The following is a 241,814-nucleotide window of genomic DNA, read 5'->3' as shown; positions in this document are numbered from 1 at the left end:
GCTTTTTTTTTTATCTATTTTCATTATCTTTCGTCATTTCATTTTGGCAATCGATTCCCTTTGAGATTCATCACATGTCAGAGTGTGCCTGGAACTTGTTGAATCTGCAACCTTTTTTTAAGGGAGATGGCAAATGGAAGGTTGTCTGTAGTAGGATTTTGGCCAGGTAACAGCCTGAATGCTTTCTTTTTGTCAATTTCCTGACTGTAACCAAAAAAGTAGAAAAAAATTTGGAAAATTCTCTTCTTTTTTTTTTTTTTGTTTGGTTGCCTTCTCACAATTCGCCTAATTGAAGTCTTTTCACGCAACTTTCACAGAGAAGGAGAGGCGAGATGGTAGACAGAGAAAAGTGGGCGAGGGCGGCAGGTGAGGGAAGTGTGGCAGCTTCATCATTATCTTCTTCACAGGAAGAAGAGGCTTGGCCCAACAAAAAAAAGTAATATTTGCAGCTGATGTAGATAAATGCGTAGACTTCGTGTTTCAATTAAAGTGATTGAAGTGAAGCTCTCTGTGTGTGAGTGTGACTTTGTGGTGTATCTGTGTGTGTGTAGGTCTCTTTCTGCGCCTCTTCCTTCTGGTTTCTGACAAGGTGCAAAACGTTTTAGCTGACGAAAAACTTTACCCGCCGCACCATCTCAATGCCATTTAAACTTTCCCTTGCAGATGCCACCTCGATAGTTGGCAGTAGTTGTTGTTGTTGCTGCTGCAAATTAATAAGCCAGCTTCTCTTTTAGATCAATCTAAATTTGCTTAGCTCGGCTCGGCATGGGAAAACTTTGTGTTTTGTTCATTTTTAACTTCAACTTGGCCTTAATAGTTGTGTCAAATAGTTTTGAAAAGTTAAAAAGACTTCTGCTTCTTTGCCTACATGGTTTTGCATTTTCGTTTAAGCGGCGATAACAATCCATCAATGGTACGGTCTAGGAATTTCGAAATATCTTTGAATGCAATGGCAAAAACTTTTGCACCTGATGCTGCTGCTGCTGCTCACTTTCACCTAAATTGAGGAAACTTTTAGTCAACTATTTACAGAGACACACACACAAACACAGGCATACACAAAATTGCACATGAAATTAGAGCAATCCTATTCACTAGTTAACAAATATTATAAACTAAAAATATTTTGTAATTTAATTTTAAGTTAGGAATTGTGAGGTGAGTTTTTGTTATGCACTCTTTAAACAAATTAATCATTAAATGAATTACTTTCAAAATTACAAACTCATATTGTAAATTTGTATATTAATACATAAATTGAATATATATCAGATATATTTGGAAAGGTATTCCTTGCAATGTTGTGTTTTCCGCTTAACTTTTAACTAACTATCTTACAGGTCCTTTGGTAAAAATGGTTTTAACCCTTTTTTAAACAGCGTTTTAATCTTGAAATATTTTAAGCCCTAATAATACTCCAGATAGTAACTTCTTAGTTCCATTTTCAATCATTTGCAGTGTGGGTAAGCAAAAGTCTAATGATTCCTATAAGTCTAATCCTGAATAATCCTAAGTTGTTTAAGTAAAGTTTCACAAATCGATACTTTCGATATCGAAATTTCCTTTTCAACGGTAAAAATTCAACACTAAGAGCAATTAACTATTCATTTTTCGTGTAGTTTAGTGTAAAGCATATGAAGGCCAGCACTTTGGTCATTTTTGTCAGATCTTATCTTATATTCTACATTCTCGAACAGCAAAACTTTCCTATTGTCTGGGAGAAAAAAGTTGTCCCTTTTACGTTTTTGAGCATCTTTTCTGTGTATCTCATTGATTTTGTCATGGATCATTGGGCTTAATACGGGTTTGGGGTAGTCGAAACAATGGCGCTTCTTCCTCCTGGCACTTTATGTTCCTTCTTCTCTTCATCATCATCATCATCATTGTCGTTGGGCTGTAGCTTATTGCATCACCTGCATTTTTGGAGCTTTCCCTCTCTGCATTTCTCATTTTTATCTCACTCCTTCACAGCAAACATTTGCATGGAAAATGCTTGAAATGCTTCGTCTTCTCTTGCTCATTGCGTTGTCTGCTCCATTGCAGTCATCGCCGTTGTCATTATTACCCTGCTGCTGTCATCATGCATCAAGTGTCGTTGTCACTCTTTCGTTGGCCCCTCCCCCCCTTTTCGGGGGACTCCCTCTCTTGCCCTTTCTCTGTATTATAAATGAACGTATTTTCAGTTTCTCTTAGAATTTGTTTTTATTTTTTGTTCTTGTTTTTTATTTCGCTCCGTGTTGCGCTTGAAAAACTTTGCACATAATAATAAAATGGCTCTTGGCATTTTTGAGTCGCTAGCGCCTTGGCTTATGCAATAGAAATTGTAACACAGAGTCGCTTATGTGTCACTGTGTGGGTTTCTCTCTCTCTCTCCCCCTCTCATGCCTGTGTATGTGTGTGTGTGTGTGGGTGGTCGCAGCTGTTTTTGCTCTGATAAGCAAGCCGCGTGTTGAGGTCGCTGTTGTTGTCGTCGCCGTTGTCGTCTGTCAGTGTTTTTCCTTTTCTTTCATTTTTTTTGTTGTTGTTGCTGTCCCTGGCTTTAAAATTGTTTGAGAACATTTGGAAACCGTCGGCTGCGGACGGCAAAAAGTGGCAGGTGAAATACGTGAGTTGTATATAAAATAAAGCATAAAGTTAAAACACCAACAAAAAAAAAAAGGAAACCTTGATGAAAAGTGAATGTAAAATAATGCAAATGGCTTATGACTTCAAGTGAAAGTCAAAGATTAGTCAGAATTATTTTAAAAATGAAACTTCAAAAATAAAAGCAATCTCAATAATCATTTCATAGAATTTGATTGGTATTTGAAAATTTTTGGTGAGAAATACATTAATGTATTTAAACCTTTGATTACTATTTCAGTTCATTATTAGCTTAAATATTATTAATGTCGCAGTTCATATCGGTCCATCGTTTTTAAATTCTGCTTTACCGAGATTAGTCCCTAAACCGCAGTCGAAGTTGGTCTTCTTTTCTATATTTTAAGCTGGATAATTCAATTGCGAGAAACCTTAACCAAAAGTTCTTGAAAGCAGGTCCAAAATTTATTAAATTAAGGGACTACTTATTTATTTACTCTGTTTTTTTTGGAAAAATGCATTAATCATAGTAAAAAATCGAAGTCGTTGTAAATAAGCAGCAGATTATTTATAAATTGTTTCCTCTATTTGTTAAAACTGTTTTTAAATTTGTTCAACATGTTTAAATTGTTTTGGGTGGTAATGGAAGGAAACTTTTGTTTCCACATTAACGCAGTGCAAATGGCAAAGCCTTTTAATACTTTGCTCAACTCTCGATACAGAAACGACCCACCTGATCTAAGCTGGCACCTTTCTACTCCCTGTATTGGTGACTATTTGCTAAAAGCCTCCGCTTTTCACACAAACATTTGCTTTGTGTCACAACTCTTTTACGTGTTTTTTTTCCTGTCCTATTTTATTTGCTGTGCCCCTTCCTCAGTCCGTGCTGGTGCTGGCAAACAATTTTTGCGTTCAAATAGTTTGCTTCAGGGCAATTGCTTGATGGCTGTTGGTCTGCCACCTTCAAAACGTCTCTCATTTCCCTTTTACCGCCCCCCCCTCATCATCATCCGTTACCATTTCTGCTGACTGCTTTCTGCTGCTGCTGCTGCTTCTGGCTGCTGTTACCTGGCACATTTACCTTTTTTAAATTGAAAATAAATTAGAATCTGGCTATGTATTTCGCACCGATTTGTGTTGTTAAGTGATAACAGCTCACATACAGATGCACACACGTGGTGTATGTGTATGTGTAGGCACACGTGGGTGCGTTTTGACTGAGAAAAAGACAGACACACACACACAGACACACATACACACACATTCCCAGCATGTTAAGGTGTTTTTGGGGGAGCGAAAAGGATGCCTGCAGGGCATCAACATGTGTTGTGTTACATTTCTATTTATGTTGGGTATCTTTTGCTCATTGAGTCCTGGACTTTGAAAAGAAAATGGGCTGGAAAAAATGGGAATGGGTTAGAGTAAGAGAGAGAGAGAGAGAGGGAGAGAGAGCCAGAGAGACAGCGAGTGTATCAGTGTGACTCAGTGTGTGAGATGAAAATATGAAATGTTCATTACAGTTGACAAATATTTGCGCTTGCTGTTTGTTGGTTTTTGATTTTTCTGCATTTTATGCCCAGTTTCCTCTTTCTATTTTTCTCTTTCGCTTTAAATACCACTCTCACGAAGGGCTCGATTGATTCAGGCTAGAGATATGCAACGCAAAGAGATTATTTGTTAATGTTAGTCGCATAATCAAAACAATTGCATACTTTAGTGCTGTTAATAAGTAGCTGCAAGTCTCCTACTTATCCATTTGTAAATCTATGAATGTTGTCACATTTGAAACCCCTAATTGGTTAATTTCTTCCCCTGTTCATCAATTAGACAATTTTTTAAGTTTTCATTGGATTTATCCTACTTAAGTCCAGCTAGGATAACTCTATCAATGAGTTTCGGTGGAATACATGGAACTAAGAAGGGTATAGAAAGTGCGTTACTTCTATTCGCAACACTGTTGTCGACTTTTTTTTTTCCTTTGCTGGCAACTAGGTTGACTCGGCCTCGTCGTCGACACCCAACCCCCTGCACCTGCCCCTGCAATCTCTGGGGCAGCCTTTGATTCTGCCCCTCTGTTTGGCTCAGGGCTCTTGCATGTTTCATTAAACGCATTTGTTGCTTTTGACGCGCCTTGTTTGTCTGTTTGTTCGTTTGTTTGCTGATGGAAGGCGTCTATTTTGCAGTTTAGCTTCGGCTTTACTTTATTTTAATTGAAAGTCTTGCCTATTCGTTAGTTATTTTCAGATGCACAAACTATATACACCTTTCTATATGCATATAAATGACATTTTTCAATATTTTTCTAAAAACTTGATTGATTAGAGGATCAATTGAGTTCAATTTAGCTGAAGTTTTAGCAACAGTGAATATAATTTATTTGGTCCAACTAGTTTACAATCGAAACGGAACAACCAAATAAAATATATACAATATTGCCAAACCTTTAGCTAAATTTAACTTAATTAATAAAAGAGAATGTTTCAAATAAATCTGTACTGAAACTGTGTAATTTGTATACTTTAATTTACTAATATTTCCATAACTAATAATGTCACAAAATAAATACTTGATATAAGAGAAAAAATAATCACACTAAGAAGATTAATTGTAACTCAAAAGAAATGTTTGCTATAGGTAAAGATTTCAATAAAATCAATCATAATACAACTTATAATTTTCTTTCGAAGATTTCATTAGTTCCAATTTAAAGAACTAATGAAGTTTACTTCTTAGATTATTGAAAACTAATAATATCGGGTGTTAATGCCATGATATTCTGATAGGAAGGGGGTTAGGAAATGATATTGCAACGCTTTGTGCAAAGTGTCCAAATAATTTTTAATAGACTTGCAACGCATGGGCGCATAATGTAGCCAACTTTTTATTTTTGGCACACGCAGACACCCATATACATACATACATATACATCACATATACGTATATGTGTGTGTATATACAAACATACAAATATTTAGTAGAGGTGCTTGGAGGGGGGCTGAACTTTTTAATAGAACTTCAAAGTTGCATTTGCATGACTTAGGGAAAAAGTTTTCCTATGGCTCCTAGACCAGACCAGCACCAAGCGAATACTCTCCCCACTTCCCCCCCACACGACTCAACACTTCCCTTTTCTTTCTCTTTATCTACCAACTGATGCACCCCGTTGAGTTTTGCTGAGGATCTCTTTGGGAAATTCTCGACTTGGGCAAATAAACAATTTTTCAATGAAGAAAAGTCACTTCTAGTTTCTGCTGCCAAAATGCAAAAATCTTTATAAATATTCAAATTCTTTTGCAAAATGCACCAACAACTTCTACTCTTCTTCTTCTTTTGCCCTTTCTCTTCATCACCCCATAAAGTTTAGATTTTACAAGACTTGTGAGATGTTTATTTTAATTCTCACTCTCGGTCACTTCGGGTCTGTGAAAAGTAGGAATTATTTTTATATAAACAAATTTTAACAAAACATAGATGCGTATATAGAATGTATACATATATCTCCATATATCTGTAGTTATTCTCTCTCTATGTTGGCCAAAAAATTGTCAACAAAAGAATAGAACTTGGGGCAAAAGTTTTGCTTGCCAATTGAAAAAGCCAACTTCAATGGCATTGTATATGCATGTGTGTGTGTGTTATTTTTGTGTTAGCTGCAAGTGCTGAGCAAATAACTTTTTATGCCAGTCAAGCAGTAGGGGGGATTTGGAGAAAGGGGCTAGAGGTCAAAGATGGTGCCAGGTGCAGCACTGGCAATTGCATTCTTTAAAACGTTTTACCATTTCGGTTTAAGATTTTCTCTTCTTTTGCTTTGATTTATAATCACTTCAGAGAAAGTTCATGCTGGTATTTGGGATCTAAATCATTTCAGCTTTAAGCTTAATTAAGACTTGCAAATTCATTAAAATTCCTAAAACTTGTACACTACTGGACAAAATAATAGATTTAGTTCAACTAAAACTTGAAAATATCGTCGTAATAAAAGTGATTCTAGCCAAGGACTTCTTAGGTGAAATGAAAACTATAATGATTTCAATACTTGTCAATGTTATTTATTCAAAATGTATTGTACTTCATGACTTTTTACAACTTGATATTTTCTCCGAGACTCAATTAAACAGATTATACATTTCAAGTAAAATTTCATGTAAATTATGACTTGTTAATATTTCTAGAAACGTATTTTGTTGGAGGTTTTTGGTTGAAACTTGCGAAATATATTGAAATGAATTGAAATTTATTAGTTACTTATTTGCGAATTCCTTATCAAATCATCAGTAAGCCAATTGTCTAAAGAATAAAAAAAACACGAAATATCTCAAGTCAAAATAAAACGATAGCTATCAAAATTCTCAATCCCTTTTTTCAAGATTTTGTGGCATAGAATCGCTTTCTGTTAACTAGAACTTTTACGCTTTGCATTATTTTTATGCTTTCTGTGGCAATTTTTCTTACCTTTTGATCATACTTGGAATTTCGAATTGTCGCTTCATATTTTTATTATCCTTGGAAATGACAGTCTCATCTTGTTATCATATATTTTGCTTTTCGCGTCCTTGCCACTTCATGGCCCATTTATGAAGTTATGCAACGAGACTTTCCTAATGCTTGCCACTTGCCTTGGCACACGCGTGGCAACCACCTGTCGCGAGAGGGATTCAACAATAAATAAGTGCCAGACAGGCGCAACGAGCAGGCAGAAAAAGAAGGCAGGCCTAGAGCCTGAGACCAACTCAAAGCTGGCACATTTTAATAACTTTTTGGTGGGCCTTCCCCTACCATCTAATAAAGCCCAGTTTCTATATCAGAGTCACAGTCGGAGTTTGAATATGGGTGGGAGTGGCAGTCCTCTCTCCGTCCGCATGAGTGAGTGTAGGCATCGCGTTTCAGGTTATTGAAGTCGTAAATAAAAAGGCTGCCGCTTGTGTGCCGCAAATGTATGCCACACATTAAACTGCGGCTGCCGTGTAAATAAGATTTCGTGGTAAGTTTTCCGTCAGGCAATGCGAAAATTTAATTAAAAATTTCGCATATGCTTCGTTTTGTTCCCAATTCCATTCGAATTGGGCTAACTTTAGTTTGAAACAAGTTTTCAAGTTTCAACAGAAACTAGTTACTAAACAAAGAACTAAAAAATTCTATTTAAATTCAGTGACATTTAATTGGATCATTGTGTTAGTAATTGTTAGCGCAAATGATTACTACTTTTACCTTAAATACATTTTTATTTTAAAAGACGAATATCAGTTTGATATATGTATATTGCCTCATGGATATAACAAGACAAAAGTTATGAACAAAATTGGACTAAAATTTTTGAATTTAAGTTTAAAAAAAGATCCACCAAGTTCCTATTATTTTGGCGGTTTTTGGAACAAAAAGTTGGAGTTATCTAGCTTAAAATACTTCATTTCATTGGATATTATTTTAATGATTTAATAATTCTCAACTGGACTATTAATAGATACTGAAATGATTGAAATAGATCAAAAATTGTCATATCTATGTTTAAATTTATGAAAACTTTGCTAAGCAGAATTCTGTTTGAAGAATGAAAAGCTTAGAGATTAATTGAGAATTTAAGCAAAAGTGTCTGGTAATCCTTTGGCGGTTTACTAAAGATTCATAGTATAAGATGTGAATAATAATATTGTGGCCTTCTCAGCTGGCATTTCTGAGGCTGTCAGCATATTCATTTTTCTTTAAAGTTTTTCCATTTTAGCTATTTTATTTATGCTAAACTTTAAGTCATACACTTAGTTTACCAACACTTGAGGGCCGCAGTTGGCAATTTCTTTTTGTTCTGCTACTGTAAACTGTTTTTCGAAATTAATTTATAAAATCCTTGTGCAAGGACACTTTGCACATTGATGCGGATACTAGGCACATTTGCGCTCCGTCTCACTCTCTCACAGTCTCTTGGTGGCTCACAATTGGCTTAAATTGTTCATGAAATGCAATGAAATGAAGCAAGAGGAAAACCATTTTAATATTGCGGCATTGCAAAGGACAACAAGAAAAAAAAATTAACTGAAAACAAAAAGAAAATGTAAAGAAACAGCAACAGAAAGGAAAGTACAACGGAAAACGGGTCAAGGATGAGCGCCTAGTCGAGTGTCGAGAGTGAGAGAGAACAACTGCAACGTTGACAAGGCGACCACGAGGCGAACGTTGGCGGCTTTCTCCCTCTGTGGGCTCTGCGGATTCGCAATTAATGTTGCCTTCAACTTTTGCCCCATAGACTCAGCCAAACCGTACAGAACGCAGAACAGTGAACAGAACTGAGCTGAACAAAACAGACGAAGAAGTCGTCGAATAGTTCACCCACTCACCTCACACGCCCTCGCCTCGCGCCTTGTGACGCCGACGACCACGCCTACCACACTGAGTTGTAAATTTGCTTAAATGAAAGTGCGAGCGCGAATTTAATTAGAATCGCTGCCATGGCTATCTGGTTGGATATCTCTGGCTACTGGTTTCAGTCTCTGTCTCTCTCTCTCTCACTCTCTGTTTCCACTCCCTTTCGACCTGACTTGATGTGACTTTTCCCTTATTCCAATTACAAGAACTTCATTTCATATAACTACTGCAATACGGGAGATGCTTTTTGTTGTTCTTGCCGCTGTTTCAGTTGACGTAGGGCAAACTTAATGCAAACTTAACGCAATTACTTGATATCTCGGTTTACATCATGTTTAAATGGTTCTTAAAGATCTCATGGGCTGGTTTGGAAAAAGAAAAATTGAAATCATTAAAGACAATGATGAGAAGAACCTTTAAATTGCATTACATCTTAGCCGAGATCTATATCCATAACGAAATGGAACCCCTTTGGTAACAAGTAACAAAATCACAACATCCTACTTAATCCGCCCAATTTCTTGGGAATCTTCATGGCTTAAACTAATAAAATTTTTATTTCATTGCTTTAAAGTTAGCTGCGATCGAAAATAACTTTAATTAACGCTTAACACTGTCCATCTATTATGTATATTTTGATTTATTTAAGATTGACAATGACATCAATTAGGCAAACCCTTCAAAGAGCAAATTTAACCTTCACTGTCGCCAAAACCGCAAATTGGTTTAGCAAAAATCGATTCCGTTTGGGATAAGGGGCAGAGGCAGTGTGACTTGCATCCTGATCCTGTCACTGTATAAAAGTGTTTGTGTGTGATAGTTGGTGAAGTGTCAATGGCAAAAGCTGCGTGGAGCAACATTGCATAAAACACAACTGACACCTCAAAGTGAAGACTTGATGGCAGAGATGAGCAAAGTGCTGGCTAAATAAAAGTATTGAGTCACTATTTGCATCCAAAGGACAAGGACAGTATGGTTATTTGCCATCAAGCAAATCTGAAATAAAATAAAAGACGATTTCTAATATCAGGCATTGCCCGGTTAAAGTTGAAACCATGGAGAGTTTGAAAGGTTTTCCTTCTATATAGACAGAAAACGTTAAACGTGAGTCTTAAATTTTTTCAGCTATGAATCAAATTGATATTCATAAACTCTCCTAGTTCTCAGCAGTAACTCAATAACCGATTGAAAACAATGATGTAATAGACTGAAGCCTAGTATAAAGAAGTTTTTAGGTATATTATTTAATAATATTTAAGTTTTGGGCATGATTTTACAGTGTCTTTAGTCATCTCTATGAAAGACTAGCTCTTGGCTATGGATCTATGGTGGAAACTGAATTTGATTTAAGGCCAAACTACCCAATAGGGTTTCCTTTATAGTAAAAAAAGGTGACGTGTCGTCGTCGGTAGGGCGGGGAGGGAGGGATAGATAGGCGAACGGGCGTGAAAAACCGAAACAACTCACACCAACTCACACGCGCACACTGACACGTCAAAGTCAGTCAAAGCAAAGGCAGAAGAAGAACGTTAGGCAAGTTGAAAGATTGATTAGTTTTTAACAACTTGTGACTGCGGCAGAAGAATAGGCGGGAGGGTGGAGGGGTCCAAAAGGAAATTCAACACGTGCAGTGAATTAACACTAGGTTTGGACAAGGAAAATGGAAGGATGTGTTTGTGTGTGACGACTGCTGCCATTCAGTAGCAATTAGCAAAAGTTGTCAAAGCAAAAATCCAATCCAAAATCTGCCGCCACATTGAAATGGATAACCTGTTCAAGAAACTTAAAAATGTGTCCTTTTTTTCCCATTTCCTAATGTTTTTTTTTGTGTTTCTTTTATTGTTAAACTGAACCATTGACCCATTTCTGCATACATCACTCCTACGTCTACGGCAGCCCAACACACATTCCATCTATGCATGCTTTATGTGGCATAGAACTGCATATAGAATCACAATTCATATTTGCATATGAAATGTATTTGTGCTCTACGAAGCACAACAATAAACATTGTAAATATTTTTTTTTGTACTTTTTTTCTACTTTATGTTTTATGTTATTGCTACTTTCTCCTCCGTCTACTACTTGCATACTTCTTCTGAAGGAGGACTCTTTTTCTTCTGTTCTGGCCACAATCGTTTTTATTATTCAACCGTTTATCGGTTTGCATCTAGTTCTTGCTCCTGTTGGTTGGCTATGATGGTCACCTCTAGTTGCTCTTGGTGTTAGGTTTTAATATTATAAAATATTTTATTCCATTCTCGTCCCCAGTTGAGGCATTTCAAATTTATTTACCTGCTCCATGTCCGTTTGTATAAATATTTCTGTACTCAGCACTTTACATGTTTAAATTGCATTTGAATTTTTTAAAAGCAAAAAAACAAAACAAAAACCCATGTAGTTGTTCTAGGTATAGAAAAATATCCCACAGTTTTAAATCAAGGTTAGTTACAATATTCGTTTCACATTCGCATTGAATGCATCAACAAATTTTAAAGTTTTTGTAGAATGTCGTTTTCGCCTAATCTTAAGTAAATTTATCCCAATTCTTTAATTGAAGTCAAAAATTTGTTAATTAACAGTGATAGACCTTCTAATTAAAAATTAATTTTACCTGTATGTACTTTAATATCAATAAAAATAAAAAACCTCTTTTTAGACCATATTTTGAATTGTTTATATATATTTTTTTAATTGGCATATACAATTTCTTTGTTTACAATGTAAACAATGGGAAGATTTTCACAATTATAAACTAATCAGGGATTCTTAAGGAAGTTTTAATGAAATTTACCAAAATGTAATTTTATTTTACCTTTAATAGATAGAAAATCTCACTTACCAACAGGCAACAATTCACCGAGAACTTTTGTACTGATTGCACTTTTTATTATTACAAGAAAAAGTAATAATAATATTATAAAAATGTTATATTTATGTATACCAACAACCTAGCGTTTCACTGAAGTCACAAAGAATACTGACTTTATATATAATGAGTTGTGCATTTATATTTAAGATATGCAGCTTTTGTGTTATCTTTTCTTTAATAAACATTATATACAATCTTTTCATATTCATTACGCTTGGTTGGAATAAGATAATGTGGTGAAGGTGATGCTAAAAAAAAAATATTTTTATTTTGATCGTGTTGCATGCAAAATTTTGTTCTTTGTTGGAATTTATTTATCTTTTGGACGGGCGTGATCTTCATAATTTAAATATTCATTTCATTTTAACTGTTTCTTTTTTACCATATTGACAATTGTAAAGCAATTAGAAACTTGTAAACCATTTAAGTTTTATCTGTTTTTTTATAATCTCTTTTACATAGAGAGACTTATTAAAAAGATATAGATTTACTTTCCAAAAAGCAACAATGAACTTCTTTTTTTCATCAAAAAATTGGGTAATAATAATATCAGCAAAAAATAGTTTGTGAACACTAGCAAAAAACTGATTTTAGAAAAAATGCAAAAATTACATATAAAAATGTCAGTTTTTTATGCAGCTTATTTGTCATCTTCTCTGAAATAAACTTTTCTATATATTTAATGATAGGATTGAGATAACATAAATTTCACCTGTCACGTTAGTCTTTGGAATAAATCCAAAGTAAAGACATAGGTCATACAAATAATTATATGTGCATCATATTTATTGCGAATGAAAAGGCGAATAGCACTTTTAAATTATTTCTGATAATGTGATTCTATTTATAGTAAAAGTAATTGACGTTGGTATTATTGAAGTAATAATTATGTTAATAATCAATAATTTTTTCTTTATTGTTTAAGAGTAAGTTGAGACGATTTGGCTTAGAATTGACCAACGACTGTAGAACAGATGCGTCAATATTAGCCCATTCGTGTTCTATAGCCAATTTAAGGTTTCCTACAGTCGCAAACTGTCTTCCATTTTTGAGCCGACATAATGCCCCAAAGATTCTCGATGAGATTAAGGTCCGGACTCAACCTATACAGCAGAACGCCACCCATACCATCAAGGTTTCGCCGCCAAAAACTCGCTTGTAGCAAGATAGTCGTTCCTGGCGCGTATCTCTCCAATATTTTTTGCAATTGTCTTGGCCATATAAACTAAATTTCTTTTCGTCGCTAAAGATGATGGTGTGCCATTCCTTATCCCACAATCGATATCTGTTGTCAAAATCTAAACGAGCCTTAATAGGCCGCTCCAGAAGCTTTGGTTTAGGGACCATTAAGGTATGTTTAACGAGACGATTTTCGTTCAGAATCTGAACGATTCTACTCCTTGGTATTTGAAGATCCAAGTGAGCCCTTATTTGATCGCTGCTCATTGAATCCTCGACCCCAAGACGTCGAATGTGGCGTTTGCATCGTTCGACAATCTTAGTCTTGCGTCCGCTGCGTCGAGTAGCACCACATTTCGATGGGTTTTTCAGGAACCTACCTCTGCATTATCTATGCCTGTTAAGTCTGGTTGCTATCTTGGAGATCTTGGAGGATAATTCCCTGCTCTAAATCGGACAAACGTGTACCACAAGGCACTTTAGCCTGTCATTAATATATATTATGTACTAATTATGGTTTTTTTTACTTAAGAGAGATTTATGAAAATTTTCAGAAATAAGTACGAATGATCAGCTACAAGTGTTTTGCACATATAATTATTTACTACGACGAAAGAGATTAGAATGACTAAATTTCAACCGCATGGCAAGAACAAAGAATATTATGATAATTCTGCATTCGTCAAACTTCCAAAAACTAAAAAAAACAAGGCAAAAGAAATAATTAAGATGATGTTAAAAGTATTTTCTTGTCATATTCATGAAATTTTATAACTCAATGGGCCGAGCACTTTGCGAGCTCTGCAAATATCCAACTGTGCCCGATAATTGATTAAGAGATTAAAAAAGAAAAAGGGGAAGAACACCCAATCTTATGGCAAGAATGTTTTTATACTTATATCTGTATATGTATATATAGACTTAAGTGCTCAGAGTTTGCTTTTAATTTTGTTAAAGTTTTTATTTTTCAGCTGCAACTGCCCCAAATATAAAATTCTTCGTATGTTGCAAATTGTTCAGTGAGCTGCTAAACATGCCAAACAATGCACAGTTGCAAATTGAATAGATATGAGAGTACATGCATATGTATTTTCTTTCTTTTTTTTTTGGATCCGATGCATGTAGCAGATAAAGAAATCTGGCAACAACATGTGAAATTATTGCCAAAAGCCGCGATTGTCAGTCAGTCAGTCAACTAGTCAGTCAGTCAGTCGGTTGGTCGCTCTGGTCTTTGGTATCTCTTTCATTTTGCCTTGGGTAATATAAGACAACCTAAAAACTCATCTCCCTCTTCAGTATTGAATTTGCCGTGCATATCCTTGAAATAACAAGTTTTAAGGCAGACACCGACATTTTCATGTGTATGTGTATGGAATAGAGTACGGCTCTGTATAGGTGGGTGTAGATTTGGGTGTGCGTATTAAGGCCGGAGGATGGAGTGTTGATTGAGGGATTGAGTGTAAAACTCGAAAACATCGGCGGCAATTTTTACGTTGGTTTTTGCTCACCCATTGTCAGTTTTGCTCTTAAATACTCTTTCATATTTGATGCTAAGCAAACATCAAATTGTAAACGATATCAATTGGAAAACTTTTCATTTGAACACAAATATTTCAAATGGAATTTTTATATTTTACAAATCGTAAACCAGTCTTAATCATAAGTGGAAACATCATCGTTATTTATGCATTTAAAACGATTTTCCTTTGGCTAAGGAAAGGAATCAAAGGATAGTGAATTGAAATCTAACAAAAAATTGAACTATGCAAATAAATTAATGTAAAATCGAAAGTATTTCAATTCTACTAAGTTTATAGTTTTTTAACAAATAAAGTTGTAGTCAATTTAAAAATTTTAGAAAATTTTTTCTTCTCGCCAATTTGTCATGAAGAGCATTCGAAATTCATGAAGTGTCTTTTCCGAAATATTCGGTTGTCTTCTGTGCCATTTGCCATGGCTTGTTTTCTTTTTCCAGTTTTTTTTTCGTTCTTTTTGGAAAACAAAAATTACATTTCGCATTGGTTTTTGCGAGTGCGTGCTTGTGTGTGTGTGTGGGTGTATGTGAAATGGGTTTGGGTTGCGTATACGTATCGCGTATACGCGATGTGTTATTGGTATATTGACAGACAATATTTTTGTGTGCGACTCAAAAAATGTAGCATATTTTTCGGCGGCTTTGCCCAGTACGTTGTAAAACTACAGGCAGTACAGCATCGACTGAACTGAAGGGAAAGAGAGAGCAAGAGAATGAAATCAATTTGATGCACGCTGCTTGGTTAAGCGTTTTCAATGCAATTTTTATTGGCAACTGTTTCGCTAGATGGCTGCATCGTTGCTGTTGCTATTGTTGCATTCGCTGCCTGCATTTTATACGCTTACTTGGCGCTCCAATTTTTTCTGTTTTATTTGTCTTACCAACCCCCCGCCACATCTCCGCATCACTCTAGTATTGCTTCGCTGTCGTCGTCGTCGTCGTCGTCATCGTCATCGTCATCGACATTCACATCGTCTGTGTGTTGGCAGCAAATGAAATAAAATCAAAGTATCGCTGCAATTGCGTCAATTGTGTGCTCCGCTTGGCCTGGCCTGGGCTCGGTACATTGGTACCTTCTCATTCCATTTTCTCCCACTAACTACGAGGAGGACTTGCAGCGACTTAATTTCAAAAGCTGTTACGGCAATCAGCACAGCTGCCAATGCCAGGACCATGGAGCATAAGAGAGGGTGGGAAAGAGGTCGAGACACAGATAGATGAGTTTCGTATAGTGTGAAGCTTTAAGCTGTTACGCCCCCATCCTTTAGTTAGCTATGGCTAGATTTCCATTAATTGAACAGTTGTCTTTGTAATCGCATTGAAATTTAATCCATTTTATAGATCGAAAATGTTTTTATTGTTCGCTTTGGAAGTGACATTTCTTAAAGGTAAACTGTAAAATATTTATTATAGTTTTTATATGTCAAACCATTGTTGTGTACTGGCTCGAGATTAAAACGAAGTTTATAGTTTTTCATGAAATAAAAGTTTAATTTATTTAAATTAGTTTGCTTTAGTTTTCCAGACTGAAACTTTCATACTTTTCTACATCAATCAAGTGAGTGCAGTGCTGCTTCTTCACAACACCTCGAATCGACCTATCTCATGTGTCTTTCTTTCATTCATTCTATCGCCATTGCTCGCTTTCTCTTTGTCACTCAAAATGAAAAGCCATCAGGGCCAATTTTCAAATCAAGCAATTGCGCTTTTGAGTAAAATATATAACATGGCACTATATAACAGTCAACCCCCGACACGACATTCAACACGACACGACATTCAGCGAACCGCAGCAGCTGGAGCAACAGAATCCTCTTCAAATCCTCCTGCTCCTGGTCGTTTGCGGCAGCGCAAAGGTCAAATGACAGTTGTAGTTGGTTTGCCTTGGCACAAGGTGTAAATTATAACGTGCATTGTTGGAAGCTGCCACTAACAGATCGCTCCCACACTCTTGCCAATTCGCTCCCCTTTTTGGGTTCACTGTATGCCCTTGTTGTTTGGCCAGGTAAAAAGCCATCCGAACGTCACAAAAAATGACACTTAGCGCACCATGATGCTGATTTATGGCTTAGGCAATGAGAATTTATTGACTTGGCAGCGGGTCAACGTTACTGACGCGTCGCCGCTGCCGTCGCCCACTCAACCCACTCAAACATACACCCAACCGACTCTTACCCACAAACATTTCATGCAGACGACATTTTTCATATTCTATAAATATATATAAAATGCTTAGCGTTTTCTGACTATCATCGCTTTAAGTGCTGCCGGCTTTTGGTCTCAGAAAATTGATTTAAATGCCATCGGGAAACAATGCGAAATGCGTAAAAGGAGAAACTTTTACAGATTTCAGAAAAGAACTTTTGAATGCCGTTGCATAAAATGCCAAATTTTGCTATTTAAATACATACTTCTACACGTTGGCTTTCTCTTGCCTTTTTGTCTGTCTCTTTCCTTGGCACTTTCTCTGCACTACTTTGGCCCCGAAACGTGACAAAATTAAACTAATAAGCAAGACGAAGGTTCTTTTAACTTGCCAGTGATGAGAAGAGTATTAAATAAAAGAGTTACATATCTGACGAGTAGACACTCTGCACAGGAAAATTTACATTAAACAGTTGACCAAAAAAGATGATTGTGAAAATGTGTTTGCCATTCATATATTTTATTAACCAAGACCGCTTGCCATGCCTTTACTCAGATAAAGTACTAGAATATCATTTACTGAAAGAAGTAATATTTCCAAAGAATATCAAAATCTGGTTTGTTAAACTATTTTCGGTCTAAAAACGTGCCTAGTGTAACCTTTATGCTGAAACTGTGATGGGAAATACATACATACCTTATAGCTAGTTGGAAAAGAAAGATGGTAGCATACTTTTGTGCTTGGGTGATATACGTTACCTTTCGCTTTTATGCCTTACTTCGCTTTTACTCTCTCGCCTACTGTCTTTTGGTTTTTTTTTTTTTGGCGAGTTGAACGGCCCGCAAGCAGCCTTCGCCTTGGCACACATTTCAGGCGGCGGCACCATTCATTGTTTGCTTGGGCGCCTGTGTGTATGCAGTGGAAATTAAATACTTTGCTTGAAATGCTACACTGAAGCGCACTGACGAGGACACATCAGCTGACAGGCAAGCAGGCAACTTGTTAGCGCCCGCCCCTTGTCGTGTCTTGTGTATATATGTACGTATGTATACATATATATATAAATATATCTGTTTACTGGGCAACATTTTATTTTTTGTTTTTTACTGCAAACGACCTAGCATACTTTCTGGGATGCCTTTCATTTCTTGGCTACTTTTTCGCCGTTGCTTGCCGTTGTTTGCGCCTTCACTTTGAGTAATTAAAATGCAACAATTTGTGCCTAATTATAATACCCTTTACGCCTCTGTCTTCCCGTCTTCTCATCCCCTGGAGAAGATTTTTGCATGCATATTAAATAAAATGTCTTTTTGTGAAGCATGTTTAGCCACATTTTAGTTTTTGTTCCGACTGGAGCAACATTTTCCAATTTCCGCGTCAAAGCCACAAAGCATTTTCTCTTGAAAATTGAATGTCAGTGAAATAGCCACAGAAACTGCTAGCAGCAGGACACTCTAATCCTGTCTCCACTCCTCCCTCAGTCTCTTGTTTTGACAATCCTTATGAAAACCATTTCGCTACTCGACATTTAATGCGCTGTGCTCTAGATTTGTGGCCGGTTTTTAAGCTCATGTACACACATCTTCATAAACCTGTGGTCGCATCGTGAACACTTGCACGGGACGCAGGATGGGACAGGACACTGCACCTGCACCTGCACTACTTCATTATAAATATTTGTGACCTCAAAATGCCATTGCCTCTGCATATATTTGTACATGCAAATGTAATTGTGTGCACTTGAATAATACCCTCATGGTATTTCCATAAAATATCATTTTACATATGTAATTCGAACCCTTCTCCCTACCCAAGCAATTCTAACATCATCCATAGTATTGCTGCACTCTCAAAAATATACCAAAAATTGCAGTAGGCCTAGGAAAAAAAATATTTTTATACATTTTTTATGTGGCATGAACTTTATGTGTTTTTGTGTGTAAGTAAATAAGTGAGAGACTGTTTTTATTTCTGTTTTATTTTAGAAATAGATAACGAAAGTATTTCACAATTGGCGAAAAATATTTTCAACTTCTATGATTTCGTGTAAATATCATAGCTAAATAAGCGATTATTTGAATAAATTCTATGCACAATTTTTAAAATTCTTAAATGAATTTTATTGAAGTCTTTCAAATAAAAGCAAAAAGTATTCAGGTTGTTTATATTCTATTACAAGGGCAGTATATACATAACTGTTCGAACTGAAAACTAAAATTTATTTAATTTTTATTTCTTTATGTTTTTGTAAACTCCAAATGTTCCTTTGATTAAGTGGTCCACAATTCATACATTTTTCAACATTCCCTGTACACTTAAAGAGGCACTAAATGGAATATCTAACCTAAAGATTCACTTAAACTGATCAAGATTATGAGTAGAACTTTAAACAATGAATTTAAGTGTAATAAGCAAGTCCCGAATCGGTAATAACAAAAAGAAAGAAAACAAGAAAATTGTCATAAGAAAACATTGCCTACTTTTTTGGGCATATTGTTAACTTTTTTGAGTGAAGAGCTGAAATTCAACCTTAACCGCAGAAAACAAATCCATTTGTTCATTTGTACCTCTTGCTTCACTTAAGAAAAAAAAAAACAAAAGTTTATACTCATTTTCTTGTTATTCTTTCTTGTTTTATTTACATATCAATTTCCCTGACCAAACTTTTGCTTAAAAGTTCAACTTGTTGCACAGTTTTTCGTTTTCGTTTGGTTTTTATTTTTCTCTTTTGCAAAAATATTTCCCTTTTCTATAGCAGCAATTAATTGTGTCCCTTTTGCGCTTTTGGTTTTGGCATAATTTTAGCTATGTTTCTTGCTTTGCCACTTTTATTCTCATTCTCTGTCTTTTGTCTTATTGTAAAAACCGCAGAATTTTATAAAAGAAATTTTTTTGTTTTATTTTTTGGTCGAGCAACAGACAGTGAGAAATGTAAACAACGCAAATATAATTAAGTATGCGCACTCTTGCCACCCTCAATAAACTCTCCCCATCTCCCATCATATTAAGACAGAAAAGTTTTTTGTATTTCTTTTTTTCTGCTTTAACATTTTGTTATTTTTGTTTTATTTGAAGTTTTAATTTACGCATTTTCATAGCAATCAAGCGTAATTGCAACCTGTGGGAAAGGTTTAGAATCTATATTGCCAGCCCACAGAATTTTTTGTCTCTGTGGAGTAGCAAAAGGAGTAGAGAAAGGGAGTGTAGCGACAATGGACTACCCTGTAAAGTTTATAGTTCTATCAGAACTCTTTTTAGGTAATATATGTTTCCCTGCCTCAGGCTTTGAATAAACAGAGAAAGTATTTAAAATCTAAGTGCTTACTGATCTAAATCAACTAGTTTCTTAATGGGGATTGGCAAATTCGGTCCCCCTGCCTTTAAATTATAAGTGTAGCATTTAAAGAGATAATTGCTAGATAACGGTACAAAATTTCGAAATGCATTTCTTTTGAAAAAATCAACGTTTTTGGCATTAGTGACAAGCATATTTGGCAATCTTGACCTGTTGCTGTTGAAATTGTAGGCAAACAGACAAACATACATACAGATTTATATGTAGGTAGTACTCACATAAACTCATAAGCAGGCACACACACACACACAGACACACATAAACAAACATAGGAACGTACCCAGACCGTATTATAAAGGACACTAGAAAAAGCTTGTTGACTGCTCAATGTGGCTTAGTTGCTTTATGATTTGTCTTAGCTCTGTGTCTGGGTTCTACTCTTAAATAAGCCTTTTCGCACATTTTAAGAGCTCTTTCTTCTTTCAATTTAGTTGTCAAAGTTTTTAAAGTGGTTCAAATGTATGTGAGATAAGCGACAAACAAAAGTACTTAAATATTGCTTTAACCAAAAACTCTTTTTTTCTCTCATGCGGCTGTGTCTCTTAAAAGCTCTATTGGAAAGAGAAAACATATTGAAGCTTGCATACCACAAAAAACTCTCTTTATTCGCTTGAATTTTCACTTACATTCTCTCTTAAAAGCTCTCATATTCAGCAAGGAGAGCAGACAACAACTGTTGATAAGGACTCTAAAAACAGCTGATTTCGTCAAAGCTTTTCCTTGCCTCACTTTATTTTTACTTTTTTATTACTTGATAATCAAACTCAACAGCAAAAGTGGGACAAAAGTTTGATTAGGTTGTTAATTGTTTTGCCATATTTCAATGTTTCTTTATTTAAAGTAGATGTAGTACTTTTTAATTAATAATAAAAACACAAACCTTAAAAGGGCCTATATATATTTCTTATTACGTAACGAAGTTAAATCAAGCGTGCTTTGTGGTTTCATCAGTTTTCAGTAGAAGTCTAAATATTAAAATTTAAAAAAATAATAAAATTTCTTTAGAATTGTTAGCTTGCTGGATGCCCTTAGCAAAGCTAAAAATATAATATGATTATTCAAGTACAATAAATAGTTTGTTTTAAACAAAAACCATTGGCCACTCTTTGTGAATTGACCCACGTTTTAATGTAATGTTGAAATTCGTGTACAAAGTTCAATTGTCAACTCCTTAAATGTAATCTATATCCCATCCAATTAAAATTTCCATTTGGTAAATTAATGGTTAATCGGATGGTCTAGAGTGCGTGGCATTAATTTCACTTAATTGGTTTACAGTTGGCATAACTAGGCGATTTTGTGTTTGGAATTCAACTCACGACGTCTCTTCTAATTGCATATTAATAAACAACATCCAGGACATTGATTCAATTATCGGATTTTGGACATTTGTTCAAGAAGCAAATTTCATAATCATCATTCTCTTGAGCAACATGTGCACATTTGACGTTGTCCTCGACTAACTAACCAAATGCGCATAACTCTTGTCTCAGTTTACTTTGCCAAATTGCACAACGTCCCGCATCTCTCCTTTTCATGGGTTAGCCCCAGTAAAGAACAATAAGTCACAAGTTTTTCCATTCCAAGAACAACAACATTCATTACATAAACACCTGCAGGGCTAGAGGAAGTCACTTAGGAAGGCAGGCAAAACTCAAATACAATCAAACAAAAATCAAAAATCAAGAGTCATGCAAACTTAAAAACAAAATATGCAAAACTAACTACAAGACCAACTGATGGGGGCATAGAGAGTAAGAGAGAGGAAAAGAGATTGAATGGGTGGAAAGTAGTGGGTGGCTCCCGAAGCTGGAATAAACAAAATGCCACAAAATAAAACAAAGTTTTGCTTCTAGTTTAGTTCTTTTCTTTTTGTTAGTTTACCATGTTCGGAAATCCCTTGAGCCTGCCGTCTGACTTGGAATACCATGTAAGGAGAAACATAAACTTGCATTTCAAAAATTGACTCAAATTTCAATATTCAAAAGCCTACATCTTTGATATTCAAATGACGTAGCTACATGTATCATATGTACTTCTGAGTTACTGAAGTGATTGTGAAAATCAAGTGGATTTATGATATATATTCTCAAAAACACATCATTTTTATTAACAAATCATCATAATTAAAAATCGTAATCTGTGACATAATTAAATTTTTTTTTATTTCAGAGAGGGCCTTATCATCATTTGGGTAAATGTTAATGATATTGTATAGTTCCAATCGCCACTCCAAGAACCCCAAGAAATGCCGTATCTGTTAGGATCAAACCCGTCATCATGGTACTCCGCATTTAAGTTACTGCAATTAAAATTGATATAACAAAGCACTACAATACTAATTCATGCATGTATACCTATATAGGCAATCACGATACCACCATCCACCACCCTTGTTTTTAGCGCAATTATATTCTGCGGTATCATGATCCTGATCTCTTGTTGTAAACATATTGCCAACATGATACGTAAATGAATCGCCTGCAGTTCCCGAAAATTTTCCAATTGAATTCAGTTCGTAATTATAGTTTTCACTGGCCACATTGAAATCATCATAGCGAGCATATTTAGTTGTTCCGTTAACATCTCGCATTTGAATATACAGCTCGTGGGGTCTAGATTGGGTCAGTAGGTGCAGTTTCTCAAGGCCAATAAAAAAGTTTCCGTCTTTATCACCAAATCCGTTTTTGTAGTCAAGCCAATCCCTATCAAAGTCCACGCTACCATCAATGCGTCTTTGAATCACAATCCAATCCGGTGACGACGAAAGGTAAGGCACTTGGAATGCTGGTAGATTTCCAATTTTCATCAGGTGAATGCCATCGGCATAGAGACTCGAGTGTGGGATATCTTGCAGTTTGCATTTCAGCAACTCCCGATTTTTGTCTTCAATTTGCGTCCTATAATCTTGAAATTGTTCGTCTTTTGCAACTAAAAGTTCATTCTTCGCTTTGATGCTTTCATCTTTTTCGTTTAGCAACGTGTCCCTGGCTTTTACTTGATTCTCTTGATTTATCAGCTGTAATTTATACTTTTCCAGTTCGTTCTCCAGATTTTGGATTTTCTCATTCAATTTATCAATAGTATCACGTTCTTTTAATTGATTTAAACCAATCACAATGGGCCTCACTTCATTTAAACAGTAGTTTAGACACCCGTATTTGCTAAAAACTTCATCATTCTGTAATATTAATTGAAATCTTTTTATGTAACTATAGATCTAAGCCTTATATCTGACACTCACATGATTTGTCTGTTGGATATTTATTTCATTTGCAGCTAACCCTTGAAGGAGATAGTGAAATATTATTACTTTAAGCACTTCTCTCATATTTGACTTTATTATTTTACTGTTCGAATTGTACTGAAAGTAAATATTTTAACTTACAATTAGTCGATTCCGCAAAGCCCATGCTGGCTCAGGGGCGGTCTAAAGATTTTACGGGTTTGAAATGAATGCAAAAACACACAACTGACAGTCCGCCCGTGTTTAAACATCGATAAGAGCTGATACTCTTAATGTACCTTTGAGTATAAGGTTATCAATGTGTCTTGTTAGCGAACAGATTATGCATTTCTTTTGTGAATCAGTAATTCATTTCTCAGTTTATTTATTTAAATCTATATTTTAATATAAATAATTGTGTAGAGGACTCTTCAATTGCCAATAAAAAATGTTTTTACATGAACATATAATTCTTATACTGTTTCGTTTTTCAACCTTTCATTTGTCTAGAGCCTACATGTGTGTAAGATAGATCATTGGGCATAGTTGCATTGTGCCAACTATGAGTTTCACATGTGGCACCAGTGAATTGATAAAGACTTGCCAGCATTCGGACACGGCAAGGGCACGATTCTCACAATCGCCGCATTTAAATATGACTCATAGATAACTAACAATGTTGCCAGGTACACAATAAAAAAATCCGAGTGTGGAATTCGTAACAACAACTACATATTTATAATCCATGATTGTTGGTCGAAGTGTAAATGTATATGTATTCTTGAACAGTATCAATAGCAAAGAGGAACTAGCAATGTGCGTCTTAATTTTAGAGACTTTGGAATGAAACTTTGTATGTTGGCCTTTTTGGTTTCCTTTAACCACATCATATAAAATGCATTTGGTGAATTTTTGCCTTTTTGCTTTCCTTTTTCTCAAGTCAAATTCAATGTACAGCCGTCGGCATAAAAATGCAAAATTGTATTTCACTTTAACGCTGTCGCCGCAAAGGATGACGACTGACGACGCTGCAGAACCCTAAAGTGAAGACCAAGAAGACTCAGAACCGACAAAAAACTCTGCTTGTTCTAGGACATAAAAGAAAAAAACTGCTGAACGCATTCGCTCAGTGTTTTTTTGTCTAATGTAAAATGCGATGCTTCGGGTAACGCGAGCAGATTTTGAGCTTTATAAATTGAAATGTCAGAAAAAGTTGAGAAAGAGAGAGTGAGTGAGAGAATGAGAGAGAGAGAGAGAGAGAGAGAGCAATTGGAGTGAAGGCCCAGCCCATGATGACTGACAAGCAGCCACAAGCAGAAACTGAATCAGAATCAGGAGACGTCAACGACGAAGAAGACGAGGAGTAACTAAGAGCAACCAAGTCAACTGCAAAAGTTTGTAAAAAGAAAACTATATTTGGTGTATTGTATATATACAGAATATATAAATTGCATTAATAAGACAAGAACTGAAAACAAACGACAATGAATAATGAGATACAATTACTGTTACTTTGCTGTTCCCCTATTTCTTCACCAACACCCATTTTATTCTTCTTGATGTGGTTTAATATGATTAGCAAACAGCTTAGAAGTATGCTACAATTTTGTGTAATTGCCAAAAACCAACAAAAGACGCCCTACAAACTATATACCTATGTATATATGTATGTGTAGAGTTTGTCTAAGTACGTGCCTTTAAGCATTCGACAGAGCATACAGAAGAACATAACAGACAAGAAGACCGAAAGAGAGCTATGGCAAACTGGAGTTTCATTTGGAGTCTTTGCTTTTGCTTTTTGTCGTAAAACTTGAATTCAATTTCAATTTACTTGTCGTAGATTTGACATTTCATTAAATATTCAAAACAACGCATATGAATGCGGTAAAGGCTCCTGGAAATGATGCCACCCAAAATTCTGTAGTTTTAATTAAACAAATAAAATAAAATGTTATGTACTAGTAGTATTATATAAATGTAAATAAATGTGTAAGGTGTAGATGTATATATGTGTGAAACGTGTCTCTGACATCATGTGTGTGGCAGTCACTTGTTTATTGGCATGATAATTGAAATTAGAAGTACGCCTCTCAGCGTTTTGCAATTTAAAGACTTCTTTATATACCTATATATTCATTTTGGTTTATAATAAGATTAATAAAATGTCATAAGTGTATCGAAAATGTTGTCAGCCAGCTACTACCAATGGCTTTTTGCTTGTTAAAATTTAAGTGGCCAATGAAAAACATTAGTAAACAACATTATCTTTATTATTAATATTATTATATAATATATATGTTTAAAGACAATGTAGAAATTAATCATTTACCTTGAGATACCCCTCTGAGCCTATTCACGGTGCTTTTTCGCTTCTCAAATGCAGATTTAAAAAGCCATTTGTCCGATAGTATGGAGTCACATATGTATACAATTCATATAATTCATTATTGGGAAAATTAAAGACATTAAAAATATTTCAAGAGAAGTTACTTTTATGTTAACTTAACAAACGTTTAATACCCTTGTAGTTCAGATGTTTGTTCCGTAGAGAATGAGACGTTTCTGATTCCACTATATCTACATCTCTTCTTAATCTACATCAATGAAACATTGTCAAACTAAACTTGCTAATAATATTTTTGGCCAAATTTTTATCGAAATGTAAAATAATAACATTATTAATGTTAACTTTGTTTTATGTCTAATACATACACTATTAGAGTTATCATTGTTTTATTTTCTACTGTTCGTGTTTACTCGATATTTTTAAAAGGGCACACAGCCAAAATTTTTATTCTAGAATATTTGTACTTCATTGATTTGTATGATTTGCGTGGTACTATACTTATACTTAGTACGAATCACTATGAGGTAATTCCAAAGGAGCTCATTTACATACATAAAGGTAATTAATGACAATCATGGTACTTATTAAATTAAAAACTATTTTTAGAATAGAGCAATACCTCAAAAAGTGGGTGATTATAGACTTTTAACTTTCTTGCTTCAAGTCGATTTTAGATTATATATATGTAATTGATAATATCATTGAATATATGTATAGTAAATGTTCTTAGATCCAACATATTCCTGAGTATCATTAGAAATTTGCTTTCCCATAGCCCTTAATTATTGCCAAATAAAAAAAAGTCGTTTATGGTAAAGAATTTTATTCAAAAAAGTTGTTCAGCTTAACTTTATACAAATTATAACTTACGAATACGAATAAAATCAATTATCGAAAATACATAATTAATTAATGCACTTAACTGTAATCATTTGTATGTATATATTAATGTAAATCGTTTAAATAAAAATTAAAACGGAAAATAAAACATAAAAATGGATGGAAAAGTTCATAGAGAGAGAGCATATTGAACAAAAACCGGAAATATTATGGAAAATACTTTGTCATTAACTTTTATTAAATGCCTTTTTCTGGTTTTGCCAAAAATGTTTCCAAAAAATCGTTAAGAATTAAATTTGTAAAAGGTAATTTTTTTTCTTTTTTTTTTTTGTAAATTTATTATTAAATTTATTATTTTTTTTTTTCATTTGTTGGTTGGTTTTTGCATGGTTTTTGTTTTTAGTGGCTTAAACTAAAAAATTTAGCTTAAATGCGAGACATTTATGTAAATAATTGAGATTTTCTTTAAACGTTTTTATTTTTTACTTGTTTTTCTTTTGCCTATTTTTAAGTAAATTTAATTTATACTTTTATGCAATATTTAGCTTTTTTGTTTAGAGTGTTCATTTTGTTTTGTGTTTTGTTGTAAATTTTATTTAATGTGAAGGAGTCTAGAGAGAGAGAGAGGGGAGATTTCGAGGGGATTTCTTTGTGTTCTTGTCAAGTTTACTGTGCGGAGAAATTTATTTGCTTTTTATAAAGTTTTTGTTTTGTTTTAGTTTTCCTTAGATTTTTAATACACACACATTTAAGAAGTTTTTGAAAAACCACTTATGAGAGATTCTTTCATCTATTTAATAATTTTAAATATTTTCTTTGCTGTATTCTTTTGTTAAGTTTACTTTTATGCATTGGGTTGTGTTTTGTTGTTGCATTTGTGCTTCTCCTTTTCTTCTTCTTCTTCGTATCTCAGCCTCCTGGGCTCCAAATCTCTTTCATGGGTTTTTTATATTTTGTTTGATGTAATTTATTATTATTTTAAATATTTTTTGTTTCTATTACTTTTTACTTTCACCCTTTTGCACATAGACAATTTCGGCATATTCTGTGGTGTTCTTGTTTGCTGATCCTTCAGTTGATGCTATAATTGGTGTGGCTACTGTTGTTGTTCCTCCTGATGCTGCTGCTGCTGCTGGTGATGTTGTAGTTGCTGCAGTTGTTGCCTCATTGGCCGGCTTTAGTACAAGTTCAGCATAGACGAGTTGTTTGTCTTGCTAGAGAAATGGTTAGAATAAAGACAGTTGAATTAGTTAATTACTCAAAGTAATGACTGTTTGTAGTTTAAAGCAAAGTACGAATTAAATTTTACAAAAAGTACCTCTCTTTCGATTTACTTAAATGTCCACATTGGTGAAGTGCTCTGCCAAACTATAGACTTTCATACGGTATATACAATACAAATTGAATAGATTTTGCATGCGATTTGCATTAGAAATGAAAATCAAATAAAAGAAGATTTACGGTTTTTGTTTTTTATGTAGACGAAAAGAGCAGAGAAATGGCAAAAAGAATAAAAATTGTAAATACACATTATTTTGCATTGCTTAAGCTTAATCACAGCGCCAAAAAGTATGCCACACATCACACACTCACATAGACACAGGACGAGATATTGAAAATGTAAAAAATAGAGAAATTTGTTTATTTTGGGGAAACTTTTTGGTTTTTTGTTATTCTTTGTTCCCAGTTGATCATTTCATTTAAGAATTTTAATATTTAATTGGGTAAAATACCAACTGAAGAAGCTTAATAATTGGAAACTTAAAATGATTAAACATTGCTAAATAAATAAATAAACAAAATAAAGAAACTGCACAACTAAACTGAAAAGATCTGTTCATTATTTATAATCACAGAAAATGACCATAAAAACTTAATTAAAAGCTGTGTATGATTCAAGGTTCATTCAAGGTTTCTAATGTAAGCAAACGGATCCTTTCAGTTTTCAAGAAGAGTTTGCCTATCTTAAGCCTTTTTCTTTTATCGAAAATGACGTGTTTTTTTGAGCAAGATCGAGTAATGTCCTTGAAATTTCACATGTACAGCTTTTATCTACTTTCCTTTATTTAATTTAGCAAATAGGTAATTAAATTTGATTTGTCAAAAAAGAAAACTGACATCGATTAGTTTGAAATAGAATGAACTAAAAGAAAATTAAATGAGCAGTGAATTTGTTCATTTCTGTTCATTGATTCGTTCAATTGTACAGGCGTTTGTGTGTGTTGGTTTTGTTCATGAACTTTACAACACTCTGCAGTGGGTAGGCAAGGTGGGATAGATTGAGCGAAAAAGACAGACAGAGAGTGAGAGTGGGGGGGGGGCTAAGCTGAGACAGCTTTGTATACCTTTGGTTCATTGTCATTGCCATCGATTGTCTCCTGGTCGTTGGGTGTGGGTAATGTTGACTCGGTGGGCTCCTTGTTGTTGCCTTTGTTCCTGTTGTTATCCCTCTCGTTGAAACGCTTTAAAATGGCCACAGCAAAGGCTGGCAAACGTTTGGCCTTCTTCTGAGTTGGCTCCAGTTCACGTTCCAGCTGCTCTTGCTGCTGCTCCTGTTCGCTGGTATGGGCTTCTTCTGTGGCATTAATGCCGCCGCTGCCACCGCCTGTGGCTGTCGTTGTTGCCGTTGTGGCAGTAGCGGTTGAGGTGGCTTTTATGTCGGCGCTTTCAGTGTCGCTGCTGTAGTTGGTTTTTGTTTCGTTTTTTGTTGTTGGTTGGATGGTTTGTTTGTTTTTTTTTTTTTTTTTTTAGTAAATGGTAGGAGTGTGTGAGAGAGAATTTTGTTTTTCTTTCTTTGGGTTCTGCTATTTATTAAATGTGTCAAAATAATTGTTGCTGTGCAGAGCCGGGACAATTGCGGGGATAAGGGAATGGCAAGGGAGAATTGATTTCCTCCACAGATTCAGTTAGTTGCGTGTGCTTGGTGTTAGACTTATCACACTTCTTGGCATATTGGGTTAGTGGCTTAATCGTGTGCTTCAAGAAGCGTTGATATAATTGTTAATTGGCAAACCTTAGACCAAAACAAAAAAAATCCTCTAAAAACCTCTAAAATTTTAACATATAAAATTATCTTCATTTTTGTCAAATTTCCACAATCTAAAAAGTTTCCTAACGAGAAACTTGGAATTAAACCGAAACAAACGATTTTATTGTTTCCCTGATTACTGTGGTTTTAAGAAAACTGATCGGATTATTTTCCTTGATTACTATATAGAGTTCTCTATACTCTAGTTTTACTGTTAATGAAAGTATATATGCAAATATAATGATTTTTTTGCAGTATATCCAGTCAGTTTGAATGCAATTCTTCCCAGGATTGCGACACTTTAGCAATTTTTCTATTTTTATGTTATTTTAGATTTATTTTTATAAGTAGAATGATTTCGAAGATCTCTATAATAATTTTGTATTAACGCTTTGCTATCTATCAATAGAGAAACAAAGTATGGCTTCCTCTTCAGTAAAAAAAAAAAATTTCTAACACTAATCACAACTGATTAAAATGAGTTTTAGCCTAGTTAATCCCTGTCTTATGTAGTTACACATATTTACACTAAATCAATTATGTCTTTCGACTTAATGCTTAAAGCACCTTCAGTTCAAATATTTTCTGGGGTCATGACTATGAAAACGAACTGAACTGAGCCGAGTAATTTGTTTGTGCCTTATTCAAGGCGTCTAATCTATTTTCTATTTATAAACAAATATATATGTATTGGCTCATTTAAATGTCTGGAAACTGTCTGGCCAAGTATCCATGTGTGTGTGTGTGTGTGTGTGTGTGTGTGTGTGTATGGGTGTGGGTGTTGGTGGCTGGTTGTGTACTTGTTTGTGGGTGTGTGCGTGCGTGTTAAAGACTCATATGAATTTTGATTGTTGCTATTCAAAATGCAAAACACGCTGCTTAAATAAATGTTCGATTCAAATTTCTTTCAAACATTTCAGCATGAATTCATTTTTATTCTTTTCCAATTTTTAAGCAAATATGGGAAAATATTTCTTTTGTTCTGTTTTTCAATTTAATTAAACTTTACACACACGCACGCACACTTGCTTACGCTTAAACAGAGAATAGAAATTGAACAACATTTTCATTTTCTGTTAATTTATTAAAAAATATATGTAAAGTAAAAAAATTGTATCCCTAACTACAGCATATTTGATAACATTTCGTTTCGTTGTTTTGTTAGTTAAATAAAAAAACATTTAAAAATTTAATTAAAATACTTGAAAAACTTAAACTTAAATATTAAACAAAGATATTTCTTCTCCAGTTGTTTTGCAGCTGTCTTAAGGAAATTAAAGTAACAAAAGCGTACAGTAGCCACACCTTAGGTTGTACACCCAATTCAGTTGTGCATCTCTTTGATATATGTATGTATTTTGTTCTACATTGCCCACTACGGTAAATACTTGTTCAAAAACATCTTATTTCATCATCGATCTCTTAGGATTTGGTCATGCATTCGATACGATGATATTAATTAGATGATAAAGTCATGCCTAAAAGGATCGATGTCATGCTCATAATAAAATCTCAATACAATACAGATGTGGATGATATATTTGTGGTGAATTGTGGTGAGAAACTGTCATGACTGTCGTGTTTGAGTGATGGTTTACTTAAGTTCTAACTGAATGACAGTTTTGTAGCTATGAAATCAAAATGTTATGATAGTTTTCCCATCGTAAATCCGTTGTGTATGCCAATATTTTGTAAAACTATTCACATTTAAATGGCACTACGGTAATAATTCAGGACGTAATAGAACTTTCCGATTTTTGAATTAAGCAATAATTAAACTGGGCTTTTTAGAAGACATTACCACGTCCTACTTCATTTAAAGTTTAAGATCAAAGATCAAATTTTCCCATATTTCCGTTTTGAACGCTAAAATATGTTGACAAAGGTCAAATTGTACAATTTATCTTTTGGACTTAATTGGAAATTTGCTTAAGGTGTTTTGTGAAAAGCTTTCACTTCAGAGCATGAGTTTTTTCGCTCGAAATTTAAAAGTTAATCTCAATGGAATGCTACAAAACTGTCTCAAATAAATTAAATATGTTAAATATGTAGAAAATCCTAATCATTTGATGCATTTCCTGTACCCAAAAGAAACCTGCACACACAGATTGTTCGTTTAGATTTCCGTTTCCTGCGGCAACTTTGGCGTTGTGGGTGTTGTTGGTGTTAGCGTCGTCGTCGACGTCGTCGTCGTCGTTGAGGGATTCTGTGCGTTGGCTGTGTGAATGGGTTTCGGTAGCGTTGGTGGTGGTGCTGCCTTCGGTGGTTCACTGCGACCGGATAGCAATTTCGCCTGTTTCTCGAGTAACTCACGCTGATCCTTGGGCAACCAGCGTGAGAATCGTGACACGGGTATGCCCAACTCATTGCCACGTTGCAATAAATCTGAATTTTCCACGCCCTCTGGCAAGCCATCGCTGGTGGTGCTAGTGCTGCCCCTGCTGTTCGTTGTTGTCTGTTGGGAATTACGTCCGCCCGCCTGACCCATTAGAACACTGCGCAACGGTTTTGTTGTTGGATTGTAGACGCTGCTCTCGCGATCGGTGGCATACTCAAAGGAATCATCCTCGTCGTGATGTGGTCGTGGTCGATGTTCGACCAGGGAAAGGCGTTCATTGGTATTGCCATTGCCATTCGACTCGCGAAGTTTGCTGGCTCCCAGTAGAGTGATGCCATTGGGAGTTTCTAGCAGTGCCACATTCTGACCATGTAGGTGATGTTGGTTGCCACCATTCTCAAGTTGCTTGTCGTTGCTAGTGCTGAGGGGCAAAAGCCGAACAAAGAGATAGAGAGAGAGAGAGAAAGTGTAGGGATTGTTGGGAGAGAAACACACAATTTTTGACAAGTTTTTTAGACAGTTTGTTTTTGACGGAAGGATGTTCTTATGAGAAAGTACAGTACACATGTGTGAAAGAGAGAGAGAGAGAGAGAGAGTAGTGGAAATAGGAGTAGCGGTAGAAGAAGATGTAGACAAAACATGGCAATAGTTTTTGATTGTTGTTTTTGTTTTACTTTTGGTTGTGATGCATTAGCAAAGTGACTTTAACTTTCTATATTTGTTGGATGTTGCATGAACGGCGACTTGACGTTTTAGTATATGCAGATTTTATATCCTTTTTCGAATGTGGGTGAGAGCGCAAAAGGATAGAGGCAAAGATGCAAATGCAGATATAAAAAGATGCAAATACAGGAGAAGCAGACGAACGACTTGGCGAGCGAGCATATGTGGGCGTGGTAAGGCGGGCAGAGACGAGCATTAGGTGTATGACAATATGAGTATAGGTATGTGTGTGTGTGTGTGTGTAGGAGTATGTGTGTATGAGCTTTTTGATATCAGTCAAAACAAAAGACAAGAACCAAAACGATACGAGACACAATTTTGACAGTTTAGCATTAACTAAAAGTGTATAAGAATGTTCGTGTGTGTGTGTGAGTGTGCGCGCGTAAGATGTGGTGTGTGTGAGTGTGTGTGTGTATTAAACTTTTCTGTATCAAAATGAACTAACCTAAATATGACAGGATTGTTTGATATGTTCTAAAGATGGGACTAGAGATATCTATATTCAAATATCGTCACTATTATCAACGATAACTATCGAACAATATTATCGTTTGTTTAATTTTGCTTGATCACTAACTGCAATTTACTTAAATTTACCAAACTAAATTTCGAAATTTCATACTCTAAATGGAAAAATATGAATTTTTTGTACGTTTAAATATAACAAAAAATCGTACACCAAAAATGCAGATTTGATATTTGAATGATAATATCCCTAAATGAAAACTACCACTAATTACTGACTTGTTAATGAAATGATGAAATATACGAAAATTAGCTAAACAAAACAATACGAAACTTTTTTCAAAAAAAAGCCACCGAAACATGCAAAGTATTCATACAATGACATAGCACATGAAAAATTTGTTTCAAAAACAATCGTTCTTAATAGAAATATTTTTTTAAATTAAACTACAAATAATAAGCAATAAATTTTGACTTGAATTGGTTAAAACACCATTTTGAAACAAATTTTACGCAAGCTTTAAAAAGAAAATTATTTTTTAGAACTCTTTTAGACTTCATTTAAGAGAAGAAACTAATTTTTACTAAGAACGATCATAGATGAATCTAATTTTTTTGCTCTAAATGATTCCAATGAACAGGAAAATAAGTGATAAGTTTAAGATTTAGTACATTATTATTATAGGAGCACAGATACCGTGAGGTGGTTAGTTGTCCAGCAGGGCCCGTGTTTGCACTTTGAACTTATTTTGACAATGTATAAATGCATTACAGGTTGATATTGATGTACTTACGTTTCATTTGTCGGTGTCTTGATCGATTTGCCTGTGAAAAGAAACATAAAGCATTATAAATTAATGGGAGTTTGGATTAGATTAATAAAAGTTTTTAACCTAATATGAGATGACCTGGGTGACCCACTAAATATTTTTATATATCATCATCAAATGAAATCATCATTGAAATAAATGTTTTTAAAAATATATTTATTTCTCATATTCATTTTTGTCACTTCACAAATCACTAAAAACTAGAGAAAAAAGTGTATTGAAAAAATATGGAGATAGGAATTGAATTCAAACGAATTTTTACTGTCTATTTAAGCATAAACATATTATTTTTTTTGTTTTTTGTTTTGCTAATTACTAATTTATGTTTCGAGCCAAGTTTTCGTTTAAAAAAAAAGAAAAAAATAATTAGAAAATGCATTTCGCTGGCAGGTTCAGAGCTTAAATAAATACATTATTTTGTCAAATTAGAATTGTGAATAATTGGAAACAAATATTATAATACAATAATCATAAAAAGTGTGAGAACAATATATCGATATTTTATTACTTTTTGTTTTCATTAGAGATTACACATTGCTGGCGTGAGAGATTTCGATATTACTACTTAAAATTTACTTGGCCTAAGGTAGATTCTTTTTTTTTCGTATTATTCGAGATGGATATTTTTACAGCTCCTAAGAATAGAAGCACTTAAGCATAGTTTGAGCCAGTTTTAGTTTAGTTTTCGAGCCTTTTTTTAAGTAGATTAATTATTTTGAGCCTTTTTCATCTCATATCTCGGCTTATTAGAGAGCAATATTCGAGTGTTAAGTGATATTTTTTGTCAGATATTCGATTTGTAAGGAGATATATTTCCCATTGCTTTAAGCAAACGGGGCACACAGCTAACTACTGGCCCTCATCTGTCTTGCATCTGTCTCATTCTGATCCTAGACCGATGTATTGGGTGGCCTTGGTGCCTCAGTTGCGCTGCTATTGCCATTCTGTTGCTGCTGTGCATTGCCGGCAGCAATTACAGCTGCTGCTGTGGCAGCAGCACTTTTCTTCAGATCGGCCTTCTTTTGTGCCTCCAATTTATCAGTTACTGGAGGCGTAGCCTCCTCAGATTGCTGTATTGTGGTATCGATATGCTCATCGGCATTAACATGGCCATCGAGCTCTTCATCGTCCTCGTCATGATGTTCGGGATGGATCTGGGCCTCCGAATCGGGACCAATGTCTGTATTCAGAGTGGCGCCTGCAAAAACACAACAACAACAAGAACTAACATTTAGCGTCGTGTCAGGTCGGAAATGGAAACCAACAAAATCAAAATACCAAAGAAAAGAAAAAAAAACAACAGAAAGTAAACCAAAGTTTCCATAGGAAAAGCTTAATAGATTTCTTGTTAGTCCATTAACCAAAGAAAGAGCAAAAGTAGAAAGTAAAAGTAATTCAAAGCATAGAAATAAAGTTATTAAGAAAGCATAGAAGAAACATAAGTTTTAAACATGAAAGTAAAAATTGTAAAATATATTCTTTTAAATTGACAAATTTTGTTTATGTGTTAGCTCTTCTTGTTGTTGTCATTTGTAGACACTTTTTGTGTTTTTTGTTTTCATTTTTTTTTTACCAAATTATTAAATACATATCAAGAATTAAGAACGTTTGAATTGATTTTTTAAGTTTACAAAATTTTAGTTAATAGGTTGTAATATTTGTTTCAACATTTTCACATATCGGTTTTTTTTTTTGACAATTGGTAACTTAATGCTAACGGGATGAAATTTGTTTTATTTTTTGGAGTTGTTCTGAGTTTTTTTACTATAGCAGAGATATTTAGTTGATTTAACGAATTAGTTAACCTCGTGTTGAATGGCAAGAATATGAATTGTAGAAAATTGGGATAAGCAGAATGGAGATTTGAATTGTTTGTACAGTATTCGAAATCTGATAGTCAAAACATCGTGTTTAATTAGTGATCAATTGTTGAACTCATCAACAAGGAACCGGGTTCGAATCCTTAGCTTATGGATGTAGATTAGTCAGGACCGATCGCTTTGGTGCTTGTTAAGCAATAGTTAACTTTATAGTTTACAACTATATCGTTCCATCTAATAATATAATATTAATAATATTGCTACATCTGATCTTTCCATTTTCTATTCCAGCATATTTCTTTTGGACTTATGAAACCTGCAGGCATATCCATAACTTTCAGATAGAAGCAATATAATCCAGACTAAAATTATGAGGGATGTCTGAAGGAAGTAATTTAATTTCATGGCGATGATTTTGACTTGATAAATTAGACGCAAAAGAAAGTTCATATACTTATTTTCCTTAGGGTATATAACTTTAATTTGATTGAAACTAGAAGAAAATCTAATCCTTGACAAACTTAACAGAACAACTTCCAAAATATTTTTTGATTTTGACCAGTTTATGTGCTGGTTTTTGATTTCTTCTTTTTACCACGGTTAAATGTGCTAAAAAAACTTGTAAATAAATTATTATTTTTGCTTGTCTTTCACTTGATTTTGCACTTGTAATATTTTTATAATTTTCTTTTTTTTTCTGTTGTCATTTCAGCGCACAATTAAACCGGAAACCACATTTAATTATGTTCGCAAAATTGGCGAAACCACTTCCTTAGGCAGCGGGAGATAGCAGTGGCAGAAGGAGTATCCCTACAGTCATCCTTTTACTACATACATGTTTGTATGATATACGAGATGTTCTTGTAAAGTAATGAGTTTGTCTCTATGAGTTTATATATTTTTATCTTATTGGCAGCTAGGACTTGAGAGCAGTGTCCTTTAAGATCAGATTTTGGTATTTCAAGCCGAGTTTATTTTCAATGATTTGTTATATAGAATATATATGCGTGACAGAGTGATGCCAATTTTATTTAGTTCTCTCACACACCTCGCATAATATATCTTCTTCTTTTTTATAATAAAAGCCGTGGAAGAGTCAAGTGAAATTTTTAATTAGAAGAGTTTTTAAGGCTGCTGCCGCTGCCACTCCTCGAGCTGCTGCTAACTTGTCCCACTTGCCGCACTGTTGCTAAGTTGATGGTAATTAAAATTTAAAAGCCGCACAATGTGTCGAAAGTTAACAACGGGCTGTGGTTGCCACGCCCCCCTCCCCCGTCGACGCAACCCAGCCCCAAATCCCGTTTCTAGTATGTGTATATGCAGCATGTGGCAATGATTAGATGATGGGTATGAGGATGGGTAGAAGAATGGTAATGATTGATATTGAGCGAGAGGGGTCCAGTGAGGGGGTAGGAGTGCAGACCTAAAGCCAGAAGTTATTGTTAGCATAGCTGATGAGACAATGAATGGCAATGATGATGACATTTGATGATGGTGGCCACCCACGAAAAGCAAACGAATATGATTTGAAATGATTTGATTCGTGGATTTTTGGTTTCTTTTTGTTTTTGTTCTTGTTGTTCGACTTACCGCCAAAGCACCATCTACCGGTGGCACGCGCAAACACAACCAAAAGGACAATCAGCACTAGAACAGCAACGGCCACAACAATTCCCACAATGGCAGCCACATCCAAACTGCTCGTTGGCGGCTTGCTTGAGGAGCTAATGCGGACTTGATAGTCTCTGGATCCGATTTTGTTGCTGGCACGCAAATTGTATGTTTTGGTTGTATCCTCTAATGTGAGACCGGCAATGGCCAAAGTTACATTGTACTCATCGTTGCCCATATACTGTGGCTCATACGCCGAGAACCGTCCATCAGTTTGCCCCTGTGGAACGATGGCCCCATCGATGGTCCACTCAACAACGGGCTGTGGGCTGGCACGAATGGTAATATTGACAATGGCAGTGTGTTCCAAATAGAGGCCATAGACCAAAGCTTCAGGCTGGGCAACGGGGGCATCTAAAAAAAAAGATTAAACAAAGTGTTGATTAGTGTCTTTACATGTCCACTTAATGGTTTGAAATATTTCTTTCGAACTAGACCAAATTTCATTGCATAGCTGACTAAAAATAATACTCACATCGAACATTGATAATGTAGGCTCCTTCCTGGGGTGGCAGACTTTCGCGATCGGTTTGATGGTGGGAACGGCAAACCAATTTACGATTGCTATCCTCCGGTGACAAGTACCACTGAATTTCCTGAATCGATGTCATTAGTTCGACATTATCGTTAGTTGGTGCTGGGACAACATTCAAGTCGCTAGTTCTCTTATTAGCTGGCAAGTTATCAATGTACCAAGAGATATTTGAGGCAGGGCGGCCATTACGAACACTGCAACGGGCATGGAAGAGTTTGCCTTCTGGGTAGTAGCCCTCACGATCGGGTTGCTGGATAAGCTCAATGATTGGTTGCTGAGGACGCACTGTAAATTAAACAATTTAAATGGGATCAATTAGGAATTTCATTCTGGAAGAGAAGAATCTTTAGGTATTACTTACAGGCCACTACCAAATCGATGGTGCCCGATAGCTCTTCACCCTCGACACCCAGACTGCACTTGACTTGTCCATTGTTGCTTGCTTTGACCCGCTCAATGCTGACACCACATTGTCCGGCATTTAAGCCCGCTCCGTAATAGGTGAATCCAGGCGTTTTACTCCATTCGGGTGATAGATTAAGGACCTTCTGTTCGCCTGGGATCTCAATGCGGCAATAGTTGATTGCCCGACCATAGCGGCAGAGGAGCTCAGTGCGATCGCCTTCGTTGAGCAAAGCTGTGTTGGGTTCCACATTCACCTGGCCATAGGTGAGCGCATCTGTAGGAAATAACAAAGAGCAGAGATATAATTAGTTGAGATGGCAAGGGAAGAGTTGTGCAATAGTTGATGGAGGTATTGAGTTTCTTGTAAATGGCACGACTTGACAATCAAGCGAATGACTATCATAATATTTCCCCCAGTAACACCTGCATCATTTTGAGATTAAGATAGTGATACATACATAACTGGGAATCATCTGACAACAATGTGGCTGGCTTTTCTCATTAAGTTTCAATTAAGCCATTTTTTTTTTAAACTCTTCTTTTTTATGCTTTGCAGTTTGAAAAACATTTGAAGTTGCCCCACTTGTCTCTTTCCTCCTCTTCTCATCCAAAACTGAGTTTTACTTAGTAGTTTGTTGGCAAACTTTGCCGCAATGGCATTTTGCAAAAAGTTCCTCATTTTGTCTGAGGTTTTTTTCTCTCTCTCTCTCACACTTTTTCTCTGTATATCTACTTTTCTCTTTCTCTATTTGCCAATTAAGACATTTGAGTAATTCTCTCAAACGTTTAAGCACCGAATGAAATGGGAAGAACTTTTGTTTGCCTTTTGTGTGGCTAACCAATTCAATTCAATTCAATGAGGAGATGCCAAGTTTCAAAATCAATTTCCTGTGCAACATTTTTTTAGGTTTTCAATATAAATTGATTAAATTTAATAAGTAAAGATTGGCTGATAACTGCATACCTTTTAAATTCATTAAAATAAGATTGTTTTAACTATCAAGGAGCAAAGATATTCTATTCAAAACTAAGTTCAATTGCTAAAAGACCTAAGATAATTTAAGCTGCTAATACTAATCTGAATGCCTTATTGGCTCAATGACGTCACTAAAATTTTCTTTTGAAACAAATAAATATGAAACTTTTAGCCCTTAATTAGCCGCCAGTCACAACACTTTACGCTACGTGATTTCCTTTGAGTGATTTGTTATTGTTTTTTTTAGTTGTGTGTTGGAGCTAATCTAGCATCTAATTTTTTGTTTTTTTTTTTGTAAATCAATACCACAAAAATTTGAAGCAAGGCAGTCGAAACTGCAGCTGGCCAAATCTGTGGCGTGCCTTCAAGTGCAGCTGGCCGATATGCATATTGATTTTTGGTTTGGTTTAGTTTGGTTTGGTTTTGCGTTTGCATTGCGTTGCGCTTTTTGGCTTTTGAGTGACGGACTGAATGAAGTTTTGTTTGGTCAGCCGCATATGCACATACAGGAAACAGCAACAACAAAATTGCAGCAGCAGCAACAACAACAACAACAAGAGGCGTCCATTGGCTCGTCTTTGATATTTGCATTTGTTTGGCTTTAAAGCGGGGCAACCAGCAGTCAGTCAGACAGGGAGACAGACAGCTGGCCAGCTGCTAGTATGTAATTTAAAACTATGAACCAAACGATCGGAACATTTTGCAGATTGTCGCTTAACTTTCAACAATTGAGTTGTGAGTGATTTTTTCTGTTCACACTGAAGTTTGCCAGGCGACCACTTAGAACGAACCACATAAACCAAATTCATGTTTTTTCCCGAATACCCTCTATGCCATTTAGTTAGAGAGGGTATATATGGGAATTAAAAAGGAATTAAAAAGGCAAGTAAGATTGGAGTGTGAGTAAGATATATCAAAAGAGATGTCATATCTTCGATAAGTCAAATATTCATTTCGTAGAGTAGGTGTATGAAAAAAGGTGCTAACTTCTTTTTCAAAAGGTAGAATGACATAATTGGAATAAGTGAGCAAAGACTGCTTTAAGTTTTGTTATCAATAAATTAGAGTACATTTAAGAGTACTTATCCAACATATAGCCCGTCTTGTTTTTGCTACAGGGTATCCTAAAAGTCCCTATCCATTTATATCCTTTTTGGAGTGAAAGTTTCGCTGCTCTTTGGATTGGTTTTTTTTTTGTGTTTTTTATTTTGTGTGAAGTTTGTAGCTTGGATTTCAAGAGTCAGCAAAAATTGTTTCACACTTTTGCGAAAAACTCCCCCGTCCATCGAATGGTGTGTGGGAGTGGGGGAAGGGAAGAAGTGAAGGGGTGGGGCAACAGTTGTTGGTCCGGATTCAAACGTTGAAGTTGGACAATGTCACATTGGAGACGATGTGGCGACGTATGTTCAACAATATATACACCACTTCCCCCTGTCTCTCTCCCCCACACTTCCCTCTCCTCTAGCAATCATCCAACGACTTTGGTTTATTCACTGCAAATCTATTTTTTATTTTTTTGCCGCGCAATCCCGCTTCTGCCCACGCCCCTTCCCCTTTTACTCCTTCTCCTAAAGCATTGGATTCCCTTTCTGCTCATGATATTTATTTATTTAGCTTTTTCGCAAGCGGAATTTCAGTGGAACGTTGCTTGTTTTCATGGGATGACGACTTCTCTGGGTCGGTTTCTCAGTCTCTCCTCTCCATTCTCCTCCTCCTCAGCCCATGCCTTCCCATATTTTATTTGATGCCATGTCTGCAGTTTTCATCGTTCGCCTTGTGGCTAGTTGCTGGATGGATGCGGAATGTGGGATACGGACGATGCTATACGGGAAGTTGTCCAGTTCAGTGGTCATGGGTTTTCAACTTAAAGTCTGTCCCAAAGACACAGACCATGTGAGACTCTCAGTAAGTGTGTGTGTGTGTGTGTTTGAAATCGTTTCACTTCACTTTCTTCTCTTTATAAAAATGTACAATAGATTTAATTTAAGGCCCCTCAATAAAAATCTACTTTGCTATCTTTGCCACGCCTCCGTTTCCATACAAGTGACTCCTCCTTCTCCTTCTCCTTCTCCTCTGGCCATGATTATTGCTTCCATTTGACCACGTTAGCGTCTTTTATGTGAGACGTGATTTTTACTTGAATTTTATTTTTAGTTCTTGATATTTGATTTTTACTTTGCCGCATCGACACAAATTTCCACATCCAAAGTTTCTGCATCGACAGCGCACAGTGGCAGGAAATTTGCAGCAAATTTGTTTAAAATGTAAGTCCGCAGGAAATTTAATCAAATAGTAAAGTCAATTAAGTGTGAAGGGTTTCAAAGTGAATAAGAGAACAGTTTGAAAAGTGTTTTGTCTATGGCAGAGTCTAAATTCATCTTCTGTTGAGATTTTAGATATGAAGTATTACATCTAATTGGTGTGTCGCTTTTATCTCGAGAAAAAAGTCGATGTATTTAATGGTCACCCTATTTGGAATTATTGCATCATTGTAGTCCTCTTTTGTAATTTTCAATTTATCAGCGTCGATTTATCAACTTTTGTTGCTACTCTCTTCTACCGGCTTTTACCTGCTGCAGGCAAAAAGCGATAATTATTGTTGATTTATGGCAATGGGAAGTCGGTCGTCTCTCCATCGGAGGTGTGGGACGGAGAAAGGGGAACAATGGCTTGAGCTTTGAAGTCACTCCAAAATGAATTAAATGAAACTTGTTACATGTTTTTTTTTAGCCACAGTGATTTCTCCTCTCCACTTCTCCTCTCCCTTGATATTATCGCGTGTGTGCAATTTTGTTGAAGCTCTTTTTTTGGCTTGGCTTGGCTATTAATAATGATTGGTTGTTACATCAAATTGCCGTGTCGCGGCCTTTTACTTTTCTATTATTATTATTGGTATTATTTACGAGCACTAATGAATCAAGTTTAATGTATATAAAGAATAAAGAGAGGGGGTGAGAGAGAGAGAGAAAAAATATCCACAAATATCTGTGATTTATACCCAAAGAGAAAAGTGTTAAAGCTCAAATTGGTGGACAAAATAAAGGAAGGAAAATTTTGTCTGGCTCACCATTTGCCACACATGGTACATGGCATAAGGTGCAGCCTTTTTGGCAATTTTTGACTAGTTTGTCTTTAGAGAAAGTCAGCAGAAGAAAGGGCTCTCTGACTATGGCATATGATTGAGCACTTAATTTCACTAATCGGCAGCATAAATCGCAGAAAGAGAATGGTTGGTTATTTGGCTGCTGCCAATTTTCATCTTGCATTTTCATTTTCCAAAGTGAAAGTTGCCCAAAAGAAAGACAATCAAAATTGGCAATGAAGCCGCTGCTGTTTGTCTGGTTGCCTGGGATGACGTTATCATCTTATTGATCCATCCATTGTAATAAGGCACATAGGTAAAGAAAATTGGAACAGAGGAGTTCAGGCACTTGGCATTGCCTAGTGTTAGGCCATAAAGCTGATTCTCGCAGAAAATAGGGCCACCGAAATCGGTTAAACAGGAATCCGATTCGGTGCTGTTAACACAGATAAGATAATCCATTGCATCCATGTCAATATCACTACTCCGCTTCTCGTCCGTTTGTAGGCACTGGCAAAAGCGATACAACTTTACTTTCACAGCATAAAGCCATTTACTCATTGGTTTACGTTTCTATAAGAGATTACTCCCATTAAATTAGGCCTAAGAATTGAAATACCGCTGAAACTTACTCCTATAAAACTTCTCCATCCTACACTATAGCAATCTGCATCTATTTTCAAATCATTTCGTCCAATTTTCGCTTTTTCTATAAACTTCTGATCAATTTTCAATGATTTAGTTAGTTTAATTATAGCCACATCATCTTGTTTATTCCTTTCATATAGAGGATATACAACCATTTTGTCCACTCTTATAAGATCCTCATCTCCAATAGGGCTAAGATTCTTGGCTATTATTAACCGCCTTTTATCTACCATTAAACCTCTACTGCTAAAGATAAAGATCGAAAATTAGTCCCCATATTGTTTATTTAACTAGTTACTCTGTAATACAGTGCGCCGATGTGAGAATATGCACTTCAGTTAGTATTATTCCTGTACAGAAGTGATTATCTCCGGGAGTATTTATATGGCGTAGGGTACGCAATGATACTAGATGAGACTCCAAATTATCTTGGCAAACGCCAGTAATCCATGAAAGAGATAGTAAAAACAGCATCAACTGGGTAGAACACATTGTGAAGATTGTGTTTAACATTTTAAAGTGTAATCTGACATTTAAGTCAGAAAAAGTTAGATAAGTGAACTGCCTATCTTGGTCATACAGATCGGTTCTTAGTTAAATAATTAAACAATGAAAGTGTAAAAAGTGTTCTCAAGAAAAGTATTAAGTGCTCTTAAGTCACTTTGAATCTGTCTATGTGTCTGATTGGTTTCCTCTCTCTGTGTTTCTCTTGAGTCAATCTGTGTTTGCTACTTGGCAAAATTCGATGAGCTTATAAGCGTCTTATTGTAATTACCTGACAATGTCATCAAGTAGCTGTCTACATTCTGGAGAACACAAGAAACAATGAAGACAACGACAACGAAGTCGGCAGCGACTACATGCTACTCCTAGAAGTGGTGAGGAGTGTGCATATTTAAGGAAGGTTGACAGTGCACACACACACACAATACACACACAACAGACACATGCAACTGCCGCAGAGAGAATGGCAAATGCTTATTAAAGCCTCAAGAATTATTAACATAATTAATGCACTGACTGGCCAACGGGCAGAAAATGCTTAAGGAAACGCAGGAAAGTTCCCCCCGCAAGGAATGACATGGAAGAAGTAAGCCAGAAAGGATACTGAGAGTACTAAGGCAGCTTTAGCTGTAGGTGACTCTCTTACTCAGACTTATCGAGAAATTTATGCAAATATGGCTCATTATGCAATATGCCAAAATGATTTGCCAGATGTGGAGAATCCAAGTGAATCCGAGAAGGTCACACACATAGAGCAAGAGAGAGGGAAAGAGAGAGAGAGATGTTAGACTGGAGTCATCTTTCGGACATGTGATAAATTTTGTGGCACATTCTCCATCATAAATTCTCGTAAATGTTGAATTGCAATAGCAATTTATTTTATGCAACAGCAGGTTGCAAATTCACAATTTTGTGTACAAATTAATTGCGCCAATTTCAGTGAACTGGCATTAACGTGTACAAATAGTCATCAACATCCTATATAGTCGTCATATATATTACACAAGCATATATCCACTTTACAACTTAAAGCACTTTATTGCCCTCTGCTTAGCTGTTTAACCCTTTCAAAAGCAATTTACTTTATCTAGTCTGCTAGTCTGGCCAAAACGAAAAACATATTCCAAAAAAAAAAAGATGGCAATAAACTGGCAAATCCTCTTCTTCACTTATTTTCACACACGTTTCCTAATTTAATGTACCCAGAAAAAAAAATACAAAAAAATAAAGAAAGAAAATACGAAAGACGCACACGCATGCAAAATGCCATGAACAGAGCAGACAAAACAACAAGTTAAAGGAAAGTTGAAGGACATTTGGATAACGACCACAAAATACTCTAGAATAACTTAAGACATTCATGTAAAAGTCTAAAAGGAAGAGGTATCAAATATACTCTCGAATCGAAACCAACTGCTGATTGAATTTATATTTGAAAACTCCTTTTGATTTTTAAATAAGTGGAGCAAAAAGATAAACCTTGCACTTATATATAAGTAGAGATTGTCTAGTCTATTATACCCGATTCTGCATACCATTAACTGCGAGACACTCACACTGTGGGGGGGAGGTCTGAGTCTTGCTGCCAACTCAGTCAGACATCTCAGGCAGAATTCATTAACATAATTTTTATATACACGCGCTTCTTGGCCACACCTTATGCCCTAGACTGTACCTCCATTCCCTCTTCGTCCTTTTTTTTCATCTTTTTTACAGAGTATGAAATATATCAAAAGGAAAACAAATTAAAGGGATGAGGCAATGAAAGACAGTACAGTGAGAAAAAATAAAAAAATAAACCGCAGTTTTGGAATAAAATGACAGTTATTATTAATATATGTAAACAAAAAAAAAAGGAATGTCTGAAAAGCAAAGTCAAACAAAAAAGAAGGAGGAAAAAAGCGCTGCCTACTTTTAGGTTGCTTGGCTAGCCACCAAATGTCGCCTACGTTTGGCACAACATTTATCACAGAAAAAAAGAGCATGGGGAGAAGGGGAAATACATTTTTGTCTGGGCGGTTTTTTGTTAACCAAATCAGAACCAAAGGTAAATACAAGTCAGTCCCCGGCTCGCCTCCAATTTGATGACTGTCTGAACTAGGAGTGGGTTTTAATTGTTTTTACAGGACTCTGTTGACAGGGCACAGGACACTTGGAAAGGGGCGGGGCCTATCTGCCTAGCATTAGTGGGGAGAATGTCGAGTACGTCTTGGCCATGAAATAAATTGATCTGCGGTTTTTCGGTCTCATAATTTATGAGCATTGCCAGAGGAAGGAAGGATGGAGTGCTAGAAGCGAGACAGAGTGAGTGGGGGAAAATTGCAAAAATTTGACAAATGACTGCAAATCAAAAAGCGGCGCACACTCCCCTCCCCCACACCCACACAAAGTTCCCCCTGAACGCCACAGCTCCAAACAAACACGCACAATGTAACGAAATTGACATTAATTTTATGTTTGTTGCGACAATATCAATTAATTATTTGCCTCTTTTCTGTAGGTGGAATTGTATAAACAACAAAAAAGAAAGTACATAATATATGTAGGTACATATATATTTGTATTTTGAGGGGCGGGCAAATTGGGCGAAAGCATTATACATATATCTGGTTGGAGGCTATTGATCCCAATTGGTGTTGACAAGCCCTCCGGGGAGTGTCTGATGACTGTAAATTTCATTTCGTTCAATTTAAAGAGAATCGTTGTTGCTGGCATCTTGCGTTAATTTATTTAGAAATAATTATTGGCCTTTTAAAGACTCCATAAAATGAGAACTTTAAGGTATTTATGTGTAACTTTTAAAGAGAACTTACGTATAATTGAACTGAATTGAATATTGATTCATTCAAAAGGACTGTTAAGGACTGATAGGGAAGGATCTGCTTTAAAAGGTATAAGGAACCTTCTTAGACCTATGTATATATATTTCTGTATCGCTTAGTTTACACTAAGTCACTTAGACTGTTTTGAACTCATGTAATTCATGAAGTTTTAGTTCTTTGATCTTTGGATAATTTGTAATTTGATAGAAAGATAAAACAACTTTACATTGAATTTCGTGAATGTCAAGAGCAATTATTTGCAGATATTTTCAATATTTTCTTCTTTTGAAATTTGCTCTCTCAGCTTGATGATAATTCAATTCGAATATCTCATGAATACATCTTCCTGGCAGCTGTGTTGTATTGTAAAGTCAATAATTACTTGAACAGGGCTACCTAATAAATTTATAATTGACATGTCGCGATACTCTGTGCCGTCCCTCCCCGCCTGGCCCACTGCCCCGTTGGTTTAATCATATAGGAATATGACAAATGTTCTGGCACATTTCACGCATAAAGGGTCTGCTCATTTGTTACCCTCCTCCTTCATCCTTCCTTCAACTCCACCTCTTAGTCGCGCCTCCATGGGCAACTTCCTGTCAAATTGCTACGCTTCCTGTCACCCCCCTCTCTCTCTCTCTCACTATCTTAGCCTTTGCTGGCAGAAGGTTCTCTGTGTGTTTGTGTGCAACCCTTTGGGTAATTGCAAAAACTATTAAGCCAAATTATGGGTTTTAATATACGCACATAAAATGCCGAGTCGCGCTACCCTTCCGCACTTGAGAATTAGAAGTGCCGTGAAAATCAAGCGCACGCGAAATTATTATATAGATTTTTTTGAACCCTCTTTTTTGCCCTGGTTTCTGGCCCTTCAAACACACAGTTTGATTGCAAAATATTTGCACAAGTGAGAGAGAGTGGAAAAAAAAAAACACAAATGGGTAAGAGCCGCCGCATCGAATTATATGAAAAATGCAAGGGTAATATTTGTTTGGCCGCCTCCATTTATTCCATTCACTCTGCAAATAATCCAAGCATAGTTTATGCCCCAATCCAGACCATGGTCGCTCCTTTGCCTTTACCTTCCCTCCTTTGTCTGATTGCCGGGGAGAATCCAAAGAGTCCTGTGGCATTCCCATGGCGCTCTTTAAATGGCCCATAAAAAATTGCCAAACCAAAAATTGTGGCGCCAATTGATGCAATGGCAAATGAACACACATTTCGCATACACAAGAAGAAAAAAATGCTCTGCACAATTTACCGATAAAGCAACAGCAACACCAACAACAACAACAGCAATCACCAAAATCGAAATAAAAAGTAATTCTCACATATTTCGGTTAAAGAGGGCTGAAATGATGGGGTGAAGGGAACATTTTTCACTTTTAGTTAGCCGAGTTTATTTTTTTTTTCTTCTGTTGTTGTTGGTGTTTGGGGAGCTTTTCGATTGATGCATAATTTAAGCAGCGTATTTAAGGGGAATTATTGACTGTGAAATGTTTGTGGGTAACTGGCCAAACGAAGAATACAAAAAAAAGCCGAGTAAATGAAATAAAAACGAAAGAAAATCGCTTGAAAATTGTATAAAAATGGTAAAGCAAAAAAAGCACTGTGTAATAGTCCTGGTGGAAAAGGATAAGTAATGGGTGGATGGAAGCCAACATTTAGTTTTTGGTAGTCCACTAAAAAAATGAATTTCATATCAAAAGGTATTTTTTGTATGCACCAAATACCTGAATATATCTATATTAAGCTTTTTGTATACATTACAATTTCAGACAGAGAGTAACTAATAGTGGCGATTTTTTATGATATGGTTATTTCTGGCATATACATTTACAAAGAGAATCATGATTGCAAAAAATCGTTCCTTTAATTCGTAAATTAAGAAACTGATAGTCAAACAACAAGGACATTGTTCACTTTGCTGGCTTTATTTCAATTACAACATATTAACCAAATCGTTTCGAGTCAAAGGAAGAAAATACTACTTTAAGGTGGTTTTTAAAAACTTTTTTTCCACTAATTATCGGGTTGTACAGCTATTAACTATACGGTAAAGCACCGATTAGGTAATAAATTAAATAATAAATAAATACGGACTCCATCTAAAAAATAAAATAACCATTAACTTTTAAGTGCAAAAACTCTTTATTTTTGAATCAAATATTTGATAAACATTTTTCATTCTATTTTAAACCGAATAATTAAACAAATTTTTGTGCCATTTGCTTTAAGGTGAAAAACTCCTCTGCTAGTAATTTTCATAACGCTTGACAAATTTCCTCTTGAAGGATAAAATTGCTTCGCACTTGACCATAAATTGCATTCATTTTTATTTAATTTATTTTATTTGTCTTAATGGTTTTTTTTTCTCAACAAACAAAAAGAATTCGCTTGAACGCCTTTGAAGCATTTGGAAATGAAATACTTTTCCGACCTTGCCAAACCGAAAAAAAGTAAAGAAAAGGGTCTCAGCCTCAGTGCCAATGTGTTCGTTGGCTGCTCACTGAAATTTTAATAACTCAATTACGCACACATTTGAATTCATTAGCGCCCTGCGCAGCTATGGAAGGTTAAGGGTAGTCTTTTTGGTTGGGTAATTCGGTTGGGTTTTTGGGAAAAGCAAATATAATAAAATGTATATAAATCAAATTTAGCGTTGAAATGGCAAAAGGAGTGCCATGAGGCATTTTGTTTGCCAGCAAGTAGAATAAAAGCCACAGGGGTGCATATGTATGTACCTACATATATATCTTGCATGATGTTGGAGAAATTATTACCTCTGAAAAACTAATAACCATGTACGGATTTAATAATAAATCAAGTACACCATGGTCTATGGCAGAGCAACATCATCATAATGGGAGAAAGAAACATCCAGGGGTTGCATATAGAAACTCATTCTAAATCCGCTTCTCAAATAGACAAATGGAAGCAATTTGAACAATGAATGCTCGCAAAATATTCAATGCAACCAAAAACACATTCATTATGTGGCACAATGCCCATGTGGCAGTTACATATGTTCCATTCATAGACCCAGAACGACAAAAAAATCATGAATGTGATCATGGAATCTCAGCTTAGCTCTCAGCTCACTCTCTCTCACTCTCTTTCTCTCTAGTGGCCCTCTTATAAGGTCAATTTTTCCAGGTAGTCGTTAGTTGCGAGATCGTCAATATAATCCAAATTGGCATCAGCCTTTTTCCAATTGAATTGTTTGAGCCCAGCTGAGCTAAGCTGGTCGAGAAGATCGCTTATTCAGTGAGGATTAGGCTCTTCCGGCATTAGGGAGTAAACACAGCTTGACTGTTAAACAGAAGTTGCACTAGAAGGTACTAATTAACAGCTAAGCTGAGGGTGAAAAAGACGCCCAGACTGAAAATATCGGACATACTTTTCAAAAATTTAACTTGAGTCTCATTTCATCTATAATTTAAAAACCCGCATTCTGCACTGATTAATTAAATTTTTATATTTCCATTTCATATTGTGTCAGTAGTGAATTGTGGGAGATATTGAAGGTTAGGATTGGGTCATCTGTCTATCTGATAAAGTATATAAATATATGGCATATAATCTTCTACATATCAAAGGATGAATCTCTTGGCTTAGCAAGTCTATAATTATATATTTCATTACATGCCTTAATCGTATGTATATAACTTTATATATATATTTCTGCCTTATTAAATCTGTCGATTTATTTTAATAATCTATGTTGTAGAATGTCATTTTAAATAAAGATAATGATGCCTTTTGAGTTTCTAATTGAACTCTGAACTATTTGATGTAGTTTCTCAATAGTAAAATCCTTTTATTAGTGTGTTTCTATCTTCTTTCCACAAATCTTACATAACTATCCGCATATGAATATTTCTTGAGCCACATTTTCTTAGATGGATGTTTCAATTAGTCAATTATTGATAAATCAATACTATTTTAATTAAAAATTCGTAAAACTTTTAGTCGATTTTATAAATTTCACTCCAAGAGGCTTCCATCGATTTCATTAGCAGCTTCGCCTCTGCGCATAGTTAATGCTGTGCAAAATGAAACCACTTCAGTGGCTCATCATTAGCCACATTGTAGAATTGTAAATGAAGCTGATTTTGGAATTTGACCAACTCAAATTACTGGCAGAAGTCAGACACCTGTTTGTATTTGGTTTCTTTTGTTGAAATATTACAAACAGAAATGCATTTACACGTTTGCTCGAGGCATGAACAATTCTCTTTTTGTTTTTTGTGGCTCACAAATCTGGCCATAAGTAGCTACTGCGTTAAGCCTCAGAGACCCTCTTGACGTCTCAATTTCCAAATGAACAAACTAATTACAAAGCCTGACAGTTTCTCTTTTGATCCTCTTTTTTCTCTTGCTCTCTCTCTCTCTCTCTCTCTGTCTGTCCATCTGGTTTCTGCTTTTGTTATAATTTATAGCGCTCAAATTTCTGCACAGCAATGACATAATTGGGGTGAACTACCCCCCGTTGGGTTAGGTAATTTTCGAGGCACACCCCTCGCCATGCCATAAGAGACATCCGCCACTTGTATGCACAGCTGGCAGTCGTCTCTGGCATAAAACTCAATCAAATGTAAAGCGTTAGAAATTGTTAAATGAAAAACTTTCATTTTAATATAAAATTATGCAAATTTCCTCATTGCATTTTCACGCATTAGGCAAATGGCTATGGAGAACTTCATGAACATCCCAAAATGCAACACAGTCAAGAAGCAGACAGCAACAGCAATAAGTAAGATATGCAGACAAAACAAAAAACTCAAGCGCAGCGAAGTGAAAATACACTAACAGAGAATTACCCATATTTTAAGGAGTGTTTTCGACAGTTTTTATATCATTTCCAGGACAAAAACCAATAGTCTTAGCGTTCGTTATCAAAGTGCATTGAGTAACATTCGTTGGCATTTATTACACATAGAATCATAGAGAAACCCCTTGGCGAAATATCCTTTGGCATAAAAATTGCAAGACGGCAGCAAGTCACAGAAATCCTTAAGGATTTACTCAGCAATATTCTCAACGCTTAGCGAAAAGTGCTATTCCCTCTTCTCAATATGGCGAGGGGAATGCGCTAAATTTTTGCACTGATTTCTCTAGTGTCGTGAATTCTTTCTCTGACTGAGTAGGGTGTATTTGTTGCACCTGCAAGCAAAACACTTAAATTGCACTCTACATAGTTGTTTGGACAGATATTTGTCTCACTGTTGAGTGTATTTAAATCAAACTAAGTTAGTCAGACTCAAGAAACGATTTTTGCTTTTTAAACGGATATTATGTTTCATTCTATTGGCATATCAAAGGAGATTTATTTGCCTCTTTAGATATTGATATTTAAATAATTAGAAATTTACAAGTTATTGAATCAAAATCAATATAAGAAGGTATTAAGGGAAAATTTACCTATTGAATTAGATAAATTTTCAAAAGAATCTTTTCAAAAAAATCTTTTCTGGGTTACAGTTATAATGTATTTGAAAGAGTATACAAACTGTCTTCTGGTCTCAAAAAACTTCTTCCCTCTAATGTCTCTTAACTTTCGTCTATTTTTTTGTGGCACTCAAAGGACTCGACTGACAGGAATATTTGTTTGCGTATGCATTGGTGGCTTGTGGAATTTTAATTTCGCATGGCAAAGGTCATGAAATATGCAAAGAATGTTGTACGATTTTCGTTAGGTAATCGAAGTGATAATCGCTTGACTAGTAAACTTGAGCAAAGTTACTAAGTGTAGTTAGTAAGGCTCTTACTTGGATTAGGCGACAGATAATATGTAGTTACGGATTAGGAGAAGGAGAGAGAGCTTTCAGTGGAATTGCTTTGGGTCACTTGGCTTTTGGGCAATTGTTTTTGCCTGCTGTTGCTGCTGCTGCATGCTAATGAGCTTGGAGCTGGATGCTAATCACCAAATTGCCATTTGATTGATAAGCAAAAGCCTCAAAACACTAGGAATCCAACAGGAGAAGCTGTGGAACAAAGTTCAGGCAAAGCAGCAAATTCGTAGAAGCAAAACCGAAAACCATAATTAAATATTTCATCTAGCCAAAAACGGTTCGACGGACAATTAGTGAAGCTTGGCACGAAATCCAAAGCAAGACCACAAACCGACTAGAGAGACAGAAAACGAGAGGCGGAGGACTCTGGTTTGAGTTTATCGACAGGGACAGCTCATCATCATTAACACCCGACAGAGCAATTGTCGTTGTCAATAGCAATAGCAATAGCAATAGGAATCGCAATGGCAATGGGCAATGGGCAACGGGCAATGGCTCGAAGTTCTGCGATTCCAGATGGTGTAACTCGGTTCTGTGTAGAAGTTGTTGCTGTGCCAGCATAATAATGCGACCAGGGAATCGAGAAGGACGTAAATCAATGCATATATATATATAAACCATATAATATATAATGTGTATGTGTGTGTATGTGAGTCGAAACAATCATTAATTAATGTCAATCGAAACGAAATGAAATTTTGCGACAAACGTTTTCCGCTTGAAATCAACGCAAATGAGCAGCAGCGACGTCGATTTTGTTGTTGTTGTCGTTGTCGATGTCGTCTTTCTGCGGGTCTTCTGGGCAGGTAGCCCCAGACTTTCCCTATATTCCTTTCTGGTTAATGACATTGGGTTGAAAAATGTAATTTCGTTGCCAGCAACTTTTCATTTGCCAGCCGAAAAAGAAATAGTTGGCATCTCCTAGCAAACGATAACGGAAACGGAAACGAAACGAAAACATGATGACAACTTTTGGTATGCAGAAATCAGCAAAATGTCGCCCATAATTAATTATCAACTATATGACAAGTTTGCTTGCCATTCGACAGCAAAAGTTTTCCATAGATTAACTTTAAATGGCAAATAAAATTCCATTAATATTTGCCATAAATATGAAGAAAATTTATTAATGGATTAACAGTGGGTATTAAATTAACTTGGTAGTTAACGTTTGTAAAGAAAGGAATTTTCTTTTTAAATAAGTGGGAAAGCTATAGCTGGAAATTAATTGAAATTGGACAGTTGCAGTAGCTACAAGATGAAATTTTACTATCTTTAAGCATTGATGAAATATTATTACTAATTTTTTGTAGATAAAAATATTGCAAATAAAGTCAAAAATTTAAATTTTCTCATTTCCTTAAGTTTTACCATCTCACCCAGTTAGTGAATAAATTAGTTAAAATGGTTTTCAAATTTGATTGTATTTTGTTATTCTTTCAAAGCCAAAAATTTTTCAAGAATGGACAAGAATAACGAATATGGGACTATTATGACAGTATTATCAATACTGACTATCACTGACACTTAGTATTGACAACTTGAAAACTCTTAGCTCCATTATGATTAATCCATTAAATTCTGATTAATTCCTGCTTGTTAATTTTTAGTAAGTTTCAAGATGATTTTTTTTAAGGCCTTGTACTAACAATAAGCTTAACTGTTTTTGCTTAAAAAAAACAACTTTGCATAATATTTAATTGGTTATTTAAGTAAAATACTTTAACTAGTCTAGTTTAAACATCAACAATGAATAAAACAAAACATGTTCTGAAATCCATAAACTGGTTCTAATACAATTTGGTATAAACTATAAGACTATAACGGTATTTTATGGTATTTAGTTGATTTTTATTAATATTCCATTTGCATTGCCAGCAATTCTTTCTTGGAAATTGATTACTTCACTTGGCTTAAAAAGTATAACGATAAATATTAATCTTATTGATGAAAATTAAGAATATTTCTTATTGGCACTTGTCGAGCTTTGATGCAAATGTTAAGTTCATATAACAATAACAAGATACAAGGCAATATTGAAATGAATTTTTAATGCACTTTGCACTTTGTGGTGAAACATTTACATTCTACTACAACCAGTCTCAACTGTAGAATTTTACACACAAAAAGCATTAATATACACAGCAACAGCAAAAGAACATTGAATGACTGATCCGAATGAGAGCATATATACATATAGTCCTTGCCATTTATCAGGCTGAAGCAGAGAATACTTCATGTCAGCAAATGTAGCGAGTAGCTCCAACAACATAATTGCAATTTAATGCACATTTTTTCTTTTTTCATTTTTTTTTGCATTATTGGCATTCAATGGGCTGCGAAAAGGAAGCGTCAGGCATTAATTAAAAACACTTTGCCTGAATGGCTGTTTAAAAAGCGAATGCCACACCCCCACCGCCCAACGCCCAACGCCCTCGGTGGCAATGTTACATAATGGCTGCAAACTGCAAAGTTAAACTAAAATAAAACTAAAACAGGATAAAGTATGGTCCGGATTGGTGCCTAAAGGCTGTCAAACAAAATCATAACATTTATTAAAACTGCCCCCAAGCGTCGAGCTTTTAATTAGAGCGTCGTCTGCCAGGTAATCTCCCCTGCCTTCCAATCCTCTGGCATCATCTCATCTCCTTCTCCTTCTCCCCCTTCTCTTTGGCTGTCCGCAAAACTTATTCCATCATAATAAATCTTGGGTAGCTTCTTGCCAGGTTTGCATAATTAGCCTTGGACCCAACGACAAAGCAAAACCCCCTTCGCACCATCCCCCTCCCCCACCCCCAACTTCTTTTAGTGTGGCACAGGACTAGGAGAAAGCAACAAAAAAAAAACGTGAACTAAACAAACCATCTTTGTTGCCTCTGCTGGCGCTGGCTCAACTTTCACAACATAATTCGTTATTTATGACTTCAATTATGTTTGCCCCTGGCCGACAAGCACAGCTACACAAACACACACACACACGCATACACATACACACCTACAACACACACATACATACATACTTACAAAGGTTAAATGGGCCCAGTGAGGTAAACTTAACCTCAGGCAGTCAACTTTCAACGGTGTGAAGTAGCAGCGGCGCCTGTTGGTATGCTATTACATTTGTTGTCGCCCTCACCTCAAATTCATGTAACGGACACACGTCACCACTGCTGCACCCCCCCACACTTCCTTGTTAAAGTTGATCCCCCTTTGCTTTTAATTACACTTTTCATTTAAATATATCCCAAATAAAAGGGATATACAGTCTATAAGACTGATAATCCGAAACGTATTTTGCTTAATGCTTATCACAAATTAGTCAAGAAATTGATTACGATTGACGGCAACTTTTGGGCCAATAATTATCTAAATCAGTAGCGGAGAAACTGGAAAATATTATGAAAATTGATGAAATGAAAAAATTAAGACAAACTGTTCAAATATTTAGTGCTTCTTAGTCTAATCTTTCTAAAAGTTTTAGCATGGGCCAAACAGAAAAAACATGCAGAAAATTATTTATTATTTCTTTTATGATTTTTGATATATTTAGTTGTTGGTCCATGTTATTTGATGACATTTTTTGTTGTCACCAAACTTAAGATTTATCGTTCAAAATCTTTATATGCAATTTGAAATATTTCCAAATTATAATCAATGTCAATGGTCATTAACTTGTTAAAATGAAGTAAGTAAGTCGTCTCGCCGACTTAGGTATACCATACACCAGTAAAGCAAATATTTCAACTTTATTAAACAAATGCATTTTCACATGCTTTTTACAAGCATATCTTAGTATCTCGCTCACTCAATCAGACGAGCACCCTAGCGCCCCCACCAGCCAACGGCCAACTCCGGCCTTATGGAAAAACGTTTATATGCATAACTCGACTGTTTTCTGTCCGATTTTGATCAAATTTGGTGTTTTGCTAGATATTAGTATTAAATTTAAGTGTGCCAAATTTGGTTGCATAAGGTAAAAAAATACGGGAGATAATCAAGTTTTTGAAATTACGGGGGCGGAAAAGGGCGTGGCAAAATTTTAATACATACAAAATGTGTGCATTTACTAAGCGAATATACATACCAAATATGGTGTCTCTAGCTGGAATAGTTTTTGAGATAAACGCTTTTTTTAAATTGCGGGGGCGGAAAGGGGCGTGGCAAAAATTTGAAATAAACTTGATCACTCTACATACTACACGAGTCTACATACCAAATTTGGTGGCTCTAGCTCTTACAGTCTCCGAGATCTAGGTGTTCATACGGACAGACGGACAGACGGACAGACGGACGGACGGACAGACGGACGGACAGACGGACATGGCTAGATCGACTCGGTTGTTGATCCTGATCAAGAATATATATACTTTGTGGGGTCGGAGATGCTTCCTTCTGCCTGTTACATACATTTTGGCGACTTTAATATACCATTTCACCCTATGGGTGTATGGTATAAAAAAGATAAATCTTGATTATAATAATTCCTAATGTAATTTATATGAAATTTATTAAAATTCTTTGATACGCTCCTGTTTGCTTTTAAGTAATTTTTAATGAATAATGACAATTGCTGGCAATTGTTGATCTCGATTCGCGAGATAATGACAACGGCAGTTATATGTATAGAAATATACATATAAATAGTTATTTATCATGAATGAATTTGCATAAGTAAGTTTTTAATATATTTCTCATTTTTCAATGCATATTAATATCATTTTTTAATTTTTATGCCGCTGTTTTTTGTGTTGTTAAATATTTACACAGTTAATATCAAAATATTTTAATATACTGTAATTACATTGCATCAGAGTTGTTTTGCTATGTGTTTTTTTTTGTTTGTGTTGTTTTTTCTGCGAATATTTTTGTTCATTTTGGCGTTAATTCAATAAGGTTTACGATTTATGTTTCAATTTTAAATGAATTTCTGAATGAGTTGTGACGGATATAATGTGAATGTAATGCGGGCTACTTAATTAAAGTGTCTGGCAAAGTATATAGGGCTAATATCAAGGCTATGTCGCACCCACATAGACTGGAAACAGCAAAGAATATATATATACATTTTGTATCTAACGAGTTTGTTGATGTAGCTGTGTCTTGACCAAAAGCTGATTACCTTGAAGCCATGGTCCAAATGCAGCAACTGCAGCAGCACTCTGAAAACCTTGAAGTGCTTCACTTGGCCAGTTTCTTCTCACAAACTAACAAAGCTGTGTGAACTAAGAAAAAAAAAACATGTTTCAAAGCCTCTCCCCCTTACACCCCTCCCACCTTGTTCGCAATTTGCATGTGAAAAGACAACTCGAATTGAGGAGAAGAAAAACCAAGTCATGGTCGAGTGTTCAAATTGTTGATGCATTCAAAAAATAAAAAAAAAGTTACATATACTGCATTTATTTTTAGTTATATTTATGTGTTTTTTTGTTTATAATAAAATGTTTAACTGTAAAACAAATACGCATAAAAGCAATTAAATTGAAACACCAAACAAAAGCAAATAAAAAATTCCATGCCACATTTGTTTTTTTGTCGCCCTAACTTTAAAGTCAAAGACATTTGTTATAAATATTACGTCATATCCAGTACATCAACATGATAGTAAAGGGATATATAAAACAAGGATATATCAACTGATAGAATCTGCTATTACATGAAAATAGGTTTCTCTTACAGGGTATATCAAAGTCATAGCAAATACCAATGATAAACTAAGCTTATTTTTGCTTTAAAGACAAACAACCTAACACTCTTAAGATTTGGGTCAGCAAGTGAATGAATTTAGTCACATTCGCTCTCTGACTCATTGTCCATCATTGTCTTTGTCTATCTTTCTTGGTATCAGTTCAACAGATCAGCGCGAAAAAAAGAAGCGAAATAAGCGAAAAAAATATAAGCAAAACCAGGTAAGCAAATTTATTTTTGCACATAAACATTTCAAACTTTTCAACTTTTGCAAACCTCTCGAGACCAAGTTCAAAGACATTTATGGGCATGGCCAAAAATAAACCGTTATGCTCAAGACCGTTATAAAAATATTAAAAGAAACAATTGCTCATAGTTGGCTCTGTCTTTTTACTTTTTTGCTTTTGTCTCTGGAATTTTGTTATGAATGACACAAATTCTGTATGAGTAATCAGTTAGTTAGCATACAAATTAGTTATGCATATTAATTATACAATTAAAATTTACCTCACGCAACTGGATGAAAGTTTTCAGGTGGAAAAAATGCACAAACAAATTGCGACGATAATTGAAGTGCAATAAAGTTGATTGACAGAGACCAACAAAGTGAAAATGGATTATATTCAGATATAATCAATATGGATGAGAGGAGAAACTTATGCTTGAGCTACTGTTGATTGAAATCGTTTAACCAATTTAAAGGAAATTTATATAAAAATATTAATACTTCATAGTCTTTTTGAGAAGATTTCTTAAGGAATATGGAAATTATAATGCTAAAGATTCGCAAGGTTCATCTAAAAAACCATAACAAAACCCAACCCATCATATAATTTAACTTGGGTCTAACCTTTTTGCTTAAAGTGCTTCCGCAACACATGCATATAAAAGCATTCTTATTCCACTGAGATTATAAACTCTAAAAAAAATGTATGTAAAAGGAAAAAGAATGTCTAGACTTAAATAAATTACATTATCTTAGTTTTCTCTGCTGCTCTGTTTGTTTGCAAACACTCGTCGATTTCTTTGGAAAAAGCAAAGTAGGCCACTAGAAGAATAAAATTGTAATCGTTTACCTCTACTCATCCATCCATATACATATATATACATAGAGAGTCCTTTTAACGTAAACGGTATTCATATTTAGTAACATTTATCTTATTCATTGATTTTTCGTTTCTTCTGGATGGAGAAAACCATAGGCAAAGACACTCAGACACAGTTGAGGCCATCGTTTGTTCCCTTTCTTTCTCCTGTTTGCTGCTTGATTTTCATTGTAAACTGTTTGAAGTGGCTCTTCAATGACTCTCTTTTCCTCCTCCTCCTACTCCCCCCCCATACACTTCAATTTATGTAGATTTTAAGTGGCAAATTGTATTTGCATTTTAACTTTTATGAAAGAGTCCGACCACAAGTAGCCCCCTTTTGTGTTTTTGATAGACATAGAGTGAGCGAGAGGAAGTAGAAGTGGAAGTGGACTGCAACCGCCAGCAATGTCACGACAGAGGGTCGGTTGGTCGCTTGGTCGGTCTGTGTGGAGTGGTTTGGGGTACGACCTAGGGTCAGGGGTAAACATGGGAAGGGGTCACTTGATGATTGCCTATTAATTGAACCAATTCATTGGCTCATATTCTCATTATGTCTCGTCTTGACTCAACTCAACTCGACTCGACTCGTCTTGACTTGACAGTTTTTGTCATATTTTTTCGTTGCCTTCTGAAGTGTAATGCCTTATTTAATTGGTGGGCGTGGCCTACCCTTGTGGCCGCCCTTCTACTCACTGCATATTTAGCTCTTGTGGTGAGGGCACTCTGAACTATTGATAGTTGGTTTCTTCTTTTCATTGTTCAATTACCTGTAAAGAAAAAAGTTAATAATTCTAATTAGCTAAAGTAGTTTTTAATTGGCAGGGTATGGAGAATATTTAAATCTAGTTATGTAATAATAGTTTCTCGGTATTTAGATTTAGTGCTTTGATAAAAAAAAAAATAACTATTTAAATTGAACTATTTTCATAACTTAATTGTTTTGTACTTTTCCTTGGTAACAATGGTTTTAGCTCATTGCATTAAGGTAGTGATTAAATTGCCCTGGTTATGAATATTAAAGGATTTTTGTTTAGTTTTGCACCTATTGAAATTCATTTTCCATTAGACTTTTATTCATATGTGAAACTGAGGAATTTATTCCACATGATAAACAAAAAGAGAAGAAGATAAGCTTTGGCTCTGCTGTGGCTGTTGTTGGCTGGGCGGGTTAATTCGTTTGCCTTAATCACAGAGAATATGGCAGGTCGGAGAGTGATGCAAAGGATTACCCTATACACACACACACACACACATACCACACCACACCACATATGGTTTATATATTGTATATGCATGGACATTGAGGCTTATTACACTAATTACTGTGGGCTATATAACTACACATAGAAAGCGTCTATGTCCTATAGGGCATGGAAGCCGAAAACAAAACTTTTTGCGGCTGCTAGTTTTTCGGCATGGCTTATTATGCCGCCAACTGTTGTTGTACACTACTGTGTGTGTGTGTGTGAGGTAAATGGTCTATATGTACATATGTGTATGTATATATGTATGTGGAGTTAGTGAGTGAGTTACTGGCATATCTGTTGGGGGTTTTAGGGTGTTTTATTTGTTTGTTTCTCCTACTGCTAATGGCTTTCATGGGAATCGCGTGCAGTAATACAATTTTGCACAAAGCCCAGAGAGAGAGAGAGAGAGAGAGGGAGAGAGAGAAACAAAGAGCGAGCGACAGATCTCTTGGCTAGTGAATAATAAATATATATATTTATTTATGTATATAGAGTCACATGGTAAATAGTGCAAAAAGTATTCTATGCTTTTAATTTTATTTTATTGCATTTTACTTACAAACACAGCAAAACTACATACAACTTCAGTGTGAGAGGGAGCGTGAGGAAGCGTGAGGGAGAGGGAAAGTGCGGGTGTACGCGAGACTCAGCGCGACATTCTTTTGGCCACAGATATGCCATGAAAATCCTCACACAGTGAGTGCTATATGTATATTCACAGAAGGTATGTTGGTCTGCTTGTTTTTGTATGTCTGTGTGAGTGTGTGTGTGTGGCTGTTTGTGTATGTGTGAGCGTGTGTAAAGCTAACGCCATTGCGGAATTTTTATTGCCCTTCACCGCTGTCACAGAGAGCTCGCAGCATAGCGCGCTGAGCGAGCACCTTATATCCCAAAGCTTTAAAGTGCCAGCATGAAATATTTCATAAAAAGGAACAAAAGGAAGCCGAAAAAAAAGGAAAGAATATGCGGAACACTGGGAATTTCCACATAAATACAACTGCAATGTATATGGGTGTGTGTTTGTGTGTCTGTGTGTGTGTTTGGCGCCACAGTCAACTACCTACTGTCTGTGTTTGAGCTGGCTTTCATTACAAATTACGTTATTTACTTTGTAAGCCAAAAAAAAAAAAACAACATTTATTTCACCAACGACCGCAAACAAGCAAATATTTTCACCCAAATATATATATATGGATATATACAAATATATATAGATCTATATATATGTTTCATTTGGCATTTTGGGTAGTCAATAAACTATAAACGAGCTCACCTGCTGCGTTTTTTTTTTTTTTTGAAACTAATAAAGCCGCTGTTTGATGTGTTTTGTCGCCGGTTTTTACATTTCTCTTTTTTTTCGTTTTTGCAGATTCTTAAAACATTTCTCTTCCACAAATTGCGCTAGATTTTTGCACCTCTCCCTTCTGAAAATTTCTCTGTGTGACGTTAAATCATGTCGATTGAAAAATACGCAACACTTTTTTTCTTTTTCCTTTCCCAACTAAAGCGAATGGAATTTTAAATAGCTGTTGAACGGCTGCTGACATGTTGAACGTTTTTGGTGCATGCTGCATGGTTGGTGAATGCGTCAGAAACCGCGCTCTGATTGCATTTGAATAGAGTATGAAATGTTCAGCGTGTCAGTGTGTGTGTGTGTTCGGGAATAGAAAAATATCTGTAAACCAAACTAAAAAATGCAAATAGAATCCAAAACCTAAACCAGAAATGGTAGAACCAATGTGACAATTCAGTTACTTCTTCTGTTCATTGAGAGATGAATTTAAGAAGTGAATTTCGATAGAATTTGAACCGATGCGATTTATAAATATCTATAAATCGTAAGCTGTATTAAATGAAATAAATAAACGATTTTGGATATCTTTTCTGTAATTTTCCAATGCTATTTATAAAGCTATAGTCATCATAATGCCTTTTTGTATTAAAAATTTTAAAAAATTAAATCCTATACATTCTTATTGTAAAGAAAATATGTAAGAACTTCATTATGGGTCTTTCTTGGTTTTGCTTCAAACTTAAACCCAAGTTCGAGTTAATTATCTATTAAGAACGTTTATGTGATGAAGAGAAATAATATGAAATAATTGATTGAAGTCAAGTCAAGTCTTAATCGCTGATTAGTTATGCATTTTTCATTAAGTTGAAAAATTTTGTAATTTCATCTTTAAATATAAATTTTTGAGGCGAAATTTTGTAACTCTTCCTAAGTCAATTTTTCCTTTCTAAACTGTGAATAATATATATTAATTTTAAAGAACTTTTTGAGCCAAATTTAGCAGTTCATATTTATCTCAATTCATTTAGATTATGATATTTGCGATTACATAAATCTTAGCTTATGCCCTACTAAATCATTGATATCTACAATTTTAATAGCCTAAAGTCGCATTTAAATCGAAAACAAACTGAACAATATTTTCTTTTTTTTTTTTTTTGGCCGGTAGGAAAACCACCAATAAATTTCCATTTTCCCCGAATGTGTCTGTGTGTGTGTGTGTGTGTGTGTGCGGCGTATAAATCAAAAATGGCCGCCGAGTGAGCAACAACCTATGACCTCAATGCAAATGTTATACAAATATGCCAAACATTTAGCTGAAATATGTTTCATGGATGGATTTTTACACATTTTTTTTTTTACAACCACCCAAAAAAGAAACGCACATAAAAAAATAAGAGAAAAGAAAAACTAATGCCAACCCCCGTCAAATGGTAAGGAATTGTAAAAATTTCAACTGTGAAATTGTACATTGATGTTGCGGAAAGGTGTGTAGAGTGTGGAGTGTGTGTGTGTGCAGCTTCTTCTAATCGCTGGCAATGTATTTCAGGGTGGAGAATCCCTTTTGGAACCCTTGTATGTGTATATAGCCCAGCCATTCGCTGGGTTTATTAAATTTTGCCAGCTGTAATGAAATTTACGCGTACCAAATTGGGTTTACTTTGGTCGAAGTGCACGGCCAAAAGGCGTTTTCCGGCGGTTCACTGGGTGGTTCACATTATCAGGCATTCTCATCAGCAACAACTTCATCATCATCATCAAAGATTAAGCTTGATTTTCTTGTTTTTTTTTTTATCTAACGCCATGACAGCCAGCCAATCGTTGAAGTCTGTGAAACATCCCCTTGGGCAAAGTCCATGTTGCTAGCAACAATGTTGACAGCAACATGTTGTTTGGCAACATTTTTGCTGAAAATTTTACATTTTAATTCACTTAAAAGTGCATAAATTCACCTGTCTTCGAATATCTTAGGACAAAAAATATAGTTTACAAGGCAGCACTGGGGACTCATAAATCGCCTCAACTTCAGTAATTATTCAAATGCCTTGTGGAGCCTCCCAAGAAGAAGAGGGCCAGGGGCACAGTAGCCGAGGCAGAGAGGTGACGAAAAGTGTTTGTGTTTCTGGGGGAAATTTAAGGTAACTTTGCAACTTGCTGGCTGCTTGGCTGGTTGCAAATTTAATTATAGATACAACTTTAACACAGAGTTTTTTTTTTTTGGTCGAGGGTTGCCCAATAAGTGAGTGGAGAAATCGCATCAGTCAACAATGTCTCCTTCACATTGCATCTGTTTGCTTGCTTATTTCTCTGGCATACATTTCCATTTGGGTTGGGCTTAAACATTATGTTGGCACCTAATGTTTGGCCAAGTTGTTAAGTAGATTATACTACTTCCCATGGAGACGTTCTTTGAGCAAACAAACATCACTCAAGACTGGAATGATCTCCCGTCCCAGTTTTGTGGATACTTCACACCTTTCGTCAACTCTGAGCGACCTTTTGTGGATATGTGGACAAGTTACTGTTATTATGTACATTGAATATCAATATTTAATTTGTTAATCTTCTAGTGAACTTAACATTAATGAATAGTCAAGTATTTTAGAACGTGTAATTCTAGGAAAGACACTTCTCATGGAAGATAAAAATTCTAGAAATTCGGTTTGACATCCCTTAAAACATTCCAAGAAATTACTTAAATTTTTTACTAATATTCTTTACCAAATTACTGCCAGAGAATTGACGAATGAATGAAGTATGCTTTAACTAAGTATATGTACTTTTTATAGTTACTTATTGACTGACCCTCGGTGTTACCAAAAATTTTACCCAACACGTGTGCAACGTTTATAAGTGCTGCAAGTGGGTTGGTAGGTACATATATATTTTGTTGTCACTGTACAGAAATTAGTTTGCATTTCCATGTTCTTGGTAAATATTTTTACAAGTTTTAAGTGAATTAAGCTAAAGGAAGAAGAAGCTAGAAGCAGAACCAGAAGCTAGCTAAAAACTTAAGTTAAATTGTCTCTAAAAGGCTTCCAGCAATTGCACCTCAATGTTTGCCTGTTTCTCTCTCTCTCTCTCTCTTACTCTGTCTCTTTAAGCCCGGTGAAAATAAACTGAAACTACATTTGAATCTTCTCATTAATTTACCAACAAATGTCACCCTTGTGTGTATGTGTGTGTGTGTGTGTGAGTTTGTTATTGTTGCTGATTAAACAAACCACTTTTAGTTAATGTAATTTGAAATTATGTTTATCTTGTTGATGCCAATGCCGGAGGTTCACTTGGGTCTAGTCTTGCTTGGTCTTGCTGTTGGGTTTGACGTTTTGGTTTCCTTTTTTTGGCCAATTCTAGCCCAATGAATTATGCACATTTTGTTGACACTTTGAAAGGTTTTAAATGCATTTTGTGCCCACAAGGCACAAACTTGGCAATTGCTAAATGGCTCTTTCACACGAGTCACTTAAAAGTTTTTGGGTTTAGTTTTAGCTTTATGTAGATTAGTTTGAAGAACTTTAAAAATTCGATGCTTTGTGCATTCAAATTGTTGGCCCTTTTAGAATTCAGTCTACCGAAAATGTATAATATATCATAAGGGGCCTATAAGAATTTTAAATATGTGTATTAAATGTTTGAAAGTTGTTTAAGAAAAACAAAAGGAAAATTAAGCAACAAAATATTGTTATTATATCGTTGGAACTTAAAGTTATATGTTTTAGGCGATGTCTTTTCTTAAAACTTTATCTTAGAACACAAAACTTTGAATGGAGATTTGCATTCAAATCGCATTTAATAAGTAATTGAATTTAGTAATTAATTTTGACTTTAATCTTCTTCTTAATGGCACTGACATTTAATCTCCATGCAACTAATTATCAATTTTCCTTGTTATATTCAATCCAATCACTTAAATAAAGTCAAATCTCTCGCCTAAAAAAGATAAGCACAAATATTTCATACCTGATAAGCTGTTCCCACACACACACACAAACACAGACGCATAAACACATATTAGGGGTATCCCTGATAACTAATTAAAATGCCAACACTCACGTTAAAACAATAACAATTTTTGGCATACAATTACAAGGACATTTTGTGGCGATAAACTGAATTTTCGACATTTGTTACATTTAACACGTGACGTCGGTAAAAGGTGTTACTGTTGATTTTCTGCCGTTTTACCGCAGAGTTGAAAACTTCCATTGCAACTTTCATAGTTTTCCATCCCCCTTATTCCGGAATCCATTCCAATTCCCCTCCCGAAAACAAGCACATTAATACAGTTTACTTTTACCTACGGGCACGTTTTATATTTGGTTGTGTTTGTGTGTAAGTATTTGTCTTTAGTGAAAATTTATGCTTTGATTTAATTAAAATTCAATTCAAATTTTAATGTTGATTACATTTTTGAGCTGACAGACTAAAAGTCATGTACACAATATATGTCTGTGTGTGTGTGTGCGTGTGTATTTCTGTTTTGAAAGTTTTAGTAAACAAATTTAATTTACTTGCCCACAAAGTTTACTTGCAATTGCCATCATTTTGTTATCCTTTAGATACATACATATCTAGATACAATTGGTTTAAATTTTGTGGTCAATTTGTATAATTATTATTTATTTATTTTTTTTTTAAGTGATATCAGAAATGTCTAAAACAAAAGATTGTAACCATAATGTTGACGAGGGGACACAGAGGATTATTTGAAACAATAAAAAGGACTTATGTTAGTTATAAAAATGAATTACAAACTATTATTTAAAATATTACATAATTGGTATTTAAACGTTGTTTTCACAATGTATAAAATGCATTTTACATTGAATTAAGCTTTGATTTCTGTTTCTGTTGACAATTTATAGTCAATTGGAATTATGGCAAATTTCTTTATAAAAGGACTTTTTTTATTTCCATAGCATTTCGTATGGTAATCATCTGAAATTTCAGCTTCGACTTAGGAGCATTTCACATAACTCTTTGGGTGATTTTCAATTACTTGTACTTTAAGGACATTTTACTTGAACATTATTTAATAAAAAAACCAAAGTGTCAGTTGTAATTTTCCAAGTGATTCTTTGCATGGTGTGTTTCCGTCTTTTTTAAACAACAATCTCATTTATTTTATGTTGAATGAAACTGCATTTAAAATATATATATTACTTGCCGCCGCTGTCATCCTGCCTTTCAGTGGGTAAAAGCCAGTTTGCCTTTGTTGCGTGAAAATTTATTTATTGTATATGAACGCACACACATACAGATGCAAACACATACACATACACATACATATTTGGAATTGCAGTTCGGTTGTAAAAATTGTTAAGCGTCGTTAAATGCAATTGAAAATGAGGAGTCAACAGCAGGAACAGTTGGAGCTCCTGAAAAGCTGGGCTACGATTGAATATCAGATCGTTCAATACCATTTGGGATTACTCTGGGGCATATGTATATATATATACTATATGTAAGACCTGAAGTTTACATTATTTTTGCGTTGTAATTCTTAAAAAACAAGACCGCAAATTGTGTTTAACTTCGGGCCTGAATGTTTTTCGTTTAAGCCGATTTTAAAGTGGCAATGGAAAAGTGTTTTTCATTTCATATGCTTGCTTTTTATTTTTGTGTATGACTTCTCTCTCTCTCTCTCTCTCGGTCTCGGTCTCTTTCTCTTGTTTTTTCTTTGTCCCTGTGCGTGCCAGAGTCAATTCACAATTTGCATATTGGAGCATTGAACCTTATGTGAGGGGAAAGGGGGCAAAGTGTGGCAGTTTAAAGGGATGGGAAGTGCGTGTAATACTTTATCGCATTGGGGAGGGGCGAGCACGTTTCAAATGACTTTCATATGAATTGAAAAACTGACAAACTGACTGGATGACTGACTGACTGACTGTCGACTGTTTTGTTTGCCCCATACTGATGGACAAGTGTCAGGAACACTGGAAATAAGGGCTAGGCATGGTTTGGCTTGGCCTCTGTTGGCTTTGTTCATAGTTCTGACTTTATGGCTTTTGGGTGCGACGTTGCACTAAATTTGATTAATTCTAGATGCGTACATAAAAACCAAAAACAAAAAAAAAAGACTGTTGTAATAAGAGAAATGCCAAAGAAATTTATTAAAATTCTAAAATCAAACACTGACATAATTTGAGGCAGAGAGAGGGAGGAAATTGAAGTTGCTAATGTCCCGGTCGTCGCTCGTTTGGCTAATGCAAACTTCAAGCTGTGCATTCACAGCGTTTTGCTTGGTCTCGGCCATGGACCAGTTAAAATCAGAGATTGGCGCAACGGGAGATGAATTGATTTTAAATCAATATTGACAGATGACATTGGCAATGGCGACGACGACGACAACAACGTTGCCGGCGACAAATGGTGCTCAAAGCGGTTTGGCGAAAAGGGAGAAACCACCGGAGAGCGAGAGACAGAGAAGAAGGAAACTGCAGAAAGGCGTTACAAATTGGCAACACGTTGCATGAAATTATGCTCCAAAAACTTCTCGAATTACTAATTAAAGTTTCATCACAGTTGTTGGCAAAAAAAAATAAGGAACTCTATAACCCAAAGTATCATTAAATAACAAAGATTTAAAAACCAACTCAAATTAGGTTTTAAAGTTAACCAAAATGCTCTATTTCTAACACTAATAAAGAAATGGCCAGATTTACTTATAATAACATTTACTGTGCTACCTAAGCCAATTCTCACCCCAGGGCTTATCCCTTTTTTGTGTGTTACCCGCATTTATTGTATAACTTACAGCTACCTAAAAAGGACACTCGCTCGCTCAGTCACCCGTAGAAATGTTAGAATTTTCGAAGTAATGTTGAAAACTAAAACACACAACAGTCAACAATTGCAAGTAAATAAATGTCAAAAAGTGACATTTGCCGAGTGCATTGTCTGCTGACTTAATTGAATGACTTGCCTTACGTTATCTCGATCAACTCTCTCTCTCTCCCTATCTATCTATTTCTGTCATTTAATGAGCCTTGAACTGTCAACAGGACAGAAACCTTTCCTTCTTCCTTTTCATGTCCATTGATGCGGTTAGGGAATAGATACAAGCTGATAGGGGCAGCAGCTGTGACTTTAAAAATCTATCTAACCATCTCGTTATCCCATTTTATGGATCGTTATTTATAATTAGCCACAATGGAAAAGAAAGAGACAGACAGAGAGAGAGAGAGAGAGACAGACCCTGAGGGTAATATATGTATGTCAAGGTTCTTGCATAATGATAGATAATGGCAAACAAGATAATCCATTCGAAAACTCATTGTCAGACTCGAAAGGCACTTGCATGCCGAAGTTAGTTGCATAATTTCCATCGTTTTGGTTTCCCACCTGTGGCTAAGTTTTCCACACTGTTTGCCCTCACAGTTTTCACAGACGAGCGAAACGAACGCAAAAATTTCGTGAGAGTGTAGTATCTCAGCAATTTGGTAAATTGTATCTGCCAGATAAGCACTGGAATGAAGTTGAAAGACTTTTGCTTTTTCAACTTTTTCTTTTCTCTGCTTTTCTTCTTTGCTGTTTGGTTTTTCGTTTCCTTCGTTTTTTGCTTTCAATTTTTGCGGTCTCTTTGGGGAAACGCCTTCTTCCTGGCCTGTCTCGCATGCTCTCTATCTTTCTGCTCCGTCTTTAATGAACCAATGCCTCTCTGGCTGTTGTCATTGTCATCAGAGTTGTTTCCGTATGGTTCCCCCCCACTGGGCGTGTTGCCAGTCGCCGCCATCGTATAATCACAATAGACAACCACTGTTGGCAGGCAATCTGTTTAAATCTTTAGTTAACTCCTAGGATCCTCTGCAGATGGGCTATTGAAGTGTTGAAAATTGTCGGTAGTTACTCGTACTTTGAGTTATTAAGGCCTAAAGGGCAACATTTTGTTTTTAACCTGTTTTGCACATACATATTTTTATCAAGCCGACCAGCAAAAAAAAAACAACAGACTTCAGATTAATTTTAAATATTTCTACATGCTGCTATATATGTATATGTTCTTTTCCTTTTTGTGTAACCAATATGTACATTGGCCGTTCATGTTGAATGTGTTGTAAAATTGTTTTCAGGCAGCGTTGAACGCTTTCAATTTAATTAACTTTTTTTTTTTCCCAGAGCTCATCTCGTTTTACATACTCAAATATACATATACATACAGTAGGTATATGAAAGTTAAAAAAACTGTGGCCTTAACCGTTATTGGGTAATTTTATTAAAGATTATCATCAATCATTCAATTAAAATCATCTATGGTAAAATCGTGTGAATTGAGAATCTTCTCTTTTTTAGAAACTGAAGTGATCGAGTGCAGTTTGCATATAATTAAAAATAAAAATCAAAACTGTCTAAATTAATTCAATTTATCTTAATAATAAAGTTTAAAAAAAGAAAGCTAAGTTAGGGCCAATAGAGTTGCCACATTATTTCAAGCAAATGGTCACATTTTACACTAGTGTTGGTTAACGAATTGGTTTTAAACCATTCAATACTGAAATCTCAATTAAAAATTAGATTTATTCAATTAAAAATCAAATAAAATTCATTCTTCCATTAAACTCATGAGTCGTTAAAGAGTTTTTCTAGTTGACCTCATTAATGGTAATTACAAAATTAAATCAAATCTGTTTAAGCTTGTATTTCTTAGAAATTTCAAAGACAAGAATCTATTGAATGGCGTAATTGTTTCAATATGAAACTTTACTTTCTATTTAACATGTCTACAAACGCTCAAATAAAAATGGCTCTATAGAGTTTTAAAATATCTTAAAAACAACCTCTAACGAGTCCTTGTCAATGTTGATGTAAATCACAAGGGTAACTTCCCATCCTCTTTCTCTTTATGGCATCCCATTTCATCTTGTTTACTCAGGTCGCTATTAAGCCGTGATGAGTCAGTCTGAGCCGAGCAGCTGGCCAGCTCTCGTTAACTCTAAAAAATAACAATAGCGTAAACTAGATGCATATCAAATGTTCTATGGTATTTGCATTTCGCCACGGTTTCGTCACTCAAGCGTTGATAATGATGCAAATAATGCCATGTATCTAATTAGAGAACATGTCACGGGTAAAGCGACCATTCATCCTGATACGGAGAAGGGGAAATAGTATAACATATGCCTAAGCTGGTTGCCAGCAACAATTGAGGTGGAAATAATATTAAGAAATAAATCTCAAATGCCCTCGAGTCGAGAGATTTTCTAAATCCAGTGAGTGCAATAAATTTTCTACCGTCTTCATCTAAATCTAATGCTGAGTGCAAAGCCAATTAAAATAAAAGTCGAATGCTTATTTCTGAAAAGTGGAGTTTATTTGTCGAAAAAGGATTGTGAGTCAATTAAAAATGGTTGACAGCTCTCTTTCTCTCTCTCTCTCTATCTTTGTCCTGCTACCCCTTGGACATGGACTCCCTAGAGCCTTGAAAAAAGGGTTCGCTGCTTGCGTAAATTAAACTTGAACCGAGCGAGGAGCAACAAATTTTTTGGCAAATAAATAAAATGTTGTAAAAGTTTTGCTATTTGAGTTGTTGTCAAGGGAATCAACAGATGAGAGGGAGAGGGTCTTATTGGAGGGAAGCAAGGACTCCCCACTGTTCGGTTTGGGTTTGGGGATAGCTGCCCATCTGATGACTGACCATGGTAAACTTTTTCGTTAAGCCGGGCATAATTAAAATTTCGTACAGCGTTGTGTAAGCCTCAGGCAGATTACAACAGCCAAAAATTCGCTCAAGTTTTTCTTCCACTTTTGCTTTTGGCTTTGTTTGCCCCGTTGATTGATGGCAAATAAGAGAGAATGGTATGGAGAAGTTGTGCGAGTTAAATCTAAAGATGGAGAGATGGCTGAGAACCAGCAGCGGTTTTTGAGTAATGACCAAAAAAATTTAAACCAAAAAAAAAAAACACCCAAAAATTTACAACTGTTTAAATTAAATTCGATTCGCTTTAAGACCTTATATTGTAATAGGGTCAATACGATGCGAATCGTTTCGTTTCGCGCTAATCAAATTTGCCAGGTTTTATTTGCTTGCCTTTTCCTTCACGCCATCGCCTCTTTCGCTCACTCTCTTTCTGTTTCTCTTCTTCATTTTTTGTTTTACTAGCCAATTGATTCTGGACTACTAGCCGTTCTTTTCCTTCCTTTTTTTTTTTTTGTTTCGCCATTTTAGCTCGTTTTTATGGCAAATTTCATTTCAATAAAAGTCACATTAATTTCATTTATTTGATGTAGTTTTTTTCTGTTTTTTTTTTTTTTTGTCTTTGCCTTTTTCACCTGTCACGCTTTAGCCAGTTGTGTCTCTTTCTGCTCCCTTCACTTCTTTTTCATTCCCATTCTGTCTATCTCCCCGTCGCACTGTCTCTCTGTCTCCTCATCCATTTCAATTAACTCTGAAGGATTATTTTATTATGTCAATCAATTTCCGTAACTAAAAAGTCCGAATATAAACGAGAAATGTGAACAGTTTTATAGAGAACAGTTTTAAGAACTGCTCCTTTTTGCTTTTGTCTCTGGTATTATAATACTCTTTCCGAGAAAAGATAGCTGATTTTGATGCTAGGTTTGTAGATAGTTATATGTGGGATCAGCTTTGAATAAGTAGTTAACAATAACTTCGAATTTGCCCTTCTATTTTCTAGAATCTTGTTTTCAGAAAGATAAATCTTATTTTCTACATCAATTTCCTTTAGCGAGATGAGTTAATGGAAAAAGAAGAACTTCAAAATCGATAGTTTTGTTCACAAAGTTCTTTGAAAGAGTATTTAAAATTTGGCATAATGAAATTTATTAATGGCTATAATGTTTATTAGACATTTGTCAACACGAAAAGTTGCAAGTAGTTATTTTCATAGATTTCTCATATAGAAATCTTAAAAATTTTAAGTATTTTTCCAGAGAAAATTGCAATTTAGAAAAACAATCAAAATAGAAATTGCCAGGAAAATTACAATGTGTAGATGAAATTGTATTGTGGCCGACCTATTTCATGTGTATGTAATTGCTAGATTACAATTTTCCAAGAGCAATTTCATCGACACTTTTTCCCCGTTCTACCCTCAGCTACTCCTTTAGCTAGAGAATTTTTCTCTACAATTATTCGAGTAGTTGGTAGTTGGTGGGTAGAGGGAAAAGTGAAGCCAAAATGAAATCAAAACCGGCCATGAATCATTGAACATATTGGAAAACACTCAACCAATTATAATAGTGGGCGACCATTGGGGTTATACGTATGTGTGTATGTATATAAATGTATATACATATGCATATTTGAGTGTGTCCGATTGTTGTGGGCGTTTGTCGTTTGTTTAAGTGTTTGTGCAACTTGATCTATAGGCCTGGCCATATGTTTACCCACAACAACACTAACAACAACAACAACAAACATACAATTGTTACGTCCACAATAAATGACTTGAAAGCCAATTAAAGATAACAAGAGGCAAACATTGTGGCTCCTTCTTTTTGTGAGTTTTCCAGAAAGAGAAAAAGAAATGCATTAGCATAACCAAACAAAAAATGAAACAAAAAAGAGGCTGAAAGCCAGGGTGGCACGCCCACCACAACCAAAGAGATAGCAGCCGATGAAAATATATTTTGTATGTATGTATGTGGATATAGCAAAAGAACAAACAATTGTTGACTGCAATCAATCAGCAGAGTTAAACGTTTCCGAGTGAGTCGGGCCTAAGTCAAATAAGTCAACGAGCAAGGAACGAATGACTTCAAGACCGTGGCGAACTTCACTTCGCCAGGAAGGAAGTGCTGCAGGCCTTGAGAACCAGTCCATAACTTAAGAGACATGAAACGGGCTGGAGCAGAAAAAAAAAAACAAAAAAACTGAATACCAGAAAAGCAGAAAAATCATGCAGAAAATGAGAAAAAAAAAGAATGAAAGGGAAAAGCATTCGAAATGAAGTGCATGATGTTGTATGGCCATTGTATGTGCCACGATAAGGGTAAAGGACTTGCAGAAGTCGGGGGAGTTCGAGAGCTGAGGTAGCTTAAGCCGACAAGACCGACTGCAAGGCATTCGAGCACTGAAAATGCCAACCAGGGAATGGCAGATGGCGGGTGGATAGTACTAGAAGGAATAGAAAAAATGCCAAGTGCATAAAAATTTCTGTTCCATAAAGCAAAAAAAAAAAGAAAAAAGAGAAGGAAAGGCAGAGAGAGAGAGGCTGAATAGCAACATTTCAGCTTTAATTGAGCCAACTCGGCGAGATGGAAGATGAACAGTCTACAAAAAACACAATCTGATAACACTAGTCAGCGAATTTTTCATTCCGACTAGCATACAAAATAGTTAATTAACGTTTAATTAAACAAGTTAGGCAAGCTGAAGTGAGAAGTCTTGACACACGATCTGACAACACCAAACAACAAAATATTTAGACAAGTAGGGAAAAGGAGTTCCCAAATGTGTTTTTGGTTTGTTAATATTCGATTTACAACTCCAACAACCTTCGGGTTAGTATAGATAGAGGTTTTAGTTTCGATTGACCTTAACCGATCTAGCCATTTGTTAATCAGAATTAACTAAATTCTATCAACAGTCATAAGTCTACTTCGGTTAGTTAACTATCTAGTTAAAGCATTTTGTGACCCATTGCTCGTCCTTGTAGCCTAGTGTAACTAGAGTCTGAGCGTTGGCTTATGAAAATCTGACTGGCTAATTGTGAAAAGCATAAATATTTCATTCAGCTTAAAGCCTTTCAAAAATTTTTACGTCTTGGACTTTTTCACAGATTTCAGAAGGCATATCCAAGGAGATGGAAAGATCAACTGATAAAAGATAAGCACAAAATGTTTATGCAAGCCAGCAGCAGAAACTACTACAACAATGCTGACTGACTGACTGACTGACAATGCTGACAATGACAATAGCAACAAGAAGACTGAGGGAAAAAACCAACAACCAGCTACTATATGTGCAATCATTGGGACTAGGGACTAGGGAGAACCTATGAATGTATGTAGCTACCTACCTTGGTAGCTGGCTATTCATTGTGTTCGTTAGGCCTTTCCATCTGGATGTATGTTCTAGTAGTACTCTATTGTTAGAAATCTTTTCTTTCGTTTATTTTTTCAAGTGCTTCATTTGAATTTATGAATGCGACTGCGGCTGTTGTTCCAGGAGTTATTCATGGTTTGGCCCATACTTGAAAATGCCAAAAACACAAGAAGAGGTAGAAAAAAACAGGAGAAAAAACTAAATTATGTCTCTAGAGCGAAAGAGTTGGGGAAAGATTTCGTACAAACTGATTGTGCGGTGTGTTGTGTATGTTTTGTGAAATTTAAAGGGAGATTCGCCCTTCCCTGCAGACTCAGTGGAGAGGTCCCCATAAACAGCTCGTTAAACGTTCAGGCAAATTGCCGGCACACGCAAACACGCCCAAACCGGCCAAACTGGCGAACCAGTTCCACAGATACATCAAGATGACAACAGCCACGGCAAAAGGCAAACGGCAACGGCAACGACAACGACACCAACAATGATGACGACGGCAACAACGACGACGACGACGACAACGATGACGGCGATGATGATGACGCTAATGTTGAGTTGCATGCAACAGCAAAAGCCATACTGAAGACAATGCAAGCCATGCGCCACGCCCCCTAATGGCCCGGCCATAAAAAGCTCATCAACGTCATCTTGGTTGTTGTTTCTCCTCCTCCTCCCCCTTCGACCAGCCCAGGCAAACAAATGTTGCACAACAACAACGAAATTTGATAAAAATTACACAGCAAAAAGGTAACAAAAAGAAAAACACACAGAGAAACAGAGAGCAAAAAAGAGAAGGTACAAAACAATTTGAAGAGCCAACGATTATTTAAAATGCAGCCAGGCAACAAATGATAATAATACCAAAACCACCAAGCAAACTCTTGTCCAACCTCCGTCCGATTGTTGTCCAGCAAATAGCCCAAAGATACACCAAGCAAAAGTCATAGAAGGCAAAAGAGATTTAATAAAACTGCATTCATATATATATATATATTTTCTATATAAAGATGGCATCACAAAACATCATAAAAAAAAGAAAAAACCTTAAACAATTGTTGTTGCTGGCAATGTCTTTTTGCTGCCAGCATTTGTTTCCTGCAACAGCAGCAGCGACAACGACAACAGGCAACAGACAACGGCCAACGGACATGAGAAACACATCAGCAACAGCAACAGAAGAGAGCCACATGATGCAATCACTACTTGTACTCTATCCAACCAAAGAGTTAAATGGAATAGAAGGATGAGAATGAAAAGCTTCACAAATACTTGTAAGTACTTGAGAATGTGTTGGAAATTGAATAGATAGATAAATAGAATTGATTTAGGATCTATAAGTTGATGTTGCAGATGTGAGAAACAAGAGAAAACATGCAACCAATAAAATTGTACAAGTACTTTTGTTTCTACAGAAGAAGTCCTACCTAAGTATGTTCATACGATTTAACGATATTTTGATTTCAAATCCAAAGCAAAAATATAAGGAAAATATGATGTTAAGTTTAGCACAAAAACATTTTCTACAATTCTCTATTTACTCTAAGCCCATTACTGAAGAAAGCTTTTATGATCAATAGACTTGTCCTTGATCCCTTGTTATCTATAGAAATCTATTTATATTTTCAGATTAAATCTTCATTCTTTTTATTAGTTTAAGTCCTTAAAATTTCATTTATATCGGCTTAGTGTATTTGGAATTTCATACAATTGTTTATATTTATAATTTATTTTATCCACTTTCAACTTTTTGTTTTTCTTTGCGTCATTTTGGATTTTGCCACAAATGTTTATGGAATGTTTATATTTTTCGTCTTTTTTTTGTCGTTTTGACAATAATTAAAATTATTATTTTCCTAGCTGTGATGTGTGTGTGTGTTTGTTATCGTTTATTGTTTGATGTTTCTTTTGCTTCCGCCAACAGAAAATGGCATGTAATAAATATATCGTAGACTCGTTTTTGTTGCCCCTTTAATTTTTCTCCTTTTTAGAGAAGCATGTGGAGAAAGCTGCCTTTCGGCAACTGCTCAATGGACTATAAATCAAATGTCCTGAAAATTTTTGTGCGGCCTCGATTGCATGTCACAAAGCCACAAAAATATTTAACTAATTAGAGTCGTAAATCTCAACGAAATATTCACTCATAATTCTAATCCCAAAAAAAAAGAAGTCCGAACCGACAAATACGCATTAATAACTGAATTTATTGGTAGGAAACAGGGAGAAGTGAGGGCCAGCAAATCAAAGCCCTGGATTTATCCATTGTCCAATTGTCAATATTGTGTGGCAGCAGGCAAAAAGGCACAGCCAACCCAAGCACTGACCCAAATTTTTCTGAATTGACGGACAAGACATTTATGACTGAGCCGCCTTGGGGTTATCGGTATGGTTATGGCCAAGCGACACGGAACCATGGACAGCGAGACAGTGACAGCGACATGGACACAGAGAAAGAGACAAAGAGAGAGAGAGCGAGGGAGAGAAAGAGGGTCAAGAGATGGTAACATTTCCATGTTAACTTGGCTCTGGGCATACAACAATGGACCGATTCGATTGCAACTCCAACTCGGCCACACTCTGCCAAACGACTTCACTCTGCCCCATTGAAAGTCATGGTTGACTATGGATTTTGTGCATTCAAGAGAAAAACGAAACGAGAAAAAGCAAAAAAAAAAAGGCCAACAGCTTTTCTGCACGTGCGCTCACTGCATTTCGTTTTGTTTGTTGCTTTTACACTTTATTACATATTTAAATTTGAAAGTTTTCATGTCCAGCAAAGTTAAAGGTATGTGGAAACAACTGTCCATTCGACCCAATCTATTTTTTCGACTAGACCTACCAAAAATTGGTTTTGGAAATGATATATTTAAGGGCATTTAATTCAAAAAAAATGGGCCTAATGCTTTAAAGGCAAATTGAAATCAGAAAACATTGATCTAGCCATAACACGATACTTTACCCGACTCCAACTCCAGTGAAAAGGTATTTCCAAGTCGACTCTTTTTTTACTGCCACGAAAAAACAATGCCAAACGCCACTTAACAGTTCAGTGTTGAATGCACTTTAGTCAGTTTTTCCAGACGGCAATTTTCTTTCATTTTTATATATTTATTAATTTACGAGTTTATGGCTAAAGACATCATCAAAGTGAAAGTCAATTTTGTATGGTAAACATTTCATTTCATTTCCTTTTCTTTTTTTTCTGCGCTTCTAATGTTTTGAAAAAGCTTAGATTAATTTATAACCACTCATTTTTCTTTGTTTAAAAAAATAAAAGAAAACCCGAAAATAAACAAGAGAAACAAAGAAACACGGCAAAGAAAATTGAGCAACTTTAATTAATTACTGGGAGTTGCTCACTTGTAATGAGAGAAGGAGTTAATTAATTTTCTTGGCCAATTTATTATCGTGTAACCTTTAAAGGCTTCAAATGATTTATGACCAAAGATTTCATATCTTGCAATATTTTCGGTTGAAACTTGTTTAGTTGAAAATTGTTAAAAGGTCAAAATGATAATAAAAAAAGTGACTATGATTGATCAAGTATTATACCAAGGAACAATGATCGTTCGCTCTTAGTGTTTGACTTAATTGATCATTGATGTCTGTCAGATAATTATCTGTATTTGAAAGTAATCAATTAAAGGATCTTTTATAATATAAAATAAACCGAAACCAATCATGTCAACTTACCAAAGCTTTAAGGAATTGAGATTGCTGGTTCCCTTTGGCTTTATAGATAATTCACGCCGAAATAAAGTTCCCTCTTTAAGAATTTTTAAGGAATACTTTACAAAAGTCATACCCAATGTCTTCTGGGAATATGACTTTAAAGCTTTCATTGCAATTTGAACCCAAATACTAATAAAATGAATATTTCCTGCTATTGTCCCCAATGCAAAATCGAAGCAAACAAATCTTCAAATTCAAATTGGGGGCCACCTCGAATTTCCTTTCCATTTGGAAAATCGAAAAGGCTCAGCGAGGAGAAACCGAAAAAAAACTAAACTTTAATTACGCTAAAAGAGTATATGCTCTACACCTCCTTTAACCCCTCTCCCTCTCACGCTCTCTCCCTCTTTCTATCACGCCAACTATTTTGTTCTCTATGCAAACATCGAGTTTTGACCAATGCCACGCCCACTTGGGCAATTTCCATTTCCAATGGGGATTTTTCTAGTAAACTTGGTTAGAACAAAAAGCATTTAGCGTTTTTGAGTGTTTTTCATTAAACACGAAGGGCCGACAAAACACAACGCGCGAGTGGGTAGAAGTAGAAAAATGTTTTAGAAAATACATGGAAATGGAATAGGCGACAGTCGAGCTGACCAGAGTCCGCTGTGGCATCCAATAAACTGCAAGTGGGGGAGGGTGAAAGTGGTCTGCGATAGCAAAAGGCAGGTTCAAGCTCGCTAAGTGGTCAGACGGGACAAGGAATCGCCACTTTGAGGAAGATCGGGCAGAGACGAGAGAGAGAGATAGAGAGATAGAGGGAGACAGCCACTAGTTAACTTGGTCAAGTGTGGAGGCCGCTCTGCTATCCAAGCGGAATGTGAAAGCCATCATCATAACCATCTCCATGGCTATCGCTAGAGCTTAGAATGCGTGTCAGACAGTCGGCACGTTTCTGTGCCAGGCAACACAACGCGCCATTTTTACGGTCAAGCATGGCCAGTCCAGACAGACTCATGATGATGTTTTTTCTAATTTCATTTTGTTTCTGTGCTCTCTACTCTCGACTCTGGCTCTAACCATTTTTATTGTTCCCCATTCATGGCCCACTTTTAATTGTGGAAAAGACAACTGGCAAACTGGAGAAGAGAAAAATATCTTCCTGCACTTTGTATGCAAGTCACAAGTCGCGTCTTCTATTTTTATGCCACTTTGGTTTCGCCATTCTATAATTCGTTTAACGCCACTGCCACTAGGTGGTGCAGTTATGGCCCTGTTGACCCAATTGCCTGGCCGAAAGGAGTTGCCAAGTGCAGCAGATTCGCGTTACATTTTTCGTATTTACTTTTTTTTTTTGGGTTTTTGGTTTTTCCCTTTCCTTGATTTGGCTGCAAGTGTGAACATTTCTGTCTGAAGTGGTTTTTGTTTTTTGTTTTGATTTTTATGCTATCATTTCTATTTCCCTTTACCCTCTTCATACATCCGATCCCTTACCAATTGTGGCAGCATCTTTGCTACCTTGCATTTTTCTATTTCCGTTTCCGCAGTGCAAATATTTTTCGCAATGTGAATTGTGCAAATATTTGGCTTGTGCGTGGGATTTTTTTTGATTTCACTGAGCAAAATGTGATACGATGTGACGAAGGGAGTGAAGAGAGTGTGAAGTGGCGAAGGAGTTGACAGAGCTGAGTTACCTGTTTGTATAAGACAGAGATAGACAGCAAGAAAACGTACCTGAAACGAAAGGAAGGAAGAGATTACGTTAGTTGACTTTTATTGTATTGGAATTGCAATTAATATGAATAGTGTGAGGTTTGGCTTGTTCTCTACTCTGATGAAGTTCCATTCATTTTCTAGACACAAAAAGTCAAAGAATTTAAAATGTTTAACTACAATAATACAGAAAAGTTTTTAACCAGCATTTCTCTATATTTCTCTCTCTTTATCTTTATCAGTTAGTATACAAATTTACTAATTATAGAGATTACTATTTATTAAGCCTGAGATTGTGCATTAATAAATTGAAAGGGTTCTAAAATTAACATATGGAACTTACTTAGAAAGAGAAATTTCTTTAGTTAACCTGGCATAAAAACCATAAAACAACACATTTAACTTGGCCCACAAAAACACAAATATTTTGATTGAATGCTTTACATACCGTAATGTTTTTTTTTCAAAAAATGTTTCAGCAATTTGGTTTTTAATAAAAACTCATAAATATTCAGATACCTAAAACAAACATTTTGCTTATTTTTCCCCATAAAACACTCATAAAACTAAACACAAATTAATCATTCTATCATGAAAGGCGCTCTACACACACAAACATAGACATTTTGCCAAGAGATAATAAAGTTCAAATTTTTGTCATGAAAAATTGTAGATTAAATGCATGATAAAATCTGGCGACTGGCAGACGAAAACTTCAAATAAACCAAAACAAAAAAAAAAAGGCCTAGGAAAATTTGTCAACTCTACAGGAAGCCGGAAACTAGCAACAGTTGTTGTTGCTGCTGCTGCTGCTGTTTGCTGCTGGTGCCAGCAATTTCATTTTTTGTTTTTCCTCAGGATACGAAAAACTCCCTTCGGCGGGGTTATAGCTTACATATATGCATACGGTATATAGTATATTGTGTCGGTTTCCTATGGATTTTTTGTTCTGGGTCTGACACTCCCGTCGTCGTCGTCGTCCCGTCTCTGTCGCCGTGTGCAATCATTGCAGGTTCAATGTACTACCTGAGCTACAGATACAGATGCGAACAGGAGAAACATGTATAATGTATGTAAATTATGGCATAACAAACAGAACTCTATAAAAAATAGATAGAGAGCGGCAGACTGGGAGAGAGAGAGAGGGGCAAATCTGCTGCTATGGGTGTTGCCATCTCTGATGGCGAAGAGGGCAGGGTGTATATATACAGGTGACGTTAAGTGTGAAAGTTGCCATATTAACCACCTGTGGCATTTTCTCTTTCTTTTCTCTCGGTCGCTATCGCGGTCGCGGTCGGGAAGGCAAATGTGTTTATTATGTGTTTGTATTTGTGAGTTGTCTAATGGGTCGTATGTGTGATATACATAATATTAAGTAAATAAATGTTCCCCGGCGTATTTCCCCCTCCTCTTGCGAATGTTTCTATTTTGTTGGCTTAAGGTGAGGTTGGAGGAACTTTTTGCATAGAAAAATAAGTTGCTTTGACATGTGAAAAAGCTGGCAGTCTGAACACAGTTGGAACAGTTTTTCTACATTATTTTTTTTTTTTTGTACATTTAGTTATTTATTTATTTATTTCTTAGGCAGGTTCTGTGTATTTATGTTCGTATTTGTGTGATGTCGAGCACATTGAAACGTATGATGGTTGGAGTAAGTAGATTTGCATAGATGGCATAATAGAAAATGAATAAGACATGAAGCATAAAGGAGAAAATTGTTGAAGGTTTTTTGTATTTTTTAACGTCACGATGATATAACAAATGGCAAAAGAATTTATACAAATTTTACATATAAAAAAAATGATATATGACAGATTCATGAAGATGATGAAAAGGCATTGTATGATGAGGTGAATAATGTTAATTAAAATTATATTTAGAAAACGATGAGAAAATAAATAAGTGCTGGAGAAGCTTTTCTGTGGGAACTGTTGGAAAATTGTTGGATTTATCATCTGTTCCAATGACAAATTATAAATAGAAATGAGCATATTTATACTTTATTTGGTTTAAAAAGGAGTTGAAACATTTTTAATCAATCTTGGCTATGAATTGTAACTAATTTGTACTTAAAAAATCAAGTGGAGCTTAAAGAAGGATTAAATAAGCGAAAACTGAGTGGATTGGGTACTGAATTAGTTAAAACTAAGAACTTCTGATGGCAACTTGAACGTCTTCTGTATAAATCAAATAATTAATGCAAAATTTAGGCATATCTAAACTGAATTTGAGTAAAATATTGATTTTATAAGATAGTAATTAAGAAGCATAATGATTTTTAATTTGTTAAAATTTTTATGATTACCAAGTCAAATTTTTGTTTTTAAAGTATATTTTAATCCTCGATAATGTCAACTTTTTGCTCGGCGAAAGTATTGTGGGTGTAAGTTAGATACATTCAACATACTTTTCCCCAAAAAAAAAACTTTGCCTTTCACTTGGAAACTTTTCAATTCTCGTACTCAACTAACTCACTCAATTCGATGTGTCCCCCTTCAAAGCTTACAAATTATTTAGGCAATTTCCATTTCTGTTTTTCCTCTCTTTTCTTCATTTTGCACATTTTCCTGTGTGCGTGTATATGTGTGGGTGTGTGTCCCAAGTGCCCAAGCTCAATTGTGCTTTTCTCTTTTTCCTTTTTTTTCCCTCTTTTTTGAACTGAAAACTACTTTAAATAATGAAGCTATTTTCGCGCTCAATTCCCATACGCAGCCAATCACTTCAGACTGTGTGTTGGCCCCTGAACGACTACGGAAAAGCATCCCAACAACAAAGGGCCGAACAATGCCAAGTTCCTAAGCGAATTGTGGTGGCTGCACTTGCCCTTAGCCCGCACAGCACTTCAGCTCAACTCCTTCTCCCCCGTCTCCGCTCTTTAGCGCAGAAAGAAAGAAAAAAAACTTTAGTCTAAATCAATAAAAATCCTTTTGGCGCGGGCGCGTATTATCTGCTCCTGCAGGTCGGTCTCATATCTTCATAATCGCCAACAGCATCGTTGGCCATAACGTGTCCTGAACACGTTTTGCGCATAAAGCAGTCAGAATGCGGTGAGGCAGATTGCCACTGCTGGGGACAGTGGATTGTGGGTGGAAGGTGTTATCAGCATGCTTGGCATTCATAAGATCTCTGAATCGAAAGCTATAGCCAAACGCTGAGCTACTTACACAACCCCAGTAAGAGGCAAGAACGCGGTGAATCTGGTGGGCCAGACAATAAGTGCTGCAGGAGTTGAAGGAGCTGAAGAGGGCCTAGGTCTTCCTGCATTGTGTCAGCATTGAAGCGGCAACAACGCCGACACCGACACCAAGACCAAGACCAAGGCGAGACCAACAACCTGCTCAGGCTGGCAACCAAATATGCTCGACGTACATATTACCTGTCTTTTGTGTCTGTCTGTCCTTTGAACATTCCCTGCCCCCCGCTTATTCCACCACAAAAGGCCTTTCCCACCCCTCGAAGCAAGTGCTTGCTTTTGGCACGACAAAGTTTTCAATAAACTCCCTCAAGCGTGTGCATTAAGTGCAGTGAGGGAAGCCAAGTCAATGTGTTGCCATTTATCTGTATGTGTGTGCACACTGGAGCAAAATAACTCAAATTTCATTCTAAATTGTTTATAATACCTGTATATATTTATTTAACGATTTAAATTAATAGTTAAATCAGCTTGAAGCAAAGTAAATTGTGCTGATAGTTTTTCTAAATTTATATAAATTTAATCACACTGTGCAACATCATTGGCCGCATTGTGGTAGCCACATCTTCTTATTTGTTTCTTTCTCTTTAGCTAGGTTTCCTTCCTGTGTGGATTCCACCCTTTCCACCCATTAGGGGCCACATAGCAATTTGCATGGCTTGAAATTCGAATTTGAAATGGAAAAGTAAATCGTGTAATGTGCCCTGCAAGAAATTGCCTAATGCCCCGACGCTCAGTGGCATTCTAGGGACTAGCCGGCAAATAGAATGGACCTGACAACCTGATGAGAGGGGGGAAATGCCAAGCGAGTGTGTGTGTGTTAGGGTTGGTTATGTTCTGGCAATTTCAGGCCGCAAAAGTGCGCCGCGGGATAACCTAAAACCAGAAGCAATGGCGGCTAGAGACCCAAGAGCCAAGACCATCGAAGGCAAAGGCAAAGGCAGAGGCAGAGGCAGATCCGCGTAACGAGGCGAACGTGAGCTTTGTGCATGGCCATTTATGATGACGCTGACGACGATGAAGGCATTGCCACTTGTTGTGGTTGTTGTTGTTGTTGTTGTAGTTGCATGTGAAATAGCAGCAGGTGGTGCAGCTTGGTGGACTTGATTGCATGTTGAAAGATGTTGGTATGGAGTTGTTTTGGATGGTTTGGGGAGGGAGGGAACCACTGGCTGCGTGTTGATTTTAAACTTAGATAAATAAACTTCAAGTGAAAAGAGAAACCGAGAGAGAGAGAGAGAGAGAGAGAGGAAAGAGGTAGAGAGAAATTTATTAAAGGCCAGAAACCAGTGTGTGGGAGCACTACAAATGTCCCTGACAGGGTTAAAAGGGGAAAACCCCTTCACTTTCCTCTTTCATTGTTGTGGCCCCAGCTTGATTAAATGCACATTTTTGCGCACAGTTTTTAACACGTTGTTGTTTAAGCACAAACAAAAGCCAACAGCAGTACCAACAACAACAACAAACCATAAAAATAGAGCGCAAAAATTGTCCCTCCATCTCGTTCCAACCCGTCCCGTCCAGTAGTCAGCAGTTCCGTCCCACCCAGTCCCGCTGTCTGTTCTTCCAGTAATTCTCTACTCCATTGTCCACTCACGAACGTAACAGCCATGTTGCCATTCACTGAGCCCAATGAATTCAAGCATTCAAGCGTAGCCATCCTTCCCATAAAACAGAAAGAAATGGGCGAAAAAAAAAAACAGCAACAAAATGAAGCTTTCCTCCACCCCTTACCACCTTCTCCAGTGGGAAAATCGGAATGAAAACCGAAACAGTTGCAAGCACTTGAAAATTTGACCAGCCATGTGACAATTGTCAGCGTGCGAAAAACCATAATTTGAGTTTTCTTCACCCACAAAACTAACCAATAATCAAATGCAATTCAAGACCCAAATAAAAAAAGTAAAAATCCATTAAATTATATTCCTCTGAAATTGAAAATCCATCGCCCATCGTTAATTTAAAATCCCAATCAACGCCAATCTGATATCCTGAGGTGAGCTATGCCATAACGTACAAGTCTAAAGCAAATTTTATTTAGATTGCAAGTCTGAATTAATCTGAAATTGCCTTTGAGAAATTCAAATCAACTAATTTCTTAAGAGAAATCAAAATAATTCCTTTAAGATCCATAGCATCTAAAGTGCATACAGGTAATGGAGTATTAAGTTATACATTTGTATATAGGATAGTTAGTAAACATTGATAAACAATGACGACTAGTTAGCATAAAAAAGAAATAAGTTTGAAGATAAAACTCTATAAGTAATGGAGAAAACTAAATATTTTAGGTTTTATATTCATAAAAATCCTACTAAAAATTTAAAACCTACAAATCAAATTCCTTCTTCAATTCCTTTTTCAGTTTTTGTAGACTTTTGAAGTTAAGAATTCACCAAATAGCCCATTTCAGCCCATTTCATTTGTATTTTCTTTTTTATGAGATATTTTTTTAAGGGAATCAAAAAGTCGTTTATATTTTGCCCGGTCACAATTGAGCATAAGTCACTTTAGTCCCAGTTTTTGGCTTTATTTCAGATTGAAATTTCTGTTACTTTTTGGTTTGTTTTTGTGTCCTTAGTTCTCAGGTTTTTCCGTTCTGTTCCGGTTTTTCTGTCGCTCACTCTCTCTGCTTTTGTTTTTGTTGCTTTTTTTTTTTAGGTAGCCTTATTGTTTCGTACTCAACGACAGCCTCAAGCAAAATTATACGCATGAGCGCCACGGAAATGGCAAACTTTACAACGACAACATCAACAGCAACAACAACAATTGCTGCTGCAACGGCAACGATGTAAAAAAGGAAACAAACTGGCAAAGGCAGCGCCCAAATTGAAAGCAACACCAAAAAGTGTTGCCAACATTGCGAGTTTGAGCTCTGAGCTCTTCGAGCAAGACGAACAAAAAAGCAAAATGCAGCACACAGAGGCCCATAACATTTGGCAGCAGTATTGCATGCTATGTACACACACACACTTCCATAGAGGGGTAAAAAACAAAAGGTGCCACGCCCACCAAACACCTGCCATACACCAAGCACGAACAGTGCCCCCTTTTGCTTCGACACTGGTCATATAGATACATATATATGTATGTACATATATGTATGTATATTTTTCTGTAATTGTCCAAACGGGTCAAGTTAGAGTATTCAGTATCAGAAATCTGATGAGAGATTTAAGAGTTAACACGAAACACGAAACATGTTTGAAATGTGATCTTGAATGTGATCAGATTATCCACTTTAAGGATACTTTCCATGTTTCTTATTGCATCTTATTAAAGTCCATACTCGTTCAATGGGTTGATCGTCGATTATCAATATGACTAGTTTTTGTTCTAAAATGTATTTTAGAAAATATTAAGTATAAAACGTAGCACATAAAGCGAACAAGTTACTCAAGAGGATCATCTTCCTTCAAAAGAACACTAATTCCATTAACCTTTACTAAAAGAAATTTTCTCAAAGGCCCCTCGAGGGCTACCACATTTTAAGGTTACTAAAAAAGAGTAGACAAATGTCTACTATTAATCGGATAGACTGTTCGTATAGCATGAAAAGGTTTGTGTTTTTATTTCTTTTTGGACTTTTTTTGTATGTTGGCCAAAAATGGCAACGGATTAGCTTGCAATGGCAAAACATTGACAGACAAAAGCGCGAGACGACGCTGGGGAAGAGAGTGTAATAGTAAAAGCAAACAAACAAACATAAAGTGACCCCGAAAAGAGTCTCGATGTGTGTGTGTGTGTGTGTGTGTGTATGGGCATTGGCCAAATGCGGTTCTTGGCCGCATGACAGGCAACAAAACCCTTTCACTTTGATATGCCAGTCCAAAAAGCTGAGCTGCTGCCAAACTACTGCCAGGATTAGTGCCACTTACTGACTGTTGCAGTTGCAGTTACAGTTGCAGCAGGAACAGTAGAAGCAGCTGCAATATCATAAAAAGCAACAGCTTTGGCTATGGCTATGGCTAAACGCCATAAAAGTGATTCTCAGATAAAAGTTGAGTTCAACTATAGGCCAAAAAACCGACAAAGAGACAGACAGATGGATTAGACAGACTTCGTTCCGAGAGAGTAAAGTTATTTGAGCCTTATCTACGACCAGATGTGAAAGCTGGACACTGTCCGTCTCCATCTTTGAGTCTGTCTGGTCTCGATGTTCACTGAGCTCATAAATTAATTGCTAAGCCAAGTCAAGGCGAGTCAAGAGTTGGCTTTTAAGGCAGGCTACTGCTGCATAATTGATGTTAGCTTTCCATTTTAGTTGACAGCCGCGTACGTTCATTGCACTCGAAGTGACGACGACCCACTAACGTGGCCCGAAATGGTACGATGGAGAGGGGGGGATAGTTGAAGAGGAGGGTCCTAAAGCTAATTGAACAGCCAGTTACTCAAACACTCTCTCATACGCACACACACACACACACACACACACACATTTGCCTCCCATTATTACCGTCGTCGTCGACGTCTTCTTTTTGCCGTGAAACACGCTTCATCTGATCCGTTGTTTGCTTAAATTGACAGTAATTAGATTGATTGCTCAAGTAAAAAATGTGCAGCGCCATCTAGTGACAGTTTATGCAAATTATTATACAAGGCGTGGCATTGATTAATACCAAATGGCGAAAGTATTTTCTCACTTTTAGGCTGTTGAGCAGAAGAAAATCTGGTTTTCCAAGATAAAGCTGAAATCGTTTCCATTTTTTAGCTTCTGTTGACTGGAAAACCATTTAAGCGATATCTTTTAACATTTTTCCTGTTGCTAATTATCGAATTATATTTCTTTTTTCAAGTCATATTATCGAAATGTATATAAAAGTCCTTTTTCAATTACCCCTCTTTGACTTTTCCGTTTGTATTTATCTCTCAAGTGAAAGTCAAGTTTTCTATCCAAAATATTTCTTATAATTATTTATTAATTTTTGCTGCAAACGTTTTGACAGTTTGATGAGTAAAATATTTGTGTCATTTTTAGCTTTTTCATATCGTAAATTCAATTAATTTCAAGAAATTCTTTATGGACTTGAACTACAGGCCAATGGCAAATGGGAAATAAGAAAATGGCAAGAAAAATGTCTACAAAAAACTGCAGACCAGTTCAAAGAAAAATGCAGAAAAATGTTGTTTTCTTTTATGACAGAAAGTCGAGTGGAATTTGTTTTGTAATAGGAAAACAATATAATATATTTAACATGTTTATGCGAAGTTTACTTGTTAAACGACTTAACAAGTATAATAATCGTTTAAACTTTATAAAGTCATCTCGAGCTTAATAAAAAATCTCATTATATTTGAATTCCTTAATACATAGATATTAGATCATATTTAAAGGAACTATAAAATTAATATAAAAAGATTTGCTCTATGAATTTTATATACTCCTATATAAATCGCATGGAATTTTTAATAATGTCTGATATTTTAAGTGATTGGAATTTTTATTTCTATATTCTGCTAGTTAAATTTTATGCCATGGCGGCAATAAGTTTTTTACGACAAATGAGAAATCAGATTAAAGTGAAAAATCTTAATTTTTTTATGAATGCCAATTAATTTGCTAAAAGTTAATGTCAGCAAAGCTTACGAAATATTTATTACCCTTCTCTACTCTAAAGTCTGACCTTGTCAAGGCAACTTGTTATTAACTTATGCCATTTTAGTTGACATTGAGATCGTTTAACTTAAATATAGTGAATTACTATGCCGATCTCGTGTCCTGACTTTTTCCTTTAATGGTGGCTTGGCTTTAATGTTTTATGCCTTATAACTTATTCCATGGCATGTTTAATTTTTTTTTCTTTTTTTTTGTAATGCCACTCGAAATACAAATTGCCTAGAATACTGTGTGGCACGCTTCCACTACGTCCCCCAAAATTCTCTCCCTCTCTTCACCCCGTCACGTAATTGTCTCAATTATTCACCAAAATGAGCCACCGCCATTCCGCTGTGTGTGTGTGTGTGTTGTGCCTATTTGTATGTAGTATGTCTATATGTATATGTATATACTTATGTTTGCTACTGATTTCATATGCGCCTTGTCTGCACCATAACCTCACCCCCCTAAGCCCCCTTCCCCACACAGATGCTTTACTTGCTGTTTGCATTTGGGAGAGAGCCTCGCGCTGCAAATTACATTTGTATGCGTTTTGTGCACGCATTGCAATCGTTGCATATAAATTGAGCCGCAAATGCAAAGCCACAACAATTGCAGATCCCCCTTCCACCCACCCACTCCTTGCCACCACTCACCAGCATGCCCCATGCCCCCCTACTGGCGTCTCCCCTCCCCGCAGTCATTAATGCGCCTTGCCATGATGATGACTATCTTATGCTTATACATGTTGACTGACTTGCAGCTTAGGGTGAAGTCGCAGACGAGGAGGTGTAATGGAAGGAGAGTGAAGAGAGGGGGGCAGGGAACTCTGCTCCACTTTCTGACTAACCGACTTGAAATGCTGTTTGCTTGGTTGAACGTTTGACGACTGACGACTGCCGACTGACGATGTTGACTTCGCTCGATTTATTTGGCGCTGCGATTTACATTAAATTTCCCATATGCCGGTTCACGTTCAATCATTGGACATGATTTTCAGATAGTGCAATGTTGCAGTGGTTAGTGGCCAACTGGCTAACCAACCAGCTGACTAGTTGCTTTAGAGCTATGTAATTAGTGGAACCCAGCCCAATCCCAAAATGCTCTCTCTACCCTTCACTCGGTTGGCCAGTCTCTGTCTCTCTATCTCTTTTGGTCATAACTCAGAGTCGTGATTTGGCTTTGATTTGGTCAGTGTTTGAGTTGATTGTTGTGGCTTCAATTCCTCCAGCTATATGCTGACCATGTGTGTGTGTATGTGTGTGTGTGGTTAGGAGATATGCCAGATAATGCCAGTGTATGAGCAATTTATGAATTTTATGCAATTTCCGGTATCCATTTCGGTCTATAAGTGTATACAATTGAAACCAATTTGAAATTTCAGATTTTCGACAATGGAACATGTGATAAGCTATCAAAAGTTTGACTTTGTAACACTAGTCAACACGTTTCGCTCTCTTCAAAAATGAAAGGGAATATAAAACTTAACAATTTGAGAAGTTTAAGGTTAAGAAGGTTAAGTTTTTGTAGTTAACGCCTTTTTTTGATATGGTATAATTTGATAATCAGTGTTTGGAGTGAAATTTGAACACATTTTAAGGAAAGTATATTAAATTAAGATGTGAAGTAAAGCATTATAGGGAATTGCGAGAATTGCTTCGCATCTTATTTAAACAAAAGCTGACTCACATCAGGAATTTCATAATTTCTGCCTAATTCTCTTCATATATGCGTATTAATTTATTATTTCTGATCTCTACAAGAAAAGTTCAAGTGGTCTTCTTGTTTTACAGGCCAACCTCTCTTGAAATGGGTCATCATGAACTCTCCTTAATTTAGAACTCCGAACTGAAATAGTTTTGTGGCAAATTCAAAATTGGCCCCAGCCAATAACTAATTGACTTTGATGGACATTTGGCATACATGTATGTATGTATGTATGTGTGTTCCAAAATAAATTATAATTATTATACAAATTTTTGTTCTGGCAATCAAAGCAACCAACTGTCTCACTCATCCAATTGACTGTTTTTCTCACAAAAAAAAAAAGAAAAAAAGAAAAAAGAGTAGAAACAAACCAAAACAAGAAAAAAAAGAGCCATGCAAATGGAAAAGTTAATCATTAAAAACGACTCTGGGGCAAAGGCATTTTAAGTGAGTTAATTGTTGGGGAGTGGGGGCAACAACAACAACAACAACAATTTCAATGCACAAACGAGGCCATAAGTTATGCCATTTTATGTTGGCAGGCATCCCCCCATCCCCCTTTTCTCGTTCACCTCTTTCATCCCTTTGGCCAAACCCCTTGACTCTCAATTGAGAAGTAGGAGCAAACAAAAGCAAAAAAAAACTGTAGGAAAATGTTGTTAATTACGTTTTCATACACAACAACAACAAAAACAAAAACAACAAGAACAATTTGTAGCCCTTGCAACAGTCTGTGCAAAAAGCATGCACCCCACTTGTCGAGTAAAATGTTAAAAATGCACAGCAAAATAGTTTAGCAAAAATGTTCATTTGCTCTTGTTGTTGTTGTTGTTGTTGTTGCTGTTGGCTAGAGCATGTGCCATTCATTTGTACATACACTGAGAGAAAAAAACTATTAATTAATTACAATAAAATTATGTGTTAAATGCAACTTAATTTGATCTTCACTTATTGAAAACTGTCAATATATGGCTAGGTAACTTTTATTGTATGTTTGGTTTTCTTTACAATTGAAAACATTTATATCAAATATCCTGGAAAGCAATTCTAGGATTAGTTCTTCTATATTGATCTCAGCTTAAATGAAATGTATTTTTATTTATAACCTTCTATGTACGATAAAGTTAATGTCAGAAATCCAAATTGTGGATTCTGAAATGAAATTCTCTGCAGTCTATACTCAATACGATATATCTATATATATTTAGTCATAAATGGATATTTAGCTTAGTCTAGCTGTAAAAAAAACAGACGATTTCCCTGTTATTTGTAAAATTCTTCAATTATTAACAATATTATTTTGTTAACCTTGTTAATTGATTTGTTAAAACTAGATAATTGTGTAAATTTTGGTTTGCTCAGTGTAATCAAAGGCTTTAAACATGCATTGCCATTTAACTGTGTTTTATTCCCTATATACCCTACATACAGACATACCTACATACACAAGGATATATGTACCTATATATTTTAGTTTTTTTATTTGTATCTGTAACCATTGCTAACTGCCTCATACATACATAGATGCACATAGATACAGCTGCAGCAAAAAAGGCGCATTCACAGAGAGACACAGAGCGAGAGCAAAGAGTGCGAGAGAGAAGGAACATTTGTAACATTTTCTGGCCAAGGGGCATGGACGATATTTTTGTGGGGCATGGTCATGTGTCCAATGTGTGCCACACAAAATTTGCAACTAATTGCGGATTATCTCTTTGGATCTGGTCGTCTCTATGTGAGAACATACATACATACTTACATATGTATGTATGTATATATATTGAAGGTACGTGTGTGTATATAATGAATGTATCTACATGTGTCTGTGGGGACTGTAAATATATATATTTTTAGGTCACACTTTAATGGAGTTTGCATTCATTGTATATAACAATTATAATGAGATGCAAATAGCTCTTTAAAATCAATGAAAACCATGAATTGAAATAAATCTATTATTTGTCAATAGACAAATTATTTTGGCTTTTAATTCCAAATCTAAACATTTAACTTCAAACTGATCTCAAAATAAACTAAGCTTTGAGGCTTTGGAGTAATTTTTCAAATGGAATTTTATAATTTATAGATTTTATCAAATAAGATATATACTGATCGTATATATATCATTTACACAGCCTTAACTTAACCCAAATCTATTTGATATCATGTTTTTTCATCTTTTTTTCTTGTTGTCTCTAATCATGATCGTTATATGATAGTTTTATTGATTGATGGCCTCAATGATGACAGTTTAGAAGCTCTAGATCTCATATAAAAGTTATTTTCTGTGTTTTTGAGATACCCTACAATACTTTAAACACCTCTAAGTATGCTTATTGTTTTAAAATCAATAGAAGAATCTAATAAAAATTCTTTTGTTTTTTCCCTTAAATTAGCTTTTAAATGGGAGCCTTGATTAAGGTTTCTGAATCATAATTGCAAGATTTAACTGTTGCTCTTTCAAAATTTAAGTACATACAAAATTTTTGAATTGATTTATAACTGTTTGTAAATTCAACAATTCATTTGTTTTTAGAAAACTCCAAACACATGGATCCATCGGTTGTTTTGTCTTTGTGTTTTTTGCTCAATGTTTCCCCATTTTCAAGCAATTCATTTCTAATTGCTGGTAATTGTCTACTCCTTCCATACATACAACATACAACACAATTCGCAACAGCTGTGAGACCCAGAGACCCACAAAACTGGGCAACAACAACAACAACAACAGCAACAAAAAGTAGCGTGTAATAGCAAATTATGTTGCAATTACAAAAGCAGCACAAAAAGCAAAGTGAACAACATGAGCAAAAGGAAAAAAAAAATACAAAACAGAAAAATAGAAAAAGAAAAAAATACAAAAAGAATTGAGAAAAAGTTGAGAAAACAACAACAAAAGCAACACATTTAGCTGGCACATGAGAATTGTGCACATGTTAAAGTAAGTAAGGGGAAGCCTTTTCTCCCCCCAACCACCCAATCCACTTCCTTCATCCACCTCTTCCTTTTCTCTACCACCTGAAAATTTATCTAATTCTCTCTATTTCCAAGCCCAAAGAAGGAAACTTAAGAACTAAAAGGTTATAAAGTTGGAGATACTCTGTGAAATCAAACTAGTTAAAGTTATTTCGATCTATGCTAACATTTGATATACCCTTTAGTTATAATGGTTACAGGGTAACAGATAAAAATAAACTAATTCAATTGGTTTGTTTGAGCAAAACAAATTGCAGGAAATTGTCAAGAAGAAAAGACATCGGTTCCACCTTGAATACGGCTTTAATCGACGAGAGAGTTGTAAATGTGTACGAATAAACCGCCTACACTGCACAGCAAACAATTTAATTTGTGTCAATTAAAATGACAAAAAGGTGCCATGAGGAGATGGAGAGGGGCCGTTGGTGAGTGTTCGACCCCTGTCGACTTACTTGTCACTTGAACGTTGCCTTGAGCTATGATTAGTTATTAAATCTATGACCTCAGTTTTTAACTTTTGGTTTTGTTTTTCCTTACTGGCTTTCACCAGCCACGCCCACCATGCCGACTTGGCATAATTGCTAGTCTTAGACCTTTCCTCATGGGCATGGAAACACAAACAACCTCACGTTCGTTTTTTAGGTTTTTTATTTTGTTCCTTATAATTAATTCAATTTTTTCGTTAGCTACTTTTATGTTTTCTTTCTCATAATTATTATGCAGCACTTTTGATATGGTTTTCCCCCCGTTTCGGGTTAAAAAACAAGACTGAAAGAAAAAACATCAACAATTAACTTTGTTTTTCCGCAAAAGTTATTTCAACTCCCTCAATGCTCTCTCTCTCTCTCTGCCACTTCAGATGATGTGTTTTCCTTTCATACATTTTTCGCTTACAGAAAAATATTTAAATCATTGTGTCTAAAGGGAAATACAAATATTTATTTTAGTTTTCAAGAGCCTGGGAAAAGTAAGATTGACCATTGTTGATAGGAGTCCATAAGATAGATAGAAGTGCTTATGAAAGTGATTAAGCAATATTTTTAAGTGGCCAGCTAGATGGAACATTTTGTTCATGTCATCTAATTGGAAGAGTCAGAGAAATTGTCAGATATTTATCACTGACTCAACGAGCTCTCAACTTTTCATATAATTGTTGGAAATAACACTGGACTGCAATTGAGAATTAGCGATTCAGATATGTGAATATATCAATTTTGTTATATCTATAAGACATCAGAACTATTGAAATTGTATTTAGAGTGCTCATGAAGGTTTTGTAAAAATTCTTCAGAATTTTGCCTCACAGATTTATTTCGAAATTCGAAGGAATCTTTTTTAGATTCCTTTGGACTCTAAAAAAAAACTAATTGAGAATTGTTTATAAATAATTTCAAGCAATCTTTCAGTCAAAAAATTTATGGCTTTTGCTCCTTCTCCATTTAATGGACATTAAATTTTTGGGGGAATCATTGAAACTTTTTGTTGATTGAAAAGAGAGAACACAAAAATCAATTCAAACAATGGCTAATGAATGCTTTAACCCATTTCAATCAGCATCATGTCAAATCAGAGCTGAAATATTTTATAAACATATTCATTGAACAATACAAAAAAACAAGAACAGAAAAAACAACGAGACGTGGCATAAACAATGACAAAAAACTAAAAGGAGAAAAAAAAACGTGATACAGAAATGATAGTAAGAGAGAAATGCCAGAAAAATTAAAGGAAATTAAATTGATGGAAACTGGAGATGTGATTGTTGTTAGTGCTTTGTTGTGGGCGTTGCATGTTTCTTGTCAGTTGTCATTGATGGGTAAACAAAGCGCAACTGCAACTAGTGCCACAATTGTAGGGAACAAAGAGGGAAGTGTGTAAGGGAAGGGGAACCACAGAAGGACAGAAAGATGCATAAATAAACAAAAACCCAACAAAAAACAAAGCGAACACTTGAGTGTAGAAGGCACTCGTGTGTATTTGTGTGCCACATGAAGCATGCCACCAATGAAACCCAAAGGGAGCAGAAGAGAGATAGATTGGAGAATGTCGAATAGCATCCGACCAATGATTCCGGCAGCTTTCACAACAGAATTCAGAACTGGCTATGAATGGGTCTATGCTATGATGCGGATGCTGGATATGATGAGGCTACTCCAGCAACCAGCAGCAAAGGCAAATGATGATGATGATGATGAGGATGCTGGGAACGATAAGAGTTGATGCCATGCTGGTTATCACATCGGGAGAGCTTGGATATTGTCACTCCACCAAATGGTTAGAAGATTTATGCAAACGCCCCCTAAAATAAAAATGTCAAGAGTTCACTCCGCCTCCCCGAAATCCAAAAAAGAAAACATGACTAATTAGGGTATAATAAATATTGCAGTAATATGGGATATCCAACATCGCTTCTGACATTTACCACTTGGCATGGCAAAGCTCGGCACTTGTCTGGCATTAAAGTGGAAGAGTAGGGGAACCCCCTACACATTTGTGGAATGTTGCAAAAGTAGCTCCACTTTGGTGTTCCACATACACAAAAGCAATCAATAAATATTTTTTTTAGAAATTAATCGTATGTGGAGGGGCGAGTGAGGGTTGGGGCATAGAACCAATACGAAATACAAATAATAATGAACAATGAATAGCACAAAGGGCTGACTTGAAGATAAACAAAACGTGAATGAGGGGATCAGAAACAGAAACACATTGTTGCCACAAGATGCAAGAGGCAAGCTGCTGTCCGCTTGGAGTATCTTTAGAGGTATGCAGAATGTAGGGAATGCCTCCCTCACTTGAAAGTGACTTCCAAGTGTTGTTGTCTACAGTAGAAGTTATATTTAGACAGGCGAAAAGTGAATGGATAAAGAAAGAAAATCTCTTGGAAAGAGATTATCATAAAGAAAGTATTTGGGGATCAATCATGACATATGATAAAGGTTTCATAATGAGATGGGGATGAAATGCCATGAAATCCCAATCGATTGTTTCGTACGGGTAATTAAGTTAATAGATTTTAGATATAGATAGAGTTTTTCCCACTTTTAGAAATTGAATTTTTCTTTAAATTGGAAAGAAATTATATTCAATATGGCAAAGACTTTAGAATCAAATTCAAAATAAAGAAAACTTTCAATTCAGTAGGCTTTGACCTCAATGTTTACCTAAATATAACTACTCAATATGTTTAAGTTCATTTCAGAATCCAGTCTCCACTAAGTCATATCATTCTAATAAAAATTTTTTAAATTTTTAGTGTTTTGGTTAACAAACAAAAATACAAATTTTCGCAAATACTGTTTTCGGCCTTCTTAACGTGGATATTTATTCTTTGACATGTTTGTCGGTGACGCCATTTTTAATGCCGTTTTGGTGGCTGCCTGTTTATATACCATGTACGAACTGACTCCGGCAGATCATCCCTACGGCTATACGGCAGCTGCATTCAGTCTGGTCCATGGACTTTTCGGCATAGTGCATTCTTTGCAGGAACCACCAGAAGATGAGGAGTGCGAATTGACGAGTCGTGCCATTATGATCTCGACCAGCATCATCGAGACCATTGTGCTGGCTTTGGCCAATATAGAATTCTATCTGAAGTCGGATCAATCGGCGGTGGCCTTAGTACATGGACTAGCTGTAATTCCATTATTCTACGATATGCTCGGCAAAATGAGCGATGACCTGGATAGTAATACAGAAACCCTGAAGAGTCTAGCAGTATTCGGGAATATCCTATCAACTTCACATCTGGCCTACAAGGAAGGGAATGCCATCTACGCCGGAGTTGCTGCTGCTGCATTCATAGCTCGCTATTGTGCCTCATACATTGATGGCTTCTTTCAGGGTATGGGTGCCCATGTCAACACTTTGGGCAATGCCACCATATTGGCTCTCATGACGTACGCTTTAACCCAGAAGTAAATTAACTTTGTGTTTTATAAACCAAGAAATTTAATAAAAGACAACAGCAAGTGACCCTTAACAAAATCTTCCCCTCCTTAAAAATGGAGACAAAAATGTATCTCAAATGACTAAAAATGTCCCTAAATACCAATGGTAAATAAATAATCAAGCACAGTTTTTCCATATGTAATTAATTTATTAAATTTTGATAAATAATATTTGTGGTTCTTGTTCCCCACTCTATCCATGGTACTCCATCAAAATTTACCTACCTATGAAAATTTTCAAAATGTTACAACTCAATTTTGATCATCATTTATTACAGACAACAAAAAAACGGACAAGCACTTGACATTTGACATTTGGCCACATACCGAAAACGAACAGCATAAATATTTCAAATACAAAAATTTTGTTTAAATTGAATATAATAAACCCATTATAAGTATGTTTGTCTGCATATATGTATGTACATATGTAGTATAACCCAGTCTGTTGGCATTGTATTACGATGCGACTAACCACAAATAATAAAATATTTAAAAAGAAACAAGAGATGGGAAGGAGAGAGAGAGGGGAGGAGGTCATCCGAAGAGCGTATACAAATAATCCCTCAACGGATTTCGATTGGGATTTTCGATTTTGGCTCTATTTTCTATTTGTACTCTGGCATTGTGTTTGATTTTTATGTGTTTTTAATAGGAAATAAAAATGAAATCATGTGTGCAACAGATTGTGGCAAACAGCACGGTGACCAACCGAATAAAATAACAACAATTTTCTATCTACTATATATCATGCTCTCACCCTTTCTCTACTTGGTCCTCTCCACGTTTCTATTCTATTATTTTATACTCTTTCCCAAAAGTTTGTTTAAATTTGATTAGCCTTTTGTAGGGAATATTTAGAAGGGGAAACTAAAACAATAATATTTGTTTTACTTATTTATTTATTCCATCGAATTTCTTCAGAATTATATCACTTATGCCATTTGAATTTATAAAAATTTGATTACAATGAAAAGATGATTACGAATTTTGCATAGATAAATACTATATATAAATGATTCCAGAGAATTGTTCATTTAATTGAATTCAAATGTTTAAGTGATTCCCATGAAATTCGCTATCAGCTTTTGACTTGAACTTTCGCTCAGTGCATATAAAATTCGCTATGTCCATTTTATATTTTTTTCTATCTCTTTTTCGGTTGGTTTAATTTTTCTGGTTCGGTGTCACATAGGAAAACATTTGCGGATTTTTCGGTTTGAGCCGCAAAACATTTGATTTCATTTTAGGTTGCAAGTCAATTGATTTGTAAGGGCGCAACTCTGCCACACACGCCCCCTCCCCCGTCCCTCGCACTGCCTCTCATTTACGCCGACTATCTGACCCCTCTCACAATGTATTGTATAACCGCAATTTGGGGAACGCTTGAAAATTCAATTAGTTGGCTTTTCGATAGATTTTCATTTCGATTTTTGATTTTGGATTTTGATTTTTGAGGGTTTGTAGCAAATTTAATTGAATTTCATGTATGATATTGCAGTTTTCATTTAAAGTTTTGATTTTCGTAGTTTACTGCAGTTTAGCATTATCGTAGTACCACGCCCACTCAACAGCAACTACCTACTTAAACGAACCGCAAGCAAACAAATCTACCCCGAAAAAGGAAAATTTATTTAGACGGGCAGAAACCCAAAAACGAAGAAAAACGAGAAACAAGAAAAACTACAAACTAAAGCGAAAACAAAAGCCGGAAAACAATTTGACGGCATGGAAGCGCACACGAAACTACATTAAGGAGGGCAAAAGACAGAGACGGGGAGGGGGACGGCAATGGGAAGGGCCATCGTCGAATTAGAGCGGCGACGGACAGCAACGGTCGGCGAGCGGCGGGCAAGTTCAAGCGAGGCCAATGACATTTGTAGTTGTTGCAGTTGATTGCAGTTGATTGTAATCGGATTGCAATTGGCTTGCACTTGTTAGAACACGTGCTGAGAACTTTTAACACAAACTGTGGTCATCAAGAGGAGGACCAGGCAACCAGGGACGGACTACCTGACCTCCCTGATATGATACCCATAATAAAAATTCAGCTATTTATTAACTAGAACTCGGAATAAACTGTTGAGACTCAGTTGTGATGAGTGAAATTATACCAAAAAAGTGTTTAAATGAAAATTCTTAAGAAAAACTGCTGGAACTAATGAGTTTTTGGCAAGATTGTGTCAATGGTTCCAGTCTGTGACAGATCTAAAGCCTGGTGTCTAAAAGTGGGTTAGGAAGGTTGACAAAACACTGAAGAATGTTTTAATTTTCTATCCCATATTGGTCAGTAGGGAGTTTACTAACTGGAGAATATTTTTGGAAAGAAAGGAACTAGGAGATCTCGATTTAAAGAGCCCTCAATAAGACGCACTTTAAACCGCTCCTGAATCTAAATTTGCTTTGATTGCGGTCTGGAGCGTGTAATTTTTAGATTGTTACTTGCTTCGATTTTGTTTCTCTGGCTTGTTCTTGAAAACTGTTCTATATGTAAGGTGTTAATTACCGCTTTTCCTGTTAATGAAAATTTTCCGATTTATTTTTATGACCTGCCTTTGGGTCTTGCCAGCCGCCTGCAGCTTCACTTGTACTTTGTGTTTTGCTTTAATTATGGGCGTGTGTGTGAGCACGCTTCAACCAATCACCTCTAACCCCCTCCACTACGATATGCCCTTTTCCACACACTCTTGTTCCCTATTCTTTTTTGTTTATATTAACTTTAACTTTTCCCAACTTTTCCTGCTTGGCGTAATGTAAACCAACTGAAGTTTCATTGCCAAACCCTATCCAAACAGCTGTCAACAATTGGAAAAATTTCGAAGCTGTCAACGGTTGGGGAAAAAAAAAGAAGACAACCAGAACGTATAACAAAAATCTAGGAAAAAATGTACTTTTTGTTTAGAATTTGCTTCCGTTTTGGGGTATCTCTCGCTCTCTCTCCCTCCCTTTCTTTCTTTTTGTTTACAACTTTCTTTTTGGTTTGGTTCGTGTCTTTGCTTAATTGTCGGCGGCGGCATTTCAGATTTCGGATCTGACATTTGAAAGAAGGTGATAATTCTTTTTTAATAGTTTTCCGGTAGCGCACCAACAAGTGACATTTATTAGCTGCTGTCCCCCATCTTATGCCCCCTCTGCCATTCCCCTCAGAGTTCTTTTTGGGCGTGACAGGCATAGTAATTTCTTTTGCCTTGTGATATAGAACTTTCGACCGATTTGACTTTGACTCGGCCATATAGAACAATAAATTTTCTTTAAAGCTTACGTGTGGACACATAGAAACTCATTGACATTGGTCGAGACTGACTCATCTGGTAAATGCGATTTGATTCTTACCTGAAAGAAATACAAAGAGAAAATTTTTAATTAGTATAGAACTTAAATATAAAAGAATATAAATATATTATTTAAATGTTTCTATCTTGCATATTCTAAGGGTTTCTTGATGCAATGGGCTGTCTTGAAAGATTTTTTAACATTGAATTACAATAATTAAAACTACATTCAGACATGATATAAGCAGGACAAACATAACTCTCAAAGTAAATGGTCTAATGGATTTCCAGCTTAAGCAAAACACATTAAGTATTCTTACTAATATAATGCCCGTACAAAAAACGAGAGGGAAAATGCTCATTTATGAAATACTCGAAAAACACATAGACACATATTTGTGGCCAACACTTTTCATCGTAGTGCAAATCCCATACTTTATTTTGACTGGTCAAACATATGGTGCAAGCCAAAAAAAGCCGCAATTGCTGGCAAAATTCTCGGCTTGAGCACATACCACATACTTTATGCACTCATGCGATGCGATATTCCGGACTCCATCTACCATCTACCCACAGTCCGTACCTCACTTTATGTCTGGTTGCTTCCGAAATACGCAATTTGAATATTCCAGCTTAATTAGAGAATCGACAGAGATAGAGAGAGAAAAGCGACACACTGTGCATGGCTGTGGCATATTCGATGAATCATGTTCAATTAGAACAATTGAATCGACTCGCAAATACTATAACATTTTTATGAGTAGAATGACTCAGACATCAACCGGTCGATTCATTCATAAATACGAAACAAAAAAAGTTTCAATGTCAGCAAAAAGCGAAATATTATAATCTTATATATTATATTATACTTATATATATATATCTAAACTGAAATTTCAACACGAAACACAATTATTTCTCACTTAGGTCTTATGTCATTTTCCTTTTGCCTTTTGCGCAATTTTCTTGGCTACTTTTGTGGCAATTATTATTACTGGAAAACCGCTAATTTTGAAAAGTACGAAAAACCACAATGGAGGGCGCTGCTGGCAACCTAAATTTAATGGTGTGCCCAACAAACGAGCGCATTTATTTATGATTTTTTATGGTTGAACTAAGAAAGAGAGCGCCCGAGAAGAACAGACAGGGAGTCGAAGGAGGGGGGACTGGAGTCTAGGCGACATTCAACATAAAGAACCACTTGGCTGCAGTTGTTCCGTCAAGTAAGTTGCCGCTTTATGGGCAGCACATTAAATTGGTCTTCATGGTGAGGCAGTGTGAGGTAGTCGACGTCGTTTTTTTATCGCTGACAAAAAGGTTTTACTTGACCCAGTCAACTAAAGCTCGAGTCGAGCAACGAGTCTAACAAAAAGTGGGTCGAGAAGCGGGCAGGCATTTTGCTTTTGCTTTCGCAGTTTTGCAGTCAACTTCAAGCATTGCCAGCAAATCGAATTTAGATACTTAGTACACCGTTCCACCTCACCTCAATATTCAACCTCATCGTCAGCCTTCTTTTGGCTTTTTGGCTGGCCTTTTCAGTTAAGTCGCAGTATATAAGTTAGTTAAGCGTTTGAGTTTTTAAACCATTTGGAGGATAGTCTGTAGTTGGTTCGCTTGACTGTCTAGAGGAGAGCACAACTTGTGGAGTGCATAAATTGCAACGCTATGTCCAACGTCAGTGCACTCACTCACTATCTCTCTCGCACACTGTGAGAGGCGACAAAATGGAAAACGGCTTTTAGTTATACATATATCCTTTTTTGTACTTCCATAAATGCAGCTTGGTAATTATTTACGATTGGCTTTCTGCAACAAACTATAGGTATTATTTCCTACAACTAATTGGATCTTCTGAAGTATACGGTAATCGTTTCTCTCGATTTTGTTATAAATTGATTAAATTAAGACTAGGTTTTGTTTCAACATACAGTGTTTATAGCTATATAGCTACTTAAGTAATTTTTTACAACTTCAATTTTATTATGCTTTCTATTCTGTTTCGAAGAATTTAAGAAGTGAACCTTAACTTAAGCCAATGTACCTCAATATGAGTGAAAAGTTGCACTTTAAACCAGAACTTCAGTCGATTTGTGGCTCAAAACATATGTTTCAATAATAAGAGAAGTCTAGTGCCAAATTGAAAACAGAGTTTAAAATGAATTTTAAATATTCTTATCTTAATTTTTTTGAATTCCATGAAATAACACGTACTTCGAACTCATTGAATGACTAATTGTAAGATAGAATTACAGTCGAGATTAAAAAAGATGTTAACTTTGGCATTGCAAATGTGATACAATCTTCAGTGAAAAACATTTGAACCTAATATTATGTAACCGAAATTTGAACCCTTTAAGTTCTATACTATACTTTTAACCTGTTCAACTTTAATAATCTTAAAAATGTTTAGTTTTGTACGTATTTGTATATACTTATGTAAATGTTATAATATTTCTTCACATAATTTGTTCATCTTTGTATATTTTGCAATTGATTCTATAAAATCTTTTTTAAAATCTAAAAATAATTTCTCATTTAGTTATAGTTTCACCTAAACAATTGTTCCTTCTTTTATGGGATTTTCCCAACTTTTATTTTTGGTAATGAAAAAGTTTAGATTTGTTCCCCCTTTAAAAGTCTAATTAACCACAAACTGAGTGCATAATTGTTGCTATTACAAATTTCATTTTCAACGCCCTTCAAAAAACTAAAATGAAAAACAACAACAACAACAACACTCAACAACTTTCACTCGACAGAATCGCATTCACAAATTTGATCATAAAAATTCTCATATTCTCTTTCTCTGTGTGTTCCTCTCTGTTTGCTTGCTAAATGCTTTCATCTTTCTAAATTTCCGCATTTAATTAAGCAATTAAAGTCAAACAAAAACAACAACTGGCATAAAAAAAGAGAAGTGTAAAAAAGAGCCAACACACTCAACTGTCATAGAGCAATCAAAAAACTACAAAAAAAAACTATGTATATTTTTAACAAAATTTTCAAAAAAGAAAAAGAAAAGACCAAAGAAAAATGAAAAACTTTCACCTTGGTCAGAGAGACTGCGACCGACACAGTAGTAGTCAAAGTTTACAGCTGCACAGTTACAGTGTCAGCGAAAAGTTTTCGTGACTTTAACATTAAACATAAATAATAAAATATACAAAAGAACATGGCATGAATGTGAAAGGGAAGGGGTTAAGCAGGGGAGTGAGGGGGATGCCACCTATAAACAACTATTTACAATAAATTTTACACAACTTGAGCTGAATTGCAGAATGGAGTTGAGGTTTTTAGGGCGGGGGGGAAGGTGGGAAAAATATGGTTAAATGAAAGTAATTAAAATGTTTACCAACTAAATAAATTTAATGTGAAATTAAATGCTGCTAAAGCGATTTTGTTTATTTGTTTAAATTTTATGCTTTTTGTTTCTGCACAAATACACACCCACACACACACACACAAAATCACATATGGACATATTTTTATACATATGCATAAACTGATTCATTTGAGGTCCGTAAATTGTTTTAGTTTTTATTAAAATTATGGCATACAATTAGATTTTCCGGCTTGTTTCTATATTTTAATTTTAATTGTTTTTGGCCACGACTTGGCAAAATTTTGATTGTTGTAATTATGCACACTCTGAGCGAGACAGAGATAGAGAGAGTAAGAGAGAGCGACATAAAATATGCAAGTAATAAATAATAATAAATGCGATAATCAAAAAATTTGCCAAATAATTGCAATTGATTTTATAATCAAATTATAAAAAATTATTTTACGCATCAAATTGTTTTGTTTCTCCAATTTGGCTATAAACATATTGTCTATCATTATAATATGTTAATATACAATTTATTTGATGCATTTGCACATAAATTAAAATCAAAATAGGATTTCAGTAATTTCATTAAACAGTGGGACAAAGGACCAAAACTATTACATATGCCTAAAATCTAAAGAAACTGAAATTATGATAATGGAGAATTTGTTTAGAACAAATAATGTATAATAAAAGATTTTTAGATTAATAGAACCAACTTACACCACTCATTTAATTAATGAAGTCAAGATCTAAATATACGTTTCTATAGTTTTTATAGAGTCTCATTTAAAAAGTATTTTAATCCACTTCTACTACTATCTATCATATTCAAGTTTATAGCATTTTGCCATTTTTAATAGTTGCCAACTTAAAACAGTAGAAATACCTACTCTATATATATATATTTGAACTGCTGGCTGACTGATAAGACGCCCGCACTATCAGCATATAAAAGCAAATACCTCGAGACTTGGGAATTAAAACAAACGAAGAGGAGAAAAAAAACAGAAAAGAAAATAAATATAAAAAAGTCTAAATTGTATTCAAAAGTGCGATAAGTTAACAGGCGTGACTAAACCAAAGAGGGGGACAAATAACTAGACAACTTTCAGCTCTTTTGCCGCCTTTTTGCTGGCACTTGGGGTTGGCTTTTGGAAGCCCTTTTGCAAGTTTCCCGAAATAAAACGCTATAAAGTGAAAAACTTTCTTGCCTGACTCACGCACTGGCTCTTGCAAAGTAATTACCTAAAAAGTACACTGAAATAAAACCAAAAAACCAAAAAAAAAACTCTGTCTACTACTCGCACTTCATCTACAGACCTTTCTCCCCCTTAAAGTGCGTGCTTTGTGAAATTTATTTAAATTTAATTTTAATACTATGTACATTCGAGTCGTTGGTTTGTTTTTTCTTTTATAGCCAAGCCTTTTCACTTTTAGCCAAAACGTTGAACGGTCTAATGAAGCGGCTTAGATTCGAGCTAGTCACGCACGAAGCTAGCAAGAAGAAAGCCCTTAACGTTCATATAAAAAAAAAAAAGGTAAACTTTACGTTATGTGCTTTTAGGCCTTTTTTTATTGACCAAGTTTGCTGGAATTTCTGATGATGAGTGAAAAATTATTGCCCCCTGTATAAAGGAAGGAAAATCTTCACTTGTAATTGTCATAGAAATTACTTTCAAGTACGTAATAAATTTGTGAATAGAATGCTAATGCCTAATACAACAAATGAACTGATTGCAAGAGAAAATAATTATATATAAATTTTATTACCATCAAGGGAATTAAATTAATTGCCAAAGACTCTGTTCGAAATTCTATTATTCTTGCTGTATTGGGAATGGGGGAAATTTTCTTCATCTTCTTACATTGCAAACTGCAATTGTCATTCGAAATCAATGCAATTTTCTCTATAATTTTCTTCCATTTATATCGAACATGGGGAATTGTTTGAATTCCTGTTAATATGCTCACATCAATCCTAATCTCAGTAACAGACATTTTCAGTTAAGTTCCAACATTTTGCCTAATGAACAACTGAAACTGCTGAGGCCATTGTCTGGCCAATAAATGAGTAAGTGCCAGTGCACATAAAGAGTGATGGGGAAGGAGGGGTATGTGGGTGTTCAGAGTTGTAGAATGCCAGCAAAGACATGGCAGTAAAGTCAGTCAGGCAGTAGTAGAAGCTCATAGTAGCCGGCTGACAACTGTTTTCTGGCACGAACGTTGAACATTTATCAAATTAAACATAGGGCTCCGTTTCGGGCTCTGATGGAGATTGCAGAGATTGCACATGCCCAGAGAAGAGGTAGTAGAAATAGGAGTAGGTGACCAAACGACGACATGTTTTGTGGCAAGTATGAAACTACATACATACGCTCGCACTCACTCCGCATACTCATCATATTACCTTTTTGGAGAGGTATTATAGTTGCTGTCACCCTTCTCCCCAGCTCTTCCTCTGGCTCTACCTCTGCCCAGTGCTAAATTGTCAATTTTTGTCAAACACAAAAACAAACAACAATGGCAAGTATAACGAGCGTCTGTCATGTCATCCCGAAATTGACACTGTCCACTGTAGGGTGGAGCAACCACACAACCACCTAATTGCCAAACCAAACAATTTAGCCATTATCATGAGCTTGAGTCCGAGGCGAGTTGAGTCGAGTCGAATCGAGATGAGACGGCTCGAGCAAGTGTTTTTCATTAGCACTCCCAAACTAGTCATCATTCTTAGTCTCATCATTGCCATTGTCTATTGATCGGACAAAGGCTTCAATTATTTTCATGAGCTTAGCTCAGTGCAAATATTGAAAAATTGATACAGACAATTTTCAAAGAGTGAGTGAGAGAAATAAAATGTGTGTCAGCTAAGAATGGCCATAAATTAGGTCACTTAAAAAGGGGCGAATACATAAATACTTGAACAAATCATCGAATACCCTATCAAATGGGATTCAAATGGTGTTGCTTAAGTCGTTCTAAATCTACTTGTCAGACGATGATGTAATAATCGTTGAGTTATTAATTGAATTATATTTCAAATAGTTTATTTGATCACCGGTTAGTGTGAAAGAACTTATTCATCAAGATGATTAATGTTGTTTCTTAATATAATAACTATTTTTGCTCTGAGAAAGCTTCTTTGCAAAAGAGAAGCTAAAGTAGATAAAGAAATGCTCTAGCTACAAAAATTCATCTAAAATTCTTAAAAATGTCTCTGAATCTGCTTATGACCTTCTAATAGTAGCAAGTTTCTTATTATTATAAAGGGTATTATTTCTATACCAATAAGGATGTTCATCCTCAACTTCTGATGACTTGGATGTTGATTTTTTTGCTCCTCTTCTTTTGTAAATCTTTTTCTTTTTCCCAATGGACTCTTATTCTATTTCATATAGAATAAGAGTAACTTTCCAATAGCCAAATGAATTATAATTACAATTAGCAGATTAATTAGCATGGCTTCTATTAACATTATTTATTGGTATTAGATTTTGGTCCACAGTCTAGTTAATACATTGATAAACGATTGTGGCACCTTTGGACTTTGATTTTACTAGACTGTAACTTCCTAAAAATTAACAAGTAACTAAGTGAAGTTGAATTAGGAAAGAAAATTGTAAACAACAATCAATGTTTAAGTCCAACAACAATGCAATTACAGGGTATACTATTCTAAATAAAAACTCTATTTAACTACAGGGTATATCAAGTTTTTCTATTAATTAACCAAAAGTTTAATAACGGCTTTTTGACCTTTTGCCTTCCTGTCTATGCACATAATTCAACAAAAAATGTCTAGTATAACTTTTAAGCCATATAATTAAGGGGTATAAAAACTGCCAAAAAAAAAAAATAATAATGAAGCAAATGTCGAACTCTTTTTCGGGCTCCCCCCTTCCCCAATACACACCTCCCCCCTCATCAACACTCGCGCTCTCGCACATGTTTTTCGTTGTATTTATTTCTGTTGAAAAGTCAAATAGAAAAAGCTGGAAAAAAAAAGTTGAACAAATATAACGTGCTAGCCATACAAATAATTAACTTTAACAATTTCCCTCTCTCTCTCTCTCATTCATTCATTTAGTGCGTGGCTCTCGCTCGCACTGCCGTTTCCCATGGTTCGGTTCGACCAACACCCATTGAATAAACAAAACCAGCAACAACTGAACTCTGAGTAACAATAATAAAAATTACGGACAAAAAAGAGCCAAATAAAAGGCAATAATGTAGAACAGCAAAAGCAACTACAAAAATAACAACAACAATAATAATAACAGTTAAAATTATTAACACACACATAGAAAACACAGAAACAATCATTGCGCATGTGTGCGTGCTTTTTGGTTTTTACGCCAGAGAGAGCAGAAAAAAAATTCAAATTAAAAAAATTGAAAAACAAAAACAACAAAAAATTGAGTGTAGAAATGTTGAGAAATAACAACAACAACCAACCAACCAACAACAACAACAAAAAAGCAAAGTAATAATGAACAAAAATGGAAACTAGTTGGAATACAGAAAAAGAAAGAAAAAGAATCGTAACCGGTTCGTGAGCAACAACTTTGCAGATACAAATGTGTGTATCTGTGTGTGTGTGTCGTATCTGTGTGAGTTCGCTTATACCTGGGAGTGACTATATATTGGTGTTTGTGTTTTTGTTTGTGAAGAAACTTTAGCATTTTAGATATGAAAAGATAGCAATGACTGCGTTTTGTTTGTAGCTTTTTGTTCGCTGGGTTAACCCCCAACATGTGTTTGTGTGTGTGTGTGTTAGGTGTATCTGATAGATAGATATATATATATATATAGGTAGTAGACAGGTAAAGGGAGAGAGAAAAAAGGCAAAAGAAATACTAAGAAAATGTTATAATGAGTCTTTGAACTTTAAGCCAACAAAGATCTTTATGTCTTTCTTCTCTTTCTCTCTCCCTTTCGTTACTGTTAAAGCCAAATTGTTGCCAGGGCTCGCACAATAAAGGCTAGTTTAAATTTATTATTATTTTTTCTAAGCTCAAGTGGAATTTAATTATGCTTAAATAAAAGTAATCAAACAACTTTAAACATTGATTGTAAAATTAGTCATAAAAATGGAAAAACCAATCAATTGTTTTAAGTTAAAAATCTCGATAAATTTAATGTTTGTATTTAACATATTTGGTTTTATTTTTATTGCTAATTACCCAAATTTAGTTCTAATAAAACTAAACTGATAAATAACACCGATTGAAAGGCCAAAAGAAATGTTCAAAAACTTTATGTATATATATTTTGAGTTCTTTCGTGGTGTGAAGGCTTAGTCGAATATTAAGTTGACAATTTAGAATTCTATTTTTACAAAGTTGTTATCTATGAGTAATGGAAAGTTAAAAAAAAAACTTTATTTAAGTAGATTGTTGTGGGAAACCGCAATAAGAAGAAGTTCTAATATGTTCGAAACAATTATTTGAAGCAGTTTTAATAGGTTCAAAACAAATATTTGAAATCTCTTAAGACACCAAAAAGAGAAGATTTGTTGAGAATCTTTTGTCATCAAATGATCTGGGAATTGGAGGGGTTTGAAATCATTTTGAAAAACTTATAATACTTTTAATTATTGTCATTTTTTATCCTAACTCTCTCAGTGTGGTTTAAGGTTTTTGTGGAATCAACATAACGTTAAAATATGTTATTTCAAGAATGTATTTGTATAACAATTATTAATTAACTTATGCTCAAGTAGTTGCATAATTATTGCAATATAATTTGTTATTTATTTATAATATGCATTTTGTTTTTTTTTAGTCTATTTATGTACATATATTTACATTCCGCTAATGTTTTGACTCTATTTAGTATTCAATGATTTTTTTTTTGTGTGGAACGTGCATTTTTTGTGGTTCATAATTAAACATTTTTGCTGTTTTATACCCTCTATAAATAGAGTGTTATTGGAATTTAAGGGTCGTCTTATTAGTCAATTCGAATTACATATTGGTATAATTTGTGATTGTGTAATAAGTTTCTTAAGTGTTTAGAATAATCCTCAATGAGTTAAAAAACATTGAGGATGACAATTTCTTCTTCTCGAACTTTTGAAATAAACTGAAGGGATATGTCTTTAGATATAATTCAATTTATAAATTACTTCCTCCCATTGACTACAGGGTATTGTAATGTCGTCTTCTTTTATTTGTTGTAATTTTTAACATTTTGTATTCATTTGCCAATGAGCTTATTTTTAATTGATTTGCGTGTTTAACCTAATATGATTGATTGTTTAAAAACCCTCGAGGCTTCCATGGGTTATATCTTTTTCACGCTTATATTGTTTTGGTTTTTGTTCAAAAATGATGGCTGTTTTTTTTAGCCCTTTTCTCGTTTTGGACGGGTGGCATAAACGGGATTTTGGGTGTTCATTATTTGCGTCATTCATTGTTTGTTCAAATGCATTATGATTTGATATAATTAATAATTATAATAGCATATTTGTAACACAGATGGGGCAAATGGGCATTATTTTCAATTATTACGCATTTTTGGTTTCCCCTTGTTTCACCTTCCCCCTAGCCTGTTTTGGTCTCTTCCATCATTCTAATGCGTGCAGTTGGCCATGTAAATTTAATTAAAACTGCACATTTAATTATAATTCATTCAAAACTGACCGAAAAATGAACAAAACTAGACACCAACGGGCACAATATGCTGCTGCCACGCCCATTTACTAATTATTATTTAATAATGCAATTACATAAACCTAACAAAATGTTTTTGGTTCTAGTACTAAAAATGTTGTGACATAATTGAGATAAAATTACGTACAAATAAGAGATACTCACGGCAGATTCATTTTCGAAATATTTGTTTTTTCTTTTTGGTCTCTCATCTATATATTGATTGGAAAATGTAATTGAATGCCCATCAAAATGTACAAATTTAATTGAATTTATTCTGTATAAATCGGTCAAGAGAATATTATATTCCCCCCTAATGTGTGGCTGTGTGTTTGTGTGTGCAAATAATTATGCATTAGTTATTAGCTAAGATGGTTAGTATGTTCTAATTACATATTCTAGCAATCGGAACCAACAGAAAATTGCATTTGACACAGACACAAATGTGACAAATTCGAAATGGAAAGCATAATAAGAACAAAAACTAATCAACCTGTAACCAAAATACTGATAAGAGTATATGTATGTTGATAGCTAGTTTACTATGTTATCTAATCACTGCCCACGTACGAATGTGCGAGTCTTTCCCCATGCGGCAATCATTGACCAGAATGTGTGTCAGATGCAGATATGTATGTCTGTGTATGTGTGTCTGTGGGTTTGTTTGTTTGCCCCACAAAAAAAACAAAAAGAATAAGGGAAAACCAAAACACAGGTGCAAGTCGCTTATCAGTTCAGTTTCTGTGTCCCAAATCGAAGCCAAAACGCAGTCACAGTAAATGCAAGCAAACTAACTGAGCAAAAAACCAAAATCAATCATTTGAAAGTAATGCATAAAACTATATATTCCTCTAGTATATTCTTGAATTAATCATCTATTTTTAGATTTAGTCAGAAAAAACGCTTTATTACATTTTCTCAATGACTAATCTGACACGAACAACATTGACAATCAGCAATCGTTTTGGTTGAATCATCAGAAACACTTTCTTCTCTACAAACAATCGCATTTATTATGAAAGAGCAATACATTAAGCACCAATGATTTATCGGATCGACATATATATATACTACATGTGCTTGACCTCAGCGAGATAAATACTATATTTTAATTCTTACAAAAAGAAAATCCATTTAAAAGCGATACATTTCGATTAAAGTTCTGATATGAAGCAGCGACAGAATGCTTGAGAGAGTTATCTATTTCTGGAAAGTACGAATGTCATTTTCACAGTGTACGACCTTATAAGTAGGTTCTGATCGGTCATATATATACATACATGTATGTGTATATACATATATTGGTTAATTAATGCCATTTCGGTTTACCTTAAGAAAGTCATTCCAAAAAAACGTGTCTGAATTCGAATGATATCAATGAAAATAGAAAGAAGAAAACAGCCGAAAGCCAGACAGTAGTCCATTGAATATTAGGCTAAGAATTTAATTTGATAATCTTTTTTTTTTTAATAATAATTTAACAGCAATATCTAATCTTTCATTTTTAGTAATCAAAAGAGAAGAATTTTAATTTTAAATTGCAATTATAGAAATGTGAAGCTAAAAAGTGAAAAAATGTGTGGAAATGGTATGAAGATCTTCTTAAGTTAACACCTCAGAGAAATGTAAGACGACATGATGAAAATATTTAAAATATGTTAATGAAGTAAATGAATTAAAAACTGAATTGAATCGTTTAGCCTTTCCTATTTGCCAATTGACTAAATTACTTATGAAGTATGAAAATTTCTTATTCTTAGGTTACGAACATACGAATTTCTTATTCTTAGTTACATACGAACTAAAATAAGTTTGTTTAAGACCCTGAAATTAAGATCTGTCTAACAAATTAGACAATGATAAATGGGTCAAATTAAATTAATCGATCCTTTCTCTACTGCCAAGCATCGCAATTGATTTGTTACACCGCAAAAAGTCTTTAAGAATCATTTAAAAAAAACATAAACTTTAAATTTATTGTATTCCGCCTGTGAGTTGGCCTTCCTTTACTTGAAAGTTCGACTTTCTTTTGTTGCTGTGACTAATAATATGCAAAATTCACTTCTAGTCTCGCTAATGATCGTTAGTTTTTGTAGCGTAACCCAATATTGTGTGCGCACAGGTATGCATTTGTGGCTCACTTCCTTCCACGTTCGCGTGGTGCACTGTACGTGCTTATAGAGACGACAAAACTGCTGCTACAGCTGCTTTCCAATCGATCAAAAGTACATTTCCTTTAAAAAACAAAACAAAAACCAAAAAGAGCAACGAGGAAGAGAAAAAAAATTGAGTTGGAATCCCTACTTTTGCTCATAGTTTTGTAGTCTAAGTTGTATGAAAAGTTTTTCATAAGCTTCCAACTTGGTCGTAAGTATTGTTCAGTTTTCCTTTCCTTGTTCTATGTATTGTCTTTTCCGTATACTTCGTGCGCCCAAATAACTGGGTGAAGATGGCCCAGAATGGGTGGAAATGGGACAGATACAGACTACGGAGTCGAGTCTCTATTATATTTAATTTGCCTGGCATACGCTTTGTCAATATAGCACTAAATCCCCTTGCTTGCGCTTTTTGTCTCTCTGTACATACATACATATCTTTGTGTCTGTCTCTCTGTGTATGTGTGTGTGTGCCCGAAATTCCAGCATGGCCCAAAGCGTTGCCAACTTCCTGTGCACGCTCAGCTCACATAGATATACACACACACACATACGCATTGGGCTCATAGAGGAGATATACAAAGGGTATGAAAGTTGCATTTTATGCATGCAAAAATTTTGTCATTGTTCTTGTTGCTGTTGTTGTTGTTGTTAACATTGTTCAGTCATTTTTCAGCAAATTAGTCATGAAGTTGTGTATTCTATTTGTCGAAACTGAAATATTTGCAACAATTATTTATCTGCCACGCGAAAATTTGGCAAAAAGCTAAAAATGAAAACGAAAATATAAAATGAAAATGAAAATGCACTGTTAATGCGATAAGAGCCAATTGAATGTAAATTTTTGCAGAGTATCAATGCCAGTTTGCCCAATGAGTTGAAAATTTGTTTGAATGCGGCAAAGCAATTAGAAAACTGAAAATCTACATGAAACAAAAGGACTAGCAAAGGAAGCGCCTAAAGTGTTTAAGCAAAAACCCTTTGTCTTTGTATCTTACTAATTCTCTTCTTCAGCAACTCCCAAAGATATGCTCTAATTTCTGTTACAACATTTTCGACCAAAGCCAAAAAGGTAAAACCTAAACACACACACACACACACACAGAGATAGATAGAGCAATGGTATGCAGAAACACACTAACGAAACGATGTTATGAATATGAATGAGAATTATTTCTACCGTCAAACAGATACACATACACAAAAACACCCACACACACACATCGAGAGATGTATGTATATTCCTCTTGCAATTACCATAGGTAAGAAAAAAAAGCAGTTGAGCATTATGTATAGTTTGTATATATAGTACAGTTTGCCAAAAAAAAGAAACAAACAAATGGAAAAAAGGACAAACAGGATGCAGAAATAGGGACACGGACAGTTACAGTTTGCAAAGCAAACATCAAATATGTACAGAGGCGTGGCTAAGTAGATACTTAAGAGGGCCTTAAGCAGGCAATATGCAACCACAATGCAAGCAAGAGTTACATCTTATACTTACAGAGTTAAGTCTTGTGGCCATAATGGGGATTAAGTCAATAAGCCATTACCTATGTACATATATCTATGTGAATGTGAAGGTCGTTTATGTAAGCTTTAATTTGTAATTTGTAACAGCAGCAATGGTCTGACAAAGCTTTATAGACTTTGATTTCCACACATTTCTAGTTGGTGGCTTGAATAGATCCTCGAGACGAACGAAAAAGGCTTCTCAAGTTTTAAAATTTGAAACGGAAATCGAAGTAACTGATTGCATCTAAGTATCTATTCAAAAGGATCCATCGAAATTCTGGGATCGATCCATAAGGAACCTTTCATTAGAGAACTCTTTATATTCATCTTATACCGTATATCATATTAAATCGTAAATGGAAAATGGGAACAAGTTCGAGTTATGCTTGAGTTTCCCATAGTCATAGGGGCGCCCCTGATAAATATTATTTATTTGAATGAAATCTGTTTTTTTGTTGTGCACATTTTATTTATTATTATGAACATGGTTTTAGTTTTTGGTTTATAATAGTAGCATAGACATGCCTCAATTTGTGGCCATTAAAATGCATAAATGGCAAGCAGCATTTGCATTTGACATTTTTGGTTTTCAATTCCAGACGCGTAGAAACAAAAAATCTAAAGCGGTAGCAAAAGGAAAACTGTTTTTCCAGGAGTTGAGTGAATGGTTTTTTCTAGCCTTATTTACATTTGTGCACATGATGTGCTGGATAGAGAGAGGACAAGCGAGTCACTGGTAGTACATAGTTCGCAGGATTTGTGTCCGAAGGGCCTCCAGAGTTGCCACCCCAGGGCATTAAACATTTATAATTGCAACAAGAACAACACAGAGACGGCAACATGGATGAAATCTCCGCCGACTACGTCAGACTGTCTGTCGGTCTATCTGGCAATGCGTCAGGCCTTGTAAAAATGTAAAAGTATTCAGCGTGAAGTGGCAGCTGCAGAGTAAGAGGGGGCAATGAGCTTTCCCTTGATGCTGCATTTTTTCGGTTTTGCATACAACAGAAAAAAAAAAGGATGGAGAGAGAACCTTTCAGGTTTTTGAGCTGAACGCAGCAACAGAAACAAAATGTGTGTTTGTCTTAAAGTCACGTCATATCGTGGATGGTTGGATGGTGGGAAAGAAAGAAGTTGGGCGGGATGGGCTGTGGTGGGTGGCTATTCGAGTTTCATCCATAATGAGACAGCTGCGCATCTGATGCTACTTCTCATATGCCCAACTTCTTCTATTCCTTTCCGTCCTTTACCTTCCCTCCCTCTCCCTCTCTCTGTGTGTGTTGTTTGTCTCTGTGTTTTGTTAATTTTGTTAGGCATCCAGAGACCCACCAGCAGCTTCTTTTCAGCTAATGAGAAATCTGCCATGTAGTTCTCTCAACTCTCTCTCATCCTCTTTTCTCAAAATTTGTGTGGCGTAATATAAGAGGAGAAGCACATAACAAAAACAAAAAAAAAACATTGAAGGATTTTAATTAAATAGGCTGCCAACGTGGCTGCTGCCGGGAAATGTTGTAAATTGTACTCATGGTGAGATATGGCAACGTTTTCCCAACTCCAACAACCAGCAGCATCCCATCGCATCGCATCGCATCGCAACTCCATGCGCACGACGCGTCATGAAGACTTAATGGCAGAGAGATGAAAGTAATGTTTGAAGAGGTTTGATGTCTTTTCATTTCAAGGATGCAACACAACAACAAATATATGTATTAAACAAGCCCTTCTGTGCTCTACTCTCTCTCCCTCTCTCTGTCTATCACATTGTGTGAATGTTGTTAGAAAGTTGATTCTGTAGTACCCAAAAATTACAGACACACATTAAAAGAAATAAATGCAAGAAACTGTCGATTTCTATAGATTGTATGCAAGTTCAATTTAAAGGAATTAAATTAATATTAAGAACTTTAATTAAATTACGAAAACCATTTCAAAGAAGAGATTTTTCTTATTTATGTGAATTTTTAAAGTTCAGAACATTTGTAAAATAGATAACAATAATTATATATAAAAAAATTTATTTAGTTTATTTTAACAAAGGAATCTACAATTTCACATTTAATATTTAGAAGAAAAACAATAAAGAAATAAACGAAAATTTTATTATTTTTGAAATACGTTTTTAAAAGATTTATTTAAATATATTCATGTAAATCTGATCACAATTCGTAAACTGTAAAATTTTTATTAACAATATATGTAAATGTGAAATTTGTTTTTCAAATATATTCGTATAGGTTCTTATATATGTATATGTTTTAAAAAGTTATCTAGTAAGTCTTTATGCATTTATTCTTGACTAGATATTTATTGAATATAAATTTAAATTTCAATTGTTCGACAAAAGTTCGTCGAATGTAAATATTTTCATTATATGCTATAAGAAATGTCCTTGTTATATTTTAATTATTTTTTTTAAATAAATATTTGCATTTATCTTGTGAAAAAGTCTACATACATTTTCCTTATGACGTCAAGCCTATCCATGTAAATATTATTTTCCCTTTGTTACTTCAATATACAAAAACCGTAAAATTTAATCATGATTACATTGATCATTTAACCGGCTCTACACTAAGCAGATTTATGAATTTTAATATTCTAAAGTCTACTAAACGATCTTCCCTCCTCTTCCGCAGTATATTATGCGACAGATCTTGAAACTTTTGAAGTATTCTTAATAGCTTTTGACAACGCCACTGAATTCTGTCATCAAGCATGTTTGACCTTTTCCATTTTTGGCGCATGACAGTTGGCAATTCGGCTTTAAGTTATGCGGCACTCGAAAAATAAAGGTCACACTGGCAGCGGCTAAAGTTCATCACCTTTTTGCATTACTTCACTTTGCCACAACCTGTACACTTCACTGTCAAAGCCTCTGGGCATGCGCAGTAGACCCAGACCCCATGAAGTTAACTAATAATAAAAACGGGTCACACCAGCAAAAAAAACAAACAACTCTCGCCAAACTATCAATTTCACTTCTACCAATTCTCCCATCGCTTCGCGACGTCATCAATCAAATTTAGCCTTAATATGGAAATTTACACATTCTTGGCCGATGGGTGAGAACAAGTTTAGTGTGTTTTTTTTTAAGCGGGCGCGCGTGATATCATCTTTGGGATGTGTCTTACCTGTTAAGATGGCTGCCAGCAAAATAAGAGCAACTGAAGTGATCTGCAACATTTTTTTCTCCCTTCCTTATGTACTGTAATCCAGAGATTTAGGTTCCGTTATTATATATATTTACTGAATATATATATATTGCTTTTTTATGTTGGTCTTTTTTCGTTTTTGTTACTCTCCGCGTATTTGGCAAAGGGCTTAGTGAATTTTTTTTAGCTTTAGCTTTTCATGCATAAAATGTGTCGTTTTAGTTGTCGGTGGTGAAGTTGTGTGGCACTTTACGGCCGCTAAGGCCTTTTGTATGTGGATTTCTTTTACAGATTTTTCTTTTTATGGGTGTGTTGATATTTACTTTAGACACTTTACACTCGCGCACTTTATACCGCCTTTGGATGGGGTTTATCGAACTCCACGACGACGTGTAGTGATTTCACAAGGGTTTTGTTTTATAAATTTCGCGCGCAGTTTTCTGGCCACGATACAATTATGTGGTGCTCGCAGAACTGGTGTGGAGTGTTGGGGGGATATTCTCTAACTGGAGGCGCGCACTAGCAACTAACGCAAGTCCGGCTAGATACCAAATAACGCACAAATTGATGACGCTCTGACGATGGCTGAGGCGCTGATGACGATGACGAGGCCGTGGTCGAAGCGAATGAGAATAATTCTCACACACACACACACAACTCTCAAACGCACACACACTCACACTCGCTCAGCGACGCGAAGGCGGGGGCGCAAAAAATACACGAACGTAAGTAACACACGACGACGAAGCCGATGGCGATGGCGATGGCAATGGCGATGACGAGACCTACGATGAACACGATGTGTTTGTTGTGTTAGTAGTGGTAGGCGACGGTTACGAACGACTAAAATGGCAGAGCGTACGAAGCGTTGAATGCAACAGTTACCAAACGACTGAGGCGCGGTATGTTTATGAAGTTGCCAAACGGCCATGGAAACTGAGCAGCAGCAGCACCAACAGTATGCTGGCAGAGGCAGCGGCAGCGGCAGAGACACACACACACAGACACAGAGACCCTCGCACGTTTGTTTGCTTATGCTTTGTATGCGTTTTACATATGCAGCAGTCGACGCTGACTGCGCTGCATTACAGCATTTTGGTCTTAGCAACATGCGCACTAAGCTAGCAACATTCATGTTGTCAACTAAGCAATAATGCGGCAACATGTTGACGAGGGCAACTAGAAACTCGTGGCTGCTCTAGTTTACGGTAGTTGTACAAACTACTAACTAAAGCACATTGTATAACTGAAATGGGTCCGGATTCGGAGCCGGAGCATCTTTTGTCAGTTTGATTTGAATTTGTTTGTCTCTTGTGTATTGCTAGATGTTTGGTTGCTTGTTCGGTTGGTTGGCAAAGCCTGCATATTGGATGTTGCCTTAGCCGAGTTTGCTTTTTGGGGCTGTCGTCGCCATTTGCTGCCGTTACCGACGCCGCCGTCGCCGCCGCCGCAGCCACCGCTGCTTGCCGGATTTCTGTCTATTTGTTGTTTGATAATCTCTCGGCCTTTGTTTGCCATGTTGCTGCTTCTATTTTCTGTTGTTGTTGCTGTTGCTGTTCTAGTTGTTCATATACGTCTTTGGCACAGTGGTTCGGCATTCTGGTTTGCTGGTTTTTGCCAAACAAATATTGAATGCATTTACCCCGACACCACTAACCACCATCATAATCATCCACATCGTCATCATCATCATCATCGCCTTCTCCATCTCCTGCTGTTCTGTATTCGATGCTTCTGTCAATATGCTTTGCAATTGGGGCCAGCGGGATTTCTGACCTGACCCACTATGATTAGGATGTGATGTAAGTTCAATGTGCACACAATCGAACATAAATCAATTGCGGTGAAAGAGGAGCAAAAAGAGGAGCGAAAGGATAAGAGTGAAAATCAATGGGCAATTATGTTGCCGTAAAAGAAATTGCATTGATATATTCATAAACGAAATTATGAAATTATTGAAACGAACAAATCTTTGTGGCAATTAGTAGAGAAATCCTTAAAAAGTTATTCCCAGGAAACAGGATATAACAATACCTTAAAAGAGTAAAAAGGGAATAATCGTCAATTAAAAAATACTTTATTAAAACGCTTTGATAGTATTTTTACAAAAGTTGTGGAATGTTTTTGTGGTCTTAGAATATTTATTAAATTTAAACAAAAAATTATTCGATTTATTTGCAATTCTTTTTGATTTCGCCTCTTGACGTAGTGAAAAAATAACATATTTTTATTTACTTTCACCTTATTGCACTCGCCTGTGGCATAGTCATGTGGCAAATAGCATTACGAACCGTTTGAATTTAATCAAAGTTTCTATTTCCTTACATTCAATACCCTTTCACCATATTTTACCTACGTTGAGTGGAAATATGTAACCTGCTCGTTCACAAGGGCGTAGCCAATCGCCAAAAGGAGACCCACAAATCTCACGATTAAGGAACCGCATCGTTAAATATAAAAGATTTGCTTATGATCGGTTTACCCATAGAGATAAAGGTTAAATGGAGTTTTCACACCGTTTGATGATTTATGGCCTGGCCAACTTATCTCTTTGAGCTTTGAACACTTTGTAAATTGCTGGCAGTTCATGTTCATGAAGTGATTTTGTTTTTGGTTTGGTTTATTTGATTTCTACTTGACTGAGCCACTACGCCCATGATCACAGACTATCAATACTCTACAAAGTTTGAAGCATCTAACATTGATTAAGCTGAAACAATTTCTAATTTCCTAAATGTTGAAAACTAGCCCAAATTTTGGAATACTTTTTTCTCCTTAAATATCAATTGTTGTCGGATACACAAAACATTTTTGACAAAGGATTTTTTCATTTCTCTCTTCTTAATATTTAATAAAACTATATGTACAACATATACATACATACATGCATATGTACATATGTGTGAGTGGGATTGCCTTTCTGGGAGTCACTTTAGAGTATTCCCAAGCAGCCTTTTACTTTTTCCCCATTTTTCTTCCGGTCACCTTCATCCCAATATAAAAATATATATATTTTTTTTTGGTGGTTGTGCATTTTGCATGCAATAAAAATATCGCATGCAATAAAGTACATGCATACACACACATCAATGGATGGGCGTGTGAGTGTGTGTGTGCTGTGTGCAGTGCACTGGAAATTGTAAATTCATGTTATGGCCGGCAACTATGGCACTATGTAAATTCAAGATGTATGTGTGAGCGTGTGTGTGTGTGTGTGTGTGAGTGGGTGGAGCCTGGCCAAGCAATGGAGCAAAGACATAGCATGAAAAGGAGCTGAATGGTAGGACCTAAGGGAAAGGGAAAGGGGGAGGGAGAGGGAACTGGGAGCAAGCAGCATGTGTTTATTGCCAGCACAAAATGATGATTACACGTAATGTATAATGGTTGAACGAATGGAGGAGGAAGCAGTGGTAAGCAGAGGGGGGGAAAGGACTACTACAAGATTCTGTGGCAAGGCGTGTAAAGCCCCGGAAAAGCAGCCGGAAAAGCATCAAGCAGACGGCAAAACAAACAAGGCGTCGGTATTCCCTGCCAGTGGCGGCTCCTTTTGGTTAGTCTTACATTTTTTGTTGCTTCTTTTGCATTTATATATGTATATACTTTCATATGTATGTATTTCATCTTCTTTCCCATTCCAGTTGTTGCATCTCCATTTTCCATTTTCATATGTGGCTAAATGCACAGCATTTGCCCACAGTTGGCAATAGGACAATGTTTTTGCCCAGAAGCGGAACACGGATGACAAAGAGAGAGAGAGATGGAAAGTCTGTAAAAATACTAACAAGTGGTAGCAAAAAAGCACATAAGGAAACTATGACAAGAATTTACATTTAGTTCTTTAACTAAATAAATTATTTTTTTCCCCAAACCTTTGGAAAGAAAACTTGTTTCATGCGATGTTGATAATGTTGTTCTTCTGGATTCCCTTAATTGGGTCAGGAAATTTCAGTTTGTAAGGAAATTGTAGATAAACTTAAAATCCTTTTCTTTAAGCAGGTATAAATAAAAATTTTAGCCTATAAGAAGAACGTTTTTCTGGATAAAGAATTTTGTGTTTTCTATTGAATGTTTCACTGTGATTAACAAGCAATACTCATTAGCAATAAAGAACACCTTTGGGTAAAATGTTTCCTTTGGCATTCAGGGAATTATTTTAATTTGAGACAACATCAAGGGATGCACGATCTTAAACTCACTTCATATGCCATGAGTTTTATTTATGCCGCCCCTCAAATCTCTACCATATACTATATACATCGGTGTATATATGCATATACATACATATACATATAAAGCCTCAAGTCAAACTCATTATAATTTCATTGCAAGTCATTTCCATGGCATTTCCCCTACACAAACACACAAAAACGAAAAAAAGAAGAGAATAAAAAAAAATACTAAACAAAAACAATAACCAGCAATATAATGAAATGAAAATCACCTGGAAGTTGGCAAAAATAAACTGAACTCTGTATATAAAGTTACCAAAACATGTAAATTTTTGCGTCAGGTAAAACGAGATTGGTCTAGGGAGGGCAAAGAGGCCAAGAGGGTGAGGGTGAGGTGGGCGGTGTGGGTGTCATAGCCGAGGTGCGGATGAGCGAGTAAGACCTTGCATTACAATTGAGTTACAGTTCAGTTTCAGTTTTGTAGCCATTATTACTGGAGAGTAAAGAGACGTTCATATTGTGCGAAACAATGAATTTGCATTCGTTCTCTTCCGATACCCTGTAATCATAGATTCAAAAGGGGTGTGTTGGCTTAAATGCCTTTTTAAAGGTGTTCAAGTAATTCAATGTTATTTAAATTGAATATACCGAGTATAAACCATTCGCCTTATTAAGTATTTTCCCATGGAAATGTTTATTCATTAAGGATCTGTTACATTTCCCCATTTAGCATTGTCATTTCCAAGAACTTTTTGAATGATTTCATTTCCTTTTTCAAGATTAAGCTTTTATTTCGTATATTAAAAAGATTAATCAACAATATTTATTTATGCCTAAAGAATCATATATATAATCAAAATTTTGTTAATAAATGGATACCCTTTATAGGAAGTCATAACTTCTTTGCCACAATTACCCTATGGGGCCAAAAGGATATGTAAAAGTCGTTGCTCAATTTAACTATTTTTAAATTTTTTTTTCTACTTTTACATAAACACCAAGAGCAAGAGAGGCAAGTAGATACGGAGTGAGGTGGGTGGACATCCTTTTGGGGCAGCTTTACACATTTGACTCGTTGCTTCACTCCGACCCCACCGTCTAGCTGTTGGCTCTGCGTCGACTGCGATGGCTGCAGATTAAACTGGGCTTGTAATGAGAATTTCTATGCGGATGATGACGATGACGACGACGACGACGACGAGAAGATGAGGTATGCAGTGGGTGGAGTGGAGGAGGCGGAAGGCGGAGATGTGCTTCAATCGTGGGTGGAGTGGGTTGGTAACTTGTTGTAGAAGCAGTCAGCCGCTGGCAATTTGCATTAAAGCATTTTTTTTGTCTACTTTTCGTGCAACGTCAGCAAGGGATCGGCTACAGGATCAGGTCAGAGCTTGACTTTAGTCGAAAAAAAGCTAATGCAGCCTTATGTCACAAAATATGAAAAAAAGAGGAGGAAGACCCAAGCTACTTACCTGGCTCCACACCGTCCCTCATCCGTCTACATATAAATCTGACATTTGCTGATGCAGCGCGCGTGCAACATGTTGCGGTTGGCTGCCTCCAATTGGGGATTCGAGTGAGCATAAATTAAAATGCGTCCTCTGGCTTTAAGAGCTTATGAGTTGTCCCAGCCCCTACACTCAGCCCCTCACTCCTCCTAGCCATAACCATAATCAAAACCCCTACCCCCAAATCTACCCCTTATCCCAGCCCATTCAGACAAACTTCAACTGCAAACTATTCACACTCTCAGTTGTTGCTACAAATTGAGATTTATGTGTGTGAAAGTTGCACAACCTCAGCCAATTGTGTGTGCTTGTGAATGCGTGTGTATGTGTGTGTGTGTGTGTGAGTGTGGCCTGGTGACCGTCTGGGAAATGGAAAATGGGAAATGGCAACTGGCAATGGGTTAACAGTTTCCAGCTGCGGTAACAAAAGTTTGCAAACTTGTCGCCTTTGCTAGTAGTGCAACATTAGCTAGTTGGGTTAAAAAGAGTCTGGCGTGGTGCTAGGGGTGTGTTAAAGGAGGGGGAGGTAGTGTAGGGAGACATGTTGCCAAAGTTTTCAGCTAAAGGTTAAGGGAGTAAGAGACTTACTTGCGGTTACTCTTTGCCACTTGCAGTTTCAAGTATTGTCTTTTTCGTAATGCTTAAAAATAATTACACAAGAAATCACTTTTATCTCTTTTCATTTTCTCTTCCTAGTACTCTACAATAGTTGAGGGTACTTTCACTTTAACAAGCAAGTTGTAAGCTTTTGAGAAAGTTGTTCGATAAAAAAGTATTACCTAAAAATTTCGTTTGTATTTGGTAAAATGATTCAATTCAGATGTTCATCATAGAATATTCCCTGAAAATTAATCTAAAAGTCATATTTTACATCTTCTAGTAACTAAGTAGTTAGTTGAATATAGCTTATTTTGTATCATCAAAAGTATTACTAGAATAAGGTTTGATTTAATTAGTTTTTGTTCTACACATCTTCAATATTGTTCATTTCCAAGGACTTCAAGGACTTACTTCTTTTTGGAGGACTTCAAAATATATTTGTTATTTCGAATATTTATCAATGTTGTTAGATTTATTTGTCAAATAAATTTTAATGTTTCATCTGAATAATAACTGATGTCAATTTACAATTACATTGTAATGAATTACGAATTAATTGTTGTTTAAAAAACTAATTAATTTCTAAAAATATATGTTAAAGATCGTGGAAATTGTCACAAAATGTTTCGAAGGTTGAATTAATAGTCACTTGACGTATCGTATTTACGTGATTCTGTGAAATAGTCGCATAAACCTTATGTGAACAATATTGAAGTGTTAATCTGTTACTCATTGCACCTATTAAAAAAGTTAAGAAAAATTGTTTATTGTATTCAGAGAAAGTCTGGGATGGTAACGTCATTTAAGTATCAAAAATGGGAGTCTAAAAAATTATACAAAGGATGGTTGAGGGAAAATTAGCGTCACATGGAATATCATCTTAAGCCACAACTTGGCAACATGATCGTCACTGGCAACATTGGGTCTTCCTATTTGTTGCAGTGCTTCATTCCATAGCATTCCACTTTGAGTAGCAGCAATGTTGCTAAAGTTTTGATAATGCTTCTCTCTTTTTCGCTCTCTCGCAGCAACATGATCGCTGGCAACATTTTGTTTGTAAGCATTGTTATCATTGTAAACATTTGCTGCTTACGTCAGCGTCGCTGTCGCCGCTGCTGCCGCTGCGACCGCCACCGCCACCGCCACCGCCCCAATTGCGACTGTACCCAAAGGTTACTTGGTACCTGTTGTTTTTGTTGCTGCTGCTGCTGCTGCTATTGCTATTGCTGTTACTTGTGCCCCGACCACTTGGCTTTTTGAATGCTCTTTACGCGCGCTTTTGCCTCACCGCATCTGTATCTGTGGCAGCGTTTCATTTGTATCTTTCCATCTGTATCTTTTGTTTGTTTGCTTTTCTTGTTGATGCTGCTGCTGCTGCTGGTGCTACCTTTGCTTCATGTTTTTCTCTTCTCCACCTTTCAGGGTGTATACAAAACGAAAAAAAAGCCAAAAACACGCAACGGTCAGCTCTTCGTACCAGCGAGCTTCAACTGTGGCTGTCTGCCCCCCCTCTCTCTCTCTCTCTTCCCAACTGTATCTCTTTATTTATTTACCGTTTTACTTCAGTTTACTCTCCTTTTCACCAACTATACGTGCTTTTTTGTATCTTTTGACTGACTGACTGGCTCCACGCTAGATTAGATACAGATACAGCTACAGATACACAAATTCCTATTCAATTGCTTTGCTTTACAGATTTCTTTTCTTTTTTTTTTTGTTGGTTGTTCAGGGTTTACTTTTGTTTATGTGGCATGAAGAAAAAGGTCAAATCAGTTTTTCGGACGTTTTTCAGTAGAAAGAAAAGCTTGTAAAATTAGGAAAGTTGCCCCATAAACCTTGGTCAAGGCCAGTTTGGTTTTTATTTGTCTCTGCTTAAACAATAAACCCAATTGCATAGACAAATAATCATGAAGTAGTGGAAAAAAGTTTTTGTTCAAGTTTCTTGTAAGGTTGTTTCATTGGGTGCCTTAACAAGTTGGGAATTATAAGAACTTTAATGGGTTCTTTCTTAAAATAAAGGCTGAAGCTAATATTATGGGTCAATTATGTTACTGTCTTAACAAGTTGAGACTTATAAAAGAAAACATCCTTTATTTTCATGGCCTATTTAAATTTAGAACTTCCAAAGTGACAGAAAATGTTTTAATATTTCAAAATTAAGACTTTAATTTTCCTTTAACCTAGTGTAATGTTTTTTTTTAGGCCTTCAGCTATTACGCGCTCAAGCATCAAATATTAAATAATAAAAAAAAAAGAAAATAATATATATAATTATATAAAACTTGAGCCAACTAACAACCAAGCGGCATATTTAGCCTGAAGACACTTCACATTGTTGGTTCAAGGCTAAGGGCAGCAAGCCATCCAGCCAGCCAGCCAGGAGACGACACCAAAAGCAAAACCATCTAACCTAACTACTTAACCTTTACCATCCAGATAACCCCTTCCCGCCAAAAACTGAGAGAGACAGATGATGATGGCCCCCAGATAAGAAACAGGCCTCGAATTTGACTTCAACTCCAGCAAAAGCCCGACACTGACATTAACCCAACACGCCAACGCCAGGCGGGCAGCCTCCCATGATCTAACCTCAACTCGGCAGAACTTCATCATCATCGTCATCCTCATCATCATCATAGTCAGACAACGCCCACACAGTGTATGGTCCCAGGCCCAAAAGAGACCTGCGAGACATGTAAAATGTATCATATTGCATATGATGCTGCCGCACCCACAATCCTGCCAAGCTTTCAAACCGACGAACCAACCAGTTGCAGCAACAAATTTGTGCCTTCGAGGCACAACTCCTTCTTCATCGTCAACATCATCATCATCACCATCATCATCCAGATGATGATGAGACAGCGACTCGCCTTCGCTTTTGCATTTTAATGCAGCCTTTGAAAAGTGAAGTGCAAGCAGAAGTGGAAAATAACTAAAGTGTCGCCTCAGACTCAGAGTCAGAGTCAGAGTCAAACCAGAGCAAAGCAATGCAAAGCAAACCAAAGTCTGCATTTTCTGCCTTTTGTCTCTAAAATATTATAAAACATAACAATAAGATGCAAGGCAAATGTGAAGTTTACTTTGCAGCACCATCGCATCAGCCCTTCCCCCACCCGCTATCCAACCACGATCTGTTCACGACTTGCAGCAACAGCTTTACCACAGTTGCAAAGCCGGTTTATGTCGTCACTAAAAAAAACTCTCCTCCTGCCCCCCTTTTAGTTGGTCCAAAGGGAACAGGTTTCCCCCATATAGATATATAGAGAGATGTGTATGTATAAGTATAGTGTTTATATGTATGTATAGCTAAGTTGTCTACTGTTGCAAGTCGCACCCAGTTCTTCTTCTTTGTCTACCTCTTCTTCATCCGATTCGTTCCATTTGGCCCCCCCTTCCGTTACTTTTGAAGCTTGGATACCATCGACTTCGCTTTCAATGCTTTTGGCCTGCTTCGCTTACTAAGCGTGTGTGTGTTTGAATTTCCCCCTTTTCATCTCTCTCTCCCTCTGTCTCTCTCTCTCTCTCTTCTCTCTGGGTCTTCCACTTTTTCTCCTTTTGTGTTAACATCTTTTGCTTTGGTCACATATTGTCCGGCTTAAATTCTATTTGTTTTTCATCTTTTCTCTTCATTGGAGTTTTTCTTGTAATTGCTTGCCTTCAAGGTGTCTCATTTTCAAAATGCCTGTGGCTAAATCTCCTCCATCCGGGCCCCCGCACACTCGCCCCCAAAGTCCATGTGTAACGGAGAATTTCATTTGAAATTTAATGAAACAGCAACATGGTTCCACGCATGAAGCGTCAAACGAATGAGTTGAGTTAAGATTCTTTTTTAAACAATTTTTTACAGAATCTAAGTGAGTTAGCTTGAAATTGAAACCGTTTTTGACTATAGATATTGTTGTATATATTCTAGTTCCAAATTTGTTTTTGATTGTGTTCTTCATTGAATTTGGACTCTGAGCTTGCTTTCAGAAAATATTCTTGTATCCTTTTAAATTAATACATGTATGTGAATTTAATAGTAGATTCTCATTTGTTTAACTTTTTCTTAGAAGAAGTTCTTGCCAAAGATATTAAAGCCAAATTCTTAAGCTGCTCTGGCTCTAGAAAAATATGTTCTTAAGGCAGTCTTATTAATAAATCAAGTTTTATGGCTTCAAAAATTTGAATATTTTTCTGGGAAGGACTTTGTCAGTATTAGTTTATCAACATTACAAGATTTCCTCAAAAATTCACTGGTTGGTCGAAAGAGATGAAAAGTCGAAAGTTATCAAAAAGACCCCAATTTTGAGGGTATTTATAAATCCTGATACCCCTGCATTGTTCAGCATGATAGTAATCTAATAAATTCGTAATATTATAAAAACTTCAAATGAAGATAATATTTGAAAAGTTATATATTTAGTAATACTCGCAAAATATGATAAATTCTATATTATATAAGTGTATTACTAGATGTAGCTTTAAATAGTTGCAAAACGCCTGGAGACATGTTGCTGGCAATTGTGTGGCTACATGTTGCCATCGGCAATTGCCGATGTTGGCAACATTTAAGTTAGAACCTAACTGGCTTAATCTTTTGAGTTGGTTATCCATGTTTTTGCTTTTTAAACTCTTTTTTTTTTGTTTTAGTTTTTTGCTGCATAATTGAAACGGACAAACCAAAACAGTTAAAACGTAGCAAGTTGACATGCTGCTGTTGCTGTCATTTGTTTGCCTTTTGTTTCTAGATGTGATACGTGATGCAGACCCTCATCCGACGTGCTGCCACCCCAGCCCCGCTCCACTCCACTCCTCTTGCGCCACCATGACTACACTGTCACTTGGCATAACGTACCGTTGACAACGTCATTACTGTTCTCAATTTCACATATCGCATGGCCAACTAGCACACAGGCAGCACATCGAGCAGCAAGCAGCAGGCAAACATGGAGCCAAACGGCAAACCAGCAGCAGAAGCAGCACCCAGTAATACATAGTGAAGCGCTCCTTGATTTTGTGCCCTCTTCGTCTTCTCTTTGCCTTTTTTTTGCCTCTTCTCTTTTTTGGTTAAAAACGGAAAAGCCAAGTCGTCGTACAAAACGTGCCAAGCTGCCTTTACCTCAACCTCTTACCTGTACCTGCTTGGCTCGGCTTTGCTCTGCTCTGGTCTGCTTTAGCTTCAACGTTCTCCAACTCCTCCTCCCCCTCCTCTCTTCCTTCTGCCAATTGCTCCCCCTTCTGTGTCTAGCGTCTCCTGTTGGTACGTTAATGTGTCGAAAATGTTACGAACAGAAACATGTGGCTTGTAAGCTGCAAAACTCTACGACAGCAACCACAACTTTCGGAGGCTACTGCCACCAGCAACATGGCTAGGCAAACTCCTCTCTCTCTCTCTCTTTCTCGCTCTCTGATATTGTAGCAGCAACTTTTGATGTTCTCAAGACATAATTCTAAGAAATTTTGACACTTTTGACATTTAGTAGTTTTGTCTACGCGCCGTCCTAGTCGTCGTCGTCGTCGTCGTCGCCGACATCGTTTTGGCCGTATTCGACGAAGACCAAGTTCCACAAAACTTTACCCAGCTGCTGTTCAATGTTTGCCCCATTGTCAGCCACTGTAAATCCGTGGGAGCAATTAAAACTTGCTCCCTTGTTACCGGGACACAAGAAACCAAACCAAACGAAAAAAAAGAATGCAAGTGAAGGCAAATATTGCAAAAAAAGAAGATGAGAACCTTGGTTATTGGCTTGGTCAGCTTGTTCAGGATGTTCTGTTCTGTTTCAGCTCTCTTTCGATTTGGCCAATACATGAGCAGACAATTGGGAATATGTTACGCGCGGCCAAAAGGCAAGCAAAGTTAGCCAAGTTAGTGGAAAAGGCAACTCTAGCAACTAACAAAGTGCGCTTAATTAACCAAAAGCCAAAAAGAGAGCGAGAAATCTGTGTAAACTTTTAAGTATGAATGCCAAAATAGTTCATAAACATTGTTCTAGCTAACAAGTTTTAGCCGCTTTAATTATTTCAAGGTTGTAAATTGTATCTTGCATAAAATTATTTTCTCTTTTGAATTTTTTCTTCTTCGCTTTGCTCTTCTTTTGCAGCGCTTTTAATTATTAAAAAACAACCTTAATTTTAAGTGTATAGGAAAAAGTATTTTTTTAAACAAACAATACGAAAAGCTTTAATAAATGGGTTCTTATTAGGACATGGGAATATCATTGTACAACTTTAGTACAACCAACTACAACTAATTGGTATTCAGAACTTACTTCTTAAGTCAAGATATATTAAAAAAAACCTTAAATTTGTTATTATTTTCATTTTGAATTTAGACTTCCTATCTTTGAAAATCTTTCCATCTTCTTAAATATTGCAAAACATGTCATAAAAAATGTTGAAATTGCTTTCGTCCATTCCAATTATGTCCGAATATATATGTTTGTATATATAATCGAAATAATTATATATTTTTTTGACATCTTACCAAAAACTCACTCCAAATCCTTGAAGTACTTTTTAATTGAAATAGATAATGGAATATTATAAATAGATGATCACTATCACTAATAATAGAAAGTGCTAGTCTAATTTAAGAAATGGGTCATGTTTTAATACATAAGTTCATATTTCTGCTAATCAAATTAAAAGAAAGTAGTGGATTTCCAATGGATTTAATGACAAGGATTCAAGCCAAATCGAGAATAAATTATTTCTCGAGATTGTTGCTGTTAGGGAGAGTTAAATACGAGCCATTTAATTATAAACGCATATTTGTGGGGTTTCCATGGTATGTGGCAATCAACCAAATGTGGCAAGCCATACAAACAACTTGCACATAGCCACTTGATAACTTATAAGCACTGCGAATGTATGAGTGTGTGGTCTGCATTTCCACTGATAAAGGAGTCTTTGACTCTCGAGAGCAGTTAAATAGCCCATTTTGGTTGCTTACACGCGATTTAGCTAAATTGCATGGATGACGATTGCGATTTACATCTGTTTCAATATATGAAATTTCATCTTGAGCGAGGGTTGCATGATGCCTTTAGTGGCAATAATCTATTACAATTTATTATAGCAAAAACTAAGAAAGAAAATGTGGAATGGGAGGTGTGAGTGTTGGGTCGAAAAGCAACGGATTAGGAGTTGACAAACCGCCAAGCAAGTAAGTGGCTCCCCAGCCACGCCCACACATCCACACACACACACTTATCACACCCTAAAGCACAACAAATAACCAGCAGCCTGATCTATTTGGCAACTGTTGCTGATTATTTATTTGAGCTTTTAGTTTCCACACACACACACACACACACACAGAAACACATTTTATTCCCACCCTCCTGATAAAGTGTTTGATGCTGCGATTTTTTGACAAAAATTGTAAGAAAGCTATGGGTGAGAGGGAGAGGAAGAGGGAGAGATAGAGGTAGAGCAAACACACCAGACTCAGAGCAAGACGACCCGGGAGTCTTTTGACAAGGGTGGACAATGGCGATTAGCGCATGGCACTAATGGCCAAGCAGAGAGACATAAAATGCCCTCCCATGGTCATGTGTTTGCTCAAAGATTTTGCTCAGAAAAATCCTTCATCCCTGCCCTTTAGTTCCCATTTCCTTACCCTCTCTACTGCCACACTTGTCTTTATTAGTTTTCGCGCTAGCTGCTGCTGCCACTTCTTGTCCTCTCTCTCTCTTTTTCTGTCGTGCCTTGTCAACAGCAGAATCAGCAGCATCGGAGTAAAGCATCAGAGGATTGGGCCAAGTTAAAGTGCATTGGACGACTTTGGCTGGTGCTTCTTGTTTGCTGTTTGCTTGCCTGCTTATGTTATTAGCCCAATGCCATGTTTGTTCAGCTCTGAGAGTGTGAAAATTGAATTTCTCGCACTTTTTCCTTTTGCCTCTGATTAGGAACCAACCGAGGAGGAGAACTGAGGACTGAGAACTAAGGGCAACTTGTTGATGCGTGCGTTGTGCCATCTTTGCGGGATTACTCAGCAGTCTCCAGTGTCATCTGTCATAGTTAGCAAACTTGTCATTGAATTGCTCACCGAAAAGTTCGTTGAACTTATTGTCAGCAAGTGGCACAACCAAGTTAAGTGATAACTATTTTGGTAGGACATGAACAACTTTTTTTTGGTTTAATTTATTGCGATGATAGTTGTTACATTAACAAAACAGCTGCCAAATATGTATGTATATATTTCATTCAGGATTAGTACAATGTCTCGGAAAGGTATTGAGATTAAGAAAAAAACTTGTTTATTTCTGGTGACAAAACTTTCCCCAAGTCAGTAAGGAATAATCTGAATCTGATGAATAAATTTTGGCCTTGCTCATTTCATTTTCTGCTTCCGAAATTGTATAGAATTAAAGAGCGTCGTGTTGCCAAGGAACTAACTCTATAATAGCTCTGCACCATTCCAACTGCCATTAATATATAGGCAATCACCAGAGTCACAAGAAGTGAGATAAATCCAACTAATCCATACAGATAGCATAGGGTATTCCAATCTAAAGGTTTCTTATATACACGTTGACGGGATCGATAAACCAAAAAGCCATACACAAAACTGAATATTGCCACATAAAAGTAAATAGTTCGATGAAAATGTGCAAATTGAAATAAATTCTCAGCCATTATGTTAACTAGTGATCGATTGAGAAAATTATTATTGACTTGAAAATCAAAGTTAATATCTCCAGGCAGTAATTAAGAATCAAACTCAAATGCAATATTATGTCTCTTTATAAGGTTTTAACCCTCCTTAAAAAATTTAAACTTTATTTATGAATAGATAAAGCATTTCATATTTTAAAGGATCTTGACCTTGGAAATAAAACGCTTTCATACATTTTCAGTGATGAAGATAGTTTTCTCCTAAAATTCACTAAGAAACAAACAGAAAGATCGGCCAGAATCAACCTGAGTTATTCTACAACAGTCTCAAGTTGAGAACTGTTCAAGATGTCAAGAGATTTTTGTAAAACAATCCAAATAAATGAATAAGTGATGCACAAAACTCGCCATTGTTTGGATTCCATCCTTTCTTACATCTTTTATTTCGAGTTTTTAGAAAATTCTTTAGCAGGTTCCATAAACTAATCAAATCTCGGTAATGTGAATTTTTATTTTGGAAAATTTACATACGATACGATGGATGTCAAACAAATTAAAAGACATAATTTCCTATCACCCTTTCCAAAAGTGCCGCCAGAAGTATCTCATAAATTATAGAGCGACTCCTATCAGAGGAGATCTGAGATCTCATGCCAACAAAGGGCAGAGAGAAAAGATCCTCTACGAGTGAATGAACTCTATAAACCAAGATGTTGGTCAAGAGGCGCAACGGGTGGCAGGTTGAGGGTACACAACATGTCAATAGTAAAAAGGGCAAAGTCGAATATGTAGGAGGCTGAGGCATCGGCAGAGGCGGAGGTTGACGCAGTGGCAGCATCAAGTTGCCACAACTCGCTCAGGTAATGAAAACAGGAAAGAGAAATACAGAGAACTCTTGCCTTTTGCCTCATGTGTTTGTGTATTTTTCTCCATGTGTCCAATGGAAATTCTTTTTCGTTGTCGTTTGATGTCACGCTTCAAGAGTTCAAATTGGTTTTCGATGTTGAGGCAGGAGCTCGAGACGAGCGAGACGAGACCGCGGGACAGCAGCAGCCAAAGATCTGACCAGGTTATTGACTTTGATTTCTGTTTTTGGTTATATTTCTCTTATTGTTGTGCCCTCGAGATAGTCAACTTTTTGAGATCCCTACCAGTGTGTCTGTGGGTGTGTGTGTGCGTGTGTGTGTGGCACAAACATTTTCAGGGCATAAATTAAAATTCAATAAAAATGTCAAAGCAGTAAACATTTTCTTGCATTGATTTTCCCTTACACAAAGAAGAAAGAAAAAACGTTTCCTTTGTTGGTCAATTGCATTTTGATTTAAAGTGCTCGACGTTATACGATACGATAAAGACTTTTTAATAGGATTGTACACATTTCACAAACAAAACCCACTTGAATTTTTGTATTTTGAAGTATGGAAATTTAATATATTTACTTTGTGGGCTTAAAATGTATAACAAAAAGTGCAATTCAAAGAAATTGAATAAAAATTGACTTTGCTTACTTAAATAGAGTAAACTAATGGTATACTCTGCCTGATCGCAGCGAACTTTAAACTAGAATATCTTTAATTTTTAGTTAATTGTCTTACCTTTTAATATGTAGAATTGGATATTACATATTGGATGGATCTGTATATCGAACATTGCTATTTCCTAAGGATTTGGATCATTTACATTGACGGCAAATCACTTTAAATTGGCATTACGGCTGACTCATTGTTTTCCATTACTCACACTACCAAACGACTCTGAGCCAAACTGAATGAAGAAAAAATAGCAAGCTAAAATTTACACCCCAATTGAGTTGTCCTTGTCTGAGGCTCTCAGGACGTCAGGACCGCACTAGACAATTAGAGAACTTTTTGCAGCCATGCATTAACACAACACCATCAACAGTGGCAGCAACAATTTAAATGAGCAGCCGCCCTTAGAGTTTGGGGGGGAGGAACAAGGACAAGGACAAGAACAAGGGACAAGCTGCTAGCTGAAGTAACAATAAATTAATTAAAACTTTTTAGCCAATTCAATTTGTGTCGCTGTCGCCGGTCCTAACATTTGTTTTTTGTATCCTTCTCCTTTTTTTTTTTTTTGTTTTGTCTCTTTCAATTATAAATGCACATAAATTGTTGCGTGGTCCAGTTGAGTCCTTTCTCAGTCTCTCTCTCCTTAGTCAATGTCTGTCTGGGTTCTCCTGCTTCTTCTCCATCTTTCAAGCTTGACTTGCTGACACTTGAATTTCAAATAATCTGGCCATTTAACAGATTTCAAATGCAATCAAAGTTTGTTGCTTAGTTTATTTTGCAACTTAAAGTGGTTGGACGACTAGGAAAATAGTTTTCTCCAAAATAAAATTAGCCCTAAAATGAACTAAAGCAAACTTGCTCCTATAGAAAATGAAATGCTTTATATTTAAATGAAAAAGGATAAACCAGACATCCAAAGCGGTTTGAATTTAAATCTTTGAAAGTTTGTGTGCATTTTCAACTAAATAATCATTCCACTTTTCAATTAATCTCTCCCGTTCTGTGTGTGCTATTAATGTTAATATTTTTGGGAATTTTCCAAAAAATTTTATTCCCATAAAAAATGTAATCAATTTCATTCATAACCTGAAACTGCAACATCAGCTAACCAACAACAAATTAACAGTTAGCAACTGAAGAAAGAATAAATATTTCTTTTGCAGCATAAAAAAAGGCTCGACTCATGATATTTAATGAAATTATTTTCCCGCATAGAGACAACTTTAAAGTTGAAATTAGGGAGAGAGAAACTTTCTATTTACACTTCGAGAGAGAAGTAGAATAAGCACACATACATAAGGGAACTTAAAGGGGGTGGAGGTAAGAGAAAGAGAGAGAGAAGATAGTGGTAGGATTGAGAACTGACTGACTCACTTTGCTGTGCATTCAATTAGAAATATTTCAACTTGCATATGTCAAAATGATGTGGGAAAATACAAAACTACACTTAGAGAAAAAAAAAAGTAATACAATTTGATTAATTTATTTGATGGAGTAGTAAAAGTCAATTTAAACACAAAAGAGAACCAGTTCAAAGATATTTATTTAATAAATATATATTTTTTCTTTATTATACTTTATTGTTTTGACATTCTGTACCTAAAGGTAAATACTTTTTAGTCCTTCTGATTCATGCAAAGTCCTTAGTTTTACATAACATTCAAGGATTTAAATGAAAGTGAAACATTTTTGGTTAAAGAAGAAAAAAAAACATAAATATTATGAAATGTTATAATGAAACATGTTAAATTAACTTATATTTAATTACTTAAAGTTTCTGAAAACATTTTAAGAATTCATTTTTATTTGATGGTTTTTGAATGATGAGAGATAAATGTTCTAAAAATAATAATATCAGCCTTTGATGACTTATTTGATTTTAGGAAAAGAGCAGAAAAATGTTCTCAAATGACTTTCTTTTTGAAACTTGATTCATTCTATATTCAATTTCTCTATTATGAGATTTTAGTCGATTCATGCCAGATGAATACTGAATCATAATTATTGGATTCAGGATTCAAACCTATAGATTACCCCAAATTTTTGATGACTCATTATTCAACATGTGCGGTCCTCAAGAAACATAATTATCAAATTCATAAACTCATAAGTGATTTTATTTTGATTAGCTAATACTTTAGAAAGAAAATCCATCGACTTTAAAGCCCATGATTTTAAATCAGATCAGTATTTTTCTTGCCGTGTACCAATGGATATATAAACATATATGTATATTGTTGTTCCCAAACAAATCAAAGAAAATGGAGTATAAAAATTCGTATTGGACACTTGGCTCTTTGACTATTTTAATATGGAAATTGATATGAAACACTTGACTACGGCCTGGGTACGAGCTTATTTATGCATGAAGATGACTTTACATTCCATGGCAACGGCAACACTTTTACGGTTGTCAGTCAGTCAGTCAGTCAGTTGGTCGGTCGGTCTGTAAGTCCGTTTGTCCATTTGTCTCTGTTTGGTTACGGGCTGCTGGACAGTCAGTCAAAATGAGGGAAAGAAAGATAGAGAGAGACAAAGAGAGAGAGAGAGGGACTGTGAAAATAATATTTGACTACCTTGGACTCGAGACTCGTGAAGGGCCAAGACCCAGCCAGAGTCCCTCTGCCTTTTTTTGTCGAGTTTCATTGGGAGCGTCTTGACCTTTTTGTGGTCAAAGTGCACACAAGCATGAATTCAGAGCCCTACCTGAAAAAGTCTTCACTCACACACATCGCTTACTGCCTTCCCTCTTCTCTCTCTAGCTCTTTGCCTTCAGTCTCACCCAACACATAGTTGATTTTATGTATTTTGTTTGCCTTGCACTTGGCTCATACGGTAGAACAGGTTTCTTTCTTTTTTTTTTTTTTGGCTGCTCAATTTGTGGACTGCTGCATTTCTCTCTCAGTCTTGATAGATGGCTTCGGCTTATTATGGCTCGTTGCTGCCACAAATATTGATTAATATATAATTTTACATTCCACAGAATGAGGGATCGGGGATCAGAATAGAATAGGGCAGAGCTGGGGAGGGAATACCAGGGATAGAGCCGAAGGCAGCTGTCGTTGTGGCATCATTATCATCATCATAACAACTTCATTGCACAATTGAGTTGGCCAGGCACAAAGGCATATCCTTTTCCATTCCAACCATTTGATAAGTAGCTCTTGGCCATTAGAGTTTAGGCATTAGATGTTAGAGTTAGGGTTGTTGTTCTACCGTTTTACAGGTGTTGTGCACTTCACACGCTTATCCTCCCCACCCCCGCCATCCGCTAGTTGGGCAATTGAGTGTTTTCCCTACTTTGGACTACATTTTCATTGCCGGGTTTCCCTTTTCTTGGTAGAGGAAACGCTATTTATACAAAACTCGGCCGAGGGTTGGCGTTAAGTAATTGACATTATCCAGACATCTAAGCAGTATACTTGGGCTTCTCAGGCATTTTTAGGCTTCAATGGGAAGGTTTTCTTTTAGGTTAAGATCTGAATGGCTTTAGTTGGCTGCAATATAAGTAGTTACTTTGTCTTAGAACTTTCTATATAGGTCACTTATTCTATGCGAAAATTATTTTCAAAGTATTTAATAATGAAAAATTTTATTTAAACACATTAAAGAATATCTGCGGTGCAGAAAGATTACTCAAAAAGGGAAACTTGTTTGTAATTTACTAACCGAAAATGTAAACCTAAATTATTTAATGAACGATAATATCAATATATTTCTAAAGAATAAATAAATTAGATAATTCTTTGTTTTTCTTATGTCATAAATTGTTATCAGTCAAAAATTCATAAATACATCCATAACATTCAAAATCAATATTGATAATATGAAGCAAAATACGAAAACTTAACAATATTGTTTATTTTGTGGTTTTAAAACGAAATGAAAACATTACATTACAAATTTTTTTTTAATGTAAATATTTTTACACACATAAGTTCTAGCTCAAGGCTGCAATATTGCAACTTATCAGTGATTCAGTCGGTTAATTAAATAAATTAATTAATTAAGAATGGAGCAAAAATGTTTAAGAACATTTTCTTTGCACAAATTATGACAAAAAGTAATTTTGGTATCAATATAGTCAAAATATAGTATTCCTCAAGCTCTTTGCCGATTGCAGTTGATAAATTTGTAGACTCAAATCTCCTCTCAACAACAAAACTTACTAAAATCAAATAATTTCCTTCTTACCTAGACCTTGATGTCCTTTGGTAGACCTTCCTGGAGAATCCTATTATCGAGATCAGTAGAAATGACTTCTGTTACCCAGCTAATGCTATCGCTGATTAATGGATAAACACTTTTTAGTTGGAAAACATTTCTATTGTAAGATTAAACCAAACATTCATTGAGAATGTTTTGCATTATTGAAATGCAAATTTTAGATACAATAATTCACTAGAGACCCATGTAATTAGGCTAACCCGCCACTGACAAATGTGGCCTTGTAATATTCGGTTAGTTTGAGAAGAAATTGGGTATGAGGATTATTAGCAGCTGTTGGCTGACGGGACTCAACCGAAATCCATGCCAACCATGCCAACTGGACGAGCTATGAACCAAACCGCCGGCCGCATGCAACTCAATTAAGTTTGGCAGCATTGGCAGCGATGCTGGCTGTAGTTTGGCTTCTATAGTTTTAAATACACGGCTGGTGCATAATTTCACAGGCTGGCAGGCAAAAAGTCAACGTTTTTATAAAATATATTACTCCGGCCATAATAATTCACGCACGGCATCAGGAACAGTAACCAGGAACCAGCACCAGCACCAGCACCAACACCGGCACAATGGAAAGGGTCTGTGGGCCGGGCAGCAACTGGCTGGGCCTGAAGCGTTGCGAAAACTAATTAAAATGGAATGGCCACTGCCAATTAATGTGTGACTATGAAGGGAATACGGAGGAGCAGCCGCTGCCACACCCACTCACGATATACATGAAATTCACATAATAAATACTGATGACGCCGCCCCGCGCACTCTCCTCTCCCCTGAACCTTTGGGTTATAGGCAGGCGGGGCACCTGAGCTCCTCCAACGTTTGGCTAATTTACATGCCCAGCCTAATTAAAGCGGTCTGAGAGAAAAAAGAACAGAAGCTTTATGACTTGGCTAGTTGTGGGACGAACAAAAACCGTTTTGTATATCAATAGTGAGTGACTGGCTGACTGACTTACTGACTGACCTACTGAGTCACTGCAATCGCCGGTACTGAAATTAATTATTAGTCCGCTCACGCACACCAAAAAAGGGCGAGTGTGTGCACACATGTGTGTGTGTGTGTGTGCGTGTGTGTGTGTGTGGGATATGCCACAAAGATATCCTCTTCGAGACACACTGACCCTAATTACGTGTAACGAGTTCATAAACGTAACACACACGCACCTGCAACGTAGCGTCAATGTGACAACAGTATAGAAAATACTTAGACACAGGAGCGGATCTTATCTCAGTGCACTTTTTAATCAATAGGATCAACAAGAAGTGGAAAAGTTCTTTCAGTTTTTACCAACCTTCTTAAATCATATTGTTAGCCCCTTTAATAATTGTAGTCCGCTCCTGAGTCTTGAAAGTGTCCATTTATATTTGTCACTAGCTGCGGCGGCTAATTAAAATTAGAGAAAAACTAAAGCCACATGACAAAAAGGCACAGAAACAACTCCAGTTACACAATGAAATGAAACTTTTTGTCATTGTCATTTAGGCGCAGGGATTGTCCACTGTCAACTCTCGACTCCTGACTGTGTGACGTGCCTTCAAGTCTGCCGCCTGGTTATGTGATTTTCCAACCAACCACCTGTCCAGGTCCCTGTGCATTGTCCTGTCCCTTTTTTGTTTCTGTTGTTTGTTTTTTTTTTTCGTTTTCCTGTTGCTGTTTGTAATTGTTGTTGTCGGCTCGTGTCAGTTAATTAATCTTGTCGTTTTGTCAGGTTTTGTCACCTGAAATTTTTGCTTGCCTCTAATGTTGCTCTTGCCACTTTTAGTTATTGTTCGTTTTTTTTTTGTGGGTTTTTTGTTTGTTTGTTGACTGGATTGTTCCTTTAATGCAAAGTGACATCGTGTCAGACGACACCCCATGCTGATGACATGTCACATTTGCCTTCGCTTATCTACGCATCACACAAATTAGCAAATGAATAGTAATATCCATTATGCAATTTCATTACCTATTGATTTTGATATGGACATAATTGACTTCTCGTTTTCATCAAAAACGTGAGATGATTCATTTTCGAGTAGCTCAGTGCCAGTTTCCCAGTCAAGTTATTTGCAAATGTTTTTCAATTAGCTTTGTCAACACATTTGCAGGCCATTTTTAAAGACCAACTAAAGAAACATTCTTAGTACTAGTTACTAATAGTAGTATATATTAGACAATAGCATTTGGAGATTTTAAATTGCAGATACTTATTTCTCATTATCTGGCAATATCTGTGTGACCATTCTATGGCATTGTGTGGAATTATTAATGTGAATTCTTAGCTGAACTCCCACTCGCACATACAAAAGTCAAAAGAAATCGCCAGCGTTTTCAGTTGATTGCAGCTGTTCGTTTTATAGTGGTTGTTGCCCTGTCTTTTAGCTCTCAGCAGAATCCCAGTTGCAGCTCATCCAACTGTTTGCCACCTAACTCCTTCCTCTTCTCTCACTCCTAGGTAGATGTGAATGAGTATGTGTTGGCTGATACTGCTGCTGCTGCTGCTGCAGGTGGCAAAGCATAAAACTTCATTATTGTGTCGTGGTCATGTCGCTTACGTGTGCCATCATGATGGCAATAGAACGCCGTTACCTATGTCTGGCATCGTGGCATCGCATCGCCGGCAATGATACCGCACAAAATAGTAGAAGCAACAAAACACAAAAAAATAAAACCAGCACAACAGCAACAACAATACAGACAACAACAACATTGGCGACAACAAAAGCAATATATCATGAGTCCAGCTTTTAGCAAGCTTTTCATAATCAGTGATGCATTGCCAACAGCTCGCAGCTGACAACAGCCACGAGATGATGACGGCGACAACCAGCAGCAGCAGCAGCAGCAGCAACAGCAACATCAACAGCGACAGCAGCAACATCAGTTGTTGTAGGGCGGTGGGGGGGGTTTTATGTCGGGTGTGGCCAAGGCTAGTGGGAGATATTGGTGTACTGCAATGTCGCCTTACCTCCCCTTACCTTATGCTCTCCCTTTGGGTTCATTGTTGACTGTTGCTGCTGCTGACATAAATCCATATTTTGTACAGCAAATTTCACGATTGGCCGCAACAACAACTGCAACAGCAGCAGCGGCAGCAACAACAATAAAGGCAAAACTTATAGGTGGAAAGCTGAGGAAATTGCTAAAAATTTCCAATTAACTTTAAACTTCAAGAACCACACACACAACACTTCACACCTTTTTCCTATATTTTTTATCATTCTCTTTTATTATAGACAAAAGATTCATAAATCCCATTTGCTTCAAATTGAAGATGACAAAATATTTCTGCACCGTGCAATGAAGTCCTGAACATAGTTCCTGCAGTAGGACTTGTAGACAGGAGGGATTCGTGCTTATGCTCTTGTTATGGGGCGCTCCTTAAGAAGTATTGCTTATTGGAGGTAACTAAAAGCTAGTGAGATATTTCCATCGCCAGGGAAGAAAGAAATACTAACTCATTACGACATCTATATTAAATTATTTAACAATCGCTGATTAGGCATAGATTTGAACAAAGTTCTTTCAGGAAATACAAATGTGAAATAATTATTTTTAAACTAAAGGTTTTAATAGATTGATATCTGCTGTGATTTGTAGCTGGCAAAGTTGCAGTTACACAAAATATATGTCAACCGCATTTGTCTATAACGCTCCTGGTTGTTGAATGTGGACGTTGAAATATTAGTCATCGTGATGAAAGTAGTGCACATAGCTTTGATTCTCTCCCCTTTTTCCTGTCACTCTTTCGCATTGTTGTTGGTCCATCATTCTTCATTTACTGACCCGACACCAACGGACGATGTCAGCAGCTGGCATTGGCGTTGGCATCATCATCATCATCGATGTGGCTCCAAATCCAGCATCAGGAGCAACGGTTGCTGCCCCTTATTCCTGCTCCTGTTCTCGCTGCATTGCTGTGCGGCGCTCATGATGAGCGTGCAAAGATAGCCATGACGCATTAACTTGCCTTAACGGGCCAACGCATGCGGAAAGCAAACAAAACGCGACAGGCGGGCAAACAAACATCGCTGACAGCAGAAATGCGCACGGACAGACAGGGGACAGATGAGGAGCAGATCCTCTAAGCGAACGAAGATGGGGAGTTGTGGTGAAGTCGGGAGAACAAGTCGCATCCTGGCATTGCATAGAGCACGAGCAAGTCAAACAGTCAAACGGAGTTTTGCGGTTTGGGGCGGTGTTTGCCGCCCAACAAGTGGTGTTTGTTTGTTGCAATGAATTGTGAGCTTTTAAAGCACGTTGCCTACTTTAGGGGGTAGCAAATAAGTTGTCCTACAACATGTTCTTTAACAAAAGAAGCCTCATTCTTTGCTGCAGCCTACTCTTTGCTTAGTTCATCCGCTTAGATTTTTCATCTTTAATCATTTAGTGCATTATCCTAGTAGCTTAAAGCATACAATTCGGCGCCTACTCTAATTACTTAATTACGTGCTTGACTCGACGTTATCTACAACCAGAAAAAATAATAATATAGAGGTTGTCTGACAAAGCCACCGAAAAAGCCACAGCCGGTTACACCTGTGGCCAGACTAATCTATCATGTGCCATAAAGCGGATGAGCGCGCGGGGCAACTTGGGCGGATTTATTCAAACCGCAGCCCCAAAACGGACAAACGAAGGACAGGAGTACAGGCGTAACAGGAGCTGCTGGTTTTAATTTTCCTTTATTTCTTTTTTCGTACGCCGCTTTTAGCGATGTTACCTGGTTTAACGCCATCGTCATTGTCTGATAAGCCGCCATTGTGCCCGGGTCCGGTGAGTTGCGCAAGCGGCTTTTGTGGCCAAGGCAGAAACAGCGTGAGAAATGTTTATGACTCCGCTGGGAGCTATGTGAATATGTGTGTGTGTGTGTGTGTGTGTGGGAGTGGGAGTGACGTGGTATGGTGTAGGCGGGGTTATCCCCAAACCCGACGCTAAAAAGCCTTTTGTGCCTTGTGCTTGGCGAAGTAATGCATTAAAAAAGCCAGACGTTCCAAAAAACACTATGCGTTTAAGTGCGAAGCTTTGTAGTGTGAACACTGCAAAGTAGAAAACTTCGTTTGGACCTTTCACTAGCCATGTCAACTGCTTTATAAAGAACACTCTTTCTTCCTCCTTCCTGTCCTTTTGATTTCAAAGATAAACCAATGACTGATACGCGTACTAAATCGACAAAGCAATTAACAGCTCACTGTAAACATTAACATTATTACCCTAAAAGTATGCCAAGCAATTCGCTTAACTTTGATTTCGTTCAACTGCAGTTCATAAAATATGTTGCATACTTATGGGACGCAACAAGAACTAAATAGAAATATTGGGCAGAGAAACTTTTTAATAAACTTTTGTTAGCCAAAAAAAAATAAACGAAGACAGCTGCAATTTTCGCCGTTTGGTAATTTGCCAGGACCCTTCCACCATCCTTTTACCATTGTGTCTGCACGAAATTGTGAACATAGTTCGCCAATGCGAACCAGAAGAGAATTTTCTCTTGTTTTTTGTCTAACAGCAAAAACAAATTTCACTGAGTAAAAATCAGTCCTGATGGTCTTGTGTGAGTCATGCAACAAGAAAATAAACTTGTCTCCGTCAATAATGCAAATTGATAAGAACAAAAATGAATATTATTTTTATTTTGGCCAAAGAGAGAAAGCAATTGGAAAAATGGTTGTCGGATCGAATAATATAAGAAAGAATTTATGTCACGAAATTCGCGACAAATCAAAAAACAAAAATAATTGCATGTTGAATGACAGACAATGCTAATGCAAATTGAAAGCTGAGAGTAATGAGGGAAAATGAATGATTTGTTCTAAATCGGATACATAAAGTTTAGCTAAAGGTAGACAGACTAAGATTTTTTGTTCATTTGCTAAATTCCTTAATGAAAGATTCATGGGAGATAGTAATTTGATCTTAATCGATTTGGTGTGATATATTCATGAATTCTGTTTATTTGATAAAAAAAAAACTAGCATATATTTTTTGTGCATTAAAGCTGTCTACATACTTTTCGACACATTTAAAGCAAACGATGTACCACAAGGTCATGAGAGGTTGCCAAATGCGAAATGAGAGTTTCTGACGCTTTTTATATAAGTCACCCCCCAGGCCAGAGGCAATGTTATTACTGGCAACATGTATTCATTTCATCGTGGCAAAAATGCTGCACCTGCAGTTAATAATTCCACAACGTGTCAGTGAACCCAGTGACAAGTTTAGTAGTAAGTTTACGCGGGTGTAAGCCCCTTCAGTCCCTCCTTTACAAATGCACAACAAAATATAGGGACAATTTTGTTCTAGTCAAGGACTCGCGCGAGATTTTAAAAATCAAAATTAGGTTTGAAAAAACAAAAGAATGGAGGATAAAATAAGTTAATTGTGCGTCAAAGGATTGTAATAAACTCGTTACTTTTCCAATAATGCGAGTTGAAAGTGAAAATAAAATTCTAAAGGAAGTACAAATATTCAATATATTGATATGAAATTTGTTTTACATTTTTTGTAAGGAGTTGGGATGAAAAGTATCCCAAAGATATTTTCATAAAAGAAATTTCTTGCCACATTATAATTTGTTTTTTTTTTAGTTTGTTGCGCAATTAGTCGAAAGGTTTGCCAGCTCCTGGCACACTCGAATGTAAAAATATATATAGAATGAAAGGAAGAACAAACTAAGCTTCTTCGTTTCGGCATCGACTACATGCGATTGGTAGTTGGGCCCGCTTGTTGTACAACATTTGGCTTCACTGCATCAGAGGTTGGAGGAGCAGCTGTTACTGCATAGGGGGTATAGGGTTTCAAAGTCCGAGAGGCTGCCATGGTGAGAGTTTCCCTCTGACGTATGGCCGGAAGTGACTGATTGGATTGATGATGTTTTTGCTGCTGCTGCTGCTGCAGGGGAATTCCTGACGTAATGCGATGATGATCACTGAAAAATGGATGCTTCAATGCCTCGTCGGCGGTGATGCGCTTAGTGGGATCAACTTCGAGGAGGCGGGCGAGAAGATCGTAGGCCTGAAGTGGAAACATATCTAAACCTTCGTATTGCTCCATGTCATGATTGGTGTTCTTGCAGACGCAGTTGTATGTAGGTTGATCACAATTGCGGCACATTTCGGTGCTGCCATCAGCTCTTCTATGTCGACGCTGATTGTCCGGTGAAAGGAAAAAGTCGGCTAGGCGAAACCGCATGCACACCCGACGTAGGTCTAGAGCAGCCACCTTCTGAGTGAGTAGAAGCAAACGGTCCAGCATAAAGGCGGTCTTGCGCACCTGTATATCACCAAAGAGATTTATGATCTCCGACAATGCAGCACAATCATTGGGGGCCTTGAAGAAAGGATGCAGCGACGAGAGAAACGACAGCATGATCACTCCCACGGCCCAAATGTCCACGCCTGTGGTTTGGTAAGGATATCGCATTAGGACCTCTGGCGGGCGATATCCTGGCGTTCCAGCCCTTGAAGCATGAGTCTCCTTGCGCTGGGTTTTGGTAGATACCACATAATTGTTGGGATCCACAGTGGAATTCATGAAGCGCAGACGATTAACGAGCCGCAAGGTGTCGGCCTTTTGGGCAGCCAATTCCTTTTTCGTCAGATGAGTCTGAGCTAGTGCCTTGCGTTGCTCCACATTGATATCATGATCAACTCCTCCACCACCGCCCAAAGCTCGCTCCCTACTAGCCTTGGCAAGATATTCGTCGGCTTCGTCCTGGGCACTAAATCCATTCTGCATCAACAAATGACGTGCTGCCTCCATGTCCCTTAGGAGAGCGGCAGCTGCCGCAGAGCTCAGGTCACTGGACTGGATGACAGTGCCGTCCTCTGCAATTCGTTGGGCCAAACCAAAGTCACAAAGGAGAAACTTTCCCGTGCGACGATTATACAATATATTACTCGGCTTTACATCCCGATGGATCACATTGAACTTGTGTACATGTCTCAAGGCTATTAGAAGATTTCTAATGTAATCTTTTACCTCCTGCAGGCTCATGTTGCGATAGATGTCGTGGAAGCGATCGTGTGTCATGTAGGGCATCACAAAAGCTACGTTCTCATTGTAACGGATGCAGCAATTGATCCCTATCACATTGTTCACCCCACCAATGCGAAACATGCACTCCAATTCGCGTAGAATCCTCTCCGGATGACTAGTCGGATTGTGATGCTTGATCGCGTAACGTCGACGCTGGGTTTCCGGCAGAGAACGCTCTCGCTGAAGGGTTCCCAAGAGGACAGTGCTGAATGTGCCACTGCCAATGCGAAACTGGACATCAAAAATTTTACTTATCTCCGGAATAGTCTCTTGCAGTTCCCTTAGGGCCTCCTTGTTCTTATCGTTAGCATGCAAAGTGCGTAGATGTATTGAGGATAGCTCTTTAATGGCATTGCGACGCGCAGTTCGCGTCATTTTGTCCGTCAGTTCCTGTACCCTACTCACGGATTGACTAATTATAGCCTGATGACTGGGCAGAGCTGAAGGTAGAGCCATTCCGCTATGATTGTCATAGTAACGATAGATCATTCCCATATTGTTATCCACCAGATCTTTCTCTCCATCATCCCGATTCAGTGCTGCACCACCTTGCCTTCGATTAAAACGGTTTGTAGTTGATTTGGTATCGGTCATTACGTTTTTCTTTCCTCTCGGTGATCCATTGCCAACTGTTGCCGTTGAACCTCCTGTTGCTGCGGCTGGAGTCGTGGTTATAGTTGCGGTTACTTCTTGGGCCACCATTCTAGTTGAATACCGATGCGTTAGTTGCTTATGAGATTGCTGTGGCTGCTGCTGTTGCGTTTTTCTATCCATTTTGTTGATCAGAAATCTAGTAAGCATTTACGTATTCCATCTACAATTTGCTTGCTATTTCTATATCTTTACGAATCGCAGTTTGGGAATAAGAAGATGTTGGTCAACAATTGAGATAGGCCGCTCTTAAATCAGGTAAGGTGTTAGCCCGCAATAAATATTTACAATAATTTCGTTAAAGGGTTTTTATATTTAAATTTTGTGCTAGAAAATGTCGAGTTACTAAAAAAAAAAGACTAACTATACAGAATAATGTTTTAATCTGTTATGATTTTGACAGTAAATGCAATAGAATACGATCGAAAATATAACTATTGAAAGATGTATCAAAGTGTTTATATTTTGGGGTTCTAAGATCTATCGATAAGTATTTGTTTTATTCACGATTAGATAGTCTCTTATAGATACATAATAACTTTTCTTTGTAGGGTTCTGTCTAGCTATAGGGAATTAATACATCGAGAAACAACAAACTCTAATCTATTCTTAACGATTATATGGTAAAGTGGAGGCCAAAGGCATCATTTTTGAAATGTCATTTATAAAGTTGGGTGAACAAAAAAGTTAGGATTTATTTCTATTTGTTAGTACTTACTCTTTGTCATTATTGAGGAAATCTTTTGAAGATTCATCGCTGTACAGTAAGTCAGACATTTTTTATTACAAAAGTTTATCCTAGAGTAAATACTTCACTATGAACTAAAAAAAAATAGTAAGCTCTGCTTCGATTTTTAGTTGCACACGTCACTTAATTAAACATAATACACACATACATAAATACAACACGAAACGGAATCTTGCCCAAATCCCGATACGAATGCCATTAGTTAAGCGGCAGAGGAGCAGTCTAGAAAATGACAGCGATCAAAATAAATTGGGGAGTGCCATTAAATTTTTAGAATTTAATTGAGAAACCAAAAAATTGGTTTAATTAGATATAAGATTTTATTTTTTTAATTTTCCCTTTGTTTATTTTAATTGCGAAATGTTTAGGTCTCTGTGGTCTGAGAAATATTGGAAATACTTGTTTCATGAACTCGGTCATTCAATGTCTGAGTCATACGTCTGAGCTGAGTAGCTTTCTGCGTTCCCATCATGGATCGTACCCATCATCAGGCAACAAGGATCAGCAAATATTACATGGTAAGAAATATGTATGTATGATCTGATAAGCTGAATGATTTGTGTTTGTTGCGTAGAATTTGCCAAATTGATAAGTGAAATGTGGACTGCAAATGTGCGCAGTGTAGCTCCCATGGAACTGAAGCGGGCATTCTCCAGAAAACATCGCATGTTTAGTGATTTCAATCAACAGGATGCCCAAGAGTTCTTACGTTTTTTCTTGGATTCACTTCACCTGGCACTGAACACCGGATCAAAGGGTGGAACACTTTACATTGACGACAAAGTAAGCGACAATAAGAAAGCTGATCTCATGTGGAATTGGTATAGCAGTCATGAGAATTCCCTTATACGCGATTTATTTGTTGGTCAATTGAAGAGCACTCTGAAATGTTCCACTTGTGGCAATACAAGTGTTACTTTTGACCCATTTTGGGATCTCAGTGTGCCTCTGCCCTTATCATCAACGCGTTGCAAACTGGACACTTGTCTGAATCTTTTCATAAAAGAGGAAGTTCTCGATGGCAATGACATGCCAAACTGCTCCCGATGCCAGGCGCGTAGGAAATCCACGAAAAGTTTTACCATTCAACGTTTTCCCAAGTATTTGGTTATACGTACGTAGAAATGAAATTAAGATAAACATTCAATCCTCTTGACTCTGTCATCGGTTTTCAGATTTAAAACGTTTCTCGGGAACACGCTTCAGTAAGCTCTCCCATCTAGTTGAATTTCCCACATCAGCTCGTGAGCTAGACATGGGTTCTTATGGATCAAATTCCAATTCGAGTGCGCAATATTCACTATATGCCATATCCAATCATATGGGTAAGAAGCTTTTCCATTTAAAGATTTTTCTATTATATTGATTTCAATTCGCAGGCTCCACAGGTGGCGGTCATTACGTGGCTCTTTGCAAGCATCCTATTTCTCACAAATGGCATGAGTTCAATGATAATATGTAAGAAGTTTAACGAAATGGAAATAGTTATTAAATTTTTTTTCTTTATTTGCAGTGTAAGCGATGCTTTGCCAGAAAGCTTTTTAGTTTCGCCTAGTGCCTACATTTTATTCTACGAGCGTGCGAAGTAGTAGCATGTCAGATGCAGGATCAAACGGGGGAGGAAATATGACACAGAAGTAGCAACCAGAATATGTACATAGACAGTTAAATTTAGCCACAACTTGACAATCAACTCTCGACACATAACTTAAACCAAAGACAATAAAAAATACCAAAATTTACATTTATATCAATGTTTGTCATTGTTGCCAATCGCTGTGTTGTTTTTTAGCACTTTGATTGTCGTTCAATTGAAGTTTTTCCAATATTTTCCCAGTGTTCGTTCTACTCATAATTAAAATTTGTATAATATCCACATTAAATACTTTTAAAAACAACTGTGGATCAATCACCTTAAAAGTGTAAAATACATTTTATTTGATTTATTCATGAAAATTGTCGCAGCAATTGGGAGAATATTTTGTTAGACATTTCATTTATGCATAGTTCCAACTATTGCACTTAGTCAACAACTGAAAAGTTCTTGGTCGCCCTCCTCTTTGCCTTTTGTGCCGTGAGCTGCTCATATTCTGCATATTCCTTTTTTTATGGAAAAGGACAACCAGCTGGTGCTGTTTTTGGTGCCGCCATCTAACGTTAACTTTTTGCATGCAATTTACTGTTACAGGGTCTCGACACCATCTGCTCTCCTCTCGTCCTCTCGTCCTTCGCCCGATTACCGTGTCCGTGTCAACATCAGATGCCTGTCCACTTGTTTCTCACTCGATGCAGCAAATTTTAACGCGGCAACAGCTGCAATTTGTAGGGACAGGAGTAGAAGGTGGAAGGGAGAGGTACAGGATGACTAAGGGTTTTGCAGCGCCGTTTATTAGTTTTCGCTCCTGGGGAAAAGTTTGCACAATGAATATATTAAAATATCGTTTCAATAAAGATGCCCAACATGTTTCGACTAAAGGTACTGAGGCTGTCGTCTGAACAATTCGGGAAGGCATTATTAAATTTCTATAAATCAATTGACACAATTGAAGGGTATTGGGTGGGGGGGAGTAGGTCTCAATATTTATAGCTCATTATAAAGTCATTTTGTTAAATGAAAAATCTTAATGCGAATTGAATGTGCTCGCTCTTATTAAGAAGTTTCAAACTGAAGGCATTTAAAAGTCTCAGAGTTGCAATCGCCTAATAGTTTCGTTTATTCATGGGCTGCCTTTGTGGAAACTGTTGAAAGCTGTTGTCAATTGTTTTTCGACCAGAACTCCAGAGAAGTCAAATGGCCAACACAATGCTCATTCAGTTGAGAGTGTGTGTGCGAGTTCTCTCTGACGTCTCGCTTTCTTAGTTCCTGCTATCGTTTAGCCATTTCCGGTTTTCTGGCCTCAACAACTTAAGCCAAAACTTCACGAAAAGTCCTTTTGGCCAAATTTTCTTGGCGCCTTCCCGTTAGAATTTTCGCAATGCTTTGGCATTAGTGCGAAGCAGTAAACAAAAACTTTTCCCCCTCCTACTACCATATATATATATGTATATTTGTATGTGTTGATGGTTCAGGCCCATTGTGAATTAAATTAGCCACGAGATTCAAAAGAAGAGAGGAAGACAGGAAGCCTTAACAGCAAAGGTAAAGTCTACAGTTTGGAAAAACTTTAACGAAAAGCAAGACTACAGCATGATAATAGTTCTAAGAAGGATGGAAACCCAAATATGTACATAAAACATTTTGTATATAGTTATTCTGAATCAAAAGCAAATAAATAAACAATGTGGATGCCAATGGTAAGAACGGAAAAGACTTAAAGTTTGGGCATAGACTTAAGCAACAACAATAGTGAAAGAAAACTCTATGGTAAACGTTTTAGGGCGAAGGGTTTACTCCTTGAAACATTGATTCCTGTCGCAAAGAGCAAACTTTAAGAGCTGCATCTAAATTATGACTTAAGGTAGTTACGGATACAAGTTAGTTGAATTAGTTTTAAGCAAGTGATAAGAATAAGTTGAATAATTTATGTAGGCCAATTTGGCCATAGTCAAATAGAATATATAAAGTGTTGACTCTTTTCAGAACTTTTAAAATAACCCTCGTGTAACATTTTCAAGTGCACAACTTATAAAGTTTTAAAGTTTGTTAAATAGATGGTTGCATGTGTTTTCAATGTGTAACTGCCCCATCCAGACATTTATCTATTTCGAAAGTGGTTTCTATACACAAGCCGACCCCTCTTTTGGAACAATTTCTCATATATCACTCGAAATTTGACTATAGCTGACCAATACCCCTCTACCAGCAATTGGCAATCTAAGCAATTGCCGACCGGCCAGCCCCTTCTCCTCTTGGCGCTTGCCCGCACACTGACGTGTCCCCTACCATGTGGTATGGCATGTCTTCCAACTGGCCAAACAATTTCGCTTAGCCTAACTCCAACACGTTGCGGCTGTCTGTGTGATGGCAGGTGCCCCTTCTCTGCCCTACAATTGGTTTCCTTCCTTTCTCCGGCCGCATCTTGTGTTGACCAACACCAGTCGCGTTGCTTGTTGATTGTTTTGCCATTTTGGCCCGTTTTGCGGTTGCAATTGATGGCACAGGTGGATGATGTTGGCAATGGCTGATGGAGGCGTTGGCGCTGTTCCTCGTCGACCGCAAACAACAATGTGGCCAGGACGAGGCTTTAAAGCTTCAAAGAGCCATCAGGAGCGGACGGTGGGAGGTGAAGCAGAAGAAGAGCCATGTAACCAAGTGAAACCCATGAAAAGGACATTGACCAAGCACTTCTTTGGCTTTGGCCAGTGAGACTCCCTATCCTCTTTGTCCTATTGCTTTTGCTTGTGTTTTTCCGTCTTTTTTTTGGGGGGGCGAATTGCAATTTCATTTCAACCCCCCCTTGAATTTGAAGGTTTTAGTATGTCCTCTCTCAAGGATAATCTAACCACAAATAGCTTAACAAATTTCCCTGCCCAAAATGCTAGCACATTAAAGGCAAACTTTTTCCCTTTTAATAGTTAAGAAACTTTCTTAAAGCCACAACAAGAACATTTGACAGAGATAAACTGATTTATTGTCATCCTCTTAATGGCAAACGACCATCGGCAAACGACGACGGGGTCAACAGAGCGCCCACAAGGAGCCAACAGCCAGCAGCCAACTTGTCAGGTCGAGAGACAAAGCTATTTGTAGATTTTCGGTGTTGCCAATTAGTGCACAGGATGTGGAGACAGGAACTTGGGGAAATAAAAAGTAGTGCACAGTGACTAAGGACAAGGACAAGGACTGCAGCACCTACTTACAGTGCACTTTGCTGAACAAGAAGTAGTGAGTGCACTACTTCAACTGGCACGCTCGAATGGCCAGCAGTTGGGCGACAGTTTACCAAGGATAACGAACTAGAGCAACAAAATTAACCACAAATGAAGGCAAAGTCGCGAAATGAAACTTTCACCAAAAGCCAGGTGAGAAGATAAAGGTGTTTCACAAGACTTTCATTAGGGTGGTAAATGGCTTCAGAATTTATATGTAACTTGGCTTTTTGGGTGGAGAAATATCTTTATGCCGTTTATGCCGCAATAAACGCGGCTCAAATCCTTTTGCCGCGCTGTCAGAAGAAACTTTGAATTCTCAGAAAATATTTTTATAGGTCAATTTGTAGAAAACTGATAAGCCGATTATTAAATTAGCTACAGTTTTCATAGCGATTACAATTCTCTTTGGCATTGGCTAAACCAATGTTTTCCTTAAAGTATCCTATTTTGGGTTTCGTAATTTCATTTCACTTTGCTGATGAAACAGGAGGAAGAAGTAAATTAACAAGAGCAAAGCAACTGAAGAAGATAAATATACGAAAGGAGTGAAAACTTTCTACTTGCAACTGAAGTGTGATGGACAACGGCAGTTTGTGTAAGGGATTAATGGGTAAAGGAAACCACGGAATCCTTTAAGAATTTCCAATCTAGTTCATGAGGGCTGTAAGATAAAGGATGCGATGGTTAAACCGCTGTCCAAACTGAAGAGGTGAAGTGCAAAATAAAAAATTTCTTTCTGTAATTAAAGACGATGAACTAAAAAAGGAAAAACAATTACCTTCTTATTCAATTCGAGCTATTTAAAAATAATTTATCAGATGGGAAAGTAATGAACTTAAAGCAAATTCTTATTTATATAAACGGTGTCCATATTACCCGACTTGGTTTATAGGAAGATTATATTTTAGACAAAACATTTCCATTTTTCACAAAAAAGAAACAGTTCAAATTTTAGCTATAGCCTGTATTTGAAATAAACAGAAAAAGGTCGGAAATTACAAAACCTCAGAAACAGGTTTCACGTTATAAGTAAACAAATATTTATACATCTATTTTAGCCACGAACTACATAATAAAACAGTTTCATACGTAGTTTCTTCCTTATCCTAATCTATAATCTCACTTTAAATTAATATTTTGCAAAGTTTCTATCTAATTCAAATGGAACTTTCATTGAAAGACTACAGAAATGAACTAAATGACTGCTAAGATCAATAGAATGCTTTTCGTTAGAATCAACTGAATAATGTTTTTTTTGCCTAATACATGAATGTTAATCCTTTCGGCTTAAAGTAGATGGACCACTCGGCTCTCTGACAAATCTCTAATTCCAATGTTGGCATAAGCCCATTCTTGATCTGGCATAATCTTAAAGTAACTTTAGGGAGCCAACGTAAGAGGCGAAACGTCTGCGACTTTGTCACACTTCACTAAACCGGGACAGAAACCACCAAAGAAAATTGCAATAGCAATAAAAGCAAAAGGTGGAGCAAAAACTCAAAGAGGACACTCTCTATATAAACTAGGCTACCCGACGACAACGACAAAACAACGGAACGGAACGGGGGTTAAGGGGGGACAGAACCAAACTGCAATTGCCACACCAAATCGAAGTTGTTGCTGCTGCAATTGTTGTCGCTGTCACAGTTGGCATTGCTTTTAAGCTTAGTTAAGAAGCACTTTGAAGCGCTTTTCCTAAAGCTGAGCAAATGTTCTTGCCACGGACTGCTCTGGACTGAAAATGGTCGCTTCATTGCGTTTTATGCTTGTTGTGGCAACTTCTCGAGTTGCGGCAAATTGCTTATTTATACGAATTGTGTGTCTGTATGCCAATCGCGAAAGTTCAGTCAGAGGATAATGTTATAATTTTCCATGTCTCAGTCGATCTTTAATGGCGACTTCAGTTGCAGTTGTATTTGCAGTTCTTTCTAACTCTCTATCCCTTTCATACTTTTGCAATTTTCATTTTGAGAACATTCGGAGGTAATAAATTTTCCACACAAATTGCTTTGTTTTTTCCATCTGACCAACTGAATGAATGACAACTAGTCGTTTGTCACTGCGAAAATTCAATGAATATTTTCTATTACAGAACATTTTCTATGCCAAACCAGAGAAGAGAAACACACACACACACACACAAGACGAAAACTCTTCACAATTGGCTGCATTCTATGAACATGAGCACTGGAATTTTAATACTCTTTGCCGATAAGAAATACCCTTCATTTTAGTATATAGTAGAGCAAAGATTTTTGAAACGTTTCGAAAAGAGTTTCCCAACTGATTAAGCCCTAAATAATTATATCCACTATTGGAATCAATCAAGATAATACAACTCTGGGAAGACTCTAAAACTAATACAATCATCCTGCTAAAAGTCAAAGAATTAGACCAAAATCCAACTTCTTCTTTCTTGTTCGTCATCTCAAGGTAATGCGCTTTAAGTCCCTGTAACTGGAGGATTATATTTTCAATAACAGGGTATACAAAAGTTTGTCGCATTGAAATTACCTTTAAATTTATTACCATAGTGAAAGTGGAGGTAAAAAAAAAACAACAACGACGAAAAACAGAAAGAAATGAGCATACATATTGCATGAAACTAGACTAAGACTCTCTGCAGATCCTGTAAATTGTTGGTTGTCAACATGTTTTTTGCCAGAATTTCAATTCAATACGAATACGAATTCAATTGAATTTTCTGTGGCCACGTTTTGGGCTCTTAAATTCTTAATTGCCAAAGCACTACAGCTACAGAATACGGACTACGACCTCGCAGGCACTTCGGTCCCACTTGGAGTGACCCGCAAGAATGTTGTTTACACAAATATCAATAACAATAAATTTTACATTTATTGTTTTTTGGCCGAGAAAAGGTTCTGGCCTGAACGCAACTGAAATGAAAAGCACACAAATTAATATATTTTTTGGGGTTGGCCAAATACGCAAAAACAATTTGCCTTTATAGAAAATTTCAAGAGACTGCAACAACAATTTGTCTTGCTTAATCTCAGTTCATTAATTTAAAGTGCTACTTGTAGGAGAAAAACCCCCTCAACCTCCCCATTTCACTTCCATTTGCCCACAGAGACTGTCTCTTGTATCTTGTTCTGTTTGGGCCAGCTGGTCTTTGGTCATTTTCCTAGAATTTTTGCGGTATGTTCAACTTCTTGGAGAAGTTGGAAAATTTGAGTTCCATTTGGCTAAACATTTTGCAATCATTGGAGAAAACAGTTGTTAGGATTAGAGTCAAGTAGTGGGAAAACACAACACAACATACACACACCCACACCCTTATGTCACGCAGTTTTCTGGTCCATTGTGTGTTAGTATGTGTTTTTAATAATTCATGAGCCATGACTGTGGCCGACCTTCACATTTTTGGGGTCAATTTCCATTGTAACTGCTCGAACCAGCTGTCAGCTAAGGACAGACAAAGCTGACACATGAGTTAGACAAGGAGTAAGTGCAAAATAAGGAAAAAGGAAAAAAGGAAACTGAAATCGGCAAAGTAGCTGGAGTGGATTAAAAGGCATTCGGTGTTGCATTTGTCGGAGGACTGAACTATTAATTCACAAAGTTCGTAAGGAAAATGAAATGATAAGCAGTTTAAAAATGCCAAAGAAAGTTTTATTGCTAAGGAAATCAATTTAATCAGTGTCTAAAAAACAAGCATTTTCTGCATTTTGATCTATCAGCATTGGATCTTTCAGTGCAAAGCTTAAAGCACGAGTTGGTCAAATCAAGTTTTTCCTTAAAGCAGCAACGCTCGTTCTCATTTGAGCAGAACTAGTTAGTTAAGGATTCCATTTTTGATTAGGCGACTTAAGTTGGCGAATATTGTGAGTGTCCAAATCAGTGAGTGTCTTAAAACAGATGGACACTGCCGTATTCCTATTCTAGTTTTCATCCTATGTTTATTATGTTTCATTCGCTCGCAAAGAATTAATCACTTTTTGTTCTCTAATATGTACTATTCATAAAGTAACACATTTTAAATATCTTTTGTCATTTTCTTTACCCTATTAGCTTAATAGGGCACTTGGCAATACCATTTTCTTCAAAACAAATTCACATATTAGCTTTTCATTTTGAGCTCTTGAAATTTCAAGTTTTTCCTGCAAATTGCTTAATCTTTTCAACGAGCAATGGAAAGGTAAAAAAAAAAACCCAAATTCATATCAAGTTTCAGCCATCAATTTTCCTAATTTCATAAAATTGAATTGGCCTTCTTGGCATTGCCGTGTTTAGCATCAGACCCAACCGCTGCCAACGCCTTTACACCTGACGCGCCTCTGGCAAACAATCAACTAAAGCAACACACACACACCCAGACCCCACCTACACACACACACACACACATAGCACGCTCGAATGGCACCACCAGCTACTCTTCGCGGCGTTGGAAAGCCTCCGTCAGCAGCTCCTTGTCCCCGTATGGGGGCACTTTGCAACCCACCCCTCGGCCGTCGCTTCAGTAGCCTTTGCTATCAACTGCAGTCGACCCCGGCAAACACATTTTTTTTTCTCTCCTACTCGTTCTATTTGCAGCTTTCATGCTTCGACTGGGTATTCTTGCCGGCGGCTTTTGGAAGATGTGAATGCAAGTTTTTGCTCTTTCTAGAAAAACTATGACGGAGAAAGGGGTTTCGCGGTTGTTCGTCGCTTTTTTTTTTGTGTGTGTCGAAAAGTAAATAACCAAAACTGAAGTGCAGCCCGGCAGTTGAAATTTTTATGCACAACCCAAAAAAAAAAGGTAAAAAAAAGAAATATGCCATAAAAAAACGCGCGCTGCACTCGTGAGCAAACAAATGCAACTAAACATGAGCCAATGGGTTGAAGTTTGTGTGTGTGTGTGTGGGTGTTTGTCTGGGTTGTGTGGGTGTGTGTGTCTATTTGCAAAGTTTCTTTGCCCAAACTCAAGCGTTTGCTGTTTTTTCTCTTTCCTTGTTTTTCATTTTTCGTGCTAAACTGCAGGTGGTAGTTTTTTTAATACCCTTAACCAAAAACTGTTTCATAGCTGTTACCAATAATGTCCAGATCAGCTTTACTTTATGGAGTATAACAATTCCTGTTCTAAAAAGCAGTTGGAAAAATGTGTCATAGGTACATCAACTGAATAAATCGGTTAAGTAATTAAGCAAAAATATTACGATGAAGAACACAAACTTCAAAATATTTATTAATAACTATTATAATTAATTATGATAATAATATTAGCCATACTGAAAGAATACTGCTTGACGAAATAAATAAATGTTTGTTTTAGAAATATATATGCCTTATTTTATATGAGCAATTTTAAAAGTTAGTGAAACCATCTTCTGGTTTTTGAACAGGCAAACATTACAAAACGAAAACCCAGTCAAGTTATGCAAAAATTATTAATTTCAAATAATTTATAAATCTTGAAATCTTAAAAAAAGAATCAAACGATAAACATTTCAATAGAAAAAGGGTATCGAAATGTCATAGAGTTTATGTTTTAGATTTTCTTCACTCTTTTTTTTGTCTCTTGTTTTCCGCTTACACTCGTCGCCAACTGTTTTAAAAAATGAAAGCGCTACAAACTCCCACGCAACGGTCATGCCCACAGTCACACCAAGCTGCTACAGCAGCAACGACCACAGGAGGAGGACGAGTAGCAGCAACGGTAGCATAAATTTCCATTACCGTTGACAAATATTTACACATCGACCTCAATTCATATTCCTTTTGATGCTGTTGCTTTTAGTTTTACCAGGCGACGATGGCGATGGGCGATGAGGGACGGGGGGGAATGCGACTGGCGAATGCGCGTGGCAACTCTTTATGCACTTTGTTGCTGGTGGCTATTAAAAGCTGCATTTAGCAGCAACCAGGTAGCTGATACTACCTGGCACCAACTTCTAGCTGAAGTAGGCGTCGCCTTTCAATTCCAAACATAGGAAGCGTGTCGAGCAATCATTCATTCAAAACGACGAGTACCCACAGTTTAAACAAAACAAAAATGTTCCAAATCGTACGTGGTATACGTTTGTTCCTGGCGTTCATCATCGTCATCGTCATTCCGATGCACTACTCTCTGGCTGAGCCGTACAACAAACAGTTGACCATCTTTGCGGAGCCGGGACGCATGGAATGCTACCATCAGCCGATAGCTGCCACAGAGCTCATCACCATCGACTACCAGGTGATACATGGAGGCCATGGCGAGGCCCACATCAATTTCATGCTAATGGATCCCCAGCGAGTTGTCCTCGTTGCCGAGGAAAAGCAGGACAAGAGTAAACACAAACTGGTGGCCAACGAGACCGGCTCGTACAAGTTGTGTTTCGACAATACCATCTCTACGTTCAATCGCAAGATTGTCACCTTTCTGCTGGAAGTGGTGGCCGCCAACTATGAGGAACAGGAACGCATCAATTTGCGCAAAGAGATGTTAACCGATTATCAATTTGATAAAGCCTTCACCAGCATTGTGGATAATATTGGCAAAATACAAGTCCATTTAATGAGAGCACGCCAAAATCAAGACTCAATACGTGCCCATGAGGCAAGGGACAGAAATCTGGCTGAATCCAACTATGCCATGGTTAACAATTGGTCACTATTTCAATTCGTGGCCATGATTGTGGTGGGCATGTTGCAAGTATTTATGTTGCGAAGCATATTCCACACAGATGGAAGATTCTACGAGTTTTGGCAGAGATTCTAATGGACTTTACTATCATTTTGTCTACTCTACAACAATGTTAGCGAATTGTCAAATATAATTTAAAAACTGTAAATTGTTAATTTGAAAAAAAAAGAAATATCATTGAAAGATATCAACAATTGCAATCATTTAAAACTATCGTAACGCATCGACTACTCATTGCCCGAAAAAGTAGGCAACAGAAAACACAAATATATGGCACATTTGTAGTGGTGCATGGAAAGCAAAGTTCTTTTACTCATTTGTTAACCACATATTTCGACTGGGCCACTGTCATAGTTTTTTATTGATAGTGAATTTATTGCAAAAGCAAAAATCAAATGATATAGCTTTAAAATCGGCATAGGTAACTCAATAGTATGCAGAAATCTTGCTAACATCGTGCTGGCAAAGTTAAAAAGTGATATCTATAAGACTCAAAATTAGGGCAAGTCTTAAAAAATGAATTAATTAAGTTTTATTTCATCCTTTTTCGACCATCATTTTTATAGATGTTCAACACTGCGTATACGTTATAGGTAGTTAGATAGGAAGGTAAATAAATTAAAGTCTACTTTTGAGGCTTAGGTAAATATTTGCATTTAAGATGTTAAGTAAATATACCAACAAACCATTTTAGATATATGTAATTTATCGTTTAATGTCCATAATTATATACTAAAAGCAGAAGTTACGATAAACCTTTTACTCGTGATTAGTTTTCTTCACTTTTGCTAATTAAATCTTAACTATTTAACTCTGAGTAAGAGGTAAATGCCTTTGCACTTTTTAGCCAATTGCAAATTGCAAACATTTAGCACTTTGAGCGCTAGTTCTTTGACTTTTACTTTTCCTTCTTTCACTTTTTTCGTACCACATAATGGCAATGTTGTCTTTAGGGTACTTTGGGCCACGCCCACAGCCCACAGACATGGCGCGAACACCGTCGGCGTAATTAACAACTGCGGCTGCAGTTCCTTATTGTTTACACAGCGATGTAGAAAACGACGCAGTGTTAATTACTCCCAAGCGCCACGGCCTCGCCTTCCAGGGTGGTCGCTTGGGTCGCTTGGGCATGCTGACATAGTGGCTCACTTTGCCATCAAGCTGCACCAGGTTGAGTGAGGAATGGGGGGCAGTGCGAGGAATGTGACGACAGTGCTCCCAGGCGCGTGAAAGGTGCAAATTAAAGCGCCACCTGTGGGCAGCCAAGTTATCTTCCATTTCTCCGCGTAAGTCTGTGTGTGTGTGTGTGACGAAGTGATAATAACAAAATGTCCGACGTTGCCTGCAATTATGGCCGACACGCCCAGGCATTTGCCACAACAACGCTGCTGGCCTTTTCAGGCATACTTCAGCCTTCAGTCTTGTTGTCTGGCATTTGCCAAAAATATTTCCTTGGCAATTTAACGTTTAACAAGGGCATTCATTTCATAAAAACTTTACTCGTAAGTGGCAGTTTAAAGCTGGCAAACGATCGTTTATCAGTGGCCAACGACAACGAGAAAACTGAACTAAAGTCCTCTTCCATGTCTTTCCTTGGCCTGCTGTGTCCTGTCTGAGTAGGGAGGGGGGAACACATTGCTGTTAATTTCATTACCAGACTGCAAATGCTGCACAATCGTAAAAATACATTTAATTGCAGCCAACACGAAATGGGAAAGACGAAGGCGAAGATGCTGCTCCATCGAGCAAGGGCAGGGCAAGGCAGGGCGACAACCATAAAAAGGCGGCGTCCATTTTAACGATCAAATTATTGTTGGCGATATTACGAGAGACGAGGATGAGGATGACTCCAAACGGACTCCAATTGCATTCAGTCCAGTTGCCAGTTGCCGTATGTCAAGGCAGATAATGCTTTTGGCCTAGCAGGCAGTCGCTCGACTCATCGGTTAATGTGGAATGCATTAATGTGGGCACAGTTCTCGTATGTCACCAGCTGTCACTGCGAAAATCTGCTCTTCGATGCGTAATGAGCCATGAGTGAAGGGTAAAAGCCAAAAGAATCCTACAGATTCAATGACGATTTAAGTCTTAAAGTAAATTCAATTAATGCGGCTACAGACACAATTTCAATTTGTTGCCACATAAATTGGTTACCCAACTAAGCTTTATGACTCAAATTTCAACTTACATAATTGCTTCATTTTACTCTCATTCTCAATGGTAACCAAATACACATACAAACGATATGTGTTGACAGTAGTCAGTGACAGATTTCAAATGACCATACAAAAAAAGGGGTGTTTAATTTGATTATATGGATTTTTTCCCGCATTTCTGTTAATATTTTCTTATACTTACATATATTAACTATATTTAATTGAATTACAATTAAATGAATTTATTTAATAACCATAAACAGAATCGATTCACCTTGCCTTAATATAAATTTTCTGTTGATTTTTTTGGTCCTTGTTGCTTTAACAACAATTATACAACCAAAAAAGTAACCCTTTTGTAAACGAGCCACTGATTTTATATCGGATTAGAGTTAAGTAATCGCCTTTTGCGTAAATACACCACAAATGTTGTTCAACGACAAACAAGTTTTCAATTAGATATCTCAACAGAAAACCACCTCACCTTATATATACCCATATATGTATGCACATATATTTGCCAATGCAAAGGCGTCAATTGACAAAATATTAATGGAAAAGTCAAACAAATAAAATTCAATAAGGAAATCCTAAGCCATCTTGAATGAAAATATTGATATACTTATGCACTTACACACACATATTCATATATGTATACCTATATATATATATATCTGCGTGTGAATGGAGTATTAAATGCAGGTTGAGTTTACAAAGGACAAAGAGCAATGTAGCTGAAGACGAAGTCGACGATGAGAGGAAGAAGCAAATTCATATACACAAATATCAAAGAAGCTAACTTCGGCTATGCCGAAGTTTATATACCCTTGCAGTATACTTGGCAATAATATTTTTCCTTTTTGAAATTTCTTTCCCTGCAACTCAATTCATCAATACACAAACAAAATATTATTTCTCTTTTTACCACAAGTTTTTCTTCTTCCATCATTTTCTAAGCAAAGCACGGCACGCATACACATACAGTTCATGTAGCGTTGCGTCTGTGTGTGTATGCGTGTGCTCTGTTGATTTGATGATGGCAGTAGTAGGCAGCAAGCAGCGCTGCCGGCAGCGTTTGAACCGATTTATATTGACTGTAACTTGTGTTCTATTTATCGGATCAGATTCAAATTTTGGGATCTGTGATTTTATATCTATTACTATCATATTGGTAAATTTCATGGGGATACTCCAATTTTTGCAAAAATGTTTCTTCTAGAGCTATATGATATAGTGGTCCGATCCCAAAGATTTTCATACTTTATCTCACCCGGGTAAAAAAAAGCTCCCAAAAAAAATTTCATCCCGATAGCTCTTAAGATGGCTGAGTAAAACGCGTACGCACCGACGCACCGACGGACAGACGGACAGACGGACATGGCTATATCGACTTAGCTTCTCATGCTGATCAAGAATATATATACTTTATGGGGTCGGAAACGTCTCCTTCTGTGCGTTACAAACATCTGACCAATTTTATAATACCCTCTGCAAGGGTATAATAAGCATATGAATATTGCATATGAAGCAGTTTATGTGACAAGAGAAGGATTCATGAATAGATGCCAGATAAAGTTTTGTTGAATATTGCTTACAAAAGATGCAAAAGCATAAAGCTTTTCATATGCATTTCCCTACCATTTCATTTAAACATATTTCCCCCAAAAAACACATAAATACATACAAATGTAAATGTAAAATGGAAGTTGATTCCTTTAACCAGCATGTTTTTATGTATGCATCCTTTGGGTCATATTTATGTATGCCATCATCATCAACTAAGGGCAATCGAAATATCTATCTTTGAAATTAGTCGAAATTCCTGCTGCTGCTGACATAACTTGGACACAATGAGCTGCTCTGTGTAACGAACCATTCAACAGCAGGAATGCCTCATAAAGGTCGACATGACCACATTATTATCATTAGCGACAGAATGTAGTTACAATGTTAATATGACAGGAATGTCGCCTAGGTGTAATCAGTTTAGTGGCATCTCATATGCCACATTTTGATTGCATTCGAGATGCATCTTGGACAAATTGCCAGGGACTATGGGTTCATTTGATGGACATGCAATTAATACCACAAATGCAAGAGGGATTCCCTCTAAGTTCCCTTAAAGTAGAGACCACTAAAGGTTTCTATTCTATTGTTCTAATATAAGTATTAGATTTTACTACATATAATATTTAATCAGAGTTGGACAAAAGAAGTCAACAGCTCAGCTTCTTTTAAATAGAGTCTTAATAGTTGAAATAAGCTTAGTAGAGAAGTTAAGTACAATACTTCCATTTAAATTGTATTTTAATTTCATAAAATTAATGTAAAAAAATAATCACTTATTTATTTCTTACATTTCTGATTTTATTTCTTTAGAATAAAGAGAATATCTAAGAATATTTTTTATACAATTAACTGGATTAATTTGACATTGCATTTTAACATAAAATTTGTTGTATTCATTTTTGTTATTCTCAACCTTTCAACTTACAATGTTCATTAAGAATGCAAGTTGTATATATATACATTTGTATATACATACAAACAATTAAAAGAGAAAAGTTAATTTATTATATATGACAACTGACATATCAAGATATACGAGAACAACTCGCACGAACCGAAATACGAAAATAAAAATGAAGAAAAACACACACACACACAGGCTCCCAGAGTGACTGGCCCCGGCCCAGTTGTAGTCCCTATTTGAGTTCCGTTTACATTTTCTTTTATTTTCGGGGCGTTTTAATTGCAAACTGGCACACAATGGCCCAAACGGGTGTTGCCTTGGCTCCTAACTATTGCCTGCCTCCCGCCTGACCGCCATTGCCAAGCCATTAGGGGCGGTCAAGTGACCAGCCTTCTCCAAGGCTCCATGCTTGGCAGTTTTGCTAAGTGAGGGAGGGAGTCAGGCAGGGAGGGAGGTACCCAACAGGCAACAATCAAGCGTACAAATTGGGTTACTGCTCAACTGTCTGGTTAATGGCTACAATGACACAATTAATTGCATGTTGGCCAACCATTCCAAAAGGCGCTCTCTGTCTTTTACTTTAGCCAGAGCACTTGCTGCCGCTGCTGCCAACGAGAATTAATATTTGTGCGAAAATTTAATATGCGACAAATGTTAAAACTAAGTTACTAATTAGATGGCGTACCATTAAGGCCAATGCCACCGACAGAAACCACACTTGCAAAGGACTGAAGGACAAAAGCTTTCCAACTGAAGATGCTGATTACTTCCTGGTCAGTTAAGATTCTCTAATCCATAAACCAGAAAGCTAATAAACCTTATTATTATCAACAATAAAATTAAAATGTTATTATACTTTTAAGTTATCCATTCCACCTAACTACGATCCTTCTTTTTTTCTTCATATTCTTGAAATATAACAAGGAATACTTTAAACTTTCTAATCTCATATTTATTCATATATAAAAAGCTTTTCATCGTAAACTGCAAATACTCTGACTAATATATGTATATACATATGTATTTTCTGCAATTAAAATCACAAAATCATTCATGCGATAGAAACCTTTGACCAATTGACTGATCATATTATTCTACTAGCTTAATATACGATTTGGGGAGAAAAATACTTTTCGTGTTTATAAATTTTAAAAGCAATAAAACAAACGAACATTATTATTTTATTTTTAAAATTTTCCATTCAAAATTTTGTGATCTACTGATCAATTAGATTTTCGACAAAGGTGAAACTTGCATTAGTCTCAAATTGCAATCTATTATCAAAATACCAACCCAAGTATAATTTATAATCACCAGTGGGCAGTGGAAGCTTTAGCAATTCTGGACGCAAATATAAGCCATTTACTAGTTGCGTACCCTGTTGAAGAAAAATGAAATATTAAATTAAATAGAGAAGGAACAAAAATAGATCCGAAACTCATACAATATACGGGCATGTATGATTGAAATTAGTGTATTCCAAAAACAAACTGCTAATCAGTATTGCTGTGGGGTTGTATGGGTGTTTAAGAAACCGACAGATATCAATTTTGCTGTTCACTAGCCAAGGCTTATATCCATTGGCCCTTTTGAATACTTGAAAATGTACAGATATATCTTTGGCTGGATAGAGAACACTCCCATTCAAATATGCAGCAACCGTATTGCGTCTTATCAGCTTCAAGCTATATGAGTTTATCACGAACCACGATTTATTAAAGCTTTCACATTCAAAATTGGTAAGCTTAAAGATGACAGCATTCTGTGGTTAATAATTCGTTTTAGATAGAAATAATATTCTGGAATATTTTTTAATGAACTTACGTTGTCTCTAATATTTAAACTCACAAAAATGGTTAAAATACCAAGAATTATAGCTATTTGTTTCATCGTTCAAGTTCTGAGCAAAACTAAAAGATACATTCGATTTGATTACTATTTTATAGTAATTTATACGCCAATGCCTCGCTTGGAATTGCCTAATAATTGCCCAATGTGATATTTGACGAATAGATAAACAAATATGTTTCATTGGGCTGAACAAAGAGTAATAATATAATATTATAATAATTATACCGACTCAAATAGATCCCACAAAACATCTAAAAAAAACTTTGTTAATTCAAATAAAATTTGTGACAAAACTCTAATTTTAACTTTCACCAAACACTTGAGAATCCAAGTTTCCATTAATATTTTCGTGGCCAAGATTATGAACAAAATATTGTTAAGAATTTGAAGTAATTATATGGTGAAATTTGAACTGAATAATGCAAGAGTTCTATATTATTTACATATAATTTGTCAAACGACATACTTATCAGTAATATTCTGATTAATGACTGTGGCAACTATCACAATGATCTTGCCTCTATATCTTATCTCTCCTAATAAAACGACCCGCAAAAAAGTAACTGTGTTTTTGGCTAATACAAAAAACTTAGGGTTAGCTTAATTTTTCGAAGTTTCATTCAAATCGAATGAATATATCAGAAAAATAAATATTAAATATTAATAATTTTGATAAATAAAGAAAGAAGAGTATTATAATTACACATTTTGGGGTAAGGTATTGCGTCCAGTACTTACTAATATACAGTTTTGAAAACATTCTTCCCAGTGTCATGAGAAAAGTGTCCTACTCTGGTTAAGTGCTGTATGTTTTGGCCGTCAAAGGAAGGCGTCAGAGTGTCCTGGAGTCGAAACATATTTCCTATTATTGTATTTGGCATTGTGTAGTGCTTTTCTAAGAGCTCAAGCTGCATGATGCAGAGCATAACGGTTTAAACTAGAGAAAGCTTTTTACTTTCACTCTCTCTCTCTCTTTCGCTCTTTCCCTACTCTTGGCCTCTCTCTCGTCTCCTGTGCAACTTTGACTCTGGCGAAAAAGAAAAATGCAACTCATAGGAATGAAAGTTTTGCACGCATTTGCTTTTGCCTTGGCAATTACTTGAATGAGTGCATAACCATGTGTGTGCCAGAGGGAAGGAGTAAGGGTGTGAAGACAAGTCCTTTTACAAATTAACCCACATTTGCCGGCTGCTGCTTGCTTTCATTCTTGTCTGTGCGAATTCTCATTCTTGATGTTTTAACTGAACTTTCTTTCTTACGAGAATCCAGCCAGCATTTTTGTTTAGTTTTCATTGGAGTTTAATGAGATTTGCATTGGCTTGGGAAACAGAGCACACGTTCTTTTGCTATCGAAGCTATAAAGGGCACCTTTACTTTTTTTCTTTCTTATCGAAAAAGCTTTTCTATGTAGTTCATACATTTACTTTTACTACTCTGTTCTATGTAATATGCAAAATTCATGCACGCAAATGCATTAGAGTCACTTCTGTTGCATTTTTGCAATATTTTAACATGAATATGCACATTTTACTGACCACAAAAAAAAAACACAAATTTACATTTTCGTCTCCAAATTGGTCTTTGGCATGAAAGTGGAAAAAAAGAACATTTCGTTGTGAAACTAGAACTTCAACTGGTGGCTCATTAAAATGCCGCCACAAAGGAAGCCAACTTGCAGGTCCACGTTAATGGTCCGCCATAAAACGCATGAGAAGCCAACGCGAAAAAAAAAACCAAGGCATCATCATCAGCATCATTATGTGGAGAAGGAGGAGCAGCAACTAGTGAAGAAGCTGCTGCTAATGCGTTGCAGTCCATCGTCAAGGGCTAAGCCAAACACTTGCTACAAATTACAACAACCAAACAATCACCGAAGCGGACGACTGAACGCCAAACCAAATTACAATAGCCATAAAAACTACGGAAAAGTAGGAGTAAACATCGTGTGTGTGTGTGTGTGTGTGTGGAGTTTGGGTTTTGGGTGTGTTTCACGGTAATTAAAATTGGCGACACTAAGCCAAAGCTGATGGACGCACACTTTTTAATGAGCTTCCCCTTCAAATGGGAGGTGGAATGCCGAAGCAACCAAAAAAACTGTACTAAGTGCAGGAAATTAATCATAATTTAGATGTTTAAAATTTTAAGTCGCTTCAACTAGTTAATATGCTAGTTTTTGGTAAACTATGAGAGTTTGAGTAGACAACTTTGAGAATAAAAATAATTCAAAATAATTGAATTGATAGGCAATTAAGTGGCTAAGGCCTAGCAAGTACTGCTAAATAAGGAATCAGGTGTAATTTGCAAATACGATTCAAGAAAAGACATCAGAGAAGTAAGTGAAGTCAGAACCAGACGAATCTAAATATAACTATGCAAAGAACTCTTTTTTTGCACTCTCTTTGTTTTATTTACTTAGTATTTAATTACAAAATACTGATTCTGATACTGATTAGGAATCAAAATTCAGACTGATGCCCATTTAACCATCATCAACACATAATGATTTCAATAGATTTCATTAAATACTTGAAATCCAAACGGGATTTTAATAATAAGCTTTCACATCGACTCTGTGAATCAACCGACTTATGTCACGTTTTAATATGCTTTATTTGTTTTGCTTTGCTAGATTACAGCTAATTTGCATATAGAATATATAAGTAGTCTCTAGTTGGAATATTTTAGTACCAACAGTCAAGTTAACATGAAGTTCAACCTTAGTTTATTTCTAATCGCACTGTCCATTCAAACAATGCCAGCAATAGGACAACATTTTAGACCAAGAAGGCCCATACATGATCACTTTATCAAAACATAAATGTCTTAAATACATTAACAGAGGCGAATTTGGTTTACCTGTAACGAAATGGCGACAAAATAGACATTAAACAAGAAAGTCAAAGTTTCAAACTCATTGTTGTCGTTTCGTTTTGGTTAAGAATACAAGTGGATTTTCCGAGGTTCTTGTTGTTAGTTTTCAACTACTGCCCGATTATGAAGCCATATCCCACTCTAATTTTATTCGTACTAATTGTTCAAACTATTTCAAATGTAGAATCTGGTATGCTTAAGAATTTTTGGGATCGAATTATAAAACACATTTCAAACGCTTAAAGATTAATACCAAAGATTTAAATAAATAGCTTTAAAAATGTAATGCGATATAATGCATATCCTTAGATTATCCTCTAATTAGTTTAGTCTCAATTATAGAAATTGTATAGCCTATCTCCAACGTTTAGTTGAAATAACCATAATTCATTGAAATTTGGTTTGTTATTTAATTTACTAAACATTTTATCATTGACTTTTGTTCACACCTAAATTATTCTGTAACTAAAGTTACTTTTTAATAATCTCTATGATCGTGCCTATAACTTTGTTATTAATGTATAAAACATAAATGATTTATGCATCGTTTGTGTCTCCTTGCATAATGCCTAATGAAACGTGTAGGCCAAAATGGAATTGTGTAACAAAGTTTTTGCCATGTAATACCAGTTGGGTTGGAGGGGGGGGACTATTTAGCGCACATTTAAGCTCCGAACAAGACGACAAGTCAAAACTAAGGCGAGGACAACGGCGACGACAACAACAACAACAAGGACCTGAAGAAGGATGCAGCCGCCCAATGGCAATAATTTAATTTAATGTGTTTGCATGCAATGTGCGGCTACAATGACAACAAGAAAGCTCGCTCGCTGGGACCGACACCAACACCGAAACCGAGACCAGGGCCCTTTATTGAACCCATTGGAGCCATGGCTCCGCCAAGATAACTCACAATTTGTGGCCGCTGCGTGCGCGATGCGCCGCATCTTGCATCTTGCAATGTCTTGCGGGGCCAAAGGCAAAATTTATGGCTGCATCCGTTTGCCATTTCTGGCTGGTTCGGGCAAGATGTGCGATCTTTTGGCGCATTCATGTTAAAATTATTAGTGCAAACATTTTTGCCGTATTTATTTAATAAAGCAAAACAGCATTGCCTCAGAATTACTGGTCCACGTAATGCGCGAATAATGATATAAGCAATTTGTGTAGAGCATTCAGGCAAGCCAGCCATGAAATTGGCACAAACCGTGCCAATTAGGCACAATTAGAGAGTCCTTAAGGTATCCTAATGCAATGCTATTTACAATTACAACTCCTCAATAGAAACTGCAATTGTTGGTCGCTTCAAAACGAGCTCCAAGTTTTCAAAATGTGTCTAGTCTATAGTAGTTTTCCATTTGAATATATTTGTTTAAATATTAAAAGACTTTGATATTATTTGCGATGGCTTTTATTGGTTAGACATGTCCTTGCATCATTATTTACCTCCTGGACCTGTTGTATAATATTTTTTGGGTCGAATAATTGGTTCACGTATCGCAGAGATACTTTGAATGATTAGTGCGATTACAAATAGTCCGAAGTAAACCTTCATGATGGCGCAGTGTCAAGTACTAGATATACCTTCAGAAGTGACTCTTCTTTTATACTTTCTAAACTAATTGGCCCATAATCTACCAAGGCTGAAACGATAATTGCAATTTCATAACCGATACTATTTAAATGTCAACTAAAATGAACGATTTAGCTACTAATTAAGCATTGCTGTAACAATATATGAAGACCTCAAAATGTAGAATGGAAAATGCTGAAAATTTATAAATGTTATTACATTAAATTATTTAAATTTTAGCATTATTTATTTGCCATTTGTGTCTGATTAATCGCTGACAATAAATTGCAATCAGAGGATATATAATAAGTGGTAGATAAATAAGTAGTGCGACCTTTAATTTGGTTCATTTCCCCTAAAAGACGAATTTTTCTTACACTGCAGTGTGGCCAATTTCAAAATCCGAAATTACTAAAAACTCATACTAATATACATAAAAAATTTCAGGCTTCTATCTCTTCAGGGACAATTAATGCCAAAAATTCGGCCTTTTTACCCATAGTGCACTGTTAAGAAAAGCCATGAAATAAAAGATGGCGAGGTGATGCAATTTTTATAAATATTTAAAAATAGATTAAATACGTTTGCCCTTAGCTATTAAAAATTAGCATTCCTAAGCAAAATGATTACAACATTTTTAATAGCCTTTGCATAGGTCATTTAATTTATCGATTGCCGCAAACATTATCCCTTTTAAGCGAAACCAGAGGGCCGGGGCTAACTTCGACCTCGTCAAAGTTTGTATACCCTTGCAACTTTTTTGGTAACTCTTTCCTTACCTATAGCCATTAAAGTGAAAAAAATGTTCAAGCTAAAAAGGCTAATGTTTGCGAAAGAACGACCTACAATCTTAGCTTAGGAAAAAACTAAGATATTGATCAAAGTCACTGTTTTCCACCGATCGTTCCTATGGGAGCTATATGATATAGTAACCCGATCTTTATCAAATTCGGCACAGTCATTAACAGATATATTAAACTAACAAATGTTTAATTTGAAAGCAATCGCGTCAAAAGTAACGAAGTTATTGACAAAAGTCACTGTTTTCGAAAGATCGTTCCTATGGGAGCTATATGATATAGTCACCCGATCTTGATCAAATTTGGCACAGTCGTTTATATGTGTAATTCACTCACCAATATTAAGTTTCATGACAATAGCTCAAAAAGTAACGAAGTTATTAAGAAAAGTCACTGTTCGTGACTTTGCCATTTGTATGGGAGCTATATGATATAGTGATCCGATCCGGGTGAATCCGAGATATACAACGCCTGCAGTATATACAAGCCTACATGCAAAATTTCAGCTCTGTAGCTTTTACGGTCTAGGAGGAGTTTGCGTTGATCCAGACGGACGGACGGACGGACGGACGGACGGACGGACATGGCTATTTGAACTCGTCTCGTCGTGCTGATCAAGAATATATATACTTTATATGGTCGGAAATGCTTCCTTCTATGCGTTGCACACTTCTGACCAAAATTAATATACCCTTTTTGCAAGGGTATAAAAAGTATAATTCTCTGAAAAGTTCTGCATCAAAAGCTTTGAGCCTATCCCAAGACCATTTCAATACACCAAGGACATTATCAATGGCTTACAGCAGTTGGTTGTAACAGGTTGCCTTAATGCTTAGCCCATTTGTTTAGGGACCATCCCATCCCATTGTTTGCTCCTTCACTTTCTTGGAATTTTTCTTGGTTCTTAGAGAAGACCATAAATTGTCTGGACAATTTCTAGACATCATAATATAAAGCGTAATAAATATGCGACAAACAAACATACAGAAATCAAAATAAGCTTCACAGTATTTCTTTTCCTTGCTGCTGCTGCTGCTGGTCTGATGCTGTAAAATTGAAAGCAACGACAGACCAAGCAGACAGAAGCACAAATGCGAAGTAATGAGCATAAAAATGGTTTGAAGGACCACAAACAGTACTGCCAGCCAGCAGGACAGAACAGGACAGGACAGGTTCAACATGAGGGTTCGGATGGAAGGTGCCAAGGCGACCGTAAATCTTTTTTGTAGCGCTTTTAAGGTAAAATAACAATTTAAGTTTATTACTGCAAGGAAGCGACAAAAACAACAACGAAAACAACTAAGCCAAACACATTACAAACCAGACAGAATGGTACCATTGTCCTGGTTGACCACAGATACAGAGCCTTGCCGCTGGCCATAAGACAAAAAGGACTTGAAACGCACTACTGTGCGTATGTGCTGATTTCTCAGAGACTTTACCATACGTCTGTGAATAGGAGTAGTCTATTGTCCGTCTGACGGCTTAAGCTAAGTCCCAATTCGAAGCTCAAATGGCAATTTGCCTAAAATTTAAAAGAAAGATCAAGTATTTCAACCGAGGTTAGGCTAAAATTTAAATATTCTAACATGACTGGTATTTTACAACAGACTTCCTGTATTTTATATTTTAGAAGAAAGAAACTAGAAAGTTTTTCGACTTTATATCATTAATTATATATTCATATTTTCAATTTATTTTCGATTCTGATATAGGTATGCATATCGATTGCACATCAGAAATGGTCTTAAAAAACGTATTACCGATGGTTCTCGATCTGAAATAAGTCTCAGCAATAAAGGACCATTAATTAATTAGTTAGATCAAATGAATTATATTTGATTTCGTATAAACGATTTGATGCTGCTTCATTCACAACATTTTCCTTATATATTGAATTCATTTTCTTTTGCGATTGAATATATACTTGTTTGACCTGTGTCCCTAAAAATTCGCAATTATATTATGCTTCCCTTAGGGCATTTTATTTTAATAAATTTTTATCAATCCACACCTTTTGGTAATAAATTTGGGTAGTCCTTATACCATTTAAATAGATTTTACTAAACACGAACATTATTTTATATTATTACTGCAAATCTTACTGTTTAACTAAAGAACATGGTTTTATTTTAAGACAATCATTTGCATTTCATGTAATACATTTGGTAATTTATATTTCTCTCGGTTTATGCTGTTTTTGTCCACAAATCGCTGGATGATAAGCAGTTCCTACATCTGTTTCGAGATGTTTCATCTCATTTTTCATGTCTCAACACATTTAACATAGGCGTTGCAATTGTATCTGTGATATTTATCATATTACACGAAAGATTTCTTGCCGTGTAGCTCAAAGACACCTGTTCGGCCAGGTGCAGGGGCACATTAGGCGGGAGGTAGGGGGAGGAACTGGAGTGGTCAACATGTGCGCCACTTAATGGCCAAAACGGTTTTGTTGAAAGTAGTCGAAGCAAGTTGGCCCGGCTGCCACTTTGACAGTGAGTGTTCGTTCATTTGGTCGATCTCTCTGGCTCGTTTTACGGACAAATCACAATTCGATTGTCTCTACGTGTCATTTACACGGACACGGGGCTGCATTTAGGCAAGGCCCCCGTCCATTATACAATCATCATCATCATCATCAGCATCCCCCGGCCGCGCCATGAACTGGCAAACAAAGCAGTTAATGGCTTGCAAGTTGAAACAACAGGCGTGCTCTTTTGTGCCCTTCCGCTCTCCGAGCTCTCCGGGTTTTTCCAGGGTTTAGTTCACTTTTAACGTGTTACTGGGGTCCATGTGGTTTAATTAGCGCTGTCTGCCAGTCAAACTGAGTGGACAAATACGTATGCATGCACAATGGGCCGAACGTTGGCCATTTAGGCGTGCGGTAATCGAGTTGATTGACTTCCAAGGTGTGCAATTTAGTTAACTTAATTGGCGCCTAACTAATTTTTGATAAAAGTTTTGGCCAAATGATGGTTCATCTTTAAAAAACCAATTTCATTGGATGATGTGTCGGTTCAAGAAGATAAGAAAGTAGTGAGAAATTTCTCTATATTTGTTAAGTGCCCTAAACGAAAGCTAAAAACAATTTCGAACCAAACACATATAAAAAAGGAAAAAGAAATGAAAGCTTTTCAAAGCTTTGACCGTTCTCTTAAGTTTGCTGAATGTGTATTCTAAGCTCGAAAGTATGACTCTCTTAGACTCTGAACTCATAAACTCTTAAGTGGAAAGCTTTTGGCTAAAGAAAAGCTCTCGCAGGGATGCTGTAATAACCCAAAGAGATGCACAAATGGTTCGCTTCCAGCATCCTCGTTCATGTCGTTCATTCATTGTCGTCGTCGTCCTTGCCAATCCTCGGGCCTAACCACCGTGTATATTGTAGTAGGTTCTGACCGAATATCATGCTAGTCTAGGTAAAAGGCAACTCAGTCAAGCTCCAGCATCCGTTCAGACAGGGAGCATACATAAGTACGGGTTCCCGGGCTAAACTTTTGACGAGCAGAACGAGCGTCCTCATCGGTCCTGTCCCTAAGATACCACACAGCCTATGTGAGACCGTGTGTGCGAGTGTATGTGTGTGTGTGCGTGTGTGCACACAAATATGTATAAATATGTGTGAGCGCGTGTGAAATTTCTTGGGCAAGCAAACAGAAACATAGCCCAGTGACAGGTTTAAGTTACATGAAGAAACAAAAATAAAACCGGTTCATGTTCTTAAGCCAACATCGTCGGAATTTCAGACAATTTCTTAAGCAGCTTGAAACCTTTAAAGTTCAAAGAAAACCCAAAGTGAAACATTCTAGACTAGACTACATGAATGTAAGTTGGTATTGGAAGAAACAAGTCGAAGTCAAAGTAAATCAAATATCATCCAAATAATTCGACACACAAATTTCGTAAAAGTAAATTGTGAAAAGACCTCAAGGCAATAAATTTTTCAAAGGAAATAAACAAACAGAACAAACAAAAAAATAGACAAAACAGACAGTTTGTTGTCCTTTTCAAGTGCTTGCATATTTTTTGGCATAGTTTCTACTGTTTGAAGCTGGAAGCAGTATAAAACATATTGGCAAAATTTCAAACTGCAAACAAGTTCTTTTACCTTTGGCCTAGTGGCAAAACAAAACTATTTTAGACAAATAAATCATCGATAAGAGGGAGAGAACGAGAAGAGTAAAAAGAAATGAAAACTTCAACAACAGCAATCCGAGAAAGTTAGCATAACATTTTCATTTTCCTTAGTTTTTCACTTCATTGGTATGTGGTCGGAAAAGGTTTCTAAATCTCTCAGTTTCCAAATTTTGTTACCGAGAAATGAAAAATAAATTAAAAAAGAAAAATGTGCACTCTGCAAATTTAGTTGAATATATTTTATGGCCAAAATTCGAGATGAGAAAAAAATATTTGTATATGGCCAATAAAATTGTTGATTGAATTGAATTTTATTTCCAATGGCCAACAGATATGTATCACATCTGTCGGTGAATCTGCATAGCATATAAAACCATAAAAAATGATTCGACATTTCCCACATGAAAACAAAGTGACGTAAAAAAGAAAAAAAAGTTTTGCCAAAATTTAGTAAGTGGAATTGCTTTTAAAGCATTTTAGTGTTTCGATGTTTTTTTGGTTTGAAAGTTTAAAAAATTTAATAGAGGTCCTTCCGCCAAACCCTTTAAATAGAAAACTTTTGAATCAAATTTTGCCATTTCTTAGTTAAATTGCTTTTAGCAATTCCTCCGACTTCTAATCACAACACATTGGCAAAGCAATTTGAAGACTAATGTCTTGGCATTATACTTGGCCAACTTGAAATATCAAATGCAATGAAGAAAGCACAAAAAGTGAAATCAAAACTTGCTTCTTTTGGCCTTATTGTTTTGTTGAAGTGTTTTTTTTTTTGGCGCTCATCAACTTAAATTGTGGAAAATTAATCAAGTTGAAAAGGTTGCCATTTCCTGCAGATGGAAAAGGTAGTGAAAGAAAGGCCGAAAGGCCTATCCACAAAAGATATAGCACATGAATCTCTCTCTTCTCCTTTCTCTCTGTCTCATACTATGTGTGTGTGTGTGTATTTTGGTTTTTTTTTGTTGGTTTGTTTCTTGTTTGGTCAGTAGTCACAAGGCAAGTCAACATGCGAGTTGAAGAGGGAAAAACCTTTTGAAGCAAAAAAGGCATAAGGAAAACCTTTGCTTTGCATTCAAGCGGAAATTAAAGCAAGAGTAAAAAGTGTTTCTCTATGTCAGTGTCAGTGTGAATATGTATGTGTGTATGTTTTTGTGTGTGTGTGTGTGTGTGTGTGTGCCAAGGTCCGATAGGCGTTTCCCACGCGCTCAAATTGAAATTGTGCCTTTAGGCCTGGGGACAAACCAACAATAATACCAACAGTTTGAACAAAAAGGCCAACACGTGCGTCAACTTCGAGAGTTTTGGCCTTAAAGTGTCCTTAAATGTTTCCCTTAGATTTCTCTCCAGTGTTATTTTCAGTTTTTTTCTTTGTTCCTTTGACTCGCTTCATTTTTTCCGCTCGCGTTGTAGCCTTTCTGGGTCATCGCCTGGCTGTCATTTTCATCGCGACAAATCGCGGCACATCGCATCACACCGAGTTCAAAAAATGTCGCCGAGAAACCCTTTTTAATTAATACAGTTTGTAGTCCATGCTGCAAAGCCTCATTAAAATGCGTTCGAAAATGTGATGCCAAGCATCAGCTCCTCCAAAAGGGTCTCCTTCGAAAATTAACTTCTAAATGAGAAATCATAAAGCGTGAATTTATGATTTTTTTATAATCATTGTTCCTCGACCTCTGGGCCAAAGGATTTTTCACCCATATACATAATACCTGACGGCGGATTTATTTAATTAGCACTCGAAAACAAACTTTAACCCCAATGGGTTACCAATAGACGTCTGAAAGTTATCTAATTAGTTTGAGAAAACAAGGACAAACTGATAGACTAAATATTTACTTCTATGTTTCCCCTTTTTAAATTGAACTAATGCATTTAATTACGGCATTTATTGGGCAAATATTTCATTTATGGTTTCTATTTAATTCCTATACAAATCACAAATTTGCGGTTTGACTTAACAAAAATAATTGGAGGTGTGGATTAACCAGCAAAACAAAGACATAAAGTAAATTGTATATTTATTTATGCATTAATTTCACATATTCGTCTGAAATTTGCATATTAATTATACTGAAAGTGAACAGAAAGCAGAAACAGTAGTAAACGCAATTAATAAATTGAGAATATTCCATTATGTTATTGTTATTGATTAAGTTAAAAGACTATTAACAAATAATTTGAGGGAGAATATTATCAAAATTAAAACAAATCAAACAAAAAGTTAAATAAATTTATCTAAGCATCATCAATCAGTTCAATTGAATATTTAGTTAAAAACTAGTTGATAAAACATCTTATCTTAAATTGTGGTAGAATAGAGAAAATTTAAATTGTTTAAAGCGAAATGACTCTAGAGTTTCTCATTTAAATAATCTAATTGACAATTAAAAGTGTACAATTGGTAGAGATTATTATTAAACTATTCTTAAGTTAATATTTTTTATTGTTTTTTCATTTCCTAATTCTATGACATACCTTCCAAAACTGTGATGTTTGTAATTAATGTGACAATTACTTTAAGCATAAAAAGCTTCACTATGCCAGAAAAAAGAAACTTTTATTAAAAACTCATCGATATTTAGACTTCTTTCTATACTTAAAATTTTTTAAGGCTTCTCTGGTCAAGTTTTACAGACTTAAATTTCCCTGGCCAATTAGTCAAAGAAGTTTTCCAGTCCATCGTTGATTTGTTATTAAATATACTCCAAACTATTTTCTTATTAGGTATTTAGTTAGATTAAATTTCAAATTTTTTTGATATTAGGCTAACAACAGCATTGTAGTCTGAGTAGGTCCCCACTGAGCCATAGTTCAAAAATATGAACCTGAGTCACATATAGTTCAAAAATATACAATACAAATAAATACTAAATACAAATAAATCGGAATTGGGATTCAAATGCACTCGAATCATAGCAACTCATTGTCTTACTTTATAACTCATTAAATTTGTTTTGTCACTCATTTACTTGAAATGGATTTTCGAAATCCTTCAATACATTCATTTGGTTTTGAATATTATTAACTCGAATTGATTTTTCTATCATTCATGCAGCTCTCTAATATTAGCTCAGCTATTTACCTAAAACAGAGTATGATTAATTAAAATTGTTGCATACTTATCTGCTGACTGGTAAAGACCAAAATAAATAAAATAAATATAGATAAAACTTTGTTTAAAATATAATGATATAATATTTATAAAGACAGAAATACAAATTCTCGCCATTTTCCTTCATTGGTAATTTTTAAGCAATTTACAGTTTTTTTGGTTTCTGTTTCTTACACTTAAACTAATCAAACAACTTAAACCAACATAAACTAATCAAACATAATATAAAAATGGTTTAGTTTTTGCTTTATTTTTTGACATAAAAGAAAGAAATTTAGTCAAATTATGCAATTTGCATACGTCAAAACAAAATATGCGCCTTTTTCTAACACTTTTTTCCCTTTGTATGTTGACAATGTCATCCAATTAAAATGCAATATAATTGTGAAGTCGAAAAATATATCGTGTTTTTTATGTATATTTTAGTTTCAAATTTAAAGCAACCTTTAAATAACGCACAGCCAAACAACAAATTTTCTCGTTGTCTCATTGAACTGCTTCCACATTTGGCTCATTGAAATTTTTATAAACCATAACGAAGAATCACAAAGATATAATTTAGGCAAAGTTTACAATAAACCATTAAACGTTTTGGTAAACAACATTGGCTAAAGGACAAGAAGAAAAATAAGCAAAATGAACCATCAAAAATAAATGAAGCATAAATGGCAGAGAACCCACACTCACACACACACGAATACTAACAGTAATTGTATGTACATGTGTATAAGAAGGACGAGGGGAAATTTTTTTAATGGCAAAGAGCAGAGGGGAGAAGTGATTTCCTTTTATTTTCCTGTGTTCGTTTCTCTTCGTATTTGATTTTTTTTTTGTTGTTTGGACTAAATAGGTTTTTGAGGAATTAGAAACACGCCGTGCACCATTTGGCGGCAAAAATAACCGGAAGGAATTATATCCCTAGCCACCCTCCCTACGCCTTTCTAGGAAAGAGAGGAAATTAAATATTTTGCAATCTGCGGTGAGATGAGAACACAATTATAATTTGACGACGAGAATGCGAGCAGGAGAAAAATACTTTTTGAATGAAATCAGTGAAAATGGCGTAAAAATGTCCATATACACGTATATATACACGCCTGTCTGTGTGGTTGTGTGTGCGGGGGAGTTTTATAAATGTGTGCGTTAATGCTGCGGCGTTGCATTTCGGTTTTTATGTAACTCACACACACACAAGCTAAGAGGATCAGCGTAAAGAAATTGATGGGAGAAGTGGTAGAGAGAAAAGGAAGTGAAGAAAAACATAAAAAACAGTTACAGGATATATACTAATATACACCCATACTTATGTACATATACACACACAGAGGCAAAAGTATAAAACTCAAGTAACCAAAGAAACGAGACATGCTAAAAGCGAGAAATTAAATTAAAAAACAAAACGGAAATGAAATTGTCATAAGCCGGTGAGGAAGAACTCTTGATGTTAAAAAAAAAAACAGCTTAGTCGTTGTATTCAGAAGAAACAGTTTCTGAAGTTGTTTCCTGAGTAAAATGTATATACAAATTGGTTAAATATCGTCAGTCTTTGAATGAAAGATGACACAGTAGTTCCAATTTTTGGAGAAGTAACAGGACAAATTTTTTTCCAACATTCTCTTCTTAGTAAGGAAATATGTACTTATACTAATGAGGGATACCTACGCTTTCCTTATAAAAACTATTATTAATGTCCATACTGTATATTTCAATAATTTGTTAATCCCTTAAAAAAATGATATCACATTATATATGTAGGTTTGAATATTAATTTTATGTTTTTTTATATTTTTAAAGTTGTATATTTGATACAGAAAAACTATTTAAGCTCCTTTTGGCAACTTCAGATTTTTATCCTTAACATGAAAACAGATTTTTCTTCCAAATACCACAAAATATTTTTAGTATTATTTTTTAGCATTTTATTATTGAATATAATTTTTATGATCTAATTAAAGAGGGTCCTTAAAGGACCATAAATATGTAAAATGAATCAAATAAATCACATTTAATGAATTTTAAAATATTAATATGAATTTCAACTCCAAAGTTCTTATGAATATATACATAAATGTAGAATATAGAATATTTTTTAGAAATAATTTTGCAGTTCATTTCAATGTTTAAAATCAAAAGCAACAAAAAAATTTTTAGTTTTCACAAAATATTTTTAGCATTAAACAAAAAATTGTTGATACTTACTTTTCTAATTATTTTCTTTAACCATCAATACAATTACTTAAAATTACATCAACTGGAAACTTTAAACTAATTGGCAAAAGTTTTTTAAATTGAATTTTCAATTTCTAAACATAAAGTTTATAACTTACCAGCAAAAAAAACTTCTATGTACGAGAACATTCCTCCCACTAATAGTTTCTTTTTCAATTCTCTCTATTTTTCTTTCATTTTCCATATAACAATTCGCCTGGGCCTGGGCCGAAATTCGTCATGGCAGGAACTGAAACAGGAGCAACGGCGAGAACATCAACAGGAAATCAACTAAATTGTCGTCACTCCAATCAAGTGGAAATTTGATTAAAAAAGGAGAGAGCAACAAAAAAAAGGAAGAAAATTTGATAAATTTTGTAAAAGGCAGAAAAAAAGTGTAAGAGTGTGTGTGTAAATGTATCTATGTGAATGTGTATATCAAAAAGGTAACAGAAAAAGAAAATCAACACGCGCACGCACATGAGAACGAGAACATAGCAAACATTAAAAATCGGCGAAGCGTAAAACTTCAACAAAGCTTAAAAAGCAAAAAAAGGCCGGAAAAATCGCAATATTATAAAATAAAGAAGCAAAAAGAAAGTAAAAAGAAAGTAAAAAGAAAACCAAACTGAACCAATCAAATAAAAAAAATCTAACGAAGTGAAAGGAAAACGCAAAAGTGCAAGAAAAACTAGTGGAAAATTAAAAGGTATTATTTACTATCTAGTTACAGCACAAACACAACCGAAAAAAAACAACCACACACAATAAACGGAGCATGGGAATAACGACCCAGCTGACGACTTGCTTGTAGCAAGGACATTTCATATACCAAGCAAACAACTTTTTTTTCTTCTTCTTTTTTTCGTTAGTCGCTTTCTTTTTTGGACCAAAGGACGAAATTAAGTGCAGATTATCAGCAGATTATATTTTAATAGCATTTCAAGCTGTTACCTTTCACAAGGCACAACGAAAAAGAAACCCAAAGAAACGCAGCAAGAAAAACTACCACAACAAACACATTGTGTCTATTTATGTGTGTGTGTGTACATGTGTATGTGTGTGTATGCCATCGTGTGTGTACTGCCAAGTGCGGCTTATTACATGATTACCGCTAAGAATATTTCGGCTCTTTCCCTTTTTATGTAATGGAATATCTAAAGTAAACATAAGCGTGCAAGAAAATTGAAATTAAAACCGAAATTAAGTGTCGAGTGACGTCTATCCTGTACTTGTTTGTGTGTTTGTGCGTATGTGCGGTTTTTTTTTATGTTAAGCATACGCCGCGTAGGCCAGCTTCAAGCAAAATAATCCTAATAAAAGCAACAGGTGAGTTTCATATTATCTATTATAACATGTAGAATCAAGCATAATGTAGATTTATATTACTTTAATTAATCAATTATGCAGTTAAGAGCCTTACATTAGTGTTCGTAAAAGAAACATGTGCCTACTTTTGGGCGAATGATTTTCGTGGAATTCCTCCATAATGTTTGTCGAAAAGATAACTACTAAGTTATACCTTAAGCCTGGCAACTTGTCTGGAATTATGTTTATACCATGGAGAGTTCATTTAAAGAGATCGAAACGATTCTCTGTTTATTTACTGCTCTTGAAGAGCTTTTTGAAATTAACATCTTTTAATATTAATTGAAATATTTTTTAGTAATTTCAAAGAAATTTCGAATTTTAAAAATATTTTTTAAATCGAATGGGATTATTGAGTTAAGACAATGTTTTGTTAATATATTTTTAACCATCACATATATTTCTTTGGTTATTTTATTCGAATTCAAAATAATAATATAATACTTTTTGCTGTGTTAATAGCCTGTGGCATAAAGTTAATAGAATATAAATAAGTGTCTAGACTTTATCCTTACTTACAGAATTTGATAATGTTCTTAATGACTAGTCTTAGTCAGTGCAAATATTTTGCAATACTTAACAGAAATTTACAATGCAAAAGTTTATAAATGTTTTTCCATGTGCAAAGGCTATAGACAAATATATTAATTACCGATATCTCATAAATCATTAATATAGAAATGTATTCTGACAACCCCAAAAAGTTGCCTGAGCGTGGAACCCTTTTACATATGTATTAAATGCGCATTTGGTAAATCCACCGCAATCTGCAAAAAAACACATTTAGCCGCACATTTCCTTCAGTCGAGTCGCATAAACCACTCACAAAAGCTTTTTGGGAGGCGCTTGGCTTGGTTGTTAATTAATGCTAACCAACTTTCCGCTGCAGCATGTTTAAAAACGCATTAGCTCCTCTTTTGGCTTGAATGCCGCCGCAACACACACACACAGTTAAATACATACATATACATACACAGATACATAAGCAGCAGATACTGTCATAATTCTAACCACGCTAAAAAAACACTAGCTACCAAAAAAAGAGAAAAAAAAAAAATTAGAAATCAGACAAAAGATAAATTCAGCAAACACTTTTCTGGTGCCTGAGTGTATGTGTGTGTGTGTGTGTGCTCTTGTAATTACTTTAAATGCAGACGCAATGCGAATGTTGAATTTTTGTAGCAATCTTTCAGGCGCTGCCTGTTCCTTCGTTCGGCATGTGTTGCTAACTAATTTTATATTGTGGCAAAAAGTCGGGGACAACAAATGACAATGGCAAAGCAAGCACTTACTTTTTGTTGGTCGGTTTGTATGTAAGTAAGAAGGGGCCGAAATGTGTGGGCGTGGTGTGTGCAAAATTGCCGCTTGCCATTAAGTCGAAACGAAACTTTGGCCCACAGACAACCATCCTCACACCTGGAACAGTAAGAGTAACCACATCGGCTATAATGGTGATGACGCTGCTCCCTGCACAAGAGGAGCTGCTACTCCTCGTCCTTCGGTTTGTCCTTCCATTTGTTGTTTGTTGTTTTAATGTTATTTGCCTGGCTCAGGCCGGCCTGGTCTTGGTCCTGCTTCTGTTTCATCTTCTGTTCGCTTGTTCTGTTGCTGGAATCTGTCACCATTTTACGTGACAATACAGTTGCAACTTTGTAGCCATCTTTTTCTCGCTCCCTTTCTCAATCTCTCTCTCTCTCTCTCTCTTTTTGGCTGTGAAGTGTGACTGCGGTCGACCGCTGCTAGGTGACCCTAAGCCGCCGCTATTCCTCCTGCCTCTTTCGCTCTCTGTTACCTGACAAAACTTTAACACAAAAATTTCATTTAAAAGTTTCGCTACCTCTGGACCCGAGTCCTTGTTGCCATCTCTCGCTCACCTACGCCAGATGCTTAAAACTTTCTTTTATGACAACTTTGGAGCAAATGGACATTGATGTTGCCTATTCCTCGACTTGCCCCATAAATATATCTACGCATTTTCTTATCCATGGTGATGGAAGGCTGATCTGGTGCTTCTAACACTCTATTAGCATGACCAAAAGTTATTTTGCAATAACTTTAAGTTGTGCATATTTAGAATAAAGCTTTTTCAGTCCCATGCAAAAGTTGGTGGCAAATGAATTCTATTTGAGTATTTAATCTCTTCTTTTTTTATAAAAAGTTCTCAATCGCCACGTAGTTTGGTGACCTAGTTTATTGTTAATCTAAGTCACTAAAAGAAAATGAAATAAAATTTTTTTTGGTTTGATGCTGTGATTTTAGATTTCTAGTTTTTGAAATAATAAAAATTATCTTTTTGTTAGATATACATTTATTAAATAAATTATTCTTTGACAACTCACAAATTGGTAATATAATCAAAAAAATTGTTATTTTAAATATTCCCCCATTTGTTTACTCTTAATTAATTTAGAAACATCGACTTGTTTTTAGGTGCACTTAATTAATAATGGTTTTGCTTTTTATCTCATAATTATAAAGTAAAAAATATTGTTTCCTTGACTGAACACTTATTGCTTAATCTGCTAATAAAATTTGAGACCAAATTTCAGTGCATTTCATGGAAAATCTTGAATTTGATTAGTTTTCAACATCACTTTTCAGTTATTTTTCACTTGAAGTCCAGTTCAGAAAAGTTTCCGTGAGGTTCATCCAAAATCAGCAGAATCTTAAGATATTTTCAACAAGGACAAATCGTCACTTTGCTGAAAAGCTTTAAAAGTCATGGTCTCAAATGTCAGCATAATGAAGAGGAGGTTTCACTTGCAAGCTTTCACGTTTTCACCTCGGCAAATAGAATTCAATGTAGTTTTCAATTACCTTTTAATTATCTTTGAAATGACTTTTTGCTCCCACTACGAGCGCCAGTGTCTTCTACACCTTGGCAAGGCCAAGTGCAAAGTTTCTTTTTATTTTTTTTTTTTTTTTTATTAATTCTGCGAGCATAGGACAACAAAATATTTATTGAAAATGCCTCCTGGTAGGACACGTACCGTGAAAAAAAATACAGGAATGAGGAAAAGTTTCATCGCATCGTATTTTTTTCCTTTTGATTCGTACGTGAGGTAACTGAAAAACTGCGTAATTAAAAGTCAAACCGTTATACAATTTAATATGAGAGTTTTGTACGTATGTGGGGATATTTTTAGACAACTTTTGCCATTTGATATGATAAATCTACTTAATCCAATAAACAAACAGCGGTTGAAGCGATGCGTGCGTGGTAGCAAAGACGAAAGCAACGAAAATACCAAGTTTTAATTGTGAAAGTTTTTGGCAGTGCTATATATGGAAAAAGGGATGACTGGATGGGGGGAGCGTGCTAGGGAGGGGCTTTTTGCGATGTAGGGAAAGTGAAGGCAGCAGTGAGTGTATTCCGTTTCCTTCTACGCACAGCAGGTGTGGCAAATTGTTGCCCGCATTGGTGTCCGCATTTCACGTAGTATAAGCTTTCAGTTTGAATTCCTTTTTGGCCCCAAAAATCCTCTTCAAACCTCCCCTTCCCCCTAAACTCTCTCTCTTTCTCCTACTTTTGGTGAAATAGTCGGTCTTTCTGCCTGCTGGCTCTGCTGTCATTTTCCTTTACTTGTCGTCAACTTCATGCGTTTTGACATTTTTATTAGTTGAATACTCCTTAACAGCACGCTCCATTGCCGTCTGCCTGCCTGCCTTCCTGCCTGGCTGATGATGACGATGATGGTTGTGGCGGTGGCAGAGCTAGATTTCGTACCCGGTGCTTTTCCTTCCACTAGTAGATCCTGTGACATCTAATAAGTGTTTACTGCGCCATGAAGCGCTTTCTTTCACAGTGCCCCCAGTGCTTTAAAGTATCCATTGGGGGGAGTGTGTAAAAGCATTTAGATGCGTGTCTTTTCACAATTTGTTGCCCTGTTGGAAGTGTGCTGCGGCTTGGAGTGTATTCCACAGTCGATAAATATTGAACAAATTGTAAACGATTTGTTTTTTTCCCGCCCTCTCCTTCTTTCCTTTCCCTATTTTTTAACTTGCCAAATTATGTAGCTGGAAATGGTATCAAATGCTTTCCCGATTTTACTTCATTTTCTAGCATAAACTTAATTCTGTAAAAGAAATGAAATTTGTCTAAGCTACTTTTTATTAACAAATAACGAAATTATACAAAGGGGAGGTGCCGAGCTACATTTTTATATAAAATAAGCTAATATCTAGTGGTATATAATGTTATAGTAACTTAACACTTAGTCAGAATGGCTCAAATTTTTGAAGTAGATTCTTTTTTCGGAATTTCCGTGATTTTTTATTGAAGCTAATTCAAACTTCTTAAAGTCAACCCCTCACCTTGCCTAGTTTAAGAGGAAACTAAAATGACTATTTCTGTGACTTATAAAGGGTGATCGAAAGCCTCAAAAAAGGACACAGCAACAGCATAAAACTAAATGGGACTAACCACTTTAGTGGTCGCCCTTCAAATGGCAGGTATAAATTGTTAAAAGTTTAATAACAAAAAATAAACTCTTTACTTTTCCATTCTGTTTAGCCGAAAGGGTTATTTTTGCTATGAATTTTTGTTTAATATTTTTGTTTGGATTGCACTACATTGAAATTTGTGTTGTATCATGTTATTGGCATACAGAAACAGTCAAACAATTTACATTTTTTTCCCCAAAACGTCGATGTTTTTTTTTTTCAATGAGGTTGGCTGAAATGTGCAAATTAAATTGGTTTTCTGTTATTTTTTTGCATTGTGTTTCGGCCAAATAAACAGAAAGGAATATATAGTAAAATTGTTAAATTGTATTTTTACAACTGCATCTCGATCTCGGTCGCATTTAATACGCATATTTATTTAACATCTGCAGTTGCTGCTTAACTAATTAAATCGATTTAATTGTATAAATTAAAGTAGAAGCGAAAGGAATGTTGCAAAAAAAAAGCAAATATAAATGTTTAACATGCCCAGTGAGTCAAAAACAAAGAGGAAAAATTAAACATGCTTTTCAATGCCTTTTAAATTTGTTTAAATTTAAGTACGTTAAAGTTTAAGGATAAAACGATTTTTAATTAAATAACAATTTCTATGTTTTCATTGAATTTGTGACAAAATTTGGAATGTTAAAATTTGCTTAATACATTTTTATTACCGCTTAAAACGTAAGTTTTCTTTACTAAAAATTCTTATGAAGACAATTTCCTGGAATGGAAACTAAATTTTAATTTTTATTCTAGTAAAGCATTTCTAATTTTGTTCTGTTGGAAAAAATAAATTTTCGACTTAAAGTACTTCAAACATCCAATATTAATGCCAATGTTCATTTCTATTTTTTATAACTTTGCTATAATTGGCCAAGTTATTGGAATGTTAAGACCATTACGTTTATTATGTTGGCCATTTGCGTCAATTCTATTAAAAAGGAATTATTATTTTCTTTATGTTCGAGTGGCAGAAGAGGACATAGAAAAGACAGTACAAGAAAGAAAAAAAAAACTCAGTGAACTATTTTGCTTTCATCTGGTTTGGTCATACACAGAAGAACAAGAACAGAAGCAAAAAACTGAGAGAAAAGCGAGACACGAAGCGTATGCGCGATATTAAGTATACGCCTACAAGGCACGCGCTCTGTCTGTTTAGACCACTTGCCATTGCGGCTCCTTTCTGCACCCATACCACCCCTCTGTCGTCTATTCATGTATGTTTGTATGTATGTTGCTTGTTTCTCGTCTGTTATTTAAACAGAACAATTAAAATGATTTTCCAAGCGCACTCGCTCAGTCAAAAAACATACACACTCAGCAGAAGCAGCAGTAGCGGCAGCAGCAGCAGCAGCAGTTGTTGTTTTTGTTTATTTAGACGCAGGCATGTAGACATAACATCCAACAGCAACAACAAATTGAATGAACACGCGCCCCGAAAACGTTTAATAAACACAAAAGCAGCCAGCGACGCCAAGCTTCAGGCCTAGCTAGGCTCTCAGCCACCCCCTTATCTCATTTCATTTTCTTTCATGGCTTGCTTCTTCTGCTTCTTGTGTGGCTGCCTCTTTGAAACTTAATGAAATGTAATGATGAGAGGGCGGCAGCAGCATCGTCAGCTGAGGGCGTGGCATACATACATAACATAGAGACAACAACAGTTTTGATGTAGAGTGGAAATGAAAACAGACAATAGTAAACAGTGTGAAGACAACAATGAAATCAAGAGCCAAAGTCAGGAAATGTGCGAAATTTGAATAGAAACTGAAAGCATACTCACACCAAACACACACACGCACATGCACACGCACATACTACACACACCACATATTTGTGTTGGGAAATCTGCGGAGACCATCTACCATGCGTATGTATATACAGACAGATGTCTGTATGTATATCTATGTAATTTGTGCGGAAAAGTTCGACAAATTGTATTGAGAACTTCCCAAAGACAAAAGGTGAGGTTTAACATCTGAGAAGAGGTAAATTCAAGTAACAGGAGCGGTTTATTGCTGAATTGAGGTCAAGAGATCTTAGAGTGGCTTATCAAAATTACATGCCATGCATGGAATAAATGAATACTCTATATTTTTCGAACAAGTTTCATCCCTTATTTCGCTCCTGTATATTTGTATGTGTGCATTCAGCTTTGGTTAAGCAATTAATTCTCTGCCGCGTGGCTGCTTAAAATCTTATACTAATTTCACACACACTTTTTGTCCAAGGGAAAAACTTTAAAATTCTGCCACAAGCTGGAATAACTTAGGAACAAGGAGTCATGGGTCGAGGAGGGGAAACTTTTTAGTTAAGCAATTTAATGTGCGCACAATTAAGTCAACAACAACAAGGATCCCACTTTAGGTTGGGGAGACGACATTTTTTTCCTCCTCTCTCTCTCTCTTTTTTCCCCTCCTCCTCCACTGTTAGTTTCCGCTTTCTCTCATCTTTCTCGTTAACTTTTTTTTTTTTTTTTTTGCACTAATTTGCATATGAAGCATTCGTCCTTACCGACCGCCAACCGCTGCTACCGCAACAACAACAAATTGGAGCGACATTTTGTGTATATGTTTGGTTGTACATGATAGTGTGTGTGTGTGTGTGGGTATGGGTGTGTGTATATGTGTACTACAGTAAATGTCAAATGCATTCACTTTGCTATTCTAGTGGCTACGTGCAGTCAATTGCCAACAAAAGTTTTTCCCCCCACAACGGACGTGCATTACATTAATCGTAGAGTACCCACCTACCCCCCGAGCCGCACCCCCATTTATCCCATCTCCCTTCTATTCTTATGGGAAAAGAACTAGCTACCCAGCTCATTCTGGCTTCAACGCTTTCCCGTGGCAAATCATTTTAAATGCCATATCAGCGAAAAAAATATCGTAATTAACATTAAGTGCAGATTTGTCGGCTACAACAAGGATTTTTCCATTCCAAGGTTCTCGCCCAATGCGGTGGAACGATGTACCTATTAACCCGTCCATTTCTATAGCTTGTTTTTAATTTACACATCATGCTTTTAATCACCATATGCAGTTTATTCAAGTGGCTTTTAGCAGTGATGTAGAGACAGTAAATTGTAAAAAAGTTGCAATATGTGTCAGAGCAAACTAAAGCGAAAAGGCGATATTAAAGTCGGCAATCAGTCGAACAACCTTAAAACACTTTTTCGAGAATGAAAAATGAACAACAATTCGTATAGAGGTCACGATAATTATATCCTAAACCAGAGATTGGATCTCTAATTCGAAAAGCACTTAAAATATTTTCAATTAAGCAAACATGACTTCATCGCAGAGCTATTTACTAATTAGAATTGACTTTAACATGACTTTAAGCCTAACAATGAATTTAACTATATTGTATCTACTTGACTCAGAATCTTTTCAGCCAAGCATAGACCATTTTTTTTTTTGGCAAATTTATGTGAAACTGCGCCTATTTTCTTCAATACATTTTAATTTTAATATTTCTTCTATCTCAGAAATGCCCCCAATTTATAGAGATTGAAATCTATGATAAGCAAACTTTGTTCAATTTCTAAACATGTTCTTTAACAAGTTTTTAAAAGGCTATAGTTAAAAAATTTATGATTTTAACAGAAGTTAAAATAAACTAATTTTTTATTGGCAACTTATCAAAAGGCTTTCTCCAAAGGTTATAGCTTTAATATCCTTTATCTGTCGTAAATCAGTGAAAAGCTCTGAATATATGTCATCGGATTGAACAAAATCCTGGATAAAATATGCGCTTTGCTCTTTTGCTACCTTAATGACACAATTCATTTATAATTAACTCGAGCTCTTTGGCTTAAATTATGGCAACTGGCTGAGTAGCTGACTTGCAGCACCTTTCTGCAAACTATTTTTAAATGTCAACTGACACAGATTGTGCGCAGAGCCATCCATGAGAAGAATATACATTTCCACTGTATGTATCTGAAGGATGTCTTTCCTCCTTCCGCGTGATGCCGAAATGCTGCTGTACATACATTTAAGTTAAATGCCTGCCATATACAATCGTCTGTCTGACGACGTCTTCTCACTTGCTCCCTTTTTCGTAGAGAGTACACTGGAAATTACGTGACACATTTAAAAGAAAGCAAAACTAATGCCAGGGAAAGGGAAGTTTTTCGGTTGAGATGTGGATGGATGGATGGATGGATGGATGGATGGACGGACGGATGGAATGGATGGGTATCATGGAAAAGAGCCAGCCCAAACACTTTAGATGTCATTGTACCGCATTTAGATTGAGTTGCTCTCGAGCAGAAGCCAAAACATAACAAGAAGGTAACCTAAGCAAGAAAGAGAGAGGTTTCTGGGGAACTCTAGAGGAATCGTTAGTGTCACTTAAGCTCGAGTCTTTGGCACTCACACATGCAGATTGTAAGGGTGGGCAAAATGATGGTGGTGAGGGTTTTCTGCTGCGCACTTGTAAATAATTGTCTATGTAAAGTTATACAACATCGTCATGATCATCATCATCATCATCTTCACACTCACTCTTGGCCAAGCTGTCAGGCGTATGTGGATAATTTGAGGGGCACTTGCAACATTCATTGCTGCAACTGGGACCATAATCATGGTCAAATATTTAGTTGGCATTATGTTGCCTCTCATTTGTATATGTTTAAGTAGATGAATCAATATTGATGTCATGTCAACAATATTATCAATTAAATTTATCAGGCCACTAGAAAAGCGCAAAAATATTTTGCAAATTAAATTGCTTAAAAGCATTAACTGGGCCAACAACCAACAATAACCAAACCACAAATAACTAAATTTAAATTTCCTTTCATATTGATCTAACAAATAAAGCACAAATTGTGCATTTCCGTAGTGGCAACATGCTGTGTGTGCCTGTGTGTGTGTGTGTGTGTGTGTTCGAGTGTGCTTGTTTGTGTGTGTGCATATCCTGCGGATGTCTCTCCCATAACTGATTAACGTTCAAATTGTTATCAATTTGTAATTATGCAGCGCTGCCTGCCTTCTGACTGCCTGCTGTCAGCTAAGGGCTTTCGGCCTGCCCAAAACTATTGGTTATTACCCCCGCCCAGCTCTTGTCTCTTATCTCCATCATTTCATGCATCCTGTTCCCATCCCTTCACAATAAGCGTCTGCGGTTTAATGCGGCTCTTGCGGTTTTTTCCCGACCCACACTTTAACTTTTGTACTGAATGCTTGACTAAATTGTGCAAGGCAGGCCAAAATGCAAAACTCTACAGGATAGAACAAAGCATATAGGATTAGGCCATGTGTTCGTATAGATAAGATTGTCTACCTTAAACTTCAATTAAAATTTAAGCTTACTTAAATAGTATTCAAGTAGTAAAGAGGCTTAAAATCCATATCAATAAATGCAAGAAGGTCCAAGAAAATCTAAATATTACTGAATTAAAGACATACTTTTTCTGTCTAAATTTATTTTCAATTTATTTTTTTGAGCTCTTTTTATCCAAGTAACTAATGAAGCTTCTAGCTATTGTTTCTTTAAACCAAAATAAGTATTATTTTTGATAAGAAACATCAAAAACTGTATTTTTGGAGAAATTTTGCAAGCCAAACCAAGCAATAAAGGAAGAAGCCTTTCCACTTAGTTCGATTTGCACCAAACTTGGTTCACTTGTACAATACAAACTTGTTAACTTCAATCTTAATAGATATTAAAAAAAATGAATATTGCTTTGAAATGTACTCCAGGGTATTTTTTAGTTGACAACCAAAAAAAATGTTTGCTTCATGTGTTATTCTACTCATACTTATGTTCGCATAACCTTCTTGAAGTTTTTAAATTGTGAAAATTTAAGATTTTTAGCACAATTGCCCATATTATAAACTTCAATACCAACTTGAGAGAGTTAAGTTTTGTGATGTCTAAGAACAAGGAAGTTGCTAGGCAACATCAAACTCTCTGAAACAAATAAGCAAATCAATTTGATGCCACGCAGTGTGGCAGGAATGGCATGAAATCAAATTGAAATTGAAACTAGACAAAGTGAATTGAAGGAGCCATCGAAATAGAGAGCAAGAGAGAACAAGAGAGAGGAAGAGCGAGAAGGGTTCTTTGTAGTTATCTTATACCATATTATCAAGCTTATATAATTTGCACACATATATGTATATGTATAGATACGAGCTTGAGCTCGAGTAACAAAGTTGAATGGCTGGATTTATATCAGAGAGTCGGAGGACATCCTGCTTGATGTATCAAAAGTTATTGTGGCAGGGCATATTCGACTGGAGCCAAGGATTATCAAAGTATTAGAAGCGGCGTCGAGATGAGATTCAGTTTTCTGTATGCTGTATGTTGTATGCTGAGCCCCTTAGCTTTTGACTGTAACTTTGCGCACTTTATGGGCAAATGTCGTGCTGTCGTGGCTCGGTTGCTTTGCTTTTCTTTTCTTTTCTGTTTCTGGGGCCTCACTGCTCCATGATAGAATGGAGCGTCATAAAACTTCACAAGAAAGAAAACGGAAAAAGGAGCACAAGCCGAGAGCAAAAAGAGAGGGAGCAACTCGCACATGCATAAGTGAAAGACAAAAGATGACGCCAGCAAAGACAAAAGGCAAAAAACCAACGGCAAAAAACTAGAAGGAGGACATTTGATAACAAGGACAGGATGTGCCACAGGACCAAGTGAATGTACCAAGAATTGCAACAACTGCCACATATAAGAATTATTATCTGCTCTTGCACTTTCAAGTGGCCCCCACAGACAGTAAGCTCCCCCTGCTACAAGAAAAGCGACATGGCTAAGAGGAGAGTTTTTGGGCGGAGACAATGAATAATGTCCTTGGCGCGCAATGCGGAAATGCAGGCAGCCAGTCAGCCAGCGAGCGAGTAGGTAAATAAAATAAAGCCATAAAGGAAATATGCTTTCGTGAACGTTTCAATCGACATAAAATTTTATAACCAGCATTTTATTTTCACTCAGCCAAAAAACAAAAAAAAAAAGCAACAAACAAACAAACGAAACGGCAGAAACTTTCGCACACAAAAATAAAATGAGAAAAAATGTTGCCAAAGTTATGCTTTCTCTCTCTCCCTTTTACTCTTATTTTATTTTTGGCAATTTGCCTGAGTTCTTAAACAAAAAAAAAAATAAATTCTATAAATGTCCATAACGCCCGTTTGAAATCATGAATGGTGTTAGAAGAGGTGAATCAACGAAATGGAGGAGTGAGAACGCGATGTTTGCGGTGCTTAACTAATTTGAAAATTGTTTGCTTTAGTTCAAATATGTTTTGCGTTTGGCGTTTTGGCATTTTGGCCTGCAGCCAAATTACTCGATCGCCGCCTGCTGCTGACTCCCGGCTGACATGTCGTATGCGTAATGCCATGCGTGGGTCGGCACGAATGCTTTGAAGTGCTATGGAGATGAAGTGAAGAGTATACTATGCCAGCGGGCATTCCCAATTTTGTTTGTGTTTGCCATGCTATTGCATTGTGGATTCCACTCTGCACCAATTCAAACATGAAACATATTAATGGTCTGCTAATTAAATCGCGACAAAAGTGTGATTTCAATTGAATTGAAGCCCAAATAAAAAAATTAGAACCATGAATTTATGTGTTTTCAGTTGAGTGATTACGAAATTATTGTTAATTGATTTCTGTGACAATTTTCGTCACTCTCATTATTTATATTTCGAAAAACAACAACGAAAGGGTCTTAAAAGAAGGCCAAAATATTAGAGTTCAAAAAACAATACGTCAGTTTGTTGTTAGTTTCATGGATTAGAAACGATTTCAATCACATTGAAACATTAGTTTCCACTCGAAAAAAAAAATGTTATAAGGAAATGCCAGAAATTCCCTTTAAAAATTCATAAATATTTACATTTTAAATTTCCACACGAATTACCGTGGGCGTATTAAAATGTTCACACATTCACATTGATTCACAATGCCTTGGCTCGCTCGATACATATTCAAATAAAGTGAGCTGCTGCTGGTTTTGGCATTTTCGTTCATTTGCCTTTTATGTTAAGTATTTTTGCAATTAAATTTCATTTGGTTAAAAGACAAAAGCCAAAGGCGTTCAAAGGAAAAGCGAACACCAGGCAGCAGGCAGCAGGAGACCAACACGAGCAAATTGCGTTCCATCTTGGAAGAAAAAACCCAGTAAAAGAAAAAGCAAACCAGTCACAAATAATAATGGCGTTGATTTCATTTCATTTCTCAATCTCTCCACCCGCAGCATCCGTAATTTTTTGTTCCTTCTTCTTCCTTTATTTGTCTACTTGTTAGCAGCAGCCGCTGCTGCCGACTTTGCCTTGGTATTAACACATTAAATAAAATGAAGTAAGTAAGTCGTCTCGCCGACTTAGGTATACCATACACCAGTAAAGCAAATATTTCAACTTTATTAAACAAATGCAATTTCACATGCTTTTTACAAGCATATCTTAGCATCTCGCTTACTCAATCATACGAGCACCCTAGCGCCCCCACCAGCCAACGGCCAACTCTGGCCGTAAAAAAAAACTCCTTATGGAAACTCGACTGTTTTTTGTCCGATTTTGATCAAATTTGGTATTTTGCTAGATATTAGTATTAAATTTAAGTGTGCCAAATTTGATTGCATAAGGTAAAAAAAAAGGGAGATAATCAAGATTTTCAAATTACAGGGGCGGAAAAGGGCGTGGCAAAATTTTTATACATACAAAATGTGTGCATTTACTAAGCGAATATACATACCAAATATGGTGTCTCTAGCTGAAATAGTTTTTGAGATAAACGCTTTTTTTAAATTGCGGGGGCGGAAAGGGGCGTGGCAAAAATTTGAAATAAACTTGATCACTCTACATACTACACGAGTCTACATACCAAATTTGGTGGCTCTAGCTCTTACAGTCTCCGAGATCTAGGTGTTCATACGGACGGACGGACGGACGGACGGACGGACAGACGGACATGGCTAGATCGACTCGGTTGTTGATCCTGATCAAGAATATATATACTTTGTGGGGTCGGAGATACTTCCTTCTGCCTGTTACATACATTTTGGCGACTTTAATATACCATTTCACCCTATGGGTGTATGGTATAAAAACTCGCTGTCCGCCATTCAACTTGTCTTTCCCTTTTTGAATACACTGTAACTAAGGGTTAGACGATTGCCATAATGATTGCACATGAACCTTGCTTTGACTAGGGTTATATTTGAAATGAAATATTTCTTTTAGTTGCCGCAACCGACAGAACATGAATACTTCAATAAAGTTAGCGAAGGCAAAACGATAGATAAGGGTATTGAAAAAGTCGTTACCTCTATTTCAAAACTTTGCTTTTCATCCTGCTCGTGGTGGCTTTCTTTGACTATTTTCCGTTTTACTTTAAGTGAGCCATAAAATGAAAAATCAACGAGGTTTTTGTCGCCATTCACTTTGGCTTTTACTTTCCCTTGTTCTTCTGCCTTTTTATTCCATCTCTTTTTTTGCCGTCTTTTTTCATTTGCTTTTTGGCTACTTTGCTTCATTATTTGTTTGGCAATGTTTACGGAAATCATTAGCATTTTCCTTTCCCGTTTTCCTTAAACCCGAAGGAATGAATTGCACAGACCAACAACAGAACTTTGCAGGGCTGTGTAGTGTTGTGTAGTGTAATGGCAGGCAGCAATATACACATAAATCAAAGTGAATATTGATTGAAATGTAAGCAATTGAACTGTTGCCCTAATTTAATTGGTTTGCTTTCTATTGGCCAGTTTTTCATGCCTCATAACGCACCCCCGTGGAGAGGCTCGGGCCCCTCCACCACATTACTTGACTCTCTCCTCCTTCTTTCATTCACATCCACTTATTTCAACTTTTCACTTTCAATTTGCAAGACTCTGCAGACCATAAAGCGGAGCGTTTATGGCCAACACGCGTGGCTAACACACACACCCACACATTCTCGACCAAAAATGAGAAAGAGAAAAAAAAACAAACTTTTATAATTCATAAGCTCGGGGCATAAACTACTTAACAAGAGGAATTCTGCTAAACACACAGCAACACTTGGATTTGCACTTTACAAAATTTGGGTTTGAGTAGCCAAGGAGGGCTTGATGTGAAGTGGATGGGAACTTGGTCAGAGGGAAAAGCAAATCATGTTTTAACAACTTAATAAGTGGGCCATTGGCTATGGCAACAATATTTGAATATTGGTCCAGAATTGTTTAGTAAGCGGGCTGGGGGAACAGATGGATGGAAAGACATGACTGACTGGAGAGTGAAGCCTGTGTTTATCTACTCAAGCGAATGACGTGCACATTTGTTTGCCACAAAACCGAACACTGACCGAAACTCAATGCTTCCTTTACATACCCTCTACATATTATGAACATAGGTAGAAATGGAGTATTAATTTCTAGGATAACAGAATGAAACCAATTTTAGTTACCGAATACTGATTAATTTACTAAAAGATTGCTTAATTATAACTGCAAAAGCTTTTTGTTCTATTACCTTTGATTTTGGAAGATGGATTCTCCAAAATACTTTGTGAGGAATAATTTTAAGAAAGTAAAAAATTAATTTGATTTTAAGCAGTTAATAGAAAAGCTTTGGAATATCATCTTCCACTTCAGAATAAAATGAAAACTCTACTTTTAAAGAGAACTGCTATGAAGTAATACTAAATACTGCTAGGGAAGTCTGCCTTCCTGCAGGGTATCTCAAAGTCGCCTTTATGACAATTGCATACAGTGGGATATTCTTTTATTTGACTTTGTTTTTTATGACATTTCAAGGGAAAATTTATATAATAATCATAAAAGCGGGAGAGCATGACCGTTGCGGAAATGCTGCGATTTATTTGTATTTGTAGAGTGTTTCCGTGTGTGTGTGTGTATGCGTGTGTGTGGGTGTGTATGTGTGTTTGTTTTTTATTTTCAGCCAATTGATTTGACTGCCAGGCATGTAGGGAGTAGTTGGTCGATCGAATGGGATTGCAGGAGGGGCTTTGCCATAGCCTGGGGATTGTTTTTAGTACTCATGGCTTGGCCCATAAAACTGTAACATCATATATTGCCATTGCACGACTCACGACCTGCGATGCTGCTGTGCCACATTTTATGTGCTATGGTTTTTTTTTACGGTTACCACACACACCACTATGCTAGTGTGCAATGGGTGGAGAGGCGGAGAGGTGGAGAGATGGGAAAACAACATCAAATCAGAAAATTATTGCAATTAAAGAGCAAATAAGGACGAGCCTAATAATGAATTAGTCAAGTGTGGCAAAATGGTATCCTCATAGGGTGAAGTTACAAATTCCCAAGTCTAGGGAAAACGGGAATGGGAATATTTGGAAATGGTTTTGGTGATTGAATTGTTTAAAACAGTTTTTGAATAACCTAAACATACTAACGACGTCTTTTTACAAAAACCCTTCGACATATCAAACAAATTAAGCTCACCTGTCTTTTTGCTGATTGACGTTAGCTATTTTAGAATTTTTGTATGCTGTAGATTAAGGCCATGTCTGCACCCATAAAATTTTAATCAAATAGATTAAAGATAATTTTCTTTATGTATATAAATAATGCTAATAAACTATTATTCTCAACTTACAGGTAAATTTAAAACCTATGGTTCATAATGTTGATCTTTGGCTATTACTCGGTAAGTTGCTTGATTAAATGTAGAATTAAACGATGCCTGACAGGAAACTTTCCAATTTTGTAATCCTTATACACCTGATCATACAAGTCATTTCACTAACCTTGCTAAGATAAGAACAGTAATTGATATCTGCTATATAAGCCGATGGAGAACATCGACAGATTTTTAGTACACAAATCATATAAACATCGAAAAAAGGAAATGAAAAGTTTTAGCTTGCTGAGTCTGTGATTAATTGTAAAGAAGAGTCAGAGAATCGAAAATTGCCATGATATATATCTGATCCACCCAGCTTTTGTAAAGACTTTGTTGTGGATCATCTTTCTATAATGAAGGCGTAAAATTTATCACTCTATTTGATTGTTTGATGGTAACAAAAAGAAAAGAGAATAGTCCACTCTATTTTATGAAATATACATAGTAGTTGGGCAAGCACATTTTTTTTATGGCATTCACATCTCAATTACGGCTTGCCAGGATATCAGCCACACACACACACACACACCGAATCACCCAACATCCATAGGGAACTGAGGCTTAGCCTTTTATTATGATGACGTTGCTCAGACAACGAATCAACCGCAAAAAATTCAAATATTTTACACAGAAGCAGCCAAGCTGAAACACATGGCCTGGCAGGGGGCGGGATAGCCAGTGGTTATTGTCAATAGACTGGGGGAACACAAAAAAGAAGGGACAAAAAAAAAATGGCATTAATTTTAATATACCATACCAACAACAATGACAAACAAAGAAGAAGAAAAAAACAGCGAAAGAGGAAAAGAGAAACTCAGATGAGTGGAACAGAGTGCAAAAAAAAAAAAAAAAAATAATGTAATTTTTTTAATTAAAAATTGTTTTCTACGAATTTTTATTGGACTTTCATTTTATTTGTGGAGGGACGGCAAAATCCTTTACCTTTTACCTTATCCAATAATTTTCACAACCTCATGCCACTTGTCACTTGAACTGTCAATTACATTTTCAGGAGGTTCTTGCCAAACCACCTAACCACCCATCCGAATAACCGAAGCTACCCGAGGCCACCCAATCATCATCCCATATCAAACTCATTTTCATGTGCATGCATGCGAAATTTTCCTTCAATTCTTTTCCTTTTCGGTTATTTTTTCCCTCTCCTTTTGCCATACACTTTTTCGAATAGGGTATATTTGTTTTAGTGTCAGAAACTTCTGCTTCTCAAAAAAAATTAGATTAAAGGTGTTTTTTAAAAGTTTCGACTAGAACACTTGCAATATTAATCGACAAAAGTCTAGACGAGTTTTTTAGATTTCGATATTTTTTTTTAAACCCATTCATTTATGAGTTAGTTGTCGTGCTTATATTTGTATTCTAAGAAAACTCAACACAAATAAGTTGGAAAAAAAAATTTGAAAGAGCATTAGAAACTTCGATCAAGCCAAAGCCAAAGAATAGCTTTTTGGCTTCTCAAATACTTCTTTTTATACCATACACCCATAGGGTGAAATGGTATATTAAAGTCGCCAAAATGTATGTAACAGGCAGAAGGAAGCATCTCCGACCCCACAAAGTATATATATTCTTGATCAGGATCAAAAACCGAGTCGATCTAGCCATGTCCGTCTGTCCGTCCGTCCGTCCGTCCGTCCGTCCGTCCGTCCGTCCGTCCGTCCGTCCGTATGAACACCTAGATCTCGGAGACTATAAGAGCTAGAGCCACCAAATTTGGTATGCAGTCTCGTGTAGTATGTACGCTTATCGAGTTTGTTTCAAATTTTTGCCACGCCCCCTTCCGCCCCCAGAATTTACATAAAACTGTTTTTCTTAAAAAGTATAGCAGATAGAAACATCAAATTTGGTTTATATACTCTTTTAGTTAGCGGGCAGAAAATAATTGTTCCAACTTTTTGCCACGCCCCCTGCCGCCCCGGGAATTTACATAACTCTGATTTTCTTAAAAACTATGAAAGCTACCGACATTAAATTTGGTATGTAAGTTAGCTTAATAGACGCGCAGATATTGACTGTTTAAAAATTTTGCCACGCCCATTTCCGCCCCCGAAAATTAAACAAAACTGATTTTCTCGAAAACTAACAAAGCTAAACTCACCAAATTTAGTATGTATATTGGCTTAGTATGCGCGCAGAATACATATATTTTAATATGTTGCCACGCCCACTTCCCCCTCCATAATTTAGAAAAAACCGATTAGCTCTTGCAATTTTTTGACCATCGCAATCAAATTTGGCAGACTAATAAATCTTATCTATTTCTATCAAACTACCAAATTTGATTTAAATCGGACTAGAAACATACAAAATATACGTATGAACGTATTTTGCTACGCGATCCATAAGGGCAGAATTGGCCGTTGGCTAGTGGCGGCGCTAGAGTGCTTGTGTGTTTGTAGAGTGAGCGAGATAGCAAATGGTATGAGGCATATTAAAACAATTTAGTAGACATATGTACATTTGGTTTTCGAAATTTTAAATATTTGTTTCACCTGGTGTATGGTATACCCAAGTCGGCGAGACGACTTACTTCATTTTTTTTTTTTTTGATTTGATTAACATTTAAATTTGCTTTTGCAGATACAGGGTCCTAGAGAGGAATGCATTTGACAGTTGTTTGGCTGGGCTAAAAATTTTGATGGCGAATTTCTTTCTTATTTCCACAAAAGTCTCTTCCCTCGTGCCCAGTTCTTTCTCTCTCTCTGGGAATCTATTTCCTATTCTGGCCATAGAATTGTGTGCTTATGACATATAATAATCAATTGTTTTTAGCCTTGGCTTGCCTTCCGTCGTCTATTGAAGCGGTAATAGAGAGGAGCACATGTCCTGAGCAGTCAAGTGTTTTGTGTTATTGATGAGTCCGATGAGTTCTGGCATTATTATATAATATTATAGGCTGCTGCAAATTGTTTATTGTTTTATTGAAATGAATTATTATTGCTGGCAGAGCTGGCAGGCTTCATGATTTTACTGCAATTTGCATGCGTTGATTGTTGAAATGAAGTGGATGCTTCAACAAATCAATTCGTTTCCCGGTTTCATCTCGAAATGCTTTTGCCTCTTTCTCCGTTTACCCCTTCTGTCGCCTTAGCCTTGTTTTCTTCTCAAATTTCAATTCGTCAATTTTGCTTGGCTTAATTGAAGTGCAAAAATATCATAATAGCAAAATATCAAGATCAATGTGGACTTTGGAAATTTCAATTAAGTCAACTTGAAGCGTAAGCAATGAATGAATTTTGCAATAATGCGCTCTCTCAATAATAAATCATAGGATAATAATCATATTGTTAGGAAATTAAAATCAATTAAAATTGGATTATTTGTTAACAATTTATTTGTTTTGTTTAAGGCTTTTCAATCAAACATATAAAAGACAAATTGTTTAAGCCTTTTAACCCTTGTTTAAAAGAGTTTCTAATAAATGATAAATTCTTATGAATTCTGAAACTGAGAATTTCTATATATATTAAGAGTTTCAAATAAATTTAATCCAGAATGAGAATTGAGTGAAGATTAATTTTAAAGCTTTGATAAATTCATTTTAATTTGTAGATTTAAATAATAGAAAAATTAAGATATTAACAAAGTTAAAACATGGCAATGAAACAAGAGTAATTGACAGTCGGTGGTAAATAGATTTTTCTTCTGGCTTATTAATTTTATCTTATGGGATGAAAGCAACATAGCTTAAAGATATTTTTCATAATTATTTAAAATTATTTTCTTGTTCATATGAACCCTGGATTGCTTTGTGTGCTAAATCTATGGTTATTAATAATTGAAAACCTTTTAAAGTGATGCTATTATATTAGAAAAATATTCTATGTTCAATTTTTTCTTTCATTTGCCCAATTTGTATTTTGTTTGTGTATATATGCAATCTGCATTTATAATCCAAAGCTTAGTTTTAAAATGCAATCTGAGTGCAATATTTAAGCGAAAGCAACAAATGCACTCAAATCTCAGTTAGTTTTCAAAGCAAATCCCCAAAGGGGCTGAATTTAAGTACGTGTTGATTACGAAACGTGTTTGCTCTTGTTCTTTCTTTTGGTGTTAGTGTTGTTGTTATTACTTTTGTTGTTCTAGTTGTTGTTGTTGTGGTTAATGGCGACAGAAACTACAACTGAAGATGGAGAATAAAGCGCAGACATGAAGGCGAACTTCTAGACCATTTACCATATTCCACAATATAAGCAAAACGTAGTTTTTTATGCAAATATTTAAGAGCATCATCGAAGCACGGCGTGTGCAAGACTGAGTCCATGTGTAGTGTGCTCTGGCTTCGGCATGTGTGTGTGTGTGTATGAGTTGAGAGTTCTGTAAGCCATATGTAGATATATGTTTATGTCTGTGCACTACACTTGACGATAAAATCGTCATGTAGTCGTAATGTCTGCATCAAATTGCATTTGCGGAACGCCTCCGCCTTCGCCTTCATTCCACACACACACACACACACACACACGCACACACATACACTTACACTCTCTCACGCGAGTGCCTTTGGGGGCCATATGTGTCGACATCCTCGACGCAATGTGTATTTATGCATAGTTTAATGCGGTTCAATGTCTGGTAACGACATCAAAACACAACCAGGACGATGAGAGGACGTCGTCATCGTCATCGCCTGTGTTGTTGGCTAAAGTCATAATCATAATCAGGAATCATAATCAACAGGCGCATTGGATGTCAAGGGGTTGCATTCAATATCTTGAATAGATATTTTTATTATTTTCAAATTGAATTGGCATACCGTTTGTGTATGTGTCTGTGTGTGTGTGTGTGAGTGTGCGGTTGTCGTAGAAAAAGTCAAAGAAGGGCGTTAGCTAAATCGGATTTGTTTAAAATATGATGTGGAATTTGCATTTGATTGCTAAGTGCATTTGATAGAGCAAAAATGTTATGATAAGAACTGAGTATGGGATTAAGTGTCAAGTACAGCTAAAAGAATCTGCATTCAACAGAGATCAAACATATTTAAATTTGACCATTTGTAAGTCCCAAAAACGATTCGATCTGAATTATATTAGTCGTTGAAGCATCGTATATTTTTATGGCAGATTTTTATGGGGTAAACTATATGAGAAACTCATATTTCAAAGTTGTTAGGTGCAAAGTCGATAAAAGTTTAGAATATATATTGGAAAGTCACTTTGAAGTAATGCAAACTATATTTCCTATATAATTGGGACTGAAATTGAATACAATATTCGAGATTATTTGGAAATGTTTAACAAAATAATGAGTTTTCACAATTATGGGCTTCCTTATTCAGCATTAGTTTGCATGGGTTTTTTGCACTTTACCCATTCACATCTATTTCAGTATATCATTTCAGCGTTTTCATTTGAAAATGGTTGGAACATATATGAATTGGTAAACTAAACAGATAGATACTTAAGCCTGACAGCATCTGACATCGGTTTGGGGCATATAATTTCATGATTAATATGAATGGAGCATCTCATATCGGTTTCGGTATAAATGAGGAAAAATAAACAGATATACCGCATACGTTTGACCTGTCAGCACGTCTGTGCTACGACCTTGTCCGGTTAGGCAAATCTCATTCCCCTTCAGTTCATTTGTCTTGAACGTATCTCGCATGTCTGTGGGGCATTTTGTCATTTTGCTGTTTTGTTTCAAGTGCCATCAGATCTGGTGCTACTGCTGCTTCTGCTGCTGTTGCTTCTGTTTCAGCTGGCAGCCTGTCGACAATTGGAAGATGCAAAAATGTCCATTTAACCAAGATTTATGGCAGGCAGCAGAGTTATTTATTGCAATTTATTTTATTTACACGCTATCTGGCAGTGGCCAGAAGGTTTAACCATCCTTCTCCTGCTTTTGTTTGTTCTCGCACTAAGCACTGGCAAATAAATTTGCACAAATTATTATAGGTCACACAAAAAAAAAAACAAAAACCGAATAGCAGGAGGATTAAAGGCATACCATGTACTGCCTATGGCTATATGGCTAAATGGATAAAAAGTAAAGCTACATGCAGTTTGATAGTAGTTTGCCAGGCCGCGAGTCAGTTTATCGTATTTATTGGTCCGCCCTGTCTCTGTCTCTTTCTCTCGCTTTCTATATATTTTATACATAAATTCTGAATTCTGAATCTCATAGGGCAGGTGTAGCAGCTGCACAAACACATACAAATACATCCACCCGCTATGAGATGTATACAGATAGGGTGAAAAAACGCTTCCTGCAAATGGCTTAATAAAAATTTTTGGCTAGCAAAACAAATTTCGCACTATAATGAATGCCATATAAATCCGTTGGCTTCGTGCACTAGATTTCATGGCTATGATTTCGTAATAAAAATGCATTTTTATTACGCAAAATAAATTGCATTGCATTCACCTTTTCCTTTCCTTTCCCGTTTCTCCTCTTCAACTCTGAATGATTTTTCTATTTCTTTATCTCAGTTTGCCATGCTCCTGCATACATACTCTATAAGAACGATCAGCGTCTTGCATAGACATCTTTCCATTAGTCTAATTAAATTAATAGTTTTTTGTCTTAAACTTCGTTTGCGGCTGTTTGGGATTCTAAAACTTTACCAGGAAATAGTTCAATAAGTTTTTAATGTATTTTTAAACAAACCAATCAATAGTTTAAAGACTTCATTTATATCCATTCCATTCATTCATTCTTTTATAAGTTTGAAACCTTCAGAATTGATGTTTTAAGTCCGCAAGAGTATCACGAATTCGACTTGATATAGTAATTAGTAATTCCAGTTTTTAGTTGCCATTGTTGGATTGTTTGCATACAACTCAGATTCCACTTTTGTTAAAAAAATTCAACAAATTGGCATTTTAAATTCCTCAAAACAAACTAAACCAAAAAAAAGTGCAAAAGTGAAATTTACTTAAATTGTGTATTTAAATTGATGGCATTTGTCTCTAAAGATGAGTTTTCTCTCTACTGGAAATGTATAAATCCTAATTAGATAAATTAGATTCAATGGCCTAGAAAACAAATCATTGCTTATTTAACTGAGATTTGCTTAATGGTTAATGTGCTGGAACTACACACAAATGCACATACAATTATGTGTAATTAGTTATTGTTGGTGAATGTAATTAGCCTTAAGTAAAGTTTGACCTTTATGATGAGAATTTGAGCTAATTGAACAATGCTTAAAGCTTAGCCACTAAATAGTTTGCTGATATTCAAACGGGGTTAAATAGTTATAAAGTTACTGACTTTAAATCCGTCTATAAGAAGCATAATTCAAGTTTATTTAACTGATTTGGATTATTTGGACAGTAAAAACAGTTTGTATGTAAATAAATAATGCAATTTATGGCATAAAATGTGAAAAATGGTACTGTTTGTTTATTGAGGGGAATTTAAGTGGCTCTCTTGTTTAATCCCTTCAATTTGTAAAGTTTTGCCCATATTGTGTATACGTCATGTTAGCCGCTGTTAGTTAGAAGAAACAACAAGAAAAAACTGTTGCATACTTTTTTGCATGGATTGTGATTCTATTTTTTTCCGTGTTTTTTCGCTTATAAAAAGAAACTCCAAACAGCAACAATAAAAATAATAGCAATGCAAATCCAAAATGGCGTCAACTACAAGTGGGGAGAAACAACAGCAACAACAAGAACAACAACAACAACAAAAACTCGCAAAAAAAAACCAAAAACAACAACTACAACAGACTCAATCCTTTAAAACTTTTATTGTGCATTCGAGTGTGAACCAAAAATTGGCCCAGAATCAGCAGAAACAACAATGGCACAACCAAAAAGCGTGTGGCAGAAGGAGAAAGAGAGGAAGAGAGGGAGAGAGGGAGAGTGATAGAGAGGGAGAAAGAAAACTAATATGCTTTAATGGGCTTAGGACCTTTAGCAGTTTGAATGGCTTGCCTGTAGGACAATGTTATCCTTTCTCATCTTGTCTCCCCCCTTTTTGCGTAGTAAACAAGTCAAACGGATAAAAAGGCATGACACACAGAGCCTTTCGCCCACCTATTTTTCATCTCATGCCGCTGCTGCATATGTTTGGCTTGACTGGCGTCTGCTTAATGCGCAAAATATTGCGATGATCAATAACAATCGTTGTCCCCACCGCAGAGCCCCCTACTCCCACACATTCCGCCCGGATTTGTTGTTATCATGTTTGGCGTCATTATTGTTGTAATTTATTTACGCTCTGAACATTTCGCATACGCCTTCGCTTCGCTTTTAGCGGCATTGTGTGTTGTATATTTTTATCATCATCATCATCGTCGTCGTCCTTCTACATACATACATATGTATGTAGAAAGCAGCGACAAATGTGAGCCGAAAAGATACACGCACATTGAGATACATTTCCAGCGTATACATATATATCGACTCATACATGCATGTGGCAGCTTGGTTTGTTTGATCTTTCAATTATGGTTTATGCTTGATTTATAATTGAATCTCTAATGTGGAATACGCAACCGAAAACCCAAAGCCACAGTCGTTGATTTGGTAGGACACTTTGTTGAGCAAACTAACATTAACAGGACATAGCCAGAAAGAGAGAAAATTATTACCAAAACACAAATTCGAAATTAATGCACACATGCATAAATTCAGTGTGACTTACTTGAAAAATCAGACATTAACAAGAGACCAGAAGTTGTGTTTATTCACAATCATTTGAAGACTGGTGTGGATTGGTCCATCAATAAATATTTCAAATCAAATTCATTTTTAAAAGATATCCAGTTAGTTCATTGCATATGTTTTTAATTATAATCCGAACCCCATTAAAGGCTCAAAAGACCAACGTTAGTCAGCGAATTGTATCAGCATCATTAATAGAACAAATAAAACATTTGAAATTTATACCTGTCATTTCCATCATATTATTTTTCCAAATTTAGAACATTTTTATTGTGCTCATTTCCGTTGAAAAGAAATACTGTATCACATTCCTTTGCAAATTACCGGAGTACCTTAATAAAAATTTAATTAAGATGAACAGCAGCTGCCGCTATTTCCCTTGATTCTATAAGTAGGAAGTAGAGAACAACCTTCTTTTCATTGCCACCCGTTCACTCTCCCTTCCAACCAACCACCCAACCCAACATCCTTCTTTCTTCGTCCTGACTAGCTAGGCATGCATTAATTTAGTCAAATGACAAAAGCATGTTTGCTAATGGAAAACCTGTCTGTCAAATTTGTTTAAGTGAGTTAAATTTATTTTCACCTTGCCGTTTTTTTTCCCCCTCCGGCTCTTGTTGACTTGACATTGAGGTTAATAATGACCAGGCATAATTAGTGAGTGCAGCAAATAAAAGCCATGGAAGAATGCAAATAAAAAAGTTACATAGAGAGGGGAAAACCCCGAGAGAATGGGCAAGTAACATTCGCTCGTTTATCATGCGATTGTTGAAATCGTCTGCACTTGACACTTTCAAGTCCGACAACAATAAATTTTAAAGCCAGACCCAAAGTGAGAGCAACAATTTATCCACACACACACACAATTAGTTAGCTACAACCGAAAAAAAAATAAGAAAGAAGAAAAACGAACCTATAGTTCAGTGATTTATATGCTCTAAAAGTTCACCAACAACAAAGAAAGTGTGAAGAAAACCAAAACCGAAAAACTACAAAACCAAAATACTATGCAAAACTTTCATTCCGAAACCAACCCAAACAGGCTCTCTGCCTCTGCTTCTGCCTCTGGCTTGGAGCGGAGTCGAGGCGAGTCGTATAGAAGCCGCAGCAATAAAAATTGCCATCGAGGCCAAGGCGAAAAAGATATAGGAACTGCCTATATCAAAAGGGCCTGAAAGCCACATGTGTCGCGCACCAATCGAAAGTGTCGTAAATTAGGTCAGGCATAGTTGAGAACAACAGAAAAAAAAAATTATCCGTGGTTTTATTTTATTCAAACCGAAGCCAGTTTACTCTAGTGAGTTCTTTACGGGATCTATTGTTAATGCATTATCGAATTTTGGATATAGGAAATGTTGCCAATAACAAATTCTCTCAGATTTGGAGGACAATGAAAAGCTCTAAGATGCTACCTATTAGAGTTTAAAAAAGTATCTATAGCTTATAAAAATTTTCATCGATATTTTCTTTCAAACATCATAACACAATTGTTATACCCGTTTTCTCAGGACAATAAAAAATACAAGATGGGAGCGAAAAAAATGAGCAGAAACTAGTCAGACTAAACTAAAACACAGTCAATGTGGGCGGCATAGTAAATCGTTGAAGCGTGGCGAAAATTGTGTTAAAGCCAAAAGGGAAACGTGCCACAAGGATTCACATACTTACATATATAGAAATACATGTTTATATGTAATACATTCCATTTTGCCGCAAGGCGTTGCAAATCTATTTATCAATTTGCAATTGTAAGTTTGTAACAGACAAAAGAAAAATCACAAGAAATTACATTTTATTGCCATGCGGCATTTGAAAGCGAATGCAACTAAAGGCTGCCTGACTGGAAAATAGATAAAGATTCTTTTTGCCTCTACTTTGCCCTTGCCCCCTGTTGTTGCCTACATCCCGTTTTCCTTTGGAGATGGCGTAAAAAAACTGCACTAAATAAGTAACTGTGCCACCTTGAGAGTTGGCCAGAGTTCGGTTGGTTGCTTGGTCTAAAAACTTCACATTTTACGTTGAAAAGTTTCCGCTGCCACGAATTACTTGGTTTACTTTCGACGGTTTTCCGTTTTTCTTTTCCTTTTTGGTTTTTTTTTTTTTTGCAGTCGTTGCGTTGCCAAGCAGTTTAAACTTAAGCAAAGTCGTTGAAAAGTTGGCTTTTGCGGCATTGGCAGAAAGGGCTTCAAAATAAATGTGCTGTGAAAGTCAATCAAGTGTTGCAATTTTGGCCAAGAGAATGTTGAGTTTGACTATGCCCCGACTCGGTGAAGGCATGTGGAAGACGGTAACTAGATGCATTTACATGTGATTGCAATTGATAGGTGCCAGTTGATTGAACGAAGTCTGAAAGCTGCCACCACAAGAAACGATCCTAACTTGATTAAATTGAGCTAACCCTCGGTCTTGTTAAATGCCCCATGAGATGTCCTGAGGGTATTTTCTAAGGATTTTGTATTACTAGAAGAAAAACTCTCAACTAAACATTGAAATATTGAAACAATTCAATGAGAGTTTAAAAGTATCTGCAACTTTAAAGCTGTGTCCTTGCGCCCCTATTTTTTATTTGCATGTTTTAGGTTCGTTTTTATCTTTGTCTCTCATTCTACTACCCTCTCTCACTCTCTCTCTCTCTCTTTCGCTCTCTATTGTCTGCTGGTTTGTGTGGTTTAACTTTTTTTTTTTCTCTACAATCTGTGATAAGGTTTACAATTTGTTTACCATTTGCTATAGGCCGTTTCCTTCAAACAAAGTCTCAAACAAGTCTCGCCCGCGCCATTTCATTTTCATGCCTCGAACATTTCCCAGACCATCTGCAGTTAAATTGACTCTGGTTTCTGTTTTCCGTTTCGCTCTATCTCTTTTTTTTCGGTCTGTTTTTATTTACTTTTGTTCGTTTCGCTTTTATAGTTCGTTCATAGTCTCTGAGTTTGGGATACTTTCATGAGGCTGACATAAATCTGTGATATATTGCTGTGCATCGGACGAAGCGATAAATATTTCGCCCGACTGACGGTGCTTAGTTGTGTTCTTTGCTTTTGCCTTAAAAAATATATGTGTATAAAGAGAAAAACAAATCTTCAACGAAAAATAAAATAAAACGACAAGGAACCTTAATTTAAAAATCAAATGAAAAACTTGAATGAGACACGCCCCCTATTTGGCAGCAGCCCCTTCTCAAAAGTCATTACATAACAAGTGTTGGCCGCATTCCCAACGGACACTTGAGCATAATTAATGTGACGCCCACTCAAAAATGTGGGCGCGAGAGCAAACAGGAAACAGGAACAGATCGTGGGACCCCAAATGAGACTTGGCGCAATTGTCGCTCCCAAATTAATTTGTATAATTTTACTGTCCAAAGCAACACAAATAACCAAAAAAAAAAAAAAAAGAAGCAAGCAAGAGAAAACACACAGAAAACCAAGTAGCTGTGGCAACGGCAACTGAAACTTATTCCCACTGGGGAAAAACTCTGCATTCAAATGAAGTTCGTCGACGACGCCAAAAAGTAGGCAATTATTTTGTAGGCCAGATAAATGTATGTGTGTGTGTGTGTGTGTGTATGCGAGGGTTAGGCGCGAGAGGCCATGGCGGCAGAGTTTAAAAGTAGATAATTAACTTACTGTTTGACAGGTGAAGAAAATGTACATGAAAATAGATCACGAGTTTTCATATAAAATACATGAACAAATATAGTTTAAAGTGAAATAAAATACGGAAAAGACAAACATCATCTTTCAAAAGAATATGCATTTGGATGTAAATCGAGCTGATGAAGTGGATAATTGATAAATCATCACTTTTCTATCATGAAACGTGGACAATGATCCCGCCATTTAGTTCATTTATTCTCATTGTTTTCTTAATCTTTCAATAATTATTAACATTTTAAAATATATGTGGACCTTCAGCTTTGTCCTGGATGAAATTTCCTTACGAGTCCCCGAGATGAAATGATTCGATTCGCACACACTGGGTTTTAATTTTATCAGCTTTATTGTATTTTGTAAGTTTATTAGCTTATTGATAAAATTATTAATTACTTCACAATATTTCTCTTTATTTTTCGAATTCACTCCGAATGCACTGCTCACACTTCGAGACACAACTTTACCGGCTCACTCTATTCCACTGACTCTCTCTTCGAACTTACTGACCATCGTATATCGTTTTTATCGACATTACGTCGATACCGATTCTCACTCGATCCTACATATATCAATAGAAAGGTTGACGAGCATCAGCCATCATTATTTTGTCATTTGAACATTGCGATTGCATAAAAAATGAATCACAATTAGTTTAATTCAGACCAAAATACATTTAGTAATAGGTTAGTGTATATCTAGTCCCCTATTGCATAACTTAAATGTAAATTTTTAGAATAAATCGAAGTCAAAATATACAAACAAATTAAAACTTACATCCCATTGAGCTAATATTAGGTTACAAAGCAATTAAATGAATTTGAAAGAACTTTAAGGATAATTTTTGGGGGTAAAACTAAAGATTTAATTTTGAAAAAACTAAAGTATACGTAATTAGCTCATTCGTCCGGTCCATTTTGCATACTTCGTAAGCCTGCAGCATTTTTAAAGCTTCACAAAAATTACCTCACAGCAGTGGAATTCAGTTTTTGGTTGAAAATGGGAAAAAAAGGAGAAATCGTTGCCTTTATTACAATTTTTGTGGTTCGTTTCTCTTACCTATTTTCCATTTTACCATTCGGTCATTGTTGTTCTATGCTCCCGCACTGCAACATTTTTAGATTTTTCACAGAAAAATGAAGAAGAAAAGCGAAAAAGCAGAAGGCATTGTGGAAAGGGAGGGCAAAAACAAAACACAAAAAATGTGGCCAACAAAAAAGTTAAAGTTTATTTATTTCTGGCCGACCAAAACCACCTGCACTTTTTCTTTCACGTGCCAACGACCACGAGCCACTTGCTGGGAAAGTGGGTAAGCAGCAGCAAAACAGAAACCGAGTGAGAGAGAGGTAGAGAGAAAGAGAGAGTAAGATGGAGAGTGAAATGCCTGGGCTCTTTCATTACATGGTCAGAAACGCAGAAAAGTTTTCACTTGCTTTTTATTTTCTGTACTTTTTGCTTTTTTGGCCAGCAGCGGTTTTTCTGGCCGAGCTGCAGGTATTTATATTTAAATGCTGTTTGTGGTACGCCATTGCGCCTATTGTTATGCAATGAAACTTTGTTCTCGCATTGTTTTCAGCATCAGACCGCACAGCCTAGTCCCTGGCCAAGGGGGACTGGGCCAACGTAATAGCGGCGACGTCGTTGTTGTCCTTGTCTGAAATGGAAAAAATAATAATGCTTCTTTATCCCTCTCCCTATCCCATGGCATAGACAATTTTCATAAATTTTCCCTGGCAATCTCTCGCTCTGGCACACATGTCTATCCGCAGCGACCTTCAAGGCCCAACATCAACGTTTTTATTATGTTATTGACTTCTAACCACATTTTCACACCAAATAAATAAGCCCCACCAAGAAGAGAGGACCCGAGCCTTCTTTCCAGTCTCTCCATTCTTTGGTTCTCTCTCATTCGCTTTCTGGTGTCCTTGACAGACACCAAAAGTAAAGGCAGATACCGACAAAAAGTATGAAGAAAAACCGTTTATAAAATCAGTGAACCATAATTTGCTGCTGCTTCTCTCTTTTTCACCCGTCTCGTTTGGTTTTCTTCCTTTTGCTCTTCTGCTTGTTTTTTTGTTTGGCCTTTATAGTTTTTGGCCTATCAGTATGGGCTACATATCTCCATATATCTGTATATATGTATATATATTGCTAAAGCATAAATATAAATTTTTATATTTTCTTGTCTGGTAAGTAAGAGAAGAAAAAAAACAACAACAAAAAAGGAAAATGTTTGCCTGTCTCTTTTGTTACATTTGTATATACCCTTTACTGAAAATTAAGTGTATATATATGGGTACTGTATTTTAATTTAATCATTTCTTATCAAAATCGTTATATGTAGAGAGAGATCATCAAATCCTGCAATTCCATTTGTCCGATGCTCCACAAAAATTAATTTTTGGAATTGAAGATAAATTCATTTTTTATTTATATAAATTTATTTCAACTTTCTACAAGGTATAGAGTAGTCGATTCTACTCTTATAAGTTAACTACTTTTTTTGGTAGTTATTTTTTTGCTGCTTGCAAAGTGAAATTTATTAGAAACGCAAAATCTGTTTGCAGATTGTGTATAAGATTTGATTATTTATGGTCAGTTGTTTGTTGTGGCCAGCATGGAAAATTGCTTTCCACAATAGTGGAAAAGGCGAAAAGCCAACGAAAAAAGATAGAACAGAAATAGAATGAAAAAGAATTATAGATAACAAATTGTAAAGAAAGAGGAGAAAAAGCATAGTGAGAGCTAATATAACAAGAGAATCTGCATAGTTTCATCTTAAATGTTGAAAGGATAAAAATTAAAGAAGTCATTTTAAGATATTGCCATAGAAAAAAATCGAAAATCTTTTGATTAATATAAGCAATAACTTCTAATTGACCTTGGAGAATAATTGATAAAGAAGTAAAGAAATTGTTTCTCTGAGATTTAAAATAAACAACAATATTTAATTCATTAAGGGCAATGGAATAATCATATTATTTGTAATATGATGGTATATTTACTTTATACACGTCCACACACACCCACGTGAACACAAGAAAACTTTCGCGTCCACTAAATTAAGCTAGAAAACTAGAAAAACTCAATGGGAAGAGTAAAAGCAATAGGAAAAACCAGCAAAGTTATCCGCAGCAATTCAACTAATTAGTTTAAGACTCTCACACAAGGAGCATCCAAACAATCAAGCAACCGAAACCAAGCAACAGCAAAGGCAAATAATTTTCAACGAATTTAACTAAAGGCGAAATAAAACTTTTATTTTTCCTCTTTTTTTGCAGCCTTTTCCCGGAAAATACAAGGGAACGTCAAGAATTGGAGCGTGAGGCCAAACTAAATAGCAGGTAAGTTGTATAAACAACTCGACTCGAGGCAGTTAATACGGTTAAAAGGGAGGGCGGTGAAGTAGGGTGTTGAGTCCATAGGATAGCCAAATGAAATCTAGTCTTTGTTTCCGCCACACACACACACACATAACCATATAAAGATATGTATGTATCTGGGTTATAGTTTGGTTAATGAAATACACCGTAACTGAATTTGCGTACTCAATGAATATTTCATGAGCCAGGTGGAAAGTCCGATGACAAGTGCAACTGTTGAATTTATATACATATATATTTTATACATATGTATATAGATATTGGTTCGGAAAGCTTTAACAAACTGTCAATAACTTTGTCTTTGCATTGAGTCGAAATAAAAACAAACTAAAGGCCACTAACAATGAAAGGGAAAAAACTTTAACCCAACTACCATTAAGGGGTTAAATAGATTTTTCCTTCGGTTTCCGTTCGTTGTTTTTGTTTCGTTTTTTTTTTTTTCATTATATTTATTTTACTTTAGTGCTGTGAAAAGTTTTTATGCTGAGTTTTCATTTTTATTTCGTGCGTCCGCAAATATTGACCGAATTAACAAAGCTGCGAGAAAAAACTTTTACCGCAAACAAAGGCGAGCAAATGGCGGCCTTTGCCACTTTTCCCACCACAGCCACCGCCCTCTTTCCACCGACTTTCTATGCTTCTCACCCAGTTGTTGGCTGAGTGTTGCTGGCTTAGTGGGTTACTTGGCTTAAATCGTTGTCAGTGCCACAGTGTCAACATGGCTGGGATCTAAGCTTTCAAGCAAGTTATGGCATCTGCCATACATACGCATAGTAGCCAAAAGGATCCCATGTGAAAAGGGTTCGCACTCCTAATAAATAGTTTCAAATCTTCTTCAATAATCTAAGGCCAAAACAAATTGTAACAAATCACAAGAGTTTCTACAAATATTTGTACTACAGATCGCTCACTTAGCACAAAAAAAAAAAAACAACAACAAAATCTGCCACAAAAAGCGCAACTAAAACACAATTTATCGAAACTAAAACTAGAAACAGAGTATAGATTGATGTGTGGGAGGAGAAATAATGCGGATTGCACGAAGAGGGTGATTGGGGGGATGGGGAAGAGGGGGCTACTAAAAAATGCGGCCATGTATTTGTATTTGGAAATGCCGCGCACGTTTGGCCATGTGGGTACGTGTCTGGTGCAGAAGCCAGGATCTAAGCTAAGGCCAGCCCAGGCCAGCCAGAACCCCCCGGGCAGTCAGAGTCCAGCATAGCGTGCGGAGAGAGGATGCTATGGCGTGTGGGAGCCAGAGAGGATCCACAGTAGCTGGAGTAGATGGTTGCTGTCCAAGCTTGACGTTTTGCCAGCAAAATGCTAAAAGCAAAAAGTCATGCAACTAAATCCTGTCGAAAACGTTTTAAACTACAAAAAAGGATTTGTGCTAAAAACCAGTAAAAGATACGAAACAGCGAAAAGCAGTTTGTGCAACGGTTAGCATGGCAGTCCAGGGAAGGGGAGGAGTGCTTTGGTAGTTTTGTGGTAGTTTGATGCAAGCTTCAGGGCTAATGCGTGTGCCATGCTTAGCCAAATACTGTAACGTTTCAGTTGTGTCAAGGGGAACGCTGAAGACGCTAAACATAAAATTAACAAATAGTTGAAGAAAATTAAACAGTAAATAAAACATTCAACTAATTTTAAATAAAATTAACCAGACTTGGCCGAATTCTTTTTAAGAACAAACGTTGACTTGATTGCCAAGAAAATTTAAACCTGAGTTAAGCTGCTCTCTTAAGTAGGCAACAAAAATTTCCATTACAGTTCGATTTTAAAATGCAAGAGATTACTTTTAAAATTACTGATTACGGCAAAAATAATAAATGGAAAACTTCGAATAATGCTCGATGATAAGCTCTGTAAAGTTGCTCTTAAAAGTAGGCAACCAAATTGAAATTCTGCTTTTAGTCGGATATAACCGATTCATGTAGCGCACGGTTTAAGGCAATGCCACATAAAATTGACGCAAAACATGGCCAAAGTCTGGCCAAGTCGACGGGCAAATAAGAACTTATATCGAGTTGAGTCAGCATTAAGTGCAGTACGGCATGCAACATTGGTTGCATGCAATGCAGCAGCGGCGGCATGGCTTTCCCTATACATAAAAAAACCCCTCTCGAACCAGGGTCGGGGTCGGGGCCATGCCGGTTCCGCCATATCACAGTGCCTGTCGCCGTTCGGCGCTGTCAATGACTGTCAACGGCAGACAAGCAGAAAAGCGACGGTACGTACAACATGGCATGGAAGTAAAAGCAAAGAGGATAACAACCAAACACTGCACTCCACTCTGAGCCGGTGACATTTCAATTTTCACACACGCTTTGCGGTTTGGCAAAGGAAAAGCCACAGAAAAATAAAACCGGGTGGATACCCTAAAATGAAAAAAAAAGAATACACGTCGAAAGAATTGAATTGTGTGCGGCACCTCAAGGCGTAGAGGGTCCAATGACCGCAACCAACCGCAGAACGGAAATTAAAGTCGTGCAAGATCCCAAGGACCACGTCATTGGCATTGCCATTTGATTTTCATTAGCAAGCTAGCAAATGAAATTAATTTAGGAGGGCAATTCTCATTTTCAATTCAATTCCCAAAACTGTCATTGACTTTCCTCCGCAAATTAGCCATCTGGTGTGAGATTTTAAATGAATTAGCTGTCGCTTCAAATAGTTCAAGGTCCAGCTTTTTTTGGTCTCTTTGACAAGGTCAGCAAACCAATCATTGTCCTCATTCCCTCCCTCTCTCATTTTCTCTCTCCTTTTCTTTCTCTTCTATGCCTTTGTTCTGCAGAAATTGCATGCAAATTTCATAGCCTGACCATGTACTGACCATTAGCAACAGCTATCCCAACAATAATGCGCTCCCCTAGTAGGCCGCGGGCTCTCAAAGTGATATTTTTTCTGCTGCTTTGTTCTCTTCGCCTCCACCTCTTATCCTTCTTGACATTGTAAACAAATGGGCGTGGCTGAAAACTGTGTCAAGCTGCAAGTGCAACACAATAGCAGCAGCCACAACAACATAGCCATACAAGAAATGTGCGAAATTTGTTTAAATTTTCAATAGCAAACGTCGGTCAGTGAAGTGAAACGTTTCTCCACATACATACGCCTTCTTTTTGTATATTTTTTAAATGCTTTTTTCTCGTCCTCGCATCGCTTTTATTGTATTTATATGGCGAGAAATGCCTGAGAACAATGGATGCCTACCGAAGAGGCAACAGAAAACTAGGTGAAAGGGGCTCAAACTCGCATATGCATTTCAATCAGGCATCCAAGTGAACGAAGTTTAAAACATTTTAAACCATTTTTCTTTGGTTCTAATTCTCAAATAGTTTTAGCACTAAAAGTAAACTAATGACAATTTGTAATTAAGCGCAAATTGGTTGAAATAGTACAAAAATTGCTAAAAATTCAGAGGTTGCCAAAAAAGGTCAGAGGTAAATAGATAATTATCTTCATTAAAGCGGATAGATAATTATCTCCTTTAAAGGAATTACACTTAATTATTATCACCACCACAAACATAACTTTAATATAGATAACACGTACATAATAACGTATTTTTGGAATAAAGGTACTAGAAAGGTACAAGAAAGGTACAAGAAACTAACATTTAGAGCCTCATCTTGTTCCTTTATTCCAGTAAAATATGTTTTTTTTAGATACATTTTGAAAATATTTTAACTATTCCATGGATTTTCCTTGGCTTAGCATGGCGTTTTCTACGAACATAAAATTTTTTTTTTTTTGTATAAACTTCAGCTCCAAAATCCACATCTTTTCGCCCACATTTTGCGCCGGAAATTTACATATTTCTACTAACGGAACAACAACTAATAAAAACATTGCACGTGGCAGTGAAACAAATGCATAAATCAGGCAAAAAACAAAAAACACAACTGGAAAGAACCTATGCCCCAAAGCAACAACAGAATATTCAAATAAAAAAGTGTAGTGCCATGTAAAATCCCACAAGTGTATAAATTTTTGGTGCATTTTTCTCTGGTTAGGATGACTTGAAGCCTCTGGAACGTGCATTGTGGGCGGCCAAACCGAGTTGTAGGCCAACGAAATTGCCTTTGCCCTTGGTGGTGGTGTGTTTGTGTGTGAGTCTGTTCTTTTTGCACCTGCAGAGATTTTTGGATTTTTAGACTCGTTGCATTCCTTAACGCCAACTTATAGCCACATTTTCAGTCCTGCTCCAATTTTTCATGCGCGTTTTTGCACTTTATATGCTGCTTTTGCCACAGCACGTTGAGATTTCTGGGGAAAATATATGTATAAGAATATATAAAAAGAAAAGTGTCACCCCGGACTACGATGAAACTTTGCTTAAGCAAATAAAAATTGTTAAGTTGAGTGAGTTCTGGGTGAGTGTGACTCCGAGCTATTAGCCTGGTTCTCGCATGTCAACTGAAGTGGCAATAAGCGCCATACATATTGTCGCCCTCCAGCTAGACAGGTGTTGCACGCACAGCAAATGCAGCAGCAGGGAAATATGTTGAACTCACGTAAAGAAGCGACAGCCACAACTTTAATATCATTTCGAAAAGCAGAAATCCATGGAAAGAGATTTTATATTATAAAGCTCCAACGGCAATTTGTGGAAAATATGAAATGTATATAGGATAGACTGAAAACTGACTTCATTTGACTTGAATTTTCGTAACCCAGACAAGAGAATGGATCAATAAATGTTTCTTTCTAAATCATCCTAAAAAGCCTTTAATCATTGTCTTTAAGCCAATGAGAAATCTGACATACAAAAGACGCAGATTGACAATTTTTGCTTATGCTTGTTAGAATAACTTAATATTTAAAACCATTTATCGATCGATATTACGAAATTGGTTCAGAAGATTTATTTATTTTGAAAAGAGAAACTGTATATGTGAAAAATCTGATTCATAGCTAAAGTCCTTGAAGTCCCTTATTTAAATGTGGGTACCCAACTTTTTGTTGTAGCATTTGCAATTTGCGAGTTTTCAAACTTTTTCTAGACATTTTTGCAATTGAAAATGGATTTTGTGTGCGGCTTTTGAAGTGGATTGAAGGTTTTTTCGGGGGGAGATTTTCTCTGTGGTGCACTTGACTGAAGGTGGTTTATCCATGTCAACGGTTGTTGACTCTCTGCCTAACAGCTCGGTGGTTTGGGTCGATGTCGCATGCAAAGACGAGACGCGTTCAAGGACCAACATTTGCGGTGGGATGTACGACCGAACAAAAAGGTCAAGCAATTAATGTCGGGGCGAGGGTTTTCGTTTGTCTGTCTGTCTGTCTGACGGTCTGGCGGTCTGACGATATGTCAGTCGGACACCCCCAAACAGACAGTTGTTGATGTTTATTCAAGAATGATTCGGTTGATAAGATGAGAGATGAGGGTATTGTTACATTTGACATTGCTTTTTGGTTTTCATTGTTGTAACGTCTCTTTATGCAAATACGACGATGTACATATGTATGTGTTCGTATTTGTCTGAACTTTGACCTATTGCAGACGCATAGCATCTGTCAGTTACAACAATAGGCACACCAGTTGGGAAAAAGGGAAAAGGTTCGCACAAGCAAGATGATTTTCCAATCACTTAACTTTTCACAGCCTGTGGCTAAAGTTACTTAAATCTCGCCCATAACTTGAATTAATGCAAATGAAAATATTCTCGCACCTCAATTTCCCTACACCTACAGACCATTCTGTAGTTTTCATTTGTGACACTTTTTCGCATATGAAATTTAATTACGCATACGCTTAGTATGCCCGACATTTGGGGCGTGCCCTCAAATCCTCTTCTTTCCCGGTGTTGCATAAAAAATGAAACTTCAGCACTATCCTAATGAGCGATGAGCGACGCCAGAGTAACATCAAGGTAGTCCAGCATGCAGATGTATATCTCCATATCACAGACATCAGACACACACACACACTCACATGCTCACGTAGGCACAGACAGTGAGCTACAAAAGGAGTCTCAAAGTGCTTGCCACAGTTTTACCCTACGTACGAATCACAGAACGAGGCATATAAGTTCTTAATAAAAAAAATGCCTTTTTGATATAAACTTTAAAAAAACAATTCCCTCGTTAAAATTTAAAGTCACACTACATATATTAAATATGTAATTTAAATAAAGTAACTTAAACTTCAAATTTTTTTAATATATCAATTACTTTTAGGGCACTTGGCAGTCGAGCATTCTCGACTTTTTCCACACAATCTCACTAAGGTTATTTTTATATATGTATTTTTGGTTTTTTTTTTGTTTCCTCTTTACATATTCATTGCGTTATATTCTGAGCGCCCCTTTTTTTAGGCTACATTTTTATTTTCATTTTACTTTTGGTACACGGCGAACTATTAGTTGTTGTTGTTGTTGTTGCTGCTGCTGCTTCTGTTGCTGACTCTGCCTGCAGATAATGTAATATAACCATCATCAGAGAACGAGCCAGAGATCCTCCGAGTTTCGTTTGCTGCTGCCTTTAATGGTTTGGCGCCATAAGATATGCTACACTTTTGCGCCGTCGTGACTTGCAAGAAAATGAAATGATTTGTATTCGCGCGAAAATAAATTATGTGCAAGTATTTTAAATACGCGCAATGTGAAAAATTCTTTTTTTTTACTCTCGACTCCCTCAGAAATGAGCGAGCAATTTTTCACGAGCACTGTCTGTGAGCGAGGTGAGTGAGAGAGAAACAAAAAGACATAGCAAACTGAGATGGAAGGATGGGGAAATGGAAAGAAAAGACTCTCTAGCCTCGACATAATGAAAACGTCGAAGTGAAAGTAGTAAAATTTACATAATCTATGCGCACGAAAATAAATGAGAAAAAATCACAAGACCCTTCAAAAGAGCATAGATGCGTGGAGCAAGGGAAGGGGGAAAGGGACAGCAGAGAGGGCGTCGGGTAGGTAGAAAAAAGATAAACATTTGATTAAGCGTATTAGGTGGAGAAAATGTAAAGAGAAGAAATTCTGGAGCACTGCAGGTAATGGGTAATGGCAACTAAAACGTGGAACAGAGCGTAGAACTTTTGATGGCTTAGCAAAAAAAAAGAGAGAGAGAAAGGGAACTTTATTAGATGTGAGAAATAAGGAAATATTAGCATAGTGGCTGAGTGTGTATGTGTGGTTGCAGGTGATTGTGTGTTGGTTATTCTCTTGGGTAAATTGTTGCCAACAACAAAAGCAACTATGTAAATTGACAAGAATTGCATGCAGAAGTAAGCAGTCAAATGGCAAAAGTTGTTGATGCTAAATTAAAATGCATTTTAAATGCAACGACAACAATGAAACTTGCAGACTTCTTCACTTCTTCCCAAGACTCACGCAGAAAGCTTAGCGAACGAGAAATGAAACAGAATGCCATGCAAAATATATAAATGCAAATAAGTGTCATGGAGGCGTGAAAGAGACAGAGAGAGAGAGAGAGAGAAAGAGTGAGAATGCAATGTCGTGATAGGAATTAACAAATGAAATGAAAATATACTCAAACGATGTTGCAAAAGTTTAATCATTTATACATATGTCACAAATAATAAGGCATACTTATTCAAAAACCATGTATTACAATAAAAGACTATAAAGTTTTGCTTTCATAAGAGGGACAAACTTTCATTTTATGTTGTCTCCCACTTTGTTGGAGCACTGCTGGGTACTCCAATTCAAAAGTCACTTTCTAGTTTTTAGAAAACTTTTACTAATTTATGTGTTTGCTATACGTCTACCTTTTTTCCTCATGGTTGTAAAGGCGATAGGACAACCAAAGTTTCTTGTGCCTTTATCTGCTTTGAAGATAATTTGAAAAATAGGAAACCAATGCATTGATTTTTAAGAGGAATAATTGCACTTTTTGAATATGTTCAAACATAAAAATTAACTGATTTTGGTTATAAATTCGTAAAGTACTTACCTTCGTCAAAGCTTCAAACATTTCTGTGAATGAGAATATATCTTTGACATGAGACAAACTCAAATCAGTCAGATCGTTCTTTAAGGTAAAGAAAACAAAAAAAAAAGTCGAGTGTTTTAAGTGGTGCTCTGTATTTTCTCATAAGATCAGCGAAAAGCACTAATGTAAATCATTTACCATTTACTATAATTTTTTCAATTGGCGTTTAATAGACAATTGAAATCTTTCATAATTAAAGAGTCAGAAAGAGAGGAATAGGGTGAGAAAGAGAGAGAAAAAGACTGAAGATATATAGAGTGAGAGAAGACAGCGAGTGTCAGTCTTTGTGAACTCTTAACAATATAGCTGAAGCCAAGATAAGCTCAATAAAACTGTCGCCTTGGCACTTAGCAAATACATTTGCATATTCCTTTCCACAGGCTCCCTGCTCCCCGTTGGTGTTTCCCGAAAACCAAAACCCATTTCGCCAAACTTCACCCCTCCCCTTGGACCATTCCCCGGCATTTTTGTTCACATACAAAGCAAAAACTGCAACATCAGCGCAAATAAAGTGTTTGCCAGACTTTGCTCTATGCTCCATATATTCAAATGTGCAAAATATTCATTTATGTATTTGAGTTCTTGTTTTTTCCCCGCCTCATACCACATGCCCCCGTCACCAAACCGTCACGCTCTCCACTTTTCCGTCTCTCTTGGAATTTGAAAAGAAAATGCAAACGTCATCGACAACAAAAGCAACAACAGCAACTACAAGTAGAAATGCCAGCCTCAAGTGAACTCTGTCCCTGTCCCTGTCCTTGGTTTGGGTTTTGCTTCTGGTTCTGGTCATGAACCTGTTCTGATGTTTAAATTGGTTTAACCTTTCAACAAATTTCTCTCGAAACTTGTTTATTTTTGTCACTATGTTTGACACAAAGTCTTGAGCTTGTGATACCCTCGATGGAAGGGTATAAATTTTTAGTTTTTTCTTTGCTGCTTTCTTGCAATTCGTTCGTGACTTATGACTTTCAATAATATTATTCGAAATATTTTTCACTCTTCTTTTGAATGTGTTGACTCTAATAAAAATTGTGGAAAAACTTTACATAAAGTTCTAGTCTATGCAACAGACTTTCAAATAAAGGCATGGATAGTAGTTTCCCATTGCTTCTTTTATATGTTCTCTTCTGTTTTCGAATCTACAATTTCAAAGGGTATGCAACATTCGTTGATGTGTTTATTTCTTTGCCATGTTACTTCTTATAACGAATAAAAAATTAGTCAAAAGCGGAATTTAGTCCTGGATCCTGGATTTCTTCATCTTGTATCAAGAAGCAGCATTTAATATTCTCTTTTTTGTAGCATTTATTTAAAATTTATGCTGATGTCTTTGGCCTGCCAAAGACTGTCTCAGTATTAGTGGGCACACACACACACACACACACAGATAAACATATAATTTAGATATGTATATATGTATATAGTGATACCATACACATGCATACATATGTGCTTATGTAAATGTATTTACTCCGGCTGCCATTTTGACGCAGTCGCCTCACAATATGCTCCATTTTCATAAATATTTTAGAAAATTTACATAAAATGTTAAAGCGTGTTCAAGAAAAAGGCTCCAGCCACCAGCAGATGAGGTTGAGATGAAGCAAGATGACTACAACAACAACAACTTAAGAGAAGAAAAAAATGAAAAGTAAAATTAATTCATGACGACAAAAGTCAATTTTGTAAATCCACAAAACATATGGTGCAAAAAAAAAAATAAAAGAAAGCATACAAAACCAACGACAAATGTTAAGAACAATCCACATACATGAAATGAAAATGTCATGCAAACGATGTGCGAGCGATGCTTCTCTCCCTCCACAGCCATAGAGGGGATGAGGGGATAAAAGAGGATGTTCAGGCAGTGGGTGAGGATGTGGGAGTGGGGGGGAGGGTAGGTAGGCTAGTGGCGCGTGGAAAAAATTTAAACGCGTTGGTCCGCATGAAATTGCATTAAAAGCTAATGAGCTTGAAATAAAAGACAATTTGCGGAGTTTTCCGAATTCAAGTTTTCTTTTTTTTTTTTGTCTTTTGGTCTTTTTGGCCTTTTTTTTCCAGTGGGCCAGTGGAAAAAAGCCATTAAAATATATTTTCGAAACAACAAAATTGTGTGGCTAATGGAAAGGGATTTGTTGAATGTAGATGGAAACCAAAAAAAGAAGTAAAAAGTGTGACAGGAATGCCAACGAAAATTTTAAAATTCGTCCATATTTGACTTTTCTCTGTCCTTGAAGTTTATCGTTCATCTTTGGCTAATATTCAAAGCCTTTTTACCTTCAAGTTGTTGGGACGTAAGAGAGACTCTGTTATCTTTTTGGTCAAGGAGCCTTCAATCAACTCTCTTTCATCTTTTTATAGCGCGCCAATTTGCTGCACTTTCCATCATTAACTAACTAGTTCATGTTACTAACCACTAAGGGATATGTGTCTCATAATGTAAAAATTAACCTCAATGTGGTTAATGCTTCCTTTGCCTTGAACCAGAAGTTAGAAGGAAACTAAAAAAATGCTGGCAATGCAGTTTCAATGAACCAAAGAGCAACATGTTCGTTTCTTTGTGACTCTGTGTGTGTGTGTGTGTGTGGGTGTGGCATTGTGCTAAAGTGTTGTTCAGTTTTCTAACCTCATCAATCGTCTAGTTTATGGTCGAAAGGCTTGGCATTTATTGAAGCTGCCCGCCCCCATGTACATACATAGATTGTGTATCCTTCTCTACTCTATATATCCTGTATATCCTGCAGCAGCTTCAACTATGCGTATTTACAAGAAGCAAAAAAAAAGAAATGAGAGGCAAATCTCATCAGCAGGGAGTCTCAGTCTCTCTTATTCTCTCTCTTTACCCCCCTCTCCATTTCTTTGTGAGTGTCGTTTGCATGAGGCCCATGAATTCTGCTCCTTCTTCTGCTCGTCTCTAACCGTAGAAAGTAATCTTAATGGCCTTTTTGTTGCAGCAAAAGGATCTGGCAAGTGAGTTGCAGAAAGGAACAGCAAAGGAAAAAAAAAAGGAATGCAGAAAAAGGGATAAGGGCAAGCCCATGAAAATTGCAAAATGCATTCAACGATGTTACGGGGGCCAAACGCATAAATTGTGCCTCCGCCATCAAGTCTTACCCTCTATCCCATCTTGGAGACAACAGGGCAACCCCTCGACTCTCTGGTTTTAGCTTGTGTGGAGACTTCAGGCACCGTCTGCGGATTTGAATAGCCAATTTGTTTGGCATTGTTTGGCTCCCCACCCACCGCCTAACGAAGGGGGGCACAAACATTTGCATTTCTAAGATAAAATGCAAATATTTCAATTTGTAACTTAAGCAAATTGCCTCAATGAGTGCAGCTGTCAGTCAGCCATTACATATCCTCCGACCTAAATTTTTGCCTTTTTGCCTGCTGTTTGTATGTCATTCTCTTTCTATCTCTATCACTCTCTCTCTCTCTCGCTCTCTTAACTTCATTCAGGCATAAACCTTATAGACCAGTAAGTAAGCCTAAAAACATTTCATGCTGATTGGTTTTTGTAATTGGCCGTAACCTTTTTTGTTAAATACATAAAATTCTGACACACACATTCTTACTGGCATATCAAATTTGCTGTACACTCGAATTGTGTTTTTATATTTTTATAAATTTTATTGATGCAGCAATTATCTGAAGAGAGAACAAAAACCAACATGAGGCAAATACAAGGGATTTCAGTTTTAATACTTTGTTAGAGCACATGTGAAAAGCATAAAGATTGAGTAGAGCTGCATATCTGCTGACTTTGAGATACTCTTTATCAGGTAAAATATATCTACACTTTGTGGCCTCTTGCAGTCATCAATCCTTCAAACTGTCTAGGTTACTGTGACAGACACTCTAGTCGTTTAGAAGCGATTCATCTTTTGATATGGCAAATACATTTTCTGTATCCTGGTTAAATTTCATATGCTCTTAAGTGCATTTTGTTGGCTTCCAATTTACCAGGGCAAGCCAAATGCCTTTCACCCTTCTCACTCATTCGTGCGACTAAGCTCAACCTATATAAAACATTGTCTGAAAGTAGATTACAGTAGAAATATTACATTGCTTATTTGCAATGCCTAAACCTCAATAGAAAATAAAAGCGAGTTTTCTTTTTTAGATATTTATTCAAAGAGAAATACTTACTGAGGAGGCTTAGCATAGGCTGCCTGTTACTTAAGTTATCTTTTATTTGTGGAATATATTTAAATTACATATTCATTTAGCACCTGAATTCATTATTTGGAACTCTGTTATTCAAAAGTGTGAAAATATATAATCCGTAGAATTATTAGAACTCAAAATGTGATCTTTGGAAAAATATGTTTGAAAAAATTGTTAAATATTTTATGGACAAAAACTTTAATACAGAAAACTCTTTCGCTTATTTTACTTGAAGTTTACTATCGAACAATTAATTGACAAATAAGTTTATTGAACTTCTTTGAACAGATGCCTTTTTTACAATAAAGAAAGTCTGCCAATGACTTTAATAATGTTCAAAATATAAGACAGAACTTAAATTAGTCATAAATTGATAAAACAAATTACCATCATTCCCATGAAAACAACTTTAAAGAGAGCATTGGCATTAAAATCAAATTTGTCGAGCAATAACGTACTTTTCGAAATTTGCAGAAATTGAAGTAGTTAATGGCACTGAAATCCACATCGTTTTACGATTATCCCACAACAATTATCAAATCCCTTTCGCATATGTATCGAGTTTATGGCAAACGCTTTTCAGTTTCAGTTTCATCGCTCATCTTGAATTCTCCCATTCGGTTCTTTATTCATTCATTCATTCGTTCGTTCGTTCTGGATGCTTGGGCCAGTTTTTTTATTGCACTCTCTTTGGGGGGTTTTGGTGTTTATTTTGATCTGGTTTTATAGCCTACAATGCCCTCGACGTCTTCCAAAAGCAACCACCCACTTCTAGTTCAGTCTTTTAGCGTCTTTTGAGTTGGTGACTTTTGGCCCATTCGCCATGTTGCCTTTTGTTCTCCCAATGCTTCGTAACGAGGTGCTAAATCAAGTTAACATTTAAGTGGCCGTTTAGTGCCTATGCCAAGAGATGTAGAGAGAGAGAAGGGAGTTGGATTGCATCTCTATCTCGGGCTACCCTTACTCCTTGTTGTCTTTATTATAATTTCGCCTTTTGTCATAAAGAGTTTGCCTTTTGCTTTGCCTTTTGGCGCTTTTTATTGACTGTAAACTTTATATTTTTTAATATTTTCTTTATGCTCTGGCGTATTTCTTTTTGCAGCTTGTAATTGTTTTTTAAACAAAGTTTATAACTTTTTCCAGCTTCGTCACGGTTTCATTGTTATTGGCTGTTCTCGTTGTTGTTGTTGTTGCTCTTATTGTTTTTGTTGTTGTTGTTGTGTGCATTTTAATTTGCTTGTCTGCCTTTTAATGGCAGTTATTATGCAATTTTTCGCCCGTAGGACGAGCATAAAAGCCCAAATGCAATTGCCTTTTATTCAAGAGCAAAGAAAATAACTAATTAAAAAGCTGTCTATGCTTTTAATATTTTTTTCTTTGTTTTATGTTGTTTGTTTTTCTCTTCTTTTTTTGTTGCATTAAAGTTAAATATAAATTTAATTGAACAAGCCAGAGGAAGGGCAAATGTTTGAGGTCAGTTAGAGTTGAATATGTATTTTGGATTATCATGTCTTCAGAGGTTGTTAAAATATCTTTATTTAAATTGATCAAATTTAGCCTTCCTTTGTTAACAACTTAAGAATTTTATTTAAATTCAAAATACATTAATAAAACTAAGTTAGTTTGCCTACAAATAAGCTTTTTTCCTTTATGCCATCCAATTATGTGATGGAATTCAAGAAACACTGTTCAATATGTCTTAAGGAAACCTCATATTAAGGGAATAATGCAGTTCGAAATGGGACTAATTTTTGATAAAAAAAAAAGGTTTCAAGCTACTTAAGTAACTTTATTCGATATTACTGCCAAAAAATTCTTAATGCCACAACAATTTTCCAATAAAGGCTTTAAAGTTACTCAAAATTCAAATACCTATTGCCATTGCTCATTTATCTTCGCCAAGCGGGACAATATGGTGAAAGGAACTCAAAGATATATAAGAACTATTATTATTGCATCTTCAAGGTCACTCAAAGTTTCGTTTGAAGCATTATTGGCACGCCTTTCGATACAAAAGCCCTCGTTTTACCAATTGCAATTTTCAATTTCAATTTCACTGCTCGTACATTTTTAATTTCATTTATGTAATCAACAAACATAGTGCACTCCTGCACACACACACACACACACACACACACAGACACACACAACATCAAGAAGAAATCCTTCTTAGTTGCTTTTGCATTATTGATGCTCTTGTCGTCGTCGTTCTTGTTGTTTTTTCTGTATTTGGAGTTGAATGAACATATTTCGCCTTGACATACATTGCATTGTTAGCAAACAAGAGTGTCAGGACCCAGTTACCACGCCCCCAATCTTTCAACAGGACACCCCACCAACATACGCATCAAATGTGTGCATTTGTGTGTGTGTGCGAAAGATAGAAATGTGGTGCAAGCCACAGAAATTTCTCCTATTTCCACATACATATGTGTGTGTGTGTGTGTGCTGCAAGTGTGAGGATAGTTTTTGTTCAAACAACATGCAGCTTGTACAAGAAAACCAACGGCGCAACAGCGGCAACATCGCCAGCAACAACAAAAATGACGTTTTGACTGACAGAACGGCAACAACAGTAACAAGAACACAAGCCCCACAAGACAGTTGGGCAGGGGCTGCCACAAACCCACATTCACATGGGTGTAGCCAGTATTCAATTTAAAAAAAATGGTCATTAGTGCCCCAAATATAAATAAAAATAATTAATGGAGGTATGCAAGATCATGTGGCTCTATGTGGCATAGTTTTAGATGATGCTTTCTAACTTCAAGTCAAAACAAAATAATTAAACTTATATCAATAATATTTACGGTTCAAAATCTTATCTTTCCGAATGAGTCATAAGTTTTTAGAGTGCAGATAAAAGTCGCAAGTAATTCGAAAACCATGTAGTTCCATATAATCGGTATTCAAAACGAAGCTACTTGAGGAGCTCAAACTGCAGGATCTGTTCTAAAGACGATGTCTTGAGTTCTGTGCCCAATACCTTGGTTCTTAAAGAACAACTTCTATATAGGCCTTAAACATTCAGGATCATAGGGTAACTTGGATAGAAAATTTAAAAACTTATCAAATTTGAAATTTAAATAGTTTTTTAGGTAAGTTTTAATCTTATTTAAAACTCGAGACTTAAACATGAGACATTTGATATGCCTATAATTCACTATGCAGTTTTAAAGCAAGTTTGATTAATATTTATGAAAATATCATTAATTTATATAGAAACTAATGAAGAATATTAAAGAAGGGTCATCCCTCTGGCCACATCCATGGCCGAATAGATAGATAGTTGTGAAAGGCGTAGGGGTAACTATTTATGTATGTGTAGTTAGAGAAACGGCAAAAACTTGATTGTTAACAAAAGCAAAAACAAGATGAACACACAACACGATGTAAAAACTGGAACAAGGCAAACGCAGGCAACCATCGTTGTTCAAAAACTAGTTGTATACTAGAGAACAAGAGGAAGAGACAGAGAGTCTTCTTCGGCATGTTTGCCTAGGCTCTTGTTGTTGCTGTTGTTTGCTCGACATTGAAGTCTGGTTCGCAAATACTTAACATTACGCTCCTCCACTCTATATATATTTACTCACACACACACACACACACACACACACACACACACACATATATTCACATTCATAGTACTTGTTGCAAATTGTTGTTATTGCAATTAGGATTAAAGGCAGAGCGAAAGGAGGCAACCGACCTCAAGTATCTGCTGTTTGGCTAATAAACTCAACAAGGAAACATCAGAGGTTGTGTTCAACCCTTCGAAAAAGTGAACTTTATTGAAACAGAAATTACATTGTAGCATGTAAGATGAATTGATAGATTGGATGGATGCTTACGAAAACTAATTGCTAGTGAAGATTACTTTTAAAGCAAACTTGTAATTGCCTGGCAAATAAATGCTATAATTGGCAACTGATTGGAATTGAAATCACATTTCAAGCAACAAAATCGAATGAAAACTAATTGTGTTACAACTTACAAAAAGAAAAAGGCGAACAAAAAGCTAAACTAAACCCAACCAGAGCAAAACTAAACTAGACTTAAAAAAAACTAAACTGTCTAAAAGTGTAGCTATCCAACTGGACTTAAGGATTTTGAAAAGGAGTTTGCCTAATGCAATGCAATTACTTGCCCTTTTGAAGCAATTGAAGCAGCGATTAAAGTTTCAAACAACTTTACTATAAACTTTGTTTCGCTTTTGTCATTTGTAATTATTACACTGAGAAAAAAAGAATTTATATGCTTGGCAACTATTTTAAATTTATTTGTGTTCGCTTCAAAGCTAAAACTTCTGCTAAATTGTCTTTTTTGCTTTCTTTTAGCACTTTAAAAGTTTTGTCCATTTGCTTTTGATTTGTAGGGATCGTGAATCATCCATTCACTTCTGGCACAATCCATAAATCAATCAAATTCAAGTGCCCTCTATAAACATTCATTGCTCTACAATGTCGTCAATTTTTGTTACATTCGTAAGGGAGTTTTTGATAGTTTTCAGCGAAATTTAACAACGCATTTTCGTTGCACTAAGAAGTAATCCAGAGAAATTGGTTAATTATTAGATTTTGAGGTGGTTTAAGTACCTATCGAAAGGGAAGGGAATAATATAAAATTTCACAACTATTCGTTATTCCGTTTAATAAATTTCCAATTTTATTTAATATTGCTAATATTTGTGGTACTGTTTCAATATTGAATTGGAAGTTTTCTCAATTTTTTTCTATGGTATAAATGTATAATGAGCTTTCTGATGGTAAGGGTCTTCATAATTGGTAGACTTAGGGTAAGTGTTCGCATATAAAGAGATGCTGAGACTTGTTTGTTACCAACTATGTCCAGTTTCAGCTAATAGAAAATTCATTAAATTTTTCGCTGAGTGTAGCTTAATGTAACTAGCAGATTCATCACAGTTTTCTTATGCAAGTAATTTGATGAGTTATGACATAATCATATCCACCTTTAGCTAAATATTAAAAAGAGACAGAGACAAATAGGAGGAAAAAGACAGAAAGAGAGAGAGAGAGAGAGCCAGCGAAATCTGTCATAACTTTTATCACAACTTTATCTCTAACTTATGACAACTGCAACAAAAAGCATTTAAACAGAAAAACGAGTGGAATAAAATGGAGGGAGAGTAGATAGAGACAGAGCGAGAGGGAGGGAGGAGATGCCCAAAAGAAAAACCCAAAAAGTAAAACTAGTACATACACATACATAAAACACACATGGAGAATGATGGAGACATATTCATGGCAAAGGCCTGACATGCCATGAGGTTTGTGGGTGAGAATGGGAAGGGGGACGGGGGAGAGACCAAAAGAAATAATGTCCTGCGGCCGCGTTGGGGAAATGAAAACTTCTTTGTAATGCGAACTGACTCGGCCTTTTGCCGGGCAAGTTCTCTTTACTGCTGTCGGTTTCTGCTCTTTTTGTTTTCTCGGTGTTTTTTTTTTCTTTTTCGGCAAAAGTTACGCGAAATGCTTGCAGCTGATGAGCGGCGTGCCAGAAAGTCAGGGGAGTAGAAACTATATACGAGTGCGAGAGTACGTTGTAACATGAAAGTAAACGCAAAAAGCGTTTTTCCAACGGGAGGGGAGTGGGAGTGGGAGCGGGAGTGTTGAATTTATCGCCCAACAGAACACAGAAAACACAAACCGCATAAGGCAAAAGCCGAGGAATTCATCATCATTGCTCATCATCATGGGGTAATGGTAGGTGTCGGTGTTGGTTCCCAGCGGTGTGCTCGGCTGTTGTTTGATGTGGCAACTTCCGCCATTGCCATCTTCTGCTCTCTCTCTAGTGCTTCATATCTCTCTAACTCCCACACCAACACAAAATATGTCCTTTATTATATTTCTCTAACTTTTTTCTTTTGCGTTTCTTGGTGTTTCTTTTACTTGGTTTCTTTTTTTTTTTTTTGTTTCGTGTCTCTTGCAAAGTTAATCCTTGGGCATCAATTTCAAGAAATAATTTGGGCAACATCAAAAGTTTTAATATGCCCAATGATAATGGCGCAGGACCTCAGCGACGACGACGCCAACGACGACGAGGACGACTCCTTGCTGTGGTGAAAAAAAACTTTTTTATTGCCAACGCAGCGTAATTTCTTTGTCATGAGTTATTCGAGGGAGCAAGGGGAAAACGTCGGCTTACCACCAAATCGAGAGCTTTGACCCAGGCCTGCGGTCAGTTTTAGCCATTGTACTTTGTTTATTGAGTGACACACCGGCCTGCGGGGGCTTAGAGCGAACCGAACCAAGTGCCGCACAGAAAGTGAGAGTTCGAAAGGTCGCCGCATAAATGTTTGACTCTTTTTGTTTGAGCCCTTTTGTATTTTCCAGCCTGTTAGCAAATTGCTGAATGGTAATGACTTAAACTCAAGTAACATCACAGCAGGTTATCCCAATTCTAAGAAACGCTCGAAATTTTCAATAATGGAAGTAGACGAGTCTTACTAAGCCACATGGGCAGTCATCTATTCATTCCATTCAACAGAAATTAAATAATCAACACAATAGAAAATTCTTGTAAGCAGAATAAAAGAATTTACAAAATTATTTAAATTACAAGCTATTATTGCACAATTACAAAAATTACTAATAATAGTCTGTCAATAAAAAAAGGTATTCTTGTTCGTCTACTTTTAGTTGCTCTTTTTAACTCTAAATTGTACAAATGGTTCCATAAATGTACAGAAACAATGACTATGTTTTTAAATTCTGAAAGTAGCCAAATTGAAAAATAAGTGAAAAATCCTTAACCTTAAGCAAATCTCACTTACGAAAATGGAGTCAATATCAAGAACCTACAATCAATTACACATTTCCATATCTGAGATTAGATATTATATCTTTTATACTACATATATTGCCCAATTTTTAAATTTAAAGTCTTACTCAATTTAAATAAAGCTAAACAAATCTTTATTTATGGCTATATTAAGAATTTCAAATAGTTTAAAAAGCATTAAAGTAGTATTAATTAAAAAACTTAATGATCGAATAACGATTGAACAACGACAATCCAATCATTTCATTATATTTTTTTGGCGAGCTTATTTGTCGTGCACTTCAGCTTTGCCGCATCACTGAAATTATTGAAATTAACGTCGACGAACGAATGGGTCTATCTCTCGTTTGTATCTGTCTCTCCCACCCTTTTTTCTCTCTGATACTGTTATTGCTCTAATTTCGCCGATTTCTAATCAACGCTCAGCTCACAATTCAGCAATCAGAGAAAAGGCAATAAGCAATCGGCAATAATGCGCATAAACAACAAAGCAATGCAATTAGGCGCAACAGAAACAAACCGAAACAAGAGACCGGGGCCAGGAGATGGAAAGCCAGACAGTGGTGAATGGAAGGCTAGGTAACCAAAAATTATGCTACAAAAGCAGCCTAACAGTGTGCAACCTTTTTTGCCAATTAAACGCATTTGGCAGAAAAAAGAGAAGAAAAAACATCCACACACGCAGGCACACACAAATCCTCCACAACGAGGACGACAACGACGGCAACGATGCCAATAATGGTGGAGCAGACAACAATAACCATTGCATGAAAGTGGGGGATGGGGAAGGTGGTGCTTGGGCAACTGGTTGCTGGTTGCAGGTGCAGGGACTGTTCAACGTTGAAACAAGTTTATCAACGTGTGAAAATTGCAAAGCGCCATATGCACAAAGAAGAGTAGAAGACCAACAACAACAACAACAATCAACTCACTGGCATAACCACCAACTATAACAACAATCAACGATGGATGCCAGCACCCACCACGGAGAAGAGACCAGCCCACACATATTCAAATGCAAATCACGTCATCAATATGCAGAAAGAATGAGGGAGAGGGAGGGGGAGCGGCAGAGGGAGATTCGGAGTCAGTTCTTTCCCACATCCTTCATATCGAACGCATTTCATTTTGACAAAATTATCCCTGGACCAAGTTAAATTTGTGTGGCCAAGTGATGTGACGAAGCCTCCTCCAGTTCCAGCTCCATCTCCACCTCCACCTCGTGCTGCTGCTGATGATGATGAAGTCAACGTTAGAGTGCTGCACATGACGATGACATGGCAGTTTTTGTATGCCCCACCGCTTACACGTGTCAGTTGCCGTGGCATTATGAACTACTTGTGATAGCCAGTAAAAACTTGTAGGTTTTTAATTATATTTCAACGTAGTCCGAAACTTTTACAAGTGCAAAAAAAAAACACTGATTGAGAGCCACAGAGAGTGGTTTATGAAGTTTGGAAGTAGTGCAAAGATAGTCTATCAAGAACAAGCTTATCTTTAGGAGAGTGTAAGGGAAAAGTCCATCAAAAGTAATGATATTTTTGATATAATTAAATAATAATATATTATATTTATAATAATGTGGTTTGAACTCGCAACTACTTTAAGCTTTGAAGAGATTTATCATGATTCTTTAGCAAAATCTGCTGATGATTGAAGTTGGCTATGCAGACAACTTGTTTAACTGTCTATCATTTAATACTTAAATATCCTTTACATTCAACAGATTTATTGAGCCCAAGAAAGGAAATAATTATATGTATGTGTTATTATACATAAAAAATGTATTTTGCTTGGTAAGCTTTGATTCTTTATCTGACCTTTGTTCACTTAATACCATGTTGATTACTTAAAACTGTAGCGGCTACTCACCTGGCCAGGCCAACACACTTGGATAGCCATCTCAATTAAGTTGAGGCCCAGTGTGTTTGTGTTGTCAGAGGCAACGACTACACAACGATGACACTTTGGCCGAGCATCGATTTAAACTTTGGGCAAGCATCCTAACTAGCATCTGCAACCTACGCCTTGGCTTGCCCATCCGTGACATGCTGTCTCGCAGCTCCGGGATGGAAGCCATGAAAAAATAAGTCACTCACTTAAAAGTTGCTGCTGTTTCAGCTCCTGCAACGTTGCGAAGTTTGCTCAATGTCCTGGTTGCCTTTCTGAATTCTGCTGCTCTTCCTTCTACTTCTGTTTGGTGCTGGTCAGTTAGTTTCAATTTTAGTTTTGCAGTTTTTAGTTTGCGTAGAATTTTGTTTTTTTTTTGGGTGAGTTTTTTGTGTTTTTTTTTTTCGTTGGGTTGGACAAACTGGACACTGATTACATGTGACAACTTAATGAGTTTGCGGCCAAACATGGCTTGTTAAGCAAATAAATTAATTAGCCCGCTAATTGAGTTTTTCATCCTCTCTCCTCTTGTCGCTGTAGTAATTGATGAGGAAGAATTGCAGAACTGCACTTAAATAAAACAATAAATCACATTTTAAATAATGATGATGATGAAATCATTGCACAATTTGAAGAATTTAATTTATACATTTCAATTTCGCAACGGCCAACAATCAACTTGGCAAACTCCACATAAATAATGGCTCAGATGTATGTGGCCAAGTTCTTCATAACTTGGCACACTCCAAAAATTTTTATACTTATATCTTTTGTTAACAGATTGAAATGATTAATATAAACATTTATATTAAAGTTATCGATATTGTTTATATATCTTTAAGCGGTGATTAGAAAGCTATCAGCAGCAATTTTGTTAAAAAGAATATTTTGAAAGCGGCTTAAATTACTTTCAAAGAAACAACTCGCCTAGTTTTAGTTCGTTGAACTTTTATCTTTCGATTGCCAAAAAAAAAAAAGAAAATTTATTATAAGTTTTGCTGTTGGCAGTCATTATACATCATTAAGCGATAATTATTTGAAGACTAAATAGGGAAAGGAAGAGTAAAAGAGGGGAAAACCCAAAATGATAAACTGTTGTTATAAATGGCCAAAATCTTGTAGACTAAAAAGTTATTTACTTACTCTAGTCAAATTCGTTCATAAATAGTAAAAGAAAAAGCTAAAAAAGTGAGAAAAGTATTTATGAAACTAAACGAAAAACGCTTTAAAAAAATGTTTTTGGCATTGAAATTTGTAACCAAACTAGTAGAAGAAATGAAGTCAAAACAGGAGGATGAAATAATGACAGCTAATACCGACTAATACCAATTCACTCACAGGTTTCCTATTGCAGCTTTCCATTCACTGAAATGTTAAAGAGCTTCAATTTTTAGATGACCCCCCAACAATTTTGTCTTGTATAATTCTACATCAGGCAAATTAATTTTCTCTTCTCTCTCAATCTATCACTCAAAGTTGAAATCTTTGAACGGCAAACAAAATGTCAACCTTTTGGACTCGGACTTAAGCTCCGTCCGGCATTCATACAATTGACTTTATTCAGACAGTCGACCAAAAGGAGGGACAGTTCACTCAGTTTGGGGCCAAGTTACTGAAGCGCATGAAGTGACGGCCGGCTGGCTATTTATTTGTCAATTTGCAAAAACGCAAAATAAAAAAATAAAGAAAACCCCCGACTTAGAAGCAAATAAATATCTTATTTCACAAAATACAATATAAAATGAAATCATTTTCTAAAGAAATGCCAAATGAAGAGCAGAGAAAGAAAGAAAAAAATAAAAACATTTGCCGAACCCAAAAATGTAACAAAATCCCATAAACACGATATGTCACAAGCAAAACGAGAGACACCGACCACCCATCTCAATTGCATTTCCCAGGAAAATTCTAAAGAAGCTTTGAATTACGTTTTCAACCTAGGTCAAACAAAAAAAAAAAGTGAAACAAGAAGAAAAAATTGAAAACAACTTTGAAATCCAAATGAAAATATTCAAACATTTGGTCATATATTCAAAGACAACTTACTACTGTCCAGCACTGGATTTCCCCAATGACTTGAGGCTTTTTTTTTGTTGTCCCTTATTTGTTGTAGTGGTTTGGTTTTCTTGTTTCTTTTTTTTTCGTTTTGTTGTATCCATTTGCATTTTAAATTCTATTGGCAGATTTTCTTGTTGTTTTGCCTTTTTGATTTCTAGTTAATTGGAAATCAGGCAACTGACTGACCGGACCTAGCAGACCAGCTAATCAGGCCACATTTGAATGCGAATCCTTTGAGACCCTAAAACTAAAACATTTTTCCTAATTAATTGTTAATGCATATGCATGAAGGATCTCTCGCACGAGGGGCAAAGGGCAAAAAGTACAAAACATTCAAATTGAAATGCTGTTAATTGAGAGGCCTCTCGTAATCATCATCATCATCATCATCTTTATCCTGGACCAGCAATATCTAAAGGGATAACTTTTGTGTTTTTGTGTGTTCTCGGGCATAATAAGTTCATTTATTTATTTTGATTTCATTTTTTCTTTACTTCTTCTCGTTGTTATTTTCCTTCAATTGCCAAGGAAAGCAGAAACCAAACAAAATATTCATACAATTAGACAACAACAATGGCAACATATTTTTTTTTTTTCATTCTGGAAATGAGAGAAATGAAATCCTGTAAGAACTAATATTTACATTGAAGAGTATTCACTGCTTGAATACTCTTTGGAAATCTGACAAATTGATCTAGAAATTGTTGTAAAATATAATTTTTATAATGACATCTATGATAAAGCTGTAAATTTCATAGAATGCCATTAGTTGAAAATCTTATAAACAAATCAACTTTAACTAAGTTGGAAACTAAAATTTGAAATAATTAGAGAAATGAAGTAGAGCTTGGAAATAAAAATAGAAGATAGTACTTGAAAATTTCATTAAAGTCATTTGAAGTCAATTGAAGGGGTAAAATGTTAATACATTTATTAATTAGGTATATAATTATTAAAAAGTTTTGATGAACGCTTCTGTTTGATTTAGTATAGAATGAATTGCTGTAAAATTAAGATTTATATTTTAAGAAAACATATTATAAAAGTCAACCAAATTTTGAGGAACTCTCATTTTTTAGGGCATACAAATTACTGCTATTACTGGTCATTGGTCTATGGGCGTGGCCTATATACACCACATTGCCATAACCGCCCACAAGTGCCCACAAGAGTTTTGGCCTCTCCCTGTTGGTTGCCACGTTGACAGAAATCTGAATGAGAATCGCGGCATAAAATATGCAAAAACAAAAATGTGTGACACACGCGGAACATTGAGGGCGATTTTATAAGCAACAAGAAACAACAACATACGCATACACCCGAAAATACATACACATATACACAAACATACACACACACACACGGACGCAAGCACATATATAGTCATTTGCATAATTATAAGATAAATAAAAATTTCTACAGCAATAACAAAGACGAGGTTCCTTCTGTCATTCTCCCCTCCCGCACCAAACAGTTTCCACTTCCTCATTTTTGTTTTATTTGATTTCTGGCTGCCACAGGACAATGACAACAACAACAACAAATACCCAAAAATTTATTCAAAAACAAAAGAACGCCAATTCTGTAGTTGGGCCGTAATAAACAACAAGATCTAGGAAAGTAATATCCTAACAACGAAGCTTAAACACTCTTACAATTGATTTAGGCACAGAAAGCTTAGAATTTGAGTGCAAATTTTCGCACTTTTTTTTACTATTAACATTAATTTAATGGAAACTTGTTGAAATTTTGAGATTAAAATATTTAAAACTTAATTTGTGAGGCGAATCTAGAGCTATCACTTGGGTAAAATTTTCCTTAATAGCTGTACGAAAATTCATTTTTCGAAACGCCTAAAGAATTTTTGGAAAGTCCTGTGGATAAAAAATATTTAATATGGCAAATATTCTTTACAAACAATATTAAAATTAGGCAAAGGTATAAGAAAATGTATTAGTTCGTTAGAACAATAAATACTTTTTCAATTTATTGCATTCTTTAGGGGGCCAAGATCCTTTGATTTCCAACCCTATGCAAAGAGCATTAAGTGGACGAGGGTTTGCCAAAAAGTTTCTTAAGCTGTTAAGGAAATTAAAGCCGTTTGCCTTAAATGATCACTAAATAAACAATTGTTCATATTTGTCTCTTTAATGCAAACTACTAAATGCCTATAATCTGCTCTAAGTTGCCCAAAAACTCTAATTATAACAACTTATATTCAGCATATAGTATATGGAAAAGACAAGTTCTGCATAACGTAAATACACTGACAAGTTTATTGATAATACTTAGATTTGGAAAGCTAAAAAACTGATTGTGAGACGAATGCTGATTCAGTATTTATAATGATGATAGTTACACAAGTTTTTGTAGCCATCGTTTGTGAGGGTATAAAACTGTTGAAAGATCTGTGTGTCGAGTGTGTGACAAGCGGATGCCAAGTGCGGCACACACATAATTCACAAAAAGTGCCAAACAGGATGTGGCAGAAGGAAGTCGAAGGAATGGACATTTTCTGCAAAATTTATTACAAAATGGCCAACGTTAAAAGCAAAATGAAGTGGTCGGAAAATTTGTGTTTTTCTTCTCACTCTCGCCGTTTCTCGCTCCAGCTCAGAGTCTTTAGTTCTTTATATTATTTCGTCTGTCAGCTTAAGTGGCCACGTTATGCAGATCCAGGCTCGGCCAGCATTAACTTTTGACACATTGATTGGTTAGCAGAGGAGAGCGTGACCGAAAGGAGGGATGAGAGGGTAAGAAAAGTGTGTTTCTTTTTTAATTGAAAGTAGCAAATGCAAAATTGATTTCACTTCGGTCGGCTGCTACGAAAGTTGTCACGACGAAACCAAACCAGAGAAAACGAAAAAAAAAAAACTGCATAATTGAGTTTATTAAAAATTTCAACCTACGTTAAATGTCTTTCTCTTGTTTCATTTACCTTATGAAATTTTAATATTTCAACTTATAAATATTTCATGATGCCAAATGCCTTACACAATTTTCATTTTTCGAACCAACAGCAGTCAGGGCTGAGAGGGCAAAGCCAGAGCCAAAGGGCCAAAGGGCAGTGTAAAGATAATTTCTTTCGCCTCCCATGCAGCCCCCTAAAAAATTTAGGTCAGATATTTGGACGCTGGGATTTGTTAAATTAATTGAGCTAATTGAAATATAGAGGAATTTATAAATTGATAAGGCAATGGGGTAGTAGTCAGACACAGATTCTAAAACGGAGCGGAGGGGGAGTTTTAAATATATAAACTTTTAGTTCAGTAATTGCTGTGGCAATAGAAAATGTTTGTATAAAATATTGAGAAGGCGTCTGCCAAGTTGAGTAGATTGATTTTATCGTTGGAAAAGTGCAAAAGCCTCAAACCTTTTGTCCTCTGTTTAATGTTGATTTAGACTTTCTTTAACACTTTGAGTATTAATATATAAATTGGATTAAATAAATGCATAATAGTTTTTTGTGGTTACTTAAACTTATTTTAACTTTACGATCAGAATTTAAAATAAAATACTTTGGCATTTGCATAAAGTTATTCATAACAATAAATCAAATTTGGAAATATTCTGCAAGATATCTTTAAGAAATTTATAAAATCAATTTCTTTAAATTCAATTATCAATGACTTTGCACTTTTTGTCAGTGATTGAAATTCAAAGGAGTAAGTTGCCTGATATCAAAGTGTTAAATTTACACTTTATTTCTGAGATCGACAGACTTATGAAATTTTCACAATATTCCTTTGGCCAATTAATATTTAAAATCTTACTTTCGAGAGAGTCCTGAGGAAATCTCACTGAATGAAATTTCCAATTCATTAGCAACACTTTTGCAGTTAACAGTGAGGCAATTGTCTTCAGCTCCATTCTGCTATCATCTGGGGGTTAACCCCTCCTTCTGAACTGACATAAACTATATACATCAATTTCAACTTACCTCGCCCCTTAATTAAACATCCTCAACTGCCTGTTACAGCAGGACAAATGCTCGATTAAGCAGACAAGCAAACAAACAACTTAAGCTGATATGAAAATTATTTCGCTTCGAGTCGACAATTAAGTGCCACGCCCTATACATGTTGGCCGACAAGGACATCCCCACCCATCCCGCATGAAGAGTCAGGGTGGCGGGGAGAAAGTTACTTTTTGGAAAATATAATTAAAAACAGCTTCAGCCAAGGCCAAGCCAAGCGGTTGAAAAATCTCTGCATTTAATTGAAACTCTCTGCAAAAGGCAGCAGCAGAAAATCAGAAGCCGCAATCAGCTTTTGGCCAGAGGTTTGTTTCGGCTCGCTGTTCTCGCTGTTCTCATAAATAAAATATAACCAAACTGGCCGAGAGAAACGAGGGAATGATCTCCGATTAAAGCCCTTTCATTGCCATGTGCCTCGACATTCGGTTCCGTTCTGTTGTCAATCAAGCTCTCCATCTGTTGTTCCCGGTGCTGCTGCTGTTGATTACAGGGCGCGGCCATTTAAGGGAAGCACCCACTGGTTGGTTTCTGACATATTAATGAAGCTCGTTGTTGAGCGAATAAGTTACCCTAGCAATAGAGACTTTTTAATCAATTTGCTAAAACAATTAAGTAACTGACTTGTCTTGACTTTCAACCAAATTTATGTATGTATGTGTGTACATATAACGAATGCCAAGTGGAAACTCGTTTGTGAATCAAAAATGGTTGCTGACAAAAGTTTTTTACTGTTCACAATGCACTCGAGAAAGTTTTTCCTCCGCCGGTCTGTTTGTCTCTTTTTCTCTGTTTGTCTGTCTGCGTTTTGCATAATTAATGTTTTAATGTCAATCATACGCACTGTGTGCCATGAAATATATGCAAACTGATTTTGCGCATTTCCAATTCTATGCGTAGCACCAGAGTGAAAAAACAAAAGAATCAAACTTTGTCATGTAATTAAATTTGTAATACTTATCATTTTTTTGTGCTCTTTCTATCATTTCGTTTCAGAGTGCATAATTTGCTCAAAATGCCATTGCAGGATTGCTACGACAGAAATTAAGTGGTGAGTATTTGTCTATGACAGGGGTAGTAAAAATTTTAATCCAGATTGACAAGTTTGAAAATTAAGCTTACATGTTCTTCAACTTCATTGAAATACCTTCTTTTCCTTTTGATCTCATATGAGCATTAACTAGAAGCAATAGGAATACTGTGATGACCCTTGGATGAGAGTCTTTTGGAAACACAAGAAACAAACAAAGACACTTTGGCAATAGCAAATAGTGTAGCAATTCAAATGCAATGCCCATGCATCTATCTGATTGCCTATTGCTTTGTCTTTTTGCTTATCTCTCTTTTAACTCCGAAGACAACAGCTGACTAATGTCTGAAATCTAGGCTAACACATTGCAAGCGTTTTTCTATGCCTACGAAGAGTCGAGCTCAGCTGCTAGACAAAAACCATTCTTCTACTTGCTATGTTGCCAGTCTTTGGAGAGTTTATCCATCTTTAAGCACAGCCGATTCATGCATTTCTGTTCTCCACTGATTGTTTCTAACCTCTCTGGTTAATAATGACTAGATTCTAGACTATATGTTTATGTTTTCCCCATAACATTTTAATATTTTAACGATCATCTTTTAATTTTTTGGATTTTTCCTTCACCTTTGGTTTGCTTTCCTAGGAAGTATAGAAAAATATTTCCATTTTTTGGCAGATGTCTTTAAAGAGAAATCTTTAAGCCGAGTGAACATATAGAATTCCTTTCAGTAAGTGAACTCTTTGCACACACCTGCTACAATAAGCAGACAAACAATCTATTCAAGGTGTTTGCTTCATACAAATGGCTTGAAAATTGATTACACTTGACACGCCCACACACAACACTCACACAACAACAAGAACCGAAAATTCACACTAATGTGCAAAAAGCAAACTACATCAGAAAAAAATCCAAAAAAC

General features: G+C 36.1%; 7 protein-coding genes across 14 annotated transcripts; 3 read left to right on the top strand and 4 right to left on the bottom strand.

The window, feature by feature from the left end:
* Positions 1-22,105: 22,105 nt before the first annotated feature.
* Positions 22,106-23,451, bottom strand: LOC6642179 (microfibril-associated glycoprotein 4). Of its 2 annotated transcripts, XM_002065583.4 has the most exons (4): positions 23,412-23,451; positions 23,268-23,308; positions 22,381-23,204; positions 22,106-22,325 (listed from the first exon to the last, which is right to left on the bottom strand). In XM_002065583.4, the coding sequence occupies exons 1-4, from the start codon at positions 23,434-23,436 to the stop codon at positions 22,187-22,189; spliced, it is 1,029 nt and encodes a 342-aa protein (XP_002065619.2). In that variant the 5' UTR covers positions 23,437-23,451; the 3' UTR covers positions 22,106-22,186. The 2 variants fall into 2 exon arrangements, with proteins under 2 accessions (XP_002065619.2, XP_046866457.1); XM_047010501.1 differs by lacking the exon at positions 23,412-23,451 and having other exon boundaries at positions 23,268-23,374.
* Positions 23,452-27,183: 3,732 nt separating this feature from the next.
* On the bottom strand, positions 27,184-118,164 carry LOC6642117 (fasciclin-3). 6 transcript variants are annotated; one of them, XM_002065581.4, is made up of 7 exons: positions 117,264-118,164; positions 38,208-38,525; positions 37,787-38,131; positions 37,231-37,665; positions 33,785-33,815; positions 28,782-29,115; positions 27,184-27,650 (listed from the first exon to the last, which is right to left on the bottom strand). In XM_002065581.4, exons 1-7 carry the CDS (start codon positions 117,313-117,315, stop codon positions 27,435-27,437), a joined length of 1,731 nt encoding a protein of 576 aa, XP_002065617.2. In that variant the 5' UTR covers positions 117,316-118,164; the 3' UTR covers positions 27,184-27,434. The 6 variants fall into 6 exon arrangements, with proteins under 6 accessions (XP_002065617.2, XP_046866861.1, XP_023031357.1 ...); XM_047010905.1 differs by having other exon boundaries at positions 28,782-29,112; XM_023175587.2 differs by lacking the exon at positions 27,184-27,650 and adding an exon at positions 27,755-27,811.
* Positions 42,458-43,499, bottom strand: LOC124460336 (trypsin-3). 2 transcript variants are annotated; one of them, XM_047010906.1, is made up of 3 exons: positions 43,256-43,499; positions 42,942-43,203; positions 42,458-42,882 (listed from the first exon to the last, which is right to left on the bottom strand). In XM_047010906.1, the coding sequence occupies exons 1-3, from the start codon at positions 43,468-43,470 to the stop codon at positions 42,496-42,498; spliced, it is 864 nt and encodes a 287-aa protein (XP_046866862.1). In that variant the 5' UTR covers positions 43,471-43,499; the 3' UTR covers positions 42,458-42,495. The 2 variants fall into 2 exon arrangements, with proteins under 2 accessions (XP_046866862.1, XP_046866863.1); XM_047010907.1 differs by having other exon boundaries at positions 42,942-43,200; positions 43,266-43,300.
* LOC6642118 lies at positions 96,415-97,332 on the top strand. The gene has a single exon (XM_002065582.4). The coding sequence runs from the start codon at positions 96,589-96,591 to the stop codon at positions 97,174-97,176; it is 588 nt and encodes a 195-aa protein (XP_002065618.1). The 5' UTR covers positions 96,415-96,588; the 3' UTR covers positions 97,177-97,332.
* A 26,180-nt stretch (positions 118,165-144,344) lies between the features above and the next one.
* Positions 144,345-146,974, bottom strand: LOC6642115 (cell division cycle 7-related protein kinase). Its single transcript, XM_002065579.4, has one exon. It carries the CDS (start codon positions 146,730-146,732, stop codon positions 144,591-144,593), a length of 2,142 nt encoding a protein of 713 aa, XP_002065615.2. The 5' UTR covers positions 146,733-146,974; the 3' UTR covers positions 144,345-144,590.
* Positions 146,975-147,428: 454 nt separating this feature from the next.
* On the top strand, positions 147,429-149,078 carry LOC6642114 (ubiquitin carboxyl-terminal hydrolase Usp2). The gene is made up of 6 exons (XM_023176006.2): positions 147,429-147,583; positions 147,699-147,848; positions 147,905-148,444; positions 148,506-148,655; positions 148,710-148,788; positions 148,844-149,078. The coding sequence occupies exons 1-6, from the start codon at positions 147,523-147,525 to the stop codon at positions 148,917-148,919; spliced, it is 1,056 nt and encodes a 351-aa protein (XP_023031774.1). The 5' UTR covers positions 147,429-147,522; the 3' UTR covers positions 148,920-149,078.
* Positions 149,079-158,064: 8,986 nt separating this feature from the next.
* LOC6642113 (transmembrane emp24 domain-containing protein 5) lies at positions 158,065-158,934 on the top strand. Its single transcript, XM_002065577.3, has one exon. The coding sequence runs from the start codon at positions 158,135-158,137 to the stop codon at positions 158,840-158,842; it is 708 nt and encodes a 235-aa protein (XP_002065613.1). The 5' UTR covers positions 158,065-158,134; the 3' UTR covers positions 158,843-158,934.
* Positions 158,935-241,814: the final 82,880 nt, after the last annotated feature.

This window comes from Drosophila willistoni (genome assembly GCF_018902025.1).
Source record: "Drosophila willistoni isolate 14030-0811.24 chromosome 2R unlocalized genomic scaffold, UCI_dwil_1.1 Seg167, whole genome shotgun sequence".
Lineage (NCBI taxonomy): Eukaryota > Metazoa > Arthropoda > Insecta > Diptera > Drosophilidae > Drosophila > Drosophila willistoni.
Note: the sequence above shows the minus strand (reverse complement) of the source record. Positions and strands in the feature narration are given on the sequence as shown.

Coding starts and splice junctions, on each gene's coding strand:
- LOC124460336 (XM_047010906.1), bottom strand. CDS start 43,470: ATGTTAAACACAATCTTCACAATGTGTTCTACCCAGTTGATGCTGTTT. Junction 43,204..43,255: donor TCGGCGCACTGTATTACAGA/GTAACTAGTTAA, acceptor CTTTATCTTTAG/CAGTAGAGGTTTAATGGTAG. Junction 42,883..42,941: donor GATGGAGAAGTTTTATAGGA/GTAAGTTTCAGC, acceptor AATCTCTTATAG/AAACGTAAACCAATGAGTAA.
- LOC6642114 (XM_023176006.2), top strand. CDS start 147,523: ATGCCATTAGTTAAGCGGCAGAGGAGCAGTCTAGAAAATGACAGCGAT. Junction 147,849..147,904: donor GGATCAGCAAATATTACATG/GTAAGAAATATG, acceptor TTTGTTGCGTAG/AATTTGCCAAATTGATAAGT. Junction 148,789..148,843: donor CATGAGTTCAATGATAATAT/GTAAGAAGTTTA, acceptor CTTTATTTGCAG/TGTAAGCGATGCTTTGCCAG.
- LOC6642115 (XM_002065579.4), bottom strand. CDS start 146,732: ATGCTTACTAGATTTCTGATCAACAAAATGGATAGAAAAACGCAACAG.
- LOC6642113 (XM_002065577.3), top strand. CDS start 158,135: ATGTTCCAAATCGTACGTGGTATACGTTTGTTCCTGGCGTTCATCATC.
- LOC6642179 (XM_047010501.1), bottom strand. CDS start 23,354: ATGAGAGAAGTGCTTAAAGTAATAATATTTCACTATCTCCTTCAAGGG. Junction 23,205..23,267: donor ATATCCAACAGACAAATCAT/GTGAGTGTCAGA, acceptor TTAATATTACAG/AATGATGAAGTTTTTAGCAA. Junction 22,326..22,380: donor TATCGTGATTGCCTATATAG/GTATACATGCAT, acceptor TTTTAATTGCAG/TAACTTAAATGCGGAGTACC.
- LOC6642117 (XM_023175586.2), bottom strand. CDS start 117,315: ATGTTGCAGATCACTTCAGTTGCTCTTATTTTGCTGGCAGCCATCTTA. Junction 38,526..117,263: donor GCTGGCAGCCATCTTAACAG/GTAAGACACATC, acceptor TATTTCCTACAG/ATGCGCTCACCTATGGCCAG. Junction 37,666..37,786: donor CTACATTATCAATGTTCGAT/GTGAGTATTATT, acceptor CTTTTTTTTTAG/ATGCCCCCGTTGCCCAGCCT.
- LOC6642118 (XM_002065582.4), top strand. CDS start 96,589: ATGTTTGTCGGTGACGCCATTTTTAATGCCGTTTTGGTGGCTGCCTGT.